The 288,358-nt window shown below is 41.2% G+C and overlaps 3 protein-coding genes across 9 annotated transcripts; 1 reads left to right on the top strand and 2 right to left on the bottom strand.

Moving 5' to 3' along the window:
- Positions 1-3,584: 3,584 nt before the first annotated feature.
- On the bottom strand, positions 3,585-24,642 carry SGO2 (shugoshin 2). 2 transcript variants are annotated; one of them, XM_016221920.2, is made up of 8 exons: positions 24,495-24,629; positions 22,542-22,717; positions 21,641-21,718; positions 19,100-19,185; positions 15,162-15,394; positions 10,997-14,161; positions 8,540-8,687; positions 3,585-3,925 (listed from the first exon to the last, which is right to left on the bottom strand). In XM_016221920.2, the coding sequence occupies exons 1-8, from the start codon at positions 24,625-24,627 to the stop codon at positions 3,910-3,912; spliced, it is 4,035 nt and encodes a 1,344-aa protein (XP_016077406.2). In that variant the 5' UTR covers positions 24,628-24,629; the 3' UTR covers positions 3,585-3,909. The 2 variants fall into 2 exon arrangements, with proteins under 2 accessions (XP_016077406.2, XP_087675803.1); XM_087819677.1 differs by lacking the exon at positions 3,585-3,925 and having other exon boundaries at positions 8,536-8,687; positions 24,495-24,642.
- An 8,905-nt stretch (positions 24,643-33,547) lies between these two features.
- KCTD18 (potassium channel tetramerization domain containing 18) lies at positions 33,548-45,886 on the top strand. 3 transcript variants are annotated; one of them, XM_087819681.1, is made up of 7 exons: positions 33,548-34,384; positions 34,791-35,025; positions 36,388-36,599; positions 38,778-38,971; positions 39,965-40,059; positions 43,011-43,113; positions 44,777-45,886. In XM_087819681.1, the coding sequence occupies exons 2-7, from the start codon at positions 34,866-34,868 to the stop codon at positions 45,273-45,275; spliced, it is 1,263 nt and encodes a 420-aa protein (XP_087675807.1). In that variant the 5' UTR covers positions 33,548-34,384; positions 34,791-34,865; the 3' UTR covers positions 45,276-45,886. The 3 variants fall into 3 exon arrangements, with proteins under 3 accessions (XP_087675807.1, XP_016077160.1, XP_016077290.1); XM_016221674.2 differs by having other exon boundaries at positions 33,548-35,025; XM_016221804.2 differs by lacking the exons at positions 33,548-34,384; positions 36,388-36,599 and having other exon boundaries at positions 34,939-35,025.
- A 9,051-nt stretch (positions 45,887-54,937) lies between these two features.
- On the bottom strand, positions 54,938-203,055 carry SPATS2L (spermatogenesis associated serine rich 2 like). 4 transcript variants are annotated; one of them, XM_016221378.2, is made up of 13 exons: positions 202,857-203,055; positions 181,596-181,645; positions 129,352-129,412; positions 107,174-107,282; positions 103,483-103,532; positions 101,752-101,998; positions 89,052-89,258; positions 87,612-87,747; positions 70,244-70,302; positions 63,854-63,963; positions 61,345-61,447; positions 58,478-58,698; positions 54,938-55,823 (listed from the first exon to the last, which is right to left on the bottom strand). In XM_016221378.2, the coding sequence occupies exons 3-13, from the start codon at positions 129,388-129,390 to the stop codon at positions 55,431-55,433; spliced, it is 1,674 nt and encodes a 557-aa protein (XP_016076864.1). In that variant the 5' UTR covers positions 129,391-129,412; positions 181,596-181,645; positions 202,857-203,055; the 3' UTR covers positions 54,938-55,430. The 4 variants fall into 4 exon arrangements, with proteins under 4 accessions (XP_016076864.1, XP_087675808.1, XP_016076952.1 ...); XM_087819682.1 differs by lacking the exon at positions 202,857-203,055 and adding an exon at positions 202,314-202,421; XM_016221466.2 differs by lacking the exon at positions 202,857-203,055 and adding an exon at positions 182,330-186,943.
- Positions 203,056-288,358: the final 85,303 nt, after the last annotated feature.

Consider the following 288,358-nt stretch of genomic DNA (forward strand, 5'->3'; position numbering starts at 1 on the left):
CTCGAGGGCCACGAATGGTTTCACACGACTGATCTCAGTTTTACAAATAACTATTCGTTTATTTTCAAAATCAAGAGTTACCGTAATATGGAGATAAACTTTATTACTATTCACAGTTTATCTAGTAAATAACCACAAAGTGTACCACGTGAATATCAAAAGAGATGTAAAACATCTTGGAAAACTTTTTTAAAATGTGGAAAATGCTGAAAAGCATAAAAAATAAAAATCACCCATGGGCCTAAAACTTAGAATTTACCACGGTTAACTTTTCGGGTCTATCTTTACATTTTTAAAGTCCGCACCCTAGCACCTTTTAAAAATTAGAACGGAACCAAACCAGCTGTTTCCCAGACTTGCTTCACGTGCTGGGGAGGGGAGCGGACGTTCCCAGCGTCCCGTCTGCTTCCAGCTCCTGCGGCATCGGCGCAGAAATGGTCCCCACTGGGGCGCGGCTGCGGCGGGGGCAGCGGCTGGCTCCTGATGCCAGCTGCCCGACCTCAGACCCGCCCCGGCACAGCCCTGCAGGAGCACAGGCCTCAGACCCGCCCCCGCACAGCCCTGCAGGGGCACAGGCCTCAGCCCCGCCCCGTCACAGCCCTGCAGGGGCACAGGCCTCAGACCCGCCCGGGCACAGGCCTCAGACCCGCCCCGGCACAGCCCTTCATGGGCACAGGCCTCAGACCCGCCCCGTCACAGCCCTGCAGGGGCACAGGCCTCAGACCCGCCCCCGCACAGCCCTGCAGGGGCACAGGCCTCAGCCCCGCCCCGTCACAGCCCTGCAGGGGCACAGGCCTCAGACCCGCCCGGGCACAGGCCTCAGACCCGCCCCGGCACAGCCCTTCAGGGGCACAGCACAGCCAGGGCACAGTCCCGGAGCCCCTCCGAGCTTAGTGTCAGCTCCCCCCGTCCTCCGCGCTCCCTCAGGCCCAGGCGGGGTGCTTACCAGTCACCTCCTCCAAGATAGTCCACTGGCCCCTTTTGCCTTTTCAGTTCTTGTCCGTTCTCTATATACGGTCAATAATTTATAAAATAATTGTGGTTTCTGTTCCTTGGCTGGACCCTAATACAATCTCCATCAATGCCAAAAGTCACTTGACAAAATTCAACACTCATTCATGATTTTTTTAAAAAGCACTCAATCAAGTAACAACTGATAAATAATGTAGTGATAAATACACATCACCAGCTCAAAACCTGGCATCTCACTCAGTGAGGTGAAACCAGAGGCATTGCCATGAAAGTCAGGAACAGATATGAAAACCACGGTTCCCTTCTACTTACTTAACAAGAGAAAGCAAAGAGCAGCACGAGAGCTGAGGGAAACAAGAGGTAAAGCTAGCTTGGTTTTCAGGGTATATGTCTGGAAAATACTACAAACAATACATAATTAACATACAGAAATCAACAATCTTCATATATGCAAACAGTAATCAATTAGAACAAAGAATCAGAGAAGATTCCATATATATTACTAAGAAAAAAGATTAAATACCCAGGCATAAATCTATCAAGAAATGTGTAAATCCTCTATGAGGGAAACTTTGAAATTCACCCAAAGTCTTTATAATTTAAAGAGAATGGTAGTGGGGCATAAAAAGACAGACTAGACAGAAAATAGAGAAATAAAGTTGAGTGCACATGCGAATACAACATTAAAAAAAGGTGGCATTTCAAATCAGTAGTGGAAATGTGGACTTTTTAACTAATGGGGAGTCAGTTGGAAAAAGGTCAAAACTGCATTCATACCTCACACCATACAACTGAACAAAATCTACGTGAATCAGAAATTTAAATGTAAAAACAAAATGAAGCCACAGGGAAATGTGTTATAATCTGGGAACAGATTATATGACCAAATTCCACCAGCAAAAAAATAAAAGGTTGATAAATCTGACTACATAATATGGAAAACAACTTGCATAAGAAGGGAAGACAAGCCTCATAGAAAGAAAAATAGAAATGAAGGATACCTCATTGTGGTTTTAGTTTGCATCTCTCTGATGATTTTTATGGTTTTGTGACTTACATTTAAGTCTTTTATCCATTTTGAATTTATTCTTGTGTATGAAGTAAGTTGATGGTCTAGTTTCATTTTTTTGCATGTGCCTGTCCATGAAACCACAGTGAGGCATCACCTCACACCTGTCAGAATGGCTCCATCAACAAATCAACAAATGACCTGTGCTGGGAAGGGTCTGGAGAAAGGGGAACCCTGGTACACTGCTGGTGAGAATGCAGACTGGTGCAGCCACTATGGAAACCAGTATGGAGGTTCCTCAAAAAATTAAAAGTGGAGCTGCCTTTTGACTCAGTGATTCCACTCCTAGGAATGTATCCTAAGAATCCTGAAACACTAATCAGAAAGAATATATGCACCCCTATGTTCATAGCAGCGCAGTTTACAATAGCTAAGATCTGGAAACAGCCTAAGTGCCCATCAGTAGATGAGTGGATAAAAAGCTGTGGGACATTTACACCATGGAATACTACACAGCTGTAAAGAGAAGAATCTTGTACCCTTTGGAACAGTATGGATGGACCTGGAGAAAATTATGCTAAGTGAAATAAGCCAGGCAGCGAAAGACAAACATCACATGATCTCACTTATACGTGGAATCTAAAGAACCTTATAAACTGATGGACAGAATAGATTCAGTGACATGGAAACATGGATCAGACTGACGAATGTCAGAGGGATGGAGGAGGGTGGGTGGGTGGAGGGGGAGAGAGTAACCAAAGAATTTATATGCGTATATGCACAACCCAAGGACACGGACAATGGTGGGGAGAGGGACTGAGGAGAGGGATGGGATGGGGTGGGTCAATGAGGAGAAAAGGGGACATCTGTAATATTTTGAACAATAAAAAAAAAGAAAAAAGAAAGTAGGAATAGAAACAAAAATATAATCCTAGAGAATGACTCTGGGAGGTCCAAAGGCTGAGTACAGGAAAGGCAACAAAGACTGCCAGGGTGCCAAGCTCTTAACCACTGTCAACTGTTCCTTTTAAAAAAGCCTCTGGCACCCATTCAACACACATTGTTGATATTATGAGTAAGTTCTGTGGGACTCTACTCCTACAGCATTTTTTTCAAAGTTTGGTACTAGGACATCTGCCCCAGAATTATCTAAAATGTTTGCTAAAAATGCAGATTTCTGGGGCCACCTTTTCAGTTGTCAAATATGGTCTAAGAAAGCTTTTCCATGTAGGCAGAATAGTATTTGACTAGTTATTTGAATATACAATAAGCTATGCTCACTGATCTCAGATATGAATAGGATTTATTACTTTTACTAGATGAGCAAGTGATCTTTAAAATAAAGTTATAAAAACCAAATTCAAAAGAGCCTGAAAGGTTAACCCCTCCACCAAGTCATTAGATTACACATAACAGAATACGGACCTGACACCTAAGTAATTACTGACCAAGTAATTCTGAAAGTATGGATGAATGAGGGGTGAGAGAAAACTGGCCAGGGCAGGAGACTTTTAAAGTGTTAAAGGTATTCACATATATTAAATGGTTTAAAAACAAAACTAAGAGGTTAGCTTGATATACAACAAGATAACCACTGCAAAAGTATTTATAATACATTTTATTGGTTAAAAGGTTAACAGATACTGTTTAGTTCAAGCCTATTAGGTTGAAAAAGCTGAATGAGAAGGAATATAAGTTATAGGACAACCAAAATTATTTAAATTTTGTAATATAATTTAATATTACAAAACAGCTATTTTATGCACATATATTGAAACATAAAAATGGATAAATCAACACTCCATGAAAAGGCAGAAAATAAAACAACCACAACTTTTCATCATGTATTTCCTCTTCTTCTAATTATATCCCTGTTTTGACTCATTATGGTTTCAGAATTCAGAAAAACCAGAATCCATAAATTCACTTCATCTTCTCATCTTGCTGCAAAGTAGGAAAAAAGGGGAAGATTAATAATAACAACAACACAAAACAAATGCTTTCGCTGTGAAGCAAGGAGAAAATTGCCGTGTCATACTAGTAGAAAGCAGCTTTCTCAAACCATAATAAGCTTTGCCATACATCTGAAACACTCTGTTTTAGTGGGAATTATAAATAAAATTTAAGAAATATTAATATAGATTTTATACATTACGTGTTTTACTGCAAGTTTCCTTTTAACTACAAACTTTAGCATACATAATATATGAAAATGTAGACTTTTAAAACAATCAAATAAATGCTGATGTACAAACCACCTAAGTTAAATACTACCACATCTCAGACTCGTCTAGTGTCTGTTTCTCATCACAGCCTGCTAATGCCCCTGGAAGTAACCACTATCCTATATTATGTTAACCATTCCCTTGCTTTTTTTTACAGTTTTAACAATCTGTATATTACACTCCTAAAATGTAAACTGTTTGGTTTTAATCTATGCGTGATCTTGATATCATTCTGTAGGTGCTTTTCTATAACTTTTTCACTAAATATCTTTACTAATTTTCAAGCCTCTCCTTTATTGGAACATTAAATATTCTTATTGTATACTCTGTATCTGATTCTGCACTTAGTTGCTTTTGCTAGTCTCTTGTTCCCTCGTGTGTGTGTGTGTGTGTGTGTGTGTGTGTGTGGTGTTCTTTGTTGTGAGCTGTTTCATTTCCCTTGCAACTTTATCTGTGGAAAACGTGTTACGGACTGAGATGGAGGGCTCCTCTAGAAAATATCTGCATTTGCTTCTAATAGACAACAGGGGGCACTACAAGTAACAGGCTAATACTACTATATCCTCAGCTTGACGTTTTCCGTGACTTCCAGATATTGTGAATTACAGCTGCAATACATGAGGGTTTGATTTTGGTTATGAATTCTTAGAAGATTTTTTGCTCCTCAATTCAGCACCAGAGTTATTTCCTGGAGCTTAAAAAAGCTGGTGAGAAGCTTATTTTTAGTTTGCTCTTCTATTTGAAAGTAGCTCAACTTTACTAAAGGAGATCCACTATTAGACTCTTCATTTTAACTAAATCCTAGAATCTGCCTTCTGTCCCCAGCCCCACAAGGCTGTGAATCCAATGCTTAGGCAAAATGCCTTCAGGCAAAAGCCAGTTTCAGGCTCCACTTACCTTTCTGGCTTCCCACTCTCAGTCTCTAATCTGAGCTTTTTAATTTCTCTACTATCTAATAGATGCATTCAAGGGGTATTTTGTTTGTCTGTTTTGTTTTAATATTTTGTCCAGTAATTTTATTTTTTCAGTAAGAGGGCTGATCTATTAACCTAGTATATAATGTTGCAAGAAGTGGAGTTATATTCTTTATATATGTTTTTTGGATGAAATACATACATATGGCCCCAAATTAGAAGGTATAATAAGTAGATAGGTCTCTTTCTCTCCTCTGTACCCCTCTTCAGAACCAATACAATATCCTTGCCTTAGGTAATTAGATACAATTTAATTAATCCTTTCAAAAGAGCTACCTATTCTAAACAAAATATAGCAAAATGTTGTAATAAAATAGTATATATATATATATATATATATATATTTTAGTTTAGATCTACTGGGCATGCAGTTTATTTGGTAAATAGTTTAGCAAGTAAATTAAAAAATTTTAAAAAGCAAAATCTACAATGTACATTAGTGTAATATGAAGAGTGATGACAACCCAGGTGCCACTTTTTTTCTCCTTTCTTTTTGGATTGGGAATGGCATGCACAGCTTCTGATAGGCCCCCAGTGAGAGCAGATCCTGATGGAAACTGCTTGCAATATGTTATGGGGTAATTATCATAGGTACTGAGGGTAGGAGCAGCAGGAGTTCTTAGGAAGGTACTATAAATATATTTTTTAAAGTCTTTATCTCTTAAGTCCCAAAGTCTGAACACAACAACAGGGCACAATTTTAGTATAAATGCCCTATTCTACAATGAATATACAGTTATTATAGTATTTATGTACCAAATAGCAGAGCAACTATGTTTATGAAGCAAAAACTATAGGAGATTCATGGAGACAGATAGGAACACAACAATAGGAGATCTTAATGTATTACTCTTAGTGTGGACAAAAAGTGAATAAGGAGACAAAAGATCTAAACAACACGTATCGAACTCTACACTGCGATAGAGAACACACAATCTTCTCATGTGCTCACAGTACAGTCACAAAGCAAATCCATACCACATTATGAAAACACACACCATGGCCAAGTGAGATTTACCCCAGAAGTGCAAGGTTGGTTCAATAGTAGAAAATGTATCATTATGTATCATGTTAATAAATCTAAGGAAATAAAGCCTATACATTTTTTAATTGATGCTGAAAAAGCCTTTGACAAAATTCAACACTCATTTATGATTCAAACACTCAAAAGACATTAAGGAATATTTTCTTAGTATTACAGTTGGCCAGTAATCTTCAAAGGTGTCAAAGTCATAAAAGAAAAGGGGAACTGAGAAACTGTCACAGGCTGGAGGAGGCCAAGGACAAATAGCACCTAAATCAATATGGGATCCTGTGTAGGATACTCAGACAGAAAGGATGTTAGTGGAGGTGCATAGTTTAATTAACAGCATTATACCAATGCTAACTTTCTAGGCTGATCATTGTATTGTAGGTAAAGATGGTAAAATCAGGGAAAGCAGGGTGAGAAATCTCTGTACTTTTTTTATAACTTTTTAGTAAGTCTAAAATTAGTTTGAAATAAAAAGTTTAACTTGCAACTCAATAATACAAATACAACCCAATTGAAAAAAAGGGCAAAGGATCTGAACAGACAGCTCCCCAAAGAAGATATACAGATGGCCAATAAGCTTATGAAAAGATGCTTAACATCATTAGTTATCAGAGAAACACAAATTAAAACCACAAGGTATCACTTCACACACACTAGTATGGCTAGAATCATCAAAAAGTCAAATAATAACAAGTGCGTTGGTGAAGATATGGGAGAAATTAGAACACTTATACACCCTTGGTGGGCATGTAAAATGGTGTAGCAGCTTTGGAAAACAGTCTAGCAGTTCCTCAAGTGATTAAATACGAAGTTACCATATGACTCAGCAATTGTACAACTAGGCATATACCCAAGAGAAATGAAAATATGTACACCAAAAATTTGCAAAAGAATGTTGATAGCAGCATTATTCATAATAACTAAAAGGTGGAAACAACCAAATGTCTATCAATAGACAAGTATATAAATAAAATGTGCTATAAATATTATGCATGTATTAGAATATATATATTCTATCTATACAACAGGATATTATTCAGTCATAAAAAGAAATGAAATACTGATACAAGCCACAACATGGATAAACCCTGAAAACATTATGTTAAGTGCAAGAAGCCACTCACAAAGATAGACCACATATTATGTAGTTCCATTTATATAAAATATTTAGAACAGAGAACTCTACAGAGACAGAAAGTAGCTAAATGGTTGCCTACAGTGGGGGGGGGGGGGGGGGGGTGAATGATAGCTAAAGGACAGGGGTTTCTTATGAGGCAAAGAAATGTTGTAAAATTGACCATAGGGATGGTATGTATGTCTGCAAATATACTAAAAACCTCTGAATTATGTACACTTTAAATGAGTGAAATGTATGGTATGTAAACCATAGTTCAATAAAGTTGTTTTTTAAAAAGAGCCCTTGTCCTTTATTTCATTTTTAATTTGCTTCTCTTTCACCCTCCCTTATATTGCTGCCATGTGCTGGTTACTGTTTTAAAATACGTGTCGAAACCATCATGTCTTTCATTTCATAAAAGAAGCAAGCACTAAAATAATGCAAAGAAAAGAAGATGTAAGGAAATTTTTCTCTTCCTTCTGAAAATACATCCCAAATGAGATCAGGTTCTACAAAACACGCTACTTCATTAATCCTTTTTAAAAATGAAATTTTGAATAAAGCACATATTAAAGGCATTTCGACCTTTTTGAGATAACCAAGAAAATCTGAATAAAAATTGGCTATTAGATAACAGGAATTATTGATAATTTTGTTAGATGTGATCATTTTTGTCTAGTTTTGTTAAAAACTTTGTTGAGTTCTTACTGTTTATATATATCTTTATTTGCTTGAAAGATATAATAACAAAAAAGATAGATGAGGTAAATATGGCAGAACATTAATAAGTGGTGAACCTCAGGGATGGATGGGTTAAAGGGGGGAAACACTATTTTCTCTTCATTGAGATATATATGAAGTTTAAAAAAAGGGGGGAAAAAGAGTATTATTCTTTGAGGCCAAAGGATATATAAACCACTTTGAAAATCAATTCTAGGGAACAAGGTAGAAAATAAATAAATGGAAAAAACCAGATACATAAATAGTGGTTTGTACATTATAGGCAACATCTTTTATGAAAACCTGTTCAAAGAATAAAAGACATTTCATCAAATCTTACTCAGGTTATATTTCAGTTGTTATATGCCAATAATATGTTTTATTGATATTCAGAAGTGTTCAAATACTAATTCATGGAAGAAATTTTTTTTAAAGTATATATTTTATAATATCACACTAAAATCACTTTAATATCATTGAAATACTTACTCTCTGAGACTTGGCTCTTTGAAATTGATAGGCGTGCACCTTCTTCGCTTTGGCAGCTCTAAAGGTAGATCCTCTGACTTATTTTCAGATTTAGCAGTGTTATTTGAGACAAAATTGGTATTTGTCAAGTCCTGTAGTGTTCTACCACCTGAAAAGAGTATTATTTTCACAAATATTTGTAAACATATAGAGATATGGAAACAGATACGGGCTATTTAGTGGTTTGTAAATCACTGGTAGCAAATTTTTAAACTTAACAATAATCAAGTTATAATTTTAATTATAATAGTAGCACTATAATTATTTGTAAATCAGTTTTTCTCCAGCCATGATGTTGTAGCTCACAACATTTTAATTCTGAAATCATATACAGGCTGAGAAAAATTCTTCATGGTTCAACTCTACTTAGAGTCCCACAAATTACTGCCTTCATTCAACATCTGTCATCGAGTGGTCGCTCTGAAAGGCACCATGAAGGATACAGAGATGAACGATGGCTCGCCTCCTCTAACATGTCCTGTAATTCTGGACCTTTGCACTTATTTTGCTTCAGTATTTCTTTTACATGGAATAGCCTCATCGGTCAAAATCCTAGTGTCCTCTACTTGAAAAAGATATCTGCACCTTCATGTTCCTACCAGCATTATTTACAATAGCCAGGACATGGAAACAACTTGAGTGTCCATGGATGAGTGAGTGGGTAAAATTGTGGGACATAAATACAATGGAATATTATTCAGCCAGGAAAAAAATGAGGAAATCCTACTATTTGTGACAACACAGATGAACCTTAAAGACTTTATGCTAAGTGGGATAAGTAAAACAGAGAAAAACAAATATTGTATGATCTCACTTATATGTGGAATCTTAAAAACAAAACAAAACCCAAACTCATAGAAAAAGAAACCAGATTTGTGGTTACAAGAGGTAGCGGAGGTTGGGAGGATGAGAAATTGGCGGACGGTGGTCAAACTTTTAGTTTCAGATAAATAAGTACTAGGGGTGTAAACTACAACATGGTAACTATAGTTGGTAATGCTGTATGATATATAGGAAAGTTGTTAAGTGAGTAAACCCTCAGAGTTCTCATCACAAGGAGAAAAAATTTTTTCTTTTCAATGTATTTCCATGAGAAGATGGATGTTAGCTGAACCTATTGTGGTAATCATTTCACAATATGTGTAAATCAAACCATCACGCAGTACACTTTAAACTTATACAGTGATATATGTCAATTATTTCTTAGTAAAACTGGAAAAAGATCCCTGTGCTCCATATGCATATATAGTAAAATGTTAGGCTCCCAATAGAAAATTTTAATTGATATGGGAATGTCTAATGTTACAAAATTTCTAATAATAAAGGAACATCCATAGGATCCAATGTTAAGGGGGAAATGTGAGATAATGTTTTATAGAGTACGATTTCAAGCATATATTTAAAAATCCATAGATTCAAGTCTGCATGTATATGCCAGAATGTGGTGGTTGTTTTTACTACTATTTTCTGATTCTCTACTTTAAATTTTCTACAGTGAGTGTTCTTTTAATAACTAGGAGTGCTCGGCCAGACGTGGCTCAGTGGTTGAGCGTCACCCTAGGATCCAGGCGATTGGGGTTCCATTCCCGGTCGGGGCACATGCCCGGGTTGCGGGCTCGATCCCCAGTCAGGGGCGTGCAGGAGGCAGCCAATCAGTGACTCTCTCATCATTGATGTTTCTGTCTCTCTCTCTCCCTCTCCTTTCCTCTCTCTGAAATCAATAAAGATATACTTAAAAACTAATTAAATAAACAAATAAATGGGAGAAAATGAAAACTAAATATTAAGGTAAAAATCCTACTTATCCTTCAGGTCGCCCTAAAATGCTGTTTCATGATGTCTTTGCAGGTTCCTTTAGGCAAAATTACTCCCTGTTACATCCTTTAGCATAATATGTGTGCTTCTATTAAAGCATTTGCAACTTTTACATACTGTATTTGCAACTTTTACATACATGTATTCTGAGGAAAGGGAGTTAGTATTACTTTGAATCCTCTAAAATATCTAGAATAATGCTTTAATCACATTAAATATATACTGTTACCAAAGTCCCACTCTAAAGAATCTTGCAATTGCCTTTGATAAAATCAATCTGGCACAATTCCTTATTATATATATTTAAAACACTCAATTACCTTCAAACATATAAAAAAGGAAATTATCTGCCTAATAACATTATCAGACAACTCTGTTGGAAAGGCCAATCTGTTTTTTAGGTTATAAATGTCCAAGACATTCTCACTGTTATCTTTCCAAAGTATTAAAGGTTTCTTTAAATTTCTTCATATTGTTTTTAGGGATCAAGCTACGCAGTTTTTAAATTCCATAAAAGTGGCAGTTATAACAGCAAACACCTTACTAGTTAAATAAGAAAAAAAATACACTTTTAAAACTTGATCACTTCAGGTATTGACCTACCTGTTCCTGATTTTTGTGTTCTCTGGGTGACTTGAAACTTCATCCCTGTCATCTTCTCCTGCTCATCATCACTTACAAAATTTTCTTTTATTGTTAGATTTTTACCAGAAGAAATACGCAAAGGTCTTGAACCCTCATGGACACTGTTAAGGGAAGAATCTTGTACGTTAGGTGAATAGATCTGAGATAAAGAATTAAACACCTTTGTATAAAAGTCTGGCTTAATTTTCTCATTTTCCAATTTTTTTTCAGTAGCTTGTTCAGATTCAAATGATATTCTCTGACCGGTGTCAGATATTCTCTGCTTTACTTCATGGCTATCTGGAGAAAGATCTATTAGCGTCTTCCTTTTCTTTGATTTGGATGTCACTTTACTTCCTCTTTTAACCTGGCGCTCTCCTTTTTTCTCTTCCACAAAGGGGAGGTCTCTTTCCTTATTCAGAGCTGTAGTGCTCTGCTTTGGATTCTTACGTGGTTCCACTTGGTTGCCAGAATCAGAATCTGCTTCATTAGTAACGTGTTTGAAACCCGATTCCAAGGGGAGAGAGGTCTGTGAACAATCTGTTAACTGAAAAATAGGTTTGTTTTTACCTTTTGCCAAAATATTCTTTGTCTTGCCTGATGATTCTTTCCCATGCTTTTTAACTTGTTTGTAAGGATTTGAAATTTGCTCACAATTTTCCTTTTCATTATTATTGATTTCCATACAGTAGCCACTGATAATACCTTGGCATTCAAGTCTCTGTTTAGATTCATTTATTTTAACATCGAGATCTTTTGTATAGATTTCTTGGCCATGCCCATCGTTATCATTATCCCTATATATTTGGTACATTTCTGAAATTATTTCTGTCTTCCGATTCACTTTCTGCCTAACGTTATTTATTTTTGAATCATTTTGCTGAGCAGGTTGCATATCAGTTACATGCTTTTTCAAATCCAACATATTCAACGTCTCATAATCATATAAATTTCCATTATCTTTGGTAAAAAGATAAGCTGTTCGAAATTCACTTGTGACTTCTGGGTTTTCAGAAATACTTTCTTTATCCTTTGGGGTTAGGGAAAAGAAGTTACTGTTTTCTGGTTCATGCACTCCTTTGTTATTAAACTCACTTATTTGGTTCGTTTCTAAAATTATTTGTGTCTTCCGACTTTCTTTATCCCTAAGCCTCTTACTTATTTTTGATCCCTTTTGCTTTGCAGGTGGCATATTAGTAACCCGCTTCTTCTCCCCATAAATGTTTCCAGCCTCAAAATCACAGAGGTTCCTATCACCTCTGGTGGAAGGGTCAACCATCTGAAACTCATTTGAGTCCTCCAGGCTTTCAGGAATGATTTTATCTTTTTGGGTTAGAGAAAATAAGTTACCCTTTTCTGGGTCATGCATATCTTTATCATTCTCATGTATTTGGTTGATTTCTGAAATTATTCCTGTCCTCCGACATACCTTTTGCCTAAGCTCCTTACCTATTTTTGATTCATTCTGACAAGCAGTTTGCATATCATGGACATGTTTTTTCACCCCCAGAATATTTTGAGACTCATAATCAGGTAGGCTTCCACCAATTTTGGTAGAAAGGGCAGGTGTACGAAACTCACCTGGGTCTTCTAGGTTCTCAGGGATGATTTCTTTATCCTTCTGGGTCGGGAAGAAAGGGTTACCATTTTCTGGGCAATACACATGTGTATCCTTAAACAAATTATTCATTTCAGAAATTAATAGTGTCTTCCGATTTACTCTCTGCCTGAGATGATTAACTTTTGACTTATTTTGCTGAACAGGAGACACACTGGTGACCAGCTTTGGCAAACCCAACACATTCTGGGGCTCACAACCACATAGGTCCCCATTACCGCTGGTGTGAAGGGCAGGGTTTTGAAACTCACTTGAAACTTGTAGGTTTCCAGAGCAGCTTTCTTTAGCCTCCTGGGTTTGGATAAAAAAGTTACCTTCTTCTGGGCCATGCACATCTCTATCATTATTCCCATATATTTGGTTCATTTCAGAAATTATTTCTGTTTTCCGATTTACTTTCTGCCTAACCTTCTTATTTATTTTTGATTCATTTTGCTGAGCAGGTTGTGTATCAGCGACATGCTTTCTCAAGTCCAACAGGTTCTGAGTCTCATAATCACATAAACTCCCATTATGTCTGGTGGCAAGGTCAGCTGTTTGAAATTCATTTGTGATTTCTAGGTTTTCAGAAATGATTCCTTTATCCTTTTGATTTAGAAATAAGTGATCCTTTTCTAACTTATGAATTACAAATGTCTGTCTAGAAGTTTTATTTTTATTATAAGTCAGAGAACTTTGACCCATATCAAATTTACTCTCCTCCTGGAATTTATCTGAATTTTGGGAGAAAGAGTATGCTTCCTCTTGCCCATTTGCTACATGTATTCTTTTCTTCTTACTATTCTCTGTACTTTGTTTGTCATCCTGATTGAAGTCATTATGAAGGACTATTGTCTTCAGCTTGTACAACTGAGTCAGCTCTTCAGTACTGAAGATAGAATTTGGATCTTCTGAATCCCCATTGTCATTCAGGCCAACAGGTCTTTTTTCTGGTTCATTTTCAATCTTTTCCTCAACATTCATTTCCGAACTATTTTTAATTTGTTTCTTTGATCTTTTTCTTTTTTTTTCAGAGCTTGAATCTTTCACTTTTCTGAAAGTTTTGATTCTACCGTCATTTGGTTTTTTATGACTTTTATTTTTAGTGCCTGTTGAAACTGTAACAATTTGACTTACTACTTCACTAGCAGTTAAATCCATGTCAGCATCATACACAGTTTTCTGCCCCTGAAAGTCATCATTATCCTGAACTTGATTCATGCACTCCGCAGTAGGTTCACTTGCAGACTCAGATGAGTCAGGAAGGCACTGTATGTTTCTTTGCATTTTAATATTCAGTTCATTAGTACAATCATTTATCTCATTATTCCCATTTAATTCTGGACTTGAAATCCCTTCTTGATTTAAATTTGTCACACAAGGATTGTCTTCAGAAGGATTATTTGATTCCAGAAATGATGCACGCCTTTTCCTTTTAGTTATGTTATTAAGAGATGGTTCCTCCTTTCTGTGGCTGATAGACTGGGAATTTTTCATCTCACTCATTAGAGAACTCTTGGAACTTTGGTCCGAGTGGGAACAGCTTTCTATAAAATAAAGGGAAACAAAATTCAGAAATAAGTAATGACAGGTTTATTATTTTAAACAAATTAGATTAGAAATCAAGCTATTTTATAGAGATGATTTCTAACAATGTGTTCTGTTCAGATACTTCCATTATAAAGAATCTATGCTGATAAAAAATAAAGTAGAAATGATGCGAGTATTCATAAATAACATTTTACATTTGCATCTATGGAGAATATATACTGAGAATTCACTCTGCCTTGGCCCCAACAGTAGAGTATAGCCAACAGTGGAGCTATTAACACATATTTCTAAAGTAGAGGGAGCCAGCATATAACCCCAAATAACAGTGATAACTCTGATAAAAACAACTATCAGAAGGCTATCAGAAGACAGCTTGTTTCTATAAATTCTACATGGAAACATTCATATAAATTTTTAGAAAGAAAAAATAATTCTAAGGTCTAAATTCAATATAGTTATAATTCTATATCCCAATTGGAAAACCTATGACAAATACATAAGCCAGACTACATGCACAATTATTTTGAAATACCAAGTAAATAAAATGTGTCATCATTTTCTCTTGCTCAACCATTATGAATGCTCAAGTTTTGCTTTACCACTAATTGGTTATGATCTTGAAAAAGGCATTACACCTACCTAGGCCCCCAATTTTCATATCTATGAATAGGAGAAAATGAAACTAATATAGGAAACGAATATGGTGTCTTCCGATTTATAAGTTAAAATACCAAGAAAAGCTCTTTAAGCCAGCTCATTTCTAAATATTGCTTCCAGAGTAACAGTATTAGGCCACTGTGGACCTGACATTTGTCAGCATATTTACTTTTAAATTAAATTTTTCACCAGCAGTTTAAAATAGTAGAAGTTAGCAAATCTGTAACATATGAGATATAACTTATTAACTGTTTATATACCAAAGCTATCAAGAAGAAAATCTGATGAATGTAACTATTTAATACTGACACTCGAAATGAATTTTTAAAAACATCTCACCTTTGGGAAGTAAATCAACAATAGAAGAAATAGGCTCTGAATCATCTAAACCACACACATTTTGATTATTTTCTTTAAGACATAACAATTCCAAATTATACTGAGTTGATAAAGATTGTCTTGTTGATACTGAAGACGGAACATCAGGTGATGTCATTGATATAATATTGTTGTCACATTGTATTTTCTCTTTATCTTCATCATCATCATCATCATTTGAAGTTAATGGAACCCTAAAGGCAAGTGGGAATGAATGAAAAATTTTGTATTTTACAAAAATTTAGAAAATTACATGGATAGTTGTTTCTGTATTCTATTTATTTGAGAACTAACCATAAACCCCCTCTGGTAGCTTTTTGTGTTCAATGAAGACAATTATTGGTAGGAACTAGGCAGTATCTAATAGTACAGAACTTGGAATAAAACAAGAATGCTTATCTTCATAACCCCAGTGGTCCCAAAAGGAGATAACTGATATAATCACTGGTAGGGCTATTAGGGTAATAATAATGAAATAAATAAAGTCCAAACATACTTTTAAATACACATATGTAATATTTATAGTTTTCCTATAATTAATTCTATGGAATACTCAAAACTCTTCCTCTGGTTTCAAACAGGTACAATTGCATGGAAAGTTATGGGTGAGATGAAGTTTGCTGTTTCCAAAAACATCCATGTAAACTAAAGCCATATTCCTAGAGCAGTTAAATCTATAGGGGTGGGGGCAGGGGAGACACAGAAACCCACAGAAATAATTTGATAAACTGGCCTCCTTGAATTCAAAGAATGAGGAGTAATATCAAAGAAAGGGAGAGGGGGCCAGCAAATGAACCCAAATAACTGATATTTTCTAGTTCTGGTCTACTACAAATAGTGCTGCCATATATATGCCTTTTGAAATGTATGCACATATTTCTAGTAGAATCACTGGGTTTACATATAGTATTTGGCTTTAGGAGAAACTTAGGGCATTCTTATTGTGTTCCCATTACTTAACATGCTTGCTCTTGGGTTTTGCAGGTTTTCTTTATCAGATTAAAGAAGTTCCATTGTACTCCTAGTTTGCTGAAAGATTTTTCATAAATGGCTGTTGAATTTTATCAAATGCCTTTTCTGTCACTATTGAAAAGATACTACTTTTCTCTTTTTTTCCTATTAATGTAATGAATTTTCTTAATCTCAATCAAAATTCCAGAAGAGAATGTGTATGTATACACGTGCATTATGTAAATTGACAAGTTGATTCTAAAATTCACATGGAAATGCAAAGGGTCAATAATAGGGAAGATAATATTCATGAACAAAAACATAATAAATGAAATGGAGATCCACACTATCAAATACCAAGACCTAGAAAAGTGAGTTCAGAAAGAGACGTATACACATCAGGTCACCTGACTTATGATATAAATGATACTCCAATGAGGTGGAGAAAAGATGGTCTTTTCTAAATAAATGGTGCAGGTCAGTAGGATTTCCATATGAAAAAAATAAATTACAACCTTTCCCTCACATTATACCCCAAATTCTAGGGGTATAAAGATCTAAATGTGAAATGGAAAAAAATAAAGCTTTTTAAAAAATAGAACACATCATGACCTCCCAATTAGTAAAAATTTTCTTAAAAGGACACAGAAAGTAGTAACCATAGGGAAAGGGGGATTAATGAATATAACTATATAGATATATAAAATGGATTTTAAAAAGAATTCTGTTCATCTAAAGATCCAATTAAGAGAGTGATGAGGCAAACCAGAGTAAAACATTTGTAATGTACAAAGAATTTAAATATAATGTATTTAAGAACCTACAAATCTTTAAAAAATGATAAACAATCCAATAAAAAATGAACATATAAACATGCTTAAATTCATTAATTATCAAAAAAATTAAAATTAAAACTTCAATGTAATACCAGTACATATCCCCCAAATGGCTAAGATGAAAGACAGACAATAACAAGTGTTGTTAGAGATACAGGACAACAGGAATACTCATATATTGCTACTAGAAATATAAATTGGTATAAACCCTTTAGAAAATTGTTTGCAGTGTCCCTTAAAGCCAAATACTATATGTAAACCCAGTAATTCTTCTTCTAGGTACATACCCAACAGAAATGTGCACATATATTTCTAAAGGCATATACATAGCAGCACTACTTGCAAGAGACCAAAACTAGAAAAAAGGTAAATGTTCACCATTAGAAAGATGGAGAAATTACTGTATAACCAGTCAATGGAATACTACCATAGCAATGAGAATAAATGATCTACAAATCCATTCAACAATAAAGATAAATCTCACAAGCATAATGTTGAGCAAAGAAACCAGAGACAAAAGTCCTATCTACTGTATGATTTCAATATATGAAGTTCAAAATTAGGCAAAATTAATTATCTATGATGTTAGATGTCAGAATAATATATATCCTTGAGTAGGTGGTGAGTAGCGAATAGAAGTCTAAGGGGGTATTTGAGGTACTACTGGTAACATTCTGTTTCTTGGTCTGGGTATTGGTTACACAGCAGTGTTCACTTGTAAAAATTTACCACATTCTAAAGACTTTTACACTTTTCTAACATGTATATTATACTTCAAACAAAAATCTACTTAAAAAATACAATGAAATTTTATAGAGGGCAAGTCTGACACTTCATTCGTATATTCTTATGAAGCAATGTGTGTATGACAGCTAAGATATTCTTGAAAAAGAACTAGGAAAAGGAACTACAAGGCACCAAAATGTACTATTTTAAAACTACAGCAAGGAAAAGGTACTGGTGAAATGTAGTGTCATTACAGCATAACAGGCAAAACAATGCAGCAAACTAGAAAGAACAAAAAATAGCATAGTATATATAAAAATTTTTACTATGGTACAAATAGCATTCAGTATATAAGTACATTTACTTATGCACTTAAATAAAAGCAATAAACCTTTAAGTTATATAACTGAAAGAACATTGTCTATGAGGCAAGAGGATTTTAATCAATGCCATTAATTCATTGAGTCATTCTACCTCTCTGGACCTCAGAGACTGTCTTTATAATGACAGGTTTGAAATAGGTGTTTACTATGACTTATAATCAAATTAATCTAGAAATAGGAATTTTGGTTAGGAAAATAACAACAGTGAAATTAATTTTAAAGCTTGGGCAGTATGCAAGTTAATAAAGGTAGAAAAATGATCAGATTTAGCCAACAGAAAACATGAGGCCAGTGGTGACCTGGGGAGAAAAGAAAAAAAGAACTAAAGAGTAGTAGGACATTACAGATGAACTTAGCTATTGAATGAGGGTAAGGTTCTTCTTTTTTTTTAACCCTCATCTGAGGATATTTTTTCCATTGCTTTTCAGAGAGAATGGAAGGGGGAGGGGAGAGAGAGAGAAAGAGAGAAACATCGATGTGAGAGACACATCGATTGGTTGTCACCCGCACATGCCCGACCTAGGTCAGGGATCGAGCCTGCAACCAAGGTAAGTGTACTTGGCTAGAATCAAACCAGGGCCCTTCAGTCCACAGGCCAACGCTCTAACCACTGAGCCAAACCGGCTAGGGCACATGAGGGAAAGTTTCTTTGGAGCCCTGAAGATACAATCTGAGCAAGACCTAAACATTATATAACACACACAATTATTGTGTCATACACAAATCTAAGTACTCTGAACCAATATAATCTAGACTGATATAACTAAAGGTCCATCTGTGCCTCTTTCTTCTCTAGAGTCTATGGGAAACCTGAATATTATTTCAAAATGTAAAACTAAATTATATTATAGATTCAATTTCTTTCACTCGCACAATGTTAACAAGTATTTCATTATTTATTTTTAAAATGTTTTTGTTTCAAGGAAGTGAACCAAATAAAAACTTTCGAAGTCCAACTAAGAAGTGCGCAAGTTAATATTTAACTAAGTTTTGAAGCAATTACCTTGCAAATGGAAGACGCGTTGACTTGCACTGTTTACTAACCCGTTTATCCTTGCTGGCTGGCAACAGAAAAGGACTCTGATGGAACTATTTTTGGGGGGAGAAAATAGAGAAAATGAAAAGGAACAAAATTTCTAATCTCATTAAATCATGTTTGTTATAGAAGCCCCAAATTGTACAAGAATACCAATAGTAATAGAACAATTCTTACATTAGTCTTTAATAGTTCAATGAGAATAATGTGATAAGGTTAAACACAATTCATTCTTAATCATGCCATTCAAAGATAATCACCACTAACATTTTGGTATATAACCTCCCAAACTTTCTTCTATGCATACAAATACATGTGTATAACCACACACATACAATATCTCTACATATACAGTGTTTTTGATTTGTGGTTGGGTGGAGGGACAAATTAACTGATATGTGGATTTTGACTGTGTGGGGGTTGGCAACACTAACTCTACATTGCTCAAAGGTCAATTGTATATGTGCTATGTAATATATTATTGGATTTTATAACATATTTTTATATTACATAATATATATTTTATAGTATATATTTTATAATACATATTTTTAAATGGTCTTTTAAAATTCAAAATCTGGGTGATTTCAATGTAGCTTTAAAATTTTTGCTTATTATATTTGCAAAATTTTCACATTTTCTGGATGTTTTAATTATTTAGTAAAGACCAAAAAATTAGGTTACACACAACCATGTTTTCTTAGTACAGTGCTAACCTGCAATAGAAATGGGTATGGCCAAATTGACAAGATAATTTCAAAATTCACATGGAAATGCAAAGGACCTAGAATAGCTAAAACAATTCTGGAAAAGAAGAACAAAGTTGAAGGGCTGTGATAATTGAGACAAATATACTTAAATACAAAAGTTAAAAAATAAAACAGACAAATAGAACGATGAAATAGAACAGAGTTCAGAAATAGACCCACATACATTTGGTCAATTAATTTTTGACACAGGTACAAAAGCCAAATGGGGAGCTAAATGTGTAACGTACACCTCTGCTCACTGGTTGTCCTAGGTAGTAAATTTATAACTACACCTCCTGTAATCATTATTCCACAGGGATATTTCCACAAATCCTTTCTGCACAAAAATGTGGATTAAGTTAGACAATAAAGCACCTATTCTTTGGCTAACGTAGTTTGAAACAGTTCGCATCTTCCTACCATAAAGACTATGCATTTAAGAGACTTATAAGTGACTTTTAAAAGTTTGTAAAGGACAGATTTGCAGAAAACTTAGAACACACATACACAATAAAAAGTAATGATAGCTAACATTTATTGCACTCATCCTATTGCCAGAACACATGCTAGCCACATTTAACTCCTACACTAACTCTCTATTCACACTATGCAGATGAGCACACTGAGGTTCAAAGGCCAAGGTCAGAACCAGGAAGTAGCAGAGCTGGGATTTAAATATAGGCAATCCCATTTAAAAAGCCACCCTAGAAGCACTCAACTACCTCCAGAAGCTGTCAAGAAATTTATCTACAATTGGAACTTCACTGACCTTTCTTCAATTTATGTATTATATATATTTTCCTTCTCATTAGTTATTTCTTCAAAAATTATTTTTCCTATTTAGATAATTGAGTTAATTTCACTCCCTTCCTGATTTTTTTAATTGATTTCATTTTCTTCGTGCTATATTATAAAAGCTTTTAAACTATTAATATTAATGCTTTATCGGCCATATGTTTAATTTTCCCAGGCTGCAACTTACCTTTTATTTTTATGATTTTTAGCCTTTGGTTTCTTTTTGAGAAAATCCACCAATAATTTCCTTTATGGTTTCTATCTGTTTCTAGGTATAGAAAAGGCCTCTCCTCCCAAATGTGAATTCATTTGTAATTTCTTCTCATTTCATATGATTTCCATTTTTTACATTTAAATCCACCTAGAATTTATTTTAGAGAATGATATAAAGTAGGATCCTCTATTTTTTCTCCTATTGTTTTTCACTTTTGTTCATCTTTTTTTTCAAATTATAAAATTTATTTAGAAAATTACAGAGGTAGTAGAAGTGTGACAGCTGGGTTGCATGAACTCAGGAAACAAGTTACAGAAGCAAAAGAAGGACCCTTGGAGCTTAGGAGAGAGAAAGGCAAAGGGAGGAAGAGGAAGAGGAAGCGGAAGAGGAAGGGAAAGGCTCTGTTCCTGAGAGGGAGACCTGCCTGTCCATTTTTAAAAATAATATAAATTCTTTCCTAATTTGAAATACTACCTTTCTACTAATGTCTTTCATGTTTTTTAGTGTTTGGGGGTCATTAGATTCCACTGAGCTGTCTAATCCTGTGTTACTTTTCATTAAAACCTAATTTTCATATAAAAATTACAATAACCAATTATACCAAATAATAATGTTCTGTTAGCCTTAAAATTAATATTACCATTCATTTGCACAAAGTTTAAGATATGAATCTCTAATCTTGATACTACACTAACCACAATTATTCTCAGTAATGCTAAAAAATTACACTACTTATACAGTTCTACTTACCTCAGAAAGAGTGCTCATTTCAATTGCAGTTATCAAGTTATTGTTCATGTGTGCTTCTATTTCTATAAGCTTTTTATTCTGTATAAGTGAAAAAACAAAGACCCCTTTTAATCAATTAAGATTTGGAGTCTATTAAACCATACATTTATGAATACGATCAGTTGAGAAGACTTAGAAAATAATTGAGATAACATTGCGCTAAAAACTGAGATCACATTGAGCTAAAAAGGTACTACACTATAGTTCAAATAGCCATTCCCCACCACACACACGCATTTTGAATGCTTTTCAACAATCAAATTTTTCTAAACATTTTTCTATCTTCTTATAATAATAATGCATTACATGGCAAGTGAACATAGTTTGTCGCACAGGAATTTAAACCCTCAAGTGTAGAAGGTCATTTTTACATTTTTTAATTAATTTCTACTTATTTTTAGAGTTACATCTATAGTTGCAGCCTAGCTAATCACTGGCTCTTACTGCCCTGTCTATGGACGGAGTTGAAAATTGGAAAGAAAAGCAACTACAGTTTTCAATCTAATCGGCTGTAGCCAGTGAAATGCTGGGACTATAGGCGAACACACTACGGGAACTCGTCTCCTTTCAATTCACTGGAGGAATTATGCCCATCTCATTAAGATATATTAATGTACAAAGATTTGCTTATAATAAGCACTCAAAGGTTAGTCAAGGTATTATATTGGCTTGCAGAGCCACAAGCACTCATTTAGAATGTAGACTTAAGACACCTATTTTATTACAGTTTTCCCATGAACATGGCACACTCTTTAAATATTTTCACAATAAATCGAAATTTGAAAAAAACATTTAGAGCTTCTATAATATAGTTAAAATTTTAGTTATAAGTTAGAATTCAAACAAAATATAGTTTCCATACCAAATTATTTAGCTTTAGGCGAAGAAACGTGTTCTCAAAATTCAGTTTTTCCACTTCTTTTTGCAATAACATCTTTTCAGTTGTCATTCTTCGCGAATTCTCTTTCTCTCTACTAAGAGCCTGAGCTAATGCCCTGTTGTTGTGCTTTAAAGATATTTTGAAAATAGAAGAATTGTCTGTAAAAAAATGTTAATAGTCAATATATTGAACATAATCCTTAATAAATTTTCATATTCCTTAATAAAACTATTTCAAACAAAATGCATTTCACTTTATAAGTTTTAACCGAAGGGTGGAAAAGAAGAGAATGACAATACAGGTGTAGTTTTGAAAAAAATGTACTTGGCGTTTGGAACTGAAGAAATAAAAACTAGCTAAGTGATGAACAAAAGATGTGAGGAACGCAGAATGTTTGTGAATACAGAGTTAGGAATAAAAGGACTTTACTATAGACACAGCATTCTAGATAATTAGATCAGTCACAAAAACTAAATCTTGATACCTGCTGCCCTACCTTCCTATTTTCCTTTGACTAGGAGGCAGAATGGAGAAGCTGATCCTGCAGCTCTAACTGGAGATGTACCACAGAAATTAGGGTGGCCAATCTGTGAAAAATTTAACACCAGTTTCTGTGGCTCCAGAATTGAACAAATTAGTTAGTGCTCCCTAAGTCCATTTTTCAAAGCCTTGAGTAAAAGGGAGCATACTTACTCTAATGTTGGATAGATCATCTAAACCCTGAGGAGTATCCTACCTTTTATATGAGAGCATCTACTACAATCTAAACCTGACCCCTCTTCTCTTTACAAGCACTATGCAAACAATTTAAATCAGAAATGCTTTCCTGCTTTTAGGGAAGAAATTTAATTGTGAATTCCTTTGAAAGTCTCACCTTAAATCTAGTGTGCTCCTTTTGTACACTTAAAGCATACTCATATTTTCATAATTTTGATTTACACGCCACTGAATTAAAGTGTAGTATATGTAAAAATGTTTATAAAAGTAATAATAATATTTTTAAATACTCAGGGAAAGTCTTGTCATCTAAAAAACAGGGTCCAAAAAAGTACTTTATCTTTGGCACAGAGAAAGTTTCAGACAGCCACCTCTGACGTAGCAAATGGAAATAGACTAGAATCAGTTTAGGACTTCCACAAGCTAAAGGATAACGTTTTCTGATGCAGTCCTCAAATCCATATATTCCTTCATAACAGTGGGTATGCAATGGTATATCCCAAGAGAACAGGAAATAGCCTTTATAGGAAGTGGTCTAACATGCTACATGGACCTAGAGACCTGGGTAGGAGCAACATTATGATTTAAAGATACTCAGAAGGTATGGCTATTTCACCAGGAACAGAGTTACCCTTCACAGGTACCTCTGACACTCCTCCTAAGATGGGTATGAACCACTGAGACAATTTTCAAAAGTATTGAAAATTTATCTTCCATTTCCTTCCCTCCTTCTCTCCCTCCCTTCTTGCCCTTCTGACACTTTAATTCCAGAATCCATGAAACCTCATCTCTAAAGTGCTCAGTGTCCTCCTAATGAGCTTTGGCTATATAAGATCACCAACTATAGCACTCTATGTGGGCCAACCACCTCTAGATTAACCATCATCCAATTGCTATGGCATGTCAAAACAATCTACCACTTTTTTAGATATTTTCCAGGAATGTCACATTGGTATTTTCCTTGTCATGTAGGAGGTAGCTACCTTAGGCTGCACCAAGCTAAGTGCTGAAAATTCAGCTGTCACCACTGAGGGTAAATCATCATAACCACTCAACTAATAGGAGTTGAAGGAACTAGAAAGGATTGAAAGGAAAAGAAGCATCAGTTAACAAGAATAGTCATTTTCTACACTTGATAAAATAAAGTACCAAATATTCTTTATCAATTCTCCAGGAAAAGTAAAAATGTGAGTATACTTTAAAACCAATGGCACTTACTTATTATTTTGGTTTTGATTTTGGAGGCAAGAGAAACATTCAACTTAGCAGTCTTTGACATTCTTTTGTCTTTCACATGTCTCTTAATTCCTGAGGGAAAAAGTGATCCCGTTTCTGTCACTGGGTACTCCATCACTGAAGAGAAAAGGAAGGAAGGAAAGAAACCATAGTATTGATTAAAAAAGAAAAAAGAGTAACTGATAATACATTCTAAAAAGTAACAATCAGGACAAATGATATAATTTGTTTGTACATACATATTTAAAAAACTTTTTGTATAAAATCTGAAAGTATGAATGTAATCAAAAGTGGTACTGCGCCATCCCGTGCCGTGAAAGGTTGCCCGTTCAATTCCCGGTCAGGGCACATGCAGGTTACAGGTTCAGTCCCTGGTAGGGGCCATGCAGGAGGCAGCCCAAGATGCTTCGCTCTCTTGCACTGATGTTTCTCTCTCTCTCTCCCTTCCCCTCCCTCTCTAAAAAAAAAATTAATAAAAAAATTAAAAATAAATGCTATGACTTGCAAATTTATATCCCCGATCAATTCCATACTTATTCATCCAGCTGCCTACTCCTTATCTCCAACTTGAATGTCTAAGACGCACCTCAGATTTAACATGTTCTAATATACCCTCCCACCCCCACCGAAACCTGCTCCACTGTCCTCTCCATCTCACCTAATGGCAACTCCAGCCTTCTAGTTGGTCAGGTCAGAAACCTCTTCTCCCACATCCCACATCTACTCTATCATCAGTCATGGGGTCTGACTTTCACAACACAGCCACATGAGCCCACTTATCACTATTTCTGCGGCTGCCACTCTGATCCAAGTTGCCATTCTCTCTCATGTACACCATTGCTAGCACTGCCTGAATGGTGTCCCTGCTTTCACCTTCTTCCCTGCTATCTATTTTCAACCACATAACAGAAATGACTCTTTTAAAACTTAAGTAAATTCATGTCACTTCTCTGCTAAAAACCCTCCAGCAGCTTTCCATCTTCCTTAAGAGGAAAGTCCTAATCCTTGCAATGGCCCATAAGGTGCTATACGATTTGATATTCCTCCCCTTCCCCAGTTCTCCATCAGCACCTCTCTGACCTCTTCACTACCTTTCCTTTTACTCACTGAGCTCCAGCCACACTGGCCACCTTGGCAGGTTCCCACTGCAGAATTTTTGTATTCCTGTCTCACTTTTCCTCCAAATAAGCACAGAATTGCTCACATCCTTCAAGTCTTTGCTCAAATGTCACTTAAAAAAATAAAACAAAATAATGTATTCATTTCAGAGAGAGGAAGAAAAAGGGAGAGAGAAACATCAATGATGAGAGTCCTTGATCGGCTGCTTCCTGCACGCCCCCCACTGGGGATCAAGCCCGAAACCCAGGCATGTGCCCTGACTGGGAATCGAACTGAGATCTCTTGGATCCCAGGTCCATGCTCAACCGCTGAGCTACACCAGCCAAGCTCAAATGTCACTTTCTTAGCGAGCTTTTCCAGACCAAACTATTTAAAATTGCACACTTGACTCCATCTCACTTCCTGTTTTCTTTTCCACCACTGACTTAATGTCTAACATAAAATTACATAATTTTCTTATTTAACTTGACTGTTTTCTCCTTCTCCTACTAAAATGTAAGTTCCATGAGGGTACAGATTTTTGTCAAATTTGTTGAACAAATTTGTTTGTTAAACATTTGTTGAAGAAATGACTATGGATAAGTGGAATAAATTTCTAAAAATAAAAATTGCCCAATATGGGAATGAGTCTCTTGACAGTATTGAACAGATGTTGAGAAATATCAAGAAAATACTGATAAGATGGTTTTAGAAGAAATTTCTCAATGGGGAAGAAATAGAACTAGAAACCTTCCAACACTAAGGCTCAGCATTTCTTCTAAAAGTTTTGCCAAAAAAAGAAACTAATATCAAAGAAGATCACCCTCTATTCCATAAATAGTAGAACATAGGCACACATGGAAACTCCATGCAAATTGTTGCATCTTACATACCTGAAAGGGATCCTAACATAGAAATCTGGTCCATTTCCAAAAATCCAGTCAGGAAGATCAAATCTCATTTTACTAAGTAGGAAACCACAGCTGAACAGCCCTCCCCAATAAATCAGTTCTTAGTTCCTCAGCTTAGTGAATGGCACTGTCATTCACCCACCCAAACGGTGATGCCAGAAGCCAGAGGCCTTCCTCAGCACTGCCCTGTCGTCTTCCACATGAGTAACCTGAAAACACTGGAGGGGCCAGAGCCAGGCGCGTGGAGGGCGACTCGCCACACAGGGGCTGAGGTAGAGACTGGCCTGTGTGGAGTTCCAGCTCCAGCATTTCACAGCTATGTGATCTTAACGTCGCTAGGTCTCAATTCCCAGATTTAGAAAATTACAGAAAATAAGGGCATCTCATTGTGAGAGAGAAATGTACACAATGGCTAGCATTGGATCTGGCACCCGGCCAGCACTCACTAATATTACCTAATTATTATTCCTCCGTAGCCCTTCTCGGGGCAGCATCTCAACTCATCTCTAAATCGGAAACCTGTTCCACATCCCACTTCCCTGAATGGGATCCCTTACTTAAAAATAACCTCGTTCCTGCTCCCCACCGAAACACTACTTGCACATCAAGACTCAGCCCAGGCCCCAGGTCCTCTCAGTCTCCCCCGCCTTCGCCTCCAACCAGCGTCCCTTTCAGGGGACGCCCCTCCGGGGGCCCCTCCGGGAGCACAGGGAAGCGCGTCTAACGTCCGTTCAGCACGTTTACCTTCGCGCCACGGGCCGGACACCAGCCCACGGGGGGAGCAGAGCAGCCGAGGGCACGAGTCCCTTCCTCCAAGGAGCTGACCATCCAGCCGGCGGCTCGCCCCTTCCCCAGCCGGACATCCAGCCCCAGAGGCAGGAGGCGGCGATTTAGGTGCCCACCAGGGACCCCCCCAACGAGCCCGGCCCAGGGGGCGCGGGGCCGCAGCTCCAGAGCCGCAAGGCGGGGGTGGGCGTGACCCAGGGTCGCGCAGGACTCGGCGGACCGAAAACCCAGGCGGACACCGCCGGGAAGTCGGGCCACGGGTCCCGGCGGACCGGGAGCGGCCACACCGAGAGTCACGGATTACTGACCTACCGCTTTTCCAGCGCGGGGAGGACCGCCGCCCGGCTCGGGAGCTCCGCGCCCGCGGCCGGGGCTCCGGTTTAAACGCCGCAGCCGTTGGCGGTTGCCCCACCAGCCAATCAGGCCCCAAGGAGGCGGTGCCAAGGCGAGCCGCGCCCGGAAGTGGGAGGTGGAAGGGGCGGGGCCTCGCGGAGGGGGAGGGGGCGTGGCCCGGAGAGCCCCGCGGCCCCGGCCTGGGGGGAGGGGGGCCCCGCGAGCTAGAGCCCGGGTCCCAGCCGCGTCCTCTGAGGCGCCGACGGAAAAGGAAAGGATCCTGTGACGAATGAGCTCCACCGACCGGAGGTCGAACTTGATGGCCGCCGAAAGTCAGCTGGAAAGCTTTCGTTGTTCCTGACGCTGCGTGGGACTGCCCGCCCACCTCTTTGCTGCTTTGCCCCACGACGCCAGCACTATTGCTTTGCACTTAAAAGCTCTCCCCATTTTTCTTTTTAACTTCCTGGGGGGAAAGCAGCAATGAAATTTCGTCGAAAATCCTGGATCTCGTCAATATTTAGGTCTTGTGCTAATGGTCTGTTGTAGCTAAGTATACAAGAATGGCATTTTCCATCGTACACAAACCACACATATATGTTATGTATGCATAATACATGTTATACATGTAATATACATGTTATAGATGTTACATATATATGTAGTTTCCTCGTTTGTAAAATGGAGGTTAATATATTTTTATGATGCATCCAATATATTTTTATGATGGTTCTAATCAACAGACCCTTTTGTTCAAATACTGTCATTAATTTTGCTTTCTTCCTGACTCATTTTGTCCCTACAACTTCAATAGCAAAACAAATAGGAAAAGGGAGATAGGGCAATCAGAAGTAGGAGAGATGTTAAAAATTTTATCAAGGCGTGGATTCCAACATCACTCTTTTAAAAAGTGCTGATGATCTTAGAGCAGTTGGGAGAATTTAATGAACCAAGGGCTTTTTAAATTATAAAAGCTCTTGAAAATGTAAATTCTTATCATACACAACCATAAACCTAAAAACTATAATTAATTGGGCTACTTAATTTAACCTGATCTCAGCCTGCTTTCAGGTCATTTGTTATAACTGATGAGGCAAGAGCCCTGGGCTAGGAGCATGAAGGTGCAGTTATTTGTATCTTGAATACACACTATACATATGATCTTAGTTGCAAACTCCTTATCTATAAAATAAACCAATTAAATGGGCTCACAGTTCTGCTGTGATAATCTCTGGCACAAGGAGCTGATTTTGCTTTTTTCCTTTCACTTTCCTTTATTCTTCCCTGATTTCCTCCACCTAAAGGTAGATTCCAGTCTATTAAAATTTGATTATCCTGACCCACACTCCCCACACTAATAAAGGGGTGGAGGGAAAGAAAGAAGAGGAAGGCTGACTGTCAAACATCACAACAGCAAAAATCTCCTTTAACATCTCAGCGTTACTAAAACAAAAATCATCCAAGAAATGTCGTCCCTGAGTAGGGGCCAAATAGAAGACGCACTGCAAGTCCATAAACTGACAAAGCAGAAATAGTGCACTGCCTTTTATTAAACCATCTAACCTGATCACTGGTGGTGGTCTGGCAGGTTGAACTGCACCAGGTAACCCAGGCTGACAGAGCAGGAAAGAACAATGGGTAGTTTAAAGCATTTCTGGAGAGGACAGAGATGTGGGCTTGAAAACAGGCAGGAACCAGGGGGCCTTGGCAGTGGACATGGACAGAGCCACAGACATGCTACCAGGACAGCCTACAAACGGAGCAAGAGCAGAGCAGAGCAGGCTTTTTCAACACCTTCCGACAGTCCAGTGTGGAGTCACTGTTACCCATGATAGTTATGTTAAGTGGCAGTATGCCCAAGGGTGTAACAGAATGCTTTTGGGGGCCCAAAACCACAAGTCTGGACACAGACAGGACTCCATCTGGACACCCACATGAGTGGGACGGCTGCCTGCCATGGGCTATAAGAATTCAGAGGTCAGACAATTTGACACTGGAGCTTGGCTGTTATCACAGGTCATGCTCGGAGCCCAAGGGGACTTCCACTCTACCAGACATGTGCAGTCACTGTAGCTGCCTGGCTTGAAACTGACACCCACAGGCAAGACACACCAGCGACAGAAACTTCGCCCTGGTCACTTGCCCTGCTACTTCATTTATTTATTTATTATTTATTTATTTATTTATTTATTTATTTATTTATTTATCATTAATTAATTAATTTTTAATCTTTTCATTGACTTCAGAGAGAGAAAGGGAAAGAGAGATAGAAACATCAACAATGGGAGAGAATCATTGATCAGCTGCCTCCTGCTCACCCCCATGCTGGGTATCCAGCCCAGCATGTGCCTGGACCATGGAATTGAACCGTGACCCTCAGGTCATAGGTCAATGCTCAACCACTGAGCCACCCCAGCTGGGCTTGCCCTGCTACGTCTATCCCATAAGCTCCCCCGCCATGTAGCCTTAAGCAGCCATACACGCAGGATGTTGGGCTGGATGATACTTAAAATGGAGCAGAAACTCTGGACACTGGTTTTAATTTTGGCCCCGCTGCAGACAAGATTGGACTTCTTTTATGACAGGGCGGACAGAGATGGGACCTTGAAGAGGAACCCCCTTAATTTTACATCATCAATAAAGCTTTCCACAAAACCCGTCTTCCCATGGGGACCTCAGGAAATTCTTTTCCCCATGGCACCCAACAACTCCACTTCCACTGATAACACAATGACTTTGTCACACTTTTGGAGGTGTATTACCAGAGTAGATTTAATTAGCATTGCACTTCAGATGAGTGAATTTGGACATCTTTTCATATTTTTAAGAAATATGTGAGAAATGTGTGTATGTGTGGAGAGGAAATTGTTTCCTGGTTAGTAATTTATCTTAGTTTATTTTTTGTTATTCAAGTTTTGAAAAACATAGTCAAATTTATCAACTTTATTTTTTATTGCATCTGAATTTTGAGTCATAGTTAGAAAGTCTTTTCCTACATCAGACAAAAGAGAAAATCATACATATTTTCTTTTAGTACTTATATGGTTTCATCTTTGATATTTATATCCAAGGTCCATTTGGAGTTTTTCTTGATTATATGAAACTTGGTTCTAATTTTATCTTTCTCCAAATGGCAAACCAGTTGTCCTACCAATATTTATTAAATTGCCCATTTTTTCCCAAGTAATTTGAGATACTATGTTTTCACATATTAAATTTCCATATGCATTTATATCTATTTCTGGGACTTTCTATTTTATTCCACTGGTCTATTAGTTTATTCATTCATGAGTGCCATGAGTAGATAAACAAACCAGATTTATAGTGTACTTTAATGAATGATAGGGCTAGCCACCCTCATAAACTTTTCTTTTTCCTGCTTTCCTGGCTATTTTTGCTTTTCCATATGAATTTTAATGTCCACTTGTCTAGCTCCAAAAAAATCTATGTATTTTTATTGGTATTTGTTAAATTTATAAATTACCTTAGAGAAAACTGATATATTTTACCATTATATTCTCTATTTTCAGACTATAAAGTAAGTGTATTCATGAGATCTATTTTATTGACTATGCTGTTTTCATCCATATTTATTTTCCTTATTTTTTGTTCAGTTAGTCTCCTTGTACTAAAAGTGACATATTAAAGTTCCTACTACTAGTGTATTTCTATCAATGTTTCTTTGCATGTGCTATGATTTTATTTTTGCTTTGTAAATGTGTTGCTGAGTTATTTGGTGAACAGAATTCATAACTGTTACATAATCACTGTGAATTGTAATAGTGTATTCAGCCTGGTCCATAGCTAGTGGTCAATACTTATAGGTTAAATAAACCTTCCATCTCTCACCTGACTATTAATATCTGAGGTGGCAGGTGGGTTTACCTCTCATTGGCTTATTCCTTTATAAGACCCAGAGGAATTAAGAACCAGTTATTATGGACTCAGAGAAAGTACCTTGAAAACAGGACTGTGTTTTATTGTTCTTGAAATATCTAGCAAAGTCTTTTGCATAAGGTAGGGTGCACCTGGAAAATGAAAGAACTCTTTCGGGGTTATTGTTATGAGGAAATTAAACAGAGCATACAGAGGATTTGGAGAATGTCAGGTGCACAGAAATATTGGCTCTTGTTTCAATTTTACCTGCTCTAAGAGAATAAAATTATAGGGTTGTTTCACATATTAAACAAACATGCTCTGTGTGAAACAGCCTTGCAAACCCCCAATACTATCCAAATGGACTCCTCTTGCAGTCCAGTATTACTAAACCTTGGCCCTGAGCAGCCCAGTTTGGAGGGAAGGGCCCTCGCCGAGGGGTGCGAAAACCTAACGCATTCTAACTCTTACCACTCATCAAATGACCCCGGACCACCGCAACCTCGCTGTTCTTTTCTTCCTACTGAAAAGCAGCGGCCCCGGCGTCCAGCCCGTGACTCTCTGGCGGCCTTTCCTTTCCCCGCAGGGTGTGCCGAGCCCCCTGACTCCCGCCCCCTTCTCCCGCGTGGCAGGCCGCGGCCACCGGCCCGGCGGACCAGTAAAGGGGCGGAACGCGGGCGGGGCCGGACGGGGCCGGGGCGGAACGCAGGCGGGGCGGACCATTCCGGGGCGGGGCGCTGGCTGGGCGGGGCCAGCTCCAGGGCGGGGCGGGCGTGTCCCGGGCGCCGCTGCCGGGCGGGGCCGCACGGGGGCGCCGCTGGGGCCGCGCTGCCCGTCGAGTTGCCGAGCAGCGGAGGAGGCGCCCACTTCCGAGTGGGGCCCCGCAGTGTCTGGCGGCCGCTCCGAGGGCCGGGCGGGCCGCAGGTCAGTCGGGGAGGCTGCCTACCCGGTCTCGCCCGCGCGGAGGACCCGGGCTCCGGGTGGCCGCGGCCCCGGGAGGCGGCGGGGCGCCCCGAGAAAGGCCCGGCCGCGCTGCTGACACGGCGGCCTGGGCCCTGGGCTCGGCTCGGGTCGGCCCCGTGGCCGCCGCGCCGCGGGGAGGCTGCGGCGAGGCTTGCTGGCGCCCCAGCCCCTTTTCACCCCACCCCGTGGGAGAGGCGCCAGGTCCCCGAGCAGCGCTTCTCAAACTGGGTCCGCGGGCGGACTCCCGACCCCTCCTCCTCCTTTCCGGCCCGGGCTCCGCGCCCTGGCCCGGGAATCTGCATTTCCACGGGCGGTCCCGATGGTTTTGATACAGGTGGTCCCAGGACCGCACTTTGGGGACGCTTCCCACACAGCAGGGAGCCAAGCGGGTGCACCTGAGGATGGGGTCCGGGACCGGGCTTGGGATGGTGATGGCCCCCTGCCTTAGGGGAGGCTGAGCAGGGTGCCCCCCAAGCCCGTGCCCTCGGGGTGCCGCGGCGCCCCTGCGATGCTCGCTGCAGGCCCGGGTCAGGATCCTTGGCGCAGCAGCGCTGAAGGAGGCGGCGTGGGCGCAGCAGGCAGCCCCTGGAGCTGGTCCGCGGAGCTGGATCCGGGGGAGCTGCCCCTTGCTGGCAGCCGGCCTCCGTGGGGGCCCTGCACCCGCCACGCCCTGTCCTCCCCAGTGTCCTCCTCTGCCCGCAGGCTCGGGAGCCCTGTCCAGTGGGCCTTTGTGTGCATTCGGTAGCGCCTGTCAGGCGTTTCCTACGGTGGCTGGCACACTGAGCACTCAGTAAATGGGAATTAGAGTGGCACAGGCCCTGCCCTCCAAGGGCTTATCCTCCCCCAAACTAGGGGTCAAACCAGGGGTTAAACAAGTGAGGTAAAATGTAGACAGAGGTACAAAGTTTATTTGGAGAACTGCAAAGATTCTAATTTGGGGGTGATTGGGAAGGTTATGCCAGCAGCAGGCTTTGCCTGGGGCTTTGAAGAATAGATAAGATTCCAGGGAGATGGCAACCGGGGCAGCAGGACCAGTTCCATCTGATGCCGCAAAGGGGGTTCTCGCATTTGGATCTTTCGGGGGCTGCTCCCAGGACCTATAGGTAGTGCAGGAAGTGACATCCACCAGTGGTTTTTGAAGGCTGGACCATTGGTCCGTAATAGCTTCTGTCTACTGACACACATGGTTTTCCTCACGCCAACGGCCTCCTTTCCCCCTTTCATTGGAGACTGGATAAACTGGAATATCTAAGGAAAGGATCTTAATTGACCACATAGTGAAAGCGAATTTCCATGGGTGTAGCTGAGCCTCTTGGCAGCCACTTTACCCTTGCTTATGGAATGTGCAGAAATGGTGGATCTCAATCGGGAGCACCTCTTTCATCACGGTGGTGTTCTAGGTTCCACAGAAATGCCACAGTCACCTCTGGGTCATCTATTCCTAGGATAGATTAAGAAATCAAATTCTTAAAATTTTCATAAAGCTTCAGCCATTTCAGAGTGAAGAAGTGAGATGATTTAGAGATGTTATTTGTTCTTCTGGACCAGTCTGGCCACTGGCATATATAGAATTAAGATCTCAGTTGATAAATTGTATCTTCCTTAGTCACCTAACTTAGAAATTACAATTAGCATTGCTAATAATTTCTGTTCTTTTGTTTCCTTAAATCTCCAGAGCCAATATCAAGTCCCTAGTATACACCTTATGGCAAAATTTATATCATTATAGGTAATATTTATCACTTATTAAGGACTAACTTTGAGTCAGAGACTGTTCTATATGCTTTTTATATGTTTTATCAATTATGTCTCTGATAGTCCTTGGAGGTAGGCACCATCCCTCCCTCCATTCTGAAGATGAAGACACAGGCAGAGGAAGACAAGTGTTTGCCTGAGGTCCCAGAGCTAGTAAGTGGCAGAGCCCAGCAGCCTCATCCCATGCTACACACTGATGTCCTCTGCAGTCTAAACAGCTCCCTCAGACTCATTGTAATTTAAAAAGATTTATGAATGTTGAAGATCATAAGCACACCTCACCTTTGCTTTATGTATGACAGACAATGCATTATGTTGCTTAATTCTTTAAACAGTCATCTCAACAGCTGTGATTTCATTGATAATAGTTTATTATTATTTACAAATCATCTGAACCAGAGTTTTCTAGGTTCTCAGCATATTTCAAACTTCCTTCATATTGTATAAAGTCCTTCAATATTGCCAGTGCTGAGGAATTTATTTGAAATTACATTAAAATATATTTATTTTATTGTCTATTGTTGAAAATGCCAGTGGTGATTGTCCTTTGTTTTTATAGAGAGGGACCAGGACCACCATTGTTTGCAGTTTCTGAAAGTGTTTCAAGGAAAAAATTCAGGCGTTGGTGGGAGCAATGGAAGATCATAAGTCAGAAGAAGAGATATTAGATATTCTTCGACTGAATGTAGGTGGCTGTATTTACACAGCCAGGCGTGAGTCCTTGTGCCGATTTAAGGACTCCATGCTGGCATCCATGTTCAGTGGTCGTTTTCCTCTAAAAACAGATGAATCAGGTAAATATCTACAATCTTTAAGCATGATCATGAATATTCATTAAAATAGGAGTGTAGTTTAAATTCCCTTTGACTTTACTAATTACAATGAAATAGATTAGATTAGTTTACTAATGAGTGAAATCATTAGGACTGTATGGAGATTTATTAAATACATGGAGAAATTAAATACCAGTTTCTAGAATCTGTGATGCTCTTGCTGAAAGTTGACAAACAGTGAGAGTGTGTGAAGGCCAATCATGACTTAAGTATAGGGATTAATTATATTTTGAAAATTGTTACATTCATGCAACTCCATGGGTAAAGGTATTGAGGCTGATTAAATATATTAGCTTCTCTGTGTTTTTCAAGTTATAAAATATGTATTCCTGGAAAAAGCAGTTGCCCTCATAATTGACAGGGCTGTCATTGTTAGTGTAGAGTTAGAGTTAAATTCGTCACCTAGTCTAGCTGTAAGTAAGGCTTTTTGCACACCTTAGAAGTTCTGGGGCTCGTGGAACCCATTCTTGCTTCTGTGTTAGAAGAGAGAGCTTGATGGGTCTTGAGCATGAGGGGCTGCTAGTAAATCCTGGATCTTAAGAGATTGCTTTGCCAGCTGAATGGCAGTTGAAGGCATGGAAAACTCACCGATGGCTGGTGACTAGGGCTTGATGTCCATCTGGACAGAAAGGTTGCTGGTGAAGGATCATAAGCAGAGATTGAGTTTTTTTCTGTCCCTAAGTTTTACCTTCTTAATCCCTTCTTTTCTAAACTAATCAAAGGAGAAAAAGAATTACTGAGTAACCTCATACAGAATTGTGTTTTTTAAATTCTGCTAAATTGCCTAAGAAAAGCCTTTTATCATAAAGTAGTACCAGCATAGCATTTGCTTTTTAAAGCTTAGATTTTCACAGTAAAAAGGGACTAATTTAATAAATCCAAACACATGGCATGCCTGGAGCTGGGAACCCTTGGTTTATATGTTGGGGCTACAGATCAACACAAACACTGGACATAATAGCAAGCACCCTGCAAGCCCTCATTAGAGAGAAACTCCGTAGGCCTTTCCTGGCCCATCTGGGCTGAAGTTAGGGGTAAGCTTCCATTTCCACCAGTAGTCTGAGATCTCCATGGCTTTTGCAGGGGGTTTAGTGGGAATATGGTCATTGCATCCAAAATTCCAAGTGGAGCTCAGAATACATTTTCCTGTATGGTAGGTGAGAATACGGATGATCACAAAGTTTGACTAAACCTATTTGAACACTGAATGTGAACTTTCTTGAGAGAAACATTTCTACCTCAATCTGATTTTAGTTTGACATGTTGAAATTTTGTCAATGGTCATATGTATCTGCAATTATTTTTGAACTGAATATTTTCTAGGGGCTTGTGTTATTGACCGTGATGGACATCTATTTAAATACCTTTTGGATTATCTTCATGGAGAAGTTCACATTCCCACAGATGAGCAAACCCGAGTTGCTCTACAGGAAGAGGCTGATTACTTTGGCATCCCTTATCCTTACAGCCTGTCTGACCACTTGGCTAATGAAATGGAGACATATTCTTTAAGGTCAAATATAGAACTTAAAAAGGTCTTGGCATTTTCTTAAGTTTTAAAATATATATATGTGTACATATATATATATATATATATATATAAATTTTTTATGCACAAAACAATGTGTTATTTTGCATAGCCTGTGTTGTTACATAAATCAAACATTAGACAGCTTTAGTTTTTTTATAATTTTTGAAGACACATTTCTTAATGACTATTAATCATTTTTTAAGGCCAAAAATTCTATTTTAGGAAAGTACATTACATTGCCACTGAAAGGTTTATGGAGTTTTTATTCTTCATTGAAGATTTAACACTTTTTGATGGCTACTTTATAGAACTGTTCTTCTGTTGAAGTCCTTTTTGAATTTAAGAGCTATACTGTAGTATGTGAGGGTATAGTAGTAGTATTTTATTTGTTGAAATTGTTTTTTTTTTAAAAGAATGGTCATAATAAATAAAAGATTGTGTAAAATCTCTTACCTGATTTAGTGAGTGTAGAGTTTGTTACTAAGTTAGAACATCAGTTTGATTAATTCACTTTGAGATCAGTAAATTTTTTTAAAGATGCTTTTATTTTAAATCATTTTAAAGATCTTTACTATTTAAAATCTGTTTTTGCCTTATTGATAAGTACTATGTTTCCTATTAATTAGCAGCTTCAGACATCTAAGAAAAATATCTTTCCTAGATCATTGTTAATCGTGAAAACTGATCTAAATTGGTGTGAAGTCTTTGATTTGGATATCAGTGTTTGGGAGAGCAATCTGATGCTATGGCTATTAGGAGTGCAACAGAAAGAGAAAGTTCATTTGGTTCCAGATCCCAGCCAGGAATTTGCATGATTGTATGGGTTCTGCTCTTGAAGTTATTTATGAATTGAGTTGTTAGGTAGTTTTTTGGTGGCTTTTTGCCCCATCTGCAGAATGGGGCTAATAAAGCTTGACTGGAAGGTTGGAGTGGGTTAATGTTCATCTTTTGAAGTTCCAACTCTGGTCTTTTATTCCTGGTTTGTGTGCAAAAAGGACATAGCATGCTACATTCATTCTATCTGCCAACACATATTTATTTCAAATGTTTTTGGCATATGGAGCACTGTTCTAGAGATTGTGTGGGACACAAAGAAATACAACATATAGTTCTTGCCCTTGAACAGTTTATAATATATTTGGGAATTCTCATAGATGTGCAGATAAAGTTAAAAGCCAATACAGGAGTTAGATAGCAATATTAAGTGAAAATGCAAGACATGTCAGGGTCCTATTTTCATTCACTGAGTCAGTAAATATTAAGCATCTCCTTTATTTTCAGGCACTATTCCAGACACTTGAGATATAACAGACAAAAGTGCCTGTCCTCAGGGTGCTCACAGCAATAATGGTGCCATTTCTCCCAGGGAGCCTTCCTGCTCTGTGCCCCTTAGCACCTTGTAGGCTCACCTGGTATCACGACATTGTGTGCTGATGGCTTATTTAATGCTTTCTGCTGCATTAGCTGTAAACTCTAGGAGGGCTAGGACTCTGTCTCTTGTTCACCATTATATCTCCAGGACCTTAGACAGTGCTCAGCACATAGTAGATACTTAATATTCAAGAGAATGAATGAATAGGTAGATAAGTGCCAAATTAGTTCAGACAGTATGTGTTGAGTTCATATATTCATATCTTGCAATGTAAAAGAGCAAGTTAAAATCTGATTAATCTATGATTGGATTTGGATTTAAAAATAAGCATCAGTGATGGGGCTGGTCAGTAGAAGGTGAAAGGAAGATTGAGTCAAGTGGGAAATTTGAGGAAAACAGAGGGAAAAGTAAAAAGGTATAATTCATAGTTATTATATGAAGATTTAAAAATTAAAAGTGATGTTGGTAGTGAGGTTAAAGAAGGAGGAAATAAAATGTAATTTCCATGTGGAACAGGATTCTCTAGATGAAAAGGTGTTGGGTTTTTGGATGGTGCCTTTTTGTGATTTGCCCTGTACCCCAAATTTAACACATGCATGTTTGGTTTTTAAAGACCAGGTATAATCTTTTTATTTCCCTCGTGATCAACTGAAATTGCAGCTTTATATGAAAGTAATAGCAAATTAACTTTTTTATTAAAAATTACTTTCCAGAGTTAAATTCCAGAGTTAAATTCAAATATATCTATATCTTTATTTATTTATTTATTTATTTATTTATTTATTTATTTATTTATTTATTTTTCTCCAGGCTTTAACAGACTTCTGTGATTCATATGGTTTGATTTGCAATAAACCAACAGTTTGGGTTCTCCACTATCTTAACACATCTGGTGCAAGCTGTGAGAGTAGAATTATTGGTGTATATTCCACAAAAACTGATGGAACAGATGCTATTGATAAGCAGCTGGGAGGAAGAATTCACAGTAAAAGCATTTTTAAAAGGTATGTCCATATTTAAAAATGAAAAAGGAGCAAAATTAAGTCTTGGTCTTTTCTAAGAGGTGTTACTGAATGGAATATATGGTTGACTAGGAAAGACCATCAGCACCCCCGACAAGCAGAATGAGCCTTTGGAGCTGTCAAGATAGGCCTGCTTCAGGAGGAGTTCTAATAAGGCCATTTCATATATGTATAAACTATGGGCCATCTGTGTGGGCTAGTACTGTGGTTCTCAGTGGGAATGGACATCAGAATCCCCTGCGAGGCTTTATAAAGAAAGAAAAGCAAAGCCACATGCCTGGGTGTCTTGAGTATAGTCTAGGGGCAGAAGCACTCGCCAAGGAATCAGTAGGCCCACTGAATGACCGAGAACTAGCCTGTGCATTAGTATCCTGGTCTGAGAAATGATGGAAAACTTTCCTAGTCCCTCCCTGCCTTAAAATTCTACAACTTGAACATGTTAAATTCTTAAGGGTTATTCTCTTAATACTTTCCCTATAATCTTATTTACACTGGTCAATTAACTTAGCAAATTTTCAAAAATTCTCTGGGATACTGAATTGGGCACATATTAGTGACTAATGCATGAGTACATGAGTTTGTTTTTTAGATGGTTAAATATGTCATCATTTTCGGAATTCTTTATAGGCAGAGATGTTTCTATATAACTGCCTGGCAAAGTGCCAGGAAAGTTTTAGTCGAAGTTGAGTCTTTTCTAACTTTATTGAAGTTTGTTGATTTGTCAGCATGGTCTATATTGTGAAATTAACAAATATTTTACTACAGTAAAAAGAGATCAACTGTAGGTTAGCATATTCATATAGTATATTATACTCATATAGTACTATATATGTGCTTCAAGTTCACAAAACATACCTTCTCCTTAATGAACAAGCACTTATTGTCTATTAACTATATATATAAGTATATATATATTCATACACATACATTCATACCTAGGTAGGATATTTTCATTACCTTTTTCAATGTTTCTAGAGAGGCGGGAAATAATGTTCAGTACATTTGGAGCTATTATTCAGTAGCAGAACTGAAGAAAATGATGGATGCCTTTGATGCCTGGGAAGGAAAAGGTATAGTACCATTCTTCTATTTCATGGCAGAAGGTAGACTTATCCTTAGTAAGACAAAGTAAGCTTAAATATGCACTTCTTTTTTTGAGAAAGTATTTTTTTGTGTGTGGGTCTAGGTATTTGTCATTTCATGGTAACACTGAGATAATTTACTTACAAATCTTTAAACCCTGTGAATTAGATATTATTAATAGTTTATAATTCAGTAACCTATAATTCTGTTAGTTATGCTTATTTAGTGCAATTAAACAAGAGTTTACGTAGCACCTACTACGTACCTAGCATTGTCCTAGAAAGTGTACCTCTAAATTAAGCATATAATGTATAATAATAAAAAAAAAGAGAGAGGAAATGGAAATTATGCTGGTAAAGTGTCTACAGAGCTCTTATGAAACAATTAAAATAATCTTTAAATGCACACTTTGAAATTTGCTCATTTTTACCAAGCTGCTTTCCAGAGTGTTATATAAATGGAATAGCATGATGCTTTGAAAATTCATCCATGTTGATATATGTATCAATGATCATTCCTTTTTATGCTAAGTAGTGGCCCATTGTATGGATATACCACTGTTTGTTTTTAAAACTTTTATTTTTTCCTCCCTATAAAGTAATTCACATTCATCACATAAAACTTTGGAAATATAGAAAAATGTATACAAGAAAATCAAAAGCATGTCTAATCCTAAAATTAGGAATCATGATTTATGTTCTTTGATGTATTTCATTCTAGTCTTTTTTCCAGTCACATGATATGTACATAATTAAAAATACTTTACATTTAATTTTCTTTCCTGCTTTTGATCATTTCTTATTTTACTGTGGGCATTCATCTATGTAAAAAGTTATTCAAAATAATTTGAATAGCTATATTAGTCCATAAATGTTCCAAAATGTATTTAACCCTCTCTTATAGACATTTAGATTGTTTTTCTTTCTTTACCTATGATGACCAATGCTTAATTGGACATCTCTGTTCATAATCCTTTCTGCCTTCTAGAGTCCTAGAAGTAGAATTACTGGGTGAAAGGACATGAACAATTTTGATGCTACTGATATGTACTGATTATATTCAAAAAAGTAATATTAATTTTTACTCCTGCCAAGAACATATGAGATCTTTACTAATCTGGCATATAAAGAAATAGTTGCCATTTAATGTATATTTCATGATAAATGAGTTGGAACCTCTTACTGTATGTTATTTCCCTTCCTGGGAATTTTATGCTCATGAACCTTGCACACTTATTCATAGAGGAGAGATGGAGTTGATTTTCTAATCAATTAAAATAAACCTCTGTATCAAAGATACTCTCTTTCAAGTTAATGTAACATTATTTATCCTAGTTTTTTATTAGTCTTTTAATTTAATATTTTTGCTTTAAAGTTATACTTTACATATTATATAATCAAATTTATTAATTTAGTTTTATAATTTATTTTAAGCTTACCATTTCTTTCCCTACTAAGAAATTAATTATTTCCTAAAAATTCCTTTTAGTTTACTGTAGTTTTATTTTTCATTCATAAATCTACCTGGGATTATTTTGATAAATGATGTGAGGTTAAAGTTGTTTTTCTCTCAAGCATACTTCTCAATTACATATTAAATAGTCTATCTCTTTTTTCGTTGATACTTAGTTAATCAACTATGTGACTTTCTTATTACATACTATTTTTATTCTTATAACTTCTTTGGGGTTTACTCTTGATCTCTGCATCTATCCTTACAGCAGAAACACGTTTATTCTTATTATTATCTACATCATGTTTCACTATCAAACAGAGTTAGCCTCATCTCTTTAATGACCTCTACTTTCCAAAATGTTCTTGGCCATTTTACCTATTTATTCTTTCAAAGGAATTTTAGAATCATTTCGAGATTCCCAAAGAGTCCTATTGGTATTTTGGTAGGAATTGTGTTAAACTTACAATGTAATCGAAGAACTGACATCTTTATAACATTCAGATTTCCCATTCAGGACCATCATGTGTCTCAACATAATCTTCATGTCTTCATTTTTTATGGCTGGATGGGTGGATAAATATATTTTAGCAGTTTTCTTCATACAACACTCAAGCATTTCTTGGTAGGGCAGTCCTAGCTATTTTTTGTTTTATTTATTACTATAGTGAATGGTATTTCCTGCTATAATTTCTAATTAATTTATCATAAGTAAGCTGCTCTTTGTTTACATATATTGTATCCAGCTATTTTAGCCTGCCAAACTCATCGTTTAAAATACCTTTAGTTGACTCTTTTGAGTTTTCTAAAAAGACATATTGTTCTCAAATAACAATAACTGTCTTCTTCCTTCTAATTGGCCTTTCTCTTACTTCTGTTTCCTGACTTATGGCTTTCCACAAGCCTTCCAGAACTTTATTAATAACAGTGATGCTCCTTACATGCTTTCTGAAAGTTAAAAGCAGTTGTATGCTTTGTAGAAGTCAGTGATCTTGGGTACTTAGTCTGTGCCAGGCCCTGTCGTAAGCATTTTATATTTATTTACTCATTTAATTATCACAGCAATCCTGTGAGGTATGTTTTATAATTGTCAACATTTTGCAGATGAGAAAATTTAGGTACAGAAAAGTTAACTTTCCTAAGGTCACGTAATTAGTGAGTGACAGAAGTGGGATTCAGACCCAGGCAGTCTTGGCTCCAGAGCCTGCCCCCTTTAATCAGCACACACCAATTGCCTGGGGCCCATATAAGACCTGCCGTTTATCAGTGGCAGAGCTGGGGCTGGTAGCCAGCCCTTCCTAGACCTAGGTCATGAGCTGTGCCACTGCCCTGGCTCCTTGTGGGAACACTTGCTATGTACATTTCCCTTCGTCAAACGGGAGCATGAACCTCAAATGCTCTTTCTGGCTCATCTTATGTGAAACTGTGTTTCTGAACATTTTGCAGTGGACAAAGGCTCTCTGAATTATATCTTTTTATCTTCCAGGTGTTAGCTACTGGCGAGTGCCTCACGAGCTGATAGAATGTTGGACTCTGGAAGAGCGGCCTTTACTTGGAAGCCTGCGTCACATGGCTCCGATTCGAAAGAGGTTATCTGTGCTCTTGATGTTTTTGGATTTTTGTTTTTTATCTGTGACCTATGTTTTTACTGACTTTATTGGGGGAATGAATAATAGTTCTTGACCTTACTAAGCCTATAACCCCCTAGATGAATATTCTGCCCTACCACCGAAATACAAATCTTGATAAATGCAGTTACCAAAACTATGTAAAAGATGCAAATAATGCTCTAAAGCTGCATTATAGTATGTTCTTTTTGGGAGTTTATGCTTTTAATAATACTAGTGGAGACAGTGGGAATGTTGTGGTAAGTACTTTTTCCCCACAAAAGTGAAATCAGGCTTCATTGGCAATAGTGACAAAATATTTATTATACTTAATATTTGAAATTTCCTATGACTTATTCTGAATTCCTTTCTCTATCTTGTTGCCACAAATAGCATTTTAATTTAATGGTATTTTCTTGTGTTCTGTAAAATTATTAGCATTATATTCACCCTACATCTTTGTCCTTCACTGTTTTAAATACATTTAAAATCACCTTTCTCTTATTGTCTTGGAATTATTCATGGCTTTCACATGTTCTGGATCATCTGCTCTAGATCTTGATTCAATTCTCCTATGGAATTTCAGATTGCTCTCTGGATCTTTCTTAGAAAAGCCAAGTTTATTCACTTTTTAGTAGTTAATCTCTTGTTAAAACAGATATTTTTTCTTAAATGCCCTCATTTTGCTATCATTATTTATTTTTCCCATTGAACCTATAGTTAGCAAGTGCTATTTGGGTCTAGAGCAGTGGTTGTCAGCTGGGGGTGGTTTTGTCCCCCAGGGATATTAGGCAGTGTTTGGAGACGTTTTTGGTTGTCACGTTGTGGAATAGGGAATGTGGGTGGAAGCCAGGGATGTCATTAAACGTCCTAGAACGCACAGGGCAGCCTCCGCAACAAAAAATTATCCATCTCCAAATGGCAGTAGTGCCATGATGAGGAAGCTCTGTCTAGAGTCCAGTGGAAGATGTGCACAGAAAACAGAGCAGCAGGAATGATGTTATGGAGACTCTCTGTGTTTGTTGTCTTCCCTCTGGAATTTTATTAAGCATCATTTTTGCCCACTCCTTCTCAAATTCAAAAGGTATCTGATTACCATGGGCTTGACTGTTCCAGCGGATCCCAAAATGTGTCCCATAGAATGCTAATTTTACGGGTGCCCAAGGTTTCATGACAGAGTGATTGGAAAACAGACCCACCAGAGTTAAGCAGGTGTCCTTACTGTAGGCTTTCTCATAACCTTTCTGTGTTCATACAGATTTTAAAACTCCAAGAGGGGAATAAAATGTGCAGCAGCATTTCTCAAGTTTATTTGACTGTGAAACCCTTTTTTCCCTCAGTAAATCTCTGGGAGGAATAACTTGGGATATTTCTGGTTATCCTTTGATCACATCAGGATTCTCGGGAACAGAGCAATATGTTGTATGATTCTCACATTTCCAAATTTGAACTTGTTGGCATTGTATGTGATTTTTAAAAGTTTGTATTCAAGTTGAAACAATCTTTTATAAACTTGCCAATTTCCTTATCGCCCATGGTGGGAGATGAGAAAACCTTTCTGCTCACCGTCAAGGTGAACTGTGGAGGTGGCTGCGCCGGTTCCCGGGCAGTAACTGCTGACAGCGGCGTGCTTCTGTGTTCACAGGAGGCTGGCGGCGCCGGGGGAGCAGGAAGAAGGTGTGAACTGTAAGGCTGGGCCTAAGCCTGTTAGATTTTTGGGCCCTTCCACCAGCACCCAAATTAAGGTCAAGAACTCGGCTTCGGTCAGGGTGTCTCCCACTAGTGCCCTCCAGGCCGGGGCCCCGGCCACGGCGAACCAGCCTTCCTGCGGAGGGACAGCCCAGCGCTCCGCTCCGGCGAAAGCCCCGACGGGCACTGAGCCTCCGGGCCGCGCCCCGGCTTCCCACGGGCCCCGGAACGCTGAAAATGGAGCCGCGCACCCCCCTCCAGCTAAGGTTCTGCTGTCGGACACGAAGGCCGCCCCACGCCGAGTGATCAAGCTGAAGCGGACTCCACTGTGTGCCACCGGGCCTCCCGTGCCCGCCTGCCCAGCAGCCACGCCCTCGGGGGGCTCCGCGCCGCCCCCCGCGGAAGCGCGCACCTCGGGTGTGCGGACTGAAAATGGACAGGGCAAGGCTGATTGAAGGAGGCGGGACTCCAGATGTTCTGTTTGCCTCCCAGAGCTTCCAGCCTGGTTGATATAAATAAGTGACACTGTTGACGCAGTAAAGGTGAAAACTAAAGTGTTTGTATTCAGGATAATTACGGGAAAAATAAATTGTGTGGCATGAGAATGGAAGAGGGGAGACTTTAGGTGGTTGGCGCTATAGTTACTTCTCACTTTCCCAACTTTTAAATGATTGTTTGTCCACAGACAGTTTGAATTTCAGGTTTTTAATGGTTACTTGGTATTAAGGCAACAAAACAGTACAGCAAAGTCATCACTAGAGAAGTTTACTTTGTTGCTCAATTAGTGATAGACTTTACACACTCTGTAATGTTACTCATTGCAGCCCAGGGATAGGAGTGAGTCTAGACTTAGATCTTCCTGCCTGGTGAGTAGAGAGGGTGATTTAGTGCTTCCCTGGCCTATATCACAACCAAGAGAGACATGAGAGAAGACGTAGATCAAGGTGAACTACTACAAGTTACTCTCAGCCTCAGAAGGCAACATGAAAAGAAATGATGGGGAGGGAAAAAAGATAATTTGAGATCACACTTTGACTTTCACTTAATTAAACTGTTCTCTTTTCTAGACCGGCTTCTTTATTTATTTATTTATTTATTTATTTATTTATTTATTTATTTATTTATTTATTTGTTATCTTAGAGAGAGAGAAACATTGATTTGTTTTCCACTTACTCATTGGTTCATTCCTGATTGTCCCCTGACTAGGGATCAAACCTGTAACCTTGGCTTATAGGGATGACACTCTAAGCAACCCAGCTTCCTGGCCAGGGCCTGGATTGGCATTTTTTACTTTTTTCCGTTAGCAGATTTATTTATACATCATAAGAAGATTTCTTGGAATAAGAACTATATAACATCTCTTTGGAATAAATTATTAAAATATTTTTATTTTAATTTGAATGGTGTGGTTTTGAAAATGCTTTGAAAAAGAGAAGTTATAAGTTCAACTTTTTAACTAGAGTTTTGTTTTTCAGAAATGACCATTGAAGAGTCATTCTGTTTATACAATATGATTTTTTTTTGCATAAAATTTCCACATAACTTGAATTTAGTATTTTTACACAGAATATTTTGATTAATCATCTATTTTTCACAACTGTTCAGTTGTGTGTTTACTCATACATATTTTGCTCTATGATTGGATCATATGGCTGCCTCCAGTGAGCAGCACACCTTCAGTATGTTAAAAGTAAGTTCATAAAGCAGAGCACTTTTTACTCTATCATTGTACTTGCATTATTTTGAAAGAGTAAAGTAACTATATTTAAAACATTACTTTTACAAAATAAAGTAAAACTTTTTCATAAAAAGTGCCATTTTCTATTACTATGCCTATGCTTAAGCATTGGGGCCCTTTAGTAGTTTGAAATCTTGTGAGTTTGTATAGGTTGTCTATTTCTGCTTACCAAATGGCTTTCCTGTGTAGGTAATGTATGAAATAATTAAGCCAATTTTGGGTAGCTATCCAAATACCAGCAGCCTTTTAAAATAGGTGGTTTATATGGCTAGAAAAAAATGAATATTTAACTGAAGAGTCATGAATGACATTTCCTTGTAGAATATATAAAATACTCAGTTACTTTTGAAAAATACTATTATAGAGAATCCAGGCATTCTGAAAATCAAAGACCACAGTGAATTTTGAGAATTTTTAATGACGACATTATTAATATTGCTTGAGCTAGGACCTTTTGAATCGCTGATTCATATAAGAAAATATTATACTACTAATAAATAATGTTTACACATAAACATTTATCTGGAAAGGAAACATCTTGAAGATTAATCAGTCAACAGCCTTCATTTTTTGCATCAGGTAGTTTAAGGAGTAATCTGTTTAGCATGTTTAGCCTTTACAAAAAGAGAGTTTTTGGAATAACTACTGGGCTATGGTGCCACTGAGGTGGGAAGGAACAAATGGTCCCATATGGGTATATTTTTAAAATGTTTTTGTTTCAGTATTGCCTTATGTTACAGTTTATAAAGTATTTTCATGTCTTTTATTTCATCGTGTTCATCAGGAGTCAAAGTCAAATTCAGAATTTTGGAGTGATTTGAACCAAACTTTAACTTGGACGTGGTTCCCTGGTGTTTAGGTTAATTTCCCATGAAAACACTTTTCCTAATACCAGACCCTGTACATATAAAAGAGTTGGTGACTCATCATAACCCATTGCTCTTCCTGGAAAAAATAAAATTAAAAAAGGGAAAGCATGCTTTATAAATAGTGATTCAGTATCATTACTTTGGAGGAGTAAGTTTATGTAATAGTTGAATCAGGACACAATAGAAATTTTTAATGGTAAGTAGGATATTAGGTATTGCTCACATTAAAAAAGATAACTGATTATGCTCTTCCAGATAACTCTCTTTTGAAAACTGGTTAGTTAACATCGTGGAGAGCCTGAGGCTGGCAATAGGAACCTACTGTAGGATTTGTTTTGTTTATAGTTTTAAATGGTTTTGTTTCAGTATTGCCTTATGTTACAGTTTATAAGGTATTTTTTATATATTTTATTTCATTGTGTTCATTATGCTTTTTAGTTTCAGACAACAACATAATGAAGCTCGTCTTTTACGTCCTTAAAGATCAAGAAAATGAGGTTCAGGAAAACTAAGGCTGTAAAATAACGACAGCCTGCACCCCTCCACCCCAGCACACACACCTTTTAGCCCCATAATCTGATCTCTGCAGGATGACACAACATCCCTGGCCAAAGGACAAGCTAGAGGGAGGAAGCGGATGTAAAATGTGAATTTAATATTTAAAGTTTTTGAGCAGAAAGTATTAAGTATTGGATGACATGTCTGTCTCCTGCTTGATGGACTCTGTCGCCTTTGTACCTGGTGAACAGTTAGGGCAACCCCCTCCCCCCCAGTTATTTTAGAAAATGTATTTGGTAGCAGCCTTCAGGGGCGTGGAAACTGATTTCCCACCTTGCCGAGTTTCTAGTGTCAGAACAAACAGGTGCCCGTGGGAGTTCCTTAGTGCTGATCGCTGCTCGTGGCCACAATTACAGTGACCAGAGCAGTTATAGAACTTGTCCAGTTGTTTAAAGTAAGTCAGGGACATAGATCACAGGACCCCAGAGAGGTGGCTGGTGGGTGTTCCCTGCCTTCTGAGGACGGAAAGCAGCCGGGCCCCTCGCTCCCCGCGAGAGTGCTCCTGCTGGAACTCTGATGCCGTCTCCTCCTCACTCCAGGCTGAGTCCCGTCGCTTTCTAAGTGCTAACATTGAAAAATCATTGACTCACTTTCTAGTCTATGGTTAAGTACAGTGTAATTATTATCCAGCTGTACCTTGATTTTTAGCATACAGTCCCATTTGGCTTTAGCTGAGAAGTTCTTCATAGACAAAATTTAGATTTAAATACCATTTTGAATATGCACAAGTTGCTCTGTAAAGGGAAGGATGCTAACATTCGTGTGCACGTAAGGCTGCCTTATGAAGGATTGTCAGACCTGCAGTCCCTCTGAGTAACTTGAATCTACATTTGCTAGGATGCTGGTTAGAGACTAAGTAGAAAGTATGAGCTGGACAGAATGAAGGGAAAGGGCTTCTACCATAGCAAACGTAAAGCATTTTCAAATGATTTACATGCATGTATTCCTAAGTGAACGAGGAACTTTCTAATTATGGAAAATGTGGTCATTTCCTCATATGCCAAAACTCTCCCTTGAAAACTCAACAAGTTGCTGACTTTAGGGAGGGAAGAGGGGATGGGTGGTTCTTTGTTGAAGGCTGCAGTTAAGAGTGCAGGATTTCGAGTGTGTGGTACAGCCAAAAAGGGAAACTTCACAGAGAGCTAACAGGAAAATATTGATTTCCAGGGGCTTTCAGAATTTCGTATTCACAGAATTTGGTTGGCGACACGGCCCCGGAGGGGCCATTTTCACTGGAGTCCTGTCAGCCTCACGAGATTCACATGGTTCACATTTTTACAGCAAAGCTAATTTTCCTTTGTTCACATGTGTTGCCTCTGACAGCCCATACACGTTTTATGTTTGTTAGCTAAGCAGTTTCTGATGTAGGCTGTGGCTAAGACAAATACAACTGTACGATAACCCTGCAGTCAGTACTCTGCCCTGCTTGTTTATTTAACAACTTTCATCTTATAATGCTGCTTCTTATACTTTTATTTTCCTTTTTTTACCCTAAAGCCCTCGTTACCTTAGTAACGTTTTGCTCCGCTCCAGGAGTGAACTTGGGGGCCTGGAGCTTAGAAGAGAAACTTGCTGTAGACAGCACATGACGGAAGGAAAAGGTAGTGTATTTGCTGATGTTGGAGGAAGGCAAATATTGCTTCCTTCTGCCACGATTTCTTTAAATTTTGGACATTCTGTTACAATAATAGCAGCTCTTTCAGGAGCTCATCTCCTAATTTCTCAGCTTGGAAGATGTAGGAACTCGGCTTCTATTTGGATGACGCAGATAGCCCAAGGACATCAGAAACTCTCCCTCGAGATAGGCTCTGGATCTGGTCATCGAGGCTGAACCAGCCAAGAACCCAGCGTGGTGGAGGAACAGGCCACATGCCCTGTTCGTCCGCCCTGTCTCTGTCCCCTTTCTCCACTGCCCTTGTAGCACTCAGGTCAGTGACACTACTGACAGTTTGGACTGGATAATTCTTTGTTTTCGTGGCTGCACTGTGCACTGTAGGATGTTGAGAAGCATCCCTGGCCAGTATCCCCTGCCCCAGACATTGTGACAGTCACAATGTCTCCAGACTTTTCCAAGTGTCACCTGGGAGTGAGGGGTGGGCACAAAATCGATCGCCCCCAGTTGAGAACCATTCCTTTAGCTGGGTGATTTAACCGGAGCAAGATAACTGCCTCTCCTAACTGGGGGCCGTGATGAGTGAGAGCGCTGGAGCCGTCAGCCACAGGCAGGATGGAGCCCTGGGAATCGAGGGGAGATGACTCCGAAGGAGGGATGGGGGTCTCAGGCTGCCAACCAAACAGCCTCTCCTGTTAGCTTCTACTTACATTTCTGGTTTCGGCGTAATATTAGAACATTTTTTGTTTGCTGTTCTTACTAAGCATCTACCTAACAAAAACTAAGATGTACTCACCTGAGCCCTTCGTGTATTAACTTACTTAATACACCAGCTCTACTATGGAGTGTAGCATTGTCCTCATTTATGAGGCACGGGCCGGGTGAGCTGTGGAGCAGCCAGTGGGGGGATGAGGCAAAGACTGGGTTCCCCCGCATGTGCCTTCCAGGGTCCAGGCCCTTAGACACGACGTTAGGCCTCCTGTCGCAGGGGCTCCCTCCATTCCCAGATGAGCGAGATAGGACTTAGCGTCTTCTGTATGCTGCCTAATTTTCATTTACTTCTCGAGTTTCATTACAGTGCTTTCTGACAGTATGGCAGTTATCAACTCTTTGCTTCTTGGTTCCAAACCCAGTCTTCCCTGCCTGCTGGTGATCCTGGAGCTGGGCCCTGTAAGCACTTCTCTAACCCGCTGGCTTTGTCACTGGAGGGACACAGCAGGAGGAAGGGTTTCTTTCTGGTTTAGTCTATGTCCCTGTGTTCTTGCTCCTGCAGCACTTGTTGGGGTGTAGGACCTCCAGAGGCCGTCACCCCAGCAAGTTTCAGCAGCAGCTTCTGGTCCCATGGGTCTCCCTGCTGGCTCCCCAGATAATTCAACAGCGCCACTGAGGGTGGTTTCCTGGGGAGTTTTGCAGGTACCCCAGCTGACACCCAGTGCATTCACTGGCGTCCCTGCAGCTGGGCCCCAGAGTGGGCCTGCTCCTCTGGGGGAAGCTCCCTGGTTCTCAGGTGCCCTCGGGGTGTCTTCTTGCTCACGTAGATTCCTGTCCTCCAGTGGGACATAGCCACATCCTCCCCAACAAGGTCAGAAACTAACTTATTCAGTCCTTATGACAACCCCTCGAGGGAGGTACAGTTACTAGCCCTGTGCACCCATGGAGAAACCAGGTTAACGGGATGTTTAGAAACATGCCCAAGTTTAGACAGCCAGGAGGAGGCAGTGGGGCCTGGACGTGAGTCCTGCCTACCAGGGATGGGGCTTCAGCTGCTCTGCTCCCTTCCCATCTTCTCTGGATTATTTTGTACAAGTTGTTTAGACTCCAGAATTTTCTAGGGGTATTGGAGTTGATCACTTTCATATCTGCTCTCTCTTCCTTGTATTTATCAAGTACCTACTGTGTGCCAGGCATTGTCAAAGGGGTAATGACACTCTGGGCCAGCTTGCTACATAATGATGGCAATTTACAGAAAGTGTGTGTTCTCTCAAAAACTAGGAATAGGTAAATATAATTCCATTGTAAGTAAAGTTAAAAATAGGGTAGTTTTCTGTGTTTGACAAGAAGACTTTTTACACTTATTTTCTATAGGAATTCTTCATTTGCTTACTGTTGCAGCCATAGTTCTGCAATACGTTTGTGTGTGTGTGTGCGTGTGTCAGAAAGCTACATACTTTCTCAAATAAACACACTTTCTGTACAGCTGATTTTATTCTTTAAAAACTGTGCGTGGCCATTTCTCCTGTAAAACTTGAACTTAGTGGTAGCCCCAGAAGCTCTGCTGAGCTCCGGAAGAAGCAGAGCTCACAAACAAGGGGCCTCTGGAAATCAATGACCACAGTCCTTCGTAAGGCCCGTGTGGTGAGAGCACACTGTGCGCTTCTCAGATGGCAGGAGGGGACAGATCCGAGGGCCCGGCCCTAAGGCTGCTCTAATGACATTAAACGCTGGTTTCCTGAATCTGCTTCCAGGGACTGGGGAAACTAATGATCGATTAAAAAACCTTCCTTGGGATTTAAAAGCTTGTTGTAAAAAGCAAAAGGGCAGGAAAAAAAAAATTCCTTGTAACAGCTCGCAATGAATAGTATCAAAAGTGTGCTTCAAATTGTGAGGTAACAAGAGAATCCCTGGGATTCAGCAACTCTTCGTATTTTCTTCTCATAAGATTAGGGCCGTTAAATTAGGTCAGGACTTCCAGAAAAATGCTGGAGGAACGTATTAGCCAATCAAATTATTATTATTATTGTCTTTTGCTGTTTTATAGTTTCCTTAGTGACTGGCTCTTACCCTTTTGCTTCATTTCTGGTGCCTGGGAGCGATCTGGAATCCTAGCCTACGTGCACCTGAATTTTAGGGGTGGCCTCTGAAGGAAGCATGTGGGAAGGCGCCCCCACGGATTTCGGGGATGCTGCTGGGAAGTTGCAGTCTTACCACCTCCAGACACCAGAGGGCGCTCTAAACAGGCCGTACGGTTAGACGGCAGGAGGGATGGCGGGAAGGAGGGAGCTGCGGTGGCCTTGAACCCTGTCTAGCTGCATCGCCCTTCCACTCCCCGTCCTCCTTACTTGCCCCAGGGAGATAACTGTCCAGACCCTGGATTCCTTCTTGGGGTTAAATCAAGATTGAGGCTCAAACTTAAGCTTGCAGAGTCAAAAATTCCCAAAACTCTTTCTCTGGCAAAAATATGTAGGTCACTTTTAGTCTGGCAACTTTTCCTGGTAAATCTCATTTGATGTTGCTTCCCAAACAATGTTCAATGAGAATCTCTCTTTCTGATGCCAGCAGAACTGAACTGCTCATGAACTGAGCTTTAAATCGGATATGATGTGTTTCTGGTTTCTTCCCCCCAAACTCTTGTACGGCCTTTATTGAGGCTCAATTTTGTACTGATTTGTGTTTAACATTCTGAGCCTTGCAGCTTTCAGCCCCCCTCGGGGAGTCTCAACAGCACAGAGCTGGAGTATGTAGATTCTCAAATGAAATGTAAATGTGGAATGTAATTGGGAACCCAACAGGGAGCTTTGAATTTCACAAATGGAGTCTTGTGTACAACATAGGTGAGTTCTGAAGTTATTCCATCTTCATGGGAATTCAGATGTTTTAACCTCTGCTAGGGAAATGTTCAAGAGAGAGGAGTCGATTCTCCTGGCTATTGTGCATTAAGTAGAGAGATTAGAGTGCACATAGCCCATGGAGTTTTAAAGGGGTTTAAAACATTTTAAAAGAATGTCAGACTTGACCCAGATCTCTAGGGTCACACCAGTGGTTCCCCTAGAACACATTGCCATTTAGTAATATAGTGTTTCAATGACCTGACAGTGGCACCAAAAAACTGAAATTACCATTTCAAAATGCAAACTAGTAAATGCACCCATGCCCAGGGTCTACGAAAAAGGCAAAACCTAGGAAAAACTATAGTCAGGTCTAAACACGTTTTAGCATTTTTGTTGTTTCTTTTCCGTGAACTGGGAGCATTTGCTATGTGATTAGGAATGTTTTTAAACTTTCTTAACCCCAGGAGCAACCAGAGCCAAGGTCGAAGGTGGCTGGGTCTGTCTGCCCAAGGCAGGTGCACTCCTGACCTGGCAAACCCAGTGCTTTCCTGTTGCAAGAATTATCTGACTGATCTTCAAAGCTGTCACATATCAACTGACGTTTTTCAGTGGTGAGCCAAATCCTGCTACACAAAATTTGTGCAAAGTCCTTCTGTCTTGTAAAATTTAAATTCAGGGCCTCAGATGGAGTAAACGGGAAGGCAGTCCTGAACATTTATCTTTCTTATTTGAACAGACAGCTCTTCCTTCCTTCCCGGAATGTGATTTAACATTTAAAATTCCTATTAAATCTCTGGGTACACCCAGACCTCAGAAAGCCCTCTACAGAAAGAGCAAACATCCTCCTGCACTTGGCAGAAGAAGAGACGGATGCTTGCGTGGTGTGCAGGCTCAGCTGATCAGTGGAGAGGACCAGAAAAATATTAATGTGGAGCTGAAAAACAAGCATTTGCACTTGAAAGAAACCAAAAAATCTGTAGGACACATGGAAGTGTGATGGGAAACAGAGTTCAAACTGAGCTGCCCTGCAGTCAAAGACAGCGACCTGGGGCTACCTGGGGTTCCAGTCCCTCAACATCCAGTCTTCCTTCCTGGGGTCACAGAAGCCCTTCTCCACACAGCCCCAGGTGTTTCTGGAGAGCTGGCCACACCCCCGCTCGAGGGGGGTGGGGCTGATCAGCCTGTGCTAATTATCTCTCTCTTCGCTGCCTCCCTCCTCCCCCTTTGAGGACTGGTTTAGGGACAAGCCTACCAGCCATACAGGCCAACGACATGCAAGACCTTTGCTGGAACTAATGTGAAAGACACTTGCTCCATGAGGACACTGTGGGAAAGCTTCTCTCTTCTTGTGGGGGACGAATTCGAATCTTAGGCTTGAGGTGGCCATTTGCTGCCATTCTGAATACAATGTCAGCCTGAGGAGGAAGGGAGAACTGAGGGAATCAAGAGCAGGCCCTGGTCGAACTGGACCCAGAAGGCTTGATACTGGACTTTTCAGTCTCTGAACCAATGTTTTCGTGCTGGGCTGAGCCAAGGTTTATGGTCCTTGCAACCAGGGTTCCAAACTGCCGCACAGCATCTCGGATGACCGGGGTGCACATCCATCTCTGTGTGTGCAATGCACTGGCAGGGCCGTTGTGAGGCCTTGTTTTTCCTGAAAGGATACTGTCCCAAGAGAAACAGTATTGTTCAGAGCTCCGTGCCACAACCTCTAGCCTCTAAAGTTTTCTGGAAAGTACTACACATACCTTTAATAATAAGTGGGCATCAATAAAAGAAACAAGCCAGGTGTCAAATGCAGCATATTTTAATTTGTTTCAAATAAAGCAATATATGTATATATATATATTTCAGAAAAACACCAGATGTTAAATTCTACAAAAGCGCATGTGTCCTCAGCAGATCACGTTTGTCTGGTCAATAAGAATTTTTTTCTGACAGTAACTCTCTAAAGACGATCAATGGACGGACATCACCTACAACACTGGTTGCTACGGAGCCTCTGGTCTTTAGCCACGTGTTGATTTTCCTAACAAATGAGTAAATACCGCCTGGCTACACTGCTGCAGTGTCTCGATGAGAAAAAGCATCAACAGATCAAGCAAAGCCATGAAAGGGTGAAGCAAGCTAGAGCTGATTATGAGAATTAGTAAAAATGATTGAGAGAGGGTGACACAACCACACAGGGCCTGTCTATTCTGATTGGCTCTCGTTTGGCAGCGAATTGGATCAGCACCTCGGGCAGGGAACCGAAACTGAGTGGAACTGCTTTCTGCCTCCTGGCTCAGGCCACCAGCGTCACGGCGGGGACCGAGAGGACCGCAGCCTCTGTGGAAACCTCCATCCTCGTGGGACAGAGGTTGCACTGGGAGACCCGGGCCACGCTGCCCCGGAAGGGCCTGGCCTCGGCGCTGTCTGCCGCGTGCTGCCTCCGCCGGGGCTTCTCCGCGTGGGCAGGGGCCTCGGCGGCCTTTGTCCCCACGGGGGCCTCCTGGTTTTTGGCGCCGCCTTTGTTTTTGGGACGGAAGCCGTTGTGCGGCTGTCTCCTGTGTTCGTGGCGGTTGTTGCCCTTCGCCACAGGGTCGCCTTCGTTACCGCTGCCCTGTGTCTTGGCGGACGCATTGAGCCTGTTATGATACTGTGGGTTAAACCTTCGTCTTTGGCTAGAAGACCCATTCTACGAAAAGAGGGAGAGAAAAGGAGATAGGTGTTAGATGCCAGCGGGCCACTGCTGACTCCAGCAGACAGGGAGGCCGACGTCTACGCCGCAGGTGAGCTTTTTTACACCCCAGGAGAGCAGGCCAACATGCAGCTGAGGTCAGGCTGATACCAGCCTCAAGCTCAAGAGGAGGGTGGACTGCCTTGCACACGGAACGGCAAGGAAATTACTGACGTTGAGAGAGAGGCTGCAGAAATATAAGACGGACAGTTCAAGGACCAGGCCAAATAAAGTAAAGTACATATAACGGAGATGTCACACAGAAGCAGGGCAATGATGGTTCTCTACGATGGAAATTTGGGGGACAGTCTGTACGGACTATATAAATGAATTCTCATTACATAAATGAACAGAAATGTAAAATTCTACTTGTAATTTTTCTTCTCTGAAACAGTATTTTTTTCCTGTTTTATTTCAAAATAAATATCATAGTTCAGAAATATTGCCTTGGGTAAACACAGGGATGAGGTGTATCTGATAGATCTTGGCGGGATGTGGGGGTAATGTGTGTTTTCACAGAGGTAAGTAGTTTTTTCTAAACCATGCAGTTGTCAGCCAACAAATTTTGAAGCATCATAGTGAAAAACTGGCCACCTTCAACAAACTGGCAGCCACGGCCATAAAGGGATGAGCAGGACGGAAGCAATGGGCTGGTGTGTCTGTGCCTGAGGAAGGGAAAGATATTGAATTCCTTGAGGTCAATAAGAGCCAACATTTACTGAGGGCACAGTGTGCCAGGTACCATCTCACTGGTCATCACAGTCACCCTGTGAGAGAGTTGCTATTTGTTTCATTTTATAGAGGAGGAAGATACAGTTAGGGGACTTGCCCAAGGTCTTCTGTTAGAAATCGGTGGAGCCATTTCCATTTCACACACTGTCTCCTGGCAAGATTCACAGATAGGCTGTTACAACCCAGACCTTTATCGACACGTGTAACTTTATGAGTTACAAATATACACAAAGTTCTTACTTTGTGCACTGTGACTGGATGGTATAGATTCAGGGCAGACCCACCCCTGATAACTCTGGGCTCAGGGCAAGAGCACAGCGGCAGCCACACACCACCTGCCTGAACATTGTGTCTTCCCACCTCTGGCTCCACCGCACATTGCGGGGGGCCCTCGCACACAGCAACGGGGCCACTCCAGCCTGCGCACCTCAGCTTCGTCCCCACCCCCACAAATAATCACTCTTCAGACCTAGAGGTGTGCAGACTGGTAGTGTGGTCTGCTCTCAAGATGATGTGTCCAGGGAAGTGGTCCAAACAGAGAAGGCAGGCTTGTGGCCCCTTGGGAACAGAATTCCAGGATCTCAAGTACTTGGGGCACGTTCCAGAGGGGGAGTAGAGATTTTGGTTAGTTCCACCTCCTTGGTCTCACTCTGTAGGGAAGGCCATGGCGAGGGGAGGCCCGGGGGCGGGGCTGCTCTAAAGCAAGGGGCCCAGCTCAGGGCCCTTCCTGCCAGGTGGACAGTGTTGTAGCTTAGATATAGAAGTACATTTTGACTTAAAAGAGTCATTGCCTGCAACATTTTGCTGAAAAATGGTAAAAACAGTGAGCTGAAAAGTATCTATGTGGATAGCATTTAATCTGGCTGCTTTTGTTTTTAAAGAAATTGTGAAAGGGAAATTCAGACGACATTTTAGACTTTTAGTATGAGGTTTAATAGTGAGCAAAGTACAAAAGCTGTGAAGCTGTATTTAGATTACAAGGAAAACAGATTTGATCATGATCTTAAAGCTATGCGTATGTGAAATGCTCCTTGTTCAAGCACGATTTTAAAGTTCATGAGGACACTCAGGGCCAGAGAGATGCCTGCCAGTGTCATTAATGAGAATTCTGAGAGACTGAGACCATGAAACCCAACAGGGGCATGTTAGAAAAGCAGCATTTTGGAAATCTTAGAGCATGCCTGGCTCCTGTACCATCAAGTCCCATTTTTTGTGCATTCACTAATGACAAAGAGGAGATCACGTCTCAAGGATACAGTGGAGAAGCAGAAGGAAGATTGCACTTTGGACAGTTGTACTTTTAGGGGGATACTAGATAAGAATTAATAATGTCATTTTGAAATGTATTCTCTTTACTGAAAGCCCACGAGAAGAGAGAGAAGTCCGAACTCACTTTGGCCTCTTACTCATAAACTAAACAAAAGCAGGAATTAAAGAATCTTTAAAAACGAACGCCAGATTTCCCTTCAGTGTCAGAAGCCAGGATCTGAATCTTGTTTCCAGGTCTGTATGAGTCCCTTCCACGTGTGGGCCAGTTATGGGGGCCTGGGGATGGGCACTCAAGGGCACGAGAGGAGCGGTCTCATTTAGGGGGACTCTTTGCTGATGCTGTCAGGGGTGTACAAAGGCACTTCCTCCACATGGAAAGGCCCCTGTGAGATGTGGACTGGAGGGACCAGGGGAGACCCGTGAGGCCAGCCAGGCAGATGGAGGCCAGAGGCCAGCCGTGCTGCTGGGGGGGCTGGGGGGGACCCAGGAAGCTCTGCATCTAGCAGTTGCTGTTTTCTTCCTTTGCAAACCAGTGGTTTCTTCCTGGCCCCAAGGACCAGGGTCTGCGGGGCCCCTGGAGGCAACGCAAGGAGCCTCCCCGGAGCACCTACCTGCTTGTGAGGGGGCATGGCCTGGTGAGAGCTGTCTGCGGCGCTGGGAAGGTTGCTGGCCATTTTGGGGTTGGCTGCTTTGCTCTCGGGGGGCCTGTTGTGACTGGACGGCTTCCGGCTGAAGTTACTCTGTTTTCCAGAGGCTGCTGTGTGAGCGCTCAGCAGCGGCAGCAGGGAGCTGCAGGGAGTCCTGGAGGAGTAGCTGTTCTTTGGATGTGTAACTGCAACAAGAAATCAGGAGGCATTAAGGGCCGTGCCACAGGCATGGCGGCCTCGGACCCATGAGGAGATGGAGCTCCATAAAAGCATTAAGACAAGCTTTGATTTTTAAAGAGGCCATTCGAAAGGGCACCTTGGTGCTCGGAGACCACCAAATTCCTTCTGTGAAAATTGCTGGACTGTGATTACAGCAGAATCATCCAAGTTGGGAGACATTTGTAGGAAATAAGACCTATCTGAGCAACTTTAATATTATTCCTTAGGTCAAGAACCACTGCAGAAAGGGGGATAATGAAATCCTGAAGTGCCCACGTGGCCCTATCCATAGTTGTACCCTGCCTCTTGGTTCCCCATGATCAAACCCGCTCTTGCTGTCCTCAGATCCCTTGACCAGCAGGTGCTCAGAGACGCAGAAAGACTGGGAGGGTCGCGGACACTGAGCCCACCAGAGCCATGATGTTCTGAGAGCAGGGGACTGGGGTGATGATGGTGTCTGGAATTTTGTCACCTGGGTTAGGGACATCCCCAACCCTAGGGCCAGACCAAAAGATGCCCCAAAGCATCTTATATTCTATTAGAGCTGCATTATTTGACCTTTTATCAACTCCACTTTCTCCAGTCCCGCTGCAAATCTGCAACAATTCCAACAGTGAAGTCCGTGGAGGCTAATCAGAGAGGCCCCTGCAGCGCTTGGGCAAGTCTGCTCCAAGTTTATCATCAACGTCCATGCTGGTTCTGAAAGGGGTGGTTCCTGATGGGATGATTTCTATGTAATTATGCTGGCTCGAGGCTGGCAGGAATCAATCCAAGGATAAAGTTGTGATTTCCTCTCGCAGGTCACCCGAATTTGACTGCCAGGTTGGAATGCAAGACCTCTGAATCTTAAAATTGCCCCCAATTTCTAGAAGCAATTTCCTCTGCTACCTGTGTTGGATCAGACTTAATCCCAGGGCTCTTTTGGAGGATCAGGAGAGACTTGTGGGGCTCAGAGAACATGAGAAATAGAAAGGACAGGATGTATCTGTAGTCTGTTCGTTTCACAGGTAAGGGGTGGTGGCACGGTGGGGGCTGTGCAAACATCCCGGGGGCATTTCAGCGGCTCTTGTGCTCACGAGATTCAGTTTCACGGGGTCCTAACTTCCCATGGCTCAGAGACCACCATTGCTGGTGCAGTAGCTGCGGGCTCTCAACACAGCTGAGAAGGGCCTGCTGAGAACTCTTGTCTCCAGCACCCAGGAGGAGGGATGCGGGGGCGCTGTCTTTCATGTGGACACCTGGAATTTGGTAAGGGAGGGTTCCGGAGGAAAGCAGGTGGAGCTGCACTTGCCACCTCTCGAATGGGTGACAGTCACTGGGCATCAGCGTCTCCCTTCTCATCAGGCTGAAGTAAAACTAGGATGAGCAGTTAAATGTCCAACCGTGAACCAGGCTGTTTGCTTTTTTAGAGACGGGGCAAAATCTGAGGGTGGAGAATGGTAAATGGATATTCTTTCATAAGGGGGGGTGAGCATATATATAAAAAAAGAAAATGATTAAAATCAGATAATTGGCAAAGATATGTGAAGAAGTATTGAGTTCACAGCAGTGGTTATATTAACAGTAAAAACTGAAGATAACCTAAATGTTCATAATCAGGGGACTGGTTGCATCAATTTTATCTAAATAAATTATGGGCTAAATATATTGGCATGAAAAATGTCCACCATGTATTGTGAAATGATAAACGCAAATTATATTACTATGCATGTACGTAGTATGGTATAGCAAGTTGCAATATGTACTATAATATATGTAATATGTAATATGTAACTTACACAGGAGACCGTATGTACATAAAAAGTGTGAAGGACACACCAAAGTCATGTCATAGTCTACTTAATATAGTTCTGCAACTTTTAGATCAAGCTTCTATTTTTTTATACTAAAAAAAAAAAGCAATTTCCACTTTCATTAAAAAAAAAAAGTGCAGCCAAATCTCCGTTTTTCTGCTGACTGTGAGGCTGTGGACATTCCATGTCCCTCACTGGTCCCGCCTTCCTTCTTGCGCCGACCTTAGAGCCACCAAGTACTCATTCCTGCCTCCCTGGTGGGTGGGCTGGGGCAGGGGGAAGTATCAGCAATTCCGTTGCACATTAGCTGCTCCAATTAAGCCTCAGTAGTGAGCGAGATAAAGCTAACGGCTGAAGTAGTCTTTCATTATCTGCAGACTTCAGTCGGCACAGAACCGAGGGAGAGGCTCAGGCACTGCTGAGCAGCACACATGACAGCTGGCCCTTCACGACAGCGGCCGCTGTTCCCAGACTCAACAGCAAGAGCACCAGGTCTACACCGAAGCAGCAGGCTGCTCGGAATACGGGGCAGCTTATCTGGCCATGCTTAAGAAAAGTTTGCAAAAGGTATACACCAGTTGACCCTGTTCCGTTCTGCTTAATAAATCCCAGAGATTTACTGATGGGCAGTGGCATTTGAAGACTCTAAGTTCAAATCCTGACATTTCTAGTGACTTGTGTCATGACCTTAGATCATTAAATCCTGTCAGGCCTCACTTTGGGCCCCCTGGGGACCGCGTGCCTGACATTTCCAATATCAACTCCGAGCAGCGCCGGGCTTACTCATACAGAATTACTTAACAAGTGTGCAAAACTCACTTTCTCCACAGAGCGTGATTTGGGACTTGAGCTGCTCAATGTCGCAGGAGAATCGGGCAGCCTTCCCGAGCTCTTCATCATATTTACGCTCGCTGACAAAGTGCTGGAGGAAAGAGAAGCACACTGGAGTTAGTTCCGCAGCGACAGAAACGACAGGCTCATGCAGACGCGTCTGCTCTGCTCTTCTGCTGCTATGGACGGTGTCAGCCAGGGAGGGATGACGCCAGCTCCGTCCGTCACTGTGGGGACCCACTGGGTCAGACTTGGCTTTGACCTGCCTGGGGCATGATCGCCTTCTTGTCCTGGGAATACATGTGGGTCCTGTCTTTCCCCTGCCTGGGCTTAGACAGGAAGGCGATCTAGGCAAATGTGCGCCTGGGCTCATCTATCCGACCTCCTAGCACCCCTCGCCCTCCCGGCGCGTCCCGACCCGCTGTAAGTTTCTGGGTTGCATCCGGGCAGTCTTCCTAACTTGGCCGATGGCTTGCTCAGGTATTGCTACTCCTCACAAGAAAACTTGTCATCCTTAGCTAAACACCCGTCTCTATTTTAATAGGGAACCAGAAAGTCCAAGCAGCCTTTAGTAACCAGAAAACATTGTCTTGGTAGAATTCCAAGAGCTGTTAAAGGAAGTGGGAAAGAGATTATCTTTCAATTCATTTGAAATGAAGATTTATGTGAGATGACAGAGTGAGAAATACAGAAATAACTATGACTCAGTTCCTCCTTTGAGTTCACCAGAGAGTTTACCACATGGCAAGGGAAACAGACACCACTAAGTACAACATAGGGTCGAATGTGGTAGGTGCTTCGGGAATATAAAAGAGAAAGAAATGATTTCCCACTGAGGGGACTGGGAGTTATGTAAGGGAAGCATTGGAGCTGGAACATTAAAAAATGGGCCGAATTCTTAACACATCATCTCATTTTCATCTGATCACAGTATTACGAAATCAGTACTATTATTATCTCTATTTTACAGAGGGGAATTGAGGTTCTAAGAATATGTAATTTAGCCGAGGTTGCGGAAGCCAGACTGTTTCACCCCAAAGCCTGTGTTGTTAACCATTTTATGTTCAGTGGGAATCTGACAGGCAATTCACACTCCTCACTTCATGTTCTAATAAGAGCGAGCGAGAAGTTGGAATATACAGACACTGCAGTCCAGCTGTGGATTTTATCCTGAGGGGAAGACCAGGCCTGCTCTGGGGCTATAACCTTGTGTTAAGTGTGGATGAGCAGGCTGGAGGGAGACCTGGAGACAGAAAGACTAATTAGGAGGCCAGGGCAACTGAGCAGGTGGGAAGCAACGAAGGCCAGAAGAGGTGAGAGAGAAAGATGCTAGAGCCTCTCAGGACCTTGGGGGGCCCTTACTTCCCTGATCCTTTTCACGCCTAACCAAAACACAGGGGGCTGGAAAAACACTTGCCACTTTCTACCATTCCTAACCAGTTTTATGTCCAGATGAGCAGACAATCCGACTTATAAAGCCTGTAGCAACTGTGTCTTCCAAGTACTCTAGTTCCCAAGAAGTAGGTCAGAAGCTGGTGTGTGTGTGTGTTTAGTATACTGGGGAGAAGAGATTAAGGGGAAACTTAGAAACTGTAACTTCCTATTTTATTGTACATACTTGTTTTGGCCTTTCTGGTAACCATTTCTCCTTCTGGTAACTGTACCCCAACATGATTTCAAAGACCCACAGTCTTGGTGGGCCTGTCAACCCAGGCCTCTCTCGGCTCAGTGGTGGATGTGACGCAGCGGAGGCCGATCAGAATCTCTCTCTAGGACTTGAATCAAGTGGGTGGCACAAAGGCTGATAGTGTCCGGAGGTCACTTGCTCCGATGGTGCCCTGAAGAGAGTCTAGTAATTACTGCTGCCTCCACTACCCAGTGGCTGCCCAGGTTTCTGTCTAATCATAGTCCCGAGTCTTCGGATCACACTCTGCGTGGGTGAACCACACTCATGTACTTTCAAATTTCATTTGTTCTTGAGGTTACCAGGGCCAGTTTCTGTCACTTACCACTGAAGAAATCTAATAAACTCACACTCGCGGGTGGCATTCCTTAATAAAAGGGCAACTAAGCTAGGCAAGGATGTAGGAAAGATGTCTCCATGGACTGTGCTCTCCTTAGAATCCCTTCTGCTACAATAAATTCATACTTAGCGTGTTCATGTGGTGTGTTTATACACATATGCATGAAGTACATATGGTAAAAATAATATCCCCCATCCCGGCTATAATTCATGGTTAAATACATTTTATTTCAGTCCCCACTAAGAAAATAGCTTGTACCTCCCTCTGTATTAATATGTTCCTTCAAACCACTGTATACGTAAATACAGTGATCAGAAGGCCCTTTGCCCTTCTGTTCTCTATGTCAGCCTTGGGAAGGGGGGCTGGGTGTGTGGTGTTGGGTCCTCAGAGAGCAGCTCTCTATGGGTGCAACACACAAATGATGGGATCGAATCCCCGGTTCAGGGCTCAGGCTGTGGTCGTTTGGAACTGACCTTGATTTCTGCCCTGAGTTCGGCCAGCTGCATCTCTGCCATCTGACTGGCCAGATCAGTGAGTCTCTTCAGTTCTTCTGCTTTCTTCTGACGAGCAGTCAGGATTTCCACTGCCAAATAAGAAGGAATACATTAGGGCCAGAGATTTAAACACATTAAGTGACCTAATTTCTTGGAATCTGTTCTCTCTCCGCAGCGATCACTGTTGGACCATGACTATTTTCTGAGCTGGTCATCGGGGTGGGTTTGTCATTGGTGCTCATCACCAACTGCCCATTTCTGGATGTACTCACCCACCCATCTCAAGCCAAACACGGTCCTTCTGATTCACTGCACACCCACGGTCGTCTTCATTTTCCTCACTGGCATCTGGTCTCACTGACTTAATTTGGACTTTTAAATGTGTGCATTACTCAGAATAGCTATTTCCAAAAAGACACTTATTAAAATCCTATCTGAATGGTATTGCAAAGATAGGGAGTCCATTAAACAAAACCTGTTCTTCTATGTGCTGTACCATTAAATTCTAACAGTGCCAGACTTTCTGGACTTTCACACATACTCATTTAGGGCAACTAGCTGGGTTGTTGGAATATGACTTAAAGGTTTTACTTGATTAGCTTTTTGTGAGCGAAAAATGCCTTTTCTTTTGATACTCTGCAGATAAGTTTCCATTTGGCAATCAGATTGAAGTTCCAGACCATGGTGTCCTGTCCTTGTTATAAGTGTCCCCAATGGAAACATCTCAAGGGTGAGTCAAGGCCCTTTGGAACTGGATTCATGTGCACTCTTTAGCATCTGCACACACAGTGAAGATACCAGGGAGCTCTCTGGCACCACATACCACACATGTCAGATGAACTAAAGGTTCAAGTCGAAGTGGTAGCCCACAGGTTAATTTGTGTGTGTGTGTGTTTCCCAAAAGATCACGGAACTCAAAAGCTATGGATACAAACCTATGGGGTGAGATTTAAATATGAAGTCTGATCTTTCATAATTCAAATTATGTAAATAATTTATAGCTCTCTAATTCAAGCCACATATGAAATGCTTTCATTTCTTCTAGACAAGTACTTTGAGTTGTAACAAAGGAGAAGCCCATCTAAGATAATATGTACTTCCAAGTCACATTCCATTCTTGGCTGAACAAAGGTCAACTGCTTCATTAGACCTGATCCACAGCATACATGCAGAGCCAAACAATGTGACTTCTCATTGTAAGAGTTCTTAATTTATGTGTCAAAAACATCACCTTAAAACCCTAAAAGAAGTTCAGAAGGAATCAAGAGTTATTGAGTTCTTACAAATCATAAACTATTATTCAGAGAAACATTATCTTTTTATGCTGATCTCAATGCTGAGATGTCAACAAAATAAGAAATCTATAACTCATAAAGCCTCATCATCTGCCAAACTACTCTAATCATGCTTTAATTATTCACTGGGACTCCTCCTGCCTCCCACTTACAGTGCCATGTAGCTGGGCAGAGGCCGATCTGAGCCTGGCTGCTTTTCAGAATACAGAAGAGCCAGTGAAAAGCTCGTCCCAGTGATGAAAGTGAAGGGGATTTTCATCTGAACACAGACAGTGTATTACCCAACGATATCCCAGGTTACCCAATCAGACGAGACGACACAGAAGGGTGACCTGCTATCACTTTTGGCTACAGAGTGCCTGTGTTTTGTTTGGTCCACATATGACAAGTTAGTTTTTCAAATTAATTGCCCACATTTGAAAATTAAGAGAGTCCATTTGAAAGCTGGGTCTCTGGTTTCTCTTAAAATACTGGAATTTCTGGCCACAGCTGTTGAGCATTTCCATGTGGCAATGACTGGCTAGAACTGAGAACTCGTTGCCTTTTTCGGATGAAGCATGGGGCATGTCGTGCCTGGTCCCTCCCTGCTCTGTTCGGCTGATTAATGTGACCTGCCCGGCCTCTGTAACAGGCATCGTACACAGTAGAGGCTGCACATGTACTTATTTGTGTCCACAACACCGAGGGGCTGGTACGCAGTGGTGCCTCACATGCCTGCTGAAGGAAGGGTTGAATGAACCAATCTGTACTTAAAAGGAGTATGCAGAGGACAGAAGTGCCTCTTCTCCAGGGGCCACTTAAGAATGTCTAGCACTCAAGTCTGCTTATTTGTTTGCCATTGCCATTCAACCTATGGATGGGACTAATGTCCCGAGCATGAGAAAATTATTTTTGAGTAAGAAGATGAAACAAAGTACTTTCTTCTTGCAAAGATTAAAAAAAAAATAACTCTGAAGGCCCAGGCTTGACAAGCAGCTAGCACAGGGGTCAGCAGACCCTGAGTAACCACACAGTTAAACAAATCCGACTTTTCTTAATGGATCCTTTGTGGGACTGGTAACAATTAGGGGCAATTGTTCTTTTTGATTAAGCAGAACTTGGGCATTCACACCAAACAAAAGGTTTTGTAGAAATAGATATAAATGGGCCCTAAAATAGGAATGCAGGTGCAAGATCACCAATAAGTTCTTAGTTTATACTCATGCAAATGTGCATGGAGATGAATATTTTGCATCAGCAAGTGTTGGGATGAGTTTTACATATAGTCTCATTAACATTTCAAAGCCTTTCATTATGAAAAAGCCTTAAAACTTGAGATCTAAAGCTAAATTCTTTGGTGGGGGAGGCAACATTTTCACCACAAAAACATCAATCACAGAAATAAAAAGTAAAAAACAAAACCCTATCAGATCCTAAAATTCATTGATCCTAAAATATAAAATAGAATAATAAGTGTATTTTGAAAGCACCATCCTTTGATAAACCTGTGGAAGGGACAGTTCCACGCAGCTCTGGATTTTTGCTACATTTGGGACTTGATTAATGTCATTTAGGTACTTTTATAGACAGTATCTAGTGTCCTGAAATCTGTTTTCTCAACAGGATTTATAAATTCCTTCAAGGTTCCGAAACACATTGGAAGCTTGCTCTTATTGCTTGAACCTTGAAAAATTCTAGGGCTTCTCAAATAATACTCCTCAGCAGGGAGGGAGGGTGTATGTGAAATCCTGAGGGACGGGAGCTGGGGCAGACGTAGTTCTTCAAGCACAAAGATCCTTTGAAATTCTTTTTACTCCTAAAAAAATTCTTGTGAATTTTGCATTTTATTTCACAATGTATCTGTGTTCCTATTAACATAAAGTGATGTTTCTTCCCATATTTCTTGTAAACTGACACTCCAAGAGCATGCCTGCATGGGCCTTCCATTCCCTGGTACGCAAACTCTGAGACCACAGCACTACAGCAGCTGAGTTGCAAATGTAAAGATTAATAATCCTACAGACCTGTGGGTTATTGTGGAACTAAGTGAAATAACTGAGTGAAGTGTTTGGAATAGTACCTTCAAGAAAGGCTCACTGCGAATATTATTAATAAAGCGAGATACATTCATCTAAATATACTTCCTCTTTTTGTAATTACATTAATGTTCACTGATATTGGATCCCACAGCCTATAGACACTGAATTAATTACGGTTTGTTTAACAAATATTATGAAGGGCCTACAGTCTTCTCAGTATTGTGTTAGGTGCCGTGGGGGATATTAGGAGCTTATGTTATAATTGAGGAAATGTGGTTTAGACCATGCTCAGGAAATGAAAAATACTCGTGAGACAGTAGATAAGCAAGCTCAAGATGGTGGTTGCAAAGACGGTTCGGTGCTTTGTGGGGAGAAAGTCAGTGGTCGCTTCTGTCTGTGAGGACACATGGCGTGTCACCTGAGAGAGGCTGTGCCCTCCGACCTCACTTTCTGACTCAAGGAGGGCGCTGGGCTGACCTCTGTACCAACGCAGCTTTGCCCTTTCTGTTCACCTTCTGTGTCAGGTACTTGCTAAGGGCCTGGCACGCGTTCTCTCATTTTATCTTTCCAAGAGCTATTTGAGGCAGATACAATTCTTATTCCCCATTTTCTGATATGCAACCACAGACCCGGAGAAGTTAACAGAGTGGTGCAAGGTCACACAGCGGTGAATGGGTAGCACTTGGAACTGGACTCGGTTCTGCCTGCTCCGGCGCGTGGGAACTGGCCTCTCCAGGGCTCGGGCAGGTCTGACGCCAGGGGCCACTGCCCCAGGGACTGAAGTCAGGGGGTCCCGGCGACCAGGCCGCTGTTCCCGCCGAGCGCTCCCGCGGGCTGCTTGCCGGTCACCGCGGCCGCGGACCGAGCTCAGTGCCCGGGCAAGCGCGCAGCAAAGGTTTATTGATTAAGCGAGCCGTAAAAACGGGGGTGCTCCCCGGAGATGCCTCAAGTTCCATAGGCCTTGGCGCCGAGTACCGTCCCAAGGAGAAAGGATGAGCACATGAAATCGCAGGTGTTTTGTTAAGCTCTTAGAAAGTGATGTGCTAGCAACTTTCTATTTTGGTGCGAGAGAAACATTTGTCTCTGTTGGTTCTTAGTGTTTTTAACCAACAGGGCACAAAGCTGAAAACGAAAAATAAGCTCTACCTTATAGGAATAAGAAGAAATAGGAAAAATCCCATCATGTGGAAATCGACTTTTACTGAAGAAATGAATAGATCTCATAAGAATAAAACAATGTCTCAATCAAAGGGATTGTGTAACTACCTACATATTCCACAGCTTAACCCTGGGTCACATTTAGTTTTATTTAATAAAACCAGCTCTATTTTCCAGCCTGAAAGTTGGTTTAAAATTATTTAGAAAAATCGGGTATGAAAAAGGATAGCTATTTTCCGTAAAGGGATTATTGAATTATGGCCAAGGGCCAGGTGAGAAAAATATAACAAGAATGAAGAATCTGGTCTGATTTTTCATTCTGGTAAAAAGAAATGCATTACTGTCAAAGGTAGAGGAATCTAGCTGAAATGCGGCTGGGGTTGTGGACTGCTGTTTTATTTAATTCATGAGATAAAATTTCAGTAAAGATGAAGAATTTAAAATGCTCAGGAGATAAGAGTTGTAAAAGCAAATCCCATCTTAAAAATATGGTCTTAGGGTTTCCATTAACATAGCAGAGTGAATTCAAGAATAAGAGAGGGCCCAGCATGTCCATTTGTGGCCTGTGTTGAATCTGATTGTATAATCTTGTTTCGGTTGAAATTTTCAACCCATGAACCTCAGCCTAGTTGAGACAGTAAATCTGTCCTACTGGCTGTCGAGTAGCTTCACAACAGTGGAAAGGCTTAGAAATAAGTATAAAGAAAATAAAATAAATCAGACACAGAGAACAAATATTTTGTGTTAAAATTAGGAGAAGTTTTGCAATGATCATGATCGTCTGAGTGTGCTCATTATTTAAAGAGTGTCTGGTATATTAAGCAATCTCACTGGCGATTTTAATTCAAAACATGTAATTCATTTTCTTTTGAGGTGTCAGGTTGGCAGGTATCAGGGAATCTGACTGAATTTGTGAACAGAATCGGAGTGTTTTAAGAAAACTTCACTGAGTACATCTCTAAGTTTGAATTATTAATCTTGTAAGAGTTACTTGGAATACTTTGCCCATTAGGTTTGTGAGTTTGCCTGGTCAGGCATTTGAAGTGCTTGAAAAAATCAGATATATTAAATTCATAAATGCTATTCAAAATGTTAAGAGGAATTTGAGTTTCAAATGGGACTTTTTGTTTTTGTTAATTCTCACCCAAGGACATTTTTTCCATTGATCTTCAGAGAGAGAGGGTGGGAGGAAGGGAGGGGGGAAGAGAAAGAGAGAGAAAGAGAGAGAGAGAGAGAGAGAGAGAGAGAGAGAAATGTCGATGTGAGAACATGCTGATCAGTTGCCTCCCAAAGAACATGGCCCTGACCAGGGCCGAGGATTGAACCTGGAACCCAGGTACGTGCCCTTGACCGGGAATCAAACCAGAGGCCCTTCAGTGCTTGAGCCAATGCTCCAACCACTGAACCACACTGGCCAGGGCTCAAACGGGACTAATTTTTTTTCAGTGAAATTTAATTTGTTGAACTTGAGTTAGTTGAACCTAGAAAAGACCAGTGCAAAGGATTGCATAAGTTGTGTAGCAAGACTTGTAAGTTGTGAAGGCTTAAAATTATGTAAAAAAATTTAGTAACAAATTTAATGTCATTTTAAATCCAACTAACTATACATAGTCCATTATATGCACCAAAGTCCCTCTGGACTTGAAACAGTTCAGCTGACACCTACTATTTGCTGAGTGCCTATTCTGCCGGGTGGGTGCTACTAGTCTCCTTTGCCACATGAAGTTACGGAGGTTTCCAGGGACTAAGTGACTTACTGCCTAAGGTCACAGAGCTCATGAGCCAGGATTTCCGTGTGAGTTTTAAGACCCCACTCAGAATTCACGTCACTGCCAGCCTGACCTACAGACTGCTTCTGATGGGGAGGCTCCTGATCCAGTAGCCAGGTGTGTACTTACTGGCTTCTTCTTTAACTTGGTCCATTTCTGCCATTAATGAAACTTCTTTGTCAATGATGCTGGGGGAGAAACAAAACAAAAACAAAAGCAAAGAATGCTTAATCAAAGACAAACTTTTAATAAGCACTGGAAGTAAAATGAAAGATTATTTTCATTAAACAAAATACAAAATTACCATAAATATTTCTATGTTACAATGCCAGCAGCACACTCTGCTTTTCCAAAATGAGGCAACGTGGAAGGGATGCGCCCAAGTATTACACAGTGACATCTGCTGATTAAATCATTGTCAGCAAGTCTAAAAAAAAGCCTTTCAGACTTTCAGAATGGCCCTGCTTTGAATTTAAATTTGGGAGTATTTTTGCCCTATGAATTCCAAAGTTCCAAAACAACATAATAAGGATTTAAAAAGCTGGCACTTGGGTTATCAAGGCTGGTAGTTCTCAAACGTCTCTCTGCTTCACTCTCCCAGATTCTGGCTGACGCCGAGGAAGGGAGAGGGCTGGGCCCAATTCTGATAGATGGTCCTGGGATATATTTTGAGAAAGATGGTCTGGGTCAATCCACCCATATGCTCTATGATATGAGTTCATGCCTTCTCATTTCCCCAAATAAGCATTTCAAGCATCTTCAAATTAATGTTGTTTATTATATTTATTTTTTTGGTTAGTCTTTTGAAAAGGTATTACCCACATAAAGAAACTGTCTGTCCAAAAGTTCATTTTTCTTCCCTCCTGACTCCAAATTCCCCTCAGAAGCAACGCATCACCAGAAATACCAGATCTTTATGTCTGTATAAGCATAGATGTCACATGTTTTTATTTTCATTTCAACCATAAGTATTTCAATACATACCTAAAAGACAAGGACTTTTGGGGACTATAACCATAGTATTACATTAATACCTAAAAATGTTAACAATAGTTTAATGTTATCAGATGTTAAATTTCTCTAACTGTCCCCAAATTTTAAAAACAGTGTTTGAACCAGGATCTAAATAAGGTCCGTTCACTGTAATTGGTTGATTGTCTCTTAAGTCTGTGTTAATCTATAGATTCCCTCCCATCTCTTTTTTTCCCCCTCTCCTTTGCAATTCATTTGTTGAAGCAGCCAGGTTGTTTGTCTTGTACAGTTGTCCACGGTCTGAATCTTGCTGACTGCATCTCCCTGATATTATATAACCCACTCTTACTATTTCCTATAAATTTGTTATGAGCTATAGAAATTTGATTGGATTCAGATTTGATTTTTATTTCAGGAGGAATACTTATTTTATCTACTTCCACTGGCACATAATGACACAACATTTTATAAATATTCTTTCTAAAAAAAAATCAAACCTGAATGTATTCAGATTTCTGTATCTTATAACAAATTTGTAGGACATACAAAGAAAATCTCTATTTTTTAAAATGATATTAGCAGCCACTGATGATCACTGGCTAGATCAATAGGGCTTGAAAAATGAGAATATTCAAATTCTATTACCTCATCACTTACTTACTGGAAATCTTCCGTAAAGAGAAACTTTCCTTTATCAACTACTTGGGTTATCATGAAGTACAGTTTGTACAGGTAAGACAGGACAAATTCTTATGTCTCTCCTTTTATTTATTAGTTCTTAAAATGGTAGTTGGTTTCTTAGCAGCCCCTAAAAGTAGCCAATGCGGTTTTATTGCTTGTTCGTACAGTTTAATTATGAACTCGTGCTTAATGCACTTAAACACATTGCAGCGATCGCCGTTACTACTCAGATTGTTCAATCAGATATGCTTTTCCCCCCCACTTAAATTTTAAAGTGTGTTGAAAACTGATTTCCTCTTAAGAGAAACTATTTTATATATTTGTCAAGGTAAGAAGCGGTTCCTGGGAGTTTTGGGGACCCTACACCCGACGATGTAAACTAAACACTGCAGGCTAAGGCCTGCGTGCGGAGGAGCTCAGCTCTCTCCAGCGCGGAGACCCAAAAGGAAGAACCGACGTGAACAGTGAATGGAAATTCTCAGGACTGGGCGCTAAGCCAAAGGCCGCTCAGGCGTCAGCTGTCCTCATGACGCATACGGCTTAAGGTCACCGGCGAGGATCACTTGGGTGTAACCAGCGCCTCAGGTTGCTGGTCCCTTAGTTACTGACATTACGTAGGTATGATGTCCATGTGTTTTAATATGCGACACTGTGATAAAGAAAGGCTTATGGTGAGGAGGACGTCTTTATCCCACCCCTGTGCCCACCCACTCAGTTCTCCTCCCTGCAGGCCTCCGCTGTGACCGGCTTGTGCGTCCTCCTGGACACTCTTCCTAAGCCAGCATGGAGTTGTTCACATGAAATGCTGAGCTGGGTCAACAGGCTGGCGTCCCTGTGAGTAGGAGGTATATTTACCTTCTCTGCCAAGTTCACAAATGTAGCCACCACCGAGGCCAAGTGATGCTTTGTTTTTGTTTTTATCCCTCCGAGAGAGGGCAGTTCCGTGTTAGTTTAGGAAAACGAGGCAAGTGGATGAGCTACTGAGGAGGTGAGAGCCTAGAGATGGGGAGTCAGGAGCCCGAACTACAACAACGTGGCTAAGCTCCCCTGCCTGAGAAAAGGCTCTGGATTTGTATCCCCTACAGAAAGGGGGGACAGACGAGGGAGGAGGCGGCAGGAAGGCTGGGAGCTGTGCAGGGTGAAGGTCCTGGGAGAAACCACCCGTAGTGGGGTGAGGGTGGGCGGCAGCTCCTCCAGGAGCCCGAGGGCCTCACGTGCTGCTGTGGGGCGCACACTGCCTGGTGCACAGTCCCAGACGCACAGACACACAGACACACAGACGCACAGACACCGAGCAAGCACGGGCTCAGCGGCTGGCAAGAGGCAGCAGCCCGAGGGCAGAGCGAGCGGGAGGGTAAGGTCCACCCCACCGCCAGAACTGGCACAAATCTGAGCAGGACTTGGACTTCCACAGGGCATGGAAAGGAGTCCGGGAAACGTCTTTGGGACTTCAGCTGACTTAGGGTTGCAGGTCACGTGAGACTTGCAGGAAAAGGGCCCCTCCTCCTCCCCAGGGGTGTGCGGCAGGGCCGCACGGGTCTGGGACAGCTGTACAGGAGCATGCCGCAGAGGGCGCTGGAAACGGGGAGACTGGCAACACCTTCATCCATCCAGTAAATGCTTGCCGAGCGCCTGCCACGTGCCAGGCAAGGGTGGTGGGGCTGGGAATACAGCTCTGGGTCAAAAAGAGTTGCTACCATCCTCGTGGAGCCTACATCCATTTGGGGAGAGCAGAGAGGAAGAAAGTGAGAGGATCTGCGAAAGGAACTGGACTGGGGAAATAGTGAGAAACAGAAAAGGAAAGAAAATGGTGATGGCAAGAAGAAATTAAGGTTCCCCCACCCCCAACCAACTAGAAGATTTCTAATTAGTCTCCGGGTTCGGAGGGCAATGCGAAGTACACAATGTAAGGAAACGCATGCACATGATACAAGACCAGGTGTCCTCAGGCTGCCGGTGGTTGCAGCCAGAGTGCCAGCACAGCCTCCCACAGCCCCCCCCTTCTCAGCCCCAACAAGGCCACAGGCCCTGGAGGTTGGAACCCTGCAGCCTGTGTGTGTCGCGTGGGGAGGATGGTGTAGGAGGGGGCCTTTGCTAATTTCTTTACCAGCTACGAAATCATGGCAAATTTTTGTTGATTAAATTTGTTGATGTATTATGTGCCCAGAGAGTTTACAAGATGGACATCTGGGGTATAATACACATCCCCAGATCTAACACACAGGACACGAAGCTGGATATTCACACCATGGTTAGTTCCGGCCTATGGGCTAGCCACTGGAGGAATGAAGGTTACACACAATAAACTGCTAATCTGCTTAATGCCCACTTGAGGATGTGAGAAAGCCTGTGGAGTTGGCACCAAACCATGCTTCCATTCCTCTGGGTATTTCAACAAAGCATTGTCCTCAAGCGTCCTAGTAATTCAAGCACTGCTCTGTATGGCTGCTTTCAAAACTCTGTGGATAAAGGCAGGCCAAGGGATCTCTGCTGAGTCAGGACCTTCTTCCAAACCGACGATCTGAATGCAAACCAGGATCGGCTGCCGGCCTGAGACAGTTCCTGCTGAACCTCCCTCAAGAATCTCAAAACAGTGCACCTGCGCATTTTCTTGGATTTTGCTTTCAAGGCAGCAGGCTGTGGGCGGGAGGAATGGCCGTGAGAGGCGGACGCAGAGGACGGAGCAGCAAAGGCCAGCGCGTCCTCTGGCAGGCTGCCAGGCAGCCAGGAGCCAGCACACCGAGCGAGCACCAGACCACAGGGAGGTCCAAGAGGAAAGGCTGGGTCTGAAACCGTCCAGGCGCCCACAGGGCCTGGTGTCGCATCTGTCTTCACGAGGAATTTCATCAGTGCCATTTGCAAAGTCCTAGTGAATCTTCTTAGAGGTACCAGGACGGAGATACCAGGCCGGGCCTTGAGAGGAGTGACATCAGAGTTGATGAGTCACAGAAAAACCACAGTGTCACAGACCACATTCCCGGGGGAAGCAGGAAGGCCACCTGCTTGCTTTCGAGGTAAACCTGTGTACACTTATCAGCCCCAAGTTGCCTCAAAATGAGAGCCGGTCAGAGCTAACACATCCTGAGTGCTTGCTGTGTGCCAGGAACACTAAAAAGAGCCCCCACCTTTACTGGCTGATCTCATTTAAGCTTCACGACACCCCAGAGGGTATGGGCTCTGCTCCCTACTCACCACAGGGCCTTGGCATATGCCCTTCCCTCTGCTGGAACACAACTCTCCTCCCCAACCCTGCCTTTCTTCATCTCATTAACTCTGAGTATTCCTTCAGGTCTCTGTTTAATCATCACATCTTCGGGGATGCTCTGAGTTTTTAAAAACTTTATGAACTCAGACTATTGTGAGTTGCTCTGTTGATAGTGATAAATGTAAGGGAAGAAAACATATTCATTTTCCTATGGCATATCAATAATGAAACTTCTTCTTAATTGGTATAGTGTAGTGCTTGCATATAAATCATGCTTATGCAAAAATTTATATAATTTTTGTCTCTGACGGAATCTAATCATCTGAGACATAAGCTTATGAATGAAAGTGCAACGATATTCACCGAACCACATAGGGTTTGGCTTAGAATCAAAAAAGGTAGTTAATGATTCTGTTTGCAAACTGAGGTGGCAACAAATTATTAAAATTTGTGCTTTCCCCTCTGCAATTCTAAGTTTTGAACATTTTTGTTTTTCAACAGTGACCGTCTGAACTTGGAGACACAGAGCTCTTTCATTGGCTCTCCACTGACCACTAAAAGTTCCCTCAGTGGCTGGATAAAGTCCCCCAGAGGATGCCAGACTTCAGCTACTTCGAACACGTTCTACCTAAACTGAGCTCACACAGAACCCATGCTGGCCTCCCGGGCTTCAGATGTGCCCTTTCTCCTTCCAAAACGCATGCCCTCATTTTATCTAAACTGCCTGGACAGTAAAGTTTTATTCTCTTGCCATAAAAAAGCTTTTATTATCAAAGCAATAAGGTGTAAGGAGGAAGAGATCACCATGGCAGAGCCTTTATGGTTTATTATGTAGTTAATCACAGAGATAAAGTGTCGTTTTATAAAAATGTTTCCACTGTCTTGATCCCTTTCTATGGAGGACTAATAACAACAATAATAAAAAGAATCGGAAAGGCACTTCAGCAGGAATACATTGACCATTTTCTGCTCTGTGGAAGCCCCTTCTTTAAACTGGGAGACTAAGAGGGTGAGGGACAGAACTGCTTCATTTGGAAGCCTGGATGGGCCATGCCAGATCTCGGTGCGTCACAGAGGAAGATGCTATGATAGGGGGCAGCCCACAGGACTGCCAGTGGTTGATCAGCTGGAGAGCAGAACCAGCTGGTGGATACTAAGGAATGAAAGCAGAATTTCAAAGGGAATTTAAAGAAATCCATCTGCAACAGCAGCCAGAGTTACATGTTAAAGAGTTAAAACAAGGCCACCTTCCCATCTCAGGGAGTTTGCCTCAGGAGGCTGTAGTGACAGAAACTGTCTGGGCCCACCTGATCCCAACAGTTTTGCTTCAGAACCTTCTTGTGGAGGAAGTGTTTCAGTTTGGAGCTTCCCTAACCCCTCGGCTGCCAAGCAGAACAAAGCAAGCAGAGAGCTTCTGGAAGGAGACAGAGCCCAGAGCCTCGGCAGGCTGAGCAGGATGAGGAAGGGCCTCCTGTCCCTGGCCCACTAAAGGGAAAGAGAATGTGGGAACTGCTGGGAAGAAAGGAGTCTGATACTAAGGTGATGCTCAGCCTTTCTGGTCTCTACATTTTACATACAGCACACAAACGAGTGGTAAGCTGTAAAGCAAGAATTCCTGTATAATTAATTTGTTTCTCTCGCACTGCACAGAGTCCCTTCACGGTGGGTTCTGCTCCTTGCTATTGCATCACAGGAAGAACTGTAAAGGCCCAGAGGAATGCCAGCTAGGCTCCTGGCAGCCTTGTAGCGCCCAGCGGCCACTATGTGGGCCTTGAGCTGAGGAGCGGGCACCGATGGCAGAGGCCACCTGCACTGCCCACAGATTCAGGCACCTATGTTCCTTCCCTGGGGTGAGAGGATTTTACCCGCCAGGTGGAGGGCAGGAAAACTCCCTGTATGCATTTAGGATGTACAGGACCATGGATGCCATTTCCAGTCCACCTCCTCAAGTATTGCCATAAATCTTGGGCCCAGGGCAAAACTAGTCAGGGGTTTCTGCTTACCCATGTCTCAGGCACAATGCAGCAAGACTGTGTGTGGTTCTCTAGTCCTAGGTCAGGACTGGCAGCCCCAACACAACAGGTGCTTGCACATGTGCCACCCCAAAATACAGCACTTTGGTATATTGACTGAGCTATAGGCACCTGAAGCAGCAAAGAGGCTTTCTCTGAACTCTCCTTATCTGTCTAAAGACAGATCCTCCAAAAGGAACTCAGTTGTGATAAATCTCCTCTCCAGCGAAGGGTTTCATCAACCAGGGAAGATGGTTGGCTCTTGTCACAGAAGAAGAGACAAGCAGTCAACACCATTCCCAAACTGTCAAAAACTCTCAAACTGCCCTATCTGTCTAAGGGCCCATTCATCTTCCCTAAAAATCACGTACTCTCCTCTGAGAGGCCTATGCCCCTCTTCCCTTTCCCTGTGAAAGTGGTATTTAAGCCTGAATTCTAAACCACTCTCTGAGTTCCTCATTTTTCCTTGTTCATTAACTGTGAGATGCATGCTAATAAACTTCGGTTTGCTTTTCTCTTGTTAGTCTGTCTTTTATTAAGAGGGATGTCTCAGTCAAGAGCTCCCCTACATCTCAATTCTGCCCGCTCTCCAATACCCTATATGCTGGTTACTGGTATCGGAACTCACCCAGTCTCCATGACACCTTCTCCTTCACTTCCCATGTGACCAAATCCTCTGAGGTCACCCCAGAAATGTCCCTCCTGCCCTACTCCACTGCCACTGTTGCCAATTTAACTCTGGGCTCATCATCAAGCATTTGGTTTTGCCTACTATTTTATTGGGATTCTTGGAGCTGTCACCTTCTATTCTGTCCATTTTTGCACTTAGGTTTTACAACAACTGGCATTCATTTTATAACTGGAAAGAAATTATTTTTTTCTGAATGCAACAGTGATCTTTTAAAATATTTCTTGAATTCCACAGTGATACTTGGCAAATATACAAAACACAACATACATGTCTATAGCATGTAGACTGGAGTTGGGACACAACCCTTTGAAAAGGTACCCAGTGACCATGGCCTATCAGGGAAAGAAGGTAGCTGGTGCCTCCAAGCACGAACCACTCTTAACATATAAAGCACAGTTAAAATCCATCCGGTAGTCAATGAAAATGACAACTGCACTTAATCTGCCAATCAGGCTGGGCCTGTTTTATTTCTATTTCTTTTATCAGCGGTAATATAATCTGTTAATGTTAACACCTCCCATATTTTATATGGGAATCCTACAATGATTTAAATCACAGTTAATGAATATTTCATCACACTGTCTGAGGTGCATTTCTGGAGTGAGACACATGCAGATTTAGCATAAGGACTAACTTGAGCACTTATAAAACTCTAGAGTTCCTAAAAAAAAAAAAAGACATCGTTAATTGAAAAAACAAACAGGGATTCCTTTTTCTTCTTGGAATTTTTAAAATGACATCAGCGTTGCAAAATCCTGTAAATTCTAGAAATTCCATAACACCACATGTTCAACAGAAACATCTATATTTCTTATATACCTCCCTTTAGAATTTTATATGTGATTTTGCTTAATAATATAATTTCTTATCTTGCTAATTATCTTAGTGTTGTTTCTTTCCATGGAAATCACTATTCAAGGAAAGCCAGTTAACTGTATTTAGTTTCTATAGCTACAACACTTACGTGATTTACCACCATCCTCTTAAAACACATACAACTAAACCTACACCTATGGAAAAGGAAGGAATCTCTGCCTGTAGGTGGTAACTGTCTTTCGGCACAAGGATACCACTCAGGACCTGAGTTAACAGCCAGTGCTGGTTTGCCCCTCCCCCGGGCACAGCTCCATTACAGTTTTTGCCACACACATTACACAGTCTATTTGTCTGCTCCCACTAGACCTTGGGTGTTATCTAGGAGAGAGATCATCTTTTATCCCTCAGTAATTTTAGCCTGTTCTGCAGGTGTGGTCCTCAGACCATTACTCATGGTGCTTACTGAATGCAGATTCCTAGGCCCCACACGCCCCCCCCCCCCCCCCGTGCATTCCAAAATTTGAGAAGCACCAGCTTGTCACATATTCATCTATCTACTGGATGGATGAATGAAGAAAGGGGAAGAGAAGGCAGGGAGAAGGCATGGAAGACATGGAGGGGAAGGAGGGCTGATCTGGTGGCAACTGTGGCCATTCAGAACCGGGGTCCCTTTGCCTTACTTCTCTCTTCATGGAGCAGTAAACAGCAAAAAGTCGTGGTAACATATCTGTATCTCCCAGCTGGGACCCACTGCATGCTGGATAAAGGGAGGTGGAGGAAGATATCTCCCCAGTGTTGTGGATGAGAGGGAAAGAAATTTACTGAATGATTATCTGGAACCGAAGAGAACCAACCTAGACCGAACTTCTGTCACAGGCAGACTAGAGATTTCTTGGAATAATCTAAGAAATGCGTATCTTGTACTTGACTCTTCACAAAAGCCCTAGAAAGTGACAGCAACAACCCTGTTTTGTAGCTGAGTAGAAGTTCAGAAGCTCAGCCACGTTCAGAGTCAGGATATGTGGAGATGGGATCTAAACCCCATTCTTTCTAACTCTATACCCCACGCCTCCAATTAAGTGGTTACTAACCTTGGAAATGTGACTTGCTAGAATATAGCCTACTAAGAACCAAAGGTTTACAGGCACTGGAAAAATAATATAACATACTTATAAGGAATTGTATTACAGTAGCTTCAGGTATTTTATATAGTCTTTTATCTGATTTGTTGCTATCTTAGCTACAAATGGCCCAAAATGATGCCTTAGTCTCACTCTATACCCACCTAATAAACAGAAATAAGCAGCAAGATCCATTCAGAAATTGTAAAATTATAATGTATTTTATATTTATACTTATAAGAACAAATTTGTCTTATTTTCCAGTGAAAATGGATTATACTATAATTTTAAAAAGACACAAGTAATACATGATCTGGGATTGTAAAGCTAGAACAATGTGCTTAATTCCTTTTTATATTTCTATTCTATGATGAAACTAACAATTCCTATTCAGGAGCACGTTACAAAGCTGGTTTGATTGGTAGCCTTCAACTGCTGAAAAGGTTCAGAAATCTTTTTGGATTTCAAGCTGAAATTAGAATCAACTTCTTGTTCTCAGGCTCTTACGGTGGGTCTATTATTCTGCAAAAAGGGCTGCAGTGAATGGAAAGCCGACTTCCCATGCTAAGTGTGCACCTGACATAACGTATGGAGGTAATCACATGCAGCTCAGAAAAGCTCTTAATACAAGGTGCTATTTATACTGGTTTCCTGGGGATTATACCCAAACGGAAAAGGCCAGTTCTGTATTTTTTGTACTTATCAACCTGCTCTTCCTTCATGCTGACTGATTCACTGAGTCCTTGCAGTGGCCCTGGGGAAACATCCAACACAGAGAAAAACCTCGGAGGGGAAAGAAAATAGGAAAAAAGCAGCTTTCCCCTCCAAAAGCGAGCTGCACCTATTTAGAATGACACATTCACAAACGAGGCGAGATTTGAAATACACTGCACCACAGGGACTCGCCTTCGTCACAAAGTCACAGGAACCTTGAGTCTCTCCACGATGCGTGGTGTTTACCCTTCCCACAGCTTCAGAATGGATCCTAGAGCCTGTTTCTGCTTATTGGACCGGTGCAGGGTAAGGAAATGGAGTTATTTTGGGCAATTTGTCAGCTAGGGCAGCAACAAAAAACCACACATATGGCCGGCCCTCTTGAGGCATAAATATATTTATTAGGCCCTTCTATTAATGTCTCCTGATACCCTTTGCAGGTGTGTGTTCATTTCCATCCTGTGCCCTCCTTTAATATGCTGGCATATCGCGAGTGTGGGCGTGCGGAGAAAGGACAGGTTGGTTTCATTTCCGCTGGGCTGTGCTTGGTACAAGCCGCAAGCAGGTGGGCGCTTAGGAAAACCATCGGATGAGAAGGAAAGTCTTGTTTGCACAGGTTTTGATCAATGGGAAGATTGTATTCATTTCCAGAGCAGGGCATGGAGACTTTTTATTAAATTTCTTTAAAAAAACCCACCATAATAAATACAATGCAAACTCTTGATTTTGTCTTCACACACACTTGGTCTAAGGAGCTGGCAAAATCTAGCAACCGTTTAACACACTGCTGATGTTTTAATAGGGAGCTGAAGGCTTTGTGGAATTGTTGCATAACAATACTAAGTGGCTAAAAAGGTTCCTAGCGTCAGCTCTTCTGCTGTATTCCCATTACCAGTGTCCCTTGCTGAGTGGTGCAGAGAAAAGCATCATTTTATTCCTGGAGCACAGCACTCGGGTGCTCTCAGGGCCGGTGGGGACCCTGGGAAAGCTTCCTCTCAGCCACCCGGGTTCAAAGTGGGGTCTCGACTCATTCCCCATGCTTCTGTCGGCATTCTCCAAGTTTGCTTGTTGCAGCATCTTTTCTGTGACAAAGATCTGATTCTAGGGCCTGTTTCACCTAATGCTTACTTTCCCTATGTTTATCTATCGAAGTATATACGATGCCACAATTCAATGAGTCTCCTAATTAAGGCCGGGTAATTAAATGCTTAACAAGTATTTGTCCAACCACTACTGAAGCATAAGATATGCAGAAAGACCTGTTTTCATTCAATTTAAGGAACACAAGGGCTGGCACACCTGAGGATGTCACTGTCACTGGCATTAGAGTAGTTGGAAAAATGCCACGTGTGCCCAGGAACCCTAAGTATTACTGCTGCCTCGCTGATGCCGAAGAAAAATAATAATCCCCTAGACAGAAAAATTCCCTACTGTATTTATCTTTACATGCTTCAGATCCTCACCCCAATCCTGGTCCCCACTGTGCTGTGTGGCTTTATTGCGAAATGACAAAAAGACTCAGGTAGAGACAGGATGGTTAATGAAAGTGACTGCCTGTCATTAGCTACAAGCGTCAGTCCTTAACATTCCCATTTTCTCCTAAGGACTGAGTTGCGTTCTATAACGAAAACTAGACAAAAAAGCAAAGCCCTCAATTTTCTACACTTCAATGCAATTGTTTTTCTGGTCTTAAGAAGATAAAAATGTAATTTGACCTTTAAAATGTGTAGCTAGAAGGTTTATATTTCAGGCAATATGGAAAAAAAAATTCCTACTTCACAGATCTGAAAAGACAATGGTTATGTTCTTCGGGTATGTAAATAATTGGAGAGGAGATTTCCTCTCTCTTGTCTGAGCAACTGGAGGAGGGGCAGGTAGAAACTCGGGTGCTGCAAAGGGAAGAATCTCCTCCTTTGGCTACAGCAGAACATGCAAAGGACTGGGCAGAGGTGACAGTGCAGGGAGGGGTGCAGTCCTCTCACTTTCCCGCGTTCAGGCCTTCCCAGCGTTATTAATGTCTTGGGACAGATAATCTTTTGTAGTCTGGAAGGGGTGGGGGAGGACTGTCCTGTGCATTCCAGAATATTCAGCAGCATGCCTCCCCTCTGTCTACTAGAAGCCAAGTGTGACAAACAAAGATATTTCCAGACATGCTGTCTCCTGGGGCAAGTTCATCCCACTGAGAACACTACCCTAGCCCCAGACATACTGGATCCTTTTGCAGGATTCTCAACCAGTGAGTTTCAGCCACAGGTGCACAAAAGAATCACTGCAGTTCTTCAAAAACACACACCTATTTCTGGGTCCACTCCAGACCACTGACATCAGCATCTCTGGGGCAAAGGATGACCACAAGACCACAAAGCCCTAAGAGTCTTTAATTATAGTGCATACACATATACTTTGGCATGGAGAGAAGTAAATATTAATTTATAGGCACCATCTTTCAGTCACTGTTAAGTTAGTCACAAAGAGAAAAAATAAAAACCCTAAAGGGTACAGAAAAAACGACTTTAAGCATTGAATGGAAAGCCAGGTATTCACCAAGAAGCAGCTATAAGTTTGGGAAACGTGGAGGGAAAACAACCAATGAGGAAAGAATCCTGCTATGTAATAAACCTGCGGAGAAAAATGGTGTTATTTGGACTCAAACTGAAGTAGTTCCAGGCTGTATGCTCCAAGGATTTGACATTATTTGGCCACCAAGGAGCAGCGCACCGGGAATGAGGGGCAGCCAGTTGTGCAGCTTGTTCTGGATGCAGCAGCCCCCGCACGTCGTCCCCTTGGGGAGTCCTCAGCCTCGCAGTCCAGAGAAGGCCACCTGGTGACCCCCAGGGCTCCCCTAGCAGATGAGAGGCCCCCTTCATAGTGGGACTTGGGGGAGGCCGGAAGAAGATAAAGATTTATCTCAAAATAGCTTTTTCTGTAATTCTCACTTTTAGTTACTCTTTTGGTTGGTGGAGAGAGCCTCAACAGATTTGGTTAACATTTGTTAACATGCAAATATGTCACTCTGGGAGGGACGACACATGGTCATCAAAAGGACGAAGCTATCAGTTACACAGAAATGAGGGTTAATGGTGAAAAAGAAAAGGGGAGGGGAAGGGGGACCCATTACAAGTTCCCGTCGGGAGTGAGCGGCGTCCTGGTGAGGAGCCCTGGCCTGCAGGGCAGAAGCTCACCCCGTCTTCGCTGAGGGAGAAAGTCCCAGATGGAGAGGGGGCAGCGGGCAGGGGCCTCGGGCCAGGGCAGCTGAGGCTCCTCACCCACTCCCCTCTGCTCCGTGAGCCACACCTGGCATGGCTTTAGGCAAAAATACACATGAGGTATAGAAACATTTCTGGCCCCTTTATACGGAAGGCAGGCTTTGACTGATTACCTTTTCCTACCCGAACCCAAAGCAGCCTAAAAATACGGTCCCTCCAGCCCCCATTCTCTGCAACTGTTACCTCATGCCCAGCCACTCTTTCCCCCAGCTCATTACCATCTCCCACTTTCTTTAGGGGTGCTTTGAATTAGATGCCGAATCGCCAACAGCACCTTCACATTCTTTACAGCTCTTTCTGGAATACTTCCTCCCCAGCATATGGCAGAACTATCAAGCAGTACTCTCCTCCCTCAATGTTTTTTTTTTTGAATTCAGTGTTTTATTGCTCACTTTAAGCCTTCACCATCAACTTGGACATACACACACAGATTTGCGGTGAGAAACTAGACTAGTTTGCACACAAAGCAATTAAATCTGGCAGCTATAATTCCAAAGAATGAATATTTTCCAGTTGTGGTAGGGGGCCAACCGTATAGAAAAGAAGCCAGCTGTTTCATGTTAGTTCCTGATGGGACTTTTCACACAGATGCTCATGTTGCAAAATTTATTTCCTGTCAGGACGTATTGTGAGAACACTGTGTCATTTTTGTTCCCCTCTCAAATCCCCAGTTCTTTCTGGGAAAGTAACAATGATCCGTGCAATGGTCATTTAGCCCAATGTGACTGTGTCCAGGTTCAATGCCAACTTTGATATTATAATTTAGCAACTCAATGGATTTCTCCACTGACTGTACTGAATGAAGTATTGTTCAGAATCAGGCTGGGAGGGGTAAGCGTTTAGTTCATTTTACTCAGCTGTGTGGTCACTTGGTATTGAGCACATGCAAACAAGGGCCTTCTCCCAGCCTCACAAAACCACCATTCCCGTGACTTTCAGTCCCATTTTGGGGGAACTCGGCCAGGTAGGATTCACCTCCTGGAGCTGGCACTTTGGTAACAAAGTGAATATTTAGAATTTCTCACCTGAGAGTTCCCATTTATTTCTAAACTAGACACATAGCCTGCTGAAAGCTTTGGTTAGAGAACTGGGAGTGCAATGTCGTTCATGCACCAGAGGCGTTACCATCCGTCTTGGAAACAGCACTTTTTAGAAACCTCCGCAGGCCGTCCCGTATCCTCCAATTCTCACTGTGTCTTACGCTGTAATCCTGAGGTTTCGACTGCATTCAATGAACGGTGCTGCACTCAAAATTCTCTCCACTGTTCATGATTTCACCACCCACAGAAAAGCTTAATTTTTTTAAGAACATTTAAGCTGCCTTCTTCAGTTCTGTGACCTGCTATTTTTCAAAGGCACCACAATCCCCCAAATTCATCCCTCAGAAAATGAGAGGGAGGCTTCATTCGAGCACATCACTATGCTGGCTGGGCTGCAGGCTTGTTTGGAACAGAGTCAAAGTTTTTCCATTTGGCAGAAGTGCATGAAAATGGTTGATTCAAAACTACTTTGCTTTTATTTTTTTGAGTTAACATTTATGTTATTGTTTTGGGATATTTATTAAGGGTTAGATCAGAAAACAAGTGTGGTATTTACTCATTTTGTAGCAAGAACATACAGAAAATGGTTGATCTACATTTTTCCCTCTCTAGTTTGGAGCAAAAGTGCCAGTTTGTCCGGTAGGTGACTTTGAAACAGCAGCATTGCCTGGCACAGCTCACTCAGAAGTGAGCCTTCCCATCAGTTTAAAACACAATGTGAATTACAAGCAGAGAAAACATATACAACTTCCCCGGGTGCTGAATTTCCTGGCCCCACGCTTTTAGCTCATGAGGAGTGAAACACTCAAAGAATCTGTTATAAATCTCAAGATGTCCCGTGACTATTGTGATGTTCATTTTACTAAGGAAATAAAATAGAAGTATGCAGAGCAGCTGGAGGAGAGGGGTAATTTGAGGTCATCGCTACACTTTGTCAATTAGTGTGTGAGTCACTCAGACGGAAGGTATACTAGGAGCTTCAGAGGAAGAGTTTACTCTAAAATGCCACACAAAAGGATAAGAGAGAGGTCTTCTCTGAGCAGCGAACTGATGCCTCCAGCCAGGCTGGCCAGCTACGCCCCCATGAGCCAACACTGGCCCACAGCCTTTCTGCATCACCTCTGGCTGCTTCTGTGCCACCACAGCAGAGCTGAGTTGTTGCAGAGAACTTACAGCCCATAAAGCTTACAAACATTTACTAGCTGGCCCTTCACAGATAAAGTTTGCTGACTCTGGCTCTACAGAACAGGCCTGGAAGTTGAGTGTGCTGTATATGAGGGTAACTTAAGGACAGATTGGAAAAGTCATATAGCTATAAAATTTAAAAGCCAACAATAATAAGAGTAATGCTTTCATTTGTAGAGCATCTTTACCTTCTCTAATAGTTTCAAACATATTCTTGGAGTTTGCTTTGAACAATTAGTTAAGTTATAATCTGATCAGAGGAGAGGCCCCTGATGGTTCAGATGCCAAGACTGGGTAGAAGGTAAGTGATTCCTCACTGAATGATAACTGAAGGGCATGGATTTCTTTTAAGGGTGTCTTATACACCCTTGGAGTCCTGTATCATATGTAGCAGATGGTTTAAAATTTGAAAATTTTAGATTAGGTCAGTGTTAAGTGTAATTGTTAGTTTTACACAACTCAACAATTAGCTAAAAATCACATCAGTGTCTAAAAAAGGACTTGGAATAGAAAAAGTATGCAGAAGATGTGACCAAAGTCTAGAATCATGGCAGGTCAATGAGGTACAAGGAACATGTTATGTAAACCTGGGCACTGAGGATGTGTTTTTGTCCTGTACTTTTCTTCTTAGTACCCTGATTTTCCCCTGGGAACCACAGCTCTTCAATTCTTAGCTCATGGGGTTCATGTGGGGCTCACTCTACCACTAATTCTGTGGTAGACATGGTCTCCTCCTGGCTAGTGGGAAGACTGTCGCTCTAGCCACAGTGACTTGGTTTAGGGACAGATACATGACCCAACCCAGTCACTGAGAATTAGCCCTTGGACTTTTGTTAGAACTATTGGACACAAAGCCCTCTCCCTCAGATGACAGGGGCTAAGGATTATGTAAGCTTGGAGCTGCCAGCGGGCCCTCTTTGCTGCTACATGGAGAGATCGTGTCTAAGAATGAAGCCAAGAATAGGAGAACCAGGAGACTGTGAGAGACACTGAGAGAGGAAAGGAGAAAAGAAGGGTGTGAAGGAAAAAGGAAGGGAGGCAGACAGAGAGAAACAACGTAATTTGGGCTTAGAACCAGATTTGCCTAAAGGAATCTGGTGTTTTCTTGTGTATCAGCCAATTCTCTTTTGTCTTTGACTAATGTGACTTGGGTTCCTGTTATTTGAAACTGAAAGAGTTCTGCTTGATATAAGAACATTTTTCTATTGATAAAAACTGACCTTTACCAATAGACATTTCCTTCCAACTGTGGACACGAGCAACTGACAGGACTCAAAGAAATGTCTTCCATCAAAATCAGCTGCAGAGTAGGGCAGGGCACCACCGAAACCACGCCAGTGTACCACTTAATTCCAGTCTTAAAGACCCCCAAGAATGGGACTATCGCTAAGCTTATATAGGATGTTTCTGAGTTTTATTAAGGGAGTTTTTCTTTTATAATGACAAAGCTGGGAATACTTTTTCTTAGTAGCTAGGCATGATATTGGCTTTCCGGAGATTTGTCAAAAATACCATTTGTTGAGGTCCTGTTCTTCACTGTGTTCTACATCGTTCATACGCTTTCGGGCCAAATTCAAACACCAATGAATTATGTGTATCAGGTTTCTTTTTATTCAAACATGTCTTCTCTTTTATTCCCAAGACATACACCTGTCTGCAGGGCTTAAAAAACACTGCTGAAGAGTTGTTCCGTGACGTTCAGACATTAAATAAACAGCGTTTTGCATTTGAGATTTTTACCCACAGAAGCAGCTCGAGTGCCATAAATGTCTATTTCCAGGGTGAGCTACTCACCAGTTGTGCAGTTCGGCAAAGGCAGCTTTGATTTTCTTCACCGAGCTGTCCACCTCCTCCTTGATCATGACGCGGTATCTGGTTAGAGACACGGTGCAGCGCTGCAGATCTTTCACCGACTTCTCAATATTTGGGCCTAAAATTAATGTCAAGGGGAAAAAAAGTGTTTATTTAAGTTGAGCACTTCATCTCTGGGAGGTGAACAATAACAACAAAATCCAATTAACTTACCACCCCCCCACCTCTGCCAATAAAAAGAGATTTGTTTTTGTTTTCCAATGGAAAAAAAAAAGTTCTGTCAAGAAGATGTTTATAACCCTGGGTTTTTAAAACCCAGACTGGGTGGCTTGGACTGAGACTGCTGTGAGTTCCCCCGTGGGCTCTCTGGCCGGGCTGCTCTGGGCACAGGGTCTCCTCGGAAAGGAGGCTCTGATCAAAGGGCAGCTGCGCAGGGCGGCATCTGTCACTGTGAGCACCGCTCTGCGAGGTTAAACGCCAGGGGGCTTCTGGAAGAAATGGCTTGGAGATCGGGAGAGGTACAAACGAGCTAGAGAGCGGCCGAGCGGGGTGCCAGGTACGCTGGCTCTGGCCCCTTGGTCCTGAGCCAGGCCTGTAATTATAGCAGCGGCACTCAACCGGCTCCGGGGGTGCCAATCTTGTGCGATTTCCTGAAACTGTCACTGGGGTTGACAGATAGTGCAAAACAAATCGGCAAATTGTATTTATCCCAACCAGGGCGTGTTTCTTAGAAGAAAGAAATCTCCCTCAAGGAAAGTGAGAAAGTGTATGAAACCAAGGCCAAGGAAATCAGATATAACTGAGGCTGAATGAGAAGAACATTATTTAATCTTCTGAGAATCAGGAAGGAAGTGATTTAGCCCCTTTCATTTTTAATACCAGTGATGTGTAAAGTGTATCAGAGCTTGAGAAATAATAAAAATATAATGTGCCAAATAACAAAAGCCTCTTTCAGTGTTATATTGTCTGAAAGTTCTAATGCAGAACTGACTTCACGAGAGAAAGATCGTATCAGAAGACCTTCCGCCCCCAGGCTCATCTTTGCTCCAGGCAAGTTCAGAACTTGTATATCAGGCAGACATTCAGCATTCGTTTCTGAAAGAGCTCCAGCATTAACATTTGCTTAATGAGACATTAGGGTAGAAAGTGTCTGTGATACAAATTTATCCCTGACTACAAAGAGAAGAATGGTCACAGAGAGGCAGAGGGAGGGGATGCAATTCCATGTACACAGTTAAGGCCTTTGATCGACCTGGGCGGAATCATATCTGCCTTTCAATGGATGTGGGTCATAGAAAGAAACGCAACTTCAGGTGCATCTCTCTTCAACTAAGCAGCATCTTTCGGAAAGTTCTGTCATCCTGGCACTTTTCTCTGTGTGCAAAATATGTTGAATCATTTGTGCAAAAGAAATCACTTTACCTCTTTTCTTTGCCAGCTCATCTGGCTTTATTTCAAGATGAGCTGCAGGGGCATTGGAATTAACAGGAGATGTTTTTGCATTAGGCTTGCTGGGGTTACAAGGCTGCTCAGCTGACCACTGTAGGCCATCTGACCTCTCTGGTGTTCCATGTATAGGTTTGGGGTTCCCATCTAAGGATAGTTTCTGTTGCAGTGGTCTGTTGCCTTCTGTAAGAAAACACCAAATAATGACTGTGACGTGATAAACTAAAAACATTGAAGATAAAGTGATGGGGGAACGCCAAGATTTTTGTTTTCGTTTCCATGTTGGCAATAACGCCTTTCACTGCAGTCAAGAAACTGTTTTAATAGAATCCCCAGAAGATTAGAAAATATACTAGAAATAGAAAGAACCTTGTACTTGGAGTCAGAAGACCAGGGTGGGTGTTTTGGCTCTGGTAATTATTTGCAGGGTGACAGCGAGCAAGCCACTTACCATTTCTGAGCCTTAGTTTCCTCACCCAGAAAGTTATTAGGAGGCTTACATGAGATGATCAGGTGTTGGTTTTTTTTCTATTCAGTAAAGGCTTAGATGTCTTTAAGTATGATTTCATATTGAGGCTATAAAAATGTGGCCCTCCTATCTCCAACTGCTACATTAATGTCTTGTGGTATTTTATTCTGAATTAATGAAGGCAGAAGAGTGATTGGAGATAGAGTAAGAATGAAGTGACAACAGGTACTATAATCATTTCATCTAATTTACAGGGGGATTAAATCAGGAAACATCATCATAATATCACAACTATATTTAAAATCTTGGAGTCAGATTCTCTCTAGAGCTCTAATAGATGCTGCAATAAATTAGCAGCACGTTGCTTTCGGCATCTTTTAAAGGTAGGTTCCTATTTAGTTATTGCTGGAGTGAATTAAATGGCACCTTAGTGGCCTGGAAAGGAAATGTATCACCCTTAACATCTTACTTACAACCAGAGAGAGCTCTGAGTGTGAAAAAAGGGAAGCCAGTGTGCTTCTGAAGGCCAGGTTCTTGGGAGAAAGCTCAGTGTCGTGGAAAGAGTGTAGGTTTGGATGTGGGAGACCCATGTTCTGATCTTCCCTATGTCCTGAGGACCCTGTAGGAATAACTTCCCTTTACTGGCTGACTGTGGCTCACACTCAAACAGGGCACAATGTCATCTCAATGAAGCCCAGCCCCTTTTCATATAGTCACCCTGTCTCACTTCTCTCTACTCCCACGGTGCACTGTAAAAACTTAGTGAGTTATGTTTTAACACAATATGTACATGCCTGCTCCTTGCCTTTGCCTTGAAGAGGCTGTGACTTCTTTGAAGGCAAATATTAAAATATGATACATTTCTGAAGCACCAGTACTTGTGTCTGGCTCAATAGCTATCTGTAGAACTGTGATTGAATTAAAGTTCAATCACTTAAAATGATTTCACAGAAGGAAAAAAAAGAAACAAAAACCAGTTTTCCTGACACGGTCGCAAGTATTACAGAGAATGAACTTGGAAAGTGCAAAAGAATATGATCTGGGTCCTAGTTAATTTGATTTTAGACATTAGCTCATTTATGAGAAGTGTAAAACTGCATCCATCATTCATAACCTATATATACATTTTATGGGCTGAATAGTGAGTACTCTTCGAAATTTACTTAAAGGGAAATTATAGTACACAAGGAAATGATCAACCAAGGAGGTAAACACAGTAATTAAGTACTGAAAACAGCATTTCCTCCAGTAATAAAACATTTAATAGAATCCCCAGAAGATTAGAGAATATACTAGAAATAAAAAGAAACTTGTACTTGGAGTCAGAAGACCTAGTGGGTGTTTTGGCTCTGGTAATTACTGCAGGGTGGGCAAGCCACTTAACATCTCTGAGCCTTAGTTTCCTCACCCAGAAAGATTATTAGGAGGCTTTAGTTATACTAAAGTGGAAGTTCACTCTGGTCAGTGACTGTCAAACTTTAGTGTGCATGAGAATCCTAGAGGTTCTGATTCAGCAGAGGGCCCAGGATTCTACCTACTAGGGGATTCTGTTGGGGTGGAGATGGCCGGTACCACCTACCTGGAGAAAAGCTACTGTGAAAGATGAAAAACTAATTTTTTGATGTGTCTGTAAATGTTTTGTTAAAACATTGATTAAGTACAGGCTGGTTCCAACTCCCTCTCTAAATCACAGTTAAGATTCAGCCTTGATGAAATATTATAAATTGAGAATCTAATATATATCTCATTGTGAATAGTGTAGTAAACTAGTCTTATCCTTAAAAATAAGGGGCTTTATATTATAGCCTGATGAAAATAATGACCTAAGGAAAAAAATTATTTTGTTGAATGCAAAAGAATTTTAAACTAAAGACAAGCATGCAAATGAGTATATTTATAATCCTTGTCTACTGACTTAAATAGCTGGGTTATACATGGGTCTACTTCTAATGACTAATTTTTCTCTTCATTATAGGTCACATTTTCTTGCTTCTTCCCAGGTATAGTAATTAAAAAAAATTATTGATTTTTAGAGAGAGAAGGGAGTGAAACAAACACTGATGTGAGAGAAACATCGATCAGTTGCCTCCGCATGCACCCGGACTGGGGATTGAACCCACAACCTGGGTATGGGCCCTGATTGGGAATCAAACCCACCATCTTTTGGTGCCTGGGACGACACTCCAACCAACTATGCCACACTGACCAGGGACATGTATAGTAATTTTTAAAACTGGATGACACATTGAGACATGTTGGGTTTTGCTATTTTCCTCCAGGTAGTTTGATTTCATTCTGATAAATCACTAAAATACTAGATCACACTCTGCTCTCCCCCCCCCCCCCTTTTTTTTTCCTTGAAGGTAAATATTAGGCATCTTATAGAATAAGCTGGAGTAGAAGAGATAGTATGGAGATAGTAGATTTTTCCTTAAAATACCTTCACTTAATTGCCGTTTTATACCTCTCTTCTTAAGCTTGCCCTCCATCCTATCTGCTGACTCTAAATCTAGAGTATCTCCGTTTTCTGCTGGGCAGTCATCCTCCTGCCTCCCAAAGCTCCCTGTTATTCTATGCTGTAGCTCCCTATATTCCCCTTCATCTGTGAATCCTCTCCCACCTACTTGCACTCTCCTGCCAACTCAGGGCCTCCTTTTTCTTCATTATTGTAGATTTCTACATTCAAAAATTCAATGGAGTTTGTGATGAAGAAGATATAAATTCATGCCTTTCTTTTTCTTAAAAAAGTTATTCACATGCATGGCTGAATTAGTTCCCGGTCAGTTGGTACCCATTTACACTCAGCTGCAATGCATGCAATTGTTCTCACAATTAAATCTTCAATACTGAAGACTTTCAATTTTCCAGTTACTAAATCTTGGTATCAACTTGTTCTTAACTTGATTTATTTTACACAGCAAAACATAAACTGTGGTGGTCGTTTTTTGTTAACAGCACCAAAGGAAACAAATGTTCCTCTTGGGAGAAATATATGAACTTGGATTCAAAGATTTTCTTAATGTATGTATAGCCGTTTATGTGCTCAGATTTCGAAGTTTCTGTAAACACTTTTTTCCTCTTTAGTTTTTACTTTCTAGTGAAAGCTTTATGTACTTATAAGTAGATTGAAATAAGTATACATAGAATTTGAATCTAACTTTAAGAAATGTTTTGAATATAGAGTAGTTCTAAAATAATTATTTTAACCCACTGAGTTAAGATGGTTTCATAGTCTCCTATACACATAATTTCAGTAAAGCACATCACCTGGTAATGATTAACATAGTATTGTAGTTTTACCTAAAAAAATTGAAAAAGTATAATTTGTTGTTATAAAACTGTCTAAAATTTCTAATGTCTGTTACCTAAAGCATGTTACCATTCACTTAAAAGTACGTAAGTGAATATGAATGTTTTATGATAACTGATAATAATATTTTGGTAGTTCTTTGATCATTGATCTTAGAATTCTTAAATATTCACAAAAGAAGAAATGCAAATGGAAATTAAATATCTTAAAAATGTTCCATCTTACCATGAATCAATTTTACAAATAAAAACAATAAAATTAATACAGTCTATCTAGACAGCAACATATTAAGACCTTCAAAAATATTCACACCCTTTGAATGCAATAACTCCACTTCTAGAAAAATATGCCAAGGAAATAATCATAGTTGTTCATAAAGATTTATCTATAAGAAATGTTCAGCACAGCATTATTTCTAACAGCAAACAAGTGAAAACAATCTAGTAGTTTGGGAATAATTAAAAGAAATATAGCAAATTCATAAAAATACAATGCAGTCATCAAAATCATGATTTTAAAGAGAGTTTTTCAAATTTCTTCAATTAGTATAATTTCCTTTAAAACAAGAAATGCAAAATCCATAATTACCTTTAAAAAGCAGTAGAGCAACTTAAAAAAAGTAATTAACCTAACTTCGCTACGTATTCTATCACTACTAATTCAATAGAGGCCATGAAAATGACTTGTTTGGGTGTCTATTATGTCCAGTTCTAGGCACCAGAAATATAATGGTGATTGAAGACAGATGTGGTCTCTATCTTTCTAGAACTTGCAGTCTAATAGGAAGACATATAAATCAAACCATCACAAAAACAAATGTAGAATTACAGCTGTGATGAATGTTATGAAAGTACATAGTATTCTGAAATCTAGAATTTCGGAGCATAGCATCTTTGACCTAGGGCTGGCACGAAAGATTACTCCAAGGAAAAAGCACCGAAGCTCACTCGGTATCCCATGAACTAAGCAGGCGAAGGGAGGGAAAGCGCACCCAGGCGGAGACAGCAGCCAGGCGGGAAGCACTGGGTACGAGTTACCAAGTCATCGTCTCTCGGCCCAAATGCACCCCGCACCCCTTTGTCCTACTTTGTGATACTGGAGCCGGACCCCGCAAACAGTTCTCTTTCCTCAGCTGCCAGAATGTTAGCCTTGTCAGGAGAGGGCGATACCGTGATCTTACAAGGCTATAAAGACAGGAAGACACTTCCAGGCCCCGTCCTTCATCACTACCAGCATCCATGCCGGGAATCGGCTCCCACGAAGAGGTGCTCCAGCCGCGCTCTCATGCCCTGTCCCCTGCTTCCCCGCCACGGGCCGTGGCTTTGAGCAGTTCCAGGCTCTCTGCACCCTCGGGCGATGGTGGGTGTCTTCCACAGAACAGCTCAGTCCATGCCCTGTGACAATTCCCCCCCCCCCCCCCCATCACAAGGCTGCATGTTTCTTTGATAGCCACGTACCTTCTTGGATGAGATCAGAATCTCAGTCTTGGGTTGGGGGGCTCTCTCAGTCCTAATTCCTTTTTCATCTAATCTTCCTGGAGACAGAAACATCTCTTCTGCCAAGTCTAGGCCTCTTAGAGTCTTCACTCCCCCCTTTTAGCAGTTAACTACCTCCTGCTGTTTTAGTTAACAGCTCTTCCTATTACATTCCTCCCACTCGAATAACCAGTGTGGCCTGTCTCCAGGCAGAGCCTGACCGATACACGCGGAGGTGTGAGGGACGACAAGGACACCAGCGTGGCTGGAGCAGGGCGCGAGAAAGCGAGCCAGCCACAAACGGGGTCGAGCAGAACACGGCACCCAGACTGGGTGGGGCACGGGCCAGGGTAAGACTTCTGGGTTTTATCTTATGAGCTCGTTTTTGTTATGAAAAGATGACAGGACAGAGAATGATTGAGAGGGGGAAAGAGCAAATGCTAGGAGATTAATGAGTGGGCTACGCCAGCACAGCAGGTAAGAGGGGGTGGTTCTGCTGGGAAGGCAGAAGGCAGACCGTGAGAATGGGTGGATTCTAGGAATCCCTGGAAGTGAACATCGATAGGACTCGGTGACGAACTGGAAATGGGGGGGAAAGGGGAAGATGTCATGATTGGTGCCCACACTTCTGACCTGCACAGTTGGACAGACGGTACAGTAAGATCAGGAATGCTGAACGAAAGCAGACTGGGAACTGACGTCGTAAGTTCGTTTTGAGAATGTTGAAGCGCTTTGAAATGTCAAGACGAAAATATCAAGCAAAAGTCTGGAGTTCAGAGAGTAGCCCTGACTGGGAAGACGGGTTTGTGAGCCAGCTGACATAGTTACAGTCAGGGCATGGATGGAGTGACCTGCGAAGAGGGCACAGCTTTCTATGAGGAAGGACTTGGCGCCAACCAAGCCTTGACAAGCTTCAGCAGCTAACAGCCGGGTAGAGAAGCATGGCCCTCAGAGGAAACTGAGAAACAATAAAGATGGAGGGGAAATGAAGACAGCGTCATGTCATGAAAACCAAAGGGGAAAAACGGAGCGGTTAAGGACAGAGTGGTCAACAGTGTGGAATGTTGCTAAAAGGAACACCTGAAGTAAAAACTGAAAGATGTCTGCTAGGGCAGCTTCTTAAAGAAGGCGGATTCATCTAGAAAATGTAACTTTTCCTCATCCCCCTTGCTGCCTACCTCCTGCCTGGGAAAGCTGATGTGTCTGCAAGAGTTCCAGCAGCCACTCTGAATCACGAGGCGCTCTGCCTACGAAAGCCTACGTTTCAGGGGAGCAAAAAAATGTTAAGGAGCGTAGGTCCTTGACGACCATGTAGCCACACAGCCAGTTCTAAACTCCCACCTCTGTGCACCTCTCTTATTTAAAAATGTCAGCTGTATTCAATGCATGGAGCCAAAGGGAAACTCAGTGGGAGCAAGTACTTTGGCGGGATGGGCTGTAAGTCATAATACACAGGCTGAGCCGGGTGAGAGGTGAGGGGAGAGAGGGCAGTAAGTCAGGTTAGCTCTCCTGAGACGTTACAGAACAAGCCTCCCGTGTAGCCCTAAGGAAGCTCTTCCCACAGGATGACTACTGTCCACCTTGACTGCCTGCTCACCTTTCTTCTCTCGCTACGTGACAGGGTAACTCACACATGCAGAGGAACCAATAACTCTGGGACAGAGACCAAAATAGATAGGTTTATTCAGAAGAAATGATGTCAACCAGCTCTGCCTTTTCCTAACATCTTTATCGAATACAGATAGACTTTATTATTTCATTCAAGTCCTATTAAACTTATTTAGCTCACAGAGCATTAAGCTGGCGACTTTACGGTTGGAAATAAACCTTTTAGTTTTTTGATATGGTCTTTACAAGGTCTCATGTCATTAATGGCTCTGTAAGTTTATTTACATTAAAGGTAATAGATAATAAAGTCAATGAGTTAAAGCTGCCGATGACAGAAGGGAGGCATGTTCACTTGATTTGTTTCGCTGATTTACTTCCCTGCAAAACAGGCTTAATTCTCATTGCATTTGGGTAGAACCATTTAAATCTTTGCTCAAAAAAATTTTTGGAAGGCCTTCTGTTCTTTGCAAGGAGTGCATTCCATTTAGTATAGTCTGTTTGCGACCGAAACCACGGTAAGGAGGAAGGGGCGGGGCGTTAGGAAGGGATCAGCTGTTCAGAGGTGAGCAGTTTGGTGTTTCGCTGTAAGGCTGCAGCAAAAGCAGGTTGAGAAAGAGAAAGAAAGAGAAGGGAAGGGGCTCTGGACTGCACCCAGGCGGCAGGAAAACACCTGAGGGGTTTTATATTGCTTGTGCCCTCATGTCACTACGTCCTGTCTGTCTCTTTCTGCTTTCTCATGCACAGGGAAAGGAGGCAGGGGTCCAAGCCATCGCAAATGCAACCTGAGGCTTCCCCTCGTGTTACCTGGACAGTTCAGGCCCAGCGCTGCTGGAAGCTGCGGCTGAGACTCAACAGTAATGCACAACTAGAAACAAGAGTTAACGCCAAGTACTTAGATGCTGGACTAATAATTAAGGCGTGACGACGACAAATACGCTTATGTGCTTTAAAATATAAACTTTCTAAATGCATGCTTATATAACAGTACTTAATGTCAGCTGTACATATTAATAAAGTATTCTATCTTTAACTTAAAAAATAGTAAAAATAAAAAAACCTATGATTATACTTCTACAGGAACTTCAGCTACAGTCCTTAACTAAGGTTTAAATAAAACATTGGCTGTCCAGACCACCATGGCCTGGTGTGAGGGAACCTGAACTGCGGCACTTGGGCCTCAGCTTGGATGTCTCTCTTCATTCACTCATGTCACATTGTGGCCTCACCTGAAGTTGCTGCACACAACCCCCAACCCCTGCCTTAGTCTCTCTCTTACTTGCTGCGTTCACAACATTTACTATAATCTATAATTATTTTGGTAACTTAGTTGACTCTAGTTTATCATACATCTCTTCTCCCCATGCCCCCCAAAGACGTAAACTCCACAAGGGCAAAAACTGTTGACCTGTTTACTTCCTCTAGAAAAATTCCTGGCACATGTTAGATGCTTAAAAATATTTACTTCATAGATAAATAAATGATTTGAGGATTTACTCTGTGCCAGATGCTAGGCTAATCTCTTTATGTATCTCACTTACCGCTCACCACAACCTTGTATAGTGGAATTATGTTTTGCAAGTTAGGACTCAAAACACATAGTGGTTAACTTGTCCAGGGTCACACACCTAGTAAGTGAGGAGGCCGAGATTTGAATCCAGACACATCCAACGCTAATGCCCTGGCTCTCAGCTACATTATATTGTTTCCATTTGAGGGCTGGCACTGTTGCAATCCTGGAACACACATATTTGGCTTTACGATTAAAGTTCTAGGTGAGCTGCTTTCTTCTTGTTGATCTTTCCTAACCCTCTGGTCCAGTCCAGGCCTTAGAGAAGCAGGGGGTCATCTTGAAGCGAGGGGCACCAGCATACAAAAACCTTCTTGGAATTCTGTAGGGAACCTTACACCATAAACATGCTGTGAAAGGGTCTGATGGTTTTTTGGTTTGGTTTTGTTTACTAGAGGCACACATGAGGGACAAGCAGACCACATTCTGAAATAACAGGACCCTTCCTCTCGCAGGGGGTTCTGTTCACCTGGGGAATGAGACAGCAGCCCTGTGCGGGCCCACGCCCAAACACGCAATCTCCCTGCAGGGCAGAATGAGGGGCTGCTCCTGTTCGGTGATGCGGACAGACAGTGAAGGCTGGTTTGTGGACGGCAGCAAGCGCAGCACGGAGCCTTCTGTTTGAGACCCGTGACAGGTAACAGAAGAGCTGGTTTCCCACGATGCCTGGCCAGATGAGAGCCCATAAAGGAAGGCCGCTGGGGCCAGCGAGAGGAGCTGAAGACGAGGAATGCCCAGCCCCAAAGTTGACCTGGTGGCCCACAGTCCTGCTCTTTTCCTATTCAATGGGGATTGTGTCCAGTGGGAGAAAGAGACCACGGGAATCTGAATTCTCATCCTGGCCTACAAGGTGATAGACATTTGGGCAATCTGAGCCTTAAGAAAAATGGAGCAGGAGGAACATTTGGGAAAACTGGACCCTAAGGTCATCGAATGCTTTAAACATTCAGATGGGGCCTTAGAAATAAAAGTGATTCTTGGCATTACTTTTGGTAAGAATCAATCTTGAACTACTCCTTGTTCAACTTTGTACTTGGACACAGGATAAATCTTGATTGCATTATGTAAAGATCTCGTTTGAACTGTTATTAAAAATTCTGAAATCCAGGAAAAAACAACTCCAAGGCTTAAAGAAGTCACTCTGTACTAAGTTTAAATCAAACCTCCGAACATCTGAGCTATATGCTGACGTGCAGCGTTGTCCCACTCGACAGCGCTATATTTACAGCCTGAGACGATGGTGCTCCGGGTGGCTGTTTTCATGTGGGAAGTCACACTAACACCCCTGGACCACCTGTATATATTTTAAAGCTAGCTCTTCCCTACCAGAAAACGATTCAGTTTGAAACTTTTAGAAAGAGGTGATCTTGAATGTCAAGGTGTTATAAAAAGATAAACCACGAGCTGCCCATGTTCACAGCCTGCTGCCCAGCTGGGCACTCAGGGCAGGCTTGCTTGAGCCAGTTTTATTAACAGAAAGCTTGATAAATGCTCACCACTAGAAATCCCCACTAGGGATTTCTTTTAGGCTTACACTTTGAACCTACTCAAGTACAGAATATCATTATACAATTTTGTTATGATTACTTTTCAGCCAGCCTTCCTTCCTTCCTTCCTTCCTTCCTTCCTTCCTTCCTTCCTTCCTTCCTTCCTTCCTTCCTTCCTTCCTTCCTCCCTCCCTCCCTCCCTCTCTCCCTCCTTCCTTCCTTCCTTCCTTCCTTCAATTTATATGGAAGACATTAGTTAGTAAAATTATATAGGTTTCAGGTGTATAATTCTATAATACATCATCTGTATGCTGTACTGTGTGTTCATCACCCCAAGTCAAGTCTCCTTCCATCACCATTTATTTTGAGACAGCATAGACAGACCTGGAGAATATAATGCTCAGTGAAATGAGCCAGACAGAGAAAGACACGTACCATATAATTTCACTTATATGTGGAACCTAATGAATAAAATAAACTAACAAAATAGAAATAGATCCATAGACACAGAAAACAGACTGACAGCTGTCAGAGGGGAGGGGAGCTGGGGGGCTGGGTGACAAAGGTGAAGAGATTAAGAAAAAAGCAACTCACAGACAGAAAACAGATGGTGATTACTGGAGGGAGAGGGGGTGAGGGAGATGAAAGACGGTAAAGGGGATGAATGGTGATGGAAGAGGACTTGACTTGGGGTGAGGAACACACAGCACAACTTTTCAACTAAACATCATTTAGGAATTAGGAAGCCCATGGCTTTAGCAATAACTCTCCAATGCGCGCATAAAAATACACGGATTTGGGTCAGGCTTTTGCAAACTAAAGGGGGTTACCCCAGGAGTGTGGGTCATCTTCTCAGCTTCTTAACTTGGGGGAAGTTGGGTTCCTGAGCTATAAAATGAGAGGATGGGATTAAAGGATCACTCCCATCCTTTCTAGCTCCAGTGCTCTACTGAAAACGGGGGGTAGAATGGCCAAGACCTAACACTCACATGTGAAATATTGGTTGGAGGTCTCTGGATTGCCAACAGATTGAACAAGAAGTCATCTGATAGTCTTGGCATAAAGTTCCTGATAACCTTCATTATTTTGGGGAAGAAAAACCCAACTAATTACAAACTCATTTTAAAATGTATGGTTTTAATAAATGAGTTGCTAATGAAGTTAATGGCCAGCCAGGAGTCCCTTCCTTTTACTAAAACATCTAATAACTTTCCGTTACCATGACTTATTCTTTAATAGAAAAATGTACATTAAACATAGATTTGTAATGAACCACGAACATTAAAAAATAATGCTGACATACCCCAGTGCCTTCATGCTAAACTTACAAAATTGAAGGGACACTAGAATGGCTCTTTATGCATGAAAGAATTCTTCACAGGAAGTTTCATGGTAGGGTTTACAAATGCCCCTTGAACCGAGAACTCCTCTAGTGGGTACTTAACTTTCAAGGCGGCTCTCCACTGTGAAGCAAAGCTCTTCAATATTGCATTTGCTCTAACGTCATATACTTGATAGAGTTACCAAAATTGTTTTAAGGAGAAGGTATAAATTATCAGTAAATGAACAAATATATGTGTTAGGCTTTTAGTCTATGATTGATATCAGGGCAGCAACTTGAGTAATTAGATTTTGAAAGTAATTCATGTGAAAGCAATAACAAGCAAAGTTGGGAATCTGCCACTCGATTATTTAATTTCTTTCTCCTGCTCTGCCTATAAATCAAAACATTCTCAAAATGGTAGGCATCATTAAAAACTGAATTTAAAAATTCCTGAAAAATCCAGATTCTAAATGGAAAATAGGTCGTTTTTGTTGTTGTTTGTTTGGTTTTAAGAAATCATTGTGTGGTAAAGATTACCCAGATTTCAGCACTATTAACAGAGTTGTCAAGTAATGTGTTTATGGAAGAAAAGTAGTGCTTTGTGAGCCATCTATAAACTTGCTAGTGTGTTGTATAGTGTCAGTTATTGAATGCTGCCTCACGTCTTACTTCCCTTAGTGCAAAGTGATTCATTATGAGTGGGTGGGAACATCTGGCCATTTTATTAGGCCTTCTATTTTAGTTGTTCCTGATCTCTCATATGTGCCACTTTACTGAAATTCTGTTTCTAGATAGATTATATTATCTGTGAATTTTATTTTAGGGTTTGTTGTAAAAATGAAGCATTGGGTCAGGTAGTTTTGAGGACCACTGATTTAGTACATTCTAGTACAGTTTCCTTATTTTTCAGAAAGGAAGTGGGACTGTAGAGATGAAATGACATACCCAAGGTCATACAGTTGATTAAGAAGTTGCATTTGTAGATAAGTTAATATATAGCTATAGCTATTAACATTCCAGATTCTAACACCCTGGAGGAATGTTATTATTCTGTAACATAATATAAAACACTACCCTTTAATAACATTTCTTTTCGTCACCAATTATCCCTCCCTTATCCCAGCAGAGGTGTCTAGAAAGAAAATTTCTTTGAACTTGGAATTTCCATTTTCCTAGTGACCCTAATATAGACTAGATCTGTGTTTTTAAGAAAAAATAATCCTTTGACTTAGTGCAGGGCTAGACTGAGCATTTATTCTTTGGCTCCCAGAAATTCTCCCCCCTCCCACCACCCCGCAGGGTGACTGAACCCGTGTGCGCCGAAGAGCAGCCTTTCACTTCCGAACTATGGACAGGAGCAATGGCTGGGCCAGGAGGGTCCCCCCGCACCCTTTTCTTCATGTCTCCCTAGGCAACTTTACTTAGAAACTACTGACCTGTGGCCCCGCGGAGTGCCTTCGAGGGCTCCTCGAGTATCGAGATCTTCCTCTCCCGAGGGGTCAGGCCCGGCTTGTCGCCGGCCGAGTCGGTGGACGAGCCGTCCTTCTCGCAGCCGGTCAGGTGGCCGTTCTGGATGTGCGGCGGGGGCGGCTGCGGGGGCCCTGCCTCGGGCCTCTCCGCCTTGTCTTTAGCATCTTTGTTGCCCGGATGCTGCTTGGACTTGCTTCTTTTTCTTTTATTGTTCTAGAATGAGACGCAAATGAGAAGAGAATATTGTTTAGCTCAGGCCCGTGAAATATAAGATAAACCTGAGAAACCAAAGTAAGATGTCAGATGAAGGCTTTGCTCTTCAACACATTTGGAAAGGAAATAAATAAAAAGAAACAGCTTCCTCTTCTGAAGCTACTCCCTTTCTTCTCCTTTGAAGCCAGGACATGCCCTGAGCGCGGGCAGCCCTGGAGAAGTGAGAGGAGTTCACTCCCGCACTGGGGCGGGAAGGGCCGCACCCGCTCCCCCAGGAGCCCCGCAGGGGCCCCGCGTCCCCGGGCTGGGGAGACCGTTTTCCCACGGAGCCCCTAGGAGGGAGGCTGCTCCTTTTCCACATCCGAGAGCGCCACGGCCAAACCACACGGACACGCTTCCCTGTAACGTGACTCCGGCCGCTCGGTCGCCTGTGAACCATCCCCGCCTCGCACAAAAGCCCGGGAAGCTACGGTTAAAGCCGAGCAGAGACTGTCAGGTGGTGGCTCGCAAAGACCACAAAATAAACCTCCTAATCCTTCCTATTCTATATGAGAGTAGGGAGAGAAAAAGGGGAAAGAAGAACTGCAGTGATCTCGGGGTTTTAGGAAAGTAACGCTGCTCGTTTGTTCTGGTTAGAACCCGTCTCGCAGGCCTGGGACCTTCGCGCCGGGAGGAGGCCAGGCTGGTGTTTCTGCCCCGCGACACCCAAGCTCGGGCCTGCTGGGGGCGGTGGCAGTGGGTAGGGCGGGAACTTGGGAAGCCGAGGGCTTCCTGTGAGGGCCATGAGGCAGGCGACACGACAGCAAGGCCAGGAAGGGGCCCGCTGGAGACGCAGGGCCAGCGTGCGCACACGCTCCCCACACATGTGTCCAAGGCCCTCTTGGCGACTAGACGAGAAAGCAAAATATTGGGAACGGGACAGCTAAAGTCTTCCTCGTTTTCAAGGAGGAGTCTAGTCTGCCAGGGTTCTCAGGAAGGAAAAGGAGGTCCCTTAATATGATTTTAAAGTATTTTCTTTTATTAAAAAAAAAAAAAAAATCTAGCTTAGAACTCAGCAAAAAGGCATCTCAGTGCAGCTTTGGACAGATTCTTTCAGTTGGAAAAACATGTGAAAATGTATTTAAAGCTTTTCCAAGGAGCTTTAAAACACTCCCTAATTTTTCCCTTTGTGCTACAGGATCTGTTCAGGCAAGTTAATGTCTTGAAGCCTTTGAATTCTCAGGCTAGGCTCTCCTTAATACTTAAAAAGAAAAATTCGAGGACTTCTAAAGCACACCTGGTGGTTAAAAACACCAAACAGAAAACAACGGCCTTAGCAGTGAGGGTGGCTGGTAACTGCAGAGAGTCATGAATTTGGAAGCTTTCTGGGTTTACACATTAACATATTTGAAAGAGGCATAAAATTGGCAGCCTTGTTAAAATGATAACAACAATAAAAGTTTTGATAGAAGATGTTACTAATTTACAATCAATATTAATCTTACCTTCTTTTTTCCTGTCATATTCCATTCTTTTAGAACTTGAATTGCACTGCCTAGACAAAGACAAAGGGTCTTTAATGCGTATTCACATAATAAAACACCGCACAAAATTCATCTCCATCTTTTCATCTTGGTAGTAATTTTTTTCTCGGCTTTTTCATTTGTTTTGATACGTCCTACCTTAATAAAAATGCCAGTTTCGTGTTTTACTTCCAGATTTTCATTTAATTCACTGCATGATCTTGGTTTTATCAAAATATTAAGCCCTACGACATGAAGCTTACTTTTTTTATCATTATGTTGTCTTTGAGAAAATGAAATATATCTTGAGAGTTTTCTGATAGCTTCATTGCCATAAGTAGAATTAAAATGGTTCTGTTTGATATATGAATCAAAATACCTATAATCTTCTGGACCAAACGTGGGATTTTGAATATTATTAACCGTGTGAATCATAGCTTTTGGTGTGGCGATCCCTGCTCTTTTTTTCTGCCTCTACTATGTTCATAACTTGCAGGGTGGTAAGGAGGACAGATTACCTGGCGTTAGTTTCACTCTCATCACTGTGGAAAGGGATGGGATGTGGTCTTTTCAAGGAGTGCACCTTGAAACAAAAGGAGCTCATCAAAGGACAACTGAGTCCCAGGTTCTGTCAATGCTACTCTCACACATATGTGGAACTGCACAGACTCAGAAGAAAAGCCTAACCTGACATGTTAGGCTTTTACCATTGCTCAGCTACAGCAAATGTTTCCACCTATTTTAACTAAGTTCTTTCACTCATTCCAACTGTGCTGGGGGTCATTTCAACAATAACTTATTGGTAAGGAGTACATCAGTTTTTTTCATATAAAGAGGTACTTCTCAAAGAGTAGCTTTTATTTTTTTTTATTGTTTCAATATATTTTTATTGATTTCACAGAAAGGAAGGGAGAGGGAGAGAGAGATAGAAACATCAATGATGAGAGTCATTGAGCAGCTGCCTCCTGCACGCCCCCTGCTGGGGATCGAGCCCACAACCCGGGCATGTGCTGTGACCGGGAATCGAACCCGGATCTCCTGGATCATAGGTTGATGCTCAACCACTGAGCCACGCTGGCTGGGCAAGAGTAGCTTTTAAATGTATTCTTTTAACCATCCAAGCATGCTCACACAATCTCATTACACTAATTATTCTCTGCAGTGAGTGTGTTGGCCAAACAAAGATAAACTGCAGCCTGGCCTTTATACCAAATTTCAAATTAGTAGGGTTCCAATTATTGAGTCTACTGTCACTGTTGGATAAGCAGAGGCCATATTGCTTTGACTGATGTTTAGAAGGGCTCATTATTCCTATTTACTCAAAGTTTCCAATTCAGTGCCCTTCAGAGGCTTTTGGAGTTACATGTACTTGAAATAATACAACTGCACTTAAAAATAAGCTATAATTCAGACTTTTTATTAACTGGGCTTGCCTTCCTCTAATTTTCCCTGAGAATGAATGCTTCCCAGTATTTTCCTTTTGAAGAACTTGGGGAAGTCACTTTCATTGGTTTTCTTGTAAGTCAATCAGCAGCTAATAATCAGTAAGGTAGTCCTTACTTATAGTTAAGCTTCAGTTTTCTAAATAAAATTTTAAAAATGTCAAAATCTTGTCCTTTTTAATCAGAGGGAAGAGATGAGTTGCTTCCTGCTTTCAACTGCAATATTCAATTATTCCTCTGGTTTTCATATTTTGACATAAATTCTATTCACAATTTTTAAAAAATTGAGCTTTTAGAGAGTAATTTTGAAGAAAGATCCATGTTTACAGATAACTTTGAAACGGTTATTATTAAATTTTAATTATACTGAAAATGCTTGGAGTTTTTTAGGCCACTCGGAAATAGTGCTTTTAATATGCCACGTAAATGACTCCTAATAAATATTTTTGATTCTCAGTGGTTTTTAAACAAGTTGTCTTATTGGTCCCCAACCACAGTGCCACGAGGTTCTCAGTGATCAACAAGGTTTCTTTGTTTTGTTTTTTAACGACGCCTCGACACTGACAGGTGAACATTTGAAGGACAAGCAGGTGCTCTGTTTAAACACAGACAGATCTGACGACAGCATCAGTTACCGAGCATCTGTGCACCTCATCAGGGCCCCTCTGTAATAACACTTTCACTGTGGGGCCGCAACCCAAGGGAGGGTGGGGAGGGAGGCGGATAGGAACCTTCTTTCTTTGCTAAAGCTCTTTCCATGCGAGTGATGTTGGCAAGTGAAACCTGCAAAGAGTTTATCTGCGCCAGGATGTGCATGGTTCCAAAGCTTTTTTCTCGAGACAAACTGCACCGATTGCTGCAACGCCAGATTAATATTGCGCTCTCCACTAGTAGTTTTTTATGACTAAAGATTCTCTATCTGCTAGTCCATGAATCAAGGTAAAACAGAAAAGCTATGCACTATGAGTCTGCTTGCAGGTGTATTTTGAATGATAATAATTTTTTAACTCAATTAGGGCCTTAAGCCTTGGCTGTGGACATCAGAATGTGAGCATGTTGCCTGGCCCCAAGACCTTGCCTGAAACGCAATTATACTTGTAGCAACTTAGGGAGATTACTCTATTCCTAGGAGATTACTCTACTCCTACTCTACTCCTTTATCCTTAATGGATAAAGTGTGAACAGGATACAGCTGAGAAAGGTGCTGCTAAGTCTCCCCTGGCCTTGTCTGTCAGGTTATGTTTAGCTAGTTCAGATTTATAAAATAGAAACCAGCACCAGAAGAAGGCACTACGAGAATCAAGGACAGGTTGAGATCTTGTTCATAAATGAAACATTTTATTTGATTAGAAGAGAACATCCCCAGAGTGTACAGGAAATCTAAAGCAGTAAGTTATACATTTATAGATTAAAAACATTCTGAGACTTGAGAGTCTATAACATCACTGGCAATGGGCTGTCTAAACAACAATTTTTTTTTAAAAAAGCAAAAAGGTTCTAGAAGTGGACAAGATGAACAAAGATTCTGATTAATTAGGCAAACTTGAAATAAAAAAGTAAGGATATTAAGGAATAAACCCATCCTCCCAGGTACAAAAGCATTACATTCAAGGATTCCAGTCATAAAGCCGAGTAAAATGGCCCTGGTTGATGAGAAGACTTTCCAGGTCGGAAATGAGGTCCACTTGCCTCCATTCACCAGGACACCGTCAAATAAAGCACATGCTTAGTAACAACTGTGAATGACTGCTAGACAAGGGAATTAACAGTACGGCAACAGGAATCCTTTAGAAAATATTTAAAAATATCTACAGTGTTTCTGTTAATGATGAAAATAACTCATGTTCTTACTGAGCATGTATTGTGTTTTTAAAGATGCATACATACACATTTTTTAATATACCTTTATTGATTTCAGAGAGAGGAAAGGAGGGGGAGAGAGAGATAGAAACATCAATGATGAGAGAGTCACTGATTGGCTGCCTCCTGCACGCCGACTGGGGATGGAGCCCGCAACCCGGGCATGTGCCCTGACCGGGAATCGAACCCCGATCGCCTGGATCCTAGCTCGACGCTCAACAGCTGAGCCACGCCCGGCTGGGCTAAAGATGCATATTTTTATGAGAAAGTATTAGTAATGAATTGGTACTCAAGTGCATTTAAGGAAAAACATACAAAAATACACAGAATACTTAGTTCTAACATCTTCAATTCAGGGGACGTGTACTTACCATCCACGAAGGCTTGCACTGCCTTATCTACATTAAAGTCAAACTGCTGGAGCACCAGGACTATTTCATTATTGCTTTTGTTGGGAACAACTGATCGAACTGCATAGATCTGTAAAGGAAAACAAAGGAAGCTGAAAGGGAAACATATAAAGATGTTCCATTTCTGAATTTCTCACTGGATAGAATTATAACTGTTAGAAAGGCTTTGAGAAGCCACTTAATCTTGCCATGAAGCATACTCAGGCATTTCAGACCAGTAAAGATTCATCCTGGTAATCACCTTGATACCCACTTTGTTGTGTACACATTTCTTACAAAGGTCCCCTTGTTAGGACTTTAATAGCAAGTGTGAAAAGCCAACTCTGGTTTAGTCATCTACCCTCCCGTAAGACTCCAGATGCACACAAGACGTGTTTGCAGTGAAGACACAGATGTCTTCTGTCTCAGGCCCTCCTCTCCACTGGCTCGGGGGGGATCTTGGGAAAACATGCAGAAATAGCTTCATGCCCCGCTTCTCTTATCTGCACAGTGGAAACAGTCATCTTGAGGTTCACACAATGTGTTGTGAAACTCCATTAATGTTTATAGAGACATAAAAATGTAGGCATTGTATTTTTGAAATGGCAGTCTTAGCCATAACACAGAAAATGTTCCCAAACAACTTCTGAAAACCAAACATTTAAAGCACAGTAAAGTAAATACACATGTGAGCTCTAAGGATTTCAATAGATTAGGTTGATAGTCAATTTTTAATGACCTGTATGTATTTCTTGTGAAATTTAGCACGTATTCTTTCATCTGGCTTAATCGAATGAACTGATCTTTACCTCACAGAACTTGCAATTTCTATAGGATGCTCTACTTTAGTAAAACCTGGCTCACCAGCTGTCTATCAAAGGGATTACTGTAGCTGCTGCCGACAAATACTAGAGTACTGCATGGTGCAAAGGTAAGTGGCATCGTAAGGATGATCATGAAAGCACTGCACGATCTTTATGTATTTACATCAATGGTGATTTACGGCCAGTTGAGTTTGCGAGTTACCTGCAGTTTATTGTAATCAGACTCATGGCATACATATTATATGTGTCTGACATGTGTAATGTGACTCAATTGACTAGACAATTTAATTGAGCAGTATAGCCTATTTCCTAATTATGTTAAGAAATATGTAGTCTTCTCCATATAGAACAGTATGTAAGAGTATTTAGCTTATAATGAGAAAACAGTACAATCTATGGGTATATGACTTGTAGAGGTTCTGACACTATAGGTAAGAAAGTTGGTTTTGAATCTTAACAATCATAAATGCTAACTATGTGGGTGTTACTGAGGACTCTAATACAATATATGTATTTGTATATATGTGACTCAAGATGCCTCCATTTTTTTTTCTATTCTCACACTTTATGGTTCTTAGTTTTTCTAGCCTCTATATTAAAAAACAGTAACTTCTTCAAATCTAAGTTCTTTCTCACTGTCTCGCTTTAAAAATCCATTCAGTGAATATTTTTTGGATACTTACTATGTAACAAGGCACCAAACTTTCTGGAACTTATAGACTAGAGAGAAGTGTACATGTTGATCAAATGATCACGCAAATATATATTTATACCCTGTGATAAAAACGATAAAATCATATGACAGGGAGACATGCCTTTATGTAAGTATGCTGAGATGCTAAGTGAGACAAGATGAGTGGGAGGTAAGGGGAAAGGCATTTTAGGCAGAGGGACCAGCATGAGCGAGGAGCAAGGCACAGAAGAGGGGAGGGTGGCTGGAGGTGAGTGAGGAGGGAGGCAGTGGGGAGGCTTCTAGAGTGTAAGATGGGGCCAGAGATGGGCAGGGACCAGATCATGCAGGCCCTACAGGGCTGTGCAAAGGATCCTGTCTTGTGAGCATCCCCCAATGATCCTTTGTTAAATTGTCCTTTATTTTTCATTGATTGTGTTAAAAAGATAGGGCACTGTCTCTCTCTCTAGAGAGAGAGAGAGAATTATATATATAATTTTGTAAGTTAAGATGTTGATTTTGTACTTTTATATATTGCAAAATGATTACCACCATAGCATTAGCTAACATCTCTGTCCCATCACATAATTACCTTTTTTAATTTTTTTTGTGGTGAGAACATTTAAGATCTACTCTCAACAACTTTCAAGTACATAATATAGTATTATTAGCTATAATCACCATGCTGTACATTAGATCCCCAGAACTTGTGAAAACTTATAACTGGAAGTTTGTGCCCCTTGACCGATATCTTCCCATTTCTCTCTCTTTTTAAAAGAAGCCAAGATAGAGAGAAAAACAAGAATAAAAACAGTTGTGTCCAACAATAAATACCAGTGCATTGGAGTTGTATATAATATTACATGTTGCCTTTCCAATGTAGTTCTTTTAAATAAAATTCTAGCATTTCAAGTTTCTGTAGTTGGTTAGTGTTATATAAAATTTCTTAATAATCACCATTAGTATTACCACATCAGCCATGTCCTTCTAAATAATACAATGCTTAATTATTAATTACATCAACTACACTATACATGGGTTTGAACTGTGCAGGTCCACTTGTACTTGGATTTTTCTAAATAAAAACTGTAAATGTATTTTTTCTTCCATATGGTTTTCTTTTTTTTTTAATGTTTTTATTGATTTTAGAGAGAGAGCAAAGGAGAGGGAGAGAGAGAAACATTGATTCCAGAGAGAAGCATCAATTTGCTGCCTCCTGCATGGCCCCTACTGGGGATCAAGCCTGAAACCCAGGCATGTGCCCTGCTCAGGAAATCCAGCGGGCGACCTTTTGGTGCACAGGGATGACGCCCAACCAACTGAGCCACACCAGCCAGGGCCATATGATTTTCTTAACATTTTCTTTTCTCTAGCTTACTTTATTATAACACAGAATACATGCAACATACAAAAATGTGTTAATTGTTTATGTTATTGGCTTCCAGTCAATAGCTGGCTATTAGTAGTTAAGCTTTTGGGGAGTCAAAAGTTCATCTCGAATTTCTGACTGCGCAGGGAGGGGGTGCATGTCCATAACCCCTGTGTTGTTCAAGGGTCAACTGTAGTTACATTAGACCAGGGTTTTCAAACCACCTACACAGCTGTGTGATCAGTAAAGACCCACAATTATGGAATAAACATAAGCTAACTGTTCTACCTGTTTCCGGTCTGTCCTCTACAAAACATAATATACTGTATCATGTTAAGACAAAACACAGTATAAACTACGGCTTATAGAGACACTTCCTTTTTAGATGTCTATACGACTCTTGCCTATTCCACGTTAAAAAAAATACAACCCTGGTCAGATACAGTAAACATCTATCCTTGTCATTGTATATATCTGAGCTCTGAACATATCCTTAGAAAACTGTCAACAACTGAATTCTAGTATCAAATCTAACTATGAATATTGGATACGATTCCCAGAGGAAGATACTTAAGACAGAAATATCAAGGTTTTTAAAAAATGAGAGAAAAAGGGAAAAAATAGTTTCTGCTTACTCTTAGATATTCCATGGCAATGTTGAATTCTAGTGAATTTCTGGCCAAGCTCTGTTTCAGCTTAGCTGATGTGAAGGATGTAGCATTGTTTCTCCACCTTATTTGTATTCACCACATTAATTTTCCGATGAAAATGTCTTTGAGAAAGTTGGTGGAATTGTGTGCATTCATATGTGCGCATAAAAATACAGGCACCTCAAAGTGTCACTATTCATGACGCAGCACAGTCTTAAGGGGCCTAAACATTTAAACCTGACAAAGACCTCACAATGAAGTAGCCTTAACTATAAGGAAGGGGTAACAAGGGCAGTGTTACAGTGAGGCTGTGCTGAAAGGCAGCCTTTGCATTTGGAAATGAAGCCCCCGGAGGAATGGATCAATCAATGCGTGACTAATGGTGGTTTGCATACGGGGAAGTCATAAAATTCACCGCAGAGGCTGTTTCTGGCGCTGCTGCAGACAAACAGCCCCACAGCCCGAGCCGATTTCATGTGCCTGCTGTTGCAGCTTCACACGAAGCCCCCTGTTCAGAGCCGCACTTGACTGCATCCCCCCGGGTTCTCGTGCCATCAACCGAGTGGCCCAGTAGGGCCAACTGGCAGCGGTGCAGGCTGTCAGGTGACCGTCGGGACCCCTGGTTAGCAGTTCATTTAGCAACTGCTTTGCCTTTCCCAAACCACGTTCCCCTGCTTTGCTTCTGAATTAAGTCTGATCTGGCAAATTCAATTTGCTTTTGAGAAATCTGCCTTCTGCACCTCAAAAGTTGTTTTGATTCAGCCTTCAGCGTTTTAATCTCGCCTTCCCTCCTCTCTCTGGGGCTTTCTATCTGGCTGCGCAGGTTTTGCCCCAGTCCGCCTCCGGCCCGCCTGCTGGCATTTCGCCCTCACTGAGCAGCGAGGCCCGTTTGATTCCAGCTCCCTGCATTAACCTCCCTCCTCTGGACCTGAGCTGTCTGGTTTTAGAGCTGTTAGCAGGCTCCCTCATTCACACTGGGCATTTTTTGAGCCTGTCTGTGATGACTCCTTAGACATTCTTCTTGCCTTACCGATGAGTCATTTAGACTATGTCTGAGTTTCAAAAATGGTTCTGATCAAAGTGTCCAGTCCACCTACACAGCTGTGTGATCAGTAAAGAGCCAGTATCATCAAATAAACATAAAATAGCCGCTCTCTCCGCTCCCAGGCGCTCCCCTGCAAACCCATCCTGAGGCTGCTGCCAAACTGCTCTTCCTAAAGTTTAATTGTGACCATTTTACCACCTTCCTTTCTTAGAATAGAAGTCAGTCTCTACAACCTGGCATTCAAGGCCATCAGCAACTGGGCTCCAATCTGCTTTTCCAAACACCCTTCTTGCTCTGCCCTTTACCAACAAGCACAAGCCCAGTGGGGCTTCCCACTCACCTGTGTGTGTTTTGCCTTTGACCTGAGCCATGCCTGTTTGTCCGCATCTTTCATTCTAGCTGAAATGCCATGTGTTCCATGAAGTCCTCCACCGTCCCTGCCTGAAGTCATCCCTGCCTCCTCTCAATTCCCATAGCCCTTAGCAGTTGGTCTCTTTTAACCCCTGGCACCTGCTACTTTATATCAGAAGTGTTTGTGGACATGCTGTGTCTAAGAGAGGGTGCGTGGCAAGGGCAGAAGCCTCCTTTCAGACATTTTTGCATAATCACCATGCCCACTTGAAGGAGAGAATGCCCACTTGTAGGTCTACCAGGCTGCTGTTTGTGAATCAAAGGAACAGTCCACCAGCATTTTGGGGCCATCCCATCACTCTGCACTACCACCTACAGTAACAGAGGGAGAGTCTCAGTTGACTGTGATGTGACCTAAATATTACATGGGTAGAAAGAACACATATATGTTCTTTAAATTTCAATAACAGAGATGGAAAAATTATTTATAAGGCTTGATAATTTTATTTTCTTTAAAAGGTGTTCATGGTATTTTGTGGATTTTAAAAAATATGAGATGGTATAGTAACTGCTTATCCTTCCGAAGCTCAACCCTCCAGACGGATATTGTCTGAGCTCCCATTAAGTGACAGCTTCTGAGGACATGAAGGGACACCAGACACAGCTCCTCCCCTGAGAGGGACAGAGCAGCAACTGAGCCAGAACCACCCGTGCCAGGAAGTGTGTAATTACACCATGCTGTCTTTAGGAACAAGGTAATCTGGTACTACAGAGAAGAGAGCAGTTAATGCTTTATAGAGGAGGGACACAGCCAAATGTCATGGAAGGAGCTTTGGAATTAAACACACCTATGTCCTGATCTCGGCTCTACTATGTACTATATGACCTTGGATAAATCATTGAAACTTGTTTCTGTAGCTGTAAAAATGAGGATATTGTTTGCTAGAATCTCTGTAAAAATGAAGAGATGATGCATGAAAGTATCTGATATAGAATTGGCATATATTAGCTGCTAAATAAATTTTAAAAAGAAAAGGGCGGGAGCATTTACATTGGGCCACAAAGGAGAAGGGTCTCTCTAGGTGTAAAGGTTGGCATGTCTTTGAAGTTAAAAGAACATGTGGCTAGTGTGTTGGCCAAGACTTATTAGGGGAGATTGCCCTGAATACCTCCCTTAAGAACTGCCCTCCACAGCTTTGGTGAGCAGTCAGTGGACCCAAGGCTCTCCTCAGTCCCCCCTCTCCTGCAAGCTGATTGGTATCATAAGGACGCCCATCTTTAAGGTGACTAACAACATATGTATTTTTTCCTCCCTCCCATTCTTTCACTTATTTATCCACTAAATGCTTTCTATATTCAGTCACTGTATGAATGGTTGGATATAACAGTAATAAAACAGATATGGTCATTACCATACCTAGAGAGGAAAACAGATGCAAACATGTGTATTTAAAAATATATATAATTGCAACTCATGCTAAGTGAGTGATACGAAGGAAGCAATCAGAATACACTGACAGTGATCACAGCGGTCCAGAAGTAGGCTCAGTGAAGAGACAATATGGGCCAATCAGATTCTCTGCACAAATGGGATTCTGCACAATTCAACACAAAGGGGGAGAAGAGAGGCATTTTGGAGCTGCCTCACTCCTGCCTTGCACAGAACTTTTCCTGAAGTCCTATGAGACCCTACTAGATCTTTATAATAACCTCTTTTCAACTGCACTAGTTTGAGAGGGTCTCACTTTCTAGAACAAGTATCGAGTGCCTAGAGGCAACATTAGTAGCTAGGGATGAAAGCAAAAATAATAAAGCCAAATAATCACTCCAACTGGAAAAGGGGAGAAATGGACAACTTTAAAGATAAATTCAGTTAGCATGTCAATGACAGATGGGAGAAGAGAGGCTCATGAGCTTTGTTCACATACCTCTTCTAGCACTCATATTGCCATAATTATCTACATATGTGACTATTTGCCTCACTGGGATATGTGTTCTTGAGTGACAAGGACTGTATCTTTATAGCCGCAAGGCCTGGAACAATGGGTGGCATTCAGCAGATGATCCATAAATGTTTGTTCAATAAATGAATGAATGACTGAATGAACAAAAGGAAGTAGAGAGTCTAATATGATGGTCACTGAAATATTCCAGTTTATTTATTCACTATTTTTTTTAGTGCATATCTCTGGATTCAGCATAAAGTATTACACAGTATTATAAAGTATTTGAGCCTAAAATGCATGGAATGCCTCCTAGGTCCCAGGCACCGCATATGGCCAGTCCTGGCCTTGAGGAGCTATAGTCTTGGAGGTGAGCTTAATCTTATCCCCTGCAGTAAGGACAGCAACCAAACAGCCAGTAGCCTCCTCTCGCACCAGTGAGAACCAAAGTTATTTACGGGTTTGCCGTTCTTGCAACTTTGGAAGGAATTTTATAATCAGCTTTGGTCACATTTCTCAAAAGCTGAGTCATTCAGAGATGCCTTAGAAACAGCTCGTCTGGGTACGTTTTGCTTCACTTGCTGGGCCACTAACATAATCTTCACACTAATGAAGGCACTCCTCCCGTGAAGCTTCCTGGGGAAGAAAATACTCTTTGCAGACCAGTACCTTTGCATCAAGGATAATTCTATAATTTAATTGCCTTTCCTAGTATCTACTGTCTGCGAGCAAAAAAATATGCATGAGTTGTCATGTTCTACTTGGTTGACTTTTGGGAAATTAACACCAAGTGTACAAATCAAAATTAACTTTTTTTTTTTCTGGCAGGAAACCAGGATTAGAAGGAATCATGAAGATTTGAAGGTGGGGGAAAAATGCAGTTTTCATAGGATCGTGGGAAGTTTAAAGTAAGACTTTGAGATAGTCTAGTTTTGGCTTCTCAAACTTTAAAGTACATTCAAGTCACCTGGGGACTGATTAGAATGCAGATTCTGCTTCAGAAGCCTGGGTGGAGCCCAATATACTGCATCTCTAACAAGTTCCCAGGCGACGCAGATGCTGTTTGTTCAAGGATGTGGCAGGCAGAGTAATGACTCCCTGAAGATGTCCATGTCCTAATCTCCCAGAACCTGTGAGTATGTTAAGTAACATGGCAAATTAAGTTTGTGGATAGAATTAAGGAGGTTGTTAATCAGCTGGCCTTGAGATGGGGAGATTATCCTGGATGGTCTCAGTGGCCTAATATAGTCACAAGCGTCCTGGTAAGTGGGAGGAGGAAGAGTGTCAGAGTGATGCAATGTGACAAAGACTTGACCAGCCATTGCTGGGTTTCAAGATGAAAGGGGACTATGAGCCAAGGAATGCAGACAGCTTCTAGAAGATAGAAAAGGCAAGAAAACAGTTCTCCCTTAGAGCCTCCAGAAAGGAACATAGCCTTGCTGACACCCTGATTTTAGCCCAATAAGGCCCATTCAGCACTCCAGAACTGTAAGGTAATAAATTTGTGTTGTTTGAAGCCACTACATTTGTGGTGATTTGTTAGAGCAAATCCCATTCGTTACAGCAATGGGAAACTAACACAATGGACCACACTTTGAGGAACCAAGTCTGCTCCTTTTTTCCTCCTAATGAAGATGTCTTTCTCTTTCCCATCAACTATCCTCTTTTTAAAAAATACACCTTCCAGGGAGCAGCTCTCTCTCCCTATACACACACGTTTTGAAGGAATTCTGTTCATTCGAGCTAGATTTTCTGAGGGAAAGTGAGATAAATCTGACAGCCTTTGCCCCAGGGAGCTCACAGAACGGTAGGAAAATAAGGCAAAGTCATAAATAACAACTAACTCAAGAGTCATTCTGACAACAAAATCCCCTCTGAATCTCACCTGTTCTCCGTCCTTCCTTTCAGTACAGATTCTCTTTGCCTTTCACCTGGACTCTGGAAAAAGCCTTCTAACTGGATTCCTTGGCTCAGTTTCTCTTCTCTGCAATCCATTTCAAACAATCACTGCACAATTAATCTCCCCAAAGTACCCGAGCATGTTCACTAACTGAGGGAAGGGGCCAGCAATGAGAAAGAATGTGAAGAGGAAAGACAGGAGATAAATTATGCAACAAAGTCCCGGGTGGGGGGTGGATATCAAAACCCCACGTGGAAAAGCAAGCTTTGGAAAGGAGGGGGTGATGGAGGATGGTTCTGTCTCGTTCTCAGAATTCTGAGAAAGGAGGAAAAGAGAAAAAGGAAGAGTGAATATATAATAAAAATTTGAGATTGTGAGAAGGAAAATTTAAGAAAACTATTTCCTCTGTGTGAGCATTTTTAGATTTTGCTTAGGGCTAAAAAAAGTGAAAAAGGGTTTAGAGCTGCTTTTTGGGACTGTGGTAGGAAATGGCCTAGATGAATGAAAGGAGGCTGAGCAGGACCCAAGGCCCACGAATGCTAAATAGCACAGAGCTGTCGTGGAGCCAACTGGCCTGGCTTTCCCCAGCGATTCTCAATAAGCGAGAAGCAGGGGCAAAGAAAAGGAAGGATCCAAGGTTACAGCAAGTCAGAACCACAGTGGTAGATCCTAGGACTCAGGGATCCGGGGGCTGAGAACCATCCAGGTAGCCCCAAGGCATCAGTGGTCTGTGAAGGGAGACAACGGGCTGGGAGACCAATCTCTCAGGGATGAGAGATTCTGTGGAGAAAGAAGAGCAGATGTGGAAGAGAGCAAGGGGATGAGAGAGGGAGAAGGTAGGAAGGATGTGGCCAGAAAGGGGATTCGAGATGATGCCAATCCTTGGTTCTAGTTCCGCCTTCTGGTAAGCGGGGTTTTTTTGGTTTTTTTAAACCAGCCTTTCACTTTTTTCAAGGAAATGAAATATTCCCCAGAACTCTATGTTTTATGTAGTAAACATTTGCTCTTTAGCAGTTTTTCATAAGCTGTGCTTCCTAAGCTTTTACCGCCCTGGTCAAGCTCTTCTGCGTGTCTCCTGCTGAAACGTGGTCCTGCCGATGAAGCACAGTGGAGCAGAGGCGGTTGGGTCAGAGCAGGGACTGTGGGACCTGTCCGTCCTGGCTGGACCCTGCACATCCATGAAAGGAATCTGAGATGGCATTAGCACTTTTAGGAGCCACATCAATTACTGCCTCAAAGGAAGCTTACTTTGCTACTAACACACCCAGACCTATTTCTGTGACAAGTGCACCCTGTCTCATACCTGTGCAGCGACTAGAATGCAAGGGTAGGATTTTGCATTCATCTTTATTAAATTTCAATCTGTTAAGTTCTGACCCACCACTCCAGCCAACTGGTATCTTTCAGAAACTTGCTTTTCTCCACCAAGAACAGGGCATGCATTAGCTATTCCTCCCAATTTTATATCATTTTAAAAATTAGTTGACATCTGTATCTTGTCCAAATTGTTGATTTGAATTTTGGACAGGCCAGAGCCAAGTATGGAAGCCAAAGTATTGCCATGAGAACCTCTCTCAGAGTTGATACTGATCTTTTAATCCAAGTTTATATGTTTGTTCATTCAATTCATTCAGTCACACTGTGCACACTATGCTAGAAGCTGAGCTGGAGGCAGTGGCAGATACGATCCCTGACCTGCTTTAGAGCTGAGTCTAGAAAGAGTGATGCTTGATGAGTGTTATAGAAGTAACGCTCACGTCTGGGTGCCTGTGACAAGGGGACCTATCCTAATCGCGGGTCAGGAAAGCCCCCTCTAAGGGCTGATGTTCATTAGAACTGAGGGTGAGGGGTAAGTGAGACTAAGACAGGACAGGGGAACTGGAGAAGAGGCGGAGGATTCCAGGGAGAGTATACACCTACTAACGGACAGGACTGAGGGGCTAGAAGCACATCCAAAGGCATGAAGCTCCAGGCTCATTGGAGGATCATGAAATGTTACCAGAAAGGAGGTTTCAGAGGAAGCTGGCTGAAAAAGGCATGTTGGAAAAGTGGGCAAGGCCCTGCCAGCATCTTATAACATTGAGTCTTACTCTAAGGGCGAGCCACTGAGGGGTTTTACTCAGAGGAGTGTGACATTCGTGTATTTGAGGAGGTCGTTTTGGTGTCTATGTGGATGACATGGAGGAGAGTAAATGGATGCCAGTTAGGATTTAAAGCAGTATCTGGAGGAGAGAAGGTGGGCCGAGATGGGGCAGTATAGAGACTGACTCACAGATTATTGGGGAGGAAGTGAATGACTTGTGTTTAACTAGGTGCAAGGACTGAGGAAGACAGGGGATCTGGAAGGCTCCCAGGTTTCTGGCAGGAGCATTTGTTTACATGGACAGTGGTGTCATTTCTTAAGAAAAGGAGTAGTGGCTGCAATGGAGCACTATGCAAGAAGGGAGGCATGCACGTTCAGGTATCTAGAAAGCCGCTGAATTTCTGAATCTGTAGCTCCAAGCAAGACCCGAGCCAGGGATACACGTTTGGGCATTGTCAGTATCAAACAGTGGTTCTCAGCCCTGGCTGCAGACTGGAGCAACCTGGTGAGTTTTAAAAATATACCCAGACCCGGGATCTGCTTTGAACAATTAAATCTGGGCCTGGACACTGATTATTTTTTTAAGTTTTCCTAGTGTTTCTAATGTGTACACAGAATTGAGAGCCATGAGGGAGAGACGTGAAGGAAGTCACAGACAGGCAAGGGATAGTGTGGAAGGAAAAGAAAAGAGGTGGCATAGGAGAGACCTCTTTCTAGTTATAACCGCTCACCCATGAACTAATTTACCTGAGTGCACTACCTACTCATCCACATCTTTCATTATCTAATAAAAAAAAATTTCTTTATTGACTTTTAGAGAGAGAGGGGAAGGGGAGGAGAGGGAAAGGGAGAGAAAGAGAAACATTGATCTGCTGTCCCAATTATTTATGCATTCACTGGCTGCTTCTTGCACGTGCCCCGACTGGAGATCAAACCTGCAACTCTGGTGTATTGGGATAACTCTCTAACCAACTCAGCTACTTGGCCAGGGCCACATCTTTCATTATTTATGCATGATTTTGAAAACATCAGTTCTAGTTTAGAGCAGTTTTACTTTGTGGGGGGTTATTCCAGTTATCTATTGCTGAATAACAGGTCACCCCAAAACTTCCTGGCTTAAAACAACAATCAATCTGTTAGTTTTCAATGTTTCTGTGGGTCGGGAATTTGAGAGGAGTTTGCTGAGTGGTTCTGCCTTGGGGTCTCTCACACGGGCAGGTGGAGGAGCTGGTAAGGTTGGGGAGAGGGATGCTGGTGCAGCTGGAGACTGGCTGGACATCTCTCCCTCTTCATGTAGCCTCTTCTTCCTGTGGTCTCCTCAGGGGCTAGTCCAGGCTTCCTCACAGCATGGTGGCCTCAGAACAGATTGCTTACATGGCAGCCCTGAGCTCCAGCACAGTCATCCCACCGGGAGGAAGAAGCTGAAGCACTTAGCTCCATAAGTCACACCGGGTCACCTCCTTCCCACTATCCTGGTCAACCAGTTCCAAAAGCCCACCCAGTTTAAAGAGAAGGGGCACAGACCCCACCTCTTTAATGGGGGACATACTGATGTGGTCACTGGAGAATACAATCTGCCTTAAAGGGTTAAAAACAACTACCTAGGTTCCTTTCCATCAATTCTGAATCTATACTCTGTAAATTCACTAAGTTTTTGAGAGAAAAAATAATTTAACAGTTGTTATAATACCTAATGAAAACTGATAGCTTAAAAAAGTCATATAACTTCTTTAGTTCCTAAAAACTTGACTTGTTGTGGAGCAAGAGATACATACTCAAGTGGACTTTTCTCCTGTCTAAAAAATCATTAAAATCTCACAGCCAAAGTATCTTAAATCTTGTATTTTTCATATCAGAATTCTTACTTTTAATCTGACACTTGTAGTATATACACTCACATACACACTCACACATACACACATATCTCAAAAGGTTGCTATCAGTAGCAGTTGCCCCGCTAATCTCTACTGACATAAGCAATGGGCTTCATAAACATTTCATTTCACCCATTTAGCGAGCACGTATTCAGTGTATACCTGCATATTTTCCATAATTGTGCTGGATTCTTCCTCATATTATCCCAGAACTACTAGCTCACTGCATATAATTTAGGGCAGGGTGAGGCCCGGAGCCATTGGAAGTCTGTTTTCAGCCAGCCTGTTACACCCACAAAATTTAGGACTTAGGTAAATATTTTCTCTAGTAAAATCCATATTTGAATTTATTAATGAAGACAAAAAAGGCAATGTTATTTTAATAAGACATTTGTTTTTGGTATTTTAATCAGAATGGAAAAGTAAGAGAGTTTTAATTTATCTTCTGCTTCTAACTTAAGACTATTCAGTAAAAACCTTGCCTCCTTTTCTCTGGAATTTAAGGTTTCTACTTGGATGGGGGGAAGGTAATTATTGACATCCACTCTCCCTGGGGATTTTTTCCCTCATTCATTCACAGAACTTTTCAGATAAACAGTACCATGAAAGCGTAAGTCACTAATACCCTTTAATCAATGCAAGAGTAAAGGAGTTAATTACCCTTTAGTCAATGCCAGAATAAAGGAGCTAAGTTAATCTCTCAATTACATCAACCTTGGATATTTCTTCACTGTGGCCTGAAGGAAGGGGACCATTTAAACACCGCAAAAACTAGGAACACACTCTCTTTGGGGGAAATCTATTTGTTCACCCACATACCATTTTTAATTTTAATAGGATTTACCAATTTTGAAAAAAGGCATGCTGGCTTAAACACCAGTAAAAATTATCATCCAACTGGCCAGATCTTGTTTTCCCAGTGATTTTATGAGTTTGTTCGTTTGCTTTCCCTCGAAAGGCAATAAAAAGAGTTAAAGCTGGCTTGTGCCTTAGTAAAATAGCTAAAATTACAGTTCGAGCCAATGAAAAAAAATTAACAAATGTCCATCGGATGAGTAAACAAAGAAAATGTTGTATATCTATACAATGGAACGTTATTCAGCCTTGAGAAAAGAAAATCCTGTCGTACGCAACAGCATGGATGAACCTTGAGGACACTGTGCTAAGTGAAATAAGCCAGTCACAGGACAAATGCTGCCTGATTCCACTTATATAAAGTATCTAAAACAGTCAAATTCATAGAAGCAGAGAGTAAGAATGGCGGTTGCCTGGGACTTGAGGGGAAAAGTAGTGGGGAACTGCTGCTAAGCTGGTATAAAGTTTCAGTTATGCAAAATAATTAAGTTTTACAGATCTGCTGTACAATATGGTGCTTATAATTAATACTTTATCATATGCTTAAAGAGAGTAAGTCTCATGTTAATGTTCTTACCACAATCAAAGACAGATGCTGACTTTAAGTTATGTAAATGATCCCCAGTCACCATTTCAATACATTTTTATTGATAATTATCTTCGAGGACTGAAAAGCAGAGTTTGGAAGGATCTGTAGACAGGGCAGCAACAGAAATGCCATACCAGTGAATGGTAAAAGGACCTCAGAGATGGTTTAACCAAACTCCTTTATTTTTATAAGAAACTGAGTACAGAGAGGTTATGTACTACATTCAAACTAAAGCAGCTACTCTGTATCAGGACTGAGGCTGCCCGTGGCCCAGTCCCCTTCTGTGGTCTTGCAGGCAGGCACCTGTGAGGTGGGAAAGACGTTAGAGTGGGAAGGGTTCTGGAGTTCCTCTATGTCTACGTGAATTCCTTCCTTTGGCAGATAAGGAAACTGAAGCCCAGAGAGGTTACACAATGTACCAAAACACAGGGTTTTACAGTAGAATTAACTTGCCCCTTTGTTTCCTTGAACATGGTTAGAAATAGAATATACTTTACAGAAAAATGAGACAACTAAATTTGCCCTCTAGATGAGAAGACTCTCTATACTACTGGCAATATGACTCAGCTCACTAAGAGAAGGAAAAGCCTAGAGTTTGTATTTTAATTTACTAATTACTTTAGAGCAGTGGTTCTTAAACTTTTTATTAATGCTCTTCAATAAACATAAATCACATGCTCTTTTTTATGTTTTAATTCCCAAACAGGTATTTTAATTTCCTTTCTAAATATAGCATTTTGTTATACCCTTAAATATTGTGCTGGCTATGGAAATCTCCCCCTACAGAAAGCACAGTGGACTGACAGCCCAGCTGTCACCCCTGTGGGTCCACCAGTACCTTGGTACCCATGCCACGCCCCTCCCCCCAGCCCAGGATGCTCCCAGTCAAACTGAGGTGGTGGTGCTACTAGTGAGCTCCTTTCCGAGGGATGCAGGCCTCCCCGGCGGGCAGCTCTGGCCCCGGGCCCGCCACCAGCCTGCCCACCCACCCGCCCTTTCTTCGCCCTCTTCTTTCAAAGATGTGAGACCTGCCTGAAGTCTGCAGACTCGCCCTACCTGCTCATGCTTCCTTCCTCTCGTTTTTTCTTTTATAAGCACTGCCCCCAGCCCCTGCTGAAACCTGGTTCTCATCTGACCCCACCTTGGCCGCTGTTTCTTGGAGGGCCTAAATGAACACAAATGTGCCTTCGCTCATACATAACCTGTCTTTTCCCCACTGACCTTCTACTGCTTGTCCCAAACCAGGACGGCACGCAACACTGCCTCTTCCTGTCGTCCTAATGCCTGAGGCTCACCATATAAAATCTTGGCTCAATCGGTTAACTAAATATCAATTAATAATTATTTGGGGGCATAAAGTCTATGATATTACTATTATAGGAACTATTAAGTACACAAATTAAAAAGTTCATTTGTGCTTATAAGGAGCTTGTAATCAAGTTGTGAAGAAATCACAGAGAAAGAGTGGTTTTAATAATAATAATATGGGCAATATAGTTTTAAGGGCTGAATCAATCAGTTTAGCTATCTACCTACCTATTTAATCTATCTAGACAGATTTTTAGTGCTCAAGGTCAGAAGAAGAGAAACCATTGCAGTCTTGTCATTTTTATCTGCAAAAATTGGATAATTTAATATGAAGGATCCTCATGAGAAAGAACTAGAATATTGGTGAAATACCCATAAATTCCAAGGGACTGCCAACAGAAGTAACATTTTTCCTGCCGCCAAAAGGTTTTAATTTTTGTATTCTTTAGCATTAATCATCTATCTTATATATACCTCTCAGCCACAGTGGAGAAGGGGCTGCAATGGAAGGCTGGAAGGAGAGCAGGCAAAAGCAGAACAGAAACACTGTGAATTCTAAATGTCTAGCTTTGAACAAGTGATGTGATGCTAATCCCACAATAGTAAATTTCTTATCCCCTGAAACTGATGCTGACATTTCCATTTATTCATTCAGTTCCTTTAGACTCCTTGTCAAATCTCTTCTAGTTGCCAAGCAACAATAACAGCAAGTTCTATACACAAGCATTAGGCAATAACTGTTATCAAATGTCTCTTTTTTTTTTGAAAGGGAAATTTAATGACCCTTTCCTACGAGAAAATGGTGACAAGAACTTGTCTGTCGTGAAACCTGAAAGCTGTGTGTGTGGCTTTGTGTTCTTGCTGTTTGAACTGAAAGGTTGGGCTAAATTGACTTCAACACCCTTAAAAACTTATGAAATTAAGATGTGCCCCCAGAGCTTGCCTAGTTTGGTCTTTGAAAAAAACTGCATATCATTAAAACTTGTCCCAAGTCCCATGAAAGGAGTTCTCTATTAGATGCAGTTAATATTTTAAATCTGCACAATGACAGGTCTCTTCTGTACTTTCTCTGATCCTGTTAAAACCTCTTTAATCAAATGCTGGGTTTTTCTGACCATACTCCACCCCACAGAAAGACTTCAGCTGTATTTTGGTATTTTGTAAAACAGATAAATAGATCAAGGCAGTTATAGGAAATGAATAAAATGAGACATATGCTCACCTGTTGTGGACAGACTCTAGGACACAGTCTGTCTCAGCCATCTGCAGAAATGTTGAGATGACTCTTTGTTCCCGCTGTGGACAAGAGGCTCTTCTCCCCTTTTCTATTCCTCCTCAAGATGATTATCATTTACAACCCCACGTACCTCTATAATATTAACAGCTCTAAAAGCTATCACAATAAGTGGTACAGCTCAGCACAAATATTCTAGGCTGAGCTATTCCTCATTCCCACCGCATCACATTTTCTAGTCTTATTTATTTGCAGTGAGGCTCAGCCACAACTATCAAAGTTTGAAAAAGTCGAGTCCAGTTTCATGTTCTTTTTCTTATTTGGGCTTTTTATTTTGTTTTCTTTCTCATCTCAGTTCCATGTGAATATATATTCTGAGTTCCAAACAAAAATGTTAACTAGAGCTCCTTTTCTATTTTTTAAATTGTAAAATAAACAGATGAGCTCCCCCAGATCCTGCAGTTTATATGATTAAGAGCTCATAAAGCAGCTCCACATTTATTACTGCATTTGATGACTTTTTTGAGTAGGTATTATTATCACATCGAATCTATAGAATAGGGAGCTGAGGCCCATACAAGAAAAGTGATTTGCTCCAGGCCGCTCAACTAGTAATTGGGGAGCAAATAATCTCTGCTTCTGTCTCCAAACTCCATACTTTTCCCACGACTTTACCTCCCTAGAGCTTACTTCCCAAGTGTACTGCATTCTCTAAGGTGATTTAGGGATCAGTTCTCAGTTCATAGCTGGACACTCAGGAATATTAACCCCATTTTACACACAAGGATCCCTTCACTTTCCATCACCAAACTTTATTGCTGAATTGTGTTCTATTTAAAATGACTTATAATAACGCATGAAAATATCTAACTAAAATTTTTATTTTGTCTATGCTAGTTGTAATAATCCTTTCTTATTCAGTTGAAAATTACATGTAACATTTTATAAATCAATTTGGCTTGGTACCCTAGTGTTTTATATGAGAAATAATGAAATAGTCACTACTGAGTCCTATCCTTCACTCTGCTATGATTTCCTAATACTGAATTTCTTTAAAAATATGTAATTTAGAATGGAGCTGTAGAAGTGAGTATGCCCTAAATATAAGATCTCCCATTAACAAAACGAGACATGAGGCTTCCTTCCTTCCTTCCTTCCTTCCTTCCTTCCTTCCTTCCTTCCTTCCTTCCTTCCTTCCTTCCTTCCTTCCTTCCTTCCTTCCTTCCTTCCCTCCCTCCCTCCCTCCCTCCCTCCCTCCCTCCCTCCCTTCCCTTTAATGTTTTTTGTCATAGTGGAATATGCCTAGTTACACACCAAAAGACATCACTTGTTATCGGGAACCTATCTGAAACCACCTGTATTTGATAAGTATCTCATAAACATGCCACTTTATGGCAGAATCACCTAAGTAACCCTAGTTCCTGTTTCTAGAAGCAATTTAAAACTTGCTTTATTTAATAGCAAAGAGAGTACTAAAATGAGATGACACTGCCATTAACCTATATTTCAGTTTTCAAGAAGGTTTGAGATTTTGCAAATATCGTGAGTGGGAAATGTAGTCTCTGAAGAAGTTAACTATTCAAGCAGGCATGCCCACTCATTCGTTATCCATTCATCTGATTCTAATTGGGGGTCACCTAGGTGAAAGGGCCAGTCCATGGCCCCCAGGAGCACATAATCTTACCTGAGGAGACAGACAACTAACCATCACAACTCAAAGAGTGTTGTCTGCACACAGAATGCAGAAAACCCCCCTGAAGCAAAAAGAACAGAAGTACAAATAATTCAGGTGGCGCAGAAGAAGGAGAAGAGATATCTGAAAGGTTCATGAAAGGAAAGCAAGTGAGGATTGGATCCATGAGACAGAGAAAACTGCCTTTGCAAAGTCCTGGAGGCAGAAGCCTTCAAGGTCAGGATGGCTGCTGCAGGGGGCGTGTGGAGAGGTGACAAGATAAACGTGTAACGTGGATGGGGTCGGATCATGCAGGAGATTGATCACACATGTCATACTAAGGAGACTGAACTTGGGCTCCAATATTTCCAATTTAAATCCTTGCAGTTGTAATCCAATAATATAAAGATATTTTAAAATAAAAGTCACAGAATATCAATCGTAAATTTCAGCTGTCTTGGATATTAAACCTTAAGTTATTAGCTCCTCCTTTGAATTAAAAGCTGCCTGAGGACAGAAATTATTTCCTCATCAAAGCACCTACTCCTTTTCAATTCATCCAATAGTGGAGCTACTAGAGATAACTGATGAGTTCATTTCATTGCAAGGCTTTTATTGAGTATTTAATTTCCCATAGTGCTTGACTAGATATTGTATAAGAACACTACACAGATCTGTTCTTAGATTTCTGAAGCTTATACTTTATAATTTAAGACATAACAGTTGATATTATTCTTAATTTTCAGAACTAAAATGCCATTGCTCTGTGTGACAGATTGAGAAACAAACTAATCACAAAAAGGCCATAAAAGCTAATAACTAAAGGAAATAAATGCACTGAAATAAATCAAGGTAAAATTATAAATGATCAGAATTTTCAGTTGTTTATTATGATTTATCTTATTGAGTTGAGAAATCTATTAACCTTTTGACATAGGAAGATGGAATTTGCTAATTGAGTTAGAGGAGCTCCACTTCCATTGTCATGTGGATTGATAATATTTACAACTTAAATATCACCCACCTTCAAAATAATGCCAGTATTTTGATAAGTTGCTGACGTGGGGTAGCAGAAACACCACCTACTGTTAATCTTCATATGCGTAAGTGACACTGACCATGACGGGGAGATAATGGGGCACCTAATGCCAGCGCGTGGAGCGTGTACACTGAACCTTGGTGGTGTGCGCTGACAGATGACCCATCTTCCCTCACTGGCTTGATGCCACCTCTCTTTTGAACAAGACACTCTGTCTTTGACTGCTGAGACTACTACGCTGGTCTGTCTGATAGTTATACTTTGCAGGGAATCAACTGCTAAGACTCTGATTGTTTAAAGTGCTTTGCCTCCGCACAGCCCAACTTTAGAACTGCTCAATCCATCTATGACCAGACATTTGAGAAGGGGCCAATCTCTGGTCAGCACTGTGGTGCTGGGCCCAGTTTCTCAAACTGGGGAAAACACCATCTCCCCTGAGCATGGAACTGTGGGTCAGGGAGAATATGAAGCCGTGACATAAAAGGGGCACATCTTTCTGCTCTTGTGTGCTCAATGGTCAATAAGTAAAAACAGTTTTGTACTAAAATAATACATGGAGTATATTGTGGAATATAATGGATTAAAAAATGAGCATCCATTTTTGAGGTAACAAATAAAACTCCAAGAAATTATATGTTGGTGGAAGTTGGTGTTTACCATGTCCAGAGACATTTGGGGTGACAAGTTAGTTCTGACTCTGACTTTACCCTCAGCAACTGTGTCCTCATCAAACAGGAAAACCATTTAATATGAAGATTTAAAAAACATGTAGCATAGCAGCTGACAGAGCCAGGGTGAGTTTCTTAAAAATATCACTCCAAGTCATGCTTCTTCAAACCTTTCAACAGCTACTTTTGCCCTTTGAATAAAGGCCTTCATGGCTGTGTCTCAGGTTCTAAACCCTGGTAAAGCCTGTGGGGTCCTTCTAAGAATCATGTCTTAAAATTCATGAAATAAAGTATATCTTATTACAAAGGAAACCACTCCTGCTGAAATAAAGTTAAAATATTAATGAAAAAACAAATCTGTGCTACGATAATATATGTGCTTCTCTATCAACATCAAATAACACAGTAAAGTGTAGGTTCTATAACTAAGTGATTCTGAAATAGTGATGAACAAACAATATTCAGGAGACCAGATACCTATTAATTGGATATGAAGATACCTGTGATTTCCAGTTGTGAAAGTCACAGGTACTCCTGCTGCCACCGTGGGTATTGTTTTCCTTTGCCTACACTCATGATTGAAGGAAAGGCTAAATTTCATTTAGGTGTTGGCAAAAATGAAAATGTATTTTTCCCCATTCAAGTTCATGAAACCCCGGATTCTACCCATGGATCCATTAGAGGTCCAGGAACACAGATGAAGAGCTGATATTCTACCAGCACTGGGTCCTGCCTCAGTCTCTCATCTCATCTGTATCACCATCCCTTCTGCCTGCCATGCTGTGGCCACACCACCCTCTGGCTCTTCAAACACATTCAGCTTAGTCCACCCGGCCATCTGCTCTCGCTTTTCTATCTGGGATGCTCTGCCCTCAGATCTTTGCGTGGCGTTTCTTTCCTGTTCTTTATGTGAGCTCAAATATCACCTCCTCCAAGAGCGCTGCCCTGACCAACGCCATCTAAGGATGCCACTCCCCTTGCCACCCTACTTTCCTAATGGTAGTTACCACTATCTGAAACGACTGTGTTCATCTAAATGTTCGTGAGTTTATTCCCCATTTCCCTCCCTAAGCGAGCTCCATGGGAGCAGGGACCTCATCTCCATGTTCAGGGCCATATCCCCAGCACCTAGAATGGTGTTTGGCACAAAGTAGGGGTCTCATGCATCTTGGCTAAATGAAAGAAAGAATAGTAAGAACTCCACAAATGTTACTTCTCTCATCCTTCACTGTGTGTTTTAGGTGCTATGGGGATACAAAGGGATGAAAGACAAATTCCTGCCCTTAAGCAGTTTACAGACGAGTGGAGGTGGGAAGTGGCCACGTGGAAGGCGGAGAGAGTTTTGGTCCCGGCTGTCCCACTCCGCTGTATGACAGGGGCAAATCTCTTCTAGGGCCTCCGTCCCGATGAATGGGTTGGACAAATTTATCTCCATGGTCTCATATGGCCTATGGTTTATGATCATTAAGAGCTAACAGGGCAAGTGAGGGATTGTGACTTGTGACCCTAAGTGGGGGACAGTTCACAGAGGACAAGAGTTGGCAGGACTCTGAAATGCAATCAACCTTCAACAAACGAGAAGGGGGGATTTTCAGAGTCATGATCTCTCATTGTTGAAAAACTTTAAAGGCTACACAGCACGGCCACAGGGTGAGGCTCTGGATAGCTCTATGTGAGGCCATTTCTGAAGATGCAGCATAATACTCCAGCTCTTAGATGCAACCAGATGTTTAAGGGTATGGACTGTAGAGCGGCACTGCCTGGGTTCAAATCTCAGCTCTGTCGCTTACTATCTATGTGCTTTTAGACAAATTATTTCTCTGTGTCTCATTCATTCCCTCCTCTGTAAAATGAGAAAAACAACAGTATTAACTTTATGAGGTTATGGTCAAGCTTAAATGAGAAAATGAATTAATATGCTTATCAAAAATTCCGTAAATGCTACTTATGATTCTGCTGGTTTCCTAGGGTGCCAAACTTACTATATAGCCACCCCAAACCACTTTCCCCTTCTTCCACTGAAATGGAAGTTTTACCAGCCAGAGATTACATCATCCAGGCTGGAGTTTCTGCAACTTTATCTTACCTTCTCCTTGACATTCACGTGAGTATTGAGTTCAGCCATCTTGTTTCTAGTGGAAGAAGCCCTGTAAAAAAGTGGGGAAAAAGATTAGCTTTAAAGTTTTAAAATTGATTTCCCAATGTGTTATTTTTATGCTCTCTTCCAACCTAGTAAACAATTTCACTCTGACATAATCATAAATACCATTTTGGAATGTAAAAATACACTTGTCTTTTATATGTTCTAAAAGCATGTTACAATAACTCTAGAAGACAACGTACAATATTTTATTCATACCGTATTGACGTGAAAAATGACAAAGACAGATGGGTGTGCACCCAAACTGCGCCTCTTCTTATTATGCAAGAGAAAGGTGGCCAAAGCAGCGAGAGGAGGAAAAGTGTACCTATATTAACCAAGCACCGCCCTTACAGTCCTTACTGTCCCAAAGCTTTTATCAGCCTCCAGTTAAAATAACAAATATTTATTGAGCCTTTCCTACATGTATTTAACTATATCATGCACTGGAACAACGACTCCAGAATTTAAATAGAAGAAACACTGTATATAGATTTAAAACTTGCTTCCTCACTTACCAACATATCATGAACATCCGTACCTTTACCATATTTTTAAATGACCATAAAGTCCTGATCTCAAGTTTCAAACGGACCCTTACGACTGTCCATAATCCTTCTGTTTCCCTAAGTTCTTAGTTTTCTGCCTTTGGTGTCCAATCTTCTTTGTGAAGTGGCCCCTTCTGAGATGTGTATTCTTAACATCAAGCTGTGGTGTTTTTCTTTCTTCTCATGTGCTCTAAATCTTTCACCGTTACTATAGAAGCCAGATCTTAAGTCTTTAATAGTTTCAATCTCTTTTTGAAATAGAATATAAATGACTTAAAATGAGCTAACATATTGGTTCAGATTAGCAGCTAGACAGGCCAAGATATCAATATACTCCCTATTTGCATGTTTAATGCTTTTTGTCAATCAAGATCCACTGAAATACCTTCCTAGATTCTTTCTGACTTTTGCTACAATGAGTGTATCTAGTATTGATACGTTTTAGGGATAACTTGCAAAAATTCTTGGATTTCTCCCCATCATTTTCTTTCTTTTTAAATCCTCACCCGAGGACATGTTTATTGATTTTGGAGAAAGGAAGGGGGAAGGAGGAAGAGAGAGAGAGAGAAACGTCAGTCAGTTGCCTCTCACTCTCTCACACGCCCCTGATCCGGGGACCAACCTGCAACCTGGGCATGTGCCCTGGACAGGGGATCAAACCTTGACCTTTTGGTGCCCAGGACAATGCTCCGGCCAACTGAGCCACACAAGCCAGGGCTCCATCATTTTCTTTTAAACCTAGATCTAGTACACTATAAATTCAGATCCATTACCTTTTATTGATTTTAGGATGAAAGCTTGGAAATACGTGATCTTAACTCCAGTACCACTCAAATAGGAATCCTCACAGATACACTGTTATATGTTACCAACTATAGTAAGATTCTCTTTTTATAATTTTCCAAATGACAGAGCCACTGACAGACACATGTATGCAGTCACAGTAGCAGGAGAGACCTGCATCCTTGGTCCCCCCTAAGGCCGCTCCTTCCCATGTGCTCTGCTGAGAGCGCCCATCCCATTAAACACACCTCCCAGGTAAATAACTTCCAAATGATACATTTTATATCCTCTGACTTGACATATGGGAGAAAGTAAATAATACTAGCTGGCAAGCAATAACTGAATTTCATTCTCATTTATTCCTGCCCCTGAGAGTCGCTAGTAAAGGACAGCAGGATTATTTTCTGATTATCTGTACCAGCGAACAGAGATGAAATGCAAGGCACGAGGACAAATAACCAGGTGTTTCTGTTTACAAGCCATACATGAAAAGTGAAACCTCTGATCAGTCATCACAACGCCTACAGGATGGTCTACAGTCATGCTATTTGAAGACATCTGGATGGCTGATTTTCTTATTCACATGGACGTTTTGGCATCGTGTACACACTTCATATTTTGGGTGTTTTTCTGTGTATGATAGTGTGTGTGTGTGTGTGTGTGACAGAGAATAAAGATGGGGTAGGAAGGGACAGAGGGATGCAAGGAGGAAGGGAGGGAAGGAGAGAGATATGGGTTATACCTATGGACTATAAAGGATCGAAGGTGACAGCTGGATTTGGTGCTACTTGTTAGGATGGACATGAGCCACAATTCCTTTCATTAGACTAGACCAGCTAAGTCTTCTGGACACATCTAACCTTGCCATTATAGATCTGTGAAATCTGAGAGAAGTGTTGTTTGTTTTTGCTTTGATGTCTAGGACTTGAGTGTGCAGCATTTCCTAAAGCTAGAGTGTTCTAATCCACAGAGGAACCAAGGAGGACCTCCACCGAGGGCAAACAAGTTCTGAGACCTGAGGACGTGGCAATGCTCAATGGTGAGTTATACTCCTAGGGCAAAAATGTGTGTGTGTGTGTGTGTGTGTATATATATATATATATATATATATATATATATATATATATATATAGTATTCATAGGAATAGATGTATTTCCTTGGCAATTCCCTTTCTATTTAATCTCAAAGTCTGACTCAAGGAAAGCTCTTCCTTTGGTAGTGATGCCAGTAAGATTAATTACAACATTATTTTTTGTGTGGAGGAAAATGCTGGCCATGAGGGTGGAATGAGGATATTACAGGGAAGATAAGATAAAAAAATTACAGGAAGATGTTCTTTGCTCATTTTGTTCTCTCAAAGTTTCTTCTCCTGCGTGGAGGGCGGCTTCTCCAGGCCCCTTCCAGGTGCTTTCCCAGCCCCTCTGCACTGTGAGGCCTCCTGCTGGCTGGTGGATAACAGAGGACTGGGAAATCAGCTCCAGCTACAGACACTCGATGAAGGATTTTAATGCAAACAGAACATAAACTGGGCTTGCCTTAAAGAATTAGGAATTTAAGTGACTAGATAATTAAATTGGGTCTTACCTATAATTCTAGGGAAACTATGGAACAGGAGAGGTTGATCTTCAGGGTGCAGAAGGCGCTGGCTGAGTGTCCGAAGCTCCTCGAGAATATTCAAAAGGAAACCTCACACCGGCATAGCGCTGAGTGCTCGTTACCTTTCCTGAGCCTCTCCCCTGCGACAGTGAACCTGTGCTGGGCCCCTACTCTTGGGGGATTCTGTTGTCTGCTATGAACTATATCAGGACAGTCAGATCAATGCAATCTGAATTTTAATTGTTTAATTTAGACAGTTAAAGAACTTTGCTTCTAGGAAACATAGTGTCACTTCTTCCCAACTGACAAGCCCAAAGTTCAGCATCCTGAAACCCCAGACCTAATAGTCAAAGACCCCTGGGTTAACCAGAGAAGCCTGTGAGGACAGATTTTTGGGGCCAACAGAATTCCTATTTCCCTCCCATCATGTTAGGTCACCACACATGACAGTGTGTCACTTCTGGACATGACTGATGCCCACTTCCTAACAAAGCTCAATCATAAGAGCTGTAGATCCACAAGAAAAGTATAGGGACTTATGACTTCTTGGGAAAGAACTTGGTTTCTAATTCCTATTATCACTTAAGACTGTTCTAAGAACCAACCAGTTACTGAGGCCTAACTGTTCTAATCCACGACACATGTTCCAGGCATATAAAAAAATCAATATGAAATTAAGATAACTAGAAATACAAGTCCTGATGCTGATGCAATGTTTCAGTAGCTTAGGTATTATCTGAAATATTTTTCCTCTAAATTATACTTTATTTTTCAGTAACAACATTACACACATATATAGCTGTCATCTAAGTTATGTGTATATATATCCTAGAGAAAAATAAAGACCAAGAAAATTGTTGACTGAAATTTTATTTATGAAATAACAGATTAATCTCTTACTTCTTTCTAGATATGTATATATTCCATAGTCAAAAACTTATTAGAAAAAGCATCAATTGCAAAGAAAAGAATGTCACCATTTATCACCAATATATCATCTATACACTTCTACAGTGGAAAATTAATAAACCACAGCATGGTTACCACCAATCACTTCAAGCGCAAAGTTATGCAAACTGAGCTGCTCATTATGCAAAGATCTTACTTAATATGCACTAATGCCAGTCAGAAAATCTATTAGTCTATGACAAAGATAAATATTCTTTATAAGAAATAAAACTGAATAGTACAAATTCTGGCAAATATGTTTGTTTTGGCATTTCTAATGAATACAATGCACTGAAGTTTAATATACATGACAATCTGATTAACAGCTTAGAAATGTATATAAATTTATATTTCTCACGCAATCATTTAAAGTTAAAACAATGTATTGAAATGCCAAATTGCTTTCTGACTTCCTGATTACTATTTTTCCTCATGTTTTATTGTGCAGATAGTAATAAAGTTTCACTTTTATTTCTCTGAAACCTATTACTGCTCTTAGATTCACTTTCCTTTTCTCAGGTATTACATCACTTTTCTTGAACTGGATTATAAAACCAGAGGAAATACATATGAAAACTTTTTAAAATAAAGATTTAAAATGACAGCAATTGGCACACTTATGGAGCACTTAAAATGTGCCAGGCACTCTGCTAAATGCTTGACACAAATTCTTTCATTGAACCCTCACATCCCATATAAAGTAGAAATTATGATTATCCTCATTTTATATATGTGAAAGCTGAGGCACAGAGATTCAACAGCTAACTCAGCGTCCCACAGTCAATGGCAGGGCCAAGACTCAAACCCAGGTGGGCTGATTCTGGAGCCCCAGTCAGTGTGCCTATAGCACCTCAAAACCATCATAAACAAGTCACGGGTCTCAGTGTACATGAACCGCAGTAAGAACTCTGCGAGGAGGATTAAACCGATCCCGGGCACCCCGGGCACCCTGCCTTCTCAGTCCGGGCAGGCATGTGATGTATGCCTTGTGTATGTATGCAGGGCACACACGCAGCAGAGCAAAACCACTAACCTCACCCAGGAATGGCAGGAACACACCTGCTATAAAGACAGGACTGTTTTTCTGTGGCTTCCTACCTCAGCTGAGAGTGTAAAAAGCTGCATTTAGTGGGCCCTCCGCCAACAAATCATTTCCTTCGCTCCACATGCTGCCCCGGGGCTCCAGGACATTTCAGGGTCTAATGTCTAACTGCTTCTTCTTTCTAATTAAAGTAATTAAGGCGTCTATGTATCTGACTCCGGGACAGCCCAGACAGTGCTGCGATCCCACAGGCCCCGAGGCGTTTCCCCCTGGCTGCCTCAGAGGGAGAATCGGGAAGCCAGCGGCAGGACCGATGTGACTGCAGAAGCAGCAAAAGGCCTCCCGGTCAAAGCAGCGTCCAAGGGCCGCCCCGAGGGCCACTTCCTAACCCAGGAACAGACGTCTCCCGAGACATCTGCATTTTACACACCTTACATCCTGCTGTTACCTCTGGGGAAAGGCGCAGGAGCAGAGATTAATTCTCCGCGGCCTTCACGGCCCTTCGCAGAGCGGCCTTCTGAGCGAGTGGGAGACAAGGGGTAAGCAAAGAGCGGAAAGGACGCACATCTGCCTGTGCGGGACGCCGTTCATGCTGACGGGACATCTGAGTGCAGGTATCAGATTGTCACAGTAGAGCAGGAGGGCCTCAGGTCTCCAGCAGGATAAAAAGCTGGAGTTGTAGGGGAGGAAAAGTACTTTCCCTTTACCCTTCTAAGTTCTTAGCTGAGAGCCCTGTAACAAAAGACCGATGAACAAGAAAACCCCCAAACAATGTTATTAACATGTATACCTTACATATGCATGAAAGATACCCAGGAAAAATGAGGAGCTCCCCGAGATGGCTTAGAACTCAGGATGAAATACCATCTTAATAGGGAAAAGGGGGGTCAGGCCCTTAGGGGAGAGTACGTGATTTTTAGGAAAGATGAATGGGCCCTTAGATGGGAGGTAGGAGGCTCATAAAGAAGTGTGTCTGGGTGTGATGTCAACTTCTTTCTCCTTTCCTGTGACAAGAGTCAATCTTCCTTGCTTGGTGAAACTCCCGGGGAGGGGATTTATGACAACTGAGTTCCTTTTGCAAGATCTGTCTTTAGGATGATAAGGGGAGTTCAGAGAAAGCTTCTCCCTGCATTTTCTGCTTTTCAAGTGCCTTTAGCTCACAATCCATATATCAAAATGGCATATTTTGGGTAGCATGTCCTGACCTCCTACAGTCATATTTTGGAGTGGCCTGTTCTCTGCCCTTCACAGTACATGACCTCTGTGGTCCTTTCCAGCTTTCAGGTGTTACAAGTCTGTAAGGGCCCTGGGAGTGAGGCTTAGCAACTAGGGTAGCAGGAAGCTAAAAATTCAACTTAATAAAAGGTGTGGATGTTGTCTCCAATGTACTAGGCTATTTCTCTGCGTGGCCGAAAAAGGGGCCACATACTAAACCTGACAAGCTCAGGGGAGGCCTGCATGGTGAGCCTTACAAACTCAGAAACCAAAAATAACCACATAGGATGGTCTGAACATAAAAATTCCCAACTAAAAGCAGGTCACGGTGGGTAGTCAGGTCCTAGGCCTGTAGCTTCCTTGACAAAAGTCAATCTTTACATTAAGTGAGCCTATCCACCTAAGATAACATCGCCTTTGGAATGTCTGAGTAAGCCCCCTTTCCAGACCCTTCAGGGCACATCTGCTGCACCCAGAGCTTGTGACTCATTGTTACAGTGTTCTCAAATACCATCCATATGAGCTGTAAATGTTAATTGTTAACTATTCTGTACTCACCAGTGTAAAAGAAGTGTGTGTCTCTCCAGTTTACTTTTTTTTTTTTTACATTTATCTTTATTGTTGAAAATATTACAGATGTCCCCTTTTCCCTCATTAACCCCTTCCACCCCGCACCCACTCCCCACCACTGGCCTTCACCACCCTACCTCGGGTTTACTCGATATCCAGTTTTGGAGAATTCCACCCTTTGCTTTCTCCCACCTCCCTAATCTGCCACCAACAGATTTCATGTAACTCTCCCTCCTTATGTCTCCTCCCTTAATTCTAATGTATACAGTAAACTGTAAAACTGCCATTCTCTGGAGGGAGCATTTTTTCAATCCCTGGAGATTTTGCTTCTCGGCAATTACCGTCAGTCTGGCTGACATAAACTCACACAAATTCTCTTCAGGCCTGGCTGTCCCTGACGTTGACATCTGTCCAATCACCTTTACACTGGCCCAGGACCGAGTGTCTAGTCACCTAGCACGGTCATGGGCACTTGCATGCCAGCTGAAAAGAGAAAGTGGTCTTCTATAAAACTGGGACTTTGTCTAAATTTAGCAGTATGTAGGTGTCCTGCTCCCCAACTTTTCCATCGCCTAATCTCTGTCTCTCGTGCTGTGCCCTCTTCCCTCTCCCTCACCCCCTGTGCTGGCCCTTATCTGGTCCTGTATGTTCTGAGGTCTCATATTCCAAGTGCTTTTCGCTCTCTCTTCTGTGCTTTAATTTCCCCAGTTTAATAAAAGTTCCTGTTCCTTAGAGGGAAGCTGCTTTAATTATTAGGAATGAGGACACATAAACAATGAAACACAGAATGATGACTGAAATATGATTTTCATATAAAGACATTATAGACTTTTTTGTTTAGTATGGAGCGGGGAAAGTATCTCAAGGTTGCATATTTATTCAAAGACACTTTCAAGGTACCAAACCCACCGTTAGAACAACCTCGCTGAAAAGCATTTTAAGGGCAAATGTCAGACAAAAATTTCACATTTAAAAGCCCTGGCTCTGCCTCTTTAGAAAAGCAGGGTTAGCCTTTGGTTTAGAAATGTCACTGCCTACTAAGTCCTTTGTGGGGGGAAGAAAGAAAATTGAATGTTTTATTTAAACAGGTCATTAACAGTCAATACTTGTTTGAAAAGGCCTGCTTCCAGAGGCAGATAAAAGCTCCCAATCACTAAGAATATCACTTGAGCACATCTAGGGCAAGATGTGCTGATGTGGGTTTCAGACCTTTATGGGAGAAAGTCTTCACTCAACAGCTCTAAGTGCTCCTGTCGGAGGCAGAGTGGTTGGAATTGTACGCCCTTGCATGTGCTGCACACAGAGAGGCCGAGCGGCACAGAGCACTCTGCCCGCAGCCCGCTTTGGATTTTCCATTTTAGTCCTGGCAAATGCGTATGAATGAAGATTAACCATTTTTGCATAAAGTGACAAACCAGCTCTCCACAGCAGCAGAATGCAAATGGGAGCAAAAGAGCAAAGGACAGCTGAAATAAATGCCGTGGATCTCAGGCACCACAAGCAGAGGGGAGGGCGCGTGGCAGGCTAGACTAGCATTCAGCTATGGCATGATTTTTCTATTTAATTTGAAATTATTTCATTTCATAGGTCTCTGACGGTTTGAGAATATAAATAAGTGCCCCCCCCCCCCCCCTTAAGTGACTCGACGCTGACTCTTGCTTCTGATGGCTGGGCTTTCAAGCAAACATGTGTTTCCATAGAGATGTGGGTGACCCGGGCCTGGTGCAAGTACCCACTTGTATCAGCAATTCAATTATGCTCAGTTCTTTTAAGATGCTATGATGTCAGCTCAAATCTTTAAAACATGTCCATCCTTAGAGACGTCTTGGGAAAGGTGAAGTGGCCAGCGCTATGAGGTTCAGAAGAACCAATTCCACCGGCTGCAGGCACACAATAGGCTCTCTCCTGGCAGATCCTAGCCTTCATCCCCCACAGCCCGCTTAGCAAATCCCCAATTCCCAGGGGGTTCAGACCAAAGACCAAGCACAGTTCTCCCTGTATCTCACCACAAACTCCCCAAATGTTGGAAAAGGAATATTGTGCTTTCCCTTTCCTTCCCCCAGCTCTCCAACTAGCTGTGGGCAATTCCTATAGAAAGGGCAATTTTTTTCTTATTATTTGACATACAGTTACTGAACACCTACCATGTGTCAGACTCTCTGGGGAATTCTGGCAATGGTTACAAAATAACACTTATTAAACCCTTACTGTAAACCAGGCATTTCTCTAAGCACTTTCTATGTATTAACTCATTTAATTTTCCTATAATCCTATGAAGTACATTATCCTCATTTTATAGAAAAAGAAATGGAAACACAGATAGCTAAGTACTTACTCAAGTCACACAGATGGTAAGATGCTGAGCTGAAGCTGAACTGGACCCCCCTGGCTCCAAAGCTCTTGCCCCCAAAGGAGCTTATCTCATTGGATGGAGACAGATATGTACACAAAACACAGAAAAAGACTGAGGAAATTAGAGTTGAAATTGACCTGGCTCAAGGTTCTGGGCAAAGCAACACTGGGGCCGTGATCTGCCCAACTTGCAAGTCTCATCATCGCAGAGACCAGGTACAGCTGAGGGTTAGAGGCAGGCTCACAGTAGGGGAGGTGTGTGTGTGGGGTGTATGCTTTAAAAAATGTTTTGTTGCATCTTTTTTAAGGAAAACACTGCATATTCATCTCCAAAGAAAACCTGCATTGTGGTTCTGCAATATATCTCTGAACTGACAAAGAGCAATCCTAAGAAAACCTGGCAAACAAAAGCTATACGTTCAGAGCCAACTCTGGGGAAGGTGGCTCATTTGTTATAGAATAAACACATGCTGGGGGAAGCCATCATCTCTTCAGAGCCTATTCTGGTTTCAAAAACCTCTATTCCAACAAACTCAAAACATTCCTAATTCACTAAGCCAGAACTCTCCTAGTAAACATTTAATGATTTTCTCAAAGTAGCAGAGAGGGTCGGGTTCTTCCCACTTCCTTGAAATGTCACTGGCACTGGCTGAATACAAACAGTATATGATGTACTAATTCACATGATGAAAGAAATACTAGGGAAAGAGGCAGAGCCCCAGCACCCAGCAGAAGAGATTTCACGGCAGCCAACCCTTCGAGTGCCTCTTCCCCAACCATTACTGAGCCTCCTAAGGTTTCCCAACAAAATCAATCTCAACTCACTTTTTAAGGTTTCCTGGTGTTCCAAATCAGGGTTTCCAGTGCACGGCCCGACTACTGGCTTTCTCAAAAGGCAAATAAGCCCTGTTCCCCAGCTGGACACCTTTATCAACTTGCATTTACTGTAACCAGTAAGTCATCTCAAAAGTGACGCAGACAGGGTCAGAAACCTGGATAGGTGGCAGGAGCCTGGGTGTGGCTGAGTAACCAGCTGGTGGCTGAGGCACCTGCAGCTTAGAGGGACTCACCTTCAAGGAAACTGCTGGCTTCCTTTTTGTAAAACTGCCCAGTGCTTTTGTCTTCAGGCTTGTTAGTGATTGCCCAGTTCTTCTTATCTTGAGAAAGCCACAGTTTTAAGACCGAATCTGAAACCTTTACATCGATTGCCCCAGGAGCTGAGACAGTACAGGCTGGGACTGTAGTCACCATTCCAAAGGTCAGTTTCTGAACGTGGTCTTGGCTAAGGGCTTCCAGTCCTCCCGTCACACCAGTACAGGCGTATCAATCCATCAGCAAACATTCCGAGCCCTACACCCTGGGGCTCGCTCTTTCCCCTGCCCCTTCTAAAACCTGGTCCTGGTTCTGGACCTGACTCCAAGTACCTGCTGGCTCATTTTGCACTAAATGAATAATGTCCTACCAGTATATATATTTTGTTAGGGGTCATGCTCTCACCTGATAGAATGATGTTCTCATGGTGAATGTTCAGTCTCTACCAGAGAAACGCTAGTGGGAGGAGCATGGGGGTGGGGATAACTATTGGGGGGCAGAACGGAGAAGTCTTTCTCACCTGCTGGGTTCCACCTGCCGGCAAGTGAGTCCTATATATGTCACTTGTTTTCAGGTTTGATGTTTTAAAAACTAACATGTTAAGTTCAACATGTTCTTAGGTGGTGTTTCTCTGTAGGCGAGGCCTCTCGGTCCCTATCTCGCTAAGGACCCGTGGGCAAGGTCAGCCGGGAAGTCCCTATAGCATCTGTTTTACTTAAGGCGCCTCTGTCGGTAACCATAGTACCTTGGCCCTTAAGAGATGGCAAAGAGGAAACACTGCCTATTTTCTACTATTTAGATTCTTTCTTATCTTACATGATAGAAAATAAGTAATTACACAATTTACCAACTTTAAATCCCAACTTGGCCTCTTACTAGTTTTGGGATTTGAGCAAGTTACTCAGCCCCTCCGTGCCTTCGTTTCCTCATCAGTAAAATCAGAGTAATACTAGTTAACTACTTCATAAGGTGGTAATGATAAAATGAGTTCACATTTGTAAAGTGATTAAAAGTGCTTCACACACAGTAAGTGCTACAAAATAAATACAAATAGATCAGTGTTCTCCTTAGATTCCTCCATAGCCTGTATGGTTGCCCACTATCTTCATTCTGTAGATGAGAAACTAAGCCTTCAGAGGTCATGGTCATGCACTTAGGCGGTGACGGAGGTGGCCCCTGAAACATAACCTCTGACTACAAACTGCCCTCAGATGGCTGTACCCTTCCCTCCCCACTGCCACGGCCTGACTGCAGCGTCGCCAGGAGGGATATGAACTCTTAGGGCTCTATGTCTACAGGATCATTTGTTTCCCATGTTCTTAAAATTTAGGCACAAGCAAAAGTAAATGCAAAACTATAATTCCTCTTCCCTGCAGAACGGCTCTGAAACCAAGGCCAGGTCACAGGTTCCTGCCTTGTGTCTACCAGATATGATCAGTACTCTAGTGACCAAATTCACAGCTGAAGTGCTTGTTTTTTGAGGACAATAAGCAGTTACAACATAGAGCAAAGTTCAAATAAAGTTCTAGAGCTACTAAGAAAACAATCCAAGAAACACTAAGTCTCTTTTCACACATTCTGATTCCAGATAATTGTATCAAGATGGGTAAAGGAGAGATTTAATATGACTTTAATGTCCTTGAGTTTATTCTAATGCAGTCACAGATAATAAAAACGTATTTTGACCATTTCATGATATGCTCAAAATTCAAGAGGTCACACTTACTATCTTAAGTGAATTTTATTTCAATTTCTAACTATAATAAAAAATAAAAATTTGTCACCTGAAATATGCTATTTTGGGAAAATTAAGAAATACTTTTAAAATGCTTCAAATATACAAGATGTTAACAGATTTAATAAATTACATAAATAAATCCTTTCTTTTAAAAAGCTTGTCTCTAATAAATTCCACTTCTCCTTCTTCTTTTCCAAAGTACCTAGTAGAATGCCGCTGACAATTAAGTGTTCAGTAAAGACATGGAAAAGGAAGAATAAACGCCCTCATTTTATTTTTCCTTTCTTTGTTGCAATGAGTCTTTAATAATTTATTCTCCAGTTTTCAACACCTAGTACTGGGTTTCCATTTTAAACGCCACCACTAAAACCAGCACTGTCAAATGCTGTTCTAGCCGCATCTCCTAACACACCCTCCAACCCACTCCTTAGCCTCCTCCCCCCTTATCTCCAGCCCTGCAATGTTTTAGTCATTCGCAGAATCAAGGTCTAATCACAAGCCCCGAAACCCCCACATCTTCCACACTGGGCCCATGTACCCTTTATCTTTAACCTGGTAACTCCCCCCAACAACTTCTACTTATTTATTTCTTTGTAACGCAGAGCGAGTCTTGTATTGGGGATAACCCAATCACTAGATTGACCCTATGCTCTGTTCAAAACAGAAAGACTGCAATTTTACCGTTTCTATGGAGTATGAGAAAACAAAAAATTGGTTTCCAACCCAATGCTAAACACATTTAACCGCTAATCTTACCTTTACCTAGCCCTGTAATTCCACCCATAGGTAGGGGTCTTTATTGCTGTTGATAACGCCTGCATGCTATGGGTTGTCAAGCTTCTCCTGCCTGCTGCTTACTCCTTTAGTGCACAGCATGAAAGGCCCCGGAGCAGACACCTCGGCCTCTCTGCTTTGCACTGATCTCCAACCTGCCATATGGCTCAACTCACATTGGGGGACATTGGGAAAGCAGCAAATGCTTATGATGGTCTATAAGCCGTAGCAATATGTAGTTTAATCTCCTCCAACTCATTTTTCTAAATATTGAGTAAGTCAAACCTATTTTTATACAGTAATTCAAATATTGTACAGGTCTCTCAAGTAAATACAATACCATGTATTACTACCCTTCGGAAGACTTTCTGTTAGTCATCCAATCTACCTGGGGTGTAAATGTATTAGGTTTTGATCACTTGTTTGATGTAAAAAAGATCCATCTCTCACAGCCTTGATTCCATTTATGCCCATTCTTGGCAGACTGATGGAGATAAGCCAGCAGCGTTGTCTGAGTTTTTACTAATGCTGAACATTTCATCATCCAGCTACAGGGCACGTCTGTGAGTGAGTGTGCTCCCCATGGGCTGGAAACGCTGCCTGTGGAGGGGTATCCGTGTATGTGTCCCTATGGGAAATGAGACTCAATGCTTACTCTTTTTTAAAAATTTATTTGTTAAATAATCTTTTTAAAAATTTCAATTGAAGTTGACATACAATATTATGTTAGTTTCAGGTGTACAACATAGTGATTAGACATTTGTGTCACTTAAGAAGTGATCCCCCTGATAAGTCTAGTACCTGACACGGCACATAGTGATTACAATATTACTGACTATATTCCCTATGCTGTAGTTTATATCCTCATTGTTGTTTTTATAACTGGCAATTTGTACTTCTTAATCCCTCCCCCACTTTCCACTCAGCCGCCCAACCCCTCTACCATCTGGCAACCATCAAAATGTTCTCTGTACGTTGAGCCGTATGGCCAGTTGGAGTTTGTTTCTGTTTTGTTTGTCCGCTCATTTTGTTTATTAGATTCCACATATAAGTGAAATCATATGGTATTTATCTTTTTCTGTCTATTTCATTTAGCATAATATCCTCTAGGTTCATCCATGTTGTCCCAAATGGTAAGATTTCCTTCTTTTTTATGGCCAACATTCCATTGCATATATATGCTTATTCTTGAGGGTATTTGTGGTGGGCACAGGACACGTCAAAGCCAAGAGAAACAACAATACCAGTGACTGAATCTTAAATAAATCATTATGAAACGACTACAACCATGTTTATAAAAGGAGCTTCTAGAGAGGTGAGGTGGCTTTAGTTTAGGTGGGCTTAGTCAGGGTGGGGTTCTGAGAGGAGGCGCTCTTTTCCACTGCTTTGAGGCAGTGCTGGCAAGGATGGGAAGGGCATTTCAGGAAAGAGGAAGAACAAAACTGGAACCTCTCTGGCAGAAACAAACAAGTCATGTGTGAGGCCAGAAAGAAAACCTGCCTGCATAGTGTACAGTCAGTCAATAAATATTTATTGGGAGTGCCCTATGTGTCTTGGCTACATGCAGTGTGTTTAGCTGACTGTAATGCAGTATCATTTCAAGACGGACGGGAGGTAAGATTAGCAGGCAGTAAGCAATTAGATGACATCAGAAGGCAGTATGTGAGAAGGTGTTATATGGTGCGGTTTCAATTATACGCTTGTCCAGTTCGTAATGAAGCAGAGATAACACCCTTGTTTCGTTTTCCTCTTAGCAAATGGGCGAGTTCCTTCTCACCCCCACCCCGCCCCAATTCTTCCTCTTACCTCACTGCCACTGCTGCTTACAAGGTTCTGAAACTAGCCCTTATTTCCTCTGTTATTCTTGAAATGCTGCATAGAAAACTGGATCTTTTATTTTTTAAGCATTTCAACTTGATGCACCTTGATTTTTTGTCCTTTTAGTTTTGCCAAAACATGCTATAATCTGAATAATACTAAAGATTCCAAAACAAACAGAACTATGCATTGAGTTTCACTGAGCTCTAGGAAAGCAACTCACAGATTACATTAAAGATTTCATTTGGTTTTATTTTTACCTGGTGTTACATCCTGGGCATTGACCAAAAGCTAATATTACGCAATTACCAACTCAGTCTTGAAACAGAGACAACCAGAAACTGAAAAGACACTCTTGTTGTTTTACTAAATGCTACTTTTAAAAATATGAGCAAGTATTAGCGAGGGGAAATGTCTCTGAAAATTAATCTACTTAAAAAAAATCTATTTCTGAATGGCTATCAACCAGACTTAACCTGGTTTCAGTTTTCATTTCAAGCTTTCAAACAACAGGACTAGACAAAATGAGACCACTCTAGATACCCCATGGGAACCATACGGTAAGGCCTGAGGAAGCAATACAAAGACTATATAATGGTCACAATTTTAGCTTTTTAGAAATCCTGAAGCGAGGCTACGTGATGGGGGCGCGGGTGGATTTAGTAGGACAACGTATTCTCCTTCCTCAAACCTCTGAATGATCAGCCTCTGACAACACTGTCGTCTCTTTAGCAAAGAGCTATCATATATTGTGCTCATTCATTCATTCATTCATTCAGTGTTAATTTAACAAACTCTTAGAGCATCTCCATTGTCCTAGGTTTTGGGGATACGACAGTAAACAAAATTCTTTCTATCTGTTTCACTGAGTCCCCACAATGCTCCTGCAAGGTAGGGATTACTATCCCTGTTTTATAGATGAGGGAACTAGGAGGACAGAAGTTAAGGCGAAGCCTGAGGTCCCAGAGCCCGTCAGCAGCAAGGCAGTGGCTCAGGCCTCGGGAGCTGACTCCCAAGCCGTGCTTATTCCACTAGTCTGCTGCCACTGTTTTGGTTCAATGCAAATAAAGGGAATCGGTTAAAAGTTATTTAGTGGGTTCACTCCAATTGAGAAATCTTAGCATTCACAAGAATTAGAATCAGAAATGTAAAGATGGCTTGGCAAAGAGCCATATGGGGCAGGAATATTATCAATGAGAAGAGTAATATTATGTCAGTGTTTTAAAATTTCCTCTCCACTTCTCAGTGACAACAAGCGCTGTGGGATACACTTTCCCAAACCATTTTCCAGAGTCTTGCTCACCCTTTCCTTTACCTGCCATATCTTCAAGTTCCCTTCCCTTTCTTCCTGTTATATCTGGTGTCTTCAGATAGCAGGCGCTTCTCTTAGGGGGTAGTGAGTCTCCCGTCACAGGATTTGTTCAAGCAGAAGCTGGAGGCCACTTAATGAGATGTCAGAGAGGGGATTCACTTACAGTTCAGGAAGGTGGGGGACCTCTGAGTCCCTCGTCACTCCAGGATTCCCAAAGGGAAGACAATGTAGTGTGTAGTTTTCCTCAGTCTTTAAGTTTTCCATTAAACATCAAAAGTGCTCTCATTCTGTCTTAGTCATGTATTGTCTGAAAGTTTGAAATGGAAACTGAAACCAAGTTAGGTCTAGCTGATGTGTGGCATACTCCCAGACGTGAATTATTCACTTTGGGCTTTCTGTGCCTCCGAATCTGAGGTAGTCAAGGAAGAGCCTGCCTGTAGGCAGGGCCAGAAAGGTCTCTTAAAAGGTGGCTTTGCTGTGACTTACCATTTGAAGCAAAATCTAAAGAAACTGTCACCAGGAAGGCACAAAACAGTATCTTCTTAGATTTTTGTGTTTCATTTGGTTCATAACTCAATCTAACTCCCATGGAAAGCATCTCTAGGTCTCCACTCACCCACCGTCCTGCAAACTGGTGCAGCTTCAACACTTAGCGTCCGTCCCTCACTACTTGTTTCACACGGAGAGTCTAGTAATTCTCTGCTCTTCTGGAATCTTGGAGTTACAGAAGGACTCAGAGGTCTCCCATCTTTCTGATCTATGAGGGAATCTCCTGTCCATCATCCTCATTAAGCGGCCATCCAGCCTCGATTCAAAGAAATTCCATGATAGAGTCTCACTGCCTCCTAATACGGCTTCTTCTGCACAAGAGCAATTGTGAGCAAATCCTTACATAAAACAGTCACTGCCTTCCTGTAACTTCCCATGCAATGCTCCTAGTTCTGCCTTCAGACACTCCATAAATCTAACCACTCTTGCAAAACATATTTGCCTTAAGTATGCTTTCTCTATCCTACTACAGAATCATTCACTGAATCACAGGATGTCAGCGTGGGAAAGGACTTCATAGATCCCTAAGTTACTTTGTGGATAAGACATTCATTTTGCACTGTCATACCTTGAGAACTTTGTGAGAGTTCACTCATTCTCCATGTGACAGTGTTGAGTCTTCTCACCCTATGTATGTCTACATATATGTATATATGTATATATACACATATATTCGTTCTATGGCTTTATTCTTTACTTCAATGCAGTCTAAGACTGCATTTTGTTGACAATCAGATCACACCATACATTGGTCACAATAAGCCCCTCAAGACTTTCTCATTTGACCTATTAGTAAGTCCTATTTCTCCAATCTTCCCTTTTACAATTGATTTTTTTTTGAAACTTAAGTGCACGAGTTTATATCTGGCTCAAATTAACTTTGTCTTATTAATTTAGCCAAATTTTCCAGTCCATTAGAGTTCTCTTAGTGCCAAATCTTTAACTTTCCACTTCAGCTATCCATTTCACTTGGTCATTCACAAATGACAGATGCCATTTATATAATTCAGGCCCTTCAGTGAAGTCTGGGCTCAAATCTCTGCTCTGCCGCCTAAGAACTGCGCGGCCTTAAGGAGCTCTCTGTGCTGCAGTTTATTCATTTATCAGGTGGAGGAGAAAGTGTTGACTGCACAGAATGGCTGTGAGAATCAAATGCACACAGAGTAACGGAACAGTGTTAGACACAGAAGAGTTCAACAGATGTCTGTTATTTCTGTTATTCTCATTACATTCATCATCATCCAAGTCACTGATAAAGATGTATCTAGAAAAAAACACAAGCAGACGTCTGTAGATCACCCTGTGTGATCACAAGGACCCAATTCTTCAGCACTGCTTGGGTTTGATTAGGCAAACCTATCTGCTTAACTCTTCTGTTATTCAGCCCGTTTCCCCATTAAATCCACAATGAAATCTTGAAATACTGTGAAAACTGCCTTGATGAAATCCACGCACATCGTCTCTACCATATTTCCTTCATCTTGCATTGCAGTTAGTCTACTGCACACGAAAATCATTTAGTCCTGCTTCACTTTTTGTTGCTGCCTAATGATTATTACTTTTTTCCCCTAAGTGTTCTCAAAGGTTTCAGAATAAATTCTAGAATGTTACTGGGACTTCATGTTTTCTCTTTTTTGTCAGTCTCCAGGTTTGGGGGGATTTCTCCATTTGTTGAAATTCCAAGACAGCTGGCTGAACTGGGACAGTGACACGTGTGAGGTTCTCGGGCCCGTGGGTACAATCTGGGCCCGAGAACCTCACATGATATGTGAGGAGACCCCGATCCACGATGAGGGGCTAAGGATCCGGGGCTGTGCTTCTGTGGGCCACAGGTCCTTAACATTCACATTCTGTTCTACGCTTCCCAAGTGGGAAATCATGATACATGATTACAAGGCAGGATTAAAAAGACATGAATGGTCCTTTGTTTTTCTCACCACAGGTCTTATCCTTTTGTTTCTTATTTTCTACAAAAGTAAGACAAAATTCTACAATAAAAACACACAATAAAAATAGTATTCCAGTTCTGACAAAGATTATAACTATGTCATTATCAAAAAATGGGACCAATACACTTGACATCAATAAGCTTCCAGTTTCCTATGTCTGGCTTATTCATCCCTGTAGAATTTTATTTTCTGTAGGATTGGTCCTTGCTAGCTTTTAAGTCTTTTTTGTTGTTTTTAGCATTTTTTACATATTTCAACTCACTCGGGACTCTAGGCTTCCTGACATTATTCGAATGGGATCAGCGGCTTCTTTGGTATTTGTTCCTGGTTCCGTGCCTCTCCTTGCATTCTTCTTTAAATGGCCTTTTATATTTTCAGTTCATTTGAACATGCCCTTTGTAGTCACAGCCTTCTGTCTTCTTCTTCTTTTAGCATTTTAAACCTCTAATTCTAATCAAGTCTAATTGTGGACTATTAGACTTGGGGTGTGTGTGTGTAATTTATTGTGTATATCGGCTATGTGCTAAGTACTGTCCTATTTGCTGGGACACAAAGATAACCATGATAGATGCATACCTGCCCTCTTGAAGTTAAAAGTTTCACTATAAATAGAGATGAGCACAAAGGCACTTATGATCCAGTATGATGTTGGATTTGAGCAGGTAGGTTTGGGAGCTTTGGGGGCACATAGAAAGGGCCCTAATCTGAACTAAAGGGTTGGGTTTCTCATTTCTTTAGTCTTCTTTTAGAATCTCAGGGAACAAAATCACATCTACTTCTCTGAATATTTGAAATTTCCCTCCTAAAGACTGTAATACATATCTAGTTAAATATACTATCTGCTCCTTGAGTATCACAAAAGCTATAATGACATGGCTACAATCTTTCAAGTGCTTGGCACATAGCAGACATTCAAAAATATTTAATGAATAAATGGATAAATGTTCCTTCCATTTCTATTTCACTAACCAGTCTCTTTTTGGTTAAAATTAAATCCAAAATAACAGTTCCCTTCATTTCCTTTACCTTCCTAGAGATGAAAATGTCAGTGAGGCAGACTGATGTCTGAGACCCTATTTTCATTTAAATATGAACAAAAACTTCTAGCAGATGCCCAAATAGCTTGTCTCTCATCACTCCTATTAATTATCTTAGTGTCACTATGGTATGCTATCTCAGAAGTAACTTATATCACTGCTTGATATGTTGGGTGGTCTAAGTTCATTTATTCACTCCAAACTATTTACTGAGTGCCTACTATGTGCAAGGAACTATTCTGGGCACTGTATTTTTTTCTTCCTCCTTTTAACCTCACCAAGAGTGTGTGTCCTCTCTTGGGTTTTGGGATACCCACACTTGCTCCAGGAGAAGAACCCATTTTCCTTCTGTTTCTTCTGTCAAAATTCTGCCACTGACCAGCCTTTTTTTAAACGGCAAATCAGTTAAAACAGGGGTTCTCAATCTTTTGGTAATAAAAACTTTCTTATTTTCTTATACTGTTTTTTGAAATATCAAATTAAGTACACGAATTTTTAAAAAATCAGAGCTATGAGACAAAGTACTACATTGTTTATAAACTACACCCCTTTCTACCCACCACTAAGAATCATTGACCTTGATGAAAATAATTAACATTTTAAAAGAATGTAGCTAAATTTATAATATTATTCAATTGGTCATCAACATGAACAGCTGATGATTAACTAGATCTGAACTTTAATTTACATATCATATACCCCATATGTAGCATAAAAATTGGAACTCACTTTCAATACTAAGACATGTAAATATAAGCATTTCTTTTTTTAACTTCTTTAATCTACTTTTAGCAAAGTAATTTAAGTAATCTATAATCAAATGCAAAAGCTGTCTCCAAATAAACCACAATTTCTTTTCCATATGAAATAAAGATATACTCTTATTTTCTTGAAAAGTATAGATTTTTATCAAGGTTTCTGTACCAAGAATTTGAGTCATCAAATCATTTTCACTGGCCATGATTTGAGCTCAGAGTAACTTGTCAGTAGAGAAACAACAAATCCATCTGTCTTTGGTGTTTTCCTGATGTGCTGCTAACAGACTATGCTCTGTCCACACAAGGTCATGGCCACCTGACCTGGAAGTGGGCTTTGCTGAGTCAGGAGGTCAGAGATCATTATGGATTGCTAAATAAGCAATAACACATGAAAGTGATGGAGAGAGAAAAAAACCCTAATGCTAATTAGCCTATAAACTAGGCCAAATACAGTTTTGTCCAAAGATAAAAGAAATTTGGCACTGGCAAGAAAACTTTCAATTAAGTGAGAATAAAAATCACTGGTAGTGAGATTATTTAGAATACTGATGTTTTATCCCATCAGGGACATCATTTCAATAATATTGATCAAGGCTTTGCAATAAGGCTAAGAAGTAATTTTTGAAAATTTTTTGGTCTATTTTCAAATTCTGAATTAGTCACAATTACCAGAAAATGTAGAGAAAATTTTAGGAAAAATTAATAGCACCTATAGAAACTCTTAGTAAATTACTACTTCAGATTATTACATATGTTAAAGAAATATATAAACATGTTTAATTTACTAGCAAGAAGTACCTGAGACGTGGTAAAGATTGTGATTCCTACAATAATAAGCCTTAGAAGTATAGAAGGAAGGAAATGCGAAAATGTAGAAGCTCAAATACAGTCTTGCAGCTTGACATGGAGTCCTTCCTTCCCCACGCAGTTAGCCTAGCGACATCACGTGTGAGCTACTGCAATGGTTTACATTTGACATTCACACTTCACTGCTGGCATGTCAGTGGTGTTTTTTCCCTTTTATTTCCATGTCAAATATTCCACACAGGTAATACAGGGTATTATGTCTGCCACCAACTCAAGTCCATGGAAAATCAGCAAATTCTGTAGTTTTATTTTTCTTGTTTGATACTACTATTCTCATCTAATAGTTCATTTCATTACCTTCAGCTAACTCTTATTCAGCAAAAGATTTCATTAACTTCCTTGAGGTACAAAGAAACATAAGAACAAAATAGGGGACATAAGGAGAAGTTATTCTTTTCTCAGGCTTAGAAGTCTCCTTTTGGATTGCCAAACAGTGTAAATGAAGAGGGTATCCTGCAGAAAGTAAACCCTTGGGTCAAGGACAGAAATATCAACACAAAAACAGGTATGGATCTGGTGACCATTAATGTATAAAAGTGAATGAATGAAATAACCAATCCATGTTCCAGAAATGAAGTCCATGGCAACACTCGCAACTTATCATTTATTTGCAAGATATGATTGTTGATTTATGGTTTCTGAATGGCTAATGAGTTGCATTAGAATCCCAGTATGTTCACGTTTGAAAAGAACTTTGTCATCTCAATGAAATGTCTCTTTTTATAAACGTGGAAACTGAGCATATAAGGAACTTGTCAAAAGTCACACAATTAGAAAGTGGAAGGGCCAGGACTTGAACACAGGTCTTCCATTCACTTATTTACTCAAGAAAAATTTTTGAGCATCTCCTATATACACAGATTTGAGCCAAATACTAAGTAGAATAGTGAATGAAATACAGACGCTGGCCCGAGAGAACTTTGATTCTGGTGAGGGTTACCAGAGAAGTAAACAGGACACAAGTCAACACAAGCTCTTGTAGAGGAAGTACAAAGTTTTATGAGAGCACTTTGACTTGGGGGTGGGGGACAAATAACCAACACTAGGAAGGTCAAGGAAAGCTTCCAGATGGATGTTAAATCTAAACTGGGCCCTGAATTAGCCAGATGAATGGGGGGGGGAGGGGAAGACGGAAGAGGAAGAACCTGGTGTCAGCAAGGGGACCAGAATACACCAAAGTCCAGATGCGAAAGAGATTTGGGCCTGACCATCCCTAGAACTGAATGAGAAGCGATGAGATGACTCTAAAGAAAGGCCTGTGACGCAGGTACTAGAGCCTCAACTTTATCCTGGGTTAGCAAGGAGTCCCTGAAGGGTCACAGGCAAGGGAGCGAAATGGCCAGACGCACATTTCACAAAGAACGCTGGGGCAGTGCGAGGATCAGACCTATGAGGAGCCGAAAGAAGTCTGTGAGCTCTTGCTGTCGGAAAGGGGATGCCCTGGTCCTTAGGAAGAAAGAACTTCCCTAATCAAGTCATAAGCTTTCTGATTTATCCACCATCCATATAAAAACTTTGTTTAGCTGAACATATCACTGTAGAGTCTGATTATCTCTGAGCTCACAGAAAAAGTCCAATGTATGGGCCCTGAGGACTGAAAACCAGGCTTTGAAACGTGGCGCAACTGAAGTCCTGCCTAGCAACTGGCTAACAGCTGGCCCCGGTCAGCGGTCACACTGCTGTCCCCAGCCGGCCCAGTACAGCCACACTCCCCGCGCAGGGGTCCTCAGCTGCAAATGGGGGTAATAATATCGTTTAATCTATTTCATCGTGATATTGTGAGGAGACTCCTCCTTCCTCAGCAGGAAATGAGAGTAATAATATCTATTTCACAGCCATGCTGTGAGGATTAAAAGATAACATATGTAAACACACATAGTTTTAGCACTTGGGTAGTAGGAATACAGTTCTGTTCGTTTCTTTTCCTGTGATCATGCAAAAGCTGGTCTCTGTGAAAATTACTGACTCAACAAAGAAGAAAAAACCTGTGGCTTTCACTTCATTTACACCAGGCTCTACCCAGCTGACTTTATGGAGCAAGTCAGTGAATGTGACATTGGGAAGATTCTCATGTTTGGAGAAATTTTCTTAGTCACTTAAGAAAACAAGAATGGAAACATACACACACACACACACATACTCTTTGCCTAAGTTTAAAAGGGAAAACAACTGACCCAGTTCATTCCTCCCAGCCCAGCCAGGCTCTAAGGTGCAATGCCTCTCAGTGGGATGGCAGCCCCAGGGGCTCCCACTCCCCTGCGGGGCTGTGGCACCTGGCCCCCCTCTGCTCTCTGCTCCTGCTGGACTCCCACCTTCCCACAGACCCCACCCAGGCTTCAGGCATTTCTTCAGACAGGGCAGAAGAGGGGGGAGGCAATAACGGAAGAACAGATTTGGGGGAGGAACTAAGAGTTGGTGGTACATGGAAGTCACAAAAAGGAACCTCGGACAATTGAAACATAAAATCAATACATGATGAACCTGAGGAGAAATCTACAAAGTCCCCTTAAAGTGACAGGGCAGCATAAAAGTTGACCATGATCACTGACATAATCAAACAAAGAAGTCTACCAGCAACTTGAACGTGAGCCATGTGCACTCAGAGTGCAAACCTTGTCCATCTGAACACTGCCGAGGCCAGGATACGTCCCTGTGTTTCCTAAGCACTCCTCACAGGTTATTTAATGCTTACAAAAAACCTGTAGTGTAGCATAGATCATTCTACTCTTCTCATTAAAGAGAAGGTAACTGAGTGTATTAGTTTTCTATTGCTGCTGTAACAGATTAACACAAAGTAAGTGGCTTCAAAGACACAAATCTTACAGATTCGTGGGCCAGAAGTCCAACACGGATCTCACGGGGCTAAAATCACAGTGTGGGCAGAGCTGCTTCCTTCCTGAAAGCTCCAGGAGGTCTGCTCCCTGCCTTTTCCGATTCTGGAGTCTGTCCACACTCCTTCGCTCACACCCATCTTCAAAGCCCCATTGCTGCGTCTCTCGGACCATTCTTCCAGAGTCACACCTCGCTCTCACTCGGACTTCAGCCACAATTTCGGAGTTTTTCACTCTCCAAAAACCAATTTTCAATTTGGGTGCAATACACCCCTGTTGAGAATGCACATTCTATTCAAATGCGGATAATAATACTGAAGTAGACAGAATCTATTGTTTATCTGCCTCAAATTTTCTTCTCTGCTGTGTAGCAGCCACGCAGTGTGGGTGGGTCTGACTCGAGGCTGAAGCTTTGACCACAGAAATCAGTGCAAGAAAGATATATACTGAACACTCGACAGATGAGTTTTCATCATTATATTATTATTTCCATAATGGACAATAGAAATGTTAAATCTGTATATGAAATAAATGATCAGCTGAGAAATAAATTTTAAATGCAATTTTTTTGCATCCCCTGTATATTTACATTAATCCAATATTTAGGTAGAGCTATATATTTATTTATTTTTGTTCCTGCTTAAAATAATGGATGTCCCTGATCTAATTCTGCCTTGGTTTTTTTATTACTTTTTTCAATAACAAAAGCCAGGCACGAAATCAGATTTTGCTTCTAGCAGTTTAAATAGATAAAAATCAGTGTGACTGTCAAAATCCAGGTTGGTCTTGTCAGGTTGAGATGAAAACCAGGGTTATGGTTGAAAAAGATGAATGTGGACACTAACAGGAAAAGTGCCTGGCTGATCAAGTAAACAAATACAACACTGAGTCCCAGGTGGAGTGTCTATAACGCTCTAATCAGAAAAGCGTTTTTTTATGGTTATTTTCCTAGAACATTCTTAAAATAATGCAGATCTTGCAAGATAGCAATAGTACAATTTTTTTAAACTTAAAATTTTCATTTGCTAGCATTTAAGAAGTTATATTTTTATCATTACAAGCCTAGAATATATGTCACTGCTTCTTTCAGAGAAGGAGAGCAAACCCTGAACTAATAAGATGATATAAAGGGGTGATGAGGCAGCATGACTCCTGTACCCTGAAATTACAGTAACCGAGCCAAGTTGTGACCTTGGTTTATACTGAACCTACTAGATCTGAAAACTTCACCTAGAAAATCTATTTTAATTCAGTTGTACGGTAGCAAAAGATATTCTTGGGTTAAGTTTCAACTTCTTTTCCAGTGGCAGGACAGGTGAAGCCCAGGCCTAAGATCCACAAGGCTGCCACCAAGCTCATCCAGCAGTCTGGACTTCCATAGCAGAGCAAGATTTTCTCCTTTATAGCTTTTCTCCGCGGCTTACAGATTCCCTAGCTGAAATCAGAGTCAAAACATGCTTCTCGGGCTGGCTCTACCAAGCCAGGGACAGAGTTTACTGTTGTCCCTAAATCCATTCTCTGCTTCTTCCTTTAGTAACAGAACTGTGAGGTCCTACCCAGCTAAAGGCCAGTTTCCAGCCTCCCTTGCAGCTCAATATGTTCACATGGCTAAGTTCTAACCAATGGATACGAATGGGGTATGCACAACTTCTTGGTTGCACCTTTAAAAAGAAGGGGTGTGCTTTCCACTTCCTCTTGTCCTCCTTCTTGCCAGCTAGTGTGACAAGACCTTAAGAGGGAAACCATAAAGACTGGTTCCCACCACTATGGAGCTTCCGCACGAGCCTGTATACTTAGATTGTCCATAGGGAGAAATCGGCTTTTATATTTTTAGGCCACTGTTGTTTTGCTTATATTACAGCAGCCAAATTGGTATCCTAACTAATATTTAGTCAAACAATTTCCTGCACTGACCTTCCTGAAATTTTCAGCATTCATATCTTTGGATTAAGGAGAGTTCTTTATCCTATAGACCTATGTATAGATGTCCTAATACCCCAAAGAAACAATTAGCATTATAGTGTTTTAAAGCCGAATACTTGGAACAAATACATGGAAGCACAGAGAAACCATCATGCAATCCTTTTATTGAGTTTCCACAACTAAAGTGTGTTGCGGGAAACTGGAGAGGGTGCAGAGAGGCATCACAGAGGACTCAAGGTAAACAAAAGTAGTTATACGATGGCATAGAATTGGCTTATTCAGCCATAAATCTAGTGGCCAGGATAATATCACTGTATCAGACAAAGGATGGTGATGAACTGTCCCTTCCACTATGGAAAGGAAACCATTTTAATCTGAAGCAAGAACGCCTTGAGGGCTTGGAGAAAAGTACTGAGTCTACGGTTAATCATTCTAATTAGTGATGAAGGGAGGTTGTGAAATCTCTCTGTAGATGCTTTAAAACTGGATAGATTTTAATCTTCCAGAACATCATGCGAGAGTTCTGCCCTCTGAGGGCAGACAGGAAGCAGTGGGAATGGACGAAATGAGTCAGTAAGTGCCCTCACCCAGGGACCAGACGTGCCTTCAGTGCATCTATCCCTCTCCCTTTCCAGAATGATGTAAATTGTTTTCTGCTTATAAGCAATGAGAGGCAACAAGCTTCTGTTTCTCTTTGCTTTGTTTCTCATGACCACATGCCTTGACCTATGTTTTCCATCCCATAATGTGCCAGAAACTGCAAAATTTAATGGTGGGAACTGTGTGTGTGTAGGGTGGGGGGAGATAAGAGGGCAGAGCTAGGAAAGGAGTTCCACAATGTACCCAGAGGAGACTGACAGCCACACCATTCTTTCCAAACACACACACACACACACACACACCCACACACACACACACACCCCTGTTCTGTTCTATCAGAGTGTTGGGAAATCAGATAATGAACTCTGGGGCAAGGCCACATAATGGCATCAAGCCTCAGGTCTCAGTACAGGTGTACAGGTGTATCTTAGGCATAGAAGTAAGCAATTCAAAATCCTGTCAACAGGTTTTATATACTCTGCTGCTTTTTTTGGTGAAAGAGGAGAGTGCTCTTTTTATAGAAGATACATTTGAAACAACAGGCAATCTTACTTATTAAGAGGTCATAAAAGCGGAAACAACCGTGGGGTATTATTAGGAGGGACCCTCATATTACAGGAATACTGCTGACCATTTCTCAACTGTTACCTGCTTTCCTTCCCCCAAGAAAAAGTGGCTTATCTCATAGGTGCATCTGAAACAAAAAACTGAGTACATCTCACTCAAATCCCTTATCTCTACCCTGTTAGGATCCTGCTTCTCACCTGCTGTTGGTCATGCCCTGGGTGCAGGCTTGGCTCCTGGTTGGGGAGGAGAGAGGCAGAAAGGGGGCTGTATTTTCCCACTTGGCCTGTGACTGGGTCTACTTCTCAGAGGTGAAGTTTTAGCAAACCATCCTGACTCTGATCTAAAGCTACATCTTCCAATGGCTTTTATCAGAAGTGAAGCTCACATTTTACTCTCTTCTTGCCTGCCTTCTCTCTCTCAACACGGAATGGCATACTATAAAGGGTTAGTAAACAATTTTTGAATGAGAGAATGAATAGACTTGGCTGGGTCAGTTTGCTGACCTAAAGCCCCAATGAAATTGTTTTGAATTTTAGACTCTCTATATTTTTTGATTATTCACTCCATTAGTAAAAATGCTTGCACATGGACCTCCAATATATGTATATTTATAAATGTTAAACACGTACCTTTGTACTAACATATTATATACATACATATATATATAAAATATATATATTATATGTAATCTTTTGAAAAGGTTACAAAAAATGTAAATAGAAGTCCCAATATATCCCTCCTGCACCTCAGTGTATTATTTTGAGCACTCTACTCTGTAACCCACTGGTCTAGATTTTAATTCTGTAGATGTTCAGAAGAGAAGGATCTGGAGGTCCGGAACAATCCAGAGAGACCCTGTTTCACACAATTTTGCTTTCCTCACCACACACTGTAAGGTGACTTTCAACTTAATGGCAGGTACTCAGTAAGTATGTGTTGAATTGAATTGGAAAGAGAAGGTGAGAACTGAGCCAACCGTGGATGAATGCATGTTTATCAAGCTAGAAGGAAAAAGGGAGAGGGATTCCAAGTGAGCCTTATATTGGAATACCTTATTCCAAGAACAGACATCACAGAAATGGTTGGCTTTCATCAGACACTGATTTGAGCACCAATATATTTTAGGGCAGCAGGAAGTAAAGTTGGCTTTTGGAGGAGACAGAAAAGAGAGAAGGTGGCAGGTTGCCCTGGGCCACGAAATCTAGGCAGAAGTATCTGGATCTGATTTGTTTTAGAACAAAATATGGAATCATTGAACATTTTTAAGATGTAAAGACTATCATGATACCAACATTTTATGAAGATCAGACTGGGAGTAGGACGCATAATGGATGGAATGACATTTGAATTTGGTTAGAGCAGCTCTGAAGAGTCTGAAGGAGGGCATGGGAGTCAGAGTAGAGTGAAGGTGATATGGGAAGAAAGTCTGAAACTTAAAGTCAATGAGGAGGAGTATGTTAAACCTTGGTAACCAATAAGATATGGAGGAGGAAGGAGAAGAAACCAAATATGCCTAGAGATGATCCCACCATGTGGAAAAGGAGCAACCTTAATTGATTTCTGGAAATGTTCCTCTCTCCTGACTTGCCATGGTGAGTAAGTTGGGGCTTATCCTCTAACTTCAAAGTAAAATTCTTAAACACGAACATGGACCAACTAATTCTTCATGAGTCCAAGGTATTACTTACTATCTTTGCTGGAAGATTCAATTTAGAAATGGCACGCTGCCTTGGAAAAAAGGAAATACTGTGTTTCTGTGCATGCAGTTGACAATTTCTGGTTTTCTACGGACAAGTGAACAATCTAGTCAACCACAAGATGAAGACTAGGAATAAGTTCATGACCTTTTCAGCCACGTTTTTCTGTATGTGAACTCCATGGTATTATAAAGTATGAAGTTTAGCTCTGGGGCAATTGAGTCAGCTGAAAAATAAAAAAGATAGGCTAGAGGAGTAGGTCATAACAGTGCTGGAAGGAAAAGAAATCCAAGCATTTTCATCACATAACTATAATTCTGTGGGCAGGTTATATGATGTGCCCATGTCTGTGCAGTTCATTTTTGAAACTTGTGCGCTCAATGACTTATTCTGAAAATGTCTCCTAAGATGGTAAGAAATGACCAAAAATTGCATAAAGCTCACTTTCCAAATAGAGTCGTGCAGAAAATATAGCTGCCATCTGGCCTTCTGGCTAACTTCACTTCCTTCCTTTTAGGCAGATATTATTTAATCCAGACCACATAGTTTGTTCCCCTGGATGGTTCATGAGAATATTAGAACATGAACCTGTAGCAGAAATGTTTGGCAAGTGACAGAACATTAGCTGCCTGACATGAGGGCAGTTTCCCGGTCTCAGTGGTTAAGCAAGTTTCTCCCAGACTCTGTGTGCTTGGGTGCCTTCAGCTATGAAGTCAAACTGATTATCCTTGTCACCTTTCAAAGATGACATCCACAATGCACTTGGGACAAGTACTGCTCTTGTACATATACTGATGTTCTAAAATTAACTACAAAAACCTTAAAACCCAGTGCTGGTTCACAGTTAACATTATCATGTCAGCTTGAATGTAAACGGACCTAGACCAAGTCCCATGCAAAATGGGAATAAAGTTTCCCTATTCTCATTATAGAAAATACATCCTGTGCTTTAAAATTTAGCCAGGGTATATTAAAGTATGGAAAAAGTAGCGTGGTTTGGATTGGCTTTTCACATCCTGTTTAAACTAAGAAAAGAGGCATTTAATTAAAAAAAAAAAGTCACATCAGTTACATAGTGGCTTTTCCCTCTTTCTAGGTTTTTCAAAAGTCAGAAATTGCTGGTCTCTGCAACTGCTTACCTGTCTCCAAAGAAAGTGAGAGGTTGAGCGGAGTGTTGGAGCCTGCGAACCATGGCTTTGGCTTCATTTCTAAGAGGCCTCACTTAGCCAGCAATGCTAAAGAGAGCAACAGAGCCCAAAGCATAATTCCATAGATATTGCCAATGAAATGGCCATCAGAAATAGTGCTAGGCTATCCCAGTGAGGCAGATTAGAAGGGTAAATACACGTACAAAAAACCTGGCCATAAGATAAAAGTGAATGGAACAACATTTGACGTCTGTGGAGAAGGTTGGCGGAGGATGTTATCGTTTTTGAGAACACGTGCAGGTAGAATTTTATACAATTCTAACCATAAACAAGATTCTAGCAAACAATAATTCTATGATCCTTAAGGCATTATTAAATATTTACCAACCTGTTTTCAGATTTTAATTTCCCATTAAGTATAATTGATAACAAGCTTATCATTCATTTGCATAATTCCATTTCCGCACCATTTCTTATTCAGAGCATGACATCATGGAGTCAGAGGATAGAAACTGTTTCTATACTTTGGGAGGAAAAAAAGCAATGTTTGTGATAACCCAATTTCTTTCCTTCTTTCTAAGCTAAACACTTATAATTCTTAACACATGTTTTTTCTTGGAAGCATTTTTACTTCTGGCTGTATGTAAAATGTGAGAATTTTCTATCTTAGAAAATGGCACCAGTTCATCTCATATGATGTTCCCATTGTATGTTCATTGCCAGTGAGCAATCTGTTTAGAGCCATCCATATTATTACTATAAATAGAACTGCATAATGTGCTTTATGGGTGTTTATCATTTTCACTTTCAGAATTATGTTATTTAAGCTTTGATCAGAAAGGTTATCACATAAAAATATCCAATGACATTTAGATAAGCTTTTTGGTATGAGATTCAATACACTTTGTAGATACAAATAATACTTATTTACCAATAGTGGACTGACTACTATTAGTAAGTCAAAACCACAGATGTAAATATGCTGCTAGTGTTGGGATTAGGCCTGTAAACAAATATAATTCATGAATTGTATTAATAATTCAATCAACCATCACAGAGACATTTCTCAGTCAAGTTGTAATATCTTAACATTCACATTTTTAAGTGTTTTTTAAAAAATAGGTTTTTATTGATTTCAGAGAGAGGAAGAGAGAGGGAGAGAGAGATAGAAACATCAATAATAAGAGAGAATCACTGATGGGCCGCTTCCTGCATGACCCCTCCTGGGGATTGAGCCTGCAACTCGGACATGTGCCCTGACCTGGAATCGAACCGTGACCTCCAGGTTCATGGGTCGACGCTCAACCACTTAGCCACACTGGCCGGGCTAAGTGTGTTTCATAGGTGCACGCACAGTACTCTCAATCTCTAAAGCGTATCCAATAAGATCCAGTGATCTAATCTTCACCTTCTAGGTCTAAGGATCTTGTAAAATAGCAGAGTATTGAAGTCAGAGACGGTTTAAGATTTTCTGAATTCTATTGTTTATCACATGCAAATGTGTTTGCTTCACTATTAAAAAGGCAGGGATGTGAGCATGTGTGTATACATACAAAAACACATACATGTATAAAAACATTCACACACAATGTAACGTGGACTACAAGGAGAACTCAATTCAGAATTAAACTTTTCAGTTTCTAGTCCTACTTCCAGCAGCTCAAATATTTCACGTTCTCTGAGCTCCAGGTTCACCATTCGTAAAGCAGCTGTGCAGAATAAGTGTGTGCGGAAACCTTTGTAAACAGCGAGATACAAGGACTACACATACACCAGGGTTGTGTGTGTGGTGTGTGCGAGCGCCTGCGCATGCGATCACCCCGGCTCAACCCATTCACATGCACATGTAAATGAACAAAGGTTGTTTTCTTCATCTCTCTCACAGACATGAGATCTTTAAAAAAAAAAAAAAGGTTACTTTTAAGTCTAAATGAATAAAAGTAAAGTCAAAAAGAATCATTTCGCATTAGAGGAAATATTGGGGAGCCCAGCTGTCCTGTTCAGGGGCTATCTCTGGGGTCAGGGCCAACTGTGCCTATTGTACACAGCTTTTTTTTCTACCTTAGAAACCAGTTTTCCCAGAAGAGCCAAGGTTTTCCACGGGCAGTTTCCATAGCACTGCTGAAGCGGCTCTGGCATTGAAGGGGATGGGAGGGAGGGCGATGGCAGGGCAACCAGGAGACATGAAAGGGATCCTGAAAAGGACAGGATGGAGGAAGGGCAGCCTTTTATGTCTACTGGAAACTTGTTTGTCAAGTTCTTGTAAGTCAGGGGTTGTACGCATATCCAACCATACTTTATTACGATTTTTTAAAAAGTCATTCACAGCTGACATTTCCTAAATGTCATGTTTAGCTACAAAGCACAACCCTGGCAAGACGTCAAGGGTACTGCCTTTGTTGCTAAAATCTGGTTTGTTTGGTCACAGCAAAGAACAAACTCACGGCTATTTTCTCTTAAGTTGAAAAATATTTTCTCATGTATCCCAGAAAGTGCTTTAAAATACATCTACGGACAGTTAAAAACGACTTGTTTTTTCTACAAACAACCCCCACCTCTCCAAATGGAAAGAAAGGACATTAACAAGAAGCCTTGGCAGTAGCTAGTTTCCTACGCTGGTGAGGACTTCAGGGGCACGAGACTGAAGCAGGTAAGCAAGGTGGAGATGGCCCAATGTGGCTTTTAAATTAATTAATTAATTAACCTATTTATATTATTTATTTTTCAATTTATCCTTATTGTTGAAAGTATTACAGATGTCCCCCCTTTTTATGAGGGCTACACTGTGCAAGACCTTGGCTCCATTTCCAAGGTCACTGAGGCTGAAGCTAAAGTCATCTCACTGTTCAAAGACCATCAACATCCTTTCCTCTTAAGAACAAACAGCCTTCACTAAAATTCATGGTCTTGGCCAATGGATCTTTTCCTCTTTGGGATCAAAGAGAGGGTCTGAGCTAATAATTCACATTGTTAAAATTAGGGACATAGGCAAATAGTTACTCATGGTTAGCTAAGCAAAGGTTTGCTCCACCATGCCTTTCCCGAAGTGACTCCTCTCAAAAACAAACTCCCTGGGCCAATGTTTAACTCCAGGAAGCCTGCACTGACATCAAGGGGTACATTTTCAATGTCCTCAGCCACAGAAAATGTGGAGTGGGTGTCTCTGCTGAAGGCCCACTTCGAAATTTGGGGAAGGGTCTCTTCTCGCCAAAAAGAAGACCAGACTTTGGCCAAGACAATGTACAAGCTGTAGTTTCCTACAACAGGGTGGCAATTTTCTTTTTTAGACTGTGGCACGGTACTTGTAAAAGTCACTGTTTCAGTAAGAGATGATTATGTGTTTACTTCTCAAGAACAATGTGTCTGAGTGGGAAATACCTTCGGAGTTATTTTTTAGGGATCGGCTAAAGAGGGGAGGTGGCAAGACAAAGGGTGTTTAGATTAAAAGTCTGGGGATCTGGGGTATCACAGCTCTTGGAGCTGTGGGTGGTGAAGGGTTACAAGAAGGTGAGAAGATCCAGGGTCTTCCCACACCCCTGTGCTCTCACTTTCCCCTTTAAGGGTAGTGAATTCTTTTGAAAAAGGAGAGGGTTATTTTCACAACAGGCAGTGAGGAATAGCTAAGCAGATGCGTGTGGGTTGTTCTGGCCCTTGATTAGCAGACAAGAAATGATACTGCCTTTCCGTTCCACCAAATATATCCATCGAAACACGCATAAGGGACCTCCACTTGAGTTGCACAATCAAGATCCCAAGTTTCAATGCAGCAACCATCCTGTTTTAGAAAAGTTTAAATGGAGCCAAATTCCTATTTGCAGAACTGGTCTCAGATGTGGTTAACAAATTACAATGGACTTTTTCATCCCCTCTTCTTTGTTCCTCTGGGTTGAGAAATCCAAAATCAAGGTATTCCGAAAATGTCTCTGGGTCTTGATCCAGGGAGTACTTGATAGAGGCCAGATGGAATTCTCACAGCAAAGCAGAGGACACAGCCCGACAGTGCCCTGCCCTGAACAAGAAGGCGCCCAAGCCTTTTAAAGACCGCTCCTGTCTTGTCCGACATGTAGTTGCTCTGGTCAAAGCGGCTAAGTTTTCTGACAGCTAAAATTGGAATGTGGCTTTGAGCATACGCTCAAAAGCTCACTGTGCGGCTATGTTTGTGTGTCTATGTGGGTGTTCCCCCTCCCCCGCTTTTTTCAGTGTTTCTTTTTCCTTCTAGAAGCAGGTTTTTGTGTGCTGTTAATCCTCTTGGAATGTAGCTCTTATCACCACCTAGAAGAATTCATTACCCTTTCGCCCTCACTGCTCCCCAGGCCCGTGAGACTAAGGAACAAGAGCTCAATTGTCTGGGGAGCTGCCCTGAGTTCAGGTGCACTGGCATCGAGTTACGGTGCACCCGACATTCCCTACAATCAAAAGGCAAGGGGAGAAATTAATCCTGCTTCCCTCTCCAAGGGAGTGGGAGAGAAAGGCCTCTGGGAACAGAGGCTCAGGCCCCCTGCCATTAAATCTAGCTCTTCTAAAGCCAAGGATTTAAGAAAGGAAAGAAAGGAGCAGGTTCACAAGCTACGTCTGCACAAGCCCAGAGCAGCTGATCAATACAGAGGGAAAAACTAGTTAAAGCAGTTATTTGGAATGATGTTGGCGAGAAAGATGTTTTGTTTGCCTTTTTTCTTAACTTCTGTGGGTTATACAGTGACTTCAAAGCCAAAATGTTTTATGCTTTATGTAAAGCTTGCAAAACTCACTTTATGTCAAGTGTACACCCTTTTCTATCGTCCCTAGGTCATCAGTTTTGCTCACACAAGGAAGCAAACTCAGAATACAAATGCAGCATGCACTGGGTTGGAAACCAGGAGGCATTGTCCCGTCGTCTGCGCATTAACAAAAAGTGCGGGACACAGGAACGCATCGGTCTCTGGTTCTTTCTTCAAGCACAGAGACGTGAAACTGAGATGGACACTGACATGGGAAACTACCCAAACTGGAAAAGCAGCCAAACAGATAGGAGAAGAGATGTAACAACATTCTTAGAATCCATTAAAGGCAATAGAAAGCAACCACTAATTGAATGATGCTGAACTAGACCTACCCTCTTCAAGAACTATGTCAATGGGCAGGAATTTACAACCAAATTCCTCAGCTATTTCTAGAATCCAATACTTCCTGAATGAAGTCCACAGGACCACCTTACGCTAAGGCCTACATTATTGTTAGCTATGCTTTCACAAGGCCGAACTGCAGTTGCATCAAAGTAAAAACTCAATTCATAATCCCTCACTGGAGGGGTTGGGGTAAGTGAATACAAACATTTTACTGCTTCATCGTTTATCTTAAGGCTTTGTAACTCAGCCGTCAATTCTGAATACAATATTAGTGAATCCCTTTGGTAACAATTATGCAGGTCCACACCAGGAATAATGCAGTATTAACTAAAACGTATCCGGTGTTGGAGAAAAGTTACTGATGGGCTAATATATTTATTTTTTAATGAAAAATTTTAGTTCTTGACAAAATAAAATATGTACCATTCATTTCATTTTAATTTCTCAGGACTTTGAAAAACATCTTGCCTTCAAATGTTTTTACTGCAAACATGTTGCTGTAGTCAAAAATCCTCTACCATAGTTTATCTACTTAGCAAACATTTATTCCTCTGCATTCCCGGTCTGCACACACTCGGAGGAAAAGTGTCTATTGCTATTTAGCACATCTAAGAACACAAACACCGAGAGCGATGTTGGGCACTTCCTCCCCGCAAGTGCTCCGCTACTGAAAAAACATACAAATCTGCCTCTCTCTGGGAGTTCCCATTGATTTCCACCCATCGATTTCAGAGCAGAGCATTTCATTTTTAAAACACTTTCATAAACATGATTGTGAACTATGTTTGAGGCTAATTTTTGGAGTTATCGCAAAACCTGAGATTTGTTTCTCAGAAGGTTCTTGGCAGTGACTGAACATATGGTGTGTTCTTTGCTAAGGGTAACTCCTCACACATGAGAACTGACACTTCCTTAACCCATTCTCTGTACTGCTTAAAGCCAAGGTCCTCAACATTCTCCCTCCCTCACCCCCAATAAATAAAATAAAAAATAAAATTAGCTGCACTCAGCCTTGGTCAGACATTGGACTTTAGGTCCACATTAGAACCTTGTATTAAGAGAGGTGAAAAAAATAGAGTTGCTTTTCCTTTCTAGGCTGTTAACATTCTGGAGGGAGGGGACAGTGGTTAACAGATATGCTAATCTCAGTCTCCTTCCAAAACCCACTAAGAGGGCGAGAAGAAATAAAAAGGTGTAAGACCAAAAGGACAACAAATGGGAGAGGGGACAAAAATGGCTGAGACATCACACAACGATTCTTAAAGAGCAAAAGCAAACAGACTGAGACTTAAGGGCTCACAGACTCGAATACAAAGGAGAAGCCAGCCAGCTGGCCCACTCAAAACCCCAGGAAGATTGGGGGTGACAGATCCATCCCACTCAGAGTAGCCAGGCAACTATCCTTCCCCAGCCCGGTGGGACATGGGTGGTTTACTCTCTAGAGAAACTGAGAAATTGAACCCAAGAGGCTGGAGACTTCAGGCATTATGAACAGTCTGGGGTGCTAGGCAGAAAACAAAGGGCTTAGGAGGAAATCTGGACACCGACAGTGGGGCCTCCAGCCCTTCTTCCACTCAACAGCTTAGCTGGTGGCACCTCAGGAGAAGAAGATTCTGTTCATGGGATATTGAGAGGCCTCTATAGGAAGACCTATGTACACTGACATTTGGGGAGGGGGTAAGTTTGATTTGTTAAAAGGAATGAATTCCTATCCAACACTGGCAATGGACAGGAAGCCAGAGGATAACCAGCAGTCTAGTGGCTGCAGTCATTACTTCCCCTGACCTGGGCATCAGGAACCTTGGGTGTAGGTCCTGCTTGTGCACTGACTGTTCACGTGGCCTCTGAGTTACTTTTCCTTTCTAGGCCTTGGTTTCCACATTTATAAAATGCAGGGTAACAGTCCTAGGATCCCGTTATTCTGAGATGCTCACTCTTCCCAGCAGGTCTAAAATGACAGTTAGAGAGAGTGTCAGGGGTCTCTGCCATGGTACCATCTGCAGCCTGAGGCTTCGCTAACTTCTCCCGGGTCCTTGCTGTTTCCACAGCAGGTGGCTGCCATTCTTAGATGTGATGTAATGACGCCATTCTTCCAAAAATGCTGTTTTCAACAAACTTCCACCCCAAGTACAGGACAGCACCCAGAGGCACTTACGATATGCTGATATCGACTCTCCATTTTCCCACATAACAAAGTAAAAGCATTGTCAGGTGGAGCCAACCACAAGCTCAACTTCACTTTCACATTTTTAATTTTTTCTTAATGATAAACTCGGGAGAACAAAAAAGAGTGAGAAACTCAACACTCTTCTTTAAGGTCAACTTTGAAAACAGTAATTGTTAACATTTCCTGAACACTTGGACTAGGCCAGAAGTTATACATGCCTTTTCTCATCAGATTCTCACATACTCCCGTTTTACAAATGAGGAAACTGAGGCTCAAAGAGCTTAAGCAGTGTGCATGGCGGGGCCAGCGGCAGACCTAGATCTCGCTCACTGCAGAGCCCAGCCAGCCAGTCCCCCAGCCACAGCCAGAGGCTTTCTGCAGCCCATCCTCCAATGGTGCTTCCTGTGGCTTCCAAGGACTGACACGATTGGGCCTTCTGCTGGAAAGCCAGGAGGCAATCTCAAAAATCAATACTGGCTCCTGCAAGAAGCAGCGTTGCCCAAAGCTAATTGAAAGCCATCTGAACATTTTCAGAACTGTGGCCACAATCATCTGTCTTGTTGCAGAGCATGTCCCAACATGCTACTGCAGTAAATCACTTCAAAATCACTTCTCCATGTTCACTCATACAAAACAGACCACCACACAGTATTTTTTGTTATTTCCCTGTAGCTCCTCCGTCTAAACTCAGGGCACTTGGCATTATGCTTACGTAACAGGCGGCTTGCTGACATTACTATTTTCAAGCACCACTTTTTCAGGGTTTATTACAAGTTGTTTTAAATTTCATTTAGTTCTAACTTGTTACACAACTTTGTGTTTGGAAACAACGTCCTCTGCAGCATCAACAAGCTAGACTGGAAAATATAGTTGTTTAGGGTTTAAAAAAATTGTTGGGAAACTTTTATTCTACCCTTCTAGACAGCCATATATAGAATGGCCATGAGAAAGAGAAGTTATATGGCTTATTGCAATAATTAACTTGGAAAACTAAAAGTATACATTTTGATATCTAATCTGGATTAATGGTATGGGCTTGAGACTTCAATTTAATTTACCATAAATGAATCCAATGACCAAATCACTGTTTAGTGTAACACTGCAAACCAACCACTCATTTGCCTCATTACTAGTGACTATAATAACTTGGAAAATAAACTGGCAAACTTAGTGGGGTGATGGATATTTGTGATTTGATCGTCTAGTATCTATCCACACCCACTTCTCCAGGCCACGAAAGCTCTCTTTTGCTTTGGAGGTCCCAGGAAGCCACCTCCAGAGTGGGTCTAGGGTGGGGTGTGTGACCCAGGATGCAACCATCAGTATATCACTCCACGTGTCTCAGTTATGGGTTCCACGCAGCTCCAAACGGGCAATCAGGCCAGGGAGAAGCAACTCTGGGGCTCTGACTGTTAGGAAACTGGACTTTCTTTTTGCTAGGTTTGAATAAAGGGGGTGATGGGACTAAAGGGCCTCAGCCATCTTGTGAACACGTGGACCTCAGAAAGGGCCAACCTAGAGGAACACAGAGGAAGCAGTCAAGAAATGTACAACCCAGTCAACTCCCACTGAAGAGGGTTCCCGAAATCCCACCTAATGATTTCTCTGTTGATCCATAACTGCAAGGGAGCTGGGAAATGCGGTCTTCTGGCCGGGCACACTGCCCCCTTGAATAAAATCAGAGTGTTACTAAGGGAGAAGGAAAGGACGGGTACTGGGCGGGCGATTATTAGTCTCTTCTGTGGCCTGTTGCGTTAGGTTTTCCGTGCAGAAACAGAAAGCAGAAAGATATATATGTGAAGGAGTTATTACATATTTCAGGGCCTATAAATAGGATATCAAGCTAAAACACACAAATAATTGATTTGTAAAATCTTTCATTAAGGTAACCTGATTTTTCTTTTATAGTAAATTCACTTGAAATTATTATTCAATTTTAAAATATGGGATCTATGATTAAAAATGCAGGACTGGCAAGCACGCACAGCAGCCCAACTTGGCATATTCAGCGAAGATGCTGAAAAAAATGTTGCCGAAAGTGTTAAATATCCTAATTTCTTCCTAAATTATAGAGATAAATCATACTCCATATTTATGAGTCCACTGTCTCAGGACAGGAATTTTTCTGCTTCACATTATGCCTCAGACTTCTATAGGTTAGGTTAGAAATGATTATAAATGCAGGTATCTTTGAACTGACATTTAGCTCTCAGGGGATAGCTTTAAAACTGGAGATTAATGGAAATAGCTGCTTTTAAGAATTTTTTTCACTCGTCACGAAGGCACATCATACGTTACAGGATATAGAGAATGCCAAAATGAGGCTCTCTCTGAAATTACTTAGTGTGGCATGAGAAATGGGAGGCAAACAAGAAAACAGTGGCCTGTTGGACCAAGAGAGGTAAGAAGCAGGGGAGTCACAGGGCTGGATTGTTAACAGACACTCTGCCTTCAGCCTTGAGTTATGTAGGCAACAACCAACGGCCTTTTTAGATAACTTTCATTCAACTTCAGAGCCAGAAGGAAGCTTGAAAATCACTGAATTCGACCCCCTTTTTTTGCCGAGGAGAAAAATTCAGACCTAGAAGACTGGGTCACCTCTCTAATGTTCTACAAGTTCATGGAAGAACCAGGGTCAAAGTGTGGGCTTCCTAACTCATGACGCAATACTCTTTCCACTAATTTCCATTCCAAAGTTACAGAATTAAGAAGCTGGTCTACCAGATGTGTATTATCCTTTACTTCTATGTTTACTGTAAATTCATTCTGAAATTATATTTTCAAAGGTAGGAGAAATTAACTGTAATACCATGACATCTGCCAAGAGTGATTAATGAGAAAAGACACATGATATCCTGTTTCACTGAACTAAACTGGGTGCAGAGTGTGTAGACAGACAGAGCCCTCCTTGGTACCTGAGGAAGAGGCTGAGAGGTTGCCGGGGTTTAACATTAACTTTCTAATGGAAGTGAATTCCTTGTCACGGTTTCAACTGCTTGCCACCTACTGTTGAAGTTCCCCTGAAACACGGAGCAGTTCTCAGCCAGGTGCCACCCTCACCATAAGCTCTCCTCCAAAGTTCAAAACTAGGGTAATCAACAAGTGATAGAAAAACGAGACCACGGAAAGGTCTCTCTTTGAAGCAGAAGTTAGAATCGAGGATCATCTTGCAGAGTGGTCGGTTTGAGTGCACTACAAATAATAAGATGTATTCTTCTTGTTAATATACATTCATCACTTGGCAGCTTGTAAATATGAGATGTGCAGGACACATCCCACTCAGCAGTTTCTTTAAGGAAATCCAGACAGGGTGGACCTGGGATTTAGCAGTAGGAACAAACCCCAGAGGTATTCTACACTAAGTTGAGTCCCTTCAGTTTGCAGAGATTAGAAAGAAAGCTAATAATCTCTGCTAAATCAGGTATGAAAGAGCAATTCCTGTTCTGAAATGATGGCACACCAGCCAAAATCTGTTTACAGATATACCCAGCCAAAAAGCATCACACAAGGGCTCCGGTTATCCAGAATCACTCATTCTGATACCGTTTGGCTCATTTTCTTTTTTTAGTAAAAATAAACTTTGTGGGTTCTTTCTTAAATATAAAAGCAGTATTTGTTTAGAGTAGGAAAATTGAAGACAGAGATAAATAAAAAAGGAGAGCATTTGCAATACCCATGACCTTACAACCCAGAGAACCAGTTTAAAAACCTTAAATAGATTTCCAGGTCACTTTCTAAGAATACATCCATAGATTAACAAAAATGTGAGCACACTGTGGATACTTGTTGTTTTTTAACATGATTTTCTTTTCATTATCAATGTTTATCTACATCGCCTATAAGAGCAGGAGAGTATTTCATATTTGACTGTAACAAAATATATTTCACTAAACTGTTATAGTACATATAAGCAATTTCCTATTTACCCCTTTATAAACAATGATGTGATTAGTGTCCTTATGGTTAAAACCTTTGCACACATCCTTAATTATTTCCTCAACATAAATTCCTATAAATAAAATTCCTATGACAAAACAGTGAATTCATTTTAAAGGGTTAAAAAATGTATCTATTGCCAAACTACTCTCTACAAAGGTACTCATAGAGTTTAATTTGCCTGAGTCACATGTACATCAATTGTATCGGTCAGTTTAGCACTTCACAGAGAAACTATTTAGGCTCACTTGGGTTGGTCAAGTGCGATAGATGTACTTATATCTATAATTCTGATGAATATTAACTACAGACACCTTAATCAATTAAATGATTTTATACTAGAGCTCCCTAATTATGTACTGCCAGCCATAACTGACTTATACATTCCATGTTGACTCTTTCTTTGGGGTTTGATGCCTTTTTTCCCTCCTCTGTATTAAGTAGTCTTTTTATACACTTAACAATATTCTCAAAAAGATTCTAGATGGTTAGTCCCTGGTAGCATTCTTGTAGTGCTTTGATTACATGCATCAGCTAGAAAATCTATCATGCAAATTATGCTCCCAATTAGATGCCAGAACCAGTTTGCAATTTGACATTTTAGTAAAATAACAGAAACAACATCTGAAGCTCAGGCAAAATCAACAAGTACCTGCAAGACTCAGGACAGGAAGTGGGATGTGTTGTCAGACTGCACATTTTCTTTTAAGCATTTTATTTATTCCACCTGATTCCAGAAAGGACTTAAAGGAGCTTTTCTTTTTAAATGTATTTTCTAAATTGGACATTTTCACATCACTGTGGCTGCCACCTTCTTTCCTAACATAAGGATACTCCTCTATCATGACTGCTTGCTATATTTGGACACTGAGTGACAGGATATTGTTCTTACCCAGAAAAGAGGGAAAAAATAGCTCATTATGATCATGAATCCTGCCTGGAAGACACCCCCAAACACAGTGTCTCAGGGGATGCAATGCCAGTCCCATAAAAAAACAGGAAGAACTCAGTTTCTAGGATGCATTAAAAAAGATCCAAAGAATCACAGATAGTCAGGCCTTTGGGCTATTCACTTCCCCCAAGGGGCTATAAGAACTCAGATCTCCCACATTCTGACTTGAGAGCATTGTGAGACCCGAAAATGCCTAGGACCTGAGAGCAGGGCAAGTGGGCCCAGCATCAGAGGGGAAGGAAGCTTCCCTCTCACCTAGGTCAGCCGCGATGAAACAGCCGTCCTCGGGCCGCCCGTCCTTCGCAGGCTCTTCCTTTCCTTCCCAGGCTCTTCCTTTCCTTCCCAGGTCCCTCTGCCAGCAGCGCCCTCCACGCCTGAGGTCTGGCTCTGGTCTCCAGACCCACATTTGGAAGCATGATGCTTTTTGGTCCGTGGCCTTTCTAAATCATCTTTGGAGTCTTTTTCTACCTTTCTGCCACTGGTCTAAACCTTGCCCCGTATCATTTCTGTTTCAGGGTCGCATGCTGGAAGGACATGGTCCTCGACCCCTTATTACACACTGAGGGACACTTCATGACAGTCCCCAGCATTGGTGAGCAGAGTCTTGGAAGAAAATTAATTTTTTTGTGATTTAGAAAAAAGGGAGAGGGTGTTAAGTGCTACATTAGTGGGGCGAAAGGGAATAAATGTCATTAAAGTACTTGCACGTTACAAGTGTTATGCTGAGATTTGCCCGTTGCTGCCTACTCCCAAATGCTACCATTTTGGAAGAAAGGGATCATTTTCACTGTGAAACCTAAGGTTTTCTGGAATGTCAAGAAAACCTCAAGAAAAGCACTCCACTTTTCATCTGAACCGGCAGTGTATCCAAAGGGCAAGGGCCCACCTCACTTACAGAAAGTACCATGTTGACAGTTAGCCCGGTGTCTTAGCACTTCACAGTTTACCGAGCATTTCAAATAATTATTTTACTTGATCCTCACTCCAATTGAGGAAGGCAGGCGTTTTCATTCCACGCCAGAGATGGGGAAGCCTAGGCTCCCAGAAGTTACACGGCGCACCTGCCACTCAGGCGGCCTGCTCGGGGGCGCGGGCACAGCAGCCTCGCTCAGGTCCAGGCCCTGGCCCCGGCGGCTCTGTGCCCCTCGGCAGCTTGCTTACCTTCACCATGCCTCAGTGCGTCCCCATCATGGCACAAGAACAAGGGACAGGACCGCCCCCCGCCCAGGGCTGCTGCGAGGACTAGTTCAGCATCAGGTCAGTTAGAGAATTAGGAAGCTGGGCGGTCAGCCGGCCCGCGCACAAACACTGAGAAATGTCTGCAGGACTCAGCCCCCGAGCTGAGGCTTGACGCCGGCGAGGTGGCCTTATCGCTACAACTGCGCTGCTCCTATGATTCATCATTTTATCAGCAGAGAAATTAGCTCTTCCTCACAAAAGGAAACCTTGAGCTGCATATAATGACTCAAAGAGGAAGAAAAGGGCGAAAGTTCAAGTGTGGCTTCTTAAAAGGGCCCCATTTATTTTTGCTTCCAGAAAAGTACTGCACGGGATTTAAGTATGTTCAGTCATTTCGGGGCACAGGGAAAGGTGACACTAAATGGAAACTGTGTGTGCGTCCATGGTGACGGTCGGGGTCCGTGTCCCGTCCACGGCCTGGTCCTCGGTGTGGACAATGAAGCACATTGTTCGGTGCTGGACAATGAAGCATGCGAGCCCTGGGGGGGGGGGGGGGGGGGGGAAGGAAGCCTCGCCGGCGACTGTGCAGCGAGTGCCTGGGGAAGCGCAGGCCGCCCGGGAGGAGGCGGCGGGAATCGGCAGAGCAACGGTTTTGAAATTTTAGTTTTTTGTGGCCGTGGGAGCGTAAAAGGCTGAAACGCAGAGCGCGCGGTGTTGGAGGGGTGGGGGGAGAACACCAGGGGCGCTGGAATAAGGGCGAGAAAGCGCCCCTGGGAGCTGGCCGCGGGCCCCCTGGCGCATCTCGGGGCGCCACGTGCCCCGGGCTGAGGCTCCTTCCTGGAAGCTCAGCTCCTTCGGGGGCACGGTGTGGGCTGGAGAGTGCAAAAGTGGGGTGCATGTGAAGGACCCCACGTTCTGAGCTCCGGGCGTTGGCACAGGAGTTACCGCGCAAGAGGCCCCCCCCCCCCCCCCCCCCCCGAACGGGGACGTGCCATCGCTGAAACACAGTTGCGGCTGCTGCGGGCCCAGCTCTGCCTGCGCGAGGTGAAGCGACGCGGGGCACTGTCAAGCTGGTAAGGGGTTTTTATAACAGGGATCTCCTGTCCCACGTGAATGTCTTTCATGCCCCAACAAGGCATGTTTTGCACATTATTAGGAGTCCCTAAGAACTGACGTTACGTTACTGTAAACAGTTTTTTTTAAATACTACTCATAGAAGTTTATAGATACTATACATAAATGCAAAATGGTGGGTTTTAGGTTCTGAATCTATTCTGAAATATCTACTACTTTCCCAGACTGACTAATTAAATATAATTCGCATTAACTGAACTAGGTGTGAACATTGCAATACTCTGCATAGACCATTAAGCATCTCTCATTAAGAAGTTTTTATATTTCTAAACTCTCAGACATTCTAAGGGGGTACTATAGATGAATAATTATTTTTAAAAGAATGTATTAAATGATATCCCTTAAGGGTCTTTAAAAACAGCTCTTAATGGCATAAACAGGAAGCATGCTATAAGGTTATGAAGAATAGTGAAGTAAAAATGATTGTGGCCCATTTCCATAAACATGGAAAAAAGGAAACAAGCTAAAATTATTTCCAGCTTGCTGAGCTGAAATGAACTGCCATGTCATTAGACAAGTGTCTTATTTACTCTTTGCTCCATATACAATAACATCATGTGTTGCTGAGAGTCAGGAGTTCACATTAACATTTTTTAATTTAGGAAAAAGGGGAATTGTAAACCCTAAGGAACGGTTTTCTGGTTGACACAGCTCAGCATGCCTGGAGGGTGATGTGTACTTTGTACCAAATCTTTACTAAACGTTCTGTCCTTGAGATACAAAGATATCGCTCCTGACCCACAGTCAGCGGAGCGTTCGCTTTGAGGTTCTTTTTTTTTCTTTCAGCTTTGACAATAAATTTGTGCTGAGCTGATCTCTTTTGGTCATCTGGTTTCCTATGTGACTGACGGCATACATTTGGGAGACAGCTGCCTGGCTCTGGGAGAGAAGTTGCAGCTTGGAGAAGGGAAGTGAAGCAGAAAGCTCACCCTTGGCCTTGGCACTAGGCGCCAACCAACTGATGTGTTAAAAGCAAAATTCTATGAAGTAGAAACTGATACTGTCAGTATGGTAAGAACTCTGCAAACCTATTTCCATTAAGAAAAGCTGTGATAAGCTGAACATTTTCACTGGATATGCTAACTTCTGGAGTAAATTAAGCCTCCTGGAAAGTTATACCAATTCCTTCTACACTCTTGAGTCCTCAAGTCCTTCTATACCACTGAGTCCTCAATTCCTCCTATACTGCTGAGTCCTCACATCGTTCTAGGTTTTGGTTTCTCCAATCCCGGAGTCCCCATCACAGCGCTCAGCCTGTTGAGGTCCTTTGCAGCCCTTATCACTAGCTATACTTACTGTGTTTACTCACTTGGTTACTTGTTTCGTCATTGTCTGGCTCCCCCACCAGAATATTGGCTCCATGTATTGGAACATCCCAAAGTTTGATACTGATTCTTTGATCAATTAATCTGGCCCAGAGTATATCTGGTCCAACATACAATTCACCAATATACAGATCACAAAAAGATTTGCCTGAATATATTCCTTCATTCAACAGATCCTAATTGAACATCTCTTCTGTACCAGGCAATGGGCACAACATTGGGGAGCTGGGGCGTGGGGGTGATACTGGTGAACAGAACTTACATTCAGACAGTCAGTGGTCTTTTATGGGGCTGGCTGAATATATCATGTACTATCTTGCTAAATGTTTGAGCATACCACAAAGAAAGAAGAAAAGAGGACATCAGCTCATTAATCAGAGATCAAGCTCGTAGAGTACAAAGCCTACTCCTTTGATTTCATCTCCCTAACACTTTGTTGCTCTAGGTAAGCAACACATGCCTCTTAATTGGCTGCCAGAGCCCTCTTCAAGCTCTCTTTTCAGAAAGCTTTGCAAAAGTCTTGTAAACAATTTTGCTATTCCAGAAAACGTTAATGCTCAAGGTACCCCTTTAAGTAAAAGGAAAATTCTTTTGAGGTTTTTTTTTTCCTCAGTAACAAGGAATGCAATTAGGCCTTTACTTGGCATTTTGTCAGTTTTCAGAGCTAAGAGATCTCAGGGTTAGGAGAACAAAGCTACCAAGGCGTTTTTGCTATTGACTATGGCGGGCTCCAAGTTCAAGGGTTAAAGCCTGAAAAAAGTTTTACCCCTTTACTTTAATTTCCCATGTAAGTAACTTCCGAATACCAAGGCTTACAGGACCCAGAATGCAAAATCCCTTCCATTACTCTACTGAAATATTATGTATGCTGTGATTTATTGCTAATGCTGGTCTTTCAAAGTGTTAGTCAAGACATCTGCAAACCTTTGGACAACAGCTGCCAATATAAGTTTAGCATTTCATGGGTCAGCGCTTAAAATATGACAAATAATAAATCATCCTTGTAATCAGGGTAAGGCACTAGGTTAGTAATGTATTGAGAAATGGTTAAAAAAAAAAAAAGTATGAACTGTAGATTACGTTGTAACTCAGCACTTTGGAAAATGGAGGCAAAGCAAAATAATGATTGCTATTACCGTATCTCCTCCTTCTGTGGTACACCTGCTCTCAGGGGCTGCACCGATTGCTATTACCATATCTCCTCCTTCTGTGGTACCCCTGCTCTAAGGGGCTGCGCCGCAAAAAGAAAATTTCACTGTGTATTAATGATGTAGAATTTGATGACTTCGTGTGTATATGTGCTTTAAAAACAAATAACTTCCACACTCTTTATAGCTTTATAGTGAATAATGCGGAGGGACAATAGTCTATTTAGGATTTGTCAGGGCAACACTAGAAAGCATTGCTTTTAATTTGTTTGGAAGATATTCATCGATTTTTCAGGCATATAAACATTTTCATTCTTGAACTATTACACATGATTGCTTGAGTCCTGGTAGAACAAATGCTACATATCAGATATCCATTTGGTGTGAGGAACAACTGTATACATCTGTTTAGGAATGGCTGCGACATATTCAAATATTCTCTAATAGGCTCACTAGAGAAAAAAATAAGATCCTTTAAGAGTGGATGACTTGCCTGTGGTGTGCAAATCTGACGTGCCTCCCCCGCTATCTTCCCACTTTGGCAAACATTTTCAGGTCTACTGACTGCTGGTTGAGCACCTTCCCCATGCAAGCCATTACGCATGTGACATCTAGCACTTCCTATTACTCCTGCCTTGGCAAATCCTACCTGATGGTATTAAACTTTTCTTTTTTAACATACAAAACCCTTAGTTAAAAGAGTATCTTACAGAGAATATAAACAGAAAAACAGAGCTATTCTGAGTATGCGTGTATATTTACATATATATCTTTTTTGTTCTCTCTTACTCGCCACTCCAACCCAGTGCCTGGAGAAGTTCTAATAAAGTACAATATATAAATTATTGCCATAATGTTGATATTTGCTAATAAAAAGAAATGAGGACTAAGAGGTGCCTCCTTTCGATACGAAGAGCAAGTTTACCACCTTCTGCACATTTTACCTATTAGCAGGCAGTTGCCTCTGAACTGCATGGCCGTGGTGTTCCACAATGCTCTCATCTTACATGTTTTGAGCCTGTATCCTCAAATATGTTTGGTTATTTGTGTATAATCCATATACATATATTATTATATTAACATGTCATTTACCTTATAAAACATGAAAAAAATAGAGAATAGAATTGATGCAATGTTTTGCTAATCATGATTATCTCAGGACAAATACACACACGATGAGGTTCATGATTAATTAACCATAGTCGGTATAAATCCATATGCCTTCCAGATAATTTAGAGTTTCATGGCCAGCTTCTTGCCAGATCTGATTTAATGGTCACTGTCATTACCTCATAATGTGGCTGACAAAGAGTTCATGCTAGACTTTGTCATTTTCTTGTAGATTGAAATATTAAAATTATCTTCAGTTTATGGGCATTCTCTGCAGAATCTTTTAAAGCATCTGTTTGTGAGGGTTTGTTAAAACTAAAATATAGAATTTGTAAATCTAGTTACCCAGGCATGATATATTTCACACAATAACCAGAGCAGATAAACCAGTGGGGAAGTCACTGTGAAGGGGGGCTTCACCTCCCTCCCTCCAGGTGATGATACCCAACCACCTGACACTTGGACCAGGGATGCCAGTGTCAATACAGTCACCATCCGTTATCATGTTTCATGATAAAATGAATGGAAAGGCAAGTTCTAATCAATTTATTTCTCCCCATAAGCCAATCTCAAGAGCTCCTTGGGGTGCATATGCCACTTTGGAGGCCACTTTGCTAGGCAGCAAGGCAGTAGTTTAATTCTGGAGCCACTTACAATCACAGGACTCGTTAGGCCTAAAACTATGCATGACAAAAACAAACCAGCCCAGGCTGAAAAGACAGTGATAGTGCATTTTTTAAAACTTTTAAAATTATAAACAATAACTCACAACCAGAAAAGCACATAAAACATTAATGTTTGATGTAATATATATTACCCATGTAACTCAGCCCAGTCAAAAAACAGAACATTGCCAGCACCCCCAAAAGCCCTCCAGGTCATTCCTCTTTCCCAGCACACCCTCTCTTAAGAGGTAACCACTATCTTAATTCTTCCAGTAATACATTTCTTGCTTTTCTTTATAGTTTTAGTCACTTATGTATGCACCCCTTAGCAACAGAGTTTAGTTTTGCATGTTTTCACACTTTATATAACTAGATTAAGACTGTTATGTATTCCTTTGCAGCTTCTTCCTTGCAACATTATGTCTGTAAAATACATCTGTTATTATGTGTAGCTTTAGTTTACTCTTTTTTCGCCACTGTATAGTATTCTATCTTATGATTACACCACAATTTATTTAGCCATTCGACTACTAACAGATATTTTGGATGTTTCTAACTTAAGATGAATACAAACAATGCTTCTAAGAACATTTTACACCTATTTATGGATGCACACAAATATACATTTCTCTAAAATGCGTGCAACACACATGCACATGTATGTGTGTATGGGTGAATGGAATTGCTGAGTCCCATCTAACTTAGTTTAAAAAAAACACCTAAGCGAAGGTAATTCTAGTGCAACTCTTGGCAATCAATTTTAATATTAACTAATTCTTATGTAGCCATGAGCTCATTAAGTTACTAGATTTATCTTTCCCCAGACTTTCACGCCTGGCACATTCATTAAATTTGAACTATGATATTAAATACATTTAACTGTGTTCAAAAATACTTTGAAAATTTCCAATGAATTTATTGAAGCCAATTGCCCCAAATCTCCTCCCCCCACATATTTACTTTTTACATATTGTAGTAACATTTTTTCCTTTTAATGATTAGGGCCCATATTATGCCTACTGAAAGAACAAAATGTTCATTCAAAATTTAAAGCAATTTTGCAGCAAAAAGTTTCAAGTTAACATTCATATTGGTGAAGCATGAAAAGCCAAAACTGTTAATTCTGTAGCCAAACTGAGGATTACGAATACAAATAATAAAGATAATTCCAACTTCAGAGTCCCCAATGTTTCATTATAGTCATGAGTGATCTGCAAAGGGACTATATAAATGAGACATATTTAGGTGACAATATTGTGGCACCAGTGAAATCCATTCAGTGGTCTCCCATTGTCTCATTGATAGTAAACTTAATAATGGACATTTATTATAGTGCTTTCTACATATCAGCTCATCTATACAATGCTGTTTTAATCCTCAGAACAACCCTCTGAGGTAGATATGATTATTCTTCCCATTTTCAAAAGGAAAATGAGGCACAGAGAGAGAAAGTAACTTGACCAAGGTCTCATGGCTGTAAGTAGTTGAATTGGGAAGCAGAACCAAGCTTCCTGGTGCCTCAGTTCATACTCTACTGTACTGTCTAGCAACCTGCTAGTTTTGTCATTGTCACTGCCGGCATTGCTGTTATTATTTTGATAACAACAAGAATAGTTCTTTAAGACCAGAGTAAAATGTATGAGCCATAGGAGGGTGGAAATCTATGTACATTTGTTTCCATTTATGAAAATTTTGTGAAAATTATTGTAACCAAGCAGCTCTAATTCTGAGAGAACTAATTAAGAAATGAATTAAGGGATTCAACGGATACCCAAATTAGCCATTAGGGCTCAAAGATCTGGAGTTCTGGTCTAAATCCAGCTTTGGCACTTGCATCCAAAATAAACATGACCAGATAAGTACCACAGCTCACGATTAAAATGGATTTATATGACTTATGCTTCCACATGGGAGAGGCCTCTTCCTAATTGAATTCGGACACCTCTTCAGTTATTGTGAGTGTCATCTGCCATCTCATCACTCTTCCGTAACTGCTGGCATTAGGATTATGCTGAGGGAGAAATCATTTCAATCAGTGATGTCTGCAGAGTGAGCATAAAAGTATAAAAGAAGCGCCTTTGAACTGTAATTAGAAAATTCCTTAAGTGTGCTCATGTGACACACGGTGGAGACTACTACCAACTGGCAAGATGAGTTACAGAACAGACATCCAATGTCACACTGTTCTGGGATAAGCAGCCAGTAAAAGTCGTGTTCCTACATGTGATTAGAGTAATCTTTTGCAGGCCAAAACATTCTTGCTTTCCACCTCTAATATGATTAGTGACAGACAGCTGGAGGCATCTCATTCTCCTGACAAAAATATGATCAGAATTGTTTTCAGTTGGTACATCTCTCCATCAAGCTGTTTGTTGCCTTCCAGCAGAATAATCAGAGTTTCTGATTATTTGTACGTTCCAAGAAAACAGGAATTGATTGTGCCCTTGCGTGTCTGATGGGGAGAAGCCTGCCGGAATGTACATAGTAACTCTTCAGTTGCCAACAGAAAGGAAAACTAAGCTGTGTGTGTGTGTGTTGGGGGTGGGGGCTGACCAGGAGCTTCTATACTAATTCTTCTTGAACAACAAAGAAGAAAGTGTTTTCACAGGGACTCAGATTTCAGATATGAGGAAGTAAAATATTCTGTTCCATTCATGGAAAACAACCACCTCCCACCAACATTAATGGCTCTTTTCAAAAAGTTAGTCATCTTACTAATAAAATTTGAGGGCTACGGAAAAAGAGTCAAGTTTAGATTAAACATTCATGGAAACATACAGGTGCAAAAAGACTTCATTCATTTGGACTACTTCGACTTGGAATTTATAATCCTTTGATAGGTTTGAACCGGAGATGATCTTTTCACAATGATACATGGCTTGCTAAGCAAATTAAACAAGCAAGACTATCAGGGGTGCAGAAATAAAAATATTTCAGGGAAAATACGATGAACCAAAAATAACATGCTTCCTGTCCAGCGAATACTTTTGATGAACACCTTCAAATACTAGTAACTGCTAACAATAATAGGACCACTTAATTGAAAGTCAGTCTTGTACAGTTCACTTTATATACATGAGCTAGAAACACGCTAACAACTCTGCAAGATGGATATAATTAATTATCCCCATCTCAGAGAGGAGGAGGCTGAGGTTTAGAGAAGCAGCTGACATGCAAGGCTGCACAATTCCTAGGCAGCAGAAGCAGCATGCAAAGCCAGCCAAGTGTCTTGCTCAAGCACCTATGTCCTTCCATCCCCACCCAACGCCGAGTGAGCACTGAAGATTGCAAGTCGGACTTCTGGAGTCACTGGAGCAAGCTCTTCAATGAGAGCAACAACAGCAAACGTGGCAATCACCAAGGAGGGAGCGCCAGGCAGTCTGGCTCCAGAGCAGCTACTCTTAACCATAATTCCTTTCTACATCACAGGGGAATCTGTAAAATACTTTTTTTTTTTGGTACTTTGAAGTATTTGACATGCATAAAACTATCCTAGGAAACCCATAAAAATGTTGATGTAGGTGGAGAAGGGGGATGTGAGCGAGGCAGACCAGCCTTGGCTCCACTGCCCCTCCCCCACGCTCCCTTACAAGTGACTTCAGTCTACACACCTATACACAAGAACTCTGGTGCTGGGACCCTGAGAGGCTGACAAAGCTGCGACATGGCCTCTGGGAGTCAGCCGCAGGTGCTAGGACAGCTGGCCACATGCACCAGAAGAGGGTATGAAGAGGGAAGGGCCACTGCTACTTACCTGGGGGTCCGTGGAGATATTCCTGAAAGCAGCCTGGGCTCTGGAATGCTCTAGGAAAAAAGAAATTTGGGAGATCAGATCTCACACTTAAAAGCCACACCACCCATTTCTATCCTAGCCAAGCCCAACTGCAGGTTCTGGAACCCGAGCAACAAGGAATTTGTCCTTACGCATGACAACAACTGTGTGGGTAGAGTAACCTCTCTGTGCCTTGGTTTACTCAGTTGTACAATGGGAGATACTAGTGCCTTCCTTGCAGAGTTGTTGAGAGGACTGGATAATATATAAGTTGTGCAATGAATTTAGCACAAAATAATGGTATTTTAATAATAGCAATAGCTAACATTCATTGCTTGCTAGAAAGTGCCTGGCATTATTCTAGAGCTTTAAGCAGGCTAACTCGTCAATACTTTGAGGTAGGCACTATTACCATCGGTATTTTGCAGATGTAGAAAATGAGGCATCAAAGGGTCAAATCATCTGTCTCATCAAACTATATAGGGCAAGCGGCGGATGGGGGATTCTACCTGTGACCATCTGGTCCCAGAGCCTGGATTCTAAACCACAATGATATCCTGATTTATTGCAAGTGTTAGCTATTGTTATTGTTGTTATAATATTCCCTTCTCCAAGAGATAGCTTATAACATACCACCACACAGCCCCACGGAACCCACCGCTTAGCTAGTAACCACTTGAGCTACGGACAGGTGCCAGAATCGTAAGTAAACCTACCCGTCACCGCCTACGTCAACAATGGCTCCAAGTGCTCCCTGAGAATGCCCGTGTATCAGGTGCTCTGTTAAGCACTGTGTGGGGCTCCAAATGCTCTGGTCACTAATCCCGTGGAGTCAGATCAACTTCCATGAAACAACTAATAAGGAGGAAGCACTGGAAAGGATGGGACAGGACTTTGGGACACTGGATGCTGTGCCTGGCTCTGGCACCAGCTCTCTGGATGACCTTTTCCAGTCAGCTAACCTCTGGATTTCATATTTAAATGAGAAGACTGACCTAGAGGCTCTTAAACCCTGAGGTTCTAATCCACAATCCTATTCTGACACTTTCAACCAGACTACCTTTTCCTCCCAACAGTCCATTTTTGAGAGAATATATTAAAACCCTTCATTTATCTGACAAACACTGAACACTGTACCAGTGCCCAATATCAATGGAAGACTCGGTTTTCACTTTATAATTAGCTCTGTGAATATGATGAAGTCTTATCATAAGAAATCTTGGCAGTCAGAAGACCAGGGAAAAGTATAGCTCTGAGGACAACTGAGCAGGCCCAATGTGGCCAATATGAACCCTGTGAGTGGCCCCCACACGATGTACCAATCCCCAATTCAGCGTTCTGGTGTCCCAGGTGCCCAGCAGTCTGGGGGAGAGTGCCATGCTAAGATGATGGGACAGATAAGAAAGTCTGTGAAAAACAAGACAGAAACCAGGCAATCAGTGAGATACTTGGGTGAAGGGTTAGCTTTGTTTTCTAAAGGAACAGTGTTTTACACCACAACTCAAAAATGAGAACTCAGCTGGCACATAACTAGTTGACTTTCTTGACCTTAATAAAGTATGCTACTTGTGCGTGTGTGAGCACACTGGTACCTGCATCTTTGAAAAACATTTACTTCGATACAAGATGCTACTAACTTTATTTAAAGATCAGTTCAACACACTTAGATATATTTGCTTTTACAGAAACTCCTTAGAGGGGAATAATTCAGTGAGTGTAATACTTCCATTAACAGGAAATTGATTTAAAAATTTTTTTCAAACTTGATAAAATTTTCTGATTTTTTTTAATGAGCTACACGAAGCAAATATTGTGTTGACAATGTCATAAATAACACACAAGTTGTCAGATGAGATATTAAACATGTATAGATGTAATTTTTAATAAAGACTTTTAAACATACCCCAAACTGTCCATCAATCTTTGACATGGGAGAAAGCTGCATTTTGATAAATTCCATCTCCCGCCATAATAGAAGTCAGCACAAGATGTTTACGGTTGTTACAGAGGCAATGACAGTTTTCTTTACAGATGTTAAATAATTGCAGCATATAACTTGAGAAGGCACGAAATGGTAGAAGATATAAAAACGTGTTATTTTGATAGGCACTCAGGTAATGGCCATACTGTCTGCTGTGTCTCTACTGAAGCACTTTGCGCATGGGGGCCTTTAGAGAATTTGGTTTCTAAATTAGCTCGGAAAGGAATTCCAAAAATGTTTTAAGCAATAGCAACATTATTGGAGTACATGCCTAAACTTCAAAGATGACAATTCTGAGGAACAACACTCTCTTGGATATATAAATCACAGCTTGCTTAAGCCTGGAAGAAAGAATTAAAATTTTAGTAGTGATTACCTTTGGGGTGAAGAATTATGGGTGATCCTTTTCTTCTTTATAATTTTCTCTGCTTCCCAAACTTCCAATAATAAGCACGTGTTACTTTAACAATTTGAAACAATTGTTTTTTTTAATCTTATGATATATTATGGAAAATCGCCTGATGTAAAAAATGAAAAGGCTTTGGAATCAGACAAACGTGGGTTCACATCCCAGTTTGTACCCTTTCTAGCTTGGTGGCCTCACAGAAGTTACTCGGCAGCCCAAGTTGCACATAAAATGGAAATAACAACACATGCTTGGACGCATCATTTCACCTTTCTGACCCGAGGTGAGATTCTCTAAGTGCTAGCACAGAGTAGGGACCCAAAAAATGACAATCACTCTTCTATTCATAGTACATAGGGAAGAGAAGTCAGGCCTTTCTGACAGCAGTAAATAAATTCCTTGGTGTTTATAAACTGATGCTTCAGGCCATTTGCTTACAGAAACAAATGAGTTTTTAACAGGTAACTTTCAGAAATCTTCTAACAGTTAAAAATTTGGAAAAAAGTAGGAGTAGGCTCCACCCCATTCTCTTTCCATCACGATTATTAGACTCCTCCAGCCTGAGACCTGTGGATTTGCTGCCTGCTGCTCTGTGCTCAGACATCCTCTGGCTGGGGCGGGAGTTGGGAGGAGGGATAAAGCGGACCCACTGGAGCACGGCCACCACAATCAAGATCTTTTCCATACTGTCATTCCTTATGATTAAAGTGAGCAAAATAAATTATGGGAATACTTAAATGAGGGGCAGAGGGACAAGATTACAGAGTCTCTGGCCTTTTTTTTTTTTTTTTATGGTGGCTATGTTGATATTTTCATCCTACGCTTCCAAAGGTAGTTCAATCAGTGAGGTTTGCGATAAAATATACGCGGTCAACAAAATATGGCTGTTGGGGATATGTTGCTCTCAGATATATGTTGCTGTACCTTGACTACAGCAAGAAATATTGATTTAACTGGCTTTAATATCAAGTCAGGTATTTGTTGACATGTGGAAATGAAAAATATCAAAACCATGAAAAGCTTGATATATAGGTCAAATCCCACTTTAGCTCACTCCAAGGGACTGTCCAAAGTCTTCTGTATTGGAATTGTGTTCTAATGATGCTTGCCCAAATCACACATAACAGGAATTTTCATTATGAAGGGATTTGCTACATAAATGAATATTGGTATAGATTTTTATGTAGTACAACTTATTGCAAAAAGTACAGAAAAAAAACCCACCACCACGTTCTTAACATCTCCCTTTTCCCTACTCTGGAAGCATATCTTGCTTTCTACCAAAGGCATGTAACGTTCTCTCCTTTTCAACGTCTGATTACTCTGCTCCTCTCACAGTGCCTCGTGCAGAGCAGACCCTCAAGAAATAGCTAATGAAGAAATGAGCTAAATGAAATGTGGTTCCAGAGCAAGTGAGGGAAATTCAGAACAGTTTCCAGGATAGGAGAAATAAATTTTAGAAAATGGTTCAGCCATTCCCAGCTAGCATCCTCAAGGAATCCTGGACCCCTTGACCTTCCATTGGCTACCTACTGCTAAGTGGTCAAGAAGGCTTGTCTAAAATGCTCAGCACCCAGCTCACATACTCCCATCTCTGGGGACCTCCATGAAGACATTTCAATCATCAACTGCCTGAAACACCTTCAAAAGGATCCCACAGTATAGCCCAAGCAATGAACAAATTCTGTCTTTCCCTTCAGACTGAGAGAAAGTAACTGCTGGGAGGCAGTAAAAAGCAGGGAGGTTAGCCCACAGCAGCCCAGGGAAAGGGAGGAAGTGCAGTCCCAGGGTGGGGAGTTACCGTCTTACAGCCAGGCTCAGAAGTAGTTTCCCAGCCCTTACCAACACGGCCACATCTGGGGCAAAAAACCAAGAGAGCCTTCTGAAAAGCTTTCATGGACGCCACCCAGTGTCAAAATTCTTAACTTCTGGTCGTCTCCCTTCCAGCAACATGCTTACTTTAATAATCGAAGAGTTTCCTTTACATTTTAATAATGCAATCATGTTAGAATATTTTTTTTGCCTGCTAGTGTTTTTTTTTCTTTGTCTTTTTTATTGAAAGCTACAATAATGCATCAAATATACAAGTTTTGCTTCTGTCTTGGAATAACATAATGCCTGTTTTTATACAGGTCTTGACTGTGTTCAACGGAACCACCTGCTCATGCCAAGGGCCTCCTTTCCTCTTCAGAGGAATAGCCATGGGAGTGAGCTTTGAGAGACTTCAGGCTAGCCAGGGGCTTCCAGGGCTGAGACAATGCCTGTCCCATTGTTACTGGAAAAAGTATAAGCAAAGAGTTAGGAGGGTCTGGTGAAGTTAGCCCTAGGAGTGGGCATTTTTACATGTATATTTTACAAATATTCCCATTATTCATTTGAAAGTATTTTAAATGGTACATCAGCTTCTCCTCAAGACAGATGACCAGTAACCGTTAATTAAGAACCGGGAAACTAATCACAAAAGCACTTTGAGTTAGCCAAGTGGTTTGCTCAATAAATAATCCTCCATATGACCCCTGACTGCAGTGAGAGCTGAGGGAGCAGAGGCTCAGAGACAGCAAAACACTCCACCCAGCGTCAGACTGAGCAATGGAGCCACAACTTGAATCCAACCTGCAGATTCACGTCCAAGTCTCTGCTCACAGTTCTAACTACTCACAAGTTGTGTAGACAGCCCAAATTTAACTTAGTGGGCCTTCCCACCTGTAACACCACCCTGGGGGACATAATCTCGACAGGAAAAGCTGGCAGTCATGTGCTATCAAGATGCAAAACAATTCTAGGTATTGGGCTATCAGTGACACTGTCCCTCCCTTGCAAGAACTAAAATGACTGAAGAAAACTAGAACAATTAGAAGACAAGAGTGCGTAAGCTCAAGGGCTATAAAAATTCAAGAATGCAAAAAGCAAAGATAGCTTTCCTGAGTAGACAACAGCTGGTTAGAAACTGTGCAACAGGGTACTTCTTGGATACGAAATATTGCATACTAGGGTTTTTTTTCTTTCATTTTTACTAAGAACTGAAACCTACAAAATGACAAACCAGGATTACCCTTTTAAAAGACACCTTCAATTGTTCCTTTGTTCTGAGAAACTGTGTTAGGTACTGACTGGCAATACCTATACCATCATCTTCATATTAATTATGCATTTTTCCTACAAAATTGATTGCCACACTACATGCTGTCAGATTTGAGAGCTGCCAAGATAAATGTTCCAAATGGCTGACTTTTTAAAGACAACCTGTCAGTTCACCAAGTTAATTCTGTAGGGGTTTCTCCCAGTACATTTTATGTCTCCCCTATATTTGTACTTAGACCTGTAGCAATTATTACAGCTCTTTACTGGTGTATCATCTTATAGCTAAGGCCAAAGATTTTCCCTCTCAACCCCTAACATACAAGTAGTGAAACTTACAATTCATTGTGACAGCATCAATTTACTCTGGCTGTTATTACCGTTTAATTCCTATATTGATTAATGTGAAATTCTCTGATTCCCAGGGAGATAAGTAATTCTGGCTTAGTCCATACAACTGAAACAAAGATAACTTTTGTACGATTGACTAAATAAATATTTTCTTCCCTGAGGTTTGCTTTCATCATGTTCTATTTCCTTTGGTTAACACCTTATTTTAATGAGGCTCGATTCCAAAACATATAAGAACATGCGCACACAAGAGGCACTATACTAAGTAAGCCAAGAGTTCCAGCCAAGTGTCCTATCTTTTATGTGGCACCAAGTGACATTTTGTAAAAAATACAATGGTCACCATTCATTCCTCCAGCCTTAAAAAGACAGGCACGGACTGCAAGCCAGAATGGAAAAGCATACGCTTTGAAATCAGACAGCTGGTCAAATACCATTTCTACCACCGCTATCTCTGTGACCTTGGCAAGCTACTTATCTCCCAGAGCTTTTTCATCTGAAAAATGGGGGTAACAGATGTACCTCCACAGACGTGTGGAAGAGTTCAATGTGAATCCTGTTGTAAAAGACCTACCATATACCCAGCACATTAGCAGACATTCAAGAATTGTTAGTCTTTTTCCGCCTCTCTATAAAATGCCACTAGTAATTCACTTGGAATCTGTTGTTTATGCACAAAAATAATGTAAAGGATATTAGCTGTGGTGCTCTTTATGATAACAAGAAATTGGAAATGGTCTAGAAATAGGGAAATGATTACATTAAGGTAAATTCATATATTGAAATGTATGCAGTCATCCCAAATATTTTTCAAATCATATTTTATGGCAAGGGGAACTGCTATCCTAGAATTTAAGTGAGAAAAACAGACAAGAACACCTGTATAATAATAACAGCTCACATTTACTGAGCATTTACTATGAGCCATGTAGCATCGCTATATACTTTGCATGCATTATCTTATTAATGCTTACAATAAACCTACTGGATGCATACTATTATTATTCCCATTTTACAGAAGTAAAAACATTGAAGAGATTTAGTCACTACATAAGTAGTACAGCCAGGACCAGGAGCTCAAAGTGCCTGACTACAAAGCACTTTGAACAACTGTGTGACACTGATGCTTCAGTACAGACTTCCCAGGTCTACCATGAGGCTAGTTTAAATGCATACAAATGTGTGTGTGCACGCACACCTACAACACACATACATGCATGTCTGGAAGAAATACACGCCAGAGGCCAACACAGTCTCTGGATGGTGGAATTTTAGCTGACTTTTAATTATTTTTATCCATTTCTTATCTCTTCCAAATTCAATGAGTGCATTATTTTAACAATTAAAAATTTTTTTTTCAAAAAAGAAAATGTGAGAGAGTGCTGTGCGAAATATAGAGTATTGCACAAATACTAATGTTTTTATGAATAGTTTATCCCTTGTCTTATTATAGATTTAGGTTCCTCAGTGTTACTGTTCTTTTAAATTATATTTTTCCATTGAGTCCAAAGTAAAAAAAAAGTAAAAAAACTATTTTGTACAAGAATACAACAAAAGATAACACAGAAAGCACCATATGTAAATCTGACAAGACATTTGATATCAACATGAAAAGTCAAAGAGTTTGTGTGAGGGGAAAAAACCTCTTGAAATAATACAGAATTTCCCATTTAGAGAAAACATGCATCCATTGGTGACACGCTGCCATCAGCACATTCTCTGTCATGGCCACGTTAGTGATACTGTCAGGGAGCTGTTTACATGGACACCTGCACACTGTTTGGACATGCCTCAGCCTGATTACTGTCTCTCCCAGGAGGTGTGACTATAATGATGTGTTGGAGTGACACCTAAAGAGTGATTTCCTGTCATACCACCAATTTGTTTTCAGAGCAATGATTCCAGAAAGAGAACCAAATGATATACAAAAAAGGCAGCTCCTTTAAACTAAACAAGTTTAGATGAATTGAAATGATGTATGAATTATTTTATAAAATTATGTTTAAATAAATTAAAAGTACAGTCCTCCAGATACACTTTTTAGTAAATTTGTCAAAAGAAAAATTAATGTGATCTAACAGTTGCTCCAAATTAATCTCACTACACTTCATAGTAGAGGGTCTACGATGGGCAATAAGTGAATCAACAATGATAGTTTTACTGAAGCATTTGACCAAATCTTTCCTGACTGTATCCTCTTAGAAAACCTGGGAACAAGAAAATAAGCACAAGTAGAAGATTATCAAGCTAGTTTGAAAAAACTAACAAAATTCACACACTGATGTCAAGAATTCTCTAGAAAGTCAAAGGGCTCTATCTCTGGCCTGTGTTGTGACCAACATTCTATCAGTGACAAAGTACCATTGTCAAATGTGCAACTGGTAAGTGAAAGAAGTACCAGTAATGAACTGAATTTTTAAACATTAGAATTCAAAAATGTTTTGAGAGGAAAAGTGATTTGGCAGAAAGAAACAAAATGTAGCAAGGATAAAGTTCACACAGTTAACAGCATAAGGACACAATAAGGGGCACTTGGCTGTAGCGGTTGGTAAGAAAAAGACTTGGAGGTTTTGAGTTTGGATGTAAAATAACAACGTGCTGCCCCTGATTTAAAATGGAGGTCAACACAGTATCTGACTAGATTAATAAAAGAAGGGTGCCCCGAATGAGGGAGTTAACAGCAGCCCTGGGTTTCTACAGCTCGGGGAACTCCGGAGTAGTGTGTTGCATTCAAGTTGCTTCGCTTTTAAATGGCACAGGCAGAGTGGCAGGAGGCCAGAGGCGTGTTAACAGGCTGGGAAATCTGTTGGAAGAACTGGGACCCTGGAAGCCTGAAAATATAAGATTTCAAATAGGAAACATCATAGCTATGGTCAAATATTTGAAGAACTACCACACAGAAGGTGGCACCCCAAAGGTGATGAAGACAAACAGGAAGCTGGGGGGGTTTTCAATACTTTTGTCCTAGTGTACTTGATAATGAGTGTCAGTCCAACCACAAATGAGACAAGGTCAACATCTAACGGGGCTTAAGGTCTAGGAGCCCTGCAGAATATCGTCAGCAGAATTCCTCAGCGCCACAGAACTGTGACCTCCTGGCCCCCCGCAGGGTTCAGATGGCAGCTGGCTGACTGGGTCACTGCGGGAGGGATTCCCGCGCTTGGGGGGAATCTCAGACCACAGCATGCACTATGCCTTTCCAATGCCCACAGACATGTCTCCAATTTCATATCAGTAACTTTCATGAAGAGACTCCTAGTACATTTCTGTTAGCGATATCTAAATGTGCCTGGTCTTAATAAATGAGAAATAACTAACTAAATTTAAATGCAATCCAGAAGAGACCAGAAGTCAAATTCTACCAAAGTTTAGAAATTGTGAATTAATGTTGTCATGGTAACCTTAGTTGATATCATCCATTACAGCTGAAAGGGTTCTTGCTCTGGGACTACCAGAACAATAAATGAGTTTATATATTCAAGGCCACAAACCAGCACTAAATAATCCTTTTAGTGCTTTTATTTTTAATTTTTGAGGCAGTAGATTTACGCTTGCCCCTTGCGTGTTTACAATGTTAATATGACACTATACTAGGGCTATGGTATTGCAATGAGGACATCAAAGCATGTACTGAATGCAGCCCACCATTCAGACTTCACAGGGGAAATGACTGAGGAAGGACAAAGACCCTTCAGGCCAGGACGTTAGTAGCCACGTAGCCAGCACAACAGCTTCCACTTTCCCCTTTACAAATTACAGGACCGCCCACATTTCCATAAAAAATCCTGGTTGATCAGAAGTGGCAGTGTGTCAGATCCCACTATCTCACCGCTCTATGGCACTTCAATAAATGGGTTTTCTCAGTTATGTATTAGCAATCACTATAATATATGAAAGTCAGCCCACACTGAGAACAATATTGCCTCCAATCAAAACCATTCTTCCTCAGTGCACTAAAGCTTTCTCCCCCTTCCTGTAAGCAACAAAAGCCACAACAAAAGAACTTCCCAAACACCCATGGTTAGAGAAAGAATGGCTCCAACAAAATAAGTGCAAAATCTGTCTCTGGTGTCTGATTTGTATCTGAATCTTCCTTTTCAGGTTATTTTAGTGGCTTCCTTTATTTGTAGTTTGTCAGCAAAGAATAGAAATAAAAGTTTATTTTGATGGCAGTGTACCTGACTATTCAGAGATTCAAAAACTTCCTTTGTTTCTTCTTACATTACCCTGGCAGACGATGTAAACATGCCTGTTTTCCATGGCCTCATGCTGTATTCATAATCCCAGGTGGATGTTTTCACAAATGCAAACCACTAGACAAGACTGGCCTTAAGCAAAATGTGAAAGTGACTTCCTTCTGGTCCTTTTGTACCCTTGGAAGGGTAAAATCTGGGCCCCTTGATCCAGATTCCTTATTTTCTTCCTTATCAGTCTCAGGGAAGGGGCTATAAAATTATTCATCCTAAGGAGCACATGTCTGTTACCACTTCCACAGCATCTGCAGCTTAGCCCTGCTGCTAGGAAAACACTTTCCATCGTGTTTTATTGAGTCATAACAAAACCCTAACAAAACAAATAGGTATTAGTCCCACATCATACAGGAAAAAACCCAAGATTCAGGAAGATTAAATAATTTGCTCAAGTTCATACAGCCAGCCAATTACATGAGTCAAAACCAGGGCATTCAAGTACCAAACTTGTCCTCTTTGTCTTCTAAACTATACTGGTCTTAGGAAAAGGACTCGAGTTTTCATAACATAAGTTTCCCTATATCAGAGAGCAGGAAAGTGAAACCATTGATATTTGAAGTGCCCTTTGGAGTAGTACAGATTCTGAATCACATCATAAAGGCAGCCACCTTTTTTATGTACACACAAGACTAGCCTTCCCACAGGAGACAAAGAAGTGAATGTACCACAACTTAGAAAAAAAATCAGCCCTCTACTCACCTTCCCCTTTTCTTCCCAAGTTGCACATATGGTACAAAAGGGACCTTGAGACCGGTGGGGCAGCCAGTTAGCAAGTTGTGTTTGGTGTGAGGGGTCTGGAACCAGGGACCAGCTAGTACCCAGGCAAGCTACTCAATTCCACAAATATCTATTAAGCTAACTGAGTTTCCTGCCCACTGCTGGCAGGCTTGAAGAAGCCTGGAAGGGAGTAGCAGGGACTCACCCTAGGTCTTGTAGCTCACAGGCAAGACTGCTGTCCTAAGAAGGCTTAGAGATATATGATGGCACACTTACTCAGTAAAGCAATTTGGGATTCCCACACAAGAGCTGCAAGGAGGGACTTGGGAATGTGGGAGACAAACTGGAACCTGGGGCACTAAGTAAAAATTTAGTTACCCAAGAATGAAGTTGAGGCTGGCTTCCTGGCAAGGCAAACTCCATGGTGAGTCAGATGGACAGTCACTAAGGGGGCTGTGAGGCTCCTGCATGGGGCCTAAACTGGTCCCACATCCCACAATTGGGGGAGAAATAATCACACCAGTGTAATCACTACTTTCTCAAGCCATTTCTATAGATGTGTGACTGTCATACTTTTATTTTGAGCACAAGAATCTTTCCCCTTACCAGAATTTTATACTAATGCTTAATATGTAAAAGCAAAGAAAAACAACTGCTCAGGGGGATTCTTCTTATAAGTGAAGCGTTCAACAGAACACAGCACACAAACTACCAAGAGAACATGCTGAGTCACGCTGCCTACCAGACTCCACTGGAATCTGATCCTGCTGAATCCTTCTCTTGATAGTCATGGCTTCTTCCCCTCACCTCCAGGTTTCTCCCTCCTGCTCCTAAACGATAAGCTCTGGTTTCCTATCACCAACCCGTCGGCTTTTCCACTGTGAAAACATAAAGTTCTGCATGCTCGCAGGACACAACGTATCCTCTGGGACTTTCTGACAGCCCATATACCTGTCACCAAGGCCTTTGGGGCTAACTGATGCCCAGATTACCGCCCTCAGGATCGTAAGGCATACCTGACTTCTGTAGAACACTTACCAGTTGTTTGGCATGTCATTTTGTTTGATGCACAGTGGTTATGGCATGTACATATTGTCGAGGCTCATGACCCACTGATTCATTCACTTGCTCAGGATCCTGGAGCTAAACAATGGGGGCGCCAGGCCTTAGCCCACGGGGAAGGACCAACGGCAGGATGGAGAGCTCCGAGACACAGGCATGGCTCTCAGCATTCTGCCAGGCGCCTCACGGCTGGGGGGCTTCCATGGACTGCGACTCCACTTGCCCTTCCTCGCTCCTCCTGTCTATCTCAAATCCTCCCTCTAGCACACAAGAATCCCTGCTTCCCACTCCTGACAGTGACTGGGGAGACAGATGTGCTTTCATCATGACTTCAGCTCTGTGAGCATTGTGTGTAAGACTCCTGCCCGTCGCTTCCACAATCTGTCTCTCCGATTCTGAATCTGATCTAAAGCACATTATATCTCGGGATTTAAGAAACTGAGCAATTGCTGCTTCTCTATACCTGTAGGGCTGACTTAATCAGTCAAAAAGCTCATGGGCTTGGCTCTTGTAGAATGTATCTCCTGGGAATGAGATGTTCTTAACAATGTTGTCCAGTAGAAATATAATGTGAGCCACACAGGTAATTTAAAATATTCTAGCAGTCGTGTTAAAAAAAAGAAACGTGAAATTAATTTTAATAATATATTTTACTTAACCCACTATATCCAAGCTATTACTGTTTTGATGTGTAATCAATATTAAAATTTGTTAATGAGATATGTTACATTCTTTTATTTTCATATAGTCTTTGAACCCATGATGTATTTTACATTAGCAGCACATCTCAATTTGGACTAGCCTTATTTCAAGGGTTCAATAGCAGATGCAGCTAGGTACTGGTCAGACAGTTCCATGTTCCCATCCATCCTCTCATTTTTTTTTCTGTAATGACTCATGTCCTTTAGTAGGGGTGATATAGGCAGGAGTAGACAGTGGGGATTAGAATCATTAGAGAAGACTTTGAAACACACTCGAAGGGAGAGCCCAGATCACAAAGGAGCTTTTGTACTATGCTAGGGAGCTTCAATTTTATCCTGGAGAAGCAGTGACTCTGCTGGAAGATTTTAAGCAGCAGAGAATCGTGATCAAATTTGCCTTTTAGAAAGGCAGCAGTGTGGGGAATGGATTGGAGGCAGGCCAGGTAGAAGGCAGAGAGACCAGTTATGAGGCTACTGCAGGAATCCTCAAGAGCAGAGATGAGGGCCTGAACCACGGCAATGATGGTGGCAATGGTCTTCAGGAGGTGAGGGTAGAGCCAAGACAGTTTGAGGGGATAATTTCTACAGGGGTTGGTGATCAATAAAACGTAGGGGCTGAGGAAGAGCAAGGAATCTAGAGCAACCCCTACATTTTAAACTTGGTGAAGTGGGTTCCATTAATTAAGACAGAGAACACAGAATAAATATGCTGGTTGTGGAAGAGGAGTTTTAAACTCGCTGAGTTTCAGATACCTGGAGCAGAGGTCCGGAGAGTTCAAGGTTGGAGTTGCAGATTAAGGAATCAATGGCATATAGGTGGTAACAGAAGAAAACATTGGGTGAGTTGCCCCAAGGTAAATATGAAGAGTGAGCGGAGGGTTGAAGAGTGAACTCTAAAGGATGCTGAGGTTTAGGACAAGGAGAGGACCCTACAAAGTCTAATACAATACAGAACACTGGGCAACGGGAAAATGCGGAGAGAGGAATGACTCAGGAACCAGGTGGGCAAAGTTTCAAGGGGCAGACAGAGATCATTAAGACCAACACAGGTCAAGAATTAGAGGAGACTCCTAGACAGTGGATCTGGCAGTTGGAAGGACAGAGGCGGCCACTGAGAGGACGGGGTGGGAGAGGGTTGGAGAGGATGAGTAGGTGGCGAGGAGCAGGTATTGCATGAGGGCCTGTCTTTCAAGGAGCTGCTTTCTAAGACAAGGAATGAGATGGGACATAACCAGACCGAGAGAGAAGGAGCCAAGGGGATTTTGTTTGTTTTGGTTTCTGTTTTCATAAAAAAATGAGAAAGACTTACACATGCTCATGCACTGAGAGAAAAGGTTGGTTAGACCCTGAAGAACAGAGAGATAATGGGGCAAGGTCCGGCGGAGGCAAGAGGGACCCTTGTCTGGAGAGATTAGCCTCCCGTTGGAAGAGGGCACAGGGAAAAAGGAGTGGGGAAGAAGGCCCTGTTTAGAAGTATAAGTGAAATATAACTATACATGAAGGCATTTGTTCGTTAATAGCACTACGTATCATGTATAAAATCAGATAAATGCTGAACCAGACAGAAGTTACCAGCTTTGTGGAGCTCCAGATCTGCAGTCTTAGAATAATACCAAGCCTTTCACACACCTTTGGACTTCACCTAAACATCACCTCAGGTGATAGTCATCACCCAGGAAAGGCACAGTGGTTGTTTATAGCTAGTGGCCTCTCTGACTGGTTGGCGTCCAGTCCTGAACTGGTAGGTAAGTATTCTCGATGTCACCATCCATTATCTCAAAGGGCAGGGTAAGAAAAAAGCTAGGGGTGGGAGTCAGACACCAGACAGATTCATCTGCCACTTCTCAACTCTGCAGATTCGCTCAAGTCATGTGACTTCCCTGAGCTTGTGTCCCCCTCTTAAAAGGGTACATAATCCCTACCTTGTAAGATCATGTGGGGTTTAAATGAGATGGTCAGTAAGTGTTAACTATCATCATGATGATAATTGTACTCACTTTGTTCTGATTTTTTAGGAATTGGGTGGGCTGATAGTGAATTAGTGCTTTGCAACAATTAGCACCTTGATCCAGAAGGAGAATTTCAGAATCAGTCCTATGTTAGGAAGGGCCCTTGCAAATCCTAATGGCCATCCAATGTTTGTATCCTTTCTTCATGCAGTACATATTCAGTGTCTGCCCTCAAACTGCTTGGGCTTGATACCTGCTCTACAACCTACTCATAACCCAACCTCCTAGGCATCAGTATTGTTCTTCAGTAAAATGGGAGCAATTAGCATATATACTTCAAAGCACTGCTTTGAGGAAGAAAGGAGATAATGCATGTATTAAAGTGAGACATTGCCTATAGTATAGCCTATGATTGAATGCATTTAGTCAGAGGGCTTACCATCTAATGAAATAGTACAATCCATAATAAGACTACTTTCCTTACACTGACCCCAAATCTATCTCCCTGAAACTTATCCCATCAGCCCTAGTTTTACAGTCCATGGGGACAGTTCTACAGAATCACAACTACGGCTCTATATAACAGTACATTTACCCACTTATTGAACTCTGCTAGGTGCACTGGGCAGTGTCCCATAGATAGCAGGCTACCTGGGAGCACAATTGGGCAGGCATTCCCTATTTACATTACCAAGAAAGTTTCAGCCTTCAGTGGTGTTTCCATAATGCAGGAGGCAGTTTGGAGCATTCTAAGCAAGTTGGATGCTACCCAGGAATGCGCTGGTTATATTGCTTACAGGACTTATTTTGCTCTTTATGTCACAGTCAGTTTGGCACTTGGCACCAAAAGTAATTACTGCAGGTGTTGGTATATCCTTAAAGTTTCATTATTGAACACTGCAGATCACCAATGCCCAGGAGAACCCTGGCTTACCTACTGAGGTTAGAGTAAAAAAACCCTGGAATGCCTGCCCTGCACTGCCCCCAGCCCTCCCACCCTTCCCCTACCCTTGTATTTCCAATGACAGTTATTGAAGTCTTACTCAAATCCTTTCAATAATCAGCTCAAACAATGATTTCTTTAGGCCGGTCCCCACACCCCACCCCAAGAAGGAAATTTTCCCTTCTGAGCTCTCTTGGATCTTTGTTTCTGAGCTACATGTTATTTCTCCTGCTTGACTAAACTCCTTCCTGGAGTTTAGTGCCTTGTACAACATGAGTTTTACTAAAAGTTTAAAGAATTGGATTTTGTCCTGAATACAATAGGATGGGTGTGGCATCTCTTCCTTACCTCAACTTTCATTCCCAAATGGATTCCCCAGATAATTTTTTTTAACATTACAAGGAAGCTTTTAAATGAAAAGGTTAGGTAGCCCTGCTACACAGTCTGGAATTTTAGGGCCGATTAGCTGTACTATACAACTCATAACTCTAGTCTAATTGTTTTATGTATAAAATACTGGCATAGGCCGACATGCTTTTATTTTTGCTCACCAATGGGACCCATCACTCCACCTTAAAACAATGACAACCTCCTTAATTCTAACTCACAACTGCCAGCCTCCATCATTATCTCCACTCTGGAAAATGCCAGGCCTCAGAATCCTCACAGCTGACTTAGAAAAAGGCTGATTAGAACCACTGAAGAAAAATGGGAAAAACTCCTTGACAAATGCCTCCTTCAAATGCCTGCCTGTCCCTTTGATCCAATGTCAACATTAATTTCTATGCTAACAAGTATTTATCAAGGTCAGGACTAGGTGTCAAGCTGCAAGCTAGGCTCTGGGGACACAACCGTGAGGAGTACACAGGCAACATAAAATCCCATCATAAAGAAAAGTCACCCTCTGGTTGACAAGTGCTTGATACGCTCAAGGGCACGTAAATGATTCAAAGATAGCATACAAGGTACACCAGTGCCCTCAAGGAACTTGCCATCTAGTTAGGAAAGCAAAAATTAAGAACACAATAATGTAAGAGATTATCTGATGGTCTAAGGAATGATGCACACACAAAAGGGCAGAAGAGAAAGAAACCAATGAGGGTAACTTGAATAGGGCAGGCGGAGTTGAACTAAAAGATTACACTTAGATCCCCAGAAAAAGAAAAGGCATTCTAAAAGGTAGATCATGACCCATGCCCGGTAGCTCAGTTGGTTAGAGCATCGTCCCAATACATCAAGGTTTTGGGTTCGATCCCGATCAGGGTACATACAAAAATCAACTAATGAATGCATAAATAAGTGGAATGACTAATCTCTCTCTCCCGCCTCTGTCTCTCTCAAATCAATAAATAAAAAATAAAATGTAGGTCATGAACGAAAGGGTACAAAGTCATCTTCAAAGGGCAGTGAGATCCTTACTAGTAGGAATAAAGGTTCTTGTTGGAGAAAAGTATAAATTAAAGTTGGTAAGTTAAATTTTGGCCATGACTGTGAAGCACATTAAAACAGGTTGAGTGGTTAGACTTTATGTCAAAGGCAATTTGGGGGGCGGGGCATGAAAAGCAATTTAACTAGTAGAAAGAGCACTAGCTTTAGAATCAGATAAACCTGACTGCAACATAGCCTTCCTGTGAGATAATCCTTGGAGAAGAGTTCCAAGGAGAAGAGTTTTAGGAAGGTCAGCGTGGTGGAAATGCACAGAAGGGGGCAAACTCAATTACAGTGAGACCAGGACGTAGGAGATTATAAGCATCCTAGAACACAGTGATGGCTGAGGGCCTGGGCTATCAGGGAAAGTGAGGAACACAAAGGAAGTTGGGGGGCTGGCTCAGAGAGCTGTTACAACGGAAGAGTTAACCGAACTTGATGCATAGTTTTACCGAAGGAAAGGGAGGAATCAAGATGGTTCCTAGGTCTCAAGTCTGGGTGATGAAGAGAATGCTAAGACTATCAAGAAGATAGGAAAAGGAAAAGGTTTAGCAGAGAATATGAAAAGTGTGTTACCAGGCAGGAGGCCTTTTAGCCTGACAGCAGGACATCCACTATGAGAAGTTTGTTAAACAGGTGCATAAATGAACATGGAGTTTGCGTCAGCACTGAAGATTCGTATGACGTAAGGGCAGGTGACACCCTTCATTCAAGAACTTCTTGTTAGAAAATACTATTAAACAGAGGTAATGGAAATGATATATAGAGAAAAATACAAACTATGTTTCTTAGATGTAATGCTTAGTGGATCTTGTCGAGTACCACAACACTGAACACGTAAAGTTCTGCAGAAATTCAACATATGGCCTGTTTACATAACAACCATTGCAACTCCAAAATAGCCATTTTGACGTGTCAAGGAAATAACACCTTCATAGCAGACTACTTGAAAAAAGGGAAGAGAAAGAAAGGTTTGTTTTTCTTCTATAATTATGTGTACTGGGTCATTAACTGTTTGTATCATGAAAATTATATTTTAATTGTGTGATTACATGGTAAGACAGAACAGTGATGGAATGAATTGATTAGCTGAATTATGCACAATCATGTAGAGATCAATTAACAGACTCCATCACTCTGTCATATTATATTTCTGCTCTCATGTCCTGTGTTATGTTTATAAAAGTTACTGTTCTGTGTACAAAATTTATAGCAGTCATATGATTCAATTGTCACAGTCAAATAATAGTAACAGGTCTACAGGAGATGATTAGGAAAGAAGTACTATGGAAAGTGAGTAAGCAGTATCTGTTTAATGCACACAGAACCCACCCCATTCTCATCATGTGGCGAGACAGTTGGTAGTAGCTTAGATCTTAACATGAGCAACCTCAAAGTCTTACATTTTATCAAACAAAACCAGAAGTTCCTGTCCCCATTCACTTCATGGAGTGCTGATTAAAATTGTGTAAAGGTATTAGAATGAAGACGACCTAAACATCTTCAACACAAAAGCCATAAATGAATATTCATTGTTAATGACAACACAATTCTATGATCAGAGACTGAGAAATTGATAAAACTTAGGACCAAAAATGAGCCATATCTCAAGATTAACTTCTGATGGAAAAGTATTTCTATTTGCACAGCAAAACTGACCTATGAGCTGCTTCTGACTGGCAGTGCTTCCAAGACTGCAATGATGTGGCCTAAGCATTTTCCTTTCCTGATCATTTCAGGGATGGCAAAGCAGCTTCATAGCCCATAGATACCTATACCCACAATGGCCACTTGAAAATCAGTGGGAGCACAGAACTGCCCACGAAGACTTTCATTAGGGGCCTTTCTAAAACAAAATGAACACAAAAAGTGTTGATCATTTTGCCTGTCCAAATAAGTATATTAAACTAAGTTGATTCCTAGGAAATCATTTAATATTTTCAGAGGCAGGGATTAAAGAAAGAAAGGAAATTGCCAATTAATATACTTTTCCCAGATGTTGAGTTTTTACTATCCTCTTAAATATTCTCAGAATTCACGTCGGTTGTGTTTTTTATGCAAAGTATCTTTCAGCTAGTCTGTGTGTGTGTGTTTAAAGCCACAAAGATAGAGAATTTTACATGTTTTTTGTGCTGCTGCTTCATAAAATAGGTTTTAACAAAGCTTGTGTTTAATCCAAAACTCTAATTAGAGAATGCAGCAGTAAATGCCTTGTCCAAATAGGAAATCATTCTCCAAGTTGATTTTCCCCCCAGTTAAAGATCCAACAAATATTATCATACACAGGTATTTTTAAACACTACAGTTAACTTGATAAAACTGCCCTCATCCACATAACACACTGCTTTCTGGTTAAGTAATACAATTTTCTAAGGCCGATGAAATACTTTACCCAAAAGGCAACTTTAGTCTTTATTTTCAGAGTATCTTTCAGAATAACTGGATTTGTTACTTGAATTTTTTTTCTTAATGAAAACATTTCTGACTTCCTACCCCCCCCCCAAGATTTCAATCTGCTTTACCTCTAGAAAACATGATCAGAATAACAATGAATCATTCCTTTAAGACAAACTAAAACGATGTCATAAAGGTCACACGACCTTACTCTCTCAAATGCTGGCATAAAGCCTCATCCTCTGCATAGGTTCTAAAATGTCAGTCGTGTTTTTACTTGCAAAGGGACGAGTACAAGTTTCTAATACAACATTGTGAAAATTTTAAATAAGCAAGTGGGACTATTACACATTTTATGTAAAGAAAGGCTGTGTTCGAAGTTCACTAGGTCTCAAGCCACAGATTCTGTAATATACGCAAAGGCAAACGCTGTACAAAAAGAATCATTACACTGTCAGGTCTCCAAAACCTTGGCATCCACTAAAATCGGGAATGCCGGGACTTGAAAGCTTTTGAAGTTCACAAACACCAGCCCCCCAAGCACAGGAAACCTCCACGCGTGAAGCCGGGAGGCTTCGGTCGCCTCCCTGGCCGGGTAGAGTCTCAGCCCTTCGCCTCCTCCACGTGCGTAGCACTAACAACCAGGGTGCGCGAGCCGGGCGAGCGAGCGGCCGTCCAGCGCCGAGGGCGGCCACCCTCCCGCACCGCGGAACAACCGCTGTCCCGGGGCTTCGTCCGCCGCACAGTCCCGAGCCCGGGCTGCCGCCTGCGGACTCCGGGTCCACCCGCCCGGACACCGAGGTGCAACCGCTTCGTCCCGCGGCCGCGTCGCTCGGCGTATACTCCCGTCACCCGGCCCCGGGGGCCGCTGCATCCCGCTCCCACCGGCGCCCCGGGGTGCGGGGCCAAGGTCGAGGGCAGGACAGTCCCGCAGAGGCGGGCAGCTCCTCGGCTCCTAGCGCGAGGGCGGGCGGCGGGCGGCGGGCGGGTCGCGCTCCGCTCGGCCAGTGGAAGGGGGCGCTCGCGCCGGGGAGGGCAGACCAGGGACCGCGGCCGATTCAGATCCGGGGCGGGCGGGTCCCCGTCGGAGCGCGGCGGCCACAAGCTCTCCCAGGGCGCGCAGAGGTGCGGCGGTCCCGGCGCCGCCTCCCGCCCGCCCGCCGGCTCCAACCGCGCCGGCCAGAGAGGAAGGACGGCGACCTCCGCGTCCGGTCCGCGCCGCCAGCCGGCGTCGGCGCCCGGCGGGGGCCACACCCAGCGCCCCGGGAGGCGGCGGGGGCTGGGCGGCTCGGGCTGCGGAACGTGCGACCCGGACCGAGCCGCCGTCCCGGCCGCGAAGGCCCCGCCGCGTCCGTCCGAGTCCCGCATCCGGGCTCGGGCTCGGGCCCGGCGGGCGGAGAGGGGATCCCGGGCGGCGGTGGCCAGGGGTCCCGGGCTTACCTCTCTCTGCCGATCGCCGCGCACTCTGGTCCGGAGTGGGGACCAGATCGGAGGCGCGGTCGCAGGGGGAGGCACAGCGGGGGCGGCGGCCCCTGCGGCTCGGGGGGCGGGCCGAGCGGGAGCCGCTGCCTGGGCCGCGCGCCGTCCGGAGCTCGCCGCGCTCAGCCGGCGCTCGCGGCGGAGGGCGCAGCCGGCTCGGTCCCCGACTGGATCCCTTCCCTGCCACAACTCCGCTCGGCCCGCTCGGCGCAGGGACGCTCCCGCCCCTCGCGGGCTGCCCCCGCCCGCCGGCCCGCCCGCCGTGTCACTCACCGGCGCTCACGCCCCGAGCCGGCGCCCCCCGCCCCGCTCGCGCACGGCGCCGCTCGCGCCTCGCGGGGTTCGTACCCGCTCACACGCACGTTCCCACACAGATCCCTTCCCTCCGCGCGCCGCCCTCGCTCCCTCCCGCCCCCCTTTCTAGAAGAATCCCCGCACGGCTTCCGCACTTGGCTTGCTTGCCCCGCACCAACCGCCCCGCCTTTCCCTGACCCTCCGCCTCACTTCAACTGCCCGGGTTACTGGAAGATTTGGTCACGGCCGACACGTGTTGCGGGAGAGGCGCCCTCCGTCCCCGGGAGAATGAACTTCGCTGCCCCCACGGTCTGCGGAGGCGAGGTGCCCCTCCTTGTGGAAGGCAGGATGCTTCCCGGGCTGAGCCCGGCTCCGATGTAAACAAAGGGAGCGGATTCCGAAGTGACCTGGAAAACTAGGCGCGGGAAAAGTACTGGGGCTCGGGTCGGACCTTGGAAAGCCCGCCAACCGGGGTGTTCCGGCCCCTCCCTTTCCCTGCCGGTTCGCGCCGGGCTCCTGCAAGACGGGTTGCTCGAAACGTGGGGTAACCGAGTTGCAGACCGCGCGGGGCTTCAGCCCGCGGGCGGCCGCCCAGGAGTCCAGCAGTCGGCGAGTGGAGGCAGCTTCCCCATCGCTATTCGTGATGGAAGCGCTTTAGGTAACACACCTCTTCCGAAGGCTGCAGCGTGAAATGCAGGCAGCTCTCCAGCTCAGTTTATTTTTTTTAAAGGATGACTTCTTAGCCTCCCTTTTTCTGAATACCAATAACTGTTTCTCGGCGGCTCTTTGGATGTCAGAGCCCCTTACAAATATCAGGCCGGCGTTGGTTATGCCTCTCACGCTCCAAACTCGAAGGGGCCCCTGAGCGCACAGCAGAACGCTACATCACCCCATGTTCAGGAATCATAATTTGAAATAAAATACAAACACCTTTCTGGCAAAGTTCAGATCTGTAACATAATGTGCCCCAGTTGACAAGGCACAGCCGTAATAAGAAATAGAAGGGCTAAAAGTAAAGGAATACATTTTCTGATGTGACTTGTGGTTCTGGTTATACTGGATGGGTGTATGGATCATGTAATTTATTTAACAAGCATTTGTAAGTGCTTTATAAGTAGTAACTCGACTTAATACTCCAAACAATCCTTTTAGGTAGGTACGTACTATTTTTGTCCGTTTTTACAGATAAAGAAACTGAGGCACAGGAGAGGTTAAATAATTTGCCTAAGTTATATAGTAAATAAACGGTGGAGGGAGGATTTGAACCTCCATAATCTGGCTCTGCCTATGCTGCAGATAGGAAAACTTGCTTCTAGAAGCCATATTACATATAAATATAAAGGATTAACACCACCCTATTGCTTGCTAAGTTTAGGTGGAAAAGGTAACTTGCAGAAATTTCTCTTGGACTTTGATAAACTTTTTAGGCTCTCTAGCAAAATAATTTAAGTGTTTTGGGGGTTCCCCCATAATTAGATTTCCAAATTAAATAATAAACTATTGCTTTCCTAAGAAGGGTTTTGGAAATAACATTGAACTCAGTCTTCATTTCTTTCTTCAACAACTTCATAATCTTCCGAGGACTACAAGTCTAACTTGCTTAGTAAAGTCTGAAAGAAAAATGCTTTCAAGAACTGGATATGGCCACAGGGAGGAAAGAGTTTTCTGAAGCCCACACATGGCCTTTTACATTTGAGGGCCATTTACCAGTTAGTGGGTAGCATACATGAGAATAACTGGTATGTGTGTTGAGAGCAAAAATGATAAAGTATTCAGTGGATGAAAAAAACAAATGGAGAATAGGAGTGTAGCAGAGGCCTCTGTACCACGAACTAGACTAAACGAATTCTCTACTGGGAATGGAGGCCTAGCCCAGGAAAAGAATTACAAAGTAACTGAAGGAAATAATGACAGCTTTCAAGAGTTAGCTAAAGGATCTAGCAAAAGAAATCAAACTTTTGAAAGTTGTACAGATAGTGAGTTTCAAGTCAAACAAATCTTGTGCTGTTTCAATTAATTTACTCTGGAAAAAATGAAAATTTCTGTTTCTGGGGGAGAAGGTTTAAATTTTTTATGTATTGTTGGCACCAGATATTGAAAATTTATTTGAAAAATTACATGAAATTTTGATAACGAGGTTATCTGTCTAATAGTAGTATGATTCTGTTCAAAATGAGTCGCTATTATTATAATTCATGAATCTCTTATTACTATTTTTAAAACTAAATAGAAAAGTGAGGGCCTTTTTTAAGCAAACAAAATATTTGCTTATATTTGTATTTTTTATTAATTGATTTTTGAGAGAGAGAGAAACATCGATTTGTTTTTCCATATTTATGCATTCATTGGTTGATTCTTATATGTGCCCCGATCAGGGATCGAACTCACAACCTTGGCATATTGGGATGGTACTGTAACCAACTTAGCTACCCAGCCAGGCTCTCCATATAGGTATTTTCAATCTGTGTCTGCTTCCTCCATATTGTCGCTGACACTCTTTATCCAATGTGCTTAATTGTTAGCACGGGGGAACAATGGCATATCCTTCAATGAGGCTGACTGTCCCTGCAGTACTGATTTCAGCAAAATGCTATATTCTCTGCTTTCCACCCCTAGATTGTGCTATGCTTCTGATTCTCTTTAGGCTCTCTAGCAAAATAATTTAAGTGTTTTGGGGGTTCCAAAGGCATAGTCATTCAGAGCATGGGAGTAGCTCAGATCTCAGAAGCCTGTTTTAGACCCTGGTCAGTTGTCTCTATTAGAATTTTGGCATCTGAATCAGCGGTGGGGAGTGATTTGAGTTGCCAGGCTCCAGACCACCATTCAGACCTGCTGGAGGGTCTCTCATCTAGAGTTCCTTGATTTGGCTAGGTGCAGTGACTATGTGGAATCTGGGTGATCTTCTTTGGGTAGGAGATTAACGTGGTCACTGTGTATGAATGTGGTATTTATTAAGGCTGTTCACAAATATTCCAGCTCTGCTTCCTTCGAAGCACACAATAGAACTGCATTTTCCCACCCTACTGAAGTACAGTGTAGCCCTGTGACTTGCTTCAGCCGACGAAAGGTGGGTGGAAGTGATGAGTTGTCTGTTCTGGGCAGAAGTTAAGAACTAGTGCATGCATCACCACATTCTTTTTCCTCTAGAACTGCAACCAACAAGGCGCACCTAGTGGTGGCTGCTCCACTGGACTGAAGTGGATGACATCAATGAGCATTGCCACCTCTGCTGCCGCTTATGGATATGTAGTATGAACGATAAATAAGCCTTTGTTGTTCTGACCTACTGAGATTTAGGGGTTGTTTGTTTCTGCAGCATAATCTAGCCTAGTCTAATTAAAAATAGGCAGTAAGAAAGAAACAATTAATTGCAGGGCACACTGTGGCAGAGAATGGCTAATAATTCTCAAATCTGTTTTCTCTTTTTTCCTGGATGCTCAACTAATTCACATTTCCCAGCCTCCTATGTAGTTAGGTGAGGCCAAGTGACTGAATTCTGATCAAGGAAATGTAGATGAAAGCTTTGCACTCCACTTCCAGTCCCCACCCATGGAAAACTTCCTACATGATCTCTCTTCTCCATTGGTCATGTGGAAACTAAGATCTCTGAGACGTCACAGCAGGAGCCAGCAAACTTTTTCTATAAAGGTATATATATATATACACACTAAATACTTTAGGCTGTCTGGGTCATTGGTCTCTATTGCGACTACTCAACTATACTGTTTTACAGGAAAGCAGTCATAGACATTGCATAAACAAATGGACATGGTTGTGTTCTAATAAAACTTTATTTACTAAAACAGGTAGTGGTTTTGTGTCCTTCTTGCAGTAATTTGTTGACTTCTTACCTAGAGGAGTATAGAAACACAAGATGGAAGGGGCCAGAGTCTCTGAGTAACTCTATGGTGTCTAGTTGCTGAACACCCACATTGAAATGTTCTCTTAGTAAAAATACACAAAAAACTGGTGAGTTAACCATAACTAATACACTATCTTAGTCCATATTCCTGGGGAAAAATCCGGAGAGATTAACAACCTAAACAAAGAAAACTATGAAAGACTGCAGAAGAAACTATGAGATTCTTTTATAATATTGGTTATCATTATAATACTAGTTAGAAATATCATGATTAAAACTCCAGAAACTATAACAGAAAATATTAAACATATTTAACTAAAACCCCCCCCCAAACCCAAGACATTTCTATACAGTGAAGGGTACCCTAAACAATGTTATTTAATGGGAGAAAATATATGCAACATACATACACAGCAGGAAGGTGATAATATGTAAAATAACAAATAGCTTCGAGAAATCAAGATGAAAAAGAGAGGCAGTAAAATAAGAAAATGAACACAGGATAGGAAGAGGTAATTCTTGAAAGAAAGAATATATGCTAATAAGCGTATAAAAACATGCCCAACCTCACCAATGATCAGAGTGTAAATAAAAAAACAGCATTTTTTACTTAACGGATTGGAAATAAAAGTTTTAATATCAAGTGTTTGTGAGTATGTATAAAAAATAATAATTCTCATACTGAACTGACGACTAAGAATTGATAAACATTTCTGGAAAGTAATTTGCAGTATCTATAAATAAAGTATCTAAAAAATATACTTTGACCGTGCATTTCCACTATAAGCAATCTATCCAACTGAAATACTAAGTGTGCCAAAATATATTTACACGTATGTCAATTGTAATAGTATTTGTAGGACCTCCCAAAAATTGGAACACACCTCAACATCTATGAATAGATAAATGGTTAGATACATTTGGTAAATATACACTGTGGAATAATAAATAGCTGTTTTAAAATGAAAGAGATATGTATTTGTTCACATGGAAAAGTGTTAATGATATATTTTTCAATGATAAGAGAAAGAATAATATGTACAGTGTGTGCTCTAAAAGGGGGGATGGTAAGAGAGAAGAAATGTATGGATCTTGAAGGAATGTACACTGTTGACCCTGATAACCCTTGGGGTGAGGGACTTCCATTTTCAACTTTGTACACTTTTTCCCCCTTTGTATATCATCTTTATAATTTTTAAACAAAATGTAAAAGGACAGAAGTCAAGAGGCTCTGAAAGAAAACCCTGTTGTGGACACTGGCCAATGCCGAGGGGTTGAGGAATGGATGGGCAGAGGAGCAAAGACTTGTTGAAGACTTGCTGAGGCACATCCAAAGGCATGAGTCACTGTCTCGGTGTTCCAACGGCAGCAGATCGAGTTGTCATGAACTGGAACCAGGGTTCTGCTTGGAAATTTTCCAGAAAAGAGGAAGGCTTGGGGTGAGAAGGGAAAGGATAACCTTGCTGGCCTGAGGGCAAAACATGTTGGAAACAAACAATGTCCTTTGGCTGAACTTGCTTAGTCTCTACAGGATCTAAATATTACTGCCTCAGATTTTTTTAGGTTTAAAACCTCCTCTTCTGAGAAACTGGAGCCTGAAATAATATGTACCTAATGGAAGTTTTTGTTGTTGTTTGTTTGTTTTGTTTTAAAGATTACATGTCACTGTGTATTCTAGGAAGATAATTCCAGGCTCATTCAACCTTAGTTGTACCAAAAGAAGACAAATGACAGTAGTGTGTGTTATAGGTGGATAGGCTATCATTCATTCAGTATGCGTGCGTGCAGTTGTTCTCTGGTGTGTATTAACATCGTCTCTTTACCAAGAGTAGCTTTATCACAAATCTGATTTCTAGTGAGACAGAACATCTTCTCGGATGTTTGTTAACCCTTTATTTTAAGTAGTGCTGCATTGATCAGTTACTTAACAGAAAGTTTTGTTTTATCTATTGGGTATAGATTGTACACTAAAATACCCCATATTGTTGTGTATTACTTACCTTACAGATAAAGGCCTCTTGGTGTTGCTTTTGGGTATCACACCAGAGAGGTTGTTGTATACCCAAACTCAGCATTTAAAGAAACCTCAAGAGTCCTCTGAGTCATAGCATATGAATGAGTCAAAGGTAGATCCAAGCATTTTCTTCTGGTTAGTTGTATTCTGAATGCTTTTGGCCACATTTTCCCGTATGTGGGAGTGGTCTTGCATAAGGTGGAACCACAGATGTAGGATATGCTTATGACAGTGAAATGATGTATTAGTTTGTTAGGGCTGTCATAGCAAAGTACCGCAGACTGAGCAGGCGGCTTATTTATTGTATCACTGTCCTGGAGGCTAGAACTTTGAGATAAAGGGATCAACAGGGTTGGCTCCTTCTGAGGGCTGTGAGGGAAGGATCTGTTCCAGGCCTCTCTCCTTGCTTTGTAGATAGCTGACTTCTCCCTGTGTCTCTTCACAGTGTCTTCCCTTTGTATGCATCTGTCTTCATGTCCAAATTTCTCCTTTTAATAAGGACACCAACCACATTGGATTAGTGACCTCATTTTACTGACTTTATCTTCAAATAAGGTCACATTCTGAGGTATAGGGGTATTAGGACACCAAAATATTTTTTTGGAGGGGACACAATCCAACCATGATGACGAAGTTAATAATAAAAGTGGGGTTAGAGCCTGGGTCTCTGACTGGCTACCCAGGACTTTTTTATCAGACCCCAGTGCCTCCGCATTGCTGGGTGTACTCCCTGACCTTTTCTCCTATGCTCCTGTGATTCCCGAAGATTCCTGTCCTGTCATCACAATTAAGTAATTGTGCATTTATCTCCCCAGGAGACTTATGTACTCCGTGAGCAGGGACGATGTTTTTTTGCTCCTAATGCCCAGCACAGTGCCTGATCCAGACAAGGGGAATGAACAGATGATGAACAGTGATACGAGGTTCATCTTTTAAAGAATGCCAGTCCACACTGCCATTCGTCTTCCAGATTGCACAACCAAGTACAAGTGAACCTAGACTCACCCCTGGGAACAAAATGACAGGCAGATTTGAAAACTGAAAAAATCCTTAGTAGCTATACTGTGGCACATTGTGGACAGCGGCTTCTCTACAGGAAGGTGGAAGAAGAAAGTCGAACACAGGGGAAAAGGACCCTGATATTCAGCAAGTTCAGCCAAAGGATACTGTGCCCTACTTACATTAATAATGAGCTTTAGATTTAAAGTCTAATTTAAAAATTAGAATTAGACAAAGTGGAAATACATCTGTGGAGTTTATTCTATGGTTAATAAATAGAGTTCATGAAGAAGACCCGTGAGAGTTGTGTGTGTGTAAAACCTGGAGAAGACAAGCCAGAAGGGCAACTTAATAACAGTCTTCAAGTGGAAACACAGGCATGTTGATGAGCTTTCCTGTCCCTGCTGAAGACAGAATAAGAATAGTTTATGCTGCAGCATGCAAGGGTTCGTCTAGTTGGAAGAATTTCCCAGTAGAATACCAAATATTGGGACAACTTGGATTCCAATACAAGCCGTGGTCTTGCAACTTTCTATCATTTAAATTAAAACTCTGAAACTCAGTTGAGCCAAGAGGTTTCACGTACTAGCCATAAGACCTTGGAAAAGTTACATCATTTCACAGAGGGTCTGTTTCCTTACTCATAAGTAGGCTTAATTTTCACCTCATAGGGTTATAGGAGATTGAATGTGAAGCATGAGGCACAGTTCCTGGCCTATTATGAGCACTCCAAAAATAGTATTACTAATGAAAATGGTAGCTAATGCTTATTAATTATTTACTACATGCCAGACACCATTCTAAGCACTTTATGTGCTATTTCATTTTGGTTTCATAATAATCATGTAAGATAGATGCTTTTATTTCCATTTCACAGATGACAAAACTGAGGCATAGAGGCAGTAGGTAACTTGCCCCAAATCATAGGGGTAGTAAGGTAAAGCTCTGATACAAACCCAGGCAGTCTGTCTCCACAGCCTGTGCTTCTAGTCACTATATTACCTACCTCTACATGTTTATAAACATTAAAAATATTGGCGTGCTCTTTAAAAACTCATAGTCTAGTGGTTCTTAGCCTTTCATCATTCTTTGTATTTTTCCTTCCATGTTTTGAATGGTTTTACTTGCTAAAATAGTACAAAAATAATAATTAATTCATTTCCATTTTTATTAATCAAAGACATATGTAACAGAGCTCCTAATCGACATGAGGTAACAGCATGATCTGAATTGATATAATTCTTGTCAAAGGCAAAGCAACTTGATAATTTTGGTTGGCTCATGCAGCTTTATCACTGCAGTTTGCACCAGTCTTTCTGAAATATCTGTAATAATTAATTGGCTTTCTTCCTCCAAATAATAAGTTCACAGAAGTTAAATGGGCTCCATTAGCAGTTCTCAAAAAGTATGGTCAGCAATTTTTGGATAAGTCTATTTAGGGTCCAGAATCTATTTTTAAATTATCAAATGTTAAAAGTGAATGTTTTAAGGTCGGAGCCAAAGTCAATTTTCTGGACACAGGTGAGTGTGAGAGGATTATCTGCAGCTGGAAGCTAAGGTGGACTGAAGAGAGGAGGATTTGGTGTTGGAATTGTTGTGCGTGCGTGTGTGTGTGTGCACACAGAGGGCAATTGTGGGGAGAAAGAAGCAATGGTGCACTAGTAAACCACCTTTTAGGGGTAAAAAAGTTTCTGATTTGTAGCATTTGCCAATTTCCATGTTGTAGCCATGGCCAATTGCAAGCTACGAACAGTTCAACAAGATGTTCTATATAATTATTTTATGTTTAATATATTTTTATATTTAAAACTGGCTGTCTCAAGCCAGCATGAGCCTGCTCCAGCAAACTCATAGAAATAAACAAAGAAACTTGTTTATCGGCAGTCTCCGGGGAGAGCCAAGAGACACCGTTGGTGGGAAGGAGTGTCAGATAGCACAGGTGAAGGGAAAAGCCGAGGAAACCTAATTTCTAAGATGAAGTCTAAAACTGAAGACTTATAGCCAGAAAAATGATTCTGAGTCAAGGAAGACAGAAAGAGGAAAAATTTCAGAAGGTAGCAATCTAGCCACTACACTGGGAATGAGAGCCTTGGGTGCAGGGGCCTATCCCAGAGATGATGACTGATTAGACAAGGAGAGGGAGGGGAAGGGGGAGATGCTGCAGTTCACAGGGCAAGGAGCTGCTGGCCTCCGACCAAATGTCTTTCTGTCCCACACGATGATTGTCATTTCTGTTTGCCACACTTGCCCCTTGTGCAACATGCTCATCTTTCTCTCCCTAAGGAACTTCAAGCATGTTTGGCAATTTTGGAAAGTACCATTCACCAGGAATTTAGAGAAGTCCACGCCTAGTGTCAACAGCATGGAAAGCCCATTAGGGGTAATCAAGTAATTTAAACCATTATGTGACACAGCATAGCAATAGAAACTGTAGAAGCAAACAGTATTTGGAGACTCAGCTGGATAACCAGCAGGCAGTTAGATTTGTAGAAGTCCATCAGCACATATTAGGGTCAGAGAGGTAAGATAGGACACCGGTACAGGGAAAGAGGGAAGGTGTAATGCAAATGACAAACATTTCTAGTCTGAGCAGTTAGGTCAGAGACTGCTGGTTGTCTACCCCAAATTCACCACGTTCCCTTTGTCTCCAGCTTTCTCCTTGAAAAACAACAAGGATGGCTGGTGCTTCAACAGATAATTTGGGCCATAATGCAACTTTGAAAATAGAAACAGTGCTAAGGAAATTGTTCCAGAAAGAAAGACAGAATGTTGGTCTCTGACCAAAGAAGAGCCATCATAGCAGTCATGGACCCTCTACCTCTGGAAGTTTCCACTTGAGAGAAAAGTCAACTTTTTATCTTGTTTAAACCACTGCTATTCCCTATTTTGGTACCAGCTGAAATTCTTGTCTGATATAGGCAACTAACAAGCCAGATACTAAAGGACAGGAAGCAAAGACAGGAACTTTTGTTTCAAGAATTCTAGTACAAGGTGGGGGAAGAAGGAAGAAGCATAGCTACTAAGACTAGGGCATCAGATAAGCCAAACTAGCAACACTGGTCTGAGAGAAAGAACAACTTAAATCCAAGCCCTAAAGCCCCCACCAAGCATCCTCTTTGCCACTAAGCCACAGGGAGGATAGCAGATGGTCTACAGATAGCAGTCAAGAGCTGGAGCAGAAAAGGGCCATCTCAGGGTAGGGGACCAGGCAGTCATTATGCTAAAGAGTGAACAGCATTGGTACTGAAGATTTCAGCCATTTCAATATTGTTCTCATCTGGAAAAATCAATCCACATTTGATGTCATAGAGTCTGGTGATCAAACTCTCTAGGCTACCCTTTATCTAACACTACAAACCCCCATCATATCAGGACAGAATTTCTGGATGCCTGAAGATGTTAGGAGAGGAGGGAGCGTGAGGAAGTTGAGGTGGTGGACATGGGCCACTCTTTCCAGCGGCTTGAAGGAGAGACGTGGACAGAGAGAGAAATAAGGGGCCGTGAGGGCTTAAGTGAAGGAGGGAAAGAGCGATGAAGGGATGAATGCCATGAATTCTGACCCAAATCAGGAGAGTATGATCATGTTTGTCTGGGGCAAAGAAAGAGCAGGGAAGAGAAAGCTAGAAGCCTAGACGTGTGAACGCCACCTTTCACTGGCTCCAGTGCGCTGTGAGTCTTGTCTGACAAGGAAGGGTTCAGGTGTCCGGCTGCTGCTTTCCCTCCTCCTTTGCAATAACTGAAGCGCAAGACGAGAGTATGAACACTAGTCTGGCTGCTTCTCTGCAATGACATGCAAGCTGCTCTCACCAAAGTCACTAGCGACCTCTTATTTGCCAAATTCAGTTGACACAATTCCCTCATCTCCCATGGCCTCCTTGAATCATAGGACACTGTCCTCCTTTTTAGAGCACTCTGTTCCTCTGTGCTGCCCTCTGAGTTCCCATCCAAACCCTTGGGTTGCCTTTTTTCGGTCTTACACCGGCATGTCTTCCTTCCCCTGCCTCTTAAATCCTGTGTTCCTAGTGTTCTGTCCTCAGTCTGCACAGTAGGCCCCTCTTATCCTTGGGAGACATGTTCCAAGCCCCTCTGTGGATGCCTGAAACTGCAGATAGTACTGAATCCTATGTATACTGTAGCTTTTTCCTATACACACACCTGTGATAAAGTTAATTTACAAATTAGGCACAGTGAGAGATTAACATTAGCTGTTAATAAAAAAGAACAATTATAACAATATACTGTAATAAAAGTTATGTAAATGTGGTCTCTTCTTCCTCTTTCAAAATATCTTATTGTACTGTCCTTGCCCTTTTTCTTGTGATGATCTGAGATGATAAAATGCCTACATGATGAGGTAAGTTTGTGTGACTGCAGCATTAAGTAAAATAAGGGTTACTTGAACACAAACACCGAGATACTGCAACAGTCAATCTGATAACTGAGATTTCTACTAAGTGACTAATGGGTGGAGATTGTACATAGTGTAGATACCCCGGACAAAGGGATAGTTTACATCTTGGGATGTAGAGAGTGGGATGGTACAAGATTTCACCACTCTACTTAGAACAGCATGCAATTAAAAATTTTTAAGTTGTTTATTTCTGGAATTTTCCATTTAATATTTTCAGACTGTCGTTGACCTGTGGATAAGTGAAACTGGGGAAAGCAAAACTTTGGATAAGGGGGGGACTACTATAATCTATTTCTAGATCCCCTCTTTTGTGTAAGTTATTTTATTTGCTCTGTATATCCTAATTCTAGTTTCTGTATCTTCAGCTCATAGCTCTGTCCTATCTCTAGACTTCTAGAACCTAAAACTATATATTATGTCCCACAAACAGTTCCAACCCCACAAGTGCAAAATTAGAACTCTTCGACAACTTTGAAAGCCTTTGGAGTATAGGGTTACATCTCATAGTTTCAATGCATGGACGTATCCAAAAAATACTGTCAGATGACAACCAAGCTAGATATTTTCAACAAACATATATTTAAATGTTACTTATGTACTTAATATTTTATTGAAGTATAACTGACATAAAATACATTGCACACATTTAAATTATTCAATTTGATATTTCAACGTATGTACACCTGTTCAACTTTCACCACAACCAAGATAGGGAACATATCATAACCCCCAAAAGTTTCCTCTTTGCGCCCCGTTGCAATTCCTCCCTCAGCCCCACACCCTCTGGCCACTGCCAGGCAGCCACTGATCCAAATTCTGTCATCATAGACTAGTTTCCATTCTCTATAATTTTATATAAATGGGCTCAGACATTATGTTCTCTTTATTTTTTGGACTGGCTTCTTTTATTCAGCCTAATTATTTAAATTTTCCACATTGCTTCCTGTGTCAATAGTGCATTCCTTTTTTATCACTGAATGGCATCTTATATTGGCATACCACAATTTGTTTATTCATTTACCTATTTACCTGTGGATTGACCTTTGTGTTATTTCCAATTTTCAGTTATCACAAATAAAACTGCTGTAATAAAAATTTGTGTAAAAGTCTTTGTGTGGATATATGCTTTCATTTCCTTGGGTTAAATAAATAAGAATGGAATGACTAGGTTATATGGTAGGTGTATGTTTGACTTCACAAGAAACTGCCAAAGTTTTTCCAATGTTCTATTCTATTTTACATTCCCGCTAGCAGTATAATTCCTCCACATCCTCAACAACGCTTGGTATGGTCAATAGTTTTAATTTTAGCCATTCTAATAGAGGTGGTTTTAATTTACATTTTCCTATTGACTAATGACTTGAGCATCTTTTCATGGGTTTATCTACCATCCATATATCTTCTTTATTAAAGTGCCTGTTCATTTCTTGAGCCCATTTTAATTTTAATTTTTAATCCTCACCCGAGGATACGTTTTGTTGATTTTAGAGAGAAGAAGGGAGAGGGGGAGAGAGAAACATCGATCTGAGCTCCGGCTGGGGGTCCACCCAAAACCTAGGTATGTGCCCTGAGCAAGAATTGAACTTGCAACCTTTTGGTGTATGGGGCAACATTCCAACTTACTGAGCACCCTGTGAGGGCTCTTTTGCCCATTTTTAAAATGTGTTATTTTGAGAACTCTTTATAGATTCTGAATACAAGTTTTTTATCAGATATATCGAATTTACTGTTATTTCTCCTAGCCTTTGGCCTGCCTGTTCACTTTTTAAACTACGTTTTTTGAAGAGCAGAAGTTTTAATTTTGGTAAAGTCAATTTGTTCTTTTATGGATTGTGCTTTTGGCTTCATATCCAAGAAATCTTTACCTAACCAAAAGTAACAAATATTTTCTCCTGTGTTTTTTTCCAGAGGGTTAATAATTTAGATATTACATTAAGTCTATAATCCATTTGAGTTGATTTTTGTATATGGTGGGAGGTATGGATTGAAATTCATTGTTTTACATGTGGATATTTAATTTGTTGAAATATATACATTTAAATAAATTATTAGAGTCTCTTCTTGTGAATCAGTGGAAGCCTTTGCTTAAAATTTTTGTAATCAAGAATAATATGCCAGGAAGACAGAAACAAGATGGCGGCGTAGGTAACAGCTGCACCCGCCGCCTGCCACAACCACATCGACATTACAACTAAAATACAGAACATCATCACTCAGAAACCCCTGAAATCTAGCTGCACAGGAGCCCCACAACCAGGGAACTGAAGAAGCACCAAGAGCGGTAAGCGGGGCGGAGACTCAGGGGATCGGGGCTGAATCACAGAGAAGCGGCCAGGCCGCGGGCCCACACCAGGTGCGGCGGGTTAAACCCAGGAGGGAATCTCGGCGGTGGAGGTTTCCTGGAGGAGTGAGGGGTCCCAGCCCCACAGCAGGCCCCAGCCCAGGGATCCAGGGCCAGGAAGAGACGTCCCCACAACTCTGGGCTGTGAAACCAGAGGGACTGTCCCTGAGGGTCGCGGAGGCTGCGGGAGCCCCAGCAGCTCCTCCTAAAGGGCCCGGCACGGACTCACTCGGACGCTCCCTCTGAGCCCAGCGCCGGGCAGCAGCCTGAAAGGACCCGGGACACTCGGGGAGGAACTAACCTGCCTGAGATCCGGGCGAGAGGCGGAGGGGCGGCTTCCTCCCAGGCAGAAGGGCTGGCAGAGGCCATGGCTCCTTTGGCGAGTCCTCCCCGCACACAGCCGGCAGGCAGGCGCCATGTTTGAGTCGCCAGCACCTGACTCGCACCTTTGGCCCCGCCCCGTGATTCCCAGAGGCCCCGCCCCTCCCCACCTGCAGCTCATCCAGGCCACTTCCAGGGGCTTTTCTGTGCAAGTGGCCTCTCCAGCCTCATGCTTAGGACTTTCCTAAAATTTCTCAAATAAGCAGCAGCGGGCCCCATACGGCTTGATAAGTGTCCCCAGGCCTGGCACTAGCGGCAGCTGCATTGGCTCATAGCTTGGCCTCTCCTGGGCACCTCCAAGCCCAGCACAAGTAGCAGCCAACTACGGTTTGCTGTGTAGCTCATGCTGGGTGGCCCTGGGCAAGGCACTGGCACAGGCTGACTTTGCACCTCCCGGGAGGCCCCAGAGACAGTGCACCTGGTGGTCAGACTCGACCATGTGGATTACAACCCAACCACAGCCACGAGTGACACTCAAGGGGCGCACTTGGTGAACACCAAAACTCCACTGAAGTAAATCCTGCTCCATAGGGGTGTCTCCAGCACAGCAGCTCTTTGGCCGTAGTTGCAGCTGGTCCTCACAGCTGATTGGCCTGGGGGTCAATTCCTCCCAGGGATGCCAACAACAACCAAGGCTCAACTACAACAGGACAGTGCACACAGCACACACAGGGGAGCATCTGGAAGGCCCAGCTCAAGTGACTGGGGAGGCTGAGCCACCGGACCCTACAGGACACCTACTACACAAAGCCACTCTACAAATTCCAGGAGATATAGCAGCTCTACCTAATACATAGAAACAAACACCTGGAAGCAGCCAAAGTGGGGAGGCAAAGAAACATGTCACAAAGGAAAGAACAGAAGAAATCTCCAGAAAAGGAACTAGATGAAATAGATTCAAGCAAGCTACTAGATAGAGTTCAGAATTATGGTTATAAGGACGCTCAAGGATCTTAGTAAGACTATTAAGAAAACAAGTGAGACAGTTGATGATATAATAAAGTACCAATTAGAAATGAAGGCTACATGAACTGAAATGAAGAATAATTTACAGGGAATCAACAGTAGAGTAGAGGACGCTGAGAATCAAATCGGCAATTTGCAATATGGGGAAACAAAAAACACCCAACCAGAAGAGCAAAAAGAAAAAAGAATCCAGAAATATGAAGATAGAGTAAGGAGCCTCTGGGACAACTTCGAGCGGCCCAACATTCATATTATTGGGTTTCCAGAAGGAGAGAGAGCGCGCAAGAAATTGAAAACCTTTTTGAAAAAATAATGACAGAAAACTTTCCCTACCTGGGGAAAGAAATAGACTTACAAGTCCAGGAAGCACAGAGGGTCCCAAACAAGAGGAACCCAAAGAGGCCCACAGCAAGACACATCATAATTAAAATGCCAAAGGTTAAAGACAAAGAGAGAATCTTAAAAGCAGCAAGAGAAAAGCAATTAGTTACCTACAAAGGAGCCCCCAAACGACTGTCAGCTGATTTCTCAACAGAAACCTTGCAGCCAGAAGGGAGTGGCAAGAAATAGTCAAAGTGATGAAAAACATGGAACTACAACCAAGATTGCTCTACCCAGCAAAGCTATCATTTAGAACTGAAGGGCAGATAAAGAGCTTCTCAGACAAGGAAAAGCTAAAGGAGTTCATCACCAACAAACCAGCACTACAGGAAATGTTGAAGGGTCTTCTTTAACAAAAAGGTATTGAACAAAAGAGTCTGATGAACTAAATAGATCCAGAGACATTGACACATGCAACAGATGATCATATTTCAGAGGGAAGAGGAAAGGGGGGGTGGAGGTGGGAAGAGATTAACCAAAGAAGTTATATGCATATATGCATAACCCATGGGCACAGACAATGATGGGGTAAAGGCCTGGGGAAGGGGTGGGAGTGAGGTAGAGGGAGTTAATTATGGGGGGGAACCTGTATAAATATATGTGTGGCCCATGGACACAGATGATAGCGTGGTGAAGACCTGGGGTGGGGCAGGGGCTAGTTAAAGGGGGGCTTAGGAGTTGGAGGTGGGGGACATCTGTAATACTCTCAACAACAAAAAATAAATTTAAAATGTCTTTAAAAAAAAAAAAAAGAATTATATGCCAATAGCCCAAACCAACTAACTGCCCAATTTTAAAAAATGTATTCCCTAGTTAACCAGTTTTCAAGGTGTCACATTAACTTTTTATTTTTATAGTAAAGGAATCAATCAACATTTTTCCTGTCTCACGTCCCATTGGTTTCTCAGGTTAAAAAGTTTGAGTTCTATAAGCTTGCTTTAATCCAGAATGCACATGGGCCTTGCAAAGTGGGAGAGGAATAATGGAAAGCATGATAGGTATAAACTAGGGATAAATATGCCTAATTGATACCTCATTAAAATGCTCAAGACTCCGAACTGGCACATTAGGGAACCTCCACTGTTACTGCATGAAGCATCTTTTCTGTGTGGATTTTGACTCTTGCAAGAATGGAATATCTTTAACAGTATGTGTATGTTTGCATATTATAATAGGAGGCAGAAGGGGGATTGTTGATTACAAATCCTGTTTATTTCAGTTTAGTAGATGGGATAAACCCATCTTCCCCTTTTGGAATGGCCCACCAGAGTTTGATAAAAATATTTCAAATACCTGGAGTGGTCAGTGAAGTTGTAAAGCCATCCTTGAGATGACAAATGCGCATCCTCAGCCTGCTCAGCGCAGCCAAGAGGCATCTTATTGTTGGTATTGGGAAGCATACTCTCTTTTTCTTAAATCCTCACCCGAGGACATTTTCTTCATCGATTTCTAGAGAGAGTGGAAGGAAGGCTGGGGCGGGGGGGAGATGGGGAGGAGAGCGGGAGAAAAACATTGATGTGAGAAAGACACATCGATCGGTCACCTCTCACACGCACCTGGACTGGGGCAGGGAACCTGCAACCGGGGGTACATGCTGTGCCCTTGACCGGGAATTGAACCTGCAACCCTTCGGTCCGCGGGCTGATGCTCTAACCACTGCACAAACCAGCCAGGGCTATACTCTGGTTTTTTTTAAACACAATTTGTATTAGTATCTTAATGTTCTTTTCTCCACTTCCCTTTCTGGTAGTTTCTTCTCCTTTCTAGGTATCCAAGGCTCTTAGGCTTCTATTGCTCTCTCGCTTCCTCAAATCTAAATCTGCCAGGACTGATGATTATGTCTGAATGTATTATCTTAACAGGGTTACTTGCACATTGCAAGGCTTAACCAAGAGACTTTATGAGAGTGGATTCCAGGGCTCAGTAAGTCAATGGCTGTCTTTGGCAGCCATTTAGGCTAGGTAGTGGGCCTATGTAGACATATGTTGCTTCCGAACATACAGTTCCTACTACCCCATTCTCCATAGCCCTCCCAAATCTTTGGGGAGTCATGCAGTTTCACAGAGGCTGAGCCCACCTCTAACTTCAGATATGGAGCATTGACGAATTAGCCCTTTTAGGGCCCCTGGCCCTGGAGATTGGTTCATGAACGGGAATGTGGCATGAGTTGATTCAATGAGAGTGAATCTCAAGACTTGCGCAGGAACTATCAGAAGTTTCTTCTCTCTTCCTCCAAGCACTGGATTAAAAAGGTCTGTAAAGGTTGAAATTGCTGCCACCATGAGAAGAAAGCCTTTATTTGAAACCTGGAAGTGAAGCCAACACTGTAGATGGCAGAAGGGCTAGACAATGAGAAAGTAAGTCCTTGGTGATGTAATTTAACTGCTAAATCAAACTTCACTTGACTGCTTCAAGACTATTCAATCGTGTGAGGCAATAAGTTTCCGTTTTCTTATATGCCTGTCACTTACCCAAAAGAAAGATACAATTGGGTATTTTTTAAGGTTGTGTGGAACTGAGATCTGTTCAGGTTGCCTCAGGTTTATGAGGATCTAGCACAAAGCCTCAGCAGGTCCCTTGATAATTGGTTCAAATTGAGCTTTTGCACATCTAATTTTTTAAATTGCCTCAGAAATTAGTATCTAACCCTATTCTAGTGCTCTACTCTATTGGTGAGTTAGCTGCTTTCTGCTCGAAATGCTACCAGTTACCTGACTCCTCTACTCTATCTCACATTCAAACTTTGGTTCAGTCAGTTATAATTCCAAATCCCTCTCCAACGTCACCGGCAGACATATAAATATGTGCGGAGTCCCCTCCACCCCGGCAGATACTGAGATGCAGTGATAAAAGACATGGCGAGGAGTGCCAAGGAGATGTTCAGCGGTGGGCTGTGCACGTGGAGCCACTTGGTGCTCTCTCGGGAGGGGGTCTGTTGGGCACCACAGATGGGCTGTCCAAGGCTGTGCTCTCTGGAATTCTAAACTTCTGATGGGTGGCGTGAGAAAGCTGAGGGAGCTAGGAAGTTAAGAGTTGACAGGGACCTGGTCGCAAGTCTATAGGAACATCTGGAATAGTCCTGTTGGCAATTCCTATGCAATCACATAATAAAAATGTCAAGGTGTGATTTTGACAAAAATCGCATGGGAATGTAAGTGTCAAGGAGATGTGGATGGGGTCACTGCAGTGTCTCATTCAAATATATGATTATATCAACCGGCTTCCTTGCCCTTGAGTTCTGGTTGAATTGGGTCCAGAGGGGTCCCTAGTGAGAGATGAGAGAAATGAAAAACAATGTTAGGCTATTTCTTTCCCTGGCTCCCTTCCTACGCGATTGCCTCAAGCTGGCGGTGTCCCTTGACCAGAGGTCACTGCTCGGCGTTCTGAAGATCACAGGTCCTTCAACGTGACCTTTTCTACATGATTCTCTCCTGCTGGATTAGGGTAACCTCTCCCTGTCCTCTGCTGCTACCCGCTATGGTCTGGCACTGTCTTTTCTTGGTTCCCCTATATCCTGACTATACCCTTATAAAAGTCCCCCTCTAAATAAATCTGTTTTCTCCTAGTTTGTGACTTGTCTGTCCTTTTTTCTTAACAATGACTTTTGATGAGCAGAAGTTTTTGTTTTGGTTTTTGGTGAATTCTAATTTATCATTTTTTTTTCTTCACATTAGTTATTGCTTTTGTATTCTAAGAAAATGTTGTCTATCCCAAATTATGAAACTATTTCCCAGGCCCTCTTTCAAAAGCATTATGCTTTTAGCTTTTCTATTTAAGTCTCTAACCCATTGCAAGTTAATAGTTGTGTGCAGTGTGAGCTAGGGGTTAATTCCACCACCCGCCGGGTGGATAATAGTTATTCCAGGGCCATTTGTTGAAGACTCCTTTCACCCTTCAACTGCTCTTATTGATATGGTTGGGTTTAGTCTACCATTTTGTTACTCATTTTCTGTTTGTCCCCGCTGCTGACTTGTCACTCTGTTTCTCCTTTTATGTTTTCTTTTGAGTCAAACAAATACATTGTAGAATTACATTTTAATATGTCTTTTGGTTGTTGAGCTACCCCTCTTTGCATTATATGTTTTAGCTGATTTCTCTAGGAATGATAATGTCTATCCTTTTTTAGGACTCCCTTCGAGCTATTTACCATTTTCTGTTAAATGTAGCAACCTTGCAACTGCAGAAGTTTAGTTACCCTGTCTTTTATGCTGTAACTGCCATATTTATTGCCTCTCCATATATTAGAAATTCCAAAAGCAATGTTATACTTTTTGCTCTAAATTGTATGCATACTTAAAGGTTGAAGGAAAAAGAGAGATTTTAAAAATTATCCAGCTCTTTACTACTTCCAATGTTCTTTATTTTTTCCCCAAGGATTCAATTATTCATCTAGTATAATTTCTTATAGCCTAAATTATGTTCCTTGTGTTTCTTGTAGTACAGGACATCTGGTGATGACTTCTATTAGTCTCTCTTTTTTTTAAATCTAAAAATGTTTTTATTTCATTTTCATTCTTGAAGGATATTTTCACTGGAAATATATATATTTTTTACTTCAGATGTTGCTCTACTGTATTTTGGCCTCCTTTGTTTCAATTATGAAGTCAGCAATAACCTAGAGGAAATGTGGGATTTTTCCCAGGCTGCTTTCAAGATTTTTTCCTTCCTTCCTTCCTTCCTTTCTTCCTTCCTTCCTTCCTTCCTTCCTTCCTTCCTTCCTTCCTTCCTTCCTTCCTTCCTTCCTCCCTCCCTCCCTCCCTCCCTCCCTCCCTCCCTTCCTTCTACACTCTCTCTCTCTCTCTCTCTTTCTATCTTTCCTCTCTTCAGACTGGATAATTATATTGATCTATCTTCAAGTTCACTGACTTTCATCTGTCACCTCCATTCTGCTCCAGCCAATGAATTTTTTCATTTTAAGCACTTTACTTTTGAGTTCTAGAATTTCCATTTGATTTTTAAAAATAGTTTCTATTTTTCTACTGAGGTTTCCTATCCTTCAATTTATTTTGAGCATATTTTCTTCTGCCTCACTGACCCTATTTAATAGCTATTTAAAACTACTGTCTCCTAATTGCAATATCAGAATCATTTTGGGTTTGCTCTATGTTGATTGCCACTTCTCTTAAGACTGGGTCACAGTTTTCTAGTTTTTATATGTTGGGTATTTTGTGCTGTGTCCTATACATTGTGAGTATTATGTTGTGGAGACTGCATTTTATTGAATTCCTCTGAGGATTGTTGACTTTTTTATTTTTTCTCATTTGTTTGGCTTATCAGACAATTCACCTGGTTATACTCAAATTTAAAAGTCTGTTTCTCAAGTGGAAGTTTAAGTCTCAGTTCAGTTCTTTTAACTTTATCTAGACTTGAGGGGTCTGGCAGAGATTTGTAGTTATTTGGAGCTCCATCTAGTTAATCACTTTCTGGAATAATTCTCTCATTTTCTTGCAGCTGGATGCACTACTGTTGTAGTTTAGGTGTGCTCAGAATAGACCCTGAGTCAAGGACTTGTGTAAAATAGTTTATTTAGGACATAACCCTTACAAACACAGGTAAGACAATGGGGAAATGAGACAGGAAAGGGCAAGAAGCCCAATAAAGGGTGTGTATCGAGCATATTGCTGCTGGACCCTGGGGCTTGATCCCACTGGTGAACTCTGGAAGATAGTGTAGAACATACCTTGAAGTTATTTCCCTGAGGAACAAGGGGCTGAGGTAGTTATCCTCCAACTCCTATCAGTTATTGTTTGAGGGGTACTCTCAGAACCGATTGTCTGGCACTTTTAGCTGCTCTGCGTGTAGGTCAAGTAGATTCTATTGGCCTGAGAAATCCATCAGGCAAAGAGTTGTAAATGCTCCCAGTTAAAAGCCACTGAGGCTCATTGTTCAGCCCATGCAGCCGGGCAGAGAGCAAATTCAACCTTCCTTGTCTCTTTGTTGCATTGAAGACCTCAACAGATTGGATGATGGCCATTCTCGTTGGGGAGCTCTGTCCTGAGGCAATCCCTTGTGCTTTTCCTACATTCCACTTCCATCTTTGTAAATTGTTCCATTGTAAATATTCCCTCCTCAAATCACCCTAATTTGAGTGTGCTGTTTTGTGTTGGGACCCTGATGGGGGAATGTGGTTTTGGAACAGCAGCTAAGTGGTTTTGAACTGGGTTACCCACCCAGCTACTACTTACTATACAACATATTCCCCAATGGAGGGCAAACCCTTTCTTAGCAGAGGAGAATTTTTTTTTTCTTCTGAGGACTGGCCGTATCAAAAGCAGAAAGACCTAAGCTAGGAACAGTTTGGTTCCTTTCCCCAAGTTCATCAGCTAGATACTTCACTTCTCCCTGCTTGAGGAGGAGCAGTGAACCGGAATGAGGACAGCGTCTTCCCATGACTGTCAAGGAGGTAGGCTTTCAAGGGCCAAGGAGGGGGTGCTGGGAGGAGAGGATGGGTTCTGCAACTCAGCAAAACCTGCTCATCTGACGCTTTCACACTCACAGTGTGTGGGTTTCCATCAGATGTCAAAACCAGGGAACAGAAGTGGTAGTTCAAGTGGCAGTTTGCAAGCAACTGAGATCAATTAGAATTACTTATGGTGTGTGACTAATAGTAAATAACAAAGTTATTCCCATCACAACACGGAGTGTTTGCGATCTGGATTCTTAAGATTGCTGTCATTTTAAAAATTTCTTTCCTTTGAACATCCTCAGAGCTCACCAGCTTGTGAGCATGAAAGAGGTTATGTTTATTAATATTTGGCAAGATTTATATTCCTACCTCTACTGCTCCCAGATTTCAGCCCCATTCCCAAGTGAAATCTTCCTGAGTTTTCTTTTCCCCCCCTGTTGGGAGTCCCCAAGTGGTATCTCATTGTTGTTCAGTTCTGATGATCTTGCCTTTCTGAGGTTTGTGAGAAAAGCAGTTATTTGCCTGCCTCTTGGAGAAGGCAGTTTTCACTACCTCTGCTGCTGGTGTCTTGGGGGATGGCACCTCAGACTGTCTCCTAGTGCTTCCAGGGTCCTGTGCCAAGCAAGTTACTGAGTGTTCTGGGCAGAAATGGGTTGGACGATCTCCCCAGCTTTGTGATGCCCTTGTTCTCAGGATTCCAAATGGTACTAGATGAACTTCAATTCTCCCCAGGTCCTTAATATCTTAGTTTATGTGGGCTGCTGTAACAGAACACCATACACTAGGGTGGCTTATAAACAACAGAAATTTATTTCTCACAGTTATGGAGGCTGGAAGTCCAAGACCAAAATGAAGGCAGATTTGATGTCCTGTGAGAGCCTGCTTTCTGGTTCATAGATGACCAACTTTTTGCTGTGTTTTCACAGGGCAGAAGGGGTTAAGGAGCTCTCTGGTCTCTTCTTATAAGGACACTAATTCCATGATCAGGGTTCCACCCTCATGACTTAAACACCTTCCAAAGGCCCCATCTTCAAATAACATCACATTGGGAGTTAGGTTTCAACATATGAATTTTGAGGGGAACACAGTCCATTCCAAGCTGATCTCAGATTTTCTCCTTAGCTAAACTTTCTGACCCTAAATCAGCTTGACTAGATAGGCTATGATAATATTTCTGGAACGGGGAAATTCCAAAAACTCAGTGGTCAAAACAATACTGTGTCTTTTCTCTCTTTGCCTGTTCCCACTCTTTCCCTTGGAACACATACATTTAGCACTCAAGGCTGTGGTGAACAGCTATCTATTCCTTTATTAGGCACTATATTAAGTAAAGCCAGCAGCCTCTAACAGTATTACAAAGAGTGGAACATAGACTGGCAGCAGGAGCATCACTTGAGAACTTGTTAAAATGCAGATTCTCAGGTCCTACACACGCCTACTGAATCAGAATCTTTGGGGTTTGAACCTGAGAGTTTGTATTTTGATAAGCTTTCTAGGTGATTCTTATGCAGCTTAAAGTTTGAGAACCACTGGCCTATAATCTACACAATCTCTTGAGTTTGGCTAAGCTAACAGGAGTTGAATGTAGGTGAGATCTAACAAAGACAAATAATCACAAACATCTGATATCCCCAACTAAACCCCTTAGAAAATGGAATAGAGAATTCAAAATCAGTCACTGGCCATTCTTACCTTGGCCTGGCTCTAACATCAACAACACTTGAAACAAGGGAATGATAACGTTAGAGGACTTACTGGTTCTTTGCTTCCAAATGTCACTAACTGTTATTAATAACATGTCTTAAGTTATTTGAGTCCCATGTATTCAATTTCTACTTTACTGATGTACAATTCCTCCAAATGCTAACTTTCAGGCAATCAATAAAAATGCCACTGACATTGCTACTGTAGATTTTAATATTTGAAAATATTTAGTCACCTTTTATCTGTGTCTTTCTATTTATACAAAATGAAAGAATGGGTCTATTTAAGCGTTATTTTTTTTAATTGCTATTTTTGCTACAGACTCATTAACAATGCAAAACTTGAATTAGAGGTAACCTAAAAATGTCTTACTTTAATTTATGTCAATGAAGCCTCTTAGATACAAATGAAATCCATTTTTGCAACACTCAATGAAGAACACATCACAGCTAATGCAAGTCTGTTCTCAGATTTCTTAGAAAATAAGGGGGAACAAAGGAGGACTAAGTGAAATGTAATTTTAATATTACATTAACATGACAGAATGGGAGAAATAGAAGGGTCAAATTGCTGAACACATTTTTAGTTATCAAGGTGAGCCCAGAAGGTTTCATTTTAATTATACACTAGAGACAATGTTCTTAGGGAGTTCAAATAGTTATTATTCAACTTGAACTTAAAGTAGACATTGAAAAAAATCTTCAAGAATTCGTAAAATCATCATATTTCTCCTAAATTCTCAAAGTTCATTTACACTTTTCCTTTGTTTTACTATAAGCTTTTTGTCTATAATTAAATGAGAATAAACATGAAAGAACCTAGCATACGAATTAGCGCATATACACATAATAAATGATAGTTTCGTTTCTTTCCCTGTTGTATAATAAACTTAAAGAGGCATTAAATTTCCAGTCACATATTTATCTATGTTTCTTTAGCCATTTTTAAAACAGTGTGTAAATATGTTTGGAAAAGGGAATTAAAACTCCAGGGAAAATTAGAGCTATATAAAGACAAAAAATTTTAAGTGCTATAAAGTGCTTAAAATACTTTATTGTTATTATTATTTTAAATTGATTTTTAGAAATAGAGGAAGGGAGAGGGAGAAACAGCGATCGGCTGCCTCCTGCATACCCCATATGGGGCAACCGGGGCACGTGGCCTGACAGGGGATCGAACCAGCAACCTTGAAGTGCACAGGACGACACCCAACCAACTGAGCAACACCAGCCAGGGCTTAAGTGCTTAAAGTATTACATAATCACTTGCATTAATAGTAAGCATTTTAACTTGAGCATAGTTGTGTGTATGTTGTTGATGCTTATATTTTGAACTACTATTTTCAGGCATTACAAATTCACACATAGAATTCAATTCAGAGGAAAGCTAGAAGCTTCAGATGATCAAGTCAAGAGGAATTCATATTTAAAATAAAATCATAAGAGCTTCTTTAACAATTTTTAGATCACTGGCAGAAATTCTAAACCAAAAGAATATTATTGGAATGACTAATCCTACAGTTGTAGATTTATGAATATTTTGGTTCTTACAATTAAAATTCTTAGATTCATATAAAACTATATAAAGGTTTAATTTTATAAACCAGCAACTTAAAATTGAAGTTATGAAAATGCACAACAGTTGTTACATATTAATGACATTGTTTGAATTTTTTGTGTGTTTGTGTGAACATGTGTAGGACACAAATGAATCATAGAATGCTCAGCTTTTCTAAGTTCGGAAATGCAGGGCCAATTTTATTCCCTTCCAAGTTGAACTTAGAGTTCTCAAAGATTCCAGACTCAAGCACAGGAAATGAGCCAGAATAACCACAGAATAGATACCAGTGATGATCAGGGTCACCCAGTATTTGGAGCAAGGCAGTGCAGAAATTATATCCAAGTAAATGACAAAACAAAAGTGACTTAACCCGTAAGTACATGGTTCATCACGCAGTCAAATGCACCAGTGCTGTCCCGCCTTCTTTGTTCATTCATGTAGGTAGGAGTCTTCAGTAGGGCCACAAGGTACTTTAGATCAATCCAGTTTGATATATTGTATTGTACAAATGAGGCTCAGAAAGATTCAGTGATGAGTTCAAATCACCAGGGTAGTAAGTGGAAGAAGAGGGTCTTGACCTCTGCCCTCTCTGTCCTCAGCTCAATGCTTTCCCCGTTCTTTCCTAAGGTTTTTCTCCCATATTATCAGCACGCTTGAGGGCTGAAGTTAAAGCTTGGCTTGGCCTTCAGGAGTGCAAACAAGGGGGGATTCCAGCCCTACCCGACTGGTATAAGTGGGAAGTCCTAAGGAATCCTTAGGGCCATATAGCTTCAAGGGTGAGTAGGGAGTATGTGAAGATGCACCTGAAAAGGGTGACTGGGACCACTTTGTGGGGCCCTCAACTGTCAGGATACTGAATTGGGAATTTATGTGACCTGTCAAGGGGTGCCCCTCCCGGGGCATGGCACAGTGTAGGCATTAATGTATATTTGTTATATGAATGAGTGAGCTGTTGATGGTTTGTGAGCTGGTTCTGAGACATGTTCTTATCAGAGCTGCACTTCAGGCTGTTACACCTTCAGGGAGAATTTGAGACTCAAGGAGGTTGGCAGTTGGTAGATTCAATCACAAAGATGAGAAAGAGACTACAGTGAGTTATACAATTTTAATATATATGTCAATAGAATTTTCATAGCCTTATTGGTATATAATTATACTTTTTAATACAGGGATTGCTCATGGATGAATCTTGCATATGTAATGTTAAGTGAAAGGAACCAAATACAGTTAAGGTCCTTTAAGAAACAGTCATCAAATGGGATTGAAGTCCAAGAGATGTAATATGTACAATAAAGGAGAGAGGGTGTGGAACAGGCGGGGAGAGCTGTCATAACACAGTGCAGGTCTGACTCCTGTGGAAGAAGGGGAAGGAAGGAGGGATAGTAAGACTTTCAGACTAGAGGGCAGCCAGGCTGATGGGGTTCCCTGGAGCACAGATTGCCCTTTGGAGAGTCTTGTATTGAGCAGAAATAGCTTGGCTCCCATACCTCCATCATGCTCAGTCATTGGCTGAGTGCATCCTAGCGAGAGCATGGTCTTGGTGTAAATTCTGCAATAGATCCTGATGGTGCAACAGGTAGAGGCTGTCAGCTCACTGCACTCCTCACTGCTGTAGGTTTTCTCCTAAAGGGAGATCTGAGTGGCACATATCCATGGCTGCTATAATACTATTTGATTCTATTTACATAAAATTAATAAACAGACAAGTCAAGATAGTGGGTAGTTTTAGGGAGAGGTAGTGACAGGAAGGGGATACAAAGGGAATTTATGGGGTATGGATAATGTTATCTCTTTCAATCTGGGTGCTGGCTACACAACAGATATGTTCACTTTGTGAAACTTCATTGAGCTATACACTTATAATTGTGTATTTTTCTGTATTATGTAATATTGACATCAAAAGATGAAATAAAAAGATTGCTCACTAAGCTCAAAAGAAATATTATACTGAACATTTTAACATAGTAGAAAATTTCAAAAAATTTGCTAGCAAATCAAATAATTACTTAAAATATAATAAAAATAAAAAATTGGCCTACCTTAGAGTTGGATTAAAATGGGAGAGTGTGGACTAGGACAGGCCACAGGGACTAGGTTGGTAGAGTCTGACAAATCTGTAAAGCTTCTCAATTGTGTGGGGAAGGCTGGGGAGAGGGACCTATGAATGGAGGCCAGTGGCTGGGGGTGGGGGCAGAGGTTACCATAGAGAATGACCAGCCAAGGTATGGAGTCCAAAAGGATAGAATGACATCAGCTCCCAAAGAACCAAGTTGGGTGGGAAAACAAAGATGTATTTTGTGGTCTACTCTTGGCATTCAAGTGTTTTTAACACACATCTTGTCAACTACAGCAGAGAAAAATGTCAATATATAGACGTGGAGCATTAGCTCAATTGTTTTAATTATTAGACTGGATTTCAGGTGAAAGCGGATGATTTTCAGGTCCAAGGATGGTAAAGTTGAAAAGGCTAATCAACTTGTGGTATGAAAATATCCAGAGGTTATATGTGACTCTGAGCAAAAATATGATTCAGGAGAAAAGCCAGGAGACTATAAAAGCATTTCCACTTTCTAGATATTAGAGGTTTGAGAATGTCTCAGGTCATCTCTGCTGGAAATGTTAAGAGTCTGTATTATATGTTTAGATAGAGATGGGCTCTTTATCACCTTTGGACCCTGGATATATGGCACATGACAGATTTTCTATAAAGCCTTGCTTGAGGAATAGGTAAAAAAAAATTATGAATGAACAAAAAAGTCACTTTGTCATCAGTCTGGTCTTAGTGAGGAAAGTGTACGTGAACATCAGAGGTCACCTGGAAAACCCCTGTATACCCTCCTACAGAGAATGAGGACATGTCAGAGACTAGTCAGGCCCCTCCTCCCCCAAGAACTGGGTCAAGAACACAGGGAGATCAACCTTGATATTTACCTTGAAACAGCACCACTTCTTCTGAGACCTTGAGGCCATACCCAGGTCAAACTTGTCTAAGCCCACAGCTGAAGACCTGATCGAAGGTGAGAAATTCATGAAAGGGTTGTTTTCAGAAGAAATTTCTAGTGCTCATCTTTATGTAAATTGCTGATTTTCGCTATAAATTCTTAAGGTCATGGTTTATTAAAAAAATCCCTGTATTTGTTTAGTGCTTTATTTATTTCAAATCTCTTTTGTACATATTCTTTCTTTAGTTCATCATACCAGCCCATGATGTCTGCAGAATGGATTCAGTTTATTCCATAATTTAAAATGGAAGAAACTGGGTTGTATTAGTCAGTGTTCTGCAGAGAAACAGAACTAATTGTGTGTGTGTGTGTGTGTGTGTATGCCAGCTATTTGCTGCAGAATTCTCTTTGCTTAGGGGAAGTCAGTCTTTTTGTGCTACTGAGGCCTTCAGCTGATTAGACAAGGCCTTCCTACAGTATGGAGGGCAATCTGCTTGATACACAGTCCAGTGATCCAAAAGTACCCTTACAGAAACATCCAGAATAACATTTGACAACATATCTGGGCACTGTGACCCAGCCAAGGTGACACATAAAATTAACCATCACAAGGGTCCAGAGGTCCAGAACTTGTTCAAGCCTATAGAGTCTATTAGCCACAGGATTGTTTCTAAAATTCTGGGCTTCTGACATTTAGTTTCCCATGAGAGATTTACTGAGCACTAGAATTTGGTGACGGTTTTTTATAAATTCTAACCTGAGGAGCCAGAATGGAAAGGAGCTGGCTGGTAGTCAGAAATGTTAGCTATCACTCAGCAAATGCTGAAAGTGAGAATCAGCCCCCAAGTTGCTAGGAATCATGAAAAACCTCAATCCTCCTTAAATAATGTTATGTGTAACTATATAAAACCACAAAATCAGAAAACAAACTCAAAACGAGAGAAAAGAAACTAAACCATCAGCATAGATTTAGAGACACCTGTAGAGACCCTCAAGTTTAGGCCAGAGTGAGGATTTCACTACAAAGTCCAGTACAGATGTGATTACCACCGCTTGGGGCAGGGGTGGGCTGGCAGGAACCAGGCTCAGCAGGGAGGCCAGTTGTTCCAGGAAGTCTGATCTGCACTGGGGGCAGGTGTAAGCTTCCAGACTTCCGAAAAAGCTGAGAAAGCAGCATATCAAGTAGTATGTAGTTCTTTCCCATCCAGGTGTTGTTCCCCACGCCCCCTCACCTTGGCAGAGTTTTCTTTGTTTCACACAGCTTGACCAAAGCAACTCCCATCATGAGGCATGTGTGATCCATGGCAAAAATTCATATTCAAGACCCATAAATCCATGAATTAATGATCCTGTCGTAGTGCTGGGCAGGAAATTCCTATGCACCTCACAGTCTCTCCTATGACCCGTGATAACGAAGAATACAATTTGTATGAATATTTGAAGGACGCAGATAATCCCCAAACCTAATTTTAATTTAAAAGCTTTTAAAATTTCAACTTCCTGCCTCATGTAACAGCTGTTCTTTTGGTCAATTCTTCCTCTAGCCTTTGCAAATCCTGACGGAAGCAAACCAACAAACACAAATGTGTGCCCTGCTTCTTACTACTAAAAGTGTCCCTGAAAAGTTGTATGTAAATTATGCATTTTAAATGCACCCTAAGTGAGAGAACTTTCCATTTAAAATTATCATGAGGTAAAAGAGTCTTTTGATCTCACAGTGTTTGTGTCCTAGCTTAGCTGCCTTATAGACCCGAGTTTTACAAATTGTATTTCCTAAAGTCAGCAGTATTAATGGAAAGGTGGGCAAGAAATACAAATTGTTCAACACCTACTAAGTGCCCTGTAGCATGCTGGACACCGCACAGAGTACCCAGTGAGAACAAGGTGTATTGATGACTCAGCTTCCTAATAAGTGTTTGGTAGCTCGACACCAGTGCTAAGGAGAAAGGTATGTTTCTAATGAAAGGCAAACTCCAATATTCAGCACAGTTATGGAACAGTAAACGTGACGGCTTCAGACAGAACAATGAATCACGTTTCGTTTCCCGGCCTGAACAAGAGAAGTGACTCTTTGTCCTGCCTTTCCCTGGTGCTCAGCAGATGCTGGCTCCCCGAAAGATAAAGCATTCTTTGTGAGCTGTGCCCTCAGCTTCCTTGGGTATTGGATGGCAGCTTCCGTATGCAGATGCTGAGAAAATCTTTCTGAGACTGTTTACATAGTAGTTGTCTCTTGAGCACATGTTTATTTTTAGCGGTAAATTATCAGAGCTTGGGAGGCTGAAACCTCAGCTGCTTTTTGCATATGTGTTCAGTGGCCGAATTCCAGCCCAGGGCACCATAGCTGCAGGTCAGTTTGCAGACTTCATCCCCCCATCGTGCCAGGTAATTGAAATTGATTAATGACTTACCCATTTAACAATGGTCAGTGAGGGCCCACAAAATGCTCATTTTCAGATTATTCATAGTTGGAAGCCTATTTGTTCATCACTAAGAAGAATGAGCTAAAATATTTCTAGAGGTAGAAACCTTAGATCAGTGATCTCAATTCATTGCTCAGCATCGGCAGTCACAGCAAAGAAAAAGGGTCGAGTCCCTAAGACCTGATGACAGGCTGCTCAAACTGCAAATAGGGATTGAAGGCTGTCTTGGATACTTAGGATTCCAGGATGCTGCTTTCAGCAGCGCCCTTGACACTGATGAGAGTGACAGAGATTGCCCCAAATCCTTCTGGAAAAGACCTGGGAAACACAGTGAACTCATGCCCAAGAGAGCTGTTCCTAGGGGGACAGCATAGAAGAGCAGGGCATCTGCACTGGGTCCTTAACTTTGCACCTCATTATCATCAGAGATTTAAGGATGCAGCTCCACTAACTGCAAGGTCTAAGGGAATTATAGATTATGTCTTTTCTTTTTAAAGTCAGGATTCTTGGTTCTAGGCAACAAATACTCAACCTAACTTCTCATACTGCTTCTTAAGCTTTCAGTTACATCAAATAAATACCCAACCCTGACAATAGACATGGACAAAATATTTTGCTTGTGTGTGTGTTTGTTTTATATAACTGAAAGTCTAAGAAATATATCCAAGAGTTCAAATGATGTCATCAGGGGGCCTGCAACTCTCTTCATCTCTTGGCTTTATTCCAGCTGCAGACTCTTTCCACATGGTGGGCAGACTTCACATAGTCCATGGTTAGAAATCACAGTGGAAAACAGAGCTTCCTTTGATGTCCATACATAAATCCCAAAAAAGAATTATGATTGGCTCTACTTGGAGCACATGCACACCTCTGGACTAATCACAATGCCTTGAGGGACATGATTGGATAATCTGAGGCGTCATGTGTCCACTCTTACTGCCAATGGAGGCAGGACTGTTTGATTAATAGCTCTGCTAGGATCTCATCATGAATGGAAGGGGTAGATTTTCCAAGGAAGGGAGGGTGATAAATAAAAGGATGCCACTACAACATATAAATGGTCCATAAAACTCTTAAAGTATTAAAAATAAGTAGGAGATTACCAACTGCTCCTCTTTTCCATTCATACTCTTTCTCTGTTACTCAGTGTGGTCCTTGATAGTATGTGGAATGCATGGGCTTGGGATAGGTCCAAATAAGTCCTGGACTCTGTGCTAAGCTATACCTGATAAACCTTAGGTTGTTGCTGCCTTGATTAAGCCAACTTCTGTGAAGATAGCATGCCATCCAGTGATGTTTGGTAGACAAAGATGGAGAGAAATATAAGCTTCTGGGGAGGTAGCCATTGGTTTCATTCATCTTTGTTTCTGCTATAATATTGATCAGCGTCTAGCACATAGAGGCCTTGAATTATTTTTTGGTGAATTGAATCAAGTAGGCCAGGATGTCACCTGGGGGCTTAGTAGGTAAATAGCTAAAGAACCTCCATTCTCTGAGATATTCTAGTTCCCCTAAACTCTTTCATAATGGAAATTCCATTCCCCTCCCCCTCAAAAGGATTCCCTTTAGCTAAAGAGCCTGGGAGAGCCCGGGCAGATAACATATGAAGTCAGCTTGTGAAATGGCTGAGGTTTTAAAGTTAGGCCTGGTTTAAAAATTTCCAGTGTTTAATACAATTCTCAAAATGTTGGGTTACCCTAGGCAAGTTATTTAATCTCTTGGATCCTTAGTTTCCCCTGGTATTACTATCCTCAGTGAAAGAGTAATATTAATACCTACCTCACAGATTGATATGAGGAATAACTAAAATAATATTTGACAAACTTGGCACCTAATAAATAGACAGATATTGGGGTTGCTGTTGAAAGAGCAGAGACAGGTACTGATATGTGGGCAAGGAGATAGAAGAAATACCTAAGTTGGTAAGGGGTTGGATGGGGAAGTTGAGGTTTCAGAAAACAAAGTCATTTATTTAAGCCTTGCTCACAACAACATATTTGTGCTATTGTGACTACAGAAGCTAAAATCATATGTGGAAAAGGTGTGTCTATTAATCAATTAGTTGCTTGGCTATCTTGCACCCTTGGGGTGCAGCCTCTACAGTTTGAACACAATAATATTTTTATCGCTAGCTATCAAAGTTGAACAACAATCATCCTGAGGATAGAGGCCAAAAAATTGGCTCCAGAGATGAGAGGCCACACCTGCCGGTGGCATTTTTATTTAAGCCCAAAGACATATTTATAAACTTCACTAGAATATAAAAATTTTGGAGAAAAACTTAGTATTTAACCTTTCTTTTATAGTTACTAGGATATAAAAAGTCTCTCCAGAGGTAGAACCCTCCACCCTCACCCCATGGCTTGTGTTGAATTAAGTAGTATGATATTTGAGGAAGTTTTACATTTCTCCCAATGCAAATCTATTTAAAGGTCAGCTATGCTGAATTAAACATAAAAGCCCAAAGTGGGACTGCTGCTAATGTTTTTATACATCCCATTTATAAAAGGGCTGGTTGGCTTATTGCTGCATATTAATATTTGGTAGGCCTGTTGCTATTGCTGTTATATGTTGATTATTTCTGCATTGGTCCAAATGGAAATTATGGATCGTGTGGTTGCCAATGTTTCATCATTCATCTTCAACATGAGCTGTATGTTACAAACTTGTAAAATTGTACTTTCCACAGTTTTGAAAATATTTTGTACCGTGATTTAAAAAAGAATCCAATAAAAAATAATATGGAGAAAAGCTCAGTTCCGTCTTAGGCCTCTGTGGACCTGCACGTGGTACTGGGACGGGCCTGGGGCTGTTTCTAGCTCAGACTGTCTGTATGGCTAGCTTTTCTTCCTGCCCACAGGTTCAAGAAATCTGTCTTTTCTTCCTCTAGGAAAATAGAAAAGGCATAACTGATAACCAAAAACATATGTACATAACACATAGACACAGACAACGGTGTGGTGTTAGCTGAGGGAAGGGTGTGGGGGTAGGTGGAGGTGGGCAAAGGGGGGAAAATAGGGGTGGGAAGAGACTTTGCTTGGGGTGACGGGCACACAATGCAGTGTGCAGATGACGTTTTATTAAGTTGTACACTTGAAATGTGTGGTTTTTGAACCAAAATCACCCCAATAAACTCAATTTTTTAAAAAAGAAAAGGCATGACTGAGTTAATGGCAGAGAAGAAGTTTTTAAAAGATTTTTAAAAATCTTACAACGTATCCCTCTGGCAGCTGCATCTGCTTGATAGTCCTTCTGGCTCTACCACTATGCCCAACAGACCCCTCCAAGTCAATACGACTAAAACTTGGGTTCATTCTTTTCTTGCCGAACCTAGCAATTCATCGTTGATCACTAAGCTGTGCTGATGGCACCATTTCCATCCAGCCCCCCTGACTAGAAACTCAGTCACCCCTGACTAGTCTTTGTCCTTTATCTATAACAGATTGATCCCCAAGCTCTTCCCCAGGATATATCCAGAATGTTTCTAGTGGCTCCATTCTGCCTCTCCATCATCACAGTCACTGATTTAGACACTTTCTCTTTTTCACCTGGACTTTGGTAAGAGTCCTCAGGGGCCACTCTCCTTCCTTTTCTACACTTTTTTCTCCCATTCGTTATCCAAAGAACATCAAGATATATTTTTAAAAAGCACAGATATGATCGTTTACTACCTTGCTTAAAAAACAAAAAACAGTCATCCAAGGTTTTTGTTGATTACTCATAACTCTGCTCCGTGCAAAATCTTATCAATATTTAAGGATTCCATCGTGCAAAGAATTGAGAATCATTGCATTAATATTGCAACAAAGTTTATGGAAAGATGAAGCTTAATGAAGCAAGATCAGCACAAACAATTTATTAGAACTTGACCTAGGAGACTATCCTTTATTACATTGAGAGTGCTATCTCAGAGCCTTGTTAAAATAGTGACTTCTATAGAGATATATCATCTATACCTAAAAATGGAAAAGTAAAGCATTAATTGGTAAAAAGTTAAAGGTGACTGCATTATTAAAAGTTATTTGAGCCATTTTTCTATTCAAAATCAATTACCAAGATTAAAATTAAAAGTGACTTAGATAATGAACTGTCACTATTCTTAGTTAATTCCAAGATTATATTATATACTTTCAACAACAAAATAGCATGTACTAGTTTAAAATATTTACAAGCATAAAAGAAAAAATTTAAATGCAGTAATGCTTTTTCATAATTTTCTAATTACGGTAGCATAAGATGTTATGAAATATAAATAATTAATAAACAATTAATTTTTTTCCATCTTATCTTTAAAAAATATTGTTGGATATACCCAAAGGATTATATGTAAATGACCAGATAATACAATCAACAACAACGAATCTGCCACCCAACTCAAGAACAGGAACATTAGCTATAATTTCCATAAATCTATGTCACCCCCATTTCTCCTGCAGAGGCAACCCAATCTGAGACAGTTAGCATAAGGAGTTGTCAGAGAAAATGGGTGATCAAGATGAAGTGTTGGAGCTGGACCACACTCATCCCTTTTGGTAATGAGACCCCCATCACTGTTGGTAGGAGGAGCACCTGAAGCAACGTGGTACTTGAGTGGTTAACATTCTAACCCGAAGTCTCAGTGGTGTGACACAGCCGAGAAGTGTGTGGGAAAATAGAAACTCTAAGGGCAATGAGATTGTACGGCTTTTGCTAAATACTGTTTATGCCCAGAAAAAGATTATGAAAAGCTGTAAGTGATGAACCAGCAATTGAAAAATGAGGTATGAAAAACAGAGGTTTCCCCTGGTAGCCTACAAAGGGGCTCTCATCTCCAGCAGCAGAAGGGCAGAGAAAGCTGAAGACCAGGCCCAGGCCCAGGACTTAATCAAGTGGCCAAGCCCCAGAGAAGGTTAAACATCACACCAAGACATGTATGTTATGTCAAGATCAGGCCCAATTTGGGGAAAAGTGGAGATTCACGTTTAGGATGAAGATATCTGGGTGAGTCACTGTTAAAATCTGAGTTACAGATTCCTGAACCCTCTTAGTTTTCACAAGTCACCCCGTCCTCTCTATTAAGAACTAGCACACAGCCTTTCCTTGAGACAATTTAGTGTCTCTTCCCCACATGACATGTGACCCCTGAGGATCTGTCCTTAACCCCCTCTCCTGACCACTCAACCTATAATTAGGGTGAAGTCATAACATTAACCAGCTGGAGAACATTAGGGAACTGATAGGGGAAACAAGGGACCATGTTTCCCCTAGAGGAGCTGCAAGACCTAGCTAGCACGCACCAGTATGAGCTAGGAGCATTTGCCTGGGATGAGATGGGAGGGAGCTTGGTCAAGGAGAGAGGAACATAAGATTAGATGGGGCAGAATTTATTGATTTGAGATCACTCTCCCAAGATACAGAATTTAATACTGTGACAGGGACTTCAGGAGATAGTCCGAGCTTGTTATTAGTTTGGCTCCTAGAAATGTGGAAAAAGTGATGGTCCACATGAAGTTGAAATGCTAAAATTGCCACAGCTGCATGGACTCACTTGGTCATTTCTTTGGTCTTGGAATGCAGAGTTAAAATTTCTTTCATGGCAGTTGGAATAATCCCCCCCGTGGATCTATCGTCTGTGGGGAAGGTGAAGTGGAGGCCTTTGAAACTGCTCCTCCACCCAGCCAGGAGAGTAAATCAAGAACAATATACGTTCTGGAGGAAGTGTGTGTGTGTGTGTGTGTGTGTGTGTGTGTGAGAGAGAGAGAGAGAGAGAGAGAGAGAGAGAGAGAGAGAGAGAGAGAGAGAGAGAGTGGAGATTGACATCACCTTTAAAGATCTAAAGTGGGCTTGGCAAACTTTCTCAGTAGAGGTTCAGATGATTACTATTTTAGGCTTCGTGGACTTTACAATCTTTTGCAACTGCTCAACTGTGTTCTTGTAGCAAAAGCAGTGATGGACAACAGGTAAAAAATGAAGTGTATTTCCCCAACATATGATTTGCTTCTACTAGTGGTGTGGGGGCTCCATAGCTGGGGCCACATCAGCCTCCCTGGTGTCTCAGCCAGCACAGACGGTCCAAGGGTCCCTTGACGGTTGCCATGCTATTGTTCTACCAGCCTCAGGTCGCACTGTCCCTTCCAGCTGCCCCGGTTCCTGGTATTCTGGTCTCAGGTGATTCAGGGGAGGATAGGGTAGGATCTCTGAGCACATCTTCTATTTCTTGTGAAACCAGTAATTCTCAGAGTATGTTTTCAATAGGATTTAGTTGTTTTGTAGCAGGGGAGTCCCTCAGAGCATCTAGTGAGCCATAATGATGGAGGTGATGACCTTTGGTTTTTAAAAAATACAACAGGTAAGGAACATAAAAACTTCAGGATCAGCTTAAGATCCTCATTCTTAGTAGATATAATTTTTACTAAAACAGAAATATCTGCTAGTTGTTCTATATCTTACTTTTGCACACATAAATCGTTATTTCTCAATACACTGCAGTGATGTTTATAAAAATTGTGTATTATATAATAAATGTAGCCCTGCTTCTGAACAATTTGCATTAAGCTGGAGAAGATACTAACCAAAGCAGAAGTTAGCTCATGAATAGCTTGTATACAAAATGTCTGGTTGTTCAGAGTATCAGTAACTCTCCTTCCAGCACTGTGATTTCAAATCCCTCCTTGTTGGGGATCATTCCTGTCACCGGGATGGCATAGAACTAGTCACCTCGTTGCTGCTCAGTATGGAATAACTGTCTTTTGCTTGGCAAACACACATTCTTATTATGTTGATTATATTCATAGAGAACATACCCAAAGCAAAGTACTGTGCTAAGTGCTGGGCAAGGTATAAAGACGGACCACACAAAGATTAAGGTGCTTACAATATAGGAAGGTAAGATGTATACCTAATAACTATGCCGCAGAAGAGATGCACAAATACATGCTGAGGGAAAAAAGGAGAAATTCGTTCTAGCTTGAGGACTGGCCAGCAAGCTATATGCCAGGGTCTTGTTTATTATGAGAATTAATTGACTAAGAACACTTATCTGTTGAAGAATCAGGGAGGAACTATTGGCATGTGAAGCCAATTTCCATGAAAAGAAATTAGTGCATATTTCCATGTAAAGCGGTTGATTCTTTCCTTCCACATTTACTTACTGTCATGTAGACATGCCCTGGAGAAGTACGTATTTTTGGCTGGTGACAAGGTAATGAGTTAGTTGTAAGTCATTATTACAAAGAAGCCATTACTCCTGAACGATATTCACTGAGGGCTCCTCCTCTGGATGCAAGGCGCACCACTGCCTGATTAAGGCTTGGGGAGTGGGTGCACTAATACAGGAGAAGGAGGGTGCAGCTCAGATATGGTTTCAAACTGGATGTAATGCTGGTTGCAAACCAAAATGAACTCTGAGAGGCAAAGCAAAGCAGAGAAATTGTCTCTCAGGGGCTGACACGTGAGCTCAACGCCAGCCGAAAGCTCCCTCTGTTTCCTCTTGGAGCAAAGCTCGTCGTTCCCTTAGCTGTATGCTCCCGAAATGTTGTCCAGCTCTTAAATCTCTGGTGTGGCAGTGGAGGTCTGGGGGTGTCATGCAGGAGCCCCCAGAGGGCCTGACTGGCCCCCTGCCCATGCTGCTCTCAGCCTGCTGCTGACTGCATTTGCCATTCATTCATTTCAACTCACGGGAAGACTGGCCCTTCAGGATCGATGCACAAAGTAGGAAAACATCTATGAAGGGAATCCCTCAATGTCAGATGGGCCCTTGGCCAAAAAGGTGAATTCCTGGCTGCTTCTCAGGCAAAGAAGCAGAGATTATCTCACACTATATTTTATCAGATGAAAATATGGTTTTATTTATAATTTCATAAACCCAGCTGGGATGGTTCATTTTATTTGTCAACTTGACTCGGCTGCGGGGTACCCAGAACCCTGACTAAGATACCAGCCTTGTGGGAATATTGTTCATTTTGCTGAAATGTTCAACATGACACAAATGATAGACATACAAATGAGAATCTGATTTATTCTCTTCACTACATTTTTAGGGAGAGTTATAAAGAGTCAGAGAGGATGACTCAGCCAAAGTAAAAAAAAATAAATCTGTGGTTGAACTGGAACGAGATGATAAGACTCGCAACTCACACACAAATTTCTGCTGGGACATCCTGCATCCTGAGGAAAACTCACTGCATGTGGAAAACAGGATCGTTTGCTTCCCACACCATGGTGTGAATCTGAAAGGGTTTCTGGTTGTTGCTTCAAGAATTTTTGAGGTACGTGAGGTAGGCATCACTACTAAAATCTCACTAGATCTATCATTTGAGCTTTGTCAGTGATCTGTTGTTATTTAGACAATATATATGCTACCAAGAGAGACTATGGCCAGAGTACCTGAATTAACACCTGAATAAGCACCACGGCTTCGCTTGGCTCCATGTTACTCAGTAAATCATCCAAAAAAGCACAGTGTAGCATCCAAAGGTAATTAAAGAGCCACTCACATCTTTAATTGTGTTTCTGCAAGAACCTTTCTGTTCTGGTGATTGTAGGGCTCTGTTTTGCAATTCAGTTTACAGCCCTCGGACACCTTCTGAGGGCGCCTCTTCCTCTCCGTGTTCTCAAGCACCAAGCACCTGAGAAAGTCCCCCTTTCAGCTCCCCTCCTACCTCCCCAGCTCTGTCCTCCAAGTCCCAGCCCCCAAGGCCTGTCATCAGCCCTCTGGGCTTCCTCCCCCATTTCCCATCCTGTCAGCCAGGGGTAGGGGCCATGTTAGCTGTCGCCTCAGGCCCTTGGGGCGTTTCTTTCTTTTTAAAAATTAATTGATGAATTTTCTTTTGGGCTATGTTCCTTTTATTCACAGTTGCCTGCCCAGAGGCCCTGGATTGCCCATCTGAAGAAGGCTGGCACATCTCTGAGAGGCAGCAAACTGCATCTCAACTCTGCTGTGTGCATGCCCACGCTTTCCAATGCCCCAGGGCCCTGGTACCCGCATCCCACATGCAGGCGGCACTGCTGCGGGGCCTTACCAACCAGAGGGCTGAGATAAACGGAAAGAAAGCCCCTGTGCTGGTGCGGGTTTGGACCTCTGTTGTGCATGCTACTGGCTCATTTTACCTTCCAGAGCAATCCTGTGGGATGGGCAGGGCCAAGTGTGACTATTACTATTCTAATTTATAGCCCATCAGAGTTGGCATTTCTGATAAATGTTGGCAAGTGCTTCAGAGCAGTAGGGAGAGTTGTTCTGACTAATTGTAATTCTATTAACTCACATTAAGTGTCCTGGGTATATTTTTTTCTTTTTATACCAAAAAAAAGTTCATTTTCAGATATATTAAAAAAGTCAATTTTCAGATTATAAAATAAACATGTTTTCCCCCCCACTAAAAATCAAGCACTTCATCTTTTACAAAGGAAATATTAAATTTATAAGCTTACTTAACCTGTAATCACTTCCTGTGGTTACCTTTCATTTTTATGCTGATATACCAAGAATTTATGTAGTGCATTACTTTTCTATAGTGCGTCTCTTCTGCTAAATACAGGAAGAAAACAAGCACCCCAAAACATCTCTGAGAACGACATAAATATGTATTTTAATATTCTTATTAGCAGGGCACTCTCTGTCTCCTTCTAAGGTTACCAACCCCCCTTTCCCTGGAGAACAGTCCTTCATTCCAAGAGAGTGTTCTCCCCGCTTTTATTTATATTTAAACGTTACTGCTTTTATGAAGATCTGGTGATAAGAATAATAGGGCTTGGTATTGTTTTAATGTCTTACTTGGCAAAATAAAAGTTTGCAACTGTCTCTTAGTTCCCCAGCTTATTTTTGACTTATTACTGGTCCAGGAAGCCCAAAGGCCTGGGAACCACTGCATTAGTCCATGTCACTCCTCTTTCTCAGTTGGTTTCCCAAGTACGTCTTAACCATTCTCTCCGTGATTTAAAACAGACAACTGAAACAATGAAGAGTCTGGACTCCAGTTCAGTAATAATTGTGTAAACATGGCTTTTCCTCCCGGGAGGGCTTCTGCAATCACTAGCGATGTGCACTTTCCCATGGAGGGAGGAGGGTGGGGGGAGAGCCGGCCCAGAGGAGTGTGACGGGGCCCCCCCTGCTCCCTCCTCCTGCAGGGAGCCCAGCCGAGAGGACTCGCTACAGGGTAGGTGGGAGAGAACCTTTCTCCCTTTTGCTACCCTTACAATCCCGCCAAGAATTAATAGAAACTACCCGTACGTGAGTGTATATGTTTATACATGTGTGTGGTGGGCGGAGGGGACCATATTAGGCAGGAAAATGTTGAGAAAACAAAGCTGTGATGCGAGTCCAGTTACATGTGAGAATGAGAAGTTACTCAGTCTATGCTTGCTCCTGTTCAAAGAAATAAGTTGCATCACCTTAATATTCTTCCCAGTGACAAATTCTTAGAGCTGACAGGGTTTCCACCCCACCCCCTACCAAGAATGACTGAGTTTTCCATTTGGATAAAACTTCATGTGTTTCTCATCTGCTAGCTGAAAATTGCAAACAAGAAAATTCTGTTCATTGGAGCAGTTCCTGGAGCAGAGGAACAGTTTCAGTCAATCAAAAAGTTTATAGTGCCTGATGGTTTTTACTTTGAACTTTAAGAATCAAAGATTTATTTGCGTAAAGGAATATGGCTGATTATTCTGTTCAATTGTACACTATTGACAATTGGAAAATGTGACACAATCAATAAAGATATTCTGTCTCATTTTAATGAGTAATAATCAATATTTCTATTTTGATTTCATATGATCTTATAGGAAATTTTATTTTAAACCTATGGTTTTTTATATAATTACATATATATCTGGTTGATTTAATACATTATTATATCCAACTAATATTTATTTTGTATCAAGTATGTGCCAGGCACAGTTGTAGGTGCTGGGATGCAGCAGTCAACAAAACTATTCAAGCTGTCCTGTAATAGTTTCCAAAGAGTTAAACTAGCATTTCCTGTGAAATTGCCTTTGAAATAAAGTATTTTCACGGGGGAAATCTAATGTTATATGATGCAGAAATTGAAAGTTACCAACAAATACAGAATTGCTATTATTTTGTCTCTAGAGTAAAAGAGAAAGTTCCCCAGAATCCAGAGCCCAGAAATAAACCCAGGCATATACCATCAACTAATATTTGACAAGGGATCCAAGAATACTAAGTGCAGAAAAGATAGTCTTGTCAATAAATAGTGCTGGGATAATTGAATATTTACATGTAAAACAATGAAACTGGACTTATATCTATACCACTCACAAAAATTAACGTAAAATGGATTAAAGACTTAGATGTTTGACCCGAAACCATGAAACTCCTAGAAGAAAACATAGGAATAAAACTCCTTGACATGAGTCTTGGTGATGATTTTTTGGATATGTCACCTAAAACACAAGCAACAAAATAAAAAAAAGTAAACAAGTGAGACTACATCAAACTAAAAAGCTTCTGCACAGCAAAGGAAACCATCAATAAAGTGAAAAAGACAACCTACAGGATGGGAAAAAATATTTGCAAACCATATATCTGACAAGGAGTTAACATCCAAAATATATAAAGCACTCAAACAACATGACAAAACCCATCCAAATAACTCAATTAAAAAATGGGCAAAGGTCCTTAACAGACACTTCTTCAAAGAAGACAGACAAAAGACCAACGGGCACAATCAAAGATGCTCAACATTACTAGTCATTAGGAAAATACACGTTAAAATCATGGGATGTCACCTCACACCTGTTCAAATGGCCATCATCAAAAGACAAGGGACAAATGCTGGCATGAATGTGATAAAAATGGAATCCTATGCACTGTTGGTGGGATTGTAAATTGGTAGAGCCACTATGGAAAATAGTATGTGGGATCCTCAAAAAATTACAAATAGAACTACCATATGATCCAACAATTCCACTTCTGGGAATATATCTAAAGGAAATGAAATTACTATTTCAAAGAGATATCTGCATTCCCATGTTCATAGTAGCATTATTTACAAAAGCAAGACATGGAAGAAAACCTAAATGTCCATGGATGGGTGAATGGATAAAGAAGCTGTGCTATATATGTACAATGGAATATTATTCAGCCTTTAAAAGTGAGGAAGTCCTACCATTTGCGACAACATGGATGGACCTTGAAAGCATTTTGCTAAGTGAAATAAGTCAGACAGAGAACAATAAATACTATATGATCTCACTTATCTGTGGAATCTAAAAACAACAATCAAAACCCAAACTCATAGAAAAAGGGATTAAACTTGTGGTTACCAGAAGGGGGGTGGGGATGTGGGACAGTGGTCAAGAGACACAAATTTCCAGTTATAAGATAAATAAGTACTAGGGGTGGTGTAATGCACAAAATGACGACTGTAGTTAACACTGCTGTATGCTATGCATGAAAGTAGTTGAGAGAGTAAATTCTAAAAGTTCTGGCCAGGAGGAGAAAATTGTTTTTCCTTTCCTTTCCTTTTCTTTTTTATTGTATCCATAAGAGAAGATGCATGTTAGCTGAACTTATTGTGATAATCATTTCACAATATATGTAAACCAAACCATCAAGCTATATACCTTAAACTTGTACAGTAATGTATATCAATTATTTTTTAATAAAACTGGGGAAAATGTTCCCCCAAAGGCAGAGAGATCATGTTTAATTACCAGTGTGTAATGGATAAAATCTCTCAAAATAAGTAATGCATTTAAATAGAAAATAATTTTTGAATTTCATAACTTCCCAAGTCTTTAAGATTTAAATGGCTTAAGAGTCAGGAAAAGAGCCTGGATTTCATCAGCCAGGCAACGACAAGGAAATCACATCGAGAAAAGTCCTGACTTCCTTCCGGGAGACAGAGTGTGACTTGTAGATTATCTAGGTAACTGTCTCAATTCTTTACCTTTAGAGATGACCTGAGAGATAAGCTAGAAAACATAAAACTTATTTAATGTTGTTTACTTCTCTGGATTCTTCAACAAGGTAGAGAGATTTACCTTTAACTGCGACAAATCACCAGACCAGGGACTGTGAATCTGTTGAGGTGTGTGGTGCTGATAAATAGTTAAACCCCAAAGAACATTTCTCATGATGGATTCTGGGCAAGCAAATGATCAGTGGAGAACAGGAGGCTCATTTAAGGGAGCAACACGCTGGAATGTGATTTACACCTTGCTACATCAGATTGATGATACATCTTTTTCTCTCTAAATATATATTAATCTGCTGTATTATTTTGCCACATAATGCCAGTTAAGGGCTTTTCCATTAAATTTCAGAGGGAAGCAAATTCGGCCTATAGAGGCCTTTCTATATAAACATGGGGTTTTATAACAATTAATAATGCTTGTCTAATCCAAAAGGATCTGCTTCTGAGTGATTTTTAAAAAATTAAGCCTCATAGTTACTTGTGAAGTTCCTTTTTGAGTCTTAAAATTTAATTTTTAGAATAACAGCATTCCTTGTACCTGTTCCATAGGCCAGACCTTTTCCCAAGTAGTCTACATGCATTATCACTCATTTAACCCTCCTCATAGGATCCTATAACATAGGTACTCCTGTTTTACAGAATTAATTTAGAATTGGGAGAGGTTAAGCAAATTGCCCAAACTCACCTACCTCATAAGAGGAAGAGTCAGGACTTAAACCAGTCTGAGCCAAACGCTCACACTCCTACTCCCTGATACCACACTGAAGCTCCCAGAAAGTGAAGGCGAATTCCAGGATCATGAGCCAATTCCTGGTAACTTAGAGAAAATAATGGGACTCTTTCCTCCTAGTTTCCCAAATCTCCTCTCCCATGCAACCCAGAGAGCATAATGATGCTATTGTGCCTAGAGTGTGGATTTCTCAGTTGAGTAAATACTCACCTAGCCAGCTGGAACCCACACCTAGCAGCTTCCTCGCACAAATAAACATTCACTATTTATAACATTAATTATCCTGTGCAGTACAATTCTTTTAGGAAAATGTATGATGTGTGCTCAAAAAAGCATTTTTTCACACAATCTTGCTAATCAAAAGAGTTGGCGAGAGATCATAAGCCTCACATAGAATGTAACAAAAATACAAATGCAATTGAATTGAAAGAGGGTGTATTCATTTCAGAGGTGTTTTTGCTCTTAATGATCATTCTTCCTTCAAGGCCAAGATGGTTGTGTTTCTGATGAGCCTGGTGCTATTCTGTCTCCAAATGACATTCACGTTACTCTCTAATTCGACAATAACACTGTGAGAAAGAAAAGAAGCACACATACCATTGTAAAGTTTTGCATTTCTGCGTGTTTAGAATGCTTTCTTTATGGGTAAAGATTTAAAGGTAAATTTAGAATTTCTGAAATAAGAAGGTTTTAGAATTTAAATATATATATATATTTTAATATATTTTTATTGATTTCAGAGAGAGGAAAGGAGAGGGGGAGAGAGAGAGAAACATCAATGATGAGAGAGTCATTGATCAGCTGCCCCCTGCATGCCCCTGACTGGGGATCTAGCCCACAACCCGGGCATGTGCCCTGACCGGGAATCAAACCCTGATCGCCTGGATCCTAGGTCGATGCTCAACTGCTGAGCCACACCCGGCACGACAGAGTTTAAATATTTTTCAAGAAAAAAACTGAGTTTAGTATTAAGACAGTTAGATGAAGGGACAGGAAAACAATTGAATCCTTGTCTCTCAATTTACTCAAGAGTCAAACAACCTAAATATTTATAACTTACAGTTGATGTTTCTTTGAATGGTCTTCTTCAAATTTCAAAAATATAGAGATTTAGAAACTAATAAATTATTCCGATAATCATTAGTAGGTAAGCACTTGTCTACATCAAATACATTTAAAAATTTTTGGCAAAGATACTTGTATCTAAAGTTTAAATCAGAAGATTTTATATTGTTTCAAAAAATAATTCTTGGTTAATGGTTGTGCTCAGAGGTGTGGGTTCAGAGCTGTTTCCAATGATTCATGATCTCAGATATATCATTTAACTCCTTGGAGGCTCATATGTGTCATTTCTAAAGTGGTGAGCTGTATCTAGTGAGTCACAACCCAATAGTAAGCTGTGAAATCAACGTGTGGGGCAAAACTAGGGATAAAAATAATGAATTAAATAGAATGGGATTGAAGAGTAAAAAATATCTGTGCATCATGCCCAAGAGAAGAAAATATTATTTTATGTAACTTGTTTCACACACGTATGCAGTGTCCTGGGTTATGATATAAAATTGATTCTGTAGGTCACAGTCAAAAATTTTTCTGAAATGCTGAGATAGGTGACTTCCAGGGTGCCCTCTAGTTCTGACATTCTTCATCGACTTGTGCAGATGACTTTGTGGCAGACACTGCAAACAAATTGCCAACCAAAGTGAAGGCCCCTCCTCCATGTCACAAAGCCGTGGCCGTGCACCCAGAAACTGTAACTCCTAGCTTTGCCTAACAAGGGGGGGCCACGTGACTAGCTCTTGCCAGTGGGGTGCGCACAGTGAGGTATGTGTCACTTCCAGGTCCACGTGGTTAAGGGGCCTGGGAGTTTTCTCACCCTCTTTCCTTTCTGCAGGATCAATACAGACAAACGTATCGGCCTTGGGAACTCTGTGTTGAAGAAGGTGGAGCTGGAAAATGGGAGCAGCCTGGTGCTTCAGATGCTGCTTGGAGTGCAGCCGTTGCCTTTCAGGGACAACTATTTTGGTCTTCACCTGAGCAAGAAATAAACTTCTGTTGTATTAGGGCCTTTATAATGTACATGTCAGCCGTCTGCTTGTCATGACAGAGTGTTACCCTCACTAATCCAGGGACACCCAGCAGCTGGAGGCACTGAATTATTGTTATACAGGGTGTCCCAAATACACACACACACACACACACTTTAATAGCTGACAGCTCAATTTTGAAAATGAAATGTATTTTAATAAACACTGCCTTTATAATTATTTAAAGTGTGTGTATATTTTTTGGGGGGGAACACCCTGAAGTTCCCATGTGCTTGGCACATATTGAAGAGATGATAGAATGTGCGTTCTGTAGTTCTGACATTTAACCCTTTTGACCCAAACTTTCTGGACTCACATTAATTCCCTCTGCCTAACTGTCAAAAGGATGGAAGATAAACAGAAAAGCCTCTTCTGTTGTGATAGCCTCTTAATAGCAATTAGAAAAATAAAAGATGACACATTTCATCATCTAAAGGAAATCATAGTAGGTTTTGTTTTAAAATAGCTTACTTTATTTCTCTTTTTAAAAACGATATTTTGTGTTTGTCTGGTCCTTCATAGTTTACAAATAATGTACATCACTTGATTCTGCCAACAAGAATGGATTGCCCCATTTTGCAGATGAGAAAATAAAGGCTTTGTGAATGGAGTCGTGTGTACCAAGAGTAGCAGAGCCAGCACCTCAATGCCACAACTGTAAAGTTCAAATCCTTTTCTCTGCTGAGGTCATAAAAGGCTGGGTTCTGTTTGCAGCTGTCTTTCCAGCACCAACCTGGAACACAGTAAGGGCCTGGTGAGTGCAGATCTGCTGCTTGTCCTGGTTTGGTCTCAAATCCCTGCTGCCTTTGCTGCAGGAAGATGCCTCCTTTTCCCCCCACCCAGCAATGGAGCGCTGACAGCAGACTTGAGATTCGAGTCAATTAAGGAGCGTTAGAAAGTGAAAAACGAAGAGGTGCGCATTCAGCTGATTAAAGAGTTACCTTTTTTGGATTTAATGAGATTTAAACATTTTGCAAGGGTCTCCAGGGAATTCAAAATTCTATTGGACGATATGTTTTAAGCCGGATAATGACAACATGCTCAGCATTCTTAAGCTTTCAATGTTATTAAAATGATCTACTACCATTTTTGCCTGTTTAAATATAGAATAGTATAAAACAGAACAAAGTGCACCCGTATTTTCTGAAAAAGGAAAAAAATCCTTATCAGTGAAGCGTCAGATGAAATGGGCCTTGTACTTGCTCTTTGTAGTCTTGGCGGCACTTCTAGAAATGGCTGTTGAGGAAAACAGAAGAGCTTTTGATTCTAGCAGTTGAAAGAACTTTTCCAGAAGTCACAAAAAGATTAAATACTGCACCCCACCTAACTATTTCAGAAATGGTATTTTTGTAGCTGTGTATAAATAAAACCATTTCCAAAGCAGAGGTCTCTGTAGGAAATTTCGGACCAGCGTTTCCATTATTAAATATGTCTATGAGCTAAAAAAGTTTCCTAGATCCAAACCTGGCCTGTCTAGTTATTTTTGGACTCAGTGAAGTCTCCAGCTCTCAGGAAAACGTCTGCAGTGCTCCGTTGTGTCACAGGCCAAGTGCAGCACAACCGAGAGACAGGCATCTTCTGAGGAGTGTGGAGCCAGCGCAGCCTAGTTTCCTCTTAGGCCACATCTTGTGGGGGAAGAAACAGAATAGTCACTGGATCCATTCTTGAGAGCATGATCTGGAGCTTGTCTGAAAATTTAATAGCTAGAGTTGGGGGTTACACAGCCACAGGGAGAGTCTGAGGGATCTGGAAAGGATAAGCCAAAGCCTGGAGCTTATTGCAGATGTTTATAACTGGGACTTCCCTCTTAAACTGCTTCGTAAAGAAACTTGCCTTTCGTTGTGGAGCTAATCTAGTTTCATGATCAGCCCAACACGTGTAAAAATGGAAAGTTCTGCTCTGATTTTAGAAGAACTCAACTGATGAAATATTCTAAAAATTAGTGTGTGTGTGTACATGCTAAAAGTTTCTTGTAAACATTAGGGAGGGAGAGGAACCTTCTTTGATTTAGTGACTTGAATGTCCACAACATTCCCATTTGGAGACTGTGAGTCCATGTGGGCTGGGCATTCTCTAAGAGGCCCGTATTGAATCCCAAATGAATTTAAAGAAATTACTAATCCATTAAACGTAATTACCTTCACATTTAATAATTAAAGAGCTGGAAAACACTACTATCTGAAACCACCTCATACGTGTCGATAAGATTCAGACTCCTTGTGACACATGCTGACACGGGCCCCAGCATGGGGCTGGGGGCTGACTGCATCGGGAAAGGCTCACACCAGAGTGTTTACAGAGCACACTGCACGCTCACTGCACGCTCACTGCACGCTCACTGCAGTGACGAGAGGAAATGGTTTTCTAGACTTGCAATTGCTACAGGAAGAAAAGTGCCAACATTTGCCCTTTGTTTTTTCTGTATCAGGCTTTATAGTTTCCTATAAATGTGAGCAGAAAAAAAATCTTAATAATAACTTTTTTGGGGGGAGAAAAAACATATTCCATTCGACAAGGGTTCTGAACACAAGAGAAGCATGATGGATGCAATATGCGAATTGCTCGATTATTCATTCACAAAATACAACTGAGGAGTGCCTCGCAGGTCAAAGGCAACAGGTGAGGCGCAAAAGGGATATAAAAATAAATTCCCAGGTTCCTGCCCTTAGGGAACTGGCAGTTTAGAGACTGAAACATGAGGGACCACAGATATCTATAAAATCAGGCACAATGTGGGAAGAGGTATTCGATGTTACAGGGACATAGGGGGGTATAATTCTGGGGGTGAGGGAGGTTCTAAGAAGGAGCTGGCCTCGGAGGTGGGCTGGGAAGGCCGAGGAGGATTTCTGAGGGGAGCTGCAGGGAGGGGAGAAGGCATTCCCTGCAGGGGAAGGAACAAAGGCACTGCTGGGACAATGAGGGGTGTTTGAGAACATGGGCAACATGCACAAATGGAATCTGTCCTTGGGGGGTGCAGTGGGACATAGCCCTGGGACAGAACAGGAACAACTCTAAAATTCCTTTAAAGTATTTTATGGAGTGAGGGTGCTCCCATCTCCTCCAGGGAAAGTGCATTCTTCACCTTACACACCAGCTGAATCGAGGACATAATTGGTTGTTTTAAGTCCAATTATATTTCAGTCAGAGGAAGGTAAGGCTTATGGATTTTGATATTACTTATGATGGGCTTTGCATAATAAGGTCTTTGATAGAGGTTAAAACAATGGTATAAAGTACAGTGGTCTGCCCCCGGGCTAGGAAACAAGAGAGAGATGACAAAAAATGAGAAATGAGCCAATTAAATTACGCAAGAATATCATGCTTGCAAAGAAACACGTACAAAAAAAATCAGTCTTTGGGGTTGTACTTCAAAGTCTAATTTTCTTTCCCCTTTAACCAGAACTCTTACTTCATTAAGATTTCTTCTAAACCATTTAGTAATTGGATTACACTCAGGAAAAAAAGGGGGGTGGAGTGAATCCAATGACTAATTTTAAGAAGGAATTGGAATGACAGATTTGATTTAGAATTTATTTCTGATATCTGCCTTTCTTCACTGGGGGAAAGGGATTCGTCATGTCCCTCTCTCTTAGAAGATAATCCTATAGATGACATTCTGCTCCCAATAAATAAAGTTAGTAAATATAGAGCCAACCATATGTAGCCAACGTGAAAGAAGAAAGGGATATTACCTGATATTCTTAAGGGTTGTAAATAAATGTCTTAAATTAAGAGATTTAGTTTCGAACCATACTTTTTTTTTTTAAGGCAGGGCATTTTAACAAGAGGAAGTAACCCCAGACCCATTGGTTCAAACCCTACACGAGACTCAATTCTGTAAATATTTCCCCATTTTTCTATCCAAACACCCAATTTGTTTCCTTCATAGCACTTAGCCCACTAGTACTACCCTGCATGTTTTTGTGCATTTTCTGTCTCGCCCAACCAGAAAGGAAGGCGCTCAAGGGCAGGGGCCACATCTTTCTCATTTACAAGTGTGTCTTGCAGTTAGCACAGTGCTTGGAAAATGTCACCATGATGATGACGACTGTCTCCATCACGTAACTAACACTTACTGAGCAGTTAACTTACTTTGTATGCTTTGTATGTGTTACTTCGTTGAATATGACATTGAAGGTGAGGGATCCATGTTTGTTGAATAAATGAATGGATTTCTCTTGAAGAAATGTCATATAATTTGAACAAGTTATTTAAATAACTTACAGAAGTTCAATTGGATCTCATCTGTTGCATAAAAATGGAAGATCTTAGAGATATATAAGAGGGGAAAGAAATACTATGTAAAAAATTTACCTGTCTTTTGTCATTCTTCTTAAAGTAGCCTTGTCATTTATTTTCCTCATTATTAAGCTCAGACAAACCTTCTGAAAAGTTCATTTAATTCTAGAAGCATTTCAGTCATCCCCCTGCATGAGCATATTTCCCCCACTTTGCAGAGGAAGATGCTTAATGACAGGTAACAGAATTTTAGGTCCTTCATAGTGACTCAGTATGTTCATTGATGATTAATTTAAAGCTGCAGCCCAGAGAGAACTAGTTTTTCATTGAACAAAATTTCAAATCAATATATTAAATTTCTTTCTTAAGAACCACATGGATTAAAAATTAAAGGGCAAATTAAAAGCTAGCAAACCCCTTGCTGGCTCGTATTGATCTTCAGGATCCTCAAATATTGAGGCATGTCATAGAACTGGTTGAGTTTATAGCAATGTAAAATTAATATGCCCAACTCTAAAGCACACACATTTTAAATGTTCTGAGTGGCTTAAAAATATCTACACGTTTACAAAGTCTCATTAATAACTATGCACCAGTAAGTGGGTACCAGAGACCATCACCTAATCCGTGCCTGCCATTCCTGGTTGCTGAGGGAGGTGATGCAGAGAGGTTTTGAAGGGCAGTGGCCCAGCCTCAGCAAGCAGCGTGCCTTGTGAAGGTTTCTCCTTCTGAACTCGTCTATCTCAGTGGTTTCCTACAGTCCACAAAATGCATACACCCGTGATGTCTACGTCAGATAAATTCATATCTTGTGGCTTCTCTGAAGTTTGGAAACAGCGGGCGATCTGGAAAAGTAAAAATCATCCAAATGCTAGAAAAAAGAGTGAAAAGGCAAACTACAGCTAGGTCTTGTTGGTTTCAGAAATGAGGGTGAGGGTGAGCACAGGGTGAGGCTGTAGGGTGCCTCTTCAAAGGCTGAAGTCACAGGAGGCCCAGGTCCTGTTTATTCTTCCTGCCCTTTTCACTCCTCCCTTGCCCTGCCCAGACCGAAGGTGGTAATGGGAGCATTTTCCCACGGCCATTATTTCACCCATACTTTGAGTGCTATCCACCAAGAACTAGCTGCCCCTCTCTGTTAGGGGACAATAGAAGCCAATGCAGTGTGGCTGCATCTTTGTAAAACTCTGAAAAGGTGCTGATATGTGCTGTACAAAGCGCTCTCATGTACAATAATCCCCTCCCCCTGCCCCCAACAACTTTAGGAAACAATTAGGGTAAGAATTATTCTTCCTTGGTAATTACTTTGCGAGTAAATGTTAAAGCTGAGACCCAAACCTCGCTATTCTGACCCCAAGCTCACTATTGCACTAACGAGATCTCATACATCTGTTGCTCCCTCCACAGTGTCTAATATCTTGCCAGACACATGAGTAAACTTGTTCATCACTGATTGCAAGCAAATTCTTTGAAGGGAATTATCTGATCTCCTCCTCTTGAACAATAGTAAGAGATCTTGAGGAGAGGTAGTTTTATTTAGATTCCTGGAGTTTTAAGGGTAAAGTTTAACAAGAGTTCTCTTTTCAGAGGTGGTCAGGGTGAAAAGAAACAACAGGGGATGGTGAGGCATCCAGGAGCCAGCAGGAAGCCACAACCACTCCTCAGCCTGAAGGGGAAGGGGACTGCTATTACTGGGAGTACTGGGAGCCAGTGCAAACTAAGTCCTTGAAGGTGAACCTTTTGAGAATAGCTGAGGACATAAAGGAGCTTAGAGGAGTCTAAGGGAATTCGAACACTGCCCAAACCCTTGGTTGGAGTGTGTGTAGGGGAGGGGAGGTGTCAGCAAAAAAATACTCCAGCATCTCTCCTCCTGCCCGTTGATCTACTACCAATGTCTCTAGTTGGATTAACTCAACCAAAGGCAAGGGGCCGAGTGAAGATGTCCATGGAAGTCAGTCTCCTGGAACCCAGAGCAGGGAAAAGAGAGTAGACAGTAGGCCTGGAGAGGCAAGCCAAGAGTACTAGCACAGGGAAGTAAATAAACACTAGGTGATTGGATTTTTTTTCTATTCCCTTTACTTTTATACTATGATTTATCATTGGCCTTTCCCTAATTTCTGTTCTTCATAATCAAGATGCTTACTGCTTATTTGTGTGTTTTTCTGTAAGAATCACAATTACTCACAATATGTATATGTATGTCTACACACACACAATTAAAAGGCAAAAAACATATATTTCTATTTTTTTCAATAGAACCAAATTATTGAATGAGTAGAGTCTGTGGAGTTGTGTTGTGAAATAGCTTTATTTTCTCACACCACATATTTCAAAATTGCTCTATCTGCTCTCCTTTCTCCATCACTGAAAGACATCTAAGGCAGACTCTGTTGTTTTTCCAGTCACTTCCATATATTAATAAACAGTGCTATTCGCCAGTGTTAAAAAGTTTAGGTTAATGTAGGTCAGAATTCCCCACTTCTCATGCAATCTAAAGCTTTTCCTCTACCGTCAACACTTCCACCTGACCCGCACTTGAATACCTTCAGAGGAAAGGAGGAAACAGAGGGCGGCTCTTTCCTCTTCTTATGTCTTATCCTCTGGCTCTGGGTGGCAGATGTCTAAGTGATGGTTTTCTCTCATGGGCGCTCTTTGGGTTTCTCTGGTGACATTCTCCTCTTGGATCCTCTACCATACCCTTCCTAGTTGCCTGTATTTTACCCTTCTGGGCCACCACACCTCACATGGAGTTGTGCAGTACACTGGCTCGGCAGCTCCTGCTTCTGGTAGGACCCATCTCATAGACTGTGGGTCGAGGTTATCCCAGGACAGATCATCCTTGGCTACCTGTTGTGATGGCCACTATTTTCTCTGTGAATATTTGCCTTGACGAACTCTGGAAGTTAGACTGCTTCCACCGTAGCTCTCTGTGCCCACAGCCCTCACTGCAGACTTATTTAAGTGAAAGGTGAGAATGGGTCTATGGATCTATGTCCCTCAAACCTCAGGCACCCACACTGATGTATTCTTGAACCTCCCCTCTCTTTTGAAGGTGGCTGGGAAAAGCACACCACCCTAACAAATCTTTCCAAAAACATTTCTCTATTAATCTTCTCCTCGCTCTCACCTTTCCTTTGCTGAGAAGTGATGCAGACAAGGTTGGGAACCTTCAAGAGAACATGTGAGCACTTAGCAGCTTGGCTCTCACCTTCCATTCAAAGACTGGAAAAGTTGCCTTTAGGATCCTATTTACAACCTTAGTGTGTAGTGTGAACATAGCAGAAAGTAAATTCCATAATCTCACCCCTACGGACATTCCAGGTTATTCTATCAGGGCAGTTAGGCGTTAAAGATAATCACAAAAACGTATAATGTCATGTGATCATTTAATATGCATAACTAATATTTCATCAGGGGATTTGCCATATTTTCTTAACTATTTCCCTATTGTTTATATTCTGAGCAATTTCACAATCATGTAAATAGTATTTTTCATGTTCTGAATCATTTCATTAGGCTAGATTCCAACAAAGAAAATTAGGCACAGTGTATTTTTAAAGTAGCTTAAATTGAAATGCTTGTGTTTTGAGAATTCCTATGCAATTTTACAACATCATATATAGCACTTAGAACAACATTGAGCATATGGTAATCACTCATATGGACTAGATATTATTACTAACACTACTATCTTTTGAGATAATTAGTTGTTCTCAGATGTTGTGACATCATGTTTAAGAATTATACAATGTTAAAGGAATGCCACATTTTTATGGAAAAAAAAAGTCCCATGCTTCCCTTAAATATAGCATAGTATATACAGTATATATCCCATGAAAACAAGCAAAAATCACAGGAAACAGTAGAATCGGGCATTACATTTAAGTCTCTTTGGTATCCTTAACCTGTAGATTAGTGCTCCTCCCCCACTCCAACTAATTTCTTTTACTGCAGAGCGAAGCTGATGGCATTCTAGAGTTAAAGATCAGAAAACTAAGTTCCTCTGTTTATGATCCATCATCATCTGAATTTCTACCAGTTGCTTCTAGCTTATCACTACTTCTTTATGAGGTTTATGAGAGAATGTTTGTAATACAAAAAACATAAAAACATGTCTGTCACTGGAACCAGCGTACATATTTTTGTATATAATGCATTCATGCTTGCATCATTTATTATTGTGTTTACTCTGCATATGGATGATCTGAATATGTGAGCTGTAAAGTATGCCTGTCTCTTATCTGAGCTTCTCCACTGAAGCTACAGTGCTCTTTTAAAACTACAAATTTCACAATATCAATCTCATGTTTAAAACTCTTCAGTGACACTCTTCAGGTGAGATTCAATAGCAATCCAAAATTTAAAGTCTTAAGTTGTCTGATAAAAGCCTAGGAACTAGGGATAGAAGGGCAAAGAGGGAAGTAAAAGTATTCTAAAGGTCACACTTTACTGAGGCAGGACAGACACAGAGAGAAAGAGAGTCTATTAATGGGAAATAGTGTATCATATTGGTAAAATAGTATTTTTTTTTCAAATAGTGAAGAAATAGGTGAGTACTAATAAGAAGAGGGTAAAAGGAGTAACAATTTAGTAGAGTAGAAGAATATTGTGAACTCACCAGGGAGAAAATGGTATGAAAAGCAATTTGATTAAATCAACAAAACAGGAGAAAAAGGAAATGAAAATATAAAATAAATATAAGATAGAAGAAATAAAATCAGTTACATCAGTAATGGCGGTACATGGGAACAAATTTAACTTTTCCATAAAAGACAGAGACTATTAAAGTAGAACCAAAACAAAACTCAGTTATATACTGATTAAAAGGCAATCACTTAAAATGAAAATAAAACTAAGAGAATAGTGGAAAGACATACCAGACAGTTGCAAAACCAAACCAAACCGACCGAACCAAAAAACCCAGAAAAGGTAAAAAAGAAAGCAAAATAATAATATTAATATTAGACAAACTGGAATTTAAGGTTAAAAGTGCTAAATAGGACAAAGAAGCAAATTATACAATGATACAAGGCATAATCTATGAAGAAGCTTAGTATTTATAAACTCATATGCACCAAGCAACCTGGAAAATAAATAAAGCAAAACCTATTGGGAAGCCAAGGAGAACTTAGTAAAAATTATACTAGGAGATTTCATAACTTCTCTCTTTTATTTATTTTCTTTTTTCTGTCCATCCATGCTTTATTGATGGCAGGTGTCTCATAACAGTGTGTCAAAAATAAATTTTAAAGAGCAGTTGGGAAAAATAATTTAATCTACTGTGGTCTAATACAAATAAAGTAGAAACATTTTTCATGGTATGTGCTCACTGAGAGGCTTGAGACTGTCCTCAAAGGCGTAAGAGAGCTCCTGAAAGTTTCTCTGCTCCATGAGGGTCATACAAATGGGTGACAGTAGGCTTGTAATACCGGGACAAAGAGGATACAGAGAGTGGATTGAAGACAGGGGTTGACTTAGTCATGCAAGACGGAGATGTGGCCCTGCCTGGGAGCCAGAGCAACTGATTGGTCTCCTTGGCAAACCCCAGCACAGGGCAGAGAGTGGCTGCCAATCACACCCGTCTTCCTCTTCCCTCTGCTACCTCTATGCTAACCCATGGAACTCAGAACCCCATGACCTGGAGAAGAAAAGGGGGGAAGGAAAAACCTGGACGTGGACCTTGAAACAACTGATTTTTATTTGGAAATGACTAAATTAAGGACTATGCCATTAGGCAGATGAAGCTGATTTCAGTCAGTAAATAATAAATTGTATTTGTGCTCATCCAAATTAATGACTTGAAAATATTATACCTGCCACACATGTTTATATCCCTTATCCCTGGCACAGTGAAATGACTGTTTATTTGAATGGAAGATCAAATAATAATTGAATAATTAAAATCTAAAGTTTCTTATTTGTTACTGGAATTTGCGTAAATCATTTCTCATTTTAGACTTCAAATATTTGCTTTCGTTTATTTTTGCTTTTTACTTTAAAGAGAATGATTAGAGACAATTCTATTCATCTAGATGTTTGATGTGATTGAGATGTGACCATTTTAAAACTAATGCATGTAAAAGAAAGGCATACATGAAGGTCTATTTCTCAGTGAAAGCCAGGTCTATTGATGACTGTCTGAGCTCTGTTCTCAAGACTTATTCTTGGGTTTAATGACACAGCTTTCACATCTTGGAACCCATTTTATTCTTCTCTATGAAACACAGAATGAAGTAAAATAAAAATAGTGAAAGAATGTTCTACCACATCTTCAAAGACTTGGTTATACACATGAGCAAACGCAGAAACAGTTATCTTTGAAGGTGAACTTGGACATCTTTGTAAAGTGTCAAATCAATAACCAATTTTTCTATTCAGGTTTTCTTTTAAATTTTTTATTTTCCCTTTTAAATGCTGCAGATTAAAGTTCTTTGTGTTAATAATATTACCTTCCAGTCTTTGGAGGTGCATTTCATTCCATTAATGGTATCTATTTATAGAGAGAAATTCTGTATTTTAATATAGTCTAATTTATACATCTTTCTTTTATGCTCAGCACTACTTTTGTGTCCTGCTTAAGAAATTTTGCCTACTGCAAAGACACAAAGACATTCTTTCATGTTTTCTGTACTCTCATTTGAAAGTTAGTTTTCAAATCCTTAATCTTCCACACCAGCTCTGTTGTCACCTTTTCTTTTTCCCTGTACTTTTGTGGCACAAGAAAGATTACTCTGTTGCATTTCCAGTTTTATATCTCAGAATTTGTGTCTGCTCTAAATCATCACTATCATTAAATATTGAATTTTTGTGTGCAGAACATTCCACGAGAGAGACATTTGAGTTTAAATATTGGGTGTGTGAAAAGGAAGTGTTTGAGAAAAACCCTTGAATTCTTAGCAATTCTCCTCCCTCCTAGTTTGCTGAGATTTTTATGTGTTTTCATAGTTTATTGTCCATCCAGAATGCCTATCCAAATCCAAACCGCACAAAACCGCACTGAGCTGAAGCTGTTTTCCTTAAGGTAACAGAGGAAGCAAAAGGATACTAACTCCAACCCAGTGAGACCAGGCTCCAGGCCAGTGTTAACTCTGAATTCGCCTTTTCTCATAACCATCCAAAAAAAATTTAATGATTTATTTCGAGGGCTTAAAGTGTCATCTCCACTTCAACTTCATGGTTTTAGATGTAAGCTATATCTTGGCTTTATACTTGAGAGAAAATATTACGAATGCTGGTCTCTGGGATGAAGCCTAATGGGGGACAGAAATAATAGGTTTCTTCTCTTGTGAAACGCATCTAGGGTTTCATTTTGCTTCAACAATTTGACAAAATATTTTTTCAGAAAAATAAAGTCATTATTTAAGCATCATTTTGAAGCTGTTGTAAGATTAATGAACAACTTTTATGCCCTATGCCAAAATTCATTTACTCTACAAAATAGGAACCACTATCAAAGTAGGCTATAAAGAGGACTATAACTGGCCCTGAGCTCGAGAAGACCTGAGAATCAAGGAGAGCCTGCGTGGAAGGTTTTCACGCTCTCATTCTGGTCTATTATTACAGCAGCCAGACCATAGTTTCACAAATGGTATTACAGTTCCAGTGTATTAAATAGCCATAACTATAAAAAATTCCTACTTAAAAAAAACAATGAATGCCTTTTCTCAACTACAGCAATCTGCTTTAGAATAAAATTTTGTTCTTTGAGGTCTAGGAATAGGAAAAGCCAGCTGCTCTTTTCAGATTTAACATGTAACTTCTGTTACATGTTATTCAGCCGCTGCACTTTGAGTGCCTAGTTTGTGTCAGGAACTATGTTAGGTGTTGAAAATATTAAGATGAATAAAACTGTGGTTTCTGGATTTTATAGGGGGAAGGACAGATAAGTAAATTATAACTATAGTATATGGTGCTAAGTGCTACGGAGAGAAATCACAGGGTGTTAGCCAATATACACAACACAATATACAGATGATATGTTATAGAATTGTACACATGAAACCTATATAATTTTATTAACCAATGTCACCCTAATATATTAAATAAAAATAATAAAATGAAATAAATATGAGATGTATTGAGTAACCTGAAATCCAGCATTAAAACCATTAATGATAAGTAGAAATAAAAATTCTAGGATATATATTTTACTGGTTTAGGGGAACTGGTATTAAATCATTTGTGTTCCAAGATCTTTATAGTCATCAGAAAGATTCTGAAAATTGTGAAGGCTTCATGTGTAGTTTCTAGTTGAAGTAATTTTGAGCCTCTTCTGCAATATAGATATTTTGGAAGCTGCTATATGTAATATGTTTTTCCGTAAACAGATGCAATAATTTGGTAAAGAACACAGGTAGAAGAGATCACTAATATTCCTTTAACCTCGTAAACTATGTTTGTTATGCCAATTGTAATTACCCTGCAATCTAATGGACTTAAGGCTTATATTTTTCCACATCACTAGACATCACAAACATGAAAGCATTTTATGCTGTCATTATACATCAATGTTTGTACTCGGTTATACATATATATAGAAATTACTCACACATCTTAACCTTGTTATTTCCTGCATTCAAAGCAATCTAATTTTACCGTGAAAGCAGCTTTTTAATAAATGGTATAAGAAGTGCAGCAAGGCACACTTTAAAAAAAACTTTTTCTCATTTCTACCTCAAGAAGCATAGTAAAACAAAAATGCTGTACATAATTTAATAGAATGTCACCAGTTTATAATATATAGCACCATATAATTGTTCTTGAAGTGCTGCATAGATTATTATTTTAAAAATAAAATAAATAGAATGGTGGTTTTAAAAGTTGCTTAATTTAGAAAGACCAGTATTTCTTCTTTATGCTGCAATCAAATCAAATGTTGCCCTTTTAGATAAAACTCTTTTAATAAACACAGGCATCGGTGGAAGCTGCACTGACACTCTCCCAGTACCAAACTGGAATTACAACTAAAATATAGAAAAACCGTCCTGAAAAATCAACTGAAGATGAGCTGGAGGCACCCCCATAACCAAGGACCTAAAGTGGAGACCGATTAGAGACGGAGGAGGTGCAGAGGCGCTAGGGGGCCGGCTGGGCCCCCACCGGCAGCAGCTGGAGGTCCGGAGGGGAGCTCAGCTGTGGGGGTTCCCACTGAGGACTCTGGGGCCTAAACCCCAGGCTGGGCTCCCCAGCCCAGAGACCAGAACTGAGAAAGGCGCCCCCGTAACATCTGGCTGGGAAAAGCAGCTGGGGTGCTGTCTGCCAGGGAGAGAGGGCTGGACATTGGCCTCTTAAAGGGCCAACGCACAAACTTTTATATGTAGCCACTCACCTTGGGCTCTGGCAGGGGTAGGGCAGAGTGGACTAGAGTTGTGTGAGACCAGCCCGGGATTGCTGGCTCAGAGGAATAGAGGTCAGAGGGCAGCTGTCTGGATTCCTGTGCTGAGTCATTTCCCCATATGGCAGAGGACATCCTTCTGGCAGACACTTACTGTCCAAGCAACTTTTGCTGGGGGTGGGGGCAAGCAATTGCCCCACCACTTGGAAAAGCTCTTGCCCGACCCTGTGGAGCTCTTACTGCCTGAGGCTCATTAAGAGACTGAATAACAATCAGCTGCCCCACCCTGTGGAGTTTCTACAGCCTGAGGCTCATTAAGAGACTGAATAACATTCAGCCTCTGGGTGATTTGAGTCTTTGCCTGATCTGCTTCTGGACCTAAGGCTTGGAAAAGTAGACCATGGTGCATATCTTGGTCCTTTCCAAATGCACCCAGCCCCAGTGGAGAGAATCACAAGCTGTGGAGAGCAGAAAGCTTCAAACAGGGTATTCAAGGCCAGTCACAAACAGTGTCTGACATTGGCCTGCACCAGATCGAATCCGCAACCTTGGTGTATTGGGGTGATGCTTTAACCAACTGAGCTATCTGGTCAGGGCTCCAGTGCTAGTCATTTTAATAATTTGGTCAAAGTGATAGTATTTGCTAGATTTCACCACTGTTAATGTACTGTTTTTCTCTTTGTAATTAATAAGAATTTTCTGGAAGGTATTTTGAGACTGTAAATGACCCATTTCTCTTCAAATTTCACCCCTAGTGATTGCATCTGTTACTGATTCTTACCTGAGTCCATTAGTATTATACTGGTTGCAAAATGGTAATTTTCTAAATTCATTATTATTTCTATATTTATTAATTTGCCTCTCAGTATAAGGAAGAGCTTTCCCTTCTCCATTTGTTAAATTATTTATTCATTCATGTCATTGGGAACCTATGGATACTTACACATTCAAAGAGTTAAAATCATTTACTGTGGGTAGTTTTAAAAGATACTTGAGCACATTTATAGGCAGGGGTGGGGAGCCAGGGAAGATATGGGAGAGAGAGCATGATTGATGTAGCAAAGCGACTGGCTCACTTTTATTCTGCATCTCTGTTCAACTCTGACGAGTCTAGGTGCTGAGGATGCAGAGACGAGTAAAACAGGGCCACATCCCAAAGGGAGTCCATATATTGGAAGAGGGGGCTAGGGAGGGGCAGTCCACCGGGGAAGGGGCAGAATCATTTACTAGAGTGATCTGCAAGAGCTGTAGATATGAGCGGGACTGTGGGTAGCACTGAGAGGAGAATGATTCATTTTGGTGGGCTGGTGAGGGTTCCCGAAGAAATGACCTCTGAGACAGGTCTCCGCACATTAGTTGGATGGAGGGGCAGAGAAAGGATAATAAAGAGACTAGGAAAAACCTTCCAGACAGAAGCGAAAGCCATGGAGATGTGGAAATTGCTTGCTAATTTCCCCTGGAAATTTGGAAAAAGAAAAGCTTTGAGTGAGCTGCGTCAAGGCAATGTGGTCACTTCGGGCTTAGGCTGCCTTTGCTCAGGTTGGGGGTTGAGAGTCAGAGTGCATGGATACTTCAGTTCAGAAAAGATCTTGATTTTTAAGGGAAATCCCTCCCTGACCAGGCCTCAGAAAAAGATGCCTTCCCGCCCACCACCATGGTTACCGCAATCATCAGAACAAACTCTGCCCACTTGAAGGAGCTCGTTGCTAGATCTGAGTTGCCCTGTTCAGGGAGTCCTGTGGGAAGATGGAGTTCCCCTTAAAACATTTGCTTTTGACTTCTGAAAGTGTACTCACAGACTATTTGCATGAAGAGAAAATGAACCTGACCGCACATTAATCATTTAGTTTATTTTCTTTTACCCACACTAACAAGAAGCAGGTGTAAACCAGATTGTAAAAAGTGCAGTTTCAGATTTTACTTCGATATCAAAGATTAAGACATGTGGTTCGTTAAACGTTCAATAGGTTAATTTTTTGAACCTGGAAAAAGCCCTACCCCATGAGAGCTGTTTTTGTTGGGTTGTTTTTTTAGTTTTGTCTTTTTTAAGGACTGGAGAGGCAGGTCGACATGGTTTTAAATACCTGGAAACAAGCAAAAGAATGAATCCGTTACCACATTATTCAGTCCACATAATACTCCCAAAGAAATTTAAACGAAAAGATTCTGAATCTTAGATTTCATTTTAGCAAATGCCGTCTAGCTGCAAATGTAGGTCACATAGTTTTGGCATCCCTTGTGGCCGCCAGCTGACTGCCGAGCACAAGCAACAGCGGACGGGTCCCCCTGCACAGCACACTGAGAGTGAACTTCACGTTAACGCCTTCAGTTATCCACTCATTTAAATGTAGTTTTCTTCATCAGTCTCATTTCTGGCTTTTGCTTCTCTCTTGAGTCAGGATTTTTAGGTGGTAAAGAAAATACAGCATTTTCTCTCTTTCTCTCCATCTGTGGACTTCAGTTTTCTACGAAACTAAGTGACAAAGAAACTCAATCTTGAGTTAATCTAATTAGGAACAAGTGCTGGCCTGGGATAGTTCAGGTTACTCCCAATGTAAATATGTTGGGAACAAACTAACATACCAATGGATTTATTGAGCTTTGGGGGACAGGAGTACAAGCAAGATGGAGTCACACCCCACTGTGGGTTGTGAGTTAGAGTGGAGACTGACCCAACGAGGGAGTAAATGATAAATGCTTTACAAGTGCCACAGGTAACAAATGTCACAGAAAGCCAAGAGGGCACAAGAGGCAAATGTAAGCCAGATTGTAAAAAGTTCAGTTTCAGATTCTACCTTAGTTCCAAAGATGAAGAAATGTGGTTAGTTAAACTTTCAGTAGATTAAAAGGTGAGAGAAAAAGAAGTGTGTGAAATTCTTAACCCATGCAGTTGTTCCCCCAAATGGATATAGCTGAAGGGCTCCCTTACTGCGTCACTAAAAAATCTGTGATCCTTCAGCAGATCAGCTAAATAAAATTCCACAAATATATGTTGACCTTTTGATTTTGAGGAACAAAAGCTTGCTAGAATTAGCTTAAATTAAAAGTGGAGACTATTATAGTAAGAATCAAAGGTGTGTCACAGAACCCAAGTGCAGGAATACACCTTGACCTTGAGAACAATTGGTCTGAGAAGCTGGCAGTCAGAACCTCTCTCCATCTCTTACCCGTTTTCTCATACCACAGACTGACTTGTACCACTTCTCCAGCCCTCCAGCTTCCCACAGCTCTCAAGTTTATATGCTGCCTCGGAATCCTACATCCATTTTTCAGAGGATGGACTCTGACCGGGTCAGCTAGGAGAAAGGTGTCCCTCACTTGTCCATTCAGCCTCAGCTATGGCAGTCATATAGTGGTGGGGAAAGTGGGTGTGGGGCAGTGGCACTTCCAAAGAAAGGAGGGTCTCTGTGAGCTAGACAACACCCAAAGTGTGTCTCAACGAACACTTGCTATCTGTAAACCACGGTGCTTCGGTGACTATCTGCCCTCACATAGAAGAGAGAGCACTGGGGTAAAATTAGTTCAGAGGTGACCAGTGTAAGAGGAGAGACTGAAAAGGGAATGAAAAGTGCTGGAGAAATCTAAGGAGTGGGAGAATCTAGTGAATGGAAGATTAGGAAAGGCGTCATGGAGAAGACATTGAGATGAACCTTGACAATGGGTAGATTGCCAAGATACACATAATAGAAGGAAATGGGGACAAAAAAGGGTGGGTGCACTGGGCAGGAGGGAACACTGAATACAAAAAGGCCTGCAGAAAAGAACACCATTCTCTGAGAATATAAGGGGTAGCCCGTGGCATCACTTACAATTAGGTGATAAAATCAAAGAACAAGCAAAATATGGGGCTTTAGCAAGATAAAGTTTATTTGTCTCTCATATAAAGGAATCCTGGGGTTGAGCATTCAGGGTGGGTAGGAGGATTCTGTGAGCATCAAGGACCCAGGCTCCTAAGTCCAAGGTGGCCGCCCAAGTTCCAGCCATCAGATCCTCATTCTGCCTAACTGAATGGAAGAAATAAAAAGAGACACACCCTCTACTATTTAAAGATACTTCCCGCAAGATGCTCACGTTTCTGCTTGCATCTTATTTGCCAGAGCTTGGTCAAAGGGACGTTCCTAACGGCAGGGCAAGCTGGGAACTGTAATGGGCCTGTGTCCATAGAAAAATCAAGGGTGCTATTTCTAAGAAAGACTTAAATAAATAAATACTTGGAGACAAACAGTCTCTTCCACTCTCACTTTGCCAAAAACGGAGGCTCAGTATGAGACTAGAAAGTTAGGTTAGAGGCCCTTGAATGTTATGTACGTCAAGGAGGCTGTTCAGTTTGGCTGACATTGGACAACCATCAAAGGCTTCGAGCAGGCAAGGGATCTGGTCAGGTTTCTACTTTAAGAATTTGCAACTCAATTGATTATAAAACAAGGCAATAACTATTAAGTGTCACTGGAGAGTTACTCCTGGTTTAGAACCTAAAGGCTGTGCGGGAGGAGGGAGGAGAAAGGTGGTGGTGAGGGGAGAATGATTAAGAGATTGCATTAGTCTGAAGTATAAACAAGAATTAATAGGGTCTAAACCGGGCCTGTGGCAATGAGGAGATAGAAAAATGAGAAAAGGGGAGAGGAAAGAGGCAATTCCAAAGTTTTAAGCCTCAGGAATTGAGGATTGATGGTGCCCTTAATAGGAACCAGGAGTCAGGAGGAGGAGCTGGTTGGAAGGCACAAAGGGAAGACCATGGGTCTGGCACCAGGTCTTGTGGTTGGGGCATCCATGCCAGGGCTGTCCAGCAGCATAACTGGAAAATGAGGGGATGTGACCAAGAGTCTCCAGGGCAACTTTTGGCAATCCAAGGATTCTATGGTGTCATATTGATAGCACTTGAATAGCAATGTGTGGCTCAGGAGTGATGATACCACTGATTCATGGCCTGTGCTTGCATCTCTCTGAGAAGCCGAGAAAGTAATAAACATCCATTACTCTTTAGTACTGAAATCTCAGATTATTCAAGATACTCTGGGCACATTTAGCATGGCTAAGTGAGACTTGAGTGTACTGATACTGCTATATTTCCAGAAAAATGTCAATAAACCTGCAAATGTAATTTTTGACCTAGGCTTTAAGTGGAGGAGATTGATGTCTAGGTGAACACTAAAGGCTTTTCAGAGAAATTCTTATTTCAGGGTTTTATAATTTCTTTATAAGTCAACTATTCATTCATCCAATAAATATTTATTAAGCACTGCTATGATGTACTAAATACGGGGTTTATAAAAGACTGGATAAGGCAGACACAGTCCCTGCCTTAGTCTAGACCAGGGGTTGGCAAATTATAGCCCATGGGCCAAATCTGGCTTGTTGCCTGCTTCTGTTCTGTCTTCAAGCTAAGAGTGGATTTTCATTATAAATGTTTGAAAAATAATTTTAAAAAAGTACAATACTGTGTGATACATGAAAAATGATCAGATATTCAAATTCATTGTTCATAAATAAAGTTTTATTTTGCATAGCCACACCCATTCATTTAAATGTTATTTCTGGCTTCTTTCACACTAGAAGAGCAGAGCTGAGTAAAATATTTACTATCTGGCCCTGAACAGAAGAAGTTTACCACTCCTCCCCCAACTTTGACAAAAATTAATCAAACACAAATTAATATATATTTAAGCAAAGTGGGTGGGTTTTACTAATGCCTAGTCTTACCAAGTACTTTTCTCATTACCACTCACCTCCTTTAAAATCATGGCTTATGGTACGTAGTCTCCAAAACAGGGCCACCAATGGATTGTGTTTCCTAAGATTCAGTCTTGCAGTCATCCTCTCACCTTAAATCTGGCTAACCTGTAACTTGCTTGTAACCCAGACGGTATGACAGAAGTTATGCTGTGTGGCTTCTAAACTGGTTGGAAGGCCCTAGCTGGGTAGCTCAGTTGCTTAGGGCATCGTCCTTACACACCAAGGTTGCCTGTTGGATACCAGGTCAGGGCATGTATAAGAATCAATGAATGCATAAATAAGTGGAACAACAAATCAATATTTCTTTTTCTCTCTCTCCCTTGCTCTCTCTTAAATCTATTTCAAAAAATAAACTAGGTCAGAGGAAGCCTTGCACCTGGTCTCTGGGAAGGCTCACTCTGAGATGAACCAGCCCCTTACCTGAGTCCACCATGCTGTCAGAAATCCTGAGCTAGCTGTGTGGAGAGGCCACGTGGGGAGAGGAATGCCTGGACAACCTCCAGTTGTCCCTGGGATCTCAGGCCAGGGAATAGACATAAGGGTGAAAAGCCATCCTGGATGTCCTATACAGTCAAGCCTTTGGATGACCAGCTCCAGCTGACATTTTTCTGCAACCCCATGAGGGACCTCAAGTGAGAACTACCCAGCTGAGACCAGTCAATTCTCTGAACGATTAGAGGTAATAATAAATGTTTGTTTTAAGTCATAAGTGTGGGGATGATTTATTACATAGCAGCAGAAAACGGAAGCATGGCCCGGACCTCTATATTTTAAGGGACCTTGGAAGGCGTGGAGTAGGTGAATTTCACATGTTGAAATGCTTATGGGGCTTGACAAAGTCTTAGAGATGGACAGGCAATCTACTGGTTAATCCACAGGCCCGTGATGGGATGGAGGTAAAGTCTACAGGCAGGGCTGATTATCCACAGGTCCACTAGTACGAGTGCACTTGTTATTACAATATGGAAATACTTTCATGCCAGTTGGGAAATAATATCAGAGTAACTGCAATATGCAGTAAAATTAAATAAACAACACACATCTCAGCACCTGTGGTTTTGTCACAGAAATCCCGTACCCTGCAATACTGAGACTTTTCTTTTTCTGGTTTGGGCACTTGGAGTGCAGATCAGTGGAACTCGCTGTAGACTTCAGGTTGGAAAATTGGCCTTCAGTTCCTAAATTCTTTTTTTTTTTAATTTAAGCTTCATTGATGTATACTTGACATATAAAATTGTAAGATATTCAAAAGGTACATCGTGGTGATTTGATCTAAGTATACATTGTGAAAGGACCCCCCCCCCCACCAGCCAATTCATGAACACATCCATCACTCCAGTTTCTAAATTCTTGGGAAAGGGAAAAGAGCATGTGTGAAGGCCCTGGGGCACATGAGAAGGAATCTGAAAGGAATCAGGAAGTGTGGGTAAAGATGACAAAGGGGACACATGCATTTACCTTGCTTTCTCCTGAAATTACACCAAAATGATAATGAAGAGAGACTCCGGAATGACAGTTGCTCATCAGATACAGAAGTCTGTACAAGGGAAATTTCTTTAAGAAGATAAAAATTGACATGAACTTAATTGTTTGAAAGTAAGATGTTTGCACCTCTAAGGGGAAATTTAGCATTGACTTAGTGATTAAAAAAATAAAAAAAAAATCAAGCCAGTGGAAAGAAATGACAATCAACTCTAGTAAAGGTAAAAGTTATCCAGGAAAGGAATAGTAATCTTTGTAACTATTTGGCTCAGCTGCAAAAAGTGTTTATATAGCCAAAATAATGTAAACATAGTGTATTCATCTAACCGCAATTATCAGGTAACTATGTTGGGAAGACAAAGGGATGGGAAGTGTGGATTTGGGGGAGGGGCTGGAAAGCAGTGTAAAAGAAGGAATTCTCATCTTCCCTCATAAGCACTCAATAGAACACGCTAAAGACAAAAATAAAAGTAATCTTAAAAGCATGGTATTTAGAGATGTGGGGGCAAAAGTCCCAAAAAATCAGCTGAAATAGTTGCGAGTGATTACCTTTGGGGAGGTGGAAGCTTCGGGGAGGGGGGTTGTGACATTTCCTCAGATGGAGACATAATGGACTTTGCAGAATTTTTGACTTTTCTCTAAGGGTTTTATAACCTGAATGGGAAATAAACACTGAGCAGTGGCAGGTGTGTCGGGAGGAAGGTGGGAGCGGTGGGAGTAGGGTCTGGAGTCATAAGCAGGGAGGTGGGATCTTCCAGGCCATAGTAAGGATTTTAAAGGCAATAGGAAACAAGTGAATAAAAGATTTTTTCAAAGGGGAATTGTATGACCAGATTTATATTTTAGAAAGATTCCTCTTGCCGTTGTATGGAGAACAGACAGACAGAGGAGGCCACAGGGGCTACGGGGAGACCAGATGGTCATGTGAGAGAGGACAGTGGCTTGGATGAGAGTGGGAGAGTGGAGATGGAGAGAAGTGGAAACATTCAAGATGTACTTTGGGAGTAGAACCATATCATAAATAACTCTAAAGGAGCACAGGGGGAGGAATGAGAGATTTTTTCCTTTATGAATAACCACTGTAAGCAACTTCAAAACCCGAGCTAGGAACTCTAAAATTATTCCATTGAAAAACCATTCAGATTAATGTTGAATGTAACGTTGCAAAATGCCAAGGCTATTCATTCCAGCTGAGTGCCTCTGGAAAAAATGCTGGCTAGCCCCTTCGTGGCCTTGCATCCGACAATCCCATTGTCTTCAATTAAGCAGCTATTTTGAAGGCCTGTCATCTGTTTACTATTAAAATAGCACATGTTAATACAGCCGTCCATGGTTCAACTGCAAAGACCATCAAGAAAGGCTGGGGTATATTTGTATAGTTTTTATGTACTTTTTCATGTGCATGTACGTTTCAGTTCCAAACCACCATCTTTAGAGCGAAGTATCACAGTGAAAAGAAAATGACAGTAAATTTAACGCTGCTGGGGAAGAATGTATCAAACCTTATATTATTTAAAAATCAATGTTCTCTTTCTGGCCCTTGCTTGATTCATACGTTTAAAGTGAATAGCTTTGCAGTCAGTCAGCCCAGCTCCCGACCCCCACCCGCACCGACGCCACTCTGCTCTTCCAGGCCATCTGGCAGGGTTTTTTTTCCTTGCCTCGATTTAAAATTTTCCTAATATTTGCTAACAAAATTGGGGTGTCATTTTCTTTTCATAACAGTCCTTTTCATTTCCCTGGGGATGGAAAGAGACTTCGAGGCGTTCTGATAAAAGTTTGATTGAAAAAGAAAAAAAAGGCTGAGTGCAATAACTGCCTCTAAGCTCGGCCCCTTCCATAAAGCACCTTGATTCCGCGGCCTAGTAACTTGATTTGCTGACTTACGAAGCAGCCAAACATGTCACGAAAACAAGCAGCAGTTTGTGTGTCTGGGTTTCAAACCAGAGCCCGCACAAGCGATCAGAATGAGATGAATGGAGTTTGCTCATTCTGCTAATTTTTTGGTCTAATTTGCTTTGCATCCACTTTGCATCTGGAGCAGTTTCAAAATGTTGACAGGGAGCGAGGCAGCGGGGAGAGCAGACAGAATCTCCTGGTGTTCTGGAGCAGACAGTTGTTTCGATCCCAGGGCCAGAAAATCATTTGCGTGGGCTCTTTGTAACCCTTTCCTCACCACACCTCCAGACTAATACTTAGTATAGGAAACATCCCCATCGTTCAGCACTAGACTGAACAGATGTTAATAGTTCCTCGTATTTGCTTCATGTCTTTTGTATTAAGAAATAAAATGTCACAGATACGGCTGAAGCCCACTTTGTCTCCCTCCATGACCCCATTTTCTCCCTTTTCCTCCAGAGGTAATCATGATCCTGAGGCTTGGGTATATGTTTCTTACCCATGTTTTACACTTTTACTATATATGGATATAGCCATAAAAACATGTATTGTAGTCTGGAACATTTTAAGACCTGTCATAAATGGTTTTATGCTCCATACTTCATTCTGCAACTTGCTGCTTTTTTCAATCAGCAGTTCATTTTTGATGTTTATACATGTTGATGCAGGTAGCCCTGGTGTATTCATTGTCACCGCTGTATGGAGCTCCGATGGAGGAACACACAGCAGTGTATTTCCCCATTCTCTTTTTTAGTGAACATTTAGGTTCTTTGTCTTACTGCAGACAATTTTGCAGGGAATGAGGTCGAGTGCATTCATAGACTCAACTCTTCGCTGATCCCTGTGACCATATGTTTTGTGAGGTGACTTTGCAGTTACTCCCACTAGAGTATATTTCTCTGTTGGGCCACGTGACTTGCTGTGGCCAGTGGAATGCTAGCCGGCAGAAGGTGACTGAAGGCTTGGAAAGTGTCTGTGTAACTGTTTTGTGCTCTTGTGTTTCTGCCATGGCTATGAGAACATGCCTAGACTGCTCACTGACCTAGGAGGTGGATAATCCACACGGGTCAGAGCGGGGCTGCCTGGCTGAGTTCAGCCTGTGTCGGCTGACTCCCAGAGGGGTGTGAACCACCTCAGCTGACACCAGTAGAGCCACCTAGCTCAGCTGCCTCCAGCCAACCTGCAGATTCATGAGCTCAGTAAATGTTTCCTTTTGAATACCACTGAGATGTGGTGGTGGTTTGGTATGCAACATCTGGTTAATAAAATAAAGACTCTTATAAATGAAAGCAAAGTTCTAAGTGTTTTACTTAGAAATGGAATTGCTGGGTGACAAGGGGTACAAAATTTCAATTGCACTAGATATTCCAAAATTCTAAGGGTTTGGAATATACACTTTCATCAGTGGTATATTCCATTTTCCCACATTCTTACTAATACTTGTTATTTTGTATATCTTTTCTTATTTCTTTTTGCTTTCCCTGCTTTCTAGAGAGGTTTACAGTCCCAGCTGGGCCTGGTTTTCAGTAATTCAGGGTCGGGCTCCAGAGATGTGAGTCAAGAACTCATCTTGGAAATAGATTCTCCACCCCCAGCTCTTCCGGCCACCAGCCATTCAAGCCAATCCCTGTCGCGTACGTTGTTCTAGCTGAGGCCTCAGATGCTGTGGGCCAGAGAAGAGCTCTCTCTCTTTGCCTTTTCTGAATTCCCAACCCACAGAATCCATGATCATAATAAAATGGTTGTTGCTTTACACCATTGTTTTGGGGTGGCTTTTTATGCTGCAATACATAAAATGAACCCTGGCTCATCTCTGCCTCCTGTGGGACCCTTTTAGCCCCATTACAGTGCAAGGGTGGACCCTGGATGCCTCTGGCTGCTTGTGCACCTCCAGCTTGGTTCCTAGCTTACTACTTTGAATTATTGTTTCATTTTTTTTTTTATTCAAGAAAACCTTTGTTTTGGGTTTTGAGCTATGCATTTTAAGTATTCTTTTGATATATTGCCTCTCATGGCTGTATGCTTGTAGTAGAGGTGGTAGGTTGCAAACCAAACTTACAATGCTGTGTTCCCTTGTTTGCATTTTGAGTGAAAGATCTCAAGCATGTAGCCAATTCAGGCTTCTGGGTCACACTGATAGTTAGCTCATTCATTTATTCAAAATGTTAGTTAGCACCTACTGTGTGTAAGTACTTTTCTAGACACTCTGAAGGATACCAAGAAAGGTTAGACACATCCTTCTTCTCAAAGAGCTTACAGTGTGGTAGGGAGGACAGGATGTACATAAATAACTATAATATCACATCAACTCATAAACTGTATGAGTAAGGTGGAGATACTGAAAAAGCACTGTGATGGAAAGATGACAAGTAGCCAGGTCGGAGGTAGCCCAGGAGCCAGGCGGAGTTACCTGCTACGATGTGTCTGTGCTGCTTCGAGGGTGCCATCCATCATGTTTTACCTCCGCTGTGTCTGTCACCACTGCAGAGGGGACTCAAATTGGTATCCCTCGTCTGAACACCGCAAAAATCTTTCTTAACAACTTTCCTTCCTGTGGCCAAAGTCCCCACGTTTCTCTAGCTGTGTGGAGGTAAAACCTTGCAGTTGACTTTCGTGCTTCCTCTTGCTCTCTCTTCCATCTAAGAAGTTCTCACATCCTGTCAAACGTTCCCTCAGACCAGCTCTTGTGTGTTTGTATTTACTATCTCATGACCCCATCCCAGGGCAGGCTCTTAGCTCGTGCATGTATCACAATATATACAGGGGTGGGCAAAGGTAGGTTTACAGCTGGGAGTACATGAAACACAGAGTTTATTCTTGTATTAGTATTTATTAATTATTGTATTATTTTCCATACAAACAACTGTAAACCTACTTCAGCCAACCCAGTATTTGTCAACTCTCACTAAGCTTTCACATTTCCATCCTTAAGGTTCTTCTCCTTAAATGACACTTTTATTATGTGCCCTCTCTTGCTTCAAACCCTTCAAAACTTCCCTATTTTTTAATTTTATCTCATTTAAGCTCCTTTGCCTGGGCCCCAATACCTTCCTTGAATCGGCCACATTCTCAGTTGGACATGCTGTTCCCTTGTCCTGAGCGCTTACACTCACATTCACTTTTTCCATGCTGCCCATTGTCTGGAAGGCCTTTGCTCACCATCACTACTTCTTAGGCATTTTTCTTCAACAGTTCCTATTATAAAATATCCCCAGTCCTTTAAATTTTTCAAATGAAGAACTGCTGAAAAAAGTGAGGGTGCTGCTGCGTGGGGCAGCGTTGAAGGATGGCCAGTGACGGGAGCATGAACTGTCAGGCGGTGTCCACAAGCCCCCTTGGAAGGAGAGTGGGCAGGTGTTGCTACCTCATTTCCTAAGTTAATTGAGGTTCAGGAAAACTGACTTATTCATTCAAAGTCAAAAAGCTGTCCAGTATCCAAATGAGGCCTAAACCCCACATATTCTATCACTATGAATGCAGAAAGATTTCCATAACATAGCAGAGCTAGATGTGTGTTTAGCTAATAGATAAGACGTTTCCTGAAGATAGATTTCTGTTCAAAATGAGAAATAACTTTTTAACAATTAAAGTTATATAAGAGCAGAATGAATGATTTTATTTTAAAGATAAGTTCTTCAGCTTTGCTTGGTGTGGCTCAGTTGGTTGGGCGTTGTCCCATGCACGGAAAGGCTGCTGGTTCAATTCCTTGTCAGGACACATGCCTGGGTTTTAGGCTTGATCCCGTGGTCGGGGGCGTGCAGGGGGCAACTGATCAATGTTTATCTCTCATCGTTGTTGTTTCTCGCTCCCTCTCCCTTCCTCTCTCTCTAAAAATCAATGAACTATTTAAAAAAAGGAGTTCTGTATACGAGAAGCAAAGATGGGATGATGGAAAGAGTATTCCTGTTTGGAAAAGAGAAGATGTGACCCTTATGATCCTTTTGAAGGAGAAAATTCTGATTCCCAGCTTGTTTGTAAATGCTGCTTTTACCTGGCTCAGTGAAGTGGGTAAGGGCAGGAAGAGGAGCTATTGTTTATTTAATAAGTATTAAAGGTGACATCTTAACAGATTTACATTTTCATTTAATTACAACAGCAACCCAGTGGAATAGGTTTTTATCACCTTGCCAAATTTGCAAAAAATAAAAATAAAATTCAAGGTTAAGAGAGGCTAATGAATTTGCTAAGACCGCCTAACTGGTAAGTGGAGAAAATGGGATTCAAGCCAAGCAGAGGGAAGGAGGAAAGTGAGGTTGGTATTTATTCCATTAGCTCCATCCAGGTGGGGGTCTCCAAGGATGGCTGCTGCTCTGGACCAAGGGTATTCCTGTCAGGCACCCTCCTCAAGGTTCATTTTCTTTTTATCACATCGTGCTGCACATGGTGGGACCTGAAGAGGATTATTACCTGATTATCTAATGAAAGGACCAAATGAATAGGAAAAAATACTTTGAGAATTAAGCCAGTGTACTAGCAGGTCAGACTCATGTTGCTTTTGACCGTGACTTATAGAGCAAGAGTAGATGTCAAGGAATATTTAACACAACATATACAATTCAATAACAACAAAGTATAATCATAGGAGATATTTAAAATCGTTATCATAGAAGAGTTCTTGACCAAACAAGGAGATGTCTAAAGTAGCTTTTACTCCAAGTAACCAGAGTCTGTAGTAGGAGTATATATATATCTGTGTTGAAGAGCCAGCAACTCATCTTTCTTGGTATTATTGTGGACTAGATCTTAAATTACTTTCAAGAAACTCTGGTTTGAGTATAGATATGTGGAAGAAATTAAGAGATAATGTCAAACGTCTGCTCTTCAAGTGTCTCCATGTATTTATTTCACTTGTCTGGAGACGTCCACTGGCGTCGGCCTTCAATCATGGCAGGGGCTGTTTGGATGTGGGGTGCTGGGAGGTGTGCCTGGCCAGGTGGCTTGATCAACCATGATGACTTTTCCACTTGGAAACTCTGGTATCCAAAATAGCCAGCCTGAGGGACACGGTGTTTTGATTGAAAATCCACTCACTGAAACTGATGCATGCTTGAAAAAATGACCCATGTGTGACTTGAAGAAATTTTGTGTTTAGAACCAGTTCTTATGGTTCTCTGGCTGGATATCATCAGTGGATGGTTTTCATAGGAAACCCAAACTGGGCAGAATTTTATTATGGTCAGATGAGGGTGAGATGTGGTGGAGCAGACTCTCTGCCCACGTTATGGAATTGGAGCAGGGAAGAGAGGTGGCCAGTATAAAAAATTGTGAGTAAAATGTTCTTTGTGGTTTACAAGTTTGAATTCCATGCATCGTTCCAGATTCAAGCCCCTGTTATATAAAGAGTGTAAGTCGCTTTGGATGAATTTTAGCACAAAGTTGATTATGTGGTTAACTTTTAAGAGAACTAACATTTTCGTTTGGCTTCTGACCACAGGATTTTAGTTTTTACTCTTTTAGTATAGGCTCCAGGAAAAGTGTGTGTGCACATTAAAGTAAACTCTAGCTATTTAAAGTGTCTCTGTTTATCCCCCCACGTCCATTCTCTGCGCCTCGGGAGTCTGACCTGTACTGAAGACGTTGATAACAGGTTCCTTTGCCCTCTGGCTTCCAGCTGGGTTAGGTCCATAGGAAGTACTGGAATGAGACTGGAGGAAGCTGGTATTTATTCTGCTGGCTCTCTCCCTGTGGGGTCCCTGAAAACTGATGGGAGGCCCAAGGTCCTGTCAGGAGGCCCTCTCCCCACAGTCCACCCTGTCTCACTAATTCCTTCCTGCCCCCCATCCCCCCCCTTCAGGCCTAGGAATGGTGAGTCCCGAGGGGGCCAGCCTGGGACCTGAGTGCTGACCACACCTCGTGCTTTTGCTACTCTCGTTACTAGGCACTTTATTAAACTCTTTTTTCCTTCTATTTCCTCTGCATCCTGTGTTGTTTTAGCTCTTGAACCATCAAAATGAACAGAAAGAAGGGAGAAAAGAGGGCTGAAAGGAAGGAGGGAGAGAGGAAGGGAAGGGAGAGAGGAAGGAAGAGGCCAGAAGCGTGTGCTTTGTGGCGTCTTCGTGAGGTTGCTAAAGCAGAGCGAGCGACGCCTGTGAATGTCCCTGCCTCGGACAGTTCCAGAGGGCACAGCTGGAGGCTCTGGGTGAGCCAGAGGAAGCCCAGGGTACCTCAGAGGCGCCTTTGTACTTGACTGCACTGAGTCACACAGAGGTAAGTGTGGTCACCTGATAATTGTCTGCCCCTGCAACTGGCTTGTTCTGGAGGTGGGTGCCATCGGATTTCTCTCAGGCACGGTGCTTGTTCAATACCTTTCGTCACACAGTTTGGAGGCTTATTGGGCAATAGGGGTCTGGGTTTTGTTTGTTTGTTCTTTTAATTATTGAGACAAAAGTTTTTCTTTATTGGCTAAATTGGGTGTTCAGGGTATGAACCCAACAGGCTAGATATTAAGTAATTCTGGAAGCAATACATCCTGGGGAAGATCTAACTTAAGGGAAAAGATCTGTTCGTTTATTTCCTGTTAAAACAGAAGCTCTGTGAGGTAAATGGGGTAAAACGTGGACAAAGCTGGGGGAAAATCCATTTAACAAAACTATCTATTTGGGGTTCAAATCTTAGTGGTAACATATTTCAAATATGTGTTTTTGGCAATCATTCTATAAATTTGGCAATTTATAGAATGGTTTAAGCTAGGTAATTTGGTGTTTAAAGCACTGAAAAATTATTTAGGGCCCAGTGAGTACCAGATCAAAGAGATCCAGTGTCAATCAGGATAGCAAGAGTCCTGCCCTCAGAGGGTTTCCATGCTGGCTGGCACATGGATGGCCAAGCTAAACCCATTGCCCCTACATGTAATGTGAACAGCAGAAACTTTTATTGTATCTTAGCCTCAAGTTCAACAGGTCATATAAGATTTATCAAATACAGATTTTTTTCATCATTCTGTAAGAGTGGCTTTAACATTTCTCTTCTTGCTTCCTGAGCTTTATGTTTTTGCCATTAAGCACTTTCATCTTTTAGATAGTTACTGTGTCAACAGCAATGTCAAGGACGCCCAGCTATACAGTTTGCATGAAATCCTCGTTTCACCTCTCTGGACTGCACCCTTAGGGCATGAGGATGCTGGTTCTTCTTTCCTTTGAGTGAATGCTCAGTGTGTGGGTACTTCCTGAGTATATACCAGGCAGCTAAGCGTCCAGGGAGGGCACTAATTTTCCATTTTTCAATGAACAATATGAGCTTTCAAGCCCTGTGGTTGGAATCCTCCAGTATAGCTTTCTTCTATATCTTTCTTTGACCAGAGAGGCATTCTGCTTTGCCTTCAAAAGGAATTTTATGAGCCAGATGTTCAGCTCATATTGTATTTTGTGACTTTGGAAGGAAGTCTGAGCACCTGGGAAATGCTGGGAAGAAGGAAATGCTTAAAGAATGATAACCACACTCCCAGCTCACACAGGCTATTGTAAGCAGCCAGACACAGTGAGTGATGAGTCCTCCATTGTTAGATCAAACAAGGCAGGAAAAACTTGCTTTGTTTTTATCACTAATGAGATATCTCTATACAGCTGAAGTCTTTTGAAAAATCTAAAAGGCCCAGCTGGTATGGCTCAGTAGTTGAGCATCGACCTATGAACTAGGAGGTCATGGTTCGATTCCGAGTCAGGGCTGGGTTTGACCCCCAGTAAGGGGCATGTAGGAGGCAGCTGATCAATGGCTTTCATCATTGATGTTTCTATATCTCCCTCCCTCTCTTCTCTCTCTGAAATCAATAAAAACATATTTTTAAAAAAAGATCTCAAAGAAACCACACTTTATGAAAAATGCTATATTACGTGCAATATCTGTATTTATTAAAACAAAACAAGCAAAATTCTATTACCTTAAAGACACTGAAATCCATTCTGAATATCTGTTCTGAAAATTCTTCTAATTTAGGAGTGAATCACAGTCCAGATTAAGTCCTAGAGTCTGCATAGTTCAATCTGACTGTTCTGTAAATATAAACAAACCCTATGGTCCCCATCAGCAGGCAGGTAAATTTTTAAGTAGCCACTTAAACTCTTTTCTCTTCCCCCGTTATCTGTAACTGTATCCATCAAAAATTGAGTTCAGAAAACCTTTTCACATTGAAGGGTAACTGACTGGTGGGGTGGTTAAGAGTTCTGCAGTTTGTGCACTCCCACTAGATGCTAGGAGGTAAATCTCACCAGGATGTAGGATCAGGAGTAGAGGAAATGGGAGCCGGTGATCCTTTCTCACCTGCAGCCTCAGGGTTCGGTACCACCCACGTGTAAGTGGGGGGGGCAATGGTGGTAACAGCAGTTCCTGTACACATTGAGTTTGCAACACCTGCGATGGACTTGCTCCCCAACAGTAAATTCCTCAGGCAAGAAACTCAATCTCAGTCATGTTTGTGGAGTTCCCAGACACCACAGGAATGCATAGGATTTCTGGTTCCGAGTGGTTCCCAGAGAATGGGGTCGACATTGTCATTGTTGCCTCCCCAGCATGGGCCCTCCGCTGCTTGTGTACCCTGCTGCATGCTGTGGGGTCACAGAGATGCGCCTCACAGGGGCCTCTCCAAGGACTAAGGACTCAGTCACAGAGACCCTAGCTACAGCACTGGTATTTCCAATTTCCATGAGCATATCAGAGCCATCTCGCCTATAGACTATCCCTCCCTCCTGGTCCTGTATATGTATAAGTAGGATACATCTCTGCCGCTCTTGAGAAACTCCAAACCACCATCCATCCCCTTTCGGTCTGGGGGAAGCTGCGTCCTGGGATTAAACCAGGTCCCCACATTAACCCAGAACAACAGCCCCAACTCTCCCACCTCTGGCATAATCTGGTTTAGCACCTTTCCTTTGTACCAGGAACAACGAAGATATTTACTACCTTGTGGAAGATCCAGAAAGGAAACCCAAACCTTTCCGAGACATAATATAGTCATTGTGCTAGGATATACTTTATTCTTCCCTGGTGAACTTATTGCAGCAAAACAGTTACAAAATAAAACATCCATCAGCATTTTTGTCACTGTCTCACCCTGTTATACCAGTTATTTTAGTTTCCTGGTATTATCTTCCCCACTGGGCCGCAAGTTTCTCAAGGACAAGGCTTCTGTTATTCGTCATTTTTATTCCTAATACTTAGCATTGGTTCTGCCATATAATATTTGCTCATTAAATATTATTTTAATAAATGAATGAATTATAGCAGTATTCTGAGTCTCTTATGTCAACTTTTAGGGGAACACAAACCCTAATGCAGTTATTTTCAAAGGCCTGTTTTCAAAAATAGCCCAGCTCCGTAGAAATCTGAGGATCTACAGAGACAAGCAGTTCAATTTATCCCATTAAGGTCTCCTTCAAACACTGAGTAATTCTTTTTCTTTTTTCCAGTGAGTCAAGGTCAAGATATTTTCAAAGCTATCATCCTGACTTAGCCACCCTGATCTCTGTCATTTAAGATTATTCTTGAAGTAGTGACTGCACATTTTTTGGTGTGGGGTTAAAATTCATTTGCTAGTCTAGACAGTCTTTGTTTGCTCTGGATGAAAGTTCACATTTCTCTGTAACACAAGTTACATGAACAGGTAAATGAAAACAAGTTTTGCACTGTGATTTCCCATTAATCATGATTATCAATTCATGAATTCCTGATAAGCCTGTTTGGTTAAATGTGATCTTTCACCTCCATGTTTAGAAGTTGAATTAAGGATAATTGCGCGCATTATGCCACTTGTGACAGTATTTGAGCTGATTAGCTCGTAGAGGAACTGATTAGGCGAAGGCTATAGTAGTATAAAAGTGTGCATTATAATAGGCTATGTAAATGAGCTTGTAGTGATATTGTATATGACACAAGACTAAAAGAACAGATTTTTATTCAAATTAGAGATTCTCTTAATTATACACTATAAGCATCAGGGTGCATGACAGCCCCTGAAAGACTATGTAAATTCAGCCCCACATTTTTATCAACTGCCCATCATGACTGTCCTGCTCTCTGCTGAAATAAAAAGAGCGCGCAGAAGTAGAAAGTTCTGGCAGGTGGGATAAAAATGCACAACAAAGGACACAGCGCAAAGCACTCTCATGCGCGAATCCCATAACAAGGCACGCACTGCGGCATTCACTCCATTCTACCTGCTGCCAAGCCTCAGGAGACACTGTCTGTCTTGATAAAGGGTCTGGGGAGACCCCCAGACTGTCCCACAACATGGAAAGCCTCTTGTCTTCCCTTCAGGCAACCCTTCCCATTCCCATGTGCTTTCCTTATTATTAGCTTTTGACGTGTGATGATCTCTATCAGCGTTGGTGTCCCAGTTTGCTTTATGTTTTTCCTTTCAATTTGCTCATCGCTGATGATTTAATCCTAGTTGTTTCTGGCAGCCTCTGTGTGGGTATCCTGCTTGGTTTCCACACGTTGCGATTACCTGATATAAGCTGGGCTTCTAAATTTCCTAGAGATCATAAAGCATCAGCAGTAGCTGCTCTGAAAAGTAATAAAAGAAATACGAGTGTGGCCTACCCCACTTCCTCTTGACAAGCCTTCCATTTAGCTGCATATTTTAAGACATCTCGTCTTCGGCACCTTCAGCAGAGGGGATAAAGCAAAACTGTGATGTTTGGTGTGATGGCTACTGGAGACTTTTGAATTATCTCAACCTAGATAACTCAGGACATTTAGAGAGGATATTGTAGGAAAATGTGATTTCTCTTGGAAAATCATTGTGTGGAGAACTTTTAGCAAAAAATGACCAAATCATACAGAAAGGTGGCCTAGTAAAAATACTAAGTAAGCTTTCTTTTTGTTTGACCACTGATACTTATTTTTTAAGTCGTTTTTTATATTTTTTCTTATACCACGACTGAAAACATATATATGCAGCTTAATAAGAATATCTGGGGGACAGGTCAATAAATGTAGTTATCATATGACTTTCAGAGGTGATTGTTTTTCTACAAGGATCATATATGGGCTAAGGATATAGCTTAGGCCAAGAGGTGTATGATCTAGGTTAGCCCAAAACTTGGTTCAGCTTATATTACAGGGAGACTTCCAGTTCAACACAATGCCCTGTGACCTCAGCTTTTCCATCTATAAAATAACAATGAAACTTATGACATGTGTAAGGCGGGATATTATCCTCTTAAAAATGTCCACACACTAATCCCAGGAACCTGTGGAGACTGCTACCTTATGTGACAGAAGGGACTTCGTAGATGTGATTTAAGGGTGTGGACCTGGAGATGGGGGGAGCACACTGGATTATTTGGTGCACCCAGTCTATTTTTTTTTATTTTTAAATATATCTTTATTGATTTCAGAGAGAGGAAAGGAGAGGGAGAGAGAGAGATAGAAACATCAATGATGAGAGAGTCATTGACAGAGCCCGCAACCGGGGCATGTGCCCTGACTGGGAATCAAACCCCAATCGCCTGGATCCTAGGCCGACGCTTAACCGCTGAGCCACTCCTGGCTGGGCGGTGGGCCCAGTCTAATCACAGGAGTCCTTAAAAGCAGGGAGACTTTCCTGGGTGGGTTGGAGAGGTGAGATGTAAGAAGGAAGGATTTGAATGAGGGACTCAACATACCAGTTGCTAACTTTGAAGATGGAAGAAGGGGGCCACAAGCCAAGTAATGTGGGTGGCCTCTAGAAGCTGAGAATGGCAAACCCTCCACTGACAGCCAGAAAGGAAATGGCCCTCATTTTTGAGTCCCCATTGCCGAGTTGTGCCCATTATAAGCAAGCAAGGAAATAAATTCTCTTGAGCCTCCAGAAAAGACTGCCGCCTTCTGACATCTTGACTTCAGCCCAATAAACCCCATGTTGGACTTCTGACCTATAGAGCTGTAAAATAATACATCTTGTTGTAAAACCACTAAATGTATGGTAATTGTTGCAGAAGGAATAAGAAGCTGATATACTGCATGATAGGCAAACAGCATTAATATGAGGGTTAGGAAGGTCTCAGCCTTTTACTACTTTTCTTTCTCATACTGTTTCCCAAAGATGGAGAATTCAGGGGTTGCCTTACCTCCCTGAAGAGCATCTTGGGTCGGTTTGTTTTTTTGGACCTTTGTGAGGAGGGAGTGAGAGAGGAAATGGAGAGAGTAGTAAGGGACCAAAGCCTCAGGGAAGGTTCTTCCCCAAAAGGTTGTTATAAAGAAAGATTTCACCTTGAGGTTGGATAGGTTAGGTGTGAGCCTTGGCTGGGGATCAGTGTGCAAAAGTGGAGGGAGGAGAGGTTGTCTAGGGGGTGGCAGGGCCCTCATAGGCTGAAAAGGAGGGGAGGGAGGGAAGGAGAGAGAGAAGGAATTTTTCTTGGGTTGTACTCATACCTCAGATGGTATTTTTCAGAAACACAGGTAAAGAATGGAATTCTTATTTAAATTACACTTCCTCAAAAACAACTCCATTCTAGACTGAGCCGAAGGTCCATGACCAACATGTTATAAGGACACAGGAAGTAACTGAACTGAAAATGAATTAAATGTTCGTGCAAGAGAAGATACCTAAAATCTAGATCAAACTGGCACTTTCTGGTAACTTTTTGATAGATTTTGATAGATAGATGATAGATAGATAGATAGATGATAGATAGATTAGATAGATAGATAGATAGATAGATAGATAGATAGATAGATAGATAGATAGATAGATAATAGATAGATAAGGTTAACTGAGACTACCTTATTATAAGGTTTCTTTTCTTTTTTTTAAAATATGTCTTTATTGATTTCAGAGAGAGGAAGGGGGAGGGGGAGAGAGAGATAGGAACATCAATGATGAGAGATCATTGATTGGCTGCCCCCTGCATGGCCCCTACTGGACACTGAACCTGCAACCCGGGCATCTCCCCTGACTGGGAACTGAACTGAGATCACCTAGATCACAGGTTGATGCTCAACCCTGAGCAACTCCGGCTGGGCATAAGGTTCTTTTTCTATGCCAGTAGTTAAACCTCCATGGATAGGAGGTTTTAATTTTTATTTCAACAACTAAAATTCCAGCTAAAATTGATGTTTGCTCACCATTAAATAGAATTATCATTGGACCTGGGTTCAAATTTCAGCTTCTCCTCTTACTAGCTATGTGATTTTATTGGTGAAGTTAATCTTTCTGAGTCACAGTTACCTTGCTTCTAAAATGGGGACAATAATACTTGTCTTTCGATGTTATTGTGAAAATGAGATACAACATTTGAAAAGTGCCTAGCAGAGTTCTTGGTACATGGTAATAAGCATTTAATAAACAGTAGCTACTGTTATGATTGGGAGACTGAGGATATTATTGTAATAATTTAACCCAGGATATGAAAGAGGACAAGTGGATGACAACTTGTAAGACTTAATAGCAATTTTCTTTGGAATTGTTGACATAAATAAATGCAAGTGCCCTTGATTGTACATTTTCCAACAACTTCAGTTAATTTTGGTTTCATTTCTGAAACTCTGTTCTCAACTCCTGGACTTGCACAAGAGAAAATTATGTAGCATAAAATTTACAGTAAATGAAAGCAATATAGAATCCCAGTGTTTGCTCCTTAGCATGTTACAATCTTAATAGAATGCCCTTGACTTGTAATCAAATTTCCTTCCCTTGATTTCCCCCCTATTTATGAGAATTCAGATTAAAGCCTTGGCTGTAACACAGACCTTGGTCAAAATCGAGAAGTGTTAAATTTGGTATTTGTCATTTTCTCCCTCTAGTGTAATACTCGATCAACTACCCGAGGCCCGTCTTCAAGCTGCGGTCCACTGTGGGAGCGCCTGCGGCCGCTGCTATATTCCACCCATACATCTTCTCTTTTCAGAGTCCAGGATGCTCAGCAGTTTATATCTGTTTAACAAGACTGCATGTCCTTTGAATGCTGCTTGGACAGACCCTGTCTACTTTTAAGTTGCTCTCCCTTGCTCACTGTTCACATGATATACTAGTTATAGCCACAGTCATGCTACATAGCAAACAACTTCAAAACCTTGATAGCTTAGGACAAAAATCATTATTCTCACACTCACACACCCCTACAGTAGATTGCGGTTCAGTTCTCTAGGCTGGGAGGCTCTGCTTCGGCTGCAAGTCTATTGGGCTCAGCTCCAGGCCGAGGGGTGACTCCAGGTCTGCTCCCCAAGTATCTCATCCTTCTTGGACTACTGACTACCCAGGGGATGTTCTTCTCATGGTGAAGAGTTGGTGTGCAAAGTAAACCACTCAAGCACATGTAAAGTCTCTGTTCATAACATTTCACTAACCAAAGCAAGTCACATGGCCAAACCCAATGTCAGTGAAATGAACAATATTTTACACCTTGTTGAGAGAGCACTGCAAAGTTACATGGCAAAAGGTATGGGTGTATTAGGTTAAAGCACATGAAATTGCAGATATTTGACCATTTTTTACATAATCCATCATTTACTTAACCCAAAGCGATTATGTATAATTCGACCTTATACTATTATTATCCAAAGATATGAAAAATTGGAACAAATAATCCAATCTACCACAGATAACTAATCAATAGACTTTTCTGATTAACACACTGACCTTCGCAATTGATACACTTAAAACCTTAATATGTTTAGTTGGATTGCAGTATATTTACTTGAAAACTTTTGGTCTCCCTTTCTCTCTTTTTCTTTTTTTATAATCTAGAGGTTTTTAAAATATTCATACAGTTGTGCAACCATCAACAAATCTAATTTCAGAACAATATCATCACCCCCCCCCCAAAAAACCCAGTACTCATTAGCTGTCACTCTATATTTCCCTGCACCCTCCAGTCCCCAGAAACCACTAATCTCTTTCTGTCTCTATGGACTTGCCTCTTCTGGACATTTCGTGCCAATGGAATCATACAATATGTGATCTTTTGTGACAGTTTCCTTTCACTTAGCAAAGTGTTTTCAAGGTTCATTCATGTTGTAGCATTATCAACACTCTTTTTTGTAGTTAAGTACTATCTCATTGTATGGATATACCATTTATTGTTTATTCCCTTTTCAGTTGACGGATGTTTGGGTTGATTCCATTTTTGGCTATTCTGACTAATGCTGCCATGAACCTTTATGTACTTGTTTTTGTGCCTACAAATGTTTCCAGTGCTTTTGGGTATATACATAGTGGAACTGCTGGATCATACGGTAAATCTGTATTTGACATCTTGAAGAACTGTCAGAGTTTTCCAAAGTGACTGTACCATTTTACTATCCCAATGGCAATGTATGGGTTCCAATTTCTCCACATCCTTACTAACACATGTTATTGTCTGTTTAATTTTAGCCATCCTAGTGGGTGTGAAGTGGTAGTGTCTCACTGTGGCTTTAATTTGCATTTCCTTGATGACTAATGATATTAAGCATCTTTTTATATAGTTATTGGCAATTTGTATATCTCCTTTGGAAAAATGTGTATTCAAATCCTCCTTCTATTTTTAATTGTTTGTTTTTTGTTGTTGAGTTGTAGGAGCTGGACACTAGATCCTTATTGAATATATAATTTGCAATTTTTTCTCTTATTCTTTGGGTTGTCTTTTTCTATATTGATAGAGTTCTTTGATGCACAAAATTTTTAAATTTTAATGAAGTCCAAATAATCTAATTTTTCTTTTGTTGCTATGCTTTTGTTATTACTTAATCCAAGGTCATGCAGATTTTCACCTATTGTTCTGCTAAGAGTTTTAGTTTTGGCTCTTACTGATCTGTGATCCATTTTGAGTAAGTTTTGTATATGTTGTGAATTAGGATTCCAACTTTATTATTTTGCATGTGAATATCCAGTTGCCTCTACACCATTTGTTGAAAAGACCGTCCTTTTCCCTATTGAATTGTCTTGACACCTTTGTTGAAAATCAATTGACTTAAACATAACAGTTTATTTCTGAACTCTCAATTCTATTTCATTGACCTATATGTTTATTGCTATGACAATGCCACACTGTTTTGATTACTATAGCTTTCTAGAAAGTTTTGAGGTTAGAAAGTGTGAGACTGTCAACATTTGTCTTCTTTATCAAGGTAATTTTGACTATTCTAGTCCTTTCTATTTTTCATATTAGTTTTAGAATCAGCTTGTTAATTTCTGCCAAACGAAACCAAAGCCAAAAAAGTCAACTAGGATTTTAATAGGGATTGCATTGAATCTGAAGATCAGTCCCAGGAATATTCTCATTTTAAGAATATTATGTCTTGTGATCTACAAACATGGGATGTATTTCCATATATTTGTCTTTAACTTCTTTCAACAATGTTTTTTAGTTTTCAGAGTACAAATCTTGCACTGCTTTTATTAAATTTATTGCTAAGTATTTTATTATTTTTATGCTACTGTAAATAGAATTGCTTTCTTAATTTCATTTTTTGTTTGTTCACTGCTATTGTATAGAAATACAGTTGACTTTCCTATATATCAATCTTGTATACTAGACCTTTGCTAAACTCATTTATTAGCTCCAGCAAGGTTTTTTGTGTGTGTTTGTGTGAATTACTTGAGATTTTCTACATACAAGGTTATGTGTGAATAGAAATATCTTTACATCTTCCTTTCCAATTTGGATGTTTTTTATTTCTTTTTCTGACTTATTGGCCTGGCCAGAGCCTCCGATACATGTTAAGTAAGAGTGGAAAGATTGAACATCATTGTTTTGTTCTTAGGGAAAAAGCATTCAGCCTTCCACATTAAGTATGAGGTTAGCTTTGGTTCATAGATTACTTTGATCAGTTTGAGGAAGTTTCTGTTTCTAGTTTGTTGAGTGTTTTGTTCATAAAGGATGTTTTTGGTCTCTTTAAGGTTATTTTACATACTCAAATGAGTAATCAGTGTTAGAGTTCAGTTCTTGATGGAAGACCTTCTCCCCTTTAATCCTAATTTTGGGGGTATTACTTTTGCCTAAAATAGCTTTTAT

Source organism: Miniopterus natalensis, chromosome 8, assembly GCF_054644295.1.
Source record: "Miniopterus natalensis isolate mMinNat1 chromosome 8, mMinNat1.hap1, whole genome shotgun sequence".
In the NCBI taxonomy this organism is placed as follows: Eukaryota; Metazoa; Chordata; class Mammalia; order Chiroptera; family Miniopteridae; genus Miniopterus; species Miniopterus natalensis.

Coding starts and splice junctions, on each gene's coding strand:
- SGO2 (XM_016221920.2), bottom strand. CDS start 24,627: ATGGAGTACCCAGTGACAGAAACGGGATCACTTTTTCCCTCAGGAATT. Junction 19,186..21,640: donor AAATGAGCACTCTTTCTGAG/GTAAGTAGAACT, acceptor CCCCAAAAATAG/TTCCATCAGAGTCCTTTTCT. Junction 15,395..19,099: donor ACGCGTCTTCCATTTGCAAG/GTAATTGCTTCA, acceptor ACTTGCCTTTAG/GGTTCCATTAACTTCAAATG.
- KCTD18 (XM_016221674.2), top strand. CDS start 34,866: ATGGAAGATCATAAGTCAGAAGAAGAGATATTAGATATTCTTCGACTG. Junction 35,026..36,387: donor TCTAAAAACAGATGAATCAG/GTAAATATCTAC, acceptor AATATTTTCTAG/GGGCTTGTGTTATTGACCGT. Junction 36,600..38,777: donor CAAATATAGAACTTAAAAAG/GTCTTGGCATTT, acceptor ATTTTTCTCCAG/GCTTTAACAGACTTCTGTGA.
- SPATS2L (XM_016221378.2), bottom strand. CDS start 129,390: ATGGCTGAACTCAATACTCACGTGAATGTCAAGGAGAAG. Junction 103,533..107,173: donor AGTGCAAGCCTTCGTGGATG/GTAAGTACACGT, acceptor GTCTTTGTCTAG/GCAGTGCAATTCAAGTTCTA. Junction 89,259..101,751: donor GGCACTCCGCGGGGCCACAG/GTCAGTAGTTTC, acceptor GTTTTCTTACAG/AAGGCAACAGACCACTGCAA.